The sequence below is a fragment of the Eretmochelys imbricata genome, chromosome 14 (assembly GCF_965152235.1).
Source record: "Eretmochelys imbricata isolate rEreImb1 chromosome 14, rEreImb1.hap1, whole genome shotgun sequence".
Classification (NCBI taxonomy): domain Eukaryota; kingdom Metazoa; phylum Chordata; order Testudines; family Cheloniidae; genus Eretmochelys; species Eretmochelys imbricata.
The window spans coordinates 17,471,948-17,760,305 of NC_135585.1; the positions used below are offsets into that span (position 1 = coordinate 17,471,948).

Consider the following 288,358-nt stretch of genomic DNA (forward strand, 5'->3'; position numbering starts at 1 on the left):
TGCTGCTCTGGATGAGCTGGAAGAATACTGTAAATTTCCATGACTATTGGCTTGACAATCTAGACCCATTTTGTTTCTGCCAGGACCGTCTCCTGTTTGTGCTTGCTTCACACACCAGCAGTTGTGCATTAGAATTCTACTGACACTGTGCCAGTAGAAAGCACATTTCAAAGGTGGATGCCTGAGTATTTGTGCCAGAAAGGATTGCATGCTCAGCCAATCTAAGCACGGAAACAATGCCATGTGATTTGATTAACTAATCACAACTAATTGACACAGCTCTAATGTCCTATATTATGGCAGGTTGTTTTATGGCCCCTTGAACTGGACAGGGAGCCATATCCAAAGTAATGGGCCGTGAGCAATGAGTCAGATCACTAGAGACCTGCAAATGGAAGATGCTCCTGCCTATTGAGTCATTTCTCTATTATCTTAACAGCCTGGTGAACAAACTGAGGGTATTTATGGGAATGCAGTGGGGGATGAAAGAGGAAGAAAGCCCTTGTGGCAGGGATATTTGCAGAGAGGAGGATTTGATGAGGCCCTTGTAAGGGCTGGGTATGCCCAATGGGAATTGTTGCCTGGAAAATATTTTAAAACTCTGCCGTTTCGAAAGGCAGAGCAGTCTTAATGCATCTTGAAAGATGAAATGTTTCCTGGCTAGGTTGGCACAGATTACATCCTCCAATGCTATTACTATTGGAGGTCGAAAATCCCTGCCCCTTCCCATTTGAACTCAGCTCCTGAAAAAGCTCTTGGGGACAAAGCAGCATTGCTGACACTCTCTTGTGTTTTTTAAGAGGTGGTTTTTAAATGATGCAGACAGATCAAAGGCTCTGCAGAAACTCTGCTTTTCAGTAGGCTAGACCCCAACCTTGCAAAGGGTTCGCTCAGAGTTCTACTGAAGTCACTGGGATTCTGTATGAGCTGATCCTTTGCAGGATTGGGACCTTAATTTGTTTCCAAGCCCAGAGATCATTCAGATCTTTCCTGCAGACTTCCAGTACGTGGGGAGGGAAAACCAAACCCACTGCAAAAGCTCATTTATTAAGAAACGAGACGATGCCCTATTGAAGTCGGCAGGAGTTTTGTCACCAACTTCACTGAGTGAAGGATTGAGCTTTAACAACAAACCATGCTTGCAGGAAAGTACCAGGTATTGCCTGGTTTTGATAGTAAGGGCAGGGACTGTATCTTCTGTGACACTGGGTTGGTGCAGTACCATGCACATCTATGGCATTGTAAATGAACAATGGGGCAAATCCCATTGACCAGATGATGATCGTAAACCAGGCAGGAGGGCGGATCAATGTAATCCGAATGTTTGCTCCAGCACTGCTCCCCTAGTGGCTGCAGAGAGTTTGCAGCAACTGCTGAAATTAGAAGTTAGCATGTCTGTCTCTTCTCTCCCACTCTTCCCCCTTCTGTCCTTTTCCTAACTGTGCAGAGGTTCGAGATGTAATTTACATCGCGATGGCCTACTGGCTTCAACAGGCAGGAGTCCTGTACTGATTTAATCACCTCATTATGTCAAACAAGTTGGAGTTATTTCTAGGAGTGCTAATAGGTGCCAATTTACACCTCTCTGCAGTGTAAGGTCTCTACTTAGCCCTGGTGTGTGTTTATCAGAGAGGCAAAGAGAATCCTCTCCGTTGCTTTCTACTGAAGGCCATGCTCACTGGGGACTAGCAACATCTGCTGCTAGGTAAACTCTCTTCTTGCCATGCTTTTCTTTCAGATTACTCCCAGTCTGGCTTAACAGGGCTGGGGTAGTCACTGTGAAAGCTGGGACATAGTCAGAATCCATTAGAGGTGGGCACAGAAAATGACTGCGTTCTCCCCCTCCTTGCCCAGTGGCCATTTGAAGGAGGCATGGAAGTCCAATTTCAAATTCTTCTCCCTCAGAGGGGCTCCACCTAGCAGCCATTTCAGGCAGGTTGGATCCGTTCCCCACCTGTTGTGAAACGGTCCTATTCACTGTCATGGTTCAACAGAGGGAAACAGTGGGCCTGATTCTTTGCTAGCTCACAACTCTGTGAATCAGGAGCCACACAAATGAATTACCTGCTATAAGAGGGACATAACTGAGAGCAGAATCAGGCCCAAAGTGTCTCGGTCTTGAACCCCTGAGCTGCCCTCAGCCTCTGTATGGCCAATTAAATCAGATGAAATTAGCATACTGACCTAAATTCAGCCCTAGGTGCAACTCAACTGCATCAATGGAGTTACCTTGTGCCGGGGGGAGGGAGGGGGGGGCACATGTCCCAGGTGTATGTCTACACCGCAATTAAACATCCCCTTAGCCTGAGCCCTGCAAGCCAAGTCACCTGGCACGCGGGAGCTTGCAGGTGTCAAACTGCAGTGTAGACATGCCCATAGTGGCCTGTCATCTGAGGTGCATAACTCCCAGTGTATGCTGAGCACTAGTTAGGTTACAGAGTTCAACCTGCAATGTCCCTTTCAACTGAGAGAAGGATCTCTGCTCCATTGTAAACCCAGGGTAGAGAATCCGGCCCTTCTGCCTTACTCCGAAGGAATCAAATCCTAGATTAGTTTGGATGAAGGTAAATTACTGTGGTGTTTCTAGCGCTAATGGCCAGATTAGACAAGAGATAACAAAGGGTGGGATGTGACAGAGATCTATAAAACCATGAATGGTGTGAAGGTGAATAATATGGAAGTAGTGTTTACCCCTTTCCACAACACAAGAACCAGGAGTCTCCCAATGAAATGCAATAGGCAGGAGGTTTAAAACCAACAAAAGGAAACACTTTGTCACACCATGCACGGTGAACCTGTGGAACTCTTTGCCAGGGGATGTTGTGAAGGCCAAAAGTATAACTGGGTTCAAAAAAGAAATTGGATAAGTTCATGGAGGATAGGTTCATCAGTGGCTATTAGCCAAGATGATCAGGGACACTCATGCTCTGGTTGCCCCTAAACCTGTGACTGCTAGAAGCTTGGACTAGATAAATTGTTCTGTTCATGCTGCCTGAAGCATCTGGCACCAGCCACTCTTGGAAGACAGGATACCAGGCTGGATGGACCATTGGTCTGAGTCTGTATGGCTGTTCTGACTGGAAGCTGCTGGGGGCTGAGCTTCTTTGAAAATCTGGTCACTTCATTTAGGTGCTTAAGTGGGAGCTGAGCTCTTGTGAAAATCCATCTTAAAAGCCCAGTCTTTCCGCACAAGGCCGCACATAGTGTAGTAATGCCTGTGGCTGCTAAACTGAGCAAGGAGTCTGGGCTAGGCATGACAGGCTCAAATGTGAGCAGGTCTGACAGGCCCAAATTTCAGCTTGAACTATTCATGTAGGCCTAGCCATTTGGCATGGTGTTCCAGTGACCGGTTTATCCCAGGGCTACATGGATACTTCTCCCTCTGAAAGAGCAGATTGGCGAGGATACCGTTTCTTTCCTCACATTTCAGTGACTCCAAATAATGCCCTGAAGGTATCACTGGGTGATATCATGTACCCCACCTCCTCTTTACTGGCCAGGAGTCAGGCATTTGGAGTGGTATAAACAAGGGGTCAGTTAGAGGGGGACACAAGCAAATCCTCTAATGGAGTTCAATTAATTCAGAGCCTAAGGCTGAGAAGCCTGATACCAAAGAGCTGTAAGGGGGGTGGGGGAGTTGCTGGAGAAGCTGGGTATGGAACTCAGCTAGCTATCATGTTACACAGACTTTTATCAAAGAAAATATTGACGTATCTTTTGGAAAGGTTTTCTGACCTCTCTGGAGTTCCTGAGCTAGAATAAAACGCATTCCAAAGGAGGGCGGGAGGGAATCTCAACTCTAGTGTTTGCTGCTGGCGGAAGGTCCCTAGAGGTGGCATTTCTGCACCCATAGAACAGTCAGCGCAGTGCCAATGCAAGGTTCCCCTGTGCTGATTGCCATCAGTGTGTCTCTGCTCTGTTCCGGAGGGGCCACCTACCCTGTAGGTCTCCAAGCACCTCACAAAGGAGAGTGGTATCATCATCCCAGTTTTACCAATGGGGACATAGGGCATGGGACTGGACTGGCACATCTACTAGGCCACGCTGCCCCCCTTTACTGCTGAGGTATGTTACCACTATAGCCAGTGATTTTAGTTTATTGTTCATTAAGCTTGAAACTCTAGTGACCAGAGCCGAACCCATGGTGGTGTAATACCACATTACAAAATTCACTTTAAATTAAATAAAAGGCTATGCCACACAACCCTGCAGTCCTTGAGCTCTCAGCTGAGATGGTCAACCACTAATGTCGATTCCAGCAGTGCTTTTTCGTGCTGTGAACTCCTATTAGTTAGGAAATGGGCTGCAACCACCTTATTTGCACACAAATCAGGAAGTGGCCAACAGAGCACAGCAAATTTGGGGGCCAAATACTGAGGTCTTTCTCAAGGAAACTTCCACTAACATGCCATAAATATTCAAAGTAGCATTCTGTGCTGATTTCAGTGAAGACCACCAAGTATCTGTCCCTTAGACTGGATCCAAAGGAGAGATGGGTCTGAGCCACAACTTATAGATCTGGGTTTCAAATTCCCCCACACCTGCCAAAATTTAAGGCTGCTCAGATTTTGGTTTCAACTCTCTTCTAGTTCCATCCAGCAACCTAGGGGTGAATTACACCTCTTAGCCCATAACCAATCCTCTTGAGCCATCCAGCCTCAGTTTGTTTCCAAACTCGTTGGCCTTGAAGAGCTTGTGCAGCAATAAAAACTCCTGAGTGTGAGCATGTGTGTGCGTGTATACAGAGACAGGACAATGAGATGAAATCTATTGGCTGAGATGCCTTTCTTCCTGGCATCCTCTGTGACTCAGTTGTGGTGCACTGTGTGACTATAAATAGAAGGAAAATGTGCTGGGTAGTAAATCCTGAGCTAATCTTCAGTCCCTTGGGGCAGCGGATTCCTGACTGCACATAGCAAACAGGCTGATGGAGTAAATAAGTTCAGCTTCTTGAATTTCAGATTTAAGACCAGGAAAGGATTGAAGGCAGCTTCTTGGTGCTAGGAAGGAAGAAGGCAGAAGATAGGGGTAGGGGAGAAGAGAAGGTCCTAGGTTCTTTAGTCTCCTTTACAATTTATCTCTGGGGACAGAATGGCACATGCTGATCCATACTCTGGGATTGTTCACTGTGCAGCTCTGGAGGTTGTAGGGGGAAGATTCCAAAGCATGCTCAGATCTGGGAGCTTGAAATTGCCCTGGTGTGGGTGTCAAACCACTACTCCAGTTACTTTAAGACCTGTAGTAACTAGTACACCCCGCTTACTCATACGTGGCAGTAATTTGCTGCCTTTCCTCCAAGTGCTTTACAAGCATTAATTATGTACCACTCACAGCACGCCCCAGAGGATGGTGTGGAGTATCATACTTGTTTTACAGATGGGGAAACTGAGGGCTTGTGTGACTGTTGGAGTAGTTGGACTTGTTAGAGGAGGGTTATGCAGGGGTTGTGTGTGTCATAGGGGGAGGAATCTTCTCTCCCAGCTAAGGAGCAGCTGTGGAGCTGCTCCCCAGCAGAGGCTGCAGTAGTCCCTGCCACACTTGCTCCTACACCCTGTAGGGGGCAGTGCGCTGTGGATTCATGCAGTGGCAGATTCACTGGCCCCACTGCTGCACCATCCTCCGAACCATACTGTGCAAGGACAGAAGGGATTGGTGGAGGTGTAGACATGCGCACAGCCACACCCCACATGGACTGTGTGAATGCTGCCCCTCTATCCTGCTGCATCTGGGGTCTGATTCACAGTTGCCCTCTGGCCTCGTTGCATGGGCTGTGACTGGTGCTAACTGGTGCACAGAAGCTACACAGTTCCCCAGAGAACAGGAGCCCCTCTGCAGGAGCCACATAGTTGGGTCTGTGCTCTCTGCAAGAGCCCATGGTACAAGGTGTATTCCAGGGCGGGCTGGGGTATGGCCATGACAGTTCTGCACCTGGGCTGGCCTCCACGAGGTCCACAGGGGCTGTGGGCAGCTGCGTAGATACTGGGGCAGCTTAACCAGTGCCAGTGTCCAAACTGGCCCCTAACAGCCTTAGAATGTCTGGTACAACCCCATTCATCTCTGTCCCTGCAACAGCGCAGGGACAACTGGGGCCTGTGGTTGGAATATTGGCCCAGGCACTGAGAAGTTTCATTTGGGCATTTCATGTTGTTCAATGGCCTTTTTCTGTTGAGTTCTGTTGTGCTGATTTCCCAGACCTGCACATGTTTATGGATCCAGGGCTGGTTCTGGGGGCTTTGCTGACCTTGGTAAACTGGGATAGTTACCAGATCCACTCTCAGGAAGCAGACATTGCTTGTCTGCTCTCCCTTATGTTTTGGTGATGGCAGCAGATGCCCCTTCTGCCTGCAGGACAGAACCAGACCGAATGGCATCATGGTTCCACGTTTGCTTACCACGTTGGACTGGGGATTTTACAAAGTGAATTAGCTGTCATGCTGGGTGCACTGGTCAGAGCAAAGGGCTGGTGGCCTGAGCAAATCTGATTACTACTGGTCCCAGTTGACCCATGGAGTCGGGTAAAGCACTTGCCGGGTTTGTAACCCATCCAAGCCAGCTACTAGAGAAGTTGGGGCACAAAATAAGCACCTTGGCAGGAACTAAATGCAGGAACCTTGCTAAGCTGAACTGTCTTTGGGAAATGCATTGAGCTGTAGCTCACAAAAGCTTATGCTCAAATAAATTGGTTAGTCTCTAAGGTGCCTCAAGTACTCCTTTTCTTTTTGCAAATACAGACTAACACGGCTGTTACTCTGAAACCTGGAATAAAAGGTCTGATTCTTCTCACGTTGGTCTGACTCAGGAGTAAATCCACTCAATTACGTAGGCATAAATGAGAGGAGTGAGGTCCAGTGCCTCTCCTGCACCCCCATGTAGTGTGTAGCTGCTAACTTTGTTATTATTTGTACTACCGTAGTGCCTCCCTTATCCCTCCACTCCTGACAAGACCTAGATGTTCCCATGTACTGCTCCTGAAAGGGGTTAGGTCATCAGCTGATGTAGGTTAGAGCAGGGAATTCAGGAGAAATGGGGTCAAACTGTTTGCACTAGCAATGTTTAAGCCTTCGCTTTTTGCTAGTTGCTCTTGACTAAGACTAGTGGGGGTAGCAGCTTGACTTCAGCTAAATGGATGTTAACCCCTGTGAAGAGGGACTGAAGTGTTCTGCACTCTAACTGCTGGGGATGGGCAAGGCTGCATTTTCACTAATGCAGTTCAGCGTATCGCCCCTGGGGACACTTCATGTCTTAAGACTTCGAGGACCCATGACTGAGGCAAGAAGTGGAAATGGAGGGCTCTTGAGATCTCTCCATATATAGGTGTTCGCTGGCCCGTCCCTCAGGAATAGATTCTACATGTATTTATCCTCCGATAGCTTCCATCAAAAAATTAAGCCATTGTCGTGTCTCAAAATGCTAAGCTGGCTGGTGCTTCTGTTTTAATAGGATAGATACTGTTTAAGTTTTTCTTCGCACTTCCATGGCTCCTCTCCAAAAATCCCAGAGCACTTGGTAAACCTTAATCTGCAGCCTCCCAAAACGCCTACATTGGCAGCGTACTGTTTTGTGGGTGGGGAAACTGAGTCAAGGAGTGATTAAGTGATGTGCCTAGAAAGTCTGTGGCAGATCCAGGAATAGAATATAGCTACAGAATGTCATTTGTTGAATCCAAACAGAAAATGCAAAGCAAAGAATCAAATCCACTCAGGCTGTATTACTGCATCTTGGGTTAGCAAGCAACAGTCACTGGATAGTAGCTTGCTGCGGGACCTGTGGATCATTGATCACCTTCTTAACAAGCTTTTTTTTAAATATTTGCTGCAGTTCAGAATGGAAACAACAATCTGGAATATCCTGGCGAAGCCTTGTCTGGAGGCATAAGACTAAGCAAAGAGGCAATCCAGTATTGTTTTTATGGGTGGACTTTTATCTTTCGCAGCATTATGGTAGCAAAGGGCTTCAGGGTGCTAGATACTATATGTCCTCACAGTCCCTGCCTCAAAGATCCTACAGTGTAATTACACAAGACAGACAAAGGGTGGGAGAAAGAAAAGATATTTAGCCCCATTTTCGGTCACCTATAGTGGATTTTGCCATATGTGTGGGAAGGGAAAGACAACTGAATGAATGTGCATGTGTAGCTGTCTAAAATTTTTGTAGCAATGTCCTGGGATCTCTGGGAAAACAGAGACCATATCCTTCACAGCCCATAAAAAGGAGAGGGCTCTTTAACCAGAACTCTTGCCGCTTTGATAAAACCAAAACCCATGTAAGGCCCTGAATCTTGTAATGGGATCTACAGAGGTGGACTGTTACACTGGTGAGCTCCAGCAAGGTAAATAGAAATAATACCTACCTCTTATGTAGCACTTTTTGTCAGTAGATACCAGTGTTTTACAGATGATCCCCATTTTACAGGTAGGGAAACTGAGACAGAGAATGGCTAAGTTACTTGCTCAAGGTCACCCAGAAGGCTAGTGACAGAGCCAGGAAGAGAACCCTAGTCTTGAGTCCCAGTCCAGGGTTCTACCCACTAGACAACACTGCCTCCTAGTAGGGATCTGTTTGTGCACTAAAATCCACCTGTGCAGATCCAGCTGCAGGACTGGAATCAAAGAATATCTCCTCTTGAGACACTAGCACTGATGTGAGCTGATTGAGTTCTTCTCTTCATGCTTTCAGTTGGATAAGTTCTTCAACCTTGCCATCCTAAAAGCCGTTATGCTGCCACAAAGTGGCCAGTGCATTTCAGCAGTGGGTGGATGCATATCCTTCTGAAAGAAATGTGCCATATTAGTATAAGGTTTTATTATTGGGAAAGCACAGGGGAAGGCAGAGTAGCATAAAGAGTATCTGTTAGGGGAGACTTGAAAAATAGATAAAGTGTAATGGTACTCATTTCCTGTTTGCTCTTTTGTCTGTGGTTGCAGTGACTGCTACTTTATAAATTAGATGACTGGGGGGGAGGGAGGTTATTTCTCATTTGTGCATTCATTGAGGTTTCCTGCACAGCTGGAATTAAGATACTGGCCTTGGACATGGCCAGCCCAAAGTCCTAGTGTGATGTGCATTTTCTTTAGATGGATTTTAACACCACCCTCCCTGCCCCCAACAACACAGCAGATGCTGATTTCCTAGAGTCAATCTTGTTAATGAAATGCAGATGTTTCTTCCTGTGAGGCTGTCATAAATATAAAGGGAAGGGTAAACCCTTTTAAAATCCCTCCTGGCCAGAGGAAAAATCCTCTCACCTGTAAAGGGTTAAGAAGCTAAAGGTAACCTCGCTGGCACCTGACCAAAATGGCCAATGAGGAGACAAGATACTTTCAAAAGCTGGGAGAAGGGAGAAAAATAAAGGGTCTGTCTGTATGCTGCTTTTGCCAGGGACAGAACAGGAATAGAGTCTTAGAACTTTTAGGAAGTAATCTAGCCAGGTATGTGTTAGATTATGATTTCTTTAAATGGCTGAGAAAAGAACTGTGCTGAATAGAATGACTATTCCTGTGTGTGTGTCTTTTTTGTAACTTAAGGTTTTGCCTAGAGGGATTCTCTGTTTTGAATCTAATTACCCTGTAAGGTATCTACCATCCTGATTTTACAGAGGTGATTCCTTTACTTCATTAAAAGTCTTCTTGTAAGAAAACTGAATGCTTTTTCATTGTTCTAAGATCCAAGGGTTTGGGTCTGTGGTCACCTATGCAAATTAGTGAGGATTTTTACCAAACTTCCCCAGGAAATGGGGTGCAAGCACTGGGAGGATTTTGGGGGGGAAGGATGTGTCCAAACTACATTTCCCAGTAAACCCAGATAAAGTTTGGTGGTGGCAGTGGAAATCCAAGGGCAAAGGGTAAAATTAATTTGTACCTTGGGGAAGTTTTAACCTAAGCTGGTAAAAGTAAGCTTAGGAGGTTTTCATGCAGGTCCCCACATCTGTACCCTAGAGTTCAGAGTGAGGAAGGAACCTTGACAGAGGCTGATAAGAAAATGACATTTTTGTTGTTGTTTTTCCCTACACTGGGAGTTCAGAATGACCTCTTGGAAGATGCATTCAGACCCTGTGTAATTGGCTTTCTTCTGCCCTCCACAGCAATAGAATCTAGAAGCAGGCAAAATATGTTTTGACTAACTTCAAACCCATCCAAATGCTGAGGAGTTTCAAGTTCAGCTCCGATTGGAAGGCTAGTGGCTTTGTGTTGTGTTGAGGAGAGACCGTGGATAAAGCCAAAAAGGGAAGAGACTAGAGAGAAATATTCCAGAGAAAATAGGGTGAAGTTTAGAGCGGGGAGGAAGCAGTGATGAGATACCATGTGAGTCAGATTCTAGCTTGCCCAGCCTGGACGTTCATGCAGGGCAGTTGGGGGCAGAGACCCTTTACCCCCATGTGGGCTCCCACATTTCCAATCTGTGCATGGTGGAAGAGCTGCCTCCATAGGGTTGAAACACAAGAACATAAGGAGGTTGCAATTCCCCTTCCCGTGTAAGTGGGTGGGGAGTGAGTGAACAGGGTTGGGGGTATGGGAGAAGCCCTCTTTTGACCCCTCCCCCCATGCATCACTGAGTCAACATGGAGAGGGAAATAAGCTGCAGTAGGTAAGGCAGAACCAAGCACTGAACTGTGACTCTGTCAGTTTGGTCCCTGGTCTGCTCCTGGGCCAGCTAAGGTTATGTGATGCATCAGTGTTGGGATCAGGAACAGAACCCATGTCTCCTGACTCCCAGTCTGGTCCACTATACCACAGTGCCCCCGGGCAGTCGCAGGCTTGAATTTTTAATGTGGCTGCTAACTTTAGCTACCCAATTTGAGATTCTGTGGTTGGCACCCAGAATTGGTGACCACACTTGAATTTCTGGGCTGTAATTTCACTCAGTTTCCTCATTTGTAAAATGAGGATTAAAAAATTAGGACTAATCAGTTGCTACATAAAAAGACCTTTAAACATGTCAAGTGCTAGGTAAATGCTCCCGAGTATTATTAAACAGAGAAAACAGGATGTTTTACATCACTTTTGTTACATCCCAACACGTTTCCCGGGGAAGGGTGGGGGAGAGGAGTTCTAAAACGTTTGCTAAATTTCTAGGGTTTTATTTTTCTCAAGAGACTCTAAAACCTCTGCCAAAATCCTAAAAATATGTTGTGGTCCTTTTCTAGCCCCCCCAGCCCCACATGGGATACCACCATCCCCAGAAACTGCTAGCTCAGTGGAGGGATACACGGTGACAAGCTATTGCTGCATCTTGCTGAGCCTTTCTCTTTAGTATGAAACGTTTTGGGGGAAGGGTTGGGGTATGTTTTTCAGGAGAGTGGGTAGTTGTGAGGAAAAAATGCTGCAAAAGGTCTTTTTTGTGTGTGTGTTTTTGTTTAAATTAACTGTCATGCCCCAGGCCAGGCTTCTGTCTAAGCTGGCTGAAATCGCTCCCCATGTACAGCTCTCTGATTGAGCATGTCTGCCAGCGAAGAAGTCCCCACTCTTGCCCTTCCCGTGATCTCTCCTGGCCCTTGCGAAGACTGTGCTTAAATCAGAAGATGTAGCTTGCTTGAACATTTCTCTCCATGTCGAGCGGCTTCTCATACATCTGTCCTCAGGACAGTGAAAGAGCCCACTCCTTCTCCTGTGCTGAAGAAGTAACAGTTCCTCCTTGTGCAGGTGATGTGAGAGCTTGCTGAGGAGGCATTTGGCACTTTCCCCAAAATGTGCTGTAGCTGCCCCCTCCTTCTGATGCTGGGGAATGTCTGGTGGTTGCAATTACAAACTAAACAGGAAGGCAGGACGTGATAGAGAGGGAGGCTAAAACCCCTTAAGCCAGGAGCTATAGCCTGGGACTGGATGGCTCACAAGACCAGGAGTGGGATTGTGACCAGGTATGTAGACTGAGTGCAATGGTTGGCAGGGAAGGGGGTTAACCTACTCTCCCTCTGGCTAGAGGAGAGCCCACGGTTGCCCCTCTTGAGGGCAGGGATGTGCAGGGCCAGGCCAGCTGTGAGGAATTCCTTGCTTCTCTCCCAGGATGCGGTACGTGAGAGGGATGTGCTGTACCCAGCTGGGGCATGAGAATTGGGCCCTCAAGGAAGAGGGCTGGTGTTGAGCTAGGCTATACGCAGAGGCTTCCCTCTCCTCTCCATAACTCACTGAAGGGAACCAGACTTGGCTGAAGGGAGCCCTCGCTTTTTCCCTTGGCTTTGAACCTGGGCTTCCGGAAGCCCTGTTGCATTTATGTTTTTGCCTTAAAGGGTCAGGACAGCCTTTGACATCTACTTCTCTTTTACAATAGAGCACATCACAGAGGTGCTTAAACACCACCTGAGTTTGCAGAATCCACTCTGTTTCCTGCTAGTTCTTGGTTCCCCATTATCCTCTTCCAAAATCAGGCCCCATTCCCACCCTACCCCTAGATATGAATGCCTGGAGGAGGGTTTCAGGAATTCACTCCTAAAGTATGTTGAACTTTTAGGGTGCACTACGCTCATTCAGGCCTTCGAAGGTGGGAGCAGCGGGATTGTGGGTAGTGACCTACTTGGAATTAGGGTCTGACCTTTGTTAGAAGTGATAATGGGTTTAGCTCTGTAGAGGCACTAGTCTGAGTATATGACATCAGGGGAGCTACACTGATTTACACCAGCTCAGGATTTGAACCATTCACTCCAATGAACCTATGCCAAGTTATACCGGCTGAGGGCCTGGACCAGAGACTCTACGTTCTTGTTGGAAAATCCTACCCATCGCCTCTTAGCCACTGCCCTAGAGACAGGACTACCAACTTCTAGAGGCTGGTGTACCAGTTTGTCATACCAAGATCTCTGTTGGATTGGCCACTGCCTGGTGCCCTCTCATTCAGTTTTATGTGCTTGGCCCTGCGGTGGAATTTGGCTTGCGCCCACCTGTTCCCAGGTCTCAATAGGTGTAACCCCCCACCCCAAAGTGGAACTTGGGCTGCTTCATATCTGGGGGGTTTAAAACAGCCCAGTGCTCCCTTGCATGGTAGAGCTCACTAGTGGAAGGCTCTAGCTCAGAGGAGAAGCTCAGAATGCCAGTCATGAAAGCACAAGGTACCGATTTGCATATGTGGGGACCACTGCACTGGACAGATGCTAACATGGGCAAAAGACTACCTCTCCAAGAGGCCAGTGCATTGAGTAATTCCATTTGGAAATAAATGGCTGCAGAGTCGTAGCTTGTGTTACTGCTCCTGCTTCTCTCAGGAACGTGACTACTGATTTAGAATTTCCACTCTAGCTCAAGAGCTGGGGCAAGCATGTTTTTTCCTTCTAATCTAAAGCAGTCTATTTTATAGGCTGTCTAGCTAGGAGGGCTCCTTATAAATGTTTTCCTATAAAATATCTACATCCTATAGATGTCTAAAAGTGCCAGCTTCAGTGGACCTTCTGGCTCAGCAAGCTGTTCGCTGCTGAAGCAGAAGTGATAATCCTTCTCTTTGTGGCACCTTATGTTTAATGGCTTCCGCATACTATAGGTGAGGCTAAAAAGCTAATGACTCCCTAAACGGTACTGTGAAACCCATCCATGATGCAACTAGGAGCTCTGTGAGCTGAGCCATGCATCATTCCCAGAACGTCAGAAAGTTTCTCACTAAAATCCACAGTCAAATGTCACAGTGCTGCTATCTTAATACCCACTGCTTTCTCTAAATCCCCGAGTTATTTTCTTGATGCATATACAGTTTTTGGAATAACTGTAAAAGAGAAATTCCTCAAAGCTTACAGCATTTCATGAGCAAAGTTATGCTCAGCACAGATGCAAGACTAATCAACGCTTTGAAGGACTTGACACTTATAAGACATGAATCACTTGGAGAGGGAAGCAGTGATGATGATATAGCAAGTTAATTAGCTATGGACCAGTCTAGAAGTCACAGGGTAGGTGAAATTGGGGGGAATTAATAGACCAAAACTTTTTTTGGAGGAAAGCACTGATTTTGGCACCACTGAAATGTTTTATGAATCTCATGTTGGTTTTGCCAAATTTTCATTTAAAAAACCAAAAATGAAATTTGTATTGACATTTTCTAAATTAAGCATTTCAGGTTTTTGGTTTGACACAACTTTTTTGTTCTGAAATTTATTTTATTTTTTAAAATGCAAAAGCATTAAATGCTTGCAATTGAAAAGAAATGTTCTGATTTGGGTCAAATGAAACATTTTTTGTTTGACCCAAAGCAAATTTTTTTAAACTTTTTGATTAGTGGAGATCTTTTTTGTTTGTTTGTTTTTTAATTGTTTTCAGTCCAACCTAACACAATTTTTTTTTTTTTTTACTTTTTTGAAATTGCCACTGAACTAACAAAATCCCATAGTCAATAAGACCCATGTTTGAAATTTGGCTTTCCAGGAAATTCACTTTGTTTTTTCTTAGTCTATACTGATCCATTCCATTCACATCACAACTAAGTGAATCTTTGTAGCCAAATCAGGTTATCATTAGCATTCCCCATCCCCTAAATGAAGTCCCACTCACTCTCAGTTCCCAATGTATCTGAAAAATGTGAAGCAAGCCAGAAGGGGAAACTTTAAGGAGAGTTCTTTGATCTTTCACAGAAAAGTGTGTATATAATCTGTCTATCTAGTGATCACATGTACTGAAACTTTATTAAATGCACAGTACATGGATTGCCAAAAAAGATTGTGGGAGGGGATGTAATCCAAAAAACTAACACTGGGAATCCAAGAATTGATCCACAAAGTGAAAACTGGAGATGCCAGTGCATGAAAATGTATATCAACTTGTTTTACTTTGAGTTTGGGCAACAAACCAATTGTGGGTTGTCAGTAGGAGCCCATCATTTTAGAATGTAAAGTCCTGAAATCAAACACAGTTCTTTGTAGGCTTCTGTCGTCTAAGTGGACCAGTCACTAGAGAGATGAATAACACATGTATGTTACATAACATTATGTAAGCTAGTATGTTACATCTGGACAGGAACAGTGGACCAATCTTTAAAGTAAGGGCCAAGAGCTGCAGGCTAGGGAATGTGCTTATTGTGGGCCCAGTTTTCTAAGGTGGGACCCCCAGTTCTGTGTTTGGAAGCTGAAATTGGCATGTAAGTTCCCCAGTACTCATTTTTGGGTAACCAAGTGCCTATTTGACCTCCAAATGCAGAACTGGACACTTTTATTTTGATGCCTGTTAGCCTGAGATTTGATCAGGAGAACCTATGCCTGCCTCATTTTATCTTCTTTTTTTTTTTTTTCTTTCTTCCCCTTCTGTAGCCTTGTCTGCCCAATGAGTAACAATCCTGAAAACTGACAAACCTTACTCTGGATCTGACTAATAACACCCATTGCTGGGAAATGGCTGTTCAGAGTTTGCTCCATGTAGCACAACCAAAAATAATACTGAACTATTGCCTAATTAGGTTCATATGTATGACTTCCATCCCTTTAGTATCTTACTCTCTAGAATGCAGTGTGAAACCTTTTTGAAAAATTCCTGCTTAAAAACAAAGGTGTTAAAAGCACACATGTCAATTGCAGTACTGGTGAGAGGGAAATGCACTTAGAAAATTGACCTTATAGAGTACATATGTTCCAATGTATTATACTAGTAGACGTACTTCTAGTGTAGATGTACTTGTCCCTTTTGCATTGATCATAAACCAGTAGAGCCTTCTTAAAGGCACTGACCCCGGGGGAAAACTGTTAAAGGAAGATAGTATGGTCTAAATTTTCAGAAGTGGCTAGTGATGTTAGATGCCCAGCTTAAGCTGCCTCAGAGCAGCCTGATTTTAAAAACTGAGGCACCCAAAATCACTAGTCATTTCTGGAAGTTTAGACGGTATAGTTTTAGGGAGAAGCTGTGCATCTTATACCTTTGACTCCTCCTATTAGCGGGATAACAGCATCTGTGATTACAGCTTTTGCTGATTGAGTAGGCCTGGGGCCAGAGAATGAGGTAACTGAGATCTAAATCTGGCCAACATGTAAATCTAGAGTAACTCAGTTAATGGATTTTCACAGGTGTAACAAATCAGCAACACTCGATCCTGAGTGTGTTGCTTCCACCAGGCCAATAGAATGAGGAGACATGGCATACTTAGGCCCAGATCCTGCCCAGTGTAGTAGAGCATCCTCAACTAACACAGACTTAGCAGCATCTGGGGCTCTTCATTATTCTCACTAAGGATGGCTCCGGCCACAGATGTCCATCCTGAATGTCACAGAGCTGTGCGTGGTCAGATGTGATGGTTTGGTTTGAGGCATTGCAGAAAGAGGGACTAGCCATGCTGTTCTGATCCAGTCTTCTCCCAACATCCCATTCTGATAGGTATGTTGGGCACTACTATCCCTATTTTACAGATAGGGAAATTGAGGTGCAATGAAATGAGTGATATGCCCAAGGTCCCATAGTGAGTCCATAGCGGACACTAAACTAAAATCCAGGAGTCCCCTGCTCTAATCACTAGAACATGCTGCTTCACAAGAAAGCATCCTCTTACCTTGAGGTCAGATGGGATGATCACAGTGGTTGTCCCTTCTGGCCTTAGAATCTATGAATCTCTGGCGGCCAATCCATTGCTGATAGAATGCTAGTTCATTTTGAAGTGTTCCACTCTTAACATCAGGGCAAGTCACATTTGTTTCTTGAGTGTGGGCAGAGGAGCAAAGAAGGAAGGCCAGTTTATGGTAGAGATGGTTTTCCAAGTGTAACAATTGGAGGATAACACTAATAAACTGAAGAACAAAATCTCCATCTGGGTGACTGCCAGGCAGGGACAATCCCAGCCAGGAATTCTTCTAGGCTAGACACAGAAATCCAGTTCAGGTTTTCTTTCCCTCCTTCTAAGTGGCTATATTTTCCTTCTATTTGCTGGTACCATATGACTAATTGGCCAAATGTGCCAGGTGATACTTTACTATGAACAATGCTATGACAAAAAAATTGTGCTGTATTGTAACCAACAGCTTGAGACAGCTCTGTGTTGGGGTCAAAGACAGAGAGACTATATTATCTTCTCAGAGTCGCAAAGGAAATCCTAGACCAGATCTCTTTTCTCTATGGAAATGGATTCTGTGTATTGTCATCTGGAGTGTACATCCCAAGCAAGACACTGCACTCCAATAAAAAAATCATATCAATAACAATATAGATTTACGTAGCTCCTTCCATGTTGACAGATCCCAAGCACTTTCAACAAACTGATACGGGGAATCTATAGAATATATGTGGCTCATCCATTGCTAAAATGCATCCATTTCTGGAGTGGAGCACAACACCTGTGCATGGAAGTACTACACAGTAGTTCAGTGCAGGGAGTAAAAGAAGAGCATCATATCCAGCTCAATCTCCAAGGGATAACCACAGTAGGAAGGCAGAATGTAATCACTTCACTTGGAAGCTGGCCAGAATGAATACCCAGAAGTCAGAGGGGCTCTCTAATGCCTGCAGCTCATCAAACCTCCAGTATCAGGTGTCCTGGAAAAGATGGTACCTCATTGGTTCAGCTGGCAAGCTAGCATTGTGGAGGGCCATTGGTTCAACAGGTGCCACAGATACCACAGTGAAGGGCGCAATATAAGAACCTAAATAGAATTGGTGAGATTCAGCAGGAAGAGCGCCACCTACTGAATCACCATTTGCTGCAGCACCAAGGTGTTCCTTCAAGATCTTCCATCCAAACACTGCCCCTGCTTGGCTCGTTTCTAAATAGATCATCATGACGTGCCTCCTGGACTTGTCCAATAATGCCAAGAGGAGCTAGAGCTAAGATTCTTTTATTCTATATCTGCCTCCCCCTGCATGTAATGGACCAGATCCACAACTGCTATACATCAGAATAGCTCCAGTGACTTCAGTGTCTGGCTTTCTCTTTCACACCACAGCTACTGCAAACAATAAGCAGTGTGTGACACCATTGCTCAGCAGGTGCCACAGGGAGTCTTGCATCACTGCATGGATTTTGTTCCATTCACTCTGCTTGAAAAGAAATGACTGAGTACAACCACTGCAACAAACCCCTTCAAACCCACACTTGTGTGCTTTCAGTTATCCTGTGCTCTAGCGCGGTGCTTCTCAAGCTCTCTGATGTGGGGGACTGGCAATTTTTTTTTCCAAGGTGCGCGCAGACTGGCAGGCAATGGCTCGCGGACCGGCACTGGTCCGCGGACCACCGCTTTGAGTAGCACTGCTCTAGAGCCCTTTAACTTGTTGTTTATTGTTACTTGTTGTTTATTAGAGCTATTTTATGAGCTGTAGTCCCTGGCCCAAAAAAAAAAGAAAAGCTTTTCCACTGTAATTGCTGTTTACCCACTGAGAAATGACAAGGCAATCAAAATTTTAAAAAAATCTTTGAAAGATTTTTAAGCAGAGCATGCAGGGTTAGTTAGCACACTGCTGAGATGCACTTGAATAGTACCTGTCTGAGGCATGAGACCCTAAAATCTGGACTCCCCAATGTAACATTAATTGAGATTCTTTTTACATCTTGAATGTTACACTGGTCTCCTGAATCCATCTCAGCCAGCAATTCAGAAGACTAAAATATCCACTGTAGCTTTTCATTATTCAGCCATTCAGAGGGACTATATTGTTGCTACTAGAAGGATTTAAATTAACCTCTTCCTTCAGGAGAGAGGAAGAGGCCATTAATTCTCTACTGGTGAAGGGTGCCAGATTCATAGCCCAGGGCCCTGATTCACCAAGTCATTATACAAAGTAAAACTATTTCCCCTTGTTTATTCCTCCGCTCCCCCCTCCCCCCCTCCCCACACTGTTCCTCAGACGTTCTTGTTAACTCCTGGAAATGTGCTGGAAATGGCCCACCTTGATTATCACTTCAAAAGTGACAGGTTTCAGAGTAACAGCTGTGTTAGTCTGTATTCGCAAAAAGAAAAGGAGGACTTGTGGCACCTTAGAGACTAACCAATTTATTTGAGCATGAGCTTTCGTGAGCTACAGCTCACTTCATCAGATGCATACCGTGGAAACTGAAGTGAGCTGTAGCTCACGAAAGCTCATGCTCAAATAAATTGGTTAGTCTCTAAGGTGCCACAAGTACTCCTTTTCTTTTTACTTCAAAAGTGATCACTTCAAAAGGTTTTCTCTCCCCCCACCCCACTCTCCTGTGGGTAATAGCTCATCTTAAGTGATCACTCTCCTTACAATGTGTATTTTTTCATGGTCTGTGTGTAATATAAATCTCCCCACTGTATTTTCCCCTGAATGCATCCGATGAAGTGAGCTGTAGCTCACGAAAGCTCATGCTCAAATAAATTGTTTAGTCTCTAAGGTGCCACAAGTACTCCTTTTCTTTTTGCGAATACAGACTAACACGGCTGCTACTCTGAAACCTGTCAGATATGAGTAACTCTCCTTGATTTGAATGAGATTCATCTGCACATACCCTGCCATGGAAGAAGGGCTGCTGGAACTGGAGTCCCCTACCTAGTAGTACTAATGGGAGCAGTTTAATTTTACCATTAAAATCTGAGCTGGTGAGGGAACCTCTTGGCATAGGAGGGGAGTTCATTCTCCATGCCCAGTCAGTGCCTCCATGCCTCTGCTGAAAGTGCCAGCACAGATTGGTGAGTGATGCCAGTTGTGGTGGTGGTTGTGTGATGGTGTCACCGGGTGCGCACAGGTTCCCCCACACTCATCCCTGTGCTCTGTGCTTAGGCTGGTCAAAGAAAGGGTCCCAACGCCTCTTCCAAGTGTTTCACCCTGTGTCTCTCTATTTACAGTGCTTAGTGCAGCCTCCATTCCCCCAACACCGATCCCCACACTGACCCTTCCCTGGGTCTTCTGGCCCCTGAGGCTTCCTTTAGTCGGTAGAGACAGAGCTGCAGTCCCCTTGTCTTCTCCCCTGGCTAGCCTTCACTGAGCCTTTCCCTGGGCTTATATCTCCTCCCAGGCACCAGCCCAGCTGGCTCCACTTGGCTCAGCTGATTCTGCTGAGCTCCTTGCTGAGTGCTCTGCCGGGAAGCAGGGGAGGAGCCACCCCTTTATCAGGGCATCCAAGGGGTTTATACCCCTGCCCTGCCATAGGTGGGAACATCCGTCTGGTGGGGAGCTGCCACAGTGAGACCACTTCCTGTGATCCCTTTTAGGATGGCACACAAAGATTCCAAGGCAAGTGGCTGGGGGTAGCTGGTGACCAACCAGACTCTAACCTCACTGTTGAGGCCTTAGTTCAGAAAAGCACTTACGCCAAAGCTTTAGCTCCCCCGCTGTCAGCGGGTCCTTCACAAATGGGGCCTCAGACACAGAAATGCCATACATTCTTTTACGTCTTGCATTCTTCCCTGTGTGTGGGATACAGGAATAAACTAATGGGGACGTATTTGTGTTTTGAGACCTCTGTTGCTAAACACACAGCTCCCCTGAAAAGAGGACTACAAATATTTCTCCTGAGCCTGTCAAGTATAAAAGGCATTTGTAGTTTTTCTAAATGTTAAGTGCAGTGCAGTGGAAAATGAGAGGAAGGAATATTTTTTAAAAATGGATTTTGCAGTAGTGCCGTTTTTGTTGTTCAAGAGCTTTTGCCCTGATAAATCAGGGGCTCCGTGGAGTGAGGCTCACTGCTCGGCCATCCATCCATGGGAAACATGAGTCATTTCCCAGCACTCCTTTCCAAGGTTTGCAGTCAGGGATGGGGGAGGCCATGGTAAAGGGGAGTTATAGGAACTAAGATGACACCATATCTGAGCTATTGATCAAAGGAACAGAACTTTGACTGAAGACAAAGCTATTTTTCCTGTGGTTTTCCTTTTCTGTTTTAAACCAGGGCTGTAGGACTGATAGCCCTCAGTTTTAGGAAAACACGAACTGGAAGCTCTTTCTGAATGTCCTTCCAAAGGTTGGCTGGCAGGGGGACAGTAAGGAATGCTCTGCTCTGGGGGAGGGCTACAGCAGAATCTGATTCCTCTTGTCATGGTGGGGTGTAAAGGGCTTCCTGTCCTGCTGTGTCAGGATTGCCAGAGGAGTGTGAGGACAAAGCATCCCAGAAACTTGTGGCTCAGAATGGAGGCCACTGACCATTTCCACATGCTCTATGGAATATTTCCTGCATATTTCCAGTTTGTATAATGGTGTCTACTTTCCTCACTTTCCCCTCAGAACATCTGGCATCGGAAAGGCTGCACAATGAGTGTAACCTCACAGTTACATGGTGCTTTACATAGGGCAGACCCATGCTGCACTGACACTGTGTGACTTTCCTTTAAAGTGAAAGGCTAACGGAAACACATGGCTTAAGGTGCAGCATGAAAACTTACACAGCTTCTAGGTGGCAAAATGGCCTGGAATTAAATGGTGGTAAAGTTGCTGAGAAATTGTGGAGGAACAGTTTTTTTTCCACTTCTGCCCAGCTCTTTTTCAAGGGCCTCTAGCACAGTAGGTAGGGGAGCCTTTAGGTAGGCACCTCTGCCTTGGCTCCAGCTTCTTCCAGCTGAGCCTACCCTAGGTCCTTCCATACTTACTTTGGTTTCTGTTTAGCAAGTGCATTGAGGTTCTTTAGGCCAGCGGTTCTCAACCTGGGGCTTGGGGCCCTCTGGGGGGCTGCAAGAAGGTGTAATAAGTTTTTTCAGTTGTGCTTCCCCAAAGGGGCAGTGGCTACCATGCACTTAGCCCAGTGATTGAGGTAATGTGGGGGATGATCAGAGCATGGTTTGAACCCCAGGCGTGCATGCAGAAAAAGAAAACTTGGTAAGAACCCGTTCATTTTGTAAAATGCTGATGGGAGGCTGAATCTTGGGAGCCCCTTGCTCACATGACCCCAGGTTTGTACCACGAGCATTACTCAGCCCCCTTATGACCCACTGAAAACTTGAAGACAAAGTAAACATGGATTGTGGAGCACTTAGAAAAATCGACATTTAAACAGAAAGCATTGCTCAACTTTAACCACAGCTAGCACTCTGCTGTCACACGGTGTTCTGAGGAAAATCCTAGAATCTTAGGACTGGAAGGGACCTTGACAGGTTATCTAGTCCAGGCCCCTGCATTCATGCTGGACCAAGCATTATCTAGACCATCCCTGACAGGTGTTTGTCTAACCTTAAATCTTAAACCTTAAAACGATGGAGATTCCACAATCTCGCTGGACAATTTATTCCAGTGCTTAACCACCCTGACAGGAAGCTTTTTCCTGATGTCTGACCTAAACCGCCCTTGCTGCAATTTAAGCCCATTGCTTCTTGTCCTATCCTCAGAAGTTAAGGAGAATAATTTTTCTCCCTCCTCCTTGTAACAACCTTTTATGTTCTTGAAAACTGTTATCACATCCCTGCTGTCTTCTCTTTTCGAGACTAAACAAACCCAATTTTTTTCAATCTTCCCTCAGAGGTCATGTTTTCTAGACTGTTACTCATTTTGTTGCTCTTCTTTGGACTCTCTCCAATTTCTCCACATTTTTCCTGAAATGTGGCACCCAGAACTGGACACAATACTCCCGTTGAGGCCTAATCAGTGTGGAGTAAAACAGAAGAATTACTTCTCGTATCTTGCTTACAGCACTCCTGCTAATATATCCCAGAATGCTGTTTGCTTCTTTTGCAACAGTGTTAACTCATATTTAGCTTATGATCCACTATGACCCCCAGATCTCTTTCTGCAGTACTTCTCCCTAGGCAGTCATTTCCCATTTTGTATGTGTGCAACTGATTGTTTCTTCCGAAGTGGAGTACTTTGCATTTGTCTTTATTGAATTTCATTCTATTTTCTTCAGACCATTTCTCCAGTTTGTCCAGATCATTTTGAATTTAATCCTATCCTCCAAAGACCTTGCAACCCCTCCCAGCTTTGTATCATCCACAAACTTTTTAGAAGTGTATTGTCTATGCCATCATCTAAATCATTGATGAAGATATTGAACAGAACTGGACCCAGAACTGATCCCTGAAGGACCCCACTCGATACACCCTTGCAGCTTGACAGTGAACTACTGATAACTACTCTCTGGGAATGGTTTTCTACCCACCTTATAGTAGCTCCAGCTAGGTTGTATGTCCCTAGTCTTGTTTATGAGAAGGTCATGTGAGATAGTATCAAAACCCTCACTTAAGTCAAGATACCACGTCTACCTCTTCCTCCTCCATCCATCCACAAGGCTTCTTACTCTGTCAAAGAAAGTTACTAGGTTGGTTTGACATGATTTCTTCATGACAAATTCATGCTGGTTGTTACTTATCGCCTTATTATCTTCTAGATGTTTGCAAATTGATTGCATGATTATTTGCTCCATTAGGTTTCCGTGTACTGAAGTTAAGGTGACTGGTCTGTAATTTCCTGGATTGTCCTTATTTCCCTTTTTATAGATGGGCACTGTATTTGCCCTTTTCCAGTCCTCTGGAATCTCTCCTGTCTTCCATGACTTTTTAAAGATGATTGCTAATGGTACAGATACCTTCTCAGTCAGCTCCCTGAGTATTCTAGGGTGTATTTTGTTTGGCCCTGGTGATTTGAAGACCTCTAACTTGTCTAAGTAATTTTTAACTTGTTCTTTCCCTATTTTAGCCTCTGATTCTATCTCATTTTCACTGGAAGCACCTATCTGTACTAATAACACTACATATATTTCTACAGTCTTTCATCTAAGGATCTCAGAACACATTGCAAAGGTGGAAGGACTTTTATCCCCATTTAAAAACAGGGAAAGTGAGTCACGACTCAGTCACTTGCCCAAAATCACTCAAAGTGGCAGAGGTTCTCCGACTCCTGCCTGCCGGCTCTCACCACTTGACAATCCTGCCTCTTGAGATGGGGGCGGGGGCTCCTTCACAGTTTCCCCAAGAGAGAATAGTTCAGTTTTGTAGTTCTATGTCTAAAACATTAAAAGGGTACAAGCTGCACCTTTCTAACACAGGGCTATCCCATAGGCTTCTGTAAGGATGTTCATGTAGATCTATTCTCAGGTGTGCAAAGATTTCCAAGGGATATAACTTATTACAAGGATGGATAGCCGCAGAAGAGAAACCATTAGACTAGCGTGTTGGTTTAATGCATGTGTAAGTACAGAGTCCCCACAGGTCTCCTATTATTTCTGACATGCTGTTGTTCCACTCTGCAGTGCAGAGCAAGACAGGTAGAGATTAGTGTCTCATTGAACCGTCACTTGCCTCCCTGAGAGGCCATAAATCCAAGGGGGCACGGAGGGGGAGCTACTAGATCTCTCAGGTCTGGCACCAGGAAGTGCATTTGTCTTCATGACGGGGGCAGCAGGAGATGCTGCCGCTCTGGGTGGTAGCGGGGTTTGGCGAGGAGCCAGCATCTGCAGCCTTGTCTTCAGTGTTTGTTCTCCTGGGTGCTGTGGGCTGGTCTGGATGGGATGGAAGCATTCAGACTTCACTCTCCTCGCTCCTCCAGAGCGCTCTAAGTTGTGACTGTCTTGTCCAGTATCTGAGCATATGCAATAGCCATGGGAACTGGTGGGCTAGAACGACAGGAGGATTGCACTGAGGTTTCCCCCACTGGGGGGCCCAGCCCTGCTACCCTCAAGCCAATGGCCAAACTCAGGTTGACTTGACTAGAAGCAGGACCAGGCGCTGTGCTTGCAGCATCCTGGGTGGAAAAAGCTATCCGAGTTCTGCACGTGTCAGTGGAATTGGCAAGGGCATTAGGCTGGCTAATCTTTGGGATGGAGGGTCGGCCTGCTTGTTTCTGTACTGAAGAGCTCTCAGACAGGAGCATCACTGCATTCTAGTGTGAAGCAGGAAATGGTAACTGAGTCAGTGGAAGGAAGTAACTTTAATATTTCCCCAGCCTTTGCGGACTGCCTCAACCCCACCCCCCCAATCACTCTCTCTTCCCACCCCCCCAATTTCTCCTTCTAATCATCTCTCTTCATCTGTCGGCTCTCTCTTTCCTTTTTAGCTTTCATCTTTCCCAATGTATGGTCTCTCCGTTCTCTGTTCCTCTGCCCGGCCTTTTCTCTCTCCCTCTCTTAGCACTTTCCATGTCTTTCCTCTGCCTCCTTTCCACTCTCTGTTCACCAACAGTAGGGAAAGTGAGGCTGCCATGCTTCTTTTGCAGTGCATGTCCTATTCAGAAGCAGACCTAGATGTTCAGCACCTGGTTCCAACTCCAGTGAAATGAAAGTATGGATGCAAAGCTGTTAATTAGGGATTGCTCTCTACTCAGAAGTTAATAAGCGGGGAGAGGAGTATGCAGAGGGCAACCAGAAAAATGAAAGAGAAAAGAAGTGGAAGAGTTCCATGAAACTGAGGCCGTTAATCCATTATTTTAAAACTAAAGTGCATACTGATATCTAGTCAACCAGACGAGACTTAAAGAGGCTGTCTCTAACAGTGATGCAGACAGTCCTGGAATTATGACAGAGTAATTGTTTGATACTTAAAGTTCAGGTCTAGAAGATCTCAAAGTAATAACTCATTGGAAAGATATTGAGCTCTCATCACAAAGAAGAAATATAGTCTCTAAACAGGCAGCTAATGGCATGCCATTTATCTGATGGCAAATCACCCAAGTTCATTACTCTCCATGGCACAGCTGAGAAAAAGAAATACAAAGTTAGCTAAACTGAAAGACAGAAGGAAAGGAAGAAAGGACATATTCCTTACAGTGATGCTCCAGGGCCTTTCAAGGCAGAACTCTGGTTTTCCTAGGCAGCTAGAATTCTCTTTAGGCCAAGTATCCAGGTGCTAAATAAATACCTCCGTCCTCTTTACATTGGCAAAATTCCATTGATTTCAATGGAAGTTCTTCCCTGTTTTAGGGTCAAGGGCGGACTTCAGAGTTTGGTTCCTAGGATTTAAGAAGAAGATTAGAGAATGTTTCACATAGGGCCTTTTCCAAGGTGTCCCCAAGAGTTTTACATAATGGAGTCAGACCCTGGTAGTGCAAATGTGGCAGCCTTTATACTTTCATCATTAGTCCTCACACAGCTGTAGGTGTTAGAAGTTACCTTTCTGAGATACAGTTGTCACCCAGTGCGGAAATATTTTTTTCCCCTATGAAAAAATATCAATGGAAACAAAAATGTTTTCATCCAAAAAGTTTCTTTGAAATGTTTCAGATTTTTGTTGAAAAACCAAAAAGTCCCATATGTTTGCTTTTTCAATGAAAAACTGAAAAATATTGACAAAAATGAGTATTTTCCACTAAAATGTCCATTTCATCAGGGGAAAAATATTTTTGACAGAAAAATATTGACCAGCTCTGCCCAGGTCACTGGGTTCCCCTCTACTCTTTTAAAGACGTGCTATTGGATAGTGATGAAGATTTGTATTGGAATAGCTGCAGGTAAGGCACAGAAATGCCCTATCTCTAGTAACTCACCAGATAGACACACCTGTACCAGTACACTCTCCTAGTGCTGCATGTCATGGTCAGTGCATATGAGTCCATGTCATATGGTGTTGAGTCAACTGGAGTTCTTCCTGAGTAAGGGACTGAATAGAAACTGACTCTAAGGGGTTCAGCACTGGGCAGCACCTGTGATTGCAACAGTGTTACTGTCAATGTGCAATGGTTGCTAGGCTGCCCTCCACCATGGCAACAAAACACAGTGATGCAAAAAGGACAAACTAGTGTGAAACAGATTTGACCAACATTTCAGCACTAGAGTCGAGTGACGTGTTTCAGATTTCGACAAATGTCAGATTTTGAATTTCAGTTGGCCAGAAAGGTGGGAAAAGTGAAAATGATTCATGTAATTTCCACCACCACCACCCCACCCTTCCCAATTTTTTCCCCCCAGTCTGGTTCTCCCATTCTAAAGAGTGACAATGGACAACATTTAACTGCCTCATACCTGACTCCTTGACTGTTTCTGCTCTGTATTTCTTTAGAGGGGACGGCTTGGTGAATGATTAAAAAGTCTATTTCTAAGGAATGGGCTAAATTTGGTAACGTGACTAGTGATTTTGGGTGCTCCATTTTTGAGGTGTCGCTTCAAGGCACCTTAAAGGGGCCTAATTTTCAGGAAGTGCTGAGCACTTGCCCTCTGAAAATAATTTGAGATCTCAAACTGGGCACCCAAAAAAATGCAGCATCCAAAATAACTAGTTACTTTTGAAAATGTAGGTCCTGAACACTAGTAACTGTGCTGCCTGCTCATTCCTCTAGACGGAATGTTTAGAAATGTAATTAAACTAAAATTAGTTACTGCATCATTGGAAGAGTTGGTGCCGGCTGCTATGGCAACCAAGGAAAGTGCTCTCTTTGCTAAACCATATAGGAATAATGACAAATTTCTTTGCCACTATAGTATATTGCAATAAGATGACCATTGATTTTTCTACTTCTCACCCCTCAATCCTTGAAATGAGGCATAAATAACTTGTTTCTTACTGCTTTTGCTTTGTTTCGTTTTCATTTGTGATTCTGGCAGAAACTTGGAGAAATGGCTGAAACGAAAGGAAAACCACAAGATTTTCAAAAGTGATTAGTGATGTTAGGTGTCTAACTTGAGATACCTTAAAGGGGCCTGACTTTCAAAGAGTGGGTGCCAACCACTTCTGGAAAATCAGGGGCCTTGAGGTGACACCCCCAAAATGTAAGCATGCAAAGCCATTAGTTGCAATAGAACATCAAAGACAGAATTCCTTAGTTGCTTTTTACTACATCATCTTACATGGAAATGCTTTGAAAACTAGCCCCCCTGGATTGTGTTCAACCCTTATGAATTACGCATCCCACACACAGAGTTTTCTTGAGTGTTTTGAGATTGGTCTCTGTCTCTCTCACACACACACTCTCTCACACATTCTCTCTCTCTCTCTCTCTCTCTCTCTCACACACACACACACACACACACACACACACACACACACACACACACACACAAAATTAAACTTAATTATAGTTCCTATTTCTTTGCAAAGCGGAGTAAGTGTGAAGTGAGCTCTAGCTCACGAAAGCTTATGCTCAAATAAATTTGTTAGTCTCTAAGGTGCCACAAGTACTCCTTTTCTTCCATCAATTAACAATAGAAATTAACAATTTCTTCATTTTGGAGTTAACTAAGGGTATGTCTACACTACAAAATTAGGTTGAATTTATAGAAGTCGTTTTTTTAGAAATCGTTTTTATATAGTCGATTGTGTGTGTTCCCACACAAAATGCTCTAAGTGCATTAAGTGCATTAACTCGGCGGAGTGCTTCCACAGTACCGAGGCAAGCGTCGACTTACGGAGTGTTGCACTGTGGGTAGCTATCCCACAGTTCCTGCAGTCTCCACTGCCCACTGGAATTCTGGGTTGAGATCCCAATGCCTGATGGGGCAAAAAACATTATCGCGGGTGGTTCTGGGTACATGTCATCAGGCCCTCCTGCCCTCTGTGAAAGCAAGGGCAGACAATCATTTCGCACCTTTTTTCCTGAGTTACCTGTGCAGACGCCATACCACGGCAAGCATGGAGCCCGCTCAGCTCACTGTCTCCTGGGTGCTGGCAGATGCGGTACGGCATTGCTACACAGCAGCAGCAACCCATTGCCTTGTGGCAGCAGACGGTGCAATAGGCCTGAAAACCATCCTCATTGTGTCCAAGGTGCTCCTGGCCGCCTCGGTAAGGTCGGTCAGGAGCGCCTGGGCAGATATGGGCGCAGGGACTAAATTAGGAGTGACTCGACCAGGTCGTTCTCTAGTCCTGCAGGCAATCCTATTGTACCATCTTATGGTGAGCAGGCAGGAGATGTGGATGGCTTGCAGTCCTACTGCACCGTCTGCTGCTAGCCAAAGATGTAAAAGATAGATGGAGTGGATCAAAACAAGAAATAGACCAGATTTGTTTTGTATTCATTTGCTCCCCCCTCCCTCCCTCCTCTGTGAAATCAACGGCCGACAATCGTTTTGGTGTGGTCTGTCAGGGGCACCTTGAAAACTTTAATGGAGATTCAGTCCTGCCTGAAATACCAGAGGGAGGGATAGCTTAGTGCGTTGAGCATTGGCCTGCTAAACCCAGGGGTTTGAGTTCAATCCTTTAGGGGGCCATTCTGCGTGACAATTGTTTTTGTTTCTCCTTGATGTAAAGCCACCCCCTTTGTTGATTTTAATTACCTGTGAGCCAACCCTGTAAGCCATGTCATCAGTCGCCCCTCCCTCCATCAGAGCAATGGCAGATGATTGTTCCGCGCCTTTTTTCTGTGCAGACACCATACCACAGCAAGCATGGAGCCCGCTCAGATCACTCTGGCAATTGGGAGCACATTAAACACCACGCACATTATCCAGCAGTATATGCAGCACCAGAACCTGGCAAAGCGAAACCGGGCGAGTAGGTGACATCACCGCCGTGACGAGAGTGATGAGGACATGGACACAGACTTCTCTCAAACCACAGGCCCTGGCAATGTGGGCATCATGGTGCTAATGGGGCAGGTTCATGCGGTGGAATGCTGATTCTGGGCCTGGGAATCAAGCACAGACTGGTGGGACCGCATAGTGTTGTAGGTCTGGGATGATTCCTAGTGGCTATGAAACTTTCGAATGCGTAAGGGCACTTTCATGGAACTTTGTGACTTGCTTTCCCCTGCCCTGAAGTGCAAGAATACCAAGATGAGAGCAGCCCTCACAGTTGAGAAGCGAGTGGCAATAGCCCTCTGGAAGCTTGCAATGCCAGACAGCTACTGGTCAGTCCGGAATCAATTTGGAGTGGGCAGATCTACTGTGCGGGCTGCTGTGATGCAAGTAGCCAACACAGTCAAAGATCTGCTGATATCAAGCGTAGTGACTCTGGGAAATGTGCAGGTCATAGTGGATGGCTTTGCTGCAATGGAATTCCCTAACTGTGGTGGGGCCATAGACGGAACCCATATCCCTATCTTGGCACCGGAGCACCAAGCCGGCGAGTACGTAAACCGCAAGGGGTACTTTTCAATAATGCTGCAAGCACTGGTGGATCACAAGGGACGTTTCACCAACATCAACGTGGGATGGCCGGGAAAGGTACATGATGCTCGCATCTTCAGGAACTCTGGTCTGTTTCAAAAGCTGCAGGAAGGGACTTTATTCCCAGACCAGAAAATAACCGTTGTGGATGTTGAAATGCCTATATGTATCCTTGGGGACTCAGCCTACCCCTTAATGCCATGGCTCATGAAGCCGTACACAGGCAGCCTGGACAGTAGTCAGGAGCTGTTCAACTACAGGCTGAGCAAGTGCAGAATGTTGATAGAATGTGCATTTGGACATTTAAAAGCGCGTTGGCGCAGTTTACAGACTCCGTTAGACCTCAGCGAAACCAATATTCCCACTGGTTTCAGTGTAACAGCCGTGTTAGTCTGTATTCGCAAAAATAAAAGGAGTACTTGTGGCACCTTAGAGACTAATCAATTTATTTGAGCATAAGATTTCGAGAGCTACAGCTCACTTCATATTCCCACTGTTATTACCGCTTGCTGTGCGCGTCGCAATATCTGTGAGAGCAATGAGGAGATGTTTATGGCGGGGTGGGAGGTTGACGCAAATCGCTAGGCCGCTGGTTATGCGCAGCCAGACACCAGGGCAGTTAGAGCACAGGAGGGCACGGTGCGCATCAGAGAAGCTTTGAAAACCAGTTTCATGACTGACCAGGCTATGATGTGAAAGTTCTGTTTGTTTCTCCTTGATGAAACCCCCTGCCCCTCGGTTCACTCTTTTCCTTGTAAGCTAACCACCCTCCCCTCCTCCCTTCGATCACCACTTGCAGAGGCAATAAAGTCATTGTTGCTTCACATTCATGCATTCTTTATTCATTCATCACACAAATAGGGGGATAACTGCCAAGGTAGCCTGGGAGGGGTGGTGGAGGAGGGAAGGACAAGGCCACACAGCACTTTAAAAGTTTAAAACTTATTGAATGCCAGCCTTCTGTTGCTTGGGCAATCCTCTGGGGTGGAGTGGCTGGGTGGCCGGAGGCCCCCCCACCGCATTCTTGGGTGTCTGGGTGAGGAGGCTATGGAACTTGGGGAGGAGGGTGGTTGGTTACACAGAGGCTGTAGCGGTGGTCTGTGCTCCAGCTGCCTTTCCTGCAGCTCAACCATATGCTGGAGCATATTAGTTTGATCCTCCAGCAGCCTCCGCATTGAATCCTGCCTCCTCTCATCATGCTGCCGCCACCTTTCAGCTTCAGCCCTCTCTTCAGCCCTCCACTTACTCTCCTCAGCCCGCTACCTCTCCTCCCGGTCATTTTGTGCTTTCCTGCACTGTGACATTGTCTGCCTCCATGCATTCGTCTGTGCTCTGTCAGTGTGGGAGGACAGCATCAGCTCAGAGAACATTTCATCGTGAGTGTGTTTTTTTTTCGCCTTCTAATCTTCACTAGCCTCTGGGAAGGAGAAGATCCTGTGATCCTTGAAACACATGCGGCTGGTGGAGAAAAAAAAATGGACAGTGGTATTTAAAAAGACACATTTTATAGAACAATGGGTACACTCTTTCATAGTAAACCTTGCTGTTAACATTACATACATAGCACATGTGCTTTCGTTCCAAGGTCGCATTTTGCCTCCTCACGCCACATGGGTAGCCCCTCCCCCCTCCCCGTGGCTAACAGCGGGGAACATTTCTGTTCAGCCACAGGCAAACATCCCAGCAGGAACAGGCACCTCTCAATGTCCCCTTAAGAAAAGTACCCTATTTCAACCAGGTGACCATGAATGACAGCACTCTCCTGAGGATAACACAGAGAGATGAAGAACGGATGTTGTTTGAATGCCAGCAAACATACACTGCAGTGCTTTATTGTACAATGATTCCCGAGTACGTGCTACTGGCCTGGAGTGGTAAAGTGTCCTACCATGGTGGACGGAATAAGGCTGCCCTCCCCAGAAACCTTTTGCAAAGGCTTTGGGAGTACATCCAGGAGAGCCGCATATGCCAGGGCAAATTAATCATTAAACATGCTTTCTTTTAAACCATGTATGCTCTTTTAAAAGGTACACTCACCAGAGGTCCCTTCTCCGCCTGGCGGGTCCGGGAGGCAGCCTTGGGTGGGTTCGGGGGGTACTGGCTCCAGGTCCAGGGTGAGAAACAGTTCCTGGCTGTTGGGAAAACCGGTTTCTCTGCTTGCTTGCTGTGAGCTATCTACAACTTCATCATCATCTTCCTCGTCCCCAGAACCTGCTTCCATGTTGCCTCCGTCTCCATTGAAGGAGTCAAACAACACGGCTGGGGTAGTGGTGGCTGAACCCCCTAAAATGGCATGCAGCTCATCATAGAAGTGGCATGTTTGGGGCTCTGACCTGGAGCGGCTGTTTGCCTCTCTGGTTTTCTGGTAGGCTTGCCTCAGCTCCTTCAGTTTCACGCGGCACTGCTTCGGGTCCCTGTTATGGCCTTTGTCCTTCATGCCCTGGGAGATTTTGACAAAGGTTTTGGCATTTCGAAAACTGGAAAGTAGTTCTGATAGCACGGATTCCTCTCCCCATACAGCGATCAGATCCCGTACCTTCCGTTCAGTCCATGCTAGAGCTCTTTTGCGATTCTGGAACTCCATCATGGTCACCTTTGCTGATGAGCTCTGCACTCACCTGCAGCTTGCAACGCTGACCAAACAGGAAACTGACATTCAAAAGTTTGCGGGCCTTTTCCTGTCTACCTGGCCAGTGCATCTGAGTTGAGAGTGCTGTCCAGAGCGGTCACAATGGAGCACTCCGGGATAGCTCCCGGAGGCCAATACCATCTAATTGCATCCACAGTACCCCAAATTCGACCCAGCAAGGCCGATTTCAGTGCTAATCCCCTTGTCAGGGGTAGAGTAAGGAAATTGATTTTAAGAGCCCTTTAAGTTGAAAAAAAGGGCTTTGTCGTGAGGATGGGTGCAGGGTTAAATCGATGTTATGCTGCTAAATTCTACCTCAACTCCTAGTGTAGACCAGGGCTAAAAAGGGAATACAAAAACCAAACGAAGAGCATTTCTTAATGCTTTGTTTCTGGGAATACAGAGTGATAAAATGGATTTGTGAGAGCTTGACAGAGGCTGCTGTGGATTTCTCATTCTATTTTCTGACTGCTAAAGGGAAATTACTAAAACCTTGAAATATCCTTGTTTTCCTTGTTCCTCTGCTTCACAGGGCACTATTTCCTTTAAGAACAAATGATAAGCTGTGTTTAGAAATGAATTTCCTAGATAGTACTGTGAATTCTTACTTTGTGATCATTTTATTAAGTATAAATCACGTTTGGGATAGAACTTGAGGACTCATTTTGTGCTTGCCACAAGTTGGAAAGTGTTGAAATTCTAACATGCTGTAGGGCTAAATTGTCTGAGTGAGTAACTAGAAACTATAGGCATTGAGGTCAGAACTGGGGTGCAGAGAAGTGAAATGGATAAGTCAGCAGCAGAACTGGGGTTAGGAGCTCCTGGCTTCCAGTATTGTACCCATATCCCAGCATTCCCTCCCTCAGCTCTCTCCCTTTCCTCCCCCTAAACCACACATTATGCTCTGCACAGCTCGTTTTCTTTACTGCTTCCTTCGTCTTCTTTACTTTCTCTCTCTCTTTTTTTTTTTAATGCTACCCTAGATGTTTGAAAATGCTTCACTTTTCCTGTGCCCTCCTCCAAAGTTCATCCCTGCCTGATTTCTTATATAAATGCAGACATACAGTAGTTCTGTCCAGTATCATTGTGGCTACACGAAGGGGCCATTTTTCAGAGTGTGCTGCTCCACCTCCACCAGGATGACCTCGCAGGGCAAAGCACTCTGCAAAATGGCATCCTCTGTGCGGTGGTGTAAGGTCATCCCAGCAGGGCAGGGTCATGCCGATCCAGAAGTTCTGTATCCTGTGGCATTAGGGGCCAACCTAAAAATCCCTCCTTAAAACTCCCTTCTTTTGCTTGTCCCCCACCCCGGCGCTGATCGCCCCCCTGAGGTTGGCTGCTCCCACTACAGTGCTACGTCCTTAACTGTTTGGAGACTGGTCCTGAAGGGTGGCAGGAATCAAGGCCTGCAGCTGAGCCCATTTCCAGGCAACCTAACAAGCGCCTGTAGTCGGCTACCTGGTTGGTATCCAGGTTGGAAACGTCAGCAGACTAGCTCTTACGCCCAGCAGCAGCAGTTCAGAAGTTGCTTAAATCATTCACCTACAGCTGCAATAGCTTCTGTGCCTGCTTGTTCCCAGCCTTGTGCCACCCCTGCTCCTGCCTTGATCCCAGCCTTACCTCTGCCTTGCCTCACTGACCTGGTCGTGACCCTTGGCTCTGATTCCTGACTTTGGCTGTGATCCTTGGCTGTGGCATCTGACCACAGCTCTGACCCTAGGCTCCAATTGCTAGCTTCCAGCTCCTGCGGTAATCACTAGGCCCAACTCCTGCTCCAACCGGTAGGCATGACTGCCTACATCCTGGTCACGTGGCACAGGGGCCCCACAACTCTACCTGAAGTCAATAGGAGCTGAGTGCTTCCATTCCTTGCTGCGTTACAGGCAGCTTTTGACTTTCTTACGGGGGTAAATGGTCACGCACACTTTGTGCCCTTCAATATCAGCATGTGTTGAATGGAACTTCTTTTCTCCCTCAACATACCCTTTTTTGCTTACAGAGAATATCAAGCTGTGTCTGTGCGTGAACAAGATTGTCTAGAGAATAATAAATAAATCCTTCCCCAAAGATATCAGGCGCTTCCTTAAAAATCTTGCCTTTCATATATGAAGAACCCTGCTTCCTCTGTGTCTGAAACACACTCAGCCATATTCCATATACTACGTGTCCAGTGTAGTAGAATGAAAGGTCACAAGCCAGCAAAAGCTAGACAGTGGCGGAGAGTGAGCTTTCTGTCTGAGTTACAAGCTTCAGCGAGATTGGGTTTGTTATGAGTGTGAGCGGTGATGATGATGTTACAAGCAGGAGGCAGAGACACACTGCCTGCAAATAGCTGACTTGCACATGTGTTGTGTCATCTGAGTCCTCAGACTGGCTCCTTTCAGATCTGGCCCCATCCACTTTGGGTATGTCTACACCACAGGTGGATAGACATACCTGCACTTTGATGGAGCTAGTATGCTAAAAATAGCCGGGTAGTTACAAAGGCATGGGCTACAGCTTGAGCTAGCCACCCAAATTCATACTTAGGATTTCAGAAGGGATTCTTCCTGGGTAGTTAGCCTGAGCCGCATGTCTACGCCACTGTGGCTACACTGCTATTTTTAGCATGCTGCTCTGGTTTTCCTCATAGGTGGGTGCATTTCAGTAGTGGGTGAAGGATCCTCATTCTCTAGGGTTGGGTAAGGTATAATTAGGTTGAAGTCAGTGATGGTTTTGACTGACCAGAATCAGCCGCTAATGTCTATAAAGTATGCTCTTGCCAGGCACAGTGTTAAGAGATGGGCTGGGGGAGGAACTGCAGGTGGATTTGGCTTGGGAAGCTTTGTCCATCAGGATTTGGTTCTGCAAAACAAAATGAGGTAGTTTGGATCCAGGTTCCTTTTGTCTGAATTCCCAGAAGTCTGCCTAGCTTTGGTACTTCTATGGCACCCATCACACTGAGAATCTAAGTGGTGAACTTGGTCATTTAGATCCACGTTCCATTGTCCAGAGCTGACTTCAATGGGCTCTACTCTTTTCTTTGCCAGATTCTCGCAAGCTCTAGTTGCTTTGTTCCTTCATCATGTTAGCATTTCCTTGTCTCATGTTCTAGTTGGAGCCTAGCTAGGGGGATGCAGTGTTGGATAAGTACTTCTCGTTTGATCAACCCCAAATTATGATTTAATAAGCTTGTTCTCTGCTTTGGGGAGTAATACATTAGGGCTGTGCTTTCTGAGAGTCTCCCAATATGCACTGTTGCCAACTCTCGCAATTTTATCATGAACCTGGTATTATTTGATGTTTTACTTAATGCCTCACCTCCTGGAGTCTTGTGATTAGGTGAGAAAAAGCTTGAAAATGTGACCCAAGTGTGGCCTAAAGGGTTAGAAACCAGAAAGCAAAGACACCAAATGAATTGGGTTGTTTTTTAAAATCTCTATCTTTAAGCCAATTATGATTTGTTGAGGCGTGACTTGTGACTTTTTTGTGTGTGTGAATGCATGGGGTTGGCCATATGACTGTGGGACGCCGCTCTGAAGGAACACAGCAGTGATACCTCCCATTCCTCCTAAGAAAGGCCAGGAGTTGTGCTGTGTGCTTCCCATCTCCCAGAAGCCCTTGACTTTGTATGCAGGAGAGTCAAATGAGGATCTTCAGGGACCCAAAGGAGAGAGAGAGAACCCCACCTTGCTTCCCTGTGGAATCAAATGATTTTTTTTTTCTTACCATGTAAGCATAATAGGAAAAAGATGCCGAGAGACAAAGAAGGGAGGAAATCTTGCTGGAACAAAGCAGAAGAAGTCATTAGGCAGAAAGTTGACACAGTCCATACGGAGAGAAAGAAAAGTGCACCCTGTCCCCTTTAATTACTTATAGAAGTCGGTCTGGCAATTACCCAGCCTGCATGCAGTCAATAAGACAACCCTCTTAGCCGAATGCCAATCAGCAGCCCTTTGCCCGGGTTACTCTGCAGAAGGCAGAGCTGCATGCAGTTTATTGATTTGTTTATTGACAGAAAGTGTCCCTAAAAAGAAAAGGAGTACTTGTGGCACCTTAGAGACTAACCAATTTATTTGAGCATAAGCTTTCGTGAGCTACAGCTCACTTCATCGGATGCATACTGTGGAAAGTATAGAAGATCTTTTTATACACACAAAGCATGAAAAAATGGAAAGGAACAAGCACAACGTCCCCTCTGCCTGAGCCACAAGAGCTAGTTATTGAGACAGGAGCAACAATAGGAGCAATAATTTGCAAAGTGCACGCCAAGCCAGGAACATGAAGGATAAATCACTCAAACTGGCAAGATGATGATTAATAACAGAGGCCTCTGGGGAAATTTGTGTTGCTGAATGGCTGATTTATTTTTTTTTTTTCACTTGAAGTCACTTAACAAACCCTCATGCAGAAATCTTTGGAAAGACACACCTTAGAGGATATTGGAAAATATTGATAAATAATATTCTGTACTTCTAAGGATCTCAGCATGAGGCACAAACATACACAAATGAGACTAGATTCCTCCGCATCTTGCCCCAGTTGACTTCTGCCTGAGTCAGGGAGTGTGGTATATGGTCTATAGAGGCTTCTACTTAACCAGTTTGAAGCCTTCAATTTTATTCATGTCTATTTACCTGTTGTGTATGGTCTAAACCCTACATCAGGAGATCTCTGGGGAAGGGACTGTCTTTGTTTGTACAGTGCCTAGCACACCAGAGTGCTTAGTGGGGTCCTAGTTTCCACTACAATAGAAATGGTCATTTAATCGAAATCTCCCTTAGGAACCAGATTATCAAAAGTAGTGCAGCTTCCATCCTTTGTTTGGTGGTAGATTACCATACACAGTGAAGGGGCTGTAATATTTGCAAGCAGTTAGATAGTGGATGATTCAGTAATAGCCAGATAGCCACCGTGGGTCAGAGATCCAAAAGCACTCAGGGCCAGATTCTCAAAAGTACTTGGCTCCCAGAAGCTCACACTGTGACACTTTAAAGCAAGATTTTCCAAAATCTGGTTCCATGCTGGACATGGATGTACTGAGCTCATAGGGCCTGGGTCTGCTCCTTTTGAAGCCAATGGGAGTTTTGCAAACTGCTTCAATGGGAGCAGGATTGGGCCCCTCATAAGGAAAGAACAAATATTCTGAATGAGCTCCAAGAAAGACTTGTGATACTATGATTACATTACAGCTTATTTTATTCAGACATCAATATTGTAAGTAATGCCGGGTATTATACAAGCTGCAGTGTACATACTTGTGATCCTGCAGGTAACAAGATCTAGGGCCAGATTCTTCCCAGAGGGGCACTCTTCTTATGGTCCATATAAAATGTGTCAGCCTCCAGCCTACCGACTAGGTACAGGGCTGTTTATATTGGCTAAAATGAAGGGAAATGTCTAAGCCTTCCTCATGAGATCTTTGATGCAAACATACTTTTCTAGTATCCATTTGCCAAACATCTTTGGTCACCCACAGTAAATGCTTGGTGTTGCTCCTTATTCTCTTAATGGGTACAGGTTAGGTTATGTAAATAGACTTGTTTGAAAAACCAACATCCGGATACAAAATTGAATCTCACTGGTCAAAGGTTCTCAGGCTGGACAGATACACAGTATGTACAAAGCCCCATCAGTTTGGCAAGGCAGTTCTAGAAATAAAACAAAACGCTGAGCTGAGAAATAAATAGGGACCAAGTGTTTAGTAAGCGAGTGGGCCAGATTCTCTGTTATGCCTCTGTCCCTTTCTAGCACTTAGGCGGTACAAAGATTCTGGCCATAAATGGCCAGTAGAGAATTCCCCTGGAGAAGAAGAACGCCAGGCTGCATGAAGCTGGCTCATGCGCCAGTTTTCCCACTCCCATCATAAGTGGGGTGCTGGGTGATCAAGGGCACATGGCAAGAGCATGCTGCCGGTGAGGGGTAGCTGGCAGAGCTTTGCTACACTGTGCAGATCCTCAGTTAGCATAAGGTCCTTTAGAAACCTTATGCCCATAACATAAGATGGGGCAGCCCTTAAGTTGCTCTGACCCATGCTGGGACTGAGTCAGCACAGAATCAACAGCCCTAGCCTGCCCCCGTTAGAACCCGTGCTGAATGGATCTTAAACACATGGGAAGAACAGTGAGCCCAGTATCTCTGACTTCAGCTTCAACAAGGTTGAATCCACTGTTATGTGGCTAAAGTGCACTAATGCCTTTTGCTAAAAGAGAAGCTACTTACCTGGCATCCTGGCTTAAAATAAGAATGCAAGTACCAGAACACCTATGGAAAAATGCCTATGTCCAGGTTCAGCAGTGTGTACCAGCTGCTTTGAGCCAGTGGAGTTGGATTCATAGCTACTTTGTGCCATCAGAATGGCCCAGTGCTGTGGGGCATACTGGTCACTCTGGCTCATAGTCGCCAGATATTTATAGAACACCTGAGACGATGATTTCCTAGAAAAACTACTGCACAAGTTTTATGGTATTAAAATGTCTTCACAAGACACCACCTTATATTACATCCTGAATCCAAGATTCCATGGACCCTTTGACTTCAGCTGATTTTGCAGAGGGTATAAATTAAGGCAGAATATGGCTCTGAGAGGCCCAGCCCTTCATCCATAAAGCATATCACAGCCCATAAGATATTTTCTGATTCAGCTCTCATGCCAGAAACTTGTTTCTATCAAATCCATTTCATTTATAATCTTCCAAACAGCAAAATAATGAGTTTTCACTTCCATTAGCACCTTGCATCAGAAACTGTCACTGTACTTTCTAAACATTAAGCCTCACGGCACCTCTGTCAAGAATTGTTATCCATACGGTACTGATGGGGAAATTTGAGGCACAACGTTTAAATGGCATGCCCACAATCACACACTAAAGTCAGTGGCAGAGTTAGGAATAGAACCCAGGAAGTCCTGATTCCCAGCTGCACATGGCACTGTGTTAGAGTCCGTTTTGAAGTCTCCAAACACATTGAGATTTGGCTCCTTGCTGTGCGCACGAAAGATGATGTAACTCCTGCTTTGACTGGAGTTTCCAGATCTGCTTTCATCTTCGATCTGATGGCATGTGAGACTTTTTTCCCCACCTCTATTATATTTGCCCTCTGACTCCATGCTCTTTTCCAAACAGCTAAACAATGAAAACAAAATTTGTTCTTCTGCTGCTTATTTCCAGGGTTAAGATAGCTGTGGAAAATGAGGCTGTGTGCCATCTGCTTCTCTTCATTGTTATCAGTAAAAGCCACGTAACCTCACCCTCCAAATAGCTATGATGGAAAGCCAGGATGGGTATGAATAGGCTAAGGAGCCTGATACTCCACTACCTTGCACCTTAAACAGTCCTTTACACCTGAACCAAATGAGTGTGGAATTCAACCATCTGTGTAAGCACAGAGCATTCTAATTTGGTAGTATTGTACACCCACTTGGCACAAGTGTAAACGACTCCACAATATGCAAGACAGGGGTGAATCAGGCCCAGCTGCACTTAGATTGACAATTGCTGCTCCTACATCTTAGATTAAATTTGCAGAGGCTAAACGTAATCTCCAGCGAAAGAACAAAATGGTAACAGGCACTGCAGAGAACTCTTGGGATGAAAGGAAAGGCATCTCTGCAGCAAGCAATCTGCTACCTGCATTTTTCTCAGGAGGAAAGAGCAAAAAGACAACTCAGGGGGAGATCAGCGTAATGAAAAGCAGACCGGGTTTGTTGGCTGAGATTAGCTCTGAGGAGGCTCCTAATTGGCCTCTCTCAGCGGCAGGTATGGGGTGAAAATGGAATAATTGGAGATACTTTGCTGTCTGTAGTGAGGACATAGAAAATAACTTCCTAAAGCTGAAAGATGGTTACAGTCAGTGCTGTTCAGTCTCTCTTCTTCTTCTTCTTCTTGCTTATTTTTTTTAGTCTCTTTCCCTCTTCCCCCCTCTTTCACTGCTCTGGCCACATGGGCTATATTCACGCGTGGAGTAGTACCCCATTTATCAAGCCATTGGGAGTGCCCTGCAGATCACTATGCAAATCCCAGTGTATGCAGCTAAACCCAGCACTTGAGTGACCGAGCACCCCTAACATTCTGCCCTCCCTTCTCCTTCCTCCGTGTTTTCCCCAAAAGACTGAGTTCAGCAGGGCGCCCACTTGAATGATGCTGCCTTAGAGAGACACCAGAAACTTTCCAAATAAAAATCAGCAACATGGCAGCCAGCCTGGACCTTCTCTCAGGAGCAGGGTCTCTGCTGAGCTTCTCTGCTTGGGCTGAATTGGCATTTGTAGCCCACTGTCAGCAAAATAGGCTGCAACACCTGTAGGGAGAAAGGGAAACTTGAAGGAGCTGCTGTCACATTTCAGGGCCATTGCACCTGTATTTCCCACTCCGTGGTCCAGATTTATGGGTCCCCAGCTGTCACCTCTCCTGGGTGGAGATCCGCATCTCCCTCCCTCCTGACCAGGATATTTCCAGGCTGCATAGTTCCATGCCTATGCTGCAAGTTCCCCAGCAAGTCAAACTGCCTAAGGAGGCCAGTTTTTCTTTCTCCTAAGAGGCTATCAGTAATGTAATGCCCACAATTAGAAGTTACCGCACGCCCCTTCCTAGGCAAGCACATTAATTCTCAATGTAAAAGCATCACAGAGAAACCATTAAAACCATAGAGAACCCAAACACATGCTAATAAGCTTACCAGAGATCACCCTAGCTCCAGCAATGGGTCTGGCATGCGATCTGTGCTCAAACTCCTTTGTTTTGTGTGTGTTGTGGTTACAAGTTCATAACAGCTGTTAGCTCAGAACAAACACCCCCATGAATCTGAGAGCCACTCCTTTATAGAGCTGGGGCCGATCTTGGGACCCTCAGTCCCACTCAGCAGGAAATCACCCTCCCCTCAGGGCACAGCTTAAAAGGACTGGGGGTTTGCATAACCAGAGGTGGGTAGGAGTGGGATTTGCATCCCCTCCCCACCAGATACTTCTCAGGAAATCTACTTCACATGCATTGTCCCCAAAGTTTGTTCTTGTCTGTCACATTGTTCAATAGAGTGCTTTGATCGTCCAGGCACAATAATACATAATCTTTGCATTTCATACAATGGATTCCAAAGATACTTACACTTAATTCCAGTAGGCTCTCCCAAAGGTAGGATATTGCCATATTTCCATCCAGTCTGCCTAAAATCCTGCTCTAGCTGAGTTTAGGAGCTCTGTGGATTGTCCTTAGCATTTCTGCCTGGACCAGCACAATAATTTTATGCTGCTTTCCATTCCCAAAGTATAACCACTTCCTAGCCATTGTGTTCTGTGACAGAATGTACCCGTGTCCACACCTTACACGCTATTATAGTAATCTTTGTACAAAGTATGCCTTGTTGAGGTATCATTTGAAAACTCATAATTTGCTGGTCATTATTGTCATGATAAAATGCATGTGGCAACATTGTATGTAGAATTACAAGATTCCACTGTGTGATGTTCTTAACACATGTTCCAAACTGAGTTTGGCAAACAGGTCTATCCCAAACAAAGGAATGTGTGCTCTGCTTAATTTGCATTGAATCAACAAATAGAGAAATCAAGCAGGAAAGGTAGACAAGGAAATCTCAAACAAGTGAGGAAAAGCAGCAGGCAACATCCTTGATCAGTTGGCAAGAGCAAACAGGACAAATGCCCAGTTTTGCCTAAAGAGTGGGGTGCAAAGGAACATGCAGGGGGAGTGAGCAGCGATGCCAGCTCTGCGCAGGGAGGGTGGCAGGGGTTGATGGAGCAGTGAGCCTTGCAGGGGAGAAGGGGACAGGCAGGGCTTGGGCGAGCAGTGACACCAGCCCCAGCCTTATACGGGGATGTAGGGAGCACCTCAGTCTAGCCCCACATGGTGTCCTATTTTTCCGTTTGGGAAATATGGTCACTCTACACTGGAAATGTTTTCCAAGAGGGGGGCTGACACTACAAAAATGAGGGACAAACACCTCAAGGCACCCCTCCTCCCTCTTTCTCTGTCCATCGATTCACTGCACCAGAAGGGACAAAGGAAGCAGCCATTCAACTGGAGAAAGGGTCCTGGCCTAAGAAGTTTTGTCAGTAAGACTGCTGAGAGCATATGGTGAGAGAACTTTGCTTTGAATTTAACATAGTTTAAGTTAGGCACCAGTTGCATTTTATCTTTTATTTTTCTAGTAACGATTTCTGATTTGTATGCCTCATTAGTTGTACTCCCTTAAAATCTCTCTGCAGTTAATACACTTTTTTTTATAGTTTTATCTAATCCAGTGTGTTTAAATTGAAGTGTCTGTGAAACTCCATTTGGGGTAACCAGGTGTGTGCATATTATTTCTATTAAAGAAATATGAACTTTAGATGAACTTGTAATGTCTAGGAGAGGGCTGGGCAGTACAAGACCTACATTTCTAGGGGGAAATCTAAGACTGGGGGTGTGTTGGGGTCACCCTGCACTATAACCCAGGCTGGCTGGTAAGAGCCAAGGTGTGGTTGGCTGGCTGCAGCGTGCACAGAGACATAGCTGGGAGTGACTTGCAAGCTGGAGGCTGTTTGGGAGCAGTCCAGACTGGAGTTGACACCAGCAAAGTATTGGAAAGGGCACCCCAGATTAGAGGGCAGGAGTGATACAGCTACTGTTTAGTATGGATTGTACTCTGGGTTGTCTCATGTTCACACTACTCTGTGCAGGCCTGGCCTAAAGATTTGAGGGAAGGGTTAGTTAAGTCTTTTACATCATAGCTGTCTGTGTACTAATATTTGGGGGGGTGGAGGAGTTGGATTTATCATCCCTAAGCCGCAGACCCCCATAATATTTTCTACATTTAAGTAAAAATTGAGTCAGTCCAGTTCTGCCCTTTCTGCCCCTGTTCTATTCCGGTACTTATACTGCTCTCATAGCCACAGCATCTGCCATAACTGCATCAAGCAACATGACCAACATCTGTCACGTGATTCTCTCTTAGGGCTTGTATAGTTAAAGCTGTAAAACCCTTCCTGTGTGAACAGAGTTATACTGGTATAAATGGGTTTATGTTGGTATAGCTTATTACAGTACAGGAAGAGGAATAAGATGAATCAACATAATGTACCTTTATACCAGTATAGCCAGGTCCACACTAGGGTGTAGACCAAACTGGGTGTAGACCAGGCCTAAAAAACTCAAGCAGATTTTCCTTTTCTCCCATTGGCTGCACTGTGGGTTATTGGGGTTTTGTTTGTTTTTATTTTGATTGTCTCTTGTTAATATTTGCTTGAGTTAGAGGTAGCAAATCTATTCAGGCTTCATTCTTCTTATTACCATTGAAAAAATAACAGTGCATTTTATGGCTTACTTCTGTGCAGTAATAACTGCTTCACATTGACAAGATACACATATTTGGGCCAGGTTCCCTCCATCTGCCTTATGCTGCTTCAACGACCCAAAGCAGGTGAAAGCCTGACCTAGCTGGATGGTTTACGTAGCTTTCTGGGTTCTTTGAAGTGTAAAGCAGACAGTGTGCACTGGTGAATCTGATCTGTTTATGTTTATATCTTTTCTCATCCTAGTAAAATACTTGACAAACAGCATCCTTTTCTCATAACCTTTATGTATCTTGCCTTTTTAGGCTGAAAGATTCTTTGTGCAGGGATTGTCTGTTCCTATGGTTTGTCTGCACTGGAGATTAGCCTTGGTTTCAGCCTTAAAAGGTATGTCTGCATGGAATAAGAAACCTGCAGCGGCCCGGGTCAGCTGACTCTGGCTCACAGGGCTTGGGTTTGAGGTCTGAAAAACTGCTGTGTAGATGTTTTGGGCTTGGGCTGGAGCCTGAGCTCTGGGTCCCTCCACACTTGCAGGGCCCCAGAGCTAGGACTCAGAGCTGTCCCTTGGGTGCGGCCAATCGGGGCGACTGCTCCAGGCCCCGCGCATTGGGGGGCCCCATGGGCTGGTGTGATCGGTCCCGGAAGTGACGGGTCGGTCCCGGAAGTGACGGGTCGGTCCCGGAAGTGACGGATTCGTCACTTCCACCCCAGGCCTCGCACCCGCGTAGGGATGGCCCTGCTAGGACTACAGCCTAAGCCCAAAAGTCTACACAGCAATTTCTAGCCGTGCCTTTTATCCCCATGTATATGTACCCAGATTTGGGTTAGGGATGGTGAGGATCACCACTGGAATAAGAATCAAGTTAACTGTGTAGTGAAGAGACATCCCATTAGTGCAGACGATGAAAGCTGTGCTTTTCCTGGTTGAGCTTACCTTGTTGTAACAAGGTAAGGGCACTGCTGTCCAGAAGGAATGAACTGGTCTCTGCCTGTCACACTGCTACTCGGGGTGGCTATCCTCTCCCTACTGGATGGTTAAAGTAAGGGAAGTCTATGGGAATTGTGCTATTGGTTTTCAGTCGGTTTGCGGACAATAAAGCAAGCCTTGAGGAAAGGGCACCGATGCCTGGAGCTTTATTTCCTTTTCCTGGCTGGTGGAGCCACCCAGCAGTTTACGTTGGTTTCAAGCAAGGTTACTGGACACACGGGGATGGGATGGATTACTGATAATCTCCAGTGTAGCCAAGGCAGTGGCTGCAGCTCCCAGCCCCAGGATTTAGGGGAACCAGAAATCTGATGGAAAATCCCAGCTTTCCTTTGTAGAAGTTTCTAGCCCAGTTAATAGCAACAGACAACAAGCTGCCAGTGCAATGCTGTGGCAGAAAGGGCTAAATGCAACCCTTGGATGTATAAACAGGGGAATAGTGAGTCGCAATAGGGAGGGGATTTTACCTCTGTACATCGCACGGAGGAGACAATATTCTGGAATACTGCGGAACGTTCTGGTGACATACTTTTGAAAATAGGGACGAAAAATTGGAGAGGATTCAGAGAAGTGCCACACATGATTGAGGGCTGGAAAAATGCGTTGCAGTGAGAGACTTAAGGAGCTCAATCAGTTTAGCTCATCAAAAAGAAGATTGAGAGGTGACTTGATTATAGTGTATCAATATCTTCATGGGGAGAAAAGACCAGGTATGTAAAGGCTTTTTAACCTAGCAGAGAAAGGCAGAACAAGACTCAATGGCTGGCAGCTGAAGCCAGACAAACTCAAATTAGAAATAAGGCATAATTTGTTAACAGCGAAGGGTGATTAACCTTTGGAAACCACTACCAAGGGAAATGGTAGATTCTCTATCTCTTACTGTTTTCAGATTAAGACTGGCTGCCTCTCTAGAAGAGATGCTTTAGCCAAACACAAATTATTTTGTCAAACCCAAGTTAGTGGGCTCCATACAGAGGTAGTTTGGTGTTAATTCAATGGCCTGTGATATCCAGAAGGTCAGGCTAGATGATCATAAGAAAGGCCATACTGGGCCAGACCAAAGGTCCATCTAGCCCATGATCCTGTCTTCCAACACTGGCCAACGCCAGGTGCCCCAGAAGGAATGAGCAGAACAAGTAATCATCATGTGATCGATCCCCTGTCACCCATTCCCAGCTTCTGGCAAATAGAGGCTAGGGACAGCATCCCTTCTCATCCAGGCTAATAGCCATTGATGGACCTACCTTCCATGAATTTATCTAGTTATTTTTTGAACCCTGTTGTAGTCTTGGCCTTCACAACATCCTCTGGCAGAGAGTTCCACAGGTTGACTGTGTGTTGTGTGAAGAAATACTTCCTTTTGTTTGTTTTTAAACCTGCTGCCTATTAATTTCATTTGGTTCTTGTGTTATGAGAAGGAGTAAATAACACTTATTTACTTTCTCCACACCCGTCATGATTTTATAGACCTCTATCATATCCCCCCTTAGTCATCTCTCCCCATCTGAAAAGTGCCGATCTCATTAATCTCTCTTCATAAGGAAGCTGTTCCAGACCCCTAATAATTTTTGTTGCCCTTGTGGCCTTAAACTCCATGACTCTTTGAAAAGAGCCTTGAAAAGGTAAAGCAACATAAACCCATCCCTAGGTTGGAAGGAAGATGAAGATGGACTCCTCTCCCGCAGAGGGAGGCAATAGCATGGTGGAGGAGATGACCTAAGGATGGATACACGCACACATGCATGCACATCGTTGAAGTTTATTTTTGGTATTACAGAAGCAGCTGGAGGTCCCAACCGAGATCAGGGCCCCATTGTGGTAGGTGCTGTGGCATTCCCAGAGCCTGCCTTGGGATACAGAAGCAGGTGCTCGGAATGCCACATATCCGCCACTAATCCCAGCTAATGCACAGGCATGGATCATGCCTCCTACAGGTTTCAAGAGCTATCCAAGAAAAAGGCTTCAGCGAGATAAAGGAGTCGTTAGGAAGTGGGCTTGGTGCAGGAATCACTGGGTGAAATTCTGAGGCCTCCGTTCTGCAGGAGGTTGGATTAGATGATTATAAGGTCTCTTCTGGCCTTAGGATCCATGAGTAGGTAGAGCAGGGGAAACCAGTGATGGAAGAGACTGCAGTACTTGTATGGTCATGGGGAGGAGCACAAGGGACGGCAGCTGCCAATGCCATACAGACCTCCTATGCCTTGCTGCTGCAGACTATCACCTATTCCACCTCTCTCTCAACCTATTTAGCATCATAAAGAGAAGGTTAAGGGGTGACTTGATTGCCGTCTATAAGTGCCTATGCGGGGAACAAATATTTAATGATGGGCTCTTCCATCTAGCACAGAAAGGTCTAACAAGCCAATGCCTGGAAGTTGAAGATAGGCAAATTTAGGCTGGAAACCCGGTATCAGTTTTTAACCATGAGAGTAATTAACGATTGGAACAATTTACCAAGGGTCGTGGTGGATTCTCCTCCATCACTGGCCATTTTAAAATCAAGACTGGCTGTTTTTCTAAAAGAGCTGCTCTAGGAATTATGTGGGGAAAGTTCTGTGGCCTGTGTTATACAGGAGGCCAGACTAGATGATCACAGTGGTCCTTTTGGCCTTAGAATCGACGAATCTCTGAAACCTGGCATGATAAAGAAAAACATCAGTAGCAAACGTGAGCTCTCCCTCACCTCCTCTCCCATAGTGGGGATTTCTGAAGTTGAGCCCCATTCATCATCAGCCTCACTGGAACTGCTTTAACCACCCCCTTCAACCACCACCCGTCTCAAGCCTCCAGTTAGAAGAAGGATGGTCTTGTGGTTACGGCAATGGCCTGGGGCTTGGAGATCTGGGTTAGGTTTGCTTCCCAGCTCAGCCACAGTCTCCCTGTGTGACCTGGAGCAAGTCACTTAGGCCCAGATGTTTAAAGGTCTATAGGTGCCTAGAGATGCAGATAGGCGCCTAATGGGATTTTCAAAAGTGCCCAGGCATCTAAATTAGGTTCCTAAATACCTTAAAAATCAGGCCCTTAATCCATCTGTGTCTCACTTTGCCCTCTGTGAAATGGGGATAAAGCTTCCCTGCCTCGGACTTGTTTCTGTGAGGATGTATTTATTAATGTTTGTGAGGGGCTCTGTGACAGGGTATACAAGAACCCCACACTGTGCAACAAGGGCTTAAGGGATTATTTTGGGCCCTGCCAACCCTGCCTTGCCACACCTGCAGCAAATGCTCCAACTGGTGAAGGAATGAAAAGACAGGGAAACGACATGCTGGGGGCAGACCTGGAAGAGAGCAGACCTGCAGCCCACAGTTCCAGTGGCACTGAGCAGAGGGAAGGCTGAAGTCTCTGTCACAACTGCCCTGAGGGAAGGGAGGACCCACCCCAGAAACAATCAGAGAGGGAAGTATTCTTCTCCCTCCCTTATGTGGATCCTGGACATTGGTAATCCCCTCTTATTTTCTTGATTTAGACTCCCCAGCAGAGGAAAGCTTTGGACTAAGCTGACCCAGAGGGAGCAGGGGAGATAGGAAGTGGCCCAGGGAGAGCAACCTGAAGCAGCCTGGGTTGCCAGACCACTGGTAGCCCAAAGGGACCTGGGTCGGAGCCCAGTGGAGTGGGCGGGCCTGGGTTCCTCTACCAACCTCCTCTACCTGCTGGCCACGGGTTGTAGCCTTGACCACTAGGCCGTGCTTCCCAACCAAACCCCGAGTGAGTACCGTTACAGGCTCAGATACTGCAGTAATGGGGGCCGCATAAGTCCCTACACAGAGAGAATGTCTGCAGTTTCTTATTTGGTTTATACATATGGCATGAAAAGAAATTGACTTTTTGAATTGGTTTGTCTCTCTTAGTGAAGTTTATTCCCATTGCTGAAAGATTAGAAAATATCAGGTAGTCTCTGTGTACCCACCCACCCATTTCTAAAAGCCCTTCATGGTGGTATCAGACAGCTCCATTCCTCTGTTACAATGCCAATCACAACATGCAGTGGTTATATATTTGCCCTTTCTGGGGCATTCTTCATCACCTGGGGCCTTTTCATCAAGATTGGATGTCTCTTTCTAAAAGATATGACCTAGTTCAACCACAATTTATTGGGCTTGATTCAGGAATTATGGGATGAAATTCTATGAGCTGTGTATACCAGAAATCATCAGACTAGACAAGGATTATAATGGTTTCTTGTGGCCTTAGAGTCTAGGCATCTATAATTCTCTGCTTTCTGAATATTTCAGTGCTGCTCTGTTGAATAATTGGATGCCTTGCTATGTAACTGTGGTCTAGCATGTGGCATAGCACGAAGGCCTTTGCACATGGTGCATGGAGCAAAGAGCTATTGAGATTAAAAAAAAAAAAAAAAGGTCTGGCTCCATTTCCATAGGTGTTGAGTTATACCTCTGGAAGCCAAGCCATAAGTTATTAAAGAAAGAGCCAGACCTTGTATAGTTTCCCTTTCAAAAATTTCCACCCTTCGTGTAGAAAGATCTGGTGGAAAATGGCACCTTGTACAGCGATTTACAGTGATTAAATAAAGCCACAGAGCCAGTCAGTATAATAGCTGCTGCATTATCAGGTTTGCCATAAACCATTATTCATTACCCGTGTGTTTCGCTGGATAACCTAAGTCCCAGTGAAAAAGTGCTATTTCTTCCGCAGTCAGCTGTATTTTAATAAGTTACATTATGGGTAAAATATCCCCAGAGAAAATCCAAGCATCATTCCATTTGTCAGCCATGCAAAGATCAGAATAAAAATATTCCAAGGTGGAGTAATGTAGTGTGACATTGTGCAAGTTAATTTTTTTTTTTTAATAAATTAACTGCATCTGGAGCCATAGGAGAGAGATGAGGAAGATACAGACTTTTTCCAGCCAATATTAAAATGGCCTTAAAGTAAAATATATTTAGCAGACAGGCATTTTATTGATTTATTTACTTGTTTTACAAGATGTAGTGAAAAGACTTTCAACAAATAAACAGACACACCCAAGATTAAGCTTGAGATGACATTCTCTCTGTGGGCACAGATCTGGGTGCAGGCAGAAAGGCTGGGGGCCGTGTCTCTACTGTGGATTTGCCCCGATTTAAGCCATCACGCTCTAGCGTCACTGGACCAGTGTATACTCCTATCCTAGGCAGTCTAGGCTGCAATTTGCAATGATGCAGCTTACCCCAGTTTCCAGGAGGTGCAAAACTGAACTGGTGTAAATCGTGACTTCTGGCTCTTTAGCACGTTTACGCTAGAGGTTTGAACTGGTACGGCTGCACCTGTGACTGGTCACTGATGGCCTGAGATTCAGGGAGCCTGTCTTTTTCTCACTCCATGGGGGGGAAAGACCACAACCTCATATTTCATCTACCAATGCCCTAGGCACACAGGCTGGGCCGAATTCTCCTCTCACTGTCAGTTTTATATTTTACATACTGTCTTGTACCTAAATTCAGGACCTTTTTGTTTTATGACATTTTCACGATTTTTTCCCTTACAGCTATAGAGGTGCACCAGGCAGGAAGAGGCTTGTTCTAAAGAAGAAAGGGCAGCTTCTTTTATGCAAGGTCTCTTTACAACACTTTGGCAGTGTGAAGGGGCTTTAAAGTGGGCGTGAATTATATTTGCATTGACTTTAAGGCCCTTTTATCCTGCCAAAGCACTACAAATGGAAGGAGCCTTTGTGTCAATGAGATAGAGGGCTGGAAACTTCTGTTCATATCTGGATTTCCTAGCAATGACAGAGAAAAGAAATATAGAACATCTCTTCCTGCTGGTTTGCTTGAGTGAGGCAGGGCGCCCTTTTTAGGGTCAAATGCTGTTTTGCTTCGATATTGTTGCACATCACTATGACAGTGGGGTTAGCGGTCCTTCAAGGTGAGTCATAACCATCTGTGGGTATTTAATTGTTATTTCTATTAGGATGAGCACACTCCCCATATGTATCAAGATCAAAAGCCAATATATTATTCAGCTATCAGCTGGACACAGCACAGATGGCCAGAGACCTGGCATCCCTGCACGTAGAGACACACAGAAGCTATTTGCCAACAATCCGTCCAGTTCACACAGATGCCTGTTTTGGGATTAAATGGCAAGCTACCTGGATAGCCTTCAGTCTGAAGTTCAGACAATTCAGTCAACCAAGGTTGTCTCATTGCATTTCTGCATTTTATAGTTCAATTGTCTTACGTGTCCCCATTTTAACACAATAAAAATAACAAGACAGTTGTTCTATATGGTTGGAATTCCCATAATGGCTCCCTAGAGTGTGAGATTTGTTGACATGTACAGTTTGAGGCAGCACTGTCCCCCATCTGATTTGTAATGCACCCATCACCATGATGTCTGGGCTCCTCTCTTCTGAAGCAATGAGTATGGGAGTGAGATGGTTCTGAGGATCAATCCTGGAGCTGCTACTAACTTTGTGGCTTTAGGCCAATCCCTCCAGTTCTCTGCCTCAGTTTTTCCATCTGTGAAATAGATGTCATGTTAACCTACCTCACAGGAGTGCTGTGACAATGACTTAGTTAATGTTAACTAGTTACTGCAATGTTCTGCAGATGCAGTGTAGCATTTGATAGTACTTTGTATTATATCCATCTGCCTAAGATGCACTGGGAGACATGGTCAGGTCCTGGGTGCTGCAGATGTTCCTATAAAGAAGGACCTTTCAACAGATTGGAAGAGGGCACATCTTAAATGCATTTATCAAGTAATCAACATAAGCATGTGATGTTGCTATTATCAGCTGAAGTCTGTGATTACTTTGCAAACAAAAGTGTAACTTGTGCCTGTAATTTATCCAGCTGCGAGTGCCTCCTGGCAAACTTTGAAAAATGTTCTGATTTGGAACAATTTTGCTCTGTCCCTTCCCTTATTCTTTGTTACCCAAGACATTTGCATGTAAACAGAGAACATTGCGTCTGAAAGGTGCAAAGTTTCTAAATACGGTGTGCAACTTGCAGCTAACTGCATATAGAAAAGGAGTACTTGTGGCACCTTAGAGACTAACCAATTTATTTGAGCATGAGCTTTCGTGAGCTATAGCTCACTTCATCGGATGCATACCGTGGAAACTGCAGAAGACATTATATACACACAGAGACCATGAAGCAATACCTCCTCCCACCCCACTCTCCTGCTGGTAATAGCTTATCTAAAGTGATCATCAAGTTGGGCCATTTCCACCACAAATCCAGGTTTTCTCACCCTCCGCCCCCCCCCCCCCAACTCACTCTCCTGCTGGTAATAGCCCATCCAAAGTGACCACTCTCTTCACAATGTGTATGATAATCAAGGTGGGCCATTTCCTGCACAAATCCAGGTTCTCTCACCCCCCCACCCCCCTCCAAAAACCACACACACAAACTCACTCTCCTGCTGGCAATAGCTCATCCAAACTGACCACTCTCTAAGTTTAAATCCAAATTTAACCAGAACGTTGGGGGGGGGGGTAGGAAAAAACAGGGGGAAATAGGCTACCTTGCATATGACTTAATCACTCCCAGTCTCTATTTAAGCCTAAATTAATAGTATCCAATTTGCAAATGAATTCCAATTCAGCAGTTTCTCGCTGGAGTCTGGATTTGAAGTTTTTTTGTTGTAAGATAGCGACCTTCATGTCTGTAATTGCGTGACCAGAGAGATTGAAGTGTTCTCCGACTGGTTTATGAATGTTATAATTCTTGACATCTGATTTGTGTCCATTTATTCTTTTACGTAGAGACTGTCCAGTTTGACCAAAGTAAATGGCAGAGGGGCATTGCTGGCACGTGATGGCATATATCATATTGGTGGATGTGCAGGTAAACGAGCCTCTGATAGTGTGGCTGATATTAGGCCCTGTGATTGTGTCCCCTGAATAGATATGTGGGCACAGTTGGCAACGGGCTTTGTTGCAAGGATAGGTTCCTGGGTTAGTGGTTCTGTTGTGTGGTATGTGGTTGTTGGTGAGTATTTGCTGCAGGTTGCGGGGCTGTCTGTAGGCAAGGACTGGCTTGTCTCCCAAGATTTGTGAGAGTGTTGGGTCATCCTTCAGGATAGGTTGTAGATCCTTAATAATGCGTTGGAGGGGTTTTAGTTGGGGGCTGAAGGTGACGGCTAGTGGCGTTCTGTTATTTTCTTTGTTAGGCCTGTCCTGTAGTAGGTGACTTCTGGGAACTCTTCTGGCTCTATCAATCTGTTTCTTCACTTCCGCAGGTGGGTATTGTAGTTGTAAGAAAGCTTGACAGAGATCTTGTAGGTGTTTGTCTCTGTCTGAGGGGTTGGAGCAAATGCAGTTGTATCGCAGAGCTTGGCTGTAGATGATGGATCGTGTGGTGTGGTCAGGGTGAAAGCTGGAGGCATGTAGATAGGAATAGCGGTCAGTAGGTTTCCAGTATAGGATGGTGTTTATGTGACCATTGTTTATTAGCACTGTAGTGTCCAGGAAGTGGTTTTTGGAGGGGGGTGAGGGAGTGAGAGAACCTGGATTTGTGCAGGAAATGGCCCAACTTGATGATCACTTTAGATAAGCTATTACCAGCAGGAGAGTGGGGTGGGAGGAGGTATTGTTTCATGGTCTCTGTGTGTATATAATGTCTTCTGCAGGTTCCACGGTATGCATCAAATGAAGTGAGCTGTAGCTCACGAAAGCTCATGCTCAAATAAATTGGTTAGTCTCTAAGGTGCCACAAGTACTCCTTTTCTTTTTGCGAAGACAGACTAACATGGCTGTTACTCTGAAACCTAATTGCATATGTAAACTATGCTGATACAGATGTCATGCTCAAAAAGCAGAATCCATTATCCATTCTGCATGTGCATTGCATACTTTGTGAATGCATTTCACTTGCTGATGCCTCACACACACATTTTGAGTTTGGGCATGAGTTAAATGCCTGGTTTTGAAAGCTTGGCCTAAGAGTTCCTGTGAAGTCTCCCCCAGGAACCCTCTGACTTGCAGACAAAAGCAACTTCATTATCTAGCGGAAGTGGGAACTTTTCCTCAGATGGACATTTTAGCCTGCGTTTTGCATGCTGGATGCTGCAGGGAGCTGACCTTATTTCAACCTCTGCCTTCAGTTGTGCAAATCTCTTTGATTTCAATTATTTAGCACTGCTTGCAGGCCCAAACTTGTACTAATTTCAGTGGGAGTTCAGGGCTTTCTGCACACCTCAGAAAAGTATGTTCGTGCACTGCTAGAGAAGATGGAAGATAGCCCTCCTTGAATGTTTGGTTGCTTGGAGAGGTTAGCAATTGGACTTCTCTCCACACCACAGTCATATTTAAGGAGGTAACACAAACCTTTAAGCAGAATGAAAAACCAGAAGTGACAGTGAAACTATCAGTCCATTTATCAGAGGGCAGATCCTATTTCAGCGCAGTGTAAGGAACATTAAGAGCCAGGCCTGCAACCTTTACTCACATGAATTGCCCCATTGCAGTCAAAGGGTAAGTAAGTAGGGGCTGCAGGATCAGGCTTAATGCTTGTATCTGGAACATTTCAATACAAGTATATTTTTTAGTTATGGGCTTGATCCAGCTTCTACCAAAGTCATTCCATAAATTATGACAACTGCTAGATCAGGCCCCAGTGCAAACTGATGGATTTTTCCTTATGCTTGAGTGAGAACTGACTTCTTTCCGTGAGGCTTGTGAGACTTACCTATAGGAAAGAGTAATTGCTGCAGAACTAAATGTCATAGGGCGCCGTGCTTTTTGCCTGAGCATTTAGTTGTCATAAAGCCCAATTTCTCTGGCTTTACATAGTTGTGAATTCACCCATCTGTGGAGAGGCTAGAGCCCCTCTGAGAGCTGATTTCAGTGAGGAAATATTCACTAAACTGTCCATTTCACAAGGTTTTCCATTTAACACTAGTAACATGAACGGTCCCCTCCATTGTGCTGCTTAATTTTTGTTCATGGAAAGGTGTCACAAATCGAGGTTAACTGTGCAAAGGGGCCAAAACAGAATTATCCTTAAACTTCTCTGCACTCGTTGCTGTAACTGAATTGCATTGTGTCTCTCTGGTGCTGCTGGTATCGCAGCTCAGCCCAGTTGCTTGTTTTGTTCAAGGAAGCAGATGGATTTCTGCTGAATGCATTTTAAAATGTAAAGGTATTTGTATAAGTCATCTCCTATGGTGCAGGCGTCACCCAGACCACTAGGCCATTATAGTTCCCTCCATGGAGACTTCCCCCATACGTGATGCTGGGGGGGAGTCACCTAACTATAACATCACCTGTCTGAGTCTCACTGTGCGGAGATCATTCTGTCTTGCTGAGAAGGGGTAGGCCAGGGTAGGCATGGGAGGTTCAACGTAGGGCTAGGGGATGCACATCTTCCCCCACCACTATACAACCTCACGGAAAATCTGCCAGAGTTCGTGCAGCCTGTGCTGAAAGTGAGATGCTCTGCTTAACAAGTGGGCTCTTGGTACATCTGTCTCAGCCAATAGGTTGCTCATAAACTGTTACGACTGCTGCTGCACCCAAATATTTGCGAATACATTGGCAGGCCCATGACTGAATGGGGGAAGGAGGGGCAGGGCAGAAGGTGTGTGATTTGTCACCTGTTTGCTATGGTTTATGGACGATTTGGCTAAAAGACTAGCAATAAAGGAAAGGCTGTTCTGTCCAGTTGATAAAGCATTGGACTGGGATTCACGAGACCTAGGTTCCACTCCCAGCTCTGCCACTGACTAGCTGTGCGACCTTAGGCAAGTCATGTTACTGCTTGGGGCCTCTGTTTTGCCCCCCATCCCTTTGTTTGCCTTGCCTGCTTAGACTGTAAGTTCCTTGGCAAAAGGATTGTCTCTTTCAATGCCTTTGTACAGCGCCTAGGATAATGAGGCCCCAATCTTGGTGAGGTGCTGTTGTAACATAAATAACTCTAGTAAAACCCAAAGCAGATGAAAGATGGCCACACAAACCTTTCCAGTGTGACTATGTGTGAGAAACATATTTGCACAATTCTTTGACACTTTCTCTTTCTGGGTAACTTTCATTCCTGTACAGAGAACCCAAGGCTGATTGGCCTTTGAATCTTAACTAAGCCCCCATAGTGTGCACAGACGTTCTGATGGCCTTCTGAGGAGGGGTGAATTTTACTTTCTGTGTGCATTTGAATCTCTAAGGGGAAGTGAATTCAAATGAATGTTTGCAGATGCTTTCTCACCCTTATCCACCCAGCTTTAGCCTCCATTGTGCAAACAAAGCTACCAAGAGAAGTGCAGTGTCATAGCTTAGCAGCTATTTTTCAATACATTGATTTATAATGGATCAAGAAAATTAAAGCTACTAGAGAGAGGGAGAAAGTTTGGTAGCTTTTGATAGCCTAATGATGTTTCATCTAAAGTTTCAGCTTGTCCGCCATTAATTTTAACTCAGATTCCCTAAATTACTTTTCCTATAACTGAATCGAAATATGAGAATCAATTAACAAGGAAACGTATAGCTATGTCTCAGGAGGAAAATATAATGACAAATCACCCAATTCCTTTTGAGCCTGCAAATTAACATTTAAAATGTATCGGCAGGAGGGCCTAGAAATTCTACTTTACAGAAACCAGTAGATCAATTTTCCAAGCCTGACTACCCAAGATTCTTCAAAGTTACTGAAGGTATCATCTCATAGTAAAATCAATGTTGATAATTAATTTAACAAAATCTACTTGTTCTTTCTATTTCCAGTCAATGCAGAGAGAAAGTCATATACAGTAGCTAAATTTTGCATTTCTACAGAGACCACTCTGAGACAAAATGAATAAATGCTCATAAATTACTTCAAAGCTTTTGTATGCTTTTTTTTTTTTTTTAATTAACTGAAGCAAATTTGTAGTCATCTGACCCCACTCCTCTTTAAAGTGGAAAGGATTTCGGGATCAAATCTATCTGAGCTAGCTCTGACTTTTAGAGAGGGAGTTGTAATAAAACTGAATTTGGACAAAACAACTAATACCCTTCCAAAGTGTGGGGTATTTTTCCCCCAAAGTCCATTTTGTAATGTATTATCAGCATCACTCATTTAACTTGATCTTCACTTGTCTTCCCACGAATCCAGGATAGTCCTGTATCCATAGTATTAGAAAAGCTTTTAAAGCGGTGTCTCGAACACGGGACTGAGAGTTGGGATTCCTGGGTTCCTTCCTTGGTTCTACCACTGACTTGCTGTGTAACCTTGGGCAAGTCACTTACCTTCTCTGTGCCTCACTTTACCCCTTTCATAAATGTCATAAACACAGGCAAAAAGCCTGTGTAAGTGTGCTAGGCAGCAAGAGGGTATAGAAGTACTCCTTCCCCCGCCCCTTCCCTCCAGCCTATCATATACTCTCACAGCAGCTGGGCTCTCTGGAACACTGCAGTATGGGGATGTTTCATGCTATTACAGGTGCATGACAGCCTCAGCAGGGTAATGTGCTGGCTTGACACAGTGTTTAGGTCTGCAGCCTCTCCTGAGAGCATGCTGCCAGGGGCCTGATGCCATACCCGTTGAAGTCAGCCAGAGGCCTTCTCTTGACTTTAAGGAGCATTGGATGTGGCCCTTTGGCAGTAGGCAATGGGGAGAAGGTCTGGGAGGTAGTGTCTTTGTGATGGTCTCTACCTTGGCCAGCACTAGGAATTGAACCAGCAACCTCTACCTCTAAAAGCATTTGTCTTTAGTTCTTGAGCTAAAGAGCCAAGCTCTGCAGGTGTAGCTGTAACAGGGGCGCATCCCCTGTAGACTGGGCACAGGGGGACACAGAACACACAGTGATCAGAGGGTTGCACATGGTACTCCATATGAAAGGAGCTGTAAGGTGCCCGGAATATGCCCATCCTCCAGGTCCATTCTGCTCTCTGACTGAGTAAAGACTGAGAGCTTGAAGAAATTGGTAGCATCTCCAAATGCTTGTCCTAGATCCCCCTGAGGAACTCAGCAAGAGAAGAGGGAGTCCCCATTTATCACCCGCAGCAGAGGGCAAAGAGCCTGTAGCAAATCCTGCCTCGGCACTACTGCTCAGACATTTTCCCTTAAAATAACTACAATTATGATGAACGCAGACAGACAACAACAGCAGCAATAACTTGTAGAAAGAGAGAATCACTCACATCGTCATAAAATTTACATTTGTTCTTCTTGATTTAATGTCACCTTTCGTTCATACCCCAAGGAATCCCGCTTTCTTGGCCTTGCCACTTGTCTGGGAAGACCATCTATTGTCACTTCTATTACCCTGCAAGTGTCAGCAGAGTTTCTTCATTTCTGAGCACAAAAAAAGCCCAGCTCTCAGGGTAAGCAGGCATATCTATGTTACGGCATTAGCTTCCCCATTGACGTGCAGGCAGACAGACAGAAGAGTTGGCTTTTTAATTATTCAAAACCCATCTCTCCTCCCATTAAAAACCAATGGAAAACGAATGGGTTTTGGTAATGAATTCCCCAGTCGGGTACTTGGGTTTAAAGCAAAACCTGCCCTGTTAAATGTATCCTCTGGAAATGGATTTGATTGCTCTAATCTTCCAACTTCAATCTGTGTAGCAGTGTTAGCTTTACCTACACACATAGACTGTGCAAAGAATATGAAAGATACAAAATAAAAAAACAACAACTCGGGCTTTCCATTCATGCCTTTAGTTTCGTCCTCAATAACTAAGAGGGGTGGGGGTGTAAATAACATCAATTTGTTTTTGTTTCCATCTTGATAGCAGCCCTGCATTGAGTAGCTGTTGCTATCCTCATTCCAAACAGCTCTGTTTTTGTCCCTGGAACAGATCGCACTTGTAGAAGTGCAAAGAAAATCCCAATTGATTTTAAGACCTATTCATTATATTGGTTGGTTTGGTTTAAGAACAAAGCTCCTTAAACCCTATAGGAGTTACAGAAGTTTATATGTTTGTAGCCGTCTCTGTGATGCAACCATCAGCAATAACCTCAGGATGCAGCTGAAAATGTACTCTATAAAGATTAGAGCCATTTGAATTAGCTCATTGCTAATAAATTATCTAGGGGATTTAGCCCTTTATCCTGTACATAAATCATTCATGAGCTAATTGGTTTCTGTGACTGTACCCTATATTCACCAGCTTGTGCAACCAAGCTTCAGCCTGTGAAATGTTCGGAAATGATCCCATTTGATTGATCATTAGCTGTGGTGTACAAGTGGTGGTATCTGTAGTGTAGTTAACAGAATCCTATGAAGGTTCAGGCCAGGACTTACGGAGACTCCAGGTGAAATCTTGGCCCCACTGAAGTCAATGGGAGTTTTGTCATCAACTTCAGATGGGCCAGGACTTCATCCCACTTGAAAGAAGGCAGCACGGGCTGTGTTAGTCAGTCTAGGAGCTAGGACACATTGCGGGTCTCATTTGTGTTCAGCAGGCAGAGTACAGAATCTCATTTTATATTCATTGCAGCCCAGTCCTGCCTCTCTTCTGCTACAAGGAATTCTGCCATATTGTCTCTGTTTTTGTCTGCCTAGTTTAGGTTGTTCGGTGGGGCCTGTTACTGTAGTATCTGAGCACCTCACAATCTTTTTAAAGTATTTATCTTCACAACACTTCTTTGAGGTAGGAAAGCATTAGTATCCCCATTTTACAGATGGGGAAACTGAGGCACAGATCCACAAAGGTCTTTAGGTCCTAATGTCTACTGAAATAAGTTGACGTTAGGACCCTAAATACTGCTGAGGACCTATGTGACTTACCCAAGGTTACACAGACAGTCTGTGATGGAGCAGGGATTTAAACCCTGGTCTCCTAAGTCCTAGGGTCATGCCCTAACCACTGGGCTGTTCTTCCTTTCTCTTTCCTAGCTGGATGCCAAACTTTTAAAATGGGGGAGTCGGGGATAATAATTATGAACAGCACCTACTCTGTGCATCTTTGCTCCCAAACACATACAGGTCTGTGGCTGAAGACAAAGCCCACGGCAAAGCTGTTTAAATTCCACCTAGGCTCACTGACTCATTTTCCTGCTCAGAGAGACATGTCATCAACTGCTTATATGTCCAGTTAAAAAAGAGCCATAACTGATTCGAATAAAAATGAAAAGCACCTGGCCTGAAGGAAGTTCAGAGGAAATGTTGAGAAAACACATGGAACCTTTCTGAATCCCACTGGAGTGCGAGAGGGGGAGCTTGCTTATTCCAGGCTTGTGAAGGGCAGCAATAACTTAACTAAATATGTCTGCACATTAGCCAACTTTGAATGGGTAGAAAAAATCCCAGCCCTTGCCAGGCATTCCAGCCCTTCGATAACTGTTCAGATAGTACAAGGAGCCTAACCTCAATGCACTAAACTGGACAAAATGACACAGGTTACCAGCCAAAACTACTCAGTAGTGGGTTTTTTTTTATCATCCAGCACTTTAAAGTAATGGATGGCTTCTGGAACAGCAAGGGCAGCATAGGAAAGATTACATTTATTACCCCATCATATCTTTTATTAGCGAAACTTTATTATGGGCATTTTTCTCTCTGTCTGGTTTCTCATTGTTTTTCCCTTATGATCGTGGATCTTTCCCTTCACTATTATATGTAGAGAACCATGCCCTGGTTAAAACATATTAGATCAGAGAAAAATGAGCATCTGGGCTCTCTCATACGCAAGTGCTTCCCAAGGCAAGCCAGCCCCATAGCTACTGTCCACCTGTTAGCGCAACTGTTACTGTGGTTTTTTTAATTCAGCTGGTTGTAACAGGCTGTAAACTAGCTGACCCTCCTTGCCAAAGGCCAGTGAATGACGTGTAAAAGGCAGCATGAAAAACTAATCCGTTGGAGCTAATCAGGACTACTGGTTTTGGTGAAAATTACACAGCTTTTAATTAAAAAGAAGGACATGGTAAAGGAGGATTTTTTTCACCATTAGTTTAAAAAAAAATCCTTTCTCTTTTTTTCCTTCACAATAAACCTTTGGGAGCATAAAACTAAAATCTGATACATGGGACTATTTTCTTTATCTCATCTATAATGGCTTATTGTTGGTTCATGAGCACTGGGAGACAGACACTAGGTCTAGTTCAGCTTTGCCCTGCGCCTCATTCAGTCACTTATGTGGGGTAAAGTGGACATAAAATGCGACCGAGTCAGACTAGTTATTATTTTAATTATATTTCAGTAGTGCCTAGGGCCACCCCTCTCTACCCCACCGCCCCAAAAGATGGCCTGTTTTTGCTTATATGTTCGTACAGCACCTAGCACGACAGGCTCTGCCCTGGAGAGCTCACAGTTTAAGGGCTTGTCTACATTACCCTCTGGATTGACGGGCAACGATCGATCCAGAGGGGTTGATTTATCACATCTAGTCTAGTCTAGATGGGATAAATGGACCGCCAAGCACTCTCCCGTCGATTCTGGTACTCCACCAGAGCGAGAGGCACAGGCGGAGTCGATGGGAGAGCGTCAGCCGTCGACTTACCGCAGTGAAGACACCACGGTAAGTAGATCTAAGTACGTCGACTTCAGCTACGCTATTCATGTAGCTGAAGTTGCATAACTTAGATCGATCTCTCTTCCCCTCCCCACACAGTGTAGACCAGGCCTAAGTGAACAAGACAGGGGAGGAGAAAGGAAGTAGTGTTATCCCCACATCACAGATGGGGAACTGAAGCACAGAGAGATTAAAGGGGAGATCTTTAAAGGTATTTAGGTGCCTAACTCCCATTGAAATCAGTGGGAGTTAGGTGCCTAAATACCGTTAAAATCTGGCTCTAAGTGACTTGATCAAGAGCACCATAGAGTGTCCATAGCAGAGCCAGAAATTGAACCCATATCGCCTCTGTCCCACTCTTGTGTTTTAACTGTCTTACACTTACTGTGCACTGGTGTAAATGACTGCATAAGGTGCATGTGTATGTACTGTAATACTTGTTGAGCATATGCATGTATATGGCAGGACAAATTATGCCCTGGTGTAAATATGGAGTTACCCCACTGGAAGAGAAGTTACTCTAGATTTACACTGGAAAGCAGAATTTGGTGAGTGACTTTTAAAGCACTATTTCTTTCCCCCCAAAGAGCTGGGAATATTGTACAAGTCAAACAAGACTAATACATTTGAAAAATTACAGTAAAAACAACTTGCAGAAAACTGGGGGACGGGGAGGGTGGGAATCAAGAAGGGGAATCTTACACTGTGTGGAAAGGGATCTAGCTGTGGAAAATAGCTAAACCAGTGAGAATAATAAAGACAAATACTTTGAGAAGGTGTTGAGGTGTTGACAAGTGGGTTAAGAGCTGAGATGTAAGGAGAGGCATACCCTGCTTCTCCACTCTGGGCTTATATCACTGGACTGTAGTTTGATTCCCAGTTTTGCCATTGACGACTTGTGGTATGGTTATTTCTTATTTTCTCTGGAGGCGGATTTTCAAAAGCACCTAAGGGATTTAGGAGCACAAGTCCCATTAGCAAAAAGAAAAGGAGTACTTGTGGCACCTTTAGAGACTAACCAATTTATTTGAGCATAAGCTTTCGTGAGCTACAGCTCACTTCATCGGATGCATTTGTATAGTGAGCTGTAGCTCACGAAAGCTTATGCTCAAATAAATTGGTTAGTCTCTAAGGTGCCACAAGTACTCCTTTTCTTTTTGCGAATACAGACTAACACGGCTGTTACTCTGAAACAAGTCCCATTAGGTGCTTTGAAAATCTCTCCCTGTGTGACTCAGTTCCCATCTGTGAAATGGGGATAGCACTTCCCTGCCTCCCGGGGCTGTTCTGAGGATAAATTCATTCATGTCTAGGAGAACCTCAGTACTAGGGGCCATGTAAGGACCCACTACACTACAGTACTAGGGACCATGTAAGGACCCACAGCAAAGGCCTAATCCCCTCCCGAGCAAACTTGGGGGTGGAATTTCCTTCAAAAGGTCCTGTAGTACAAATGGAGAAGGCTCAGGAGGAGGATCTTAAATAGAGCAAGGGCAATACCATTAAAAACTTTAAAGATCAACTGGCCCAGTTTAGACCCTATAGGGTCCCTTGGGGATTCAGGGTCATTGGCATGGACTTTATTATTGTTTATGTAATAAAAAACAAACTGGAGTTTTGAGTTAAAAACATGAGTAAAATTGAGATAAAAAGACTTAAAAATAGGTAAAAGCTTAATTTAGGGGGTAAAAGCCATTCAAGGAACTGCGTGGACTTTGCAAATAAAGGAATATATGATCAGATGCAGAGTCTACCAATCTCAACATTGTCCCTTTAACTGCTTAATATTCGCCTTTTTCATTCCCACAAGGGCAAGGGATACAGCATCAGTTAGTTAGTACCTGAGCTGAAGACAGACATTGAGATACTACTTTACCAAGAGGTCTTTTTTAAACCATAAAAGTATCTGACCCCCCTACTGGGATTAAACTCCATCCTAGGACTAGCCTCAGTTAATTAGTACCTGAACTGAGGACAGACATTAAGATACTGCTTTACCAAGAGGTCTCTTTTAAACCATAAAAGTATCTGACCTACTGGGATTAAACTCCATCCCAGGACTAGCCTGGGACTGGCCCACAGGGAATGTACCACCCCAAACTGTCCCACATGGGCTGAAAGCCACACTCTGACCTCAGTTATACTGATGTACATCCAGAGTAACTCCACTGACTTACTCAGAAAATAACACCCCAGTGTAAACCAAAGCAGAACTGAGTCTGGTCATGAATAAGGCAGATGAGGTTTGTCTGATGAACATTGCCCATGATCTGATTATGACAGACTATGTATCATGTTCAATTATGTTGTTATGAACATGAGGCTCTTATAACTGTGACTTAGTGAGCCAATTTGAGCCCTGAAGTAAGTAGGTACAATGCCAATGACACCAGTGGACTTGCACCACAGTAATGCAGTTTGGCCTATGCTGTAAATCTCGGACATGTTTTTGGGATAAAGTTCCATTGTGTTGAGTTAAAATCTAGCTGATCCATGCATTACCCCAGTACAGTTGTATGAGTTTCTCATTCTCTGTTCTCATTCTTCACCCACACACATTGAGTTCCGTGAAGACAGACACATGTATTAACTCTCCCACAGTGCCTCAATCCTCACAGTGCTCATTGTATCACAAGACAATTGCATTGAGCTGCTCCTTAGTGGAGCTGCTTGCATTTTTTTTAACCGTCTTATCAAAAATGATTTTTGATAAATGTGGGGGGGAAATCATTTTTGATTAAAATATTCAGATTTTTGTCCAAAAATAGTTAATTTTTCAACAAAAACCTGACATTTTTCACAGCAAATAGATTTTTTTAAAAAATCTTCAGAAATTTTCACAGGGAAAAATAAACTATTTCTCAGGCAGCTCTGTCACTTGGCATTTATTTTAAGTAAACATAGTGCTGGTGAAAGGTGCAGAATTGACACTCCTGTCCCCTTAACAAGTACAGTACAGCATAGCATAGCATAGCCAGCTGTCCCCAGGCTAGTCTAGGCTGCCCTGCCTGGCCCTGGAGGGTCCTTAGTATAGGGTGGGATGGACCTTTAAAGAAGTTGGGCTTAGTCCCACCTGTGATTAATTAGCTGCCTCCCAAGTGATGAGTCTGAGGCTGGCGATCAGGTGATAATCTGCAGGCCACCCAGTCCTTAGATAAAGGGTTGATGATCCACTCACTTGAGAGTGAGACTTGCAGGGAGTAGGTAGGCTTCTGTAGGAACCTCTGGGGTAGCTAGAGAGACCTGGTTTGCTATAGGCTGAACTGTTTTGATTTGGAGAAATAAAACTAAACCCTGGAGAGAGAGACTGAAATCCCGCTGCTGTTGGGAGTGTTATTTGAGGCGGTGGCAGGTAAGCTGGTCCAGCAGCTTACAGATCTTCTCTAGGAGTGAGAGTTCAGTCTCAATTCCCGTTACATACTTGGCCGCTCTTCTAAGGCCACCCTTCAAGGGAGCTAATTGTGATGGTAATTTTAGCAATGGATGTGTCTGTGCATTATGAACTAGGCTGAGTCCACCAATCTACGTCATAAAGGCCACTGAACATATCAGAGGGCGACTTCTTTAGGTCATTACTATAGGCTGGCCCTGTCCCACTGACATCTAAAGGTGAGCTACTGCAGATGAATAGTTTTCAGAGTAACAGCCGTGTTAGTCTGTATTCGCAGAAAGAAAAGGAGTACTTGTGGCACCTTAGAGACTAACGAATTTATTTGAGCATGAGCTTTCGTGAGCTACAGCTCACTTCATCAGATGCATACCGTGGAAACTGCAGCAGACTGTAGCTCACGAAAGCTCATGCTCAAATAAATTCGTTAGTCTCTAAGGTGCCACAAGTACTCCTTTTCTTTCTGCAGATGAATAGTATTTCCTCATAGTTATAGTCTAACTACACATTGCATAGATAAATAGAGTAGCATGTAACTGTCAATGTTGTTCAGTGATTATGGCACATTGGGACACCTGGCAGCTGCTGTTACAATGGATCATGTCAAATCTTTGAGTATGAATGCCTCAGAGTACACACTGACAACAGGCTGGAGCCATCCGCTGTTAAGAAAAGTGCTTTACCTTTTGAAGGTACTGTGCAAACAATGCCTAATGAAGCCCTGGGAAAAGTCATATTTTAACATACTCAAGCTAAAAGCGGACACACCCAGGAACCAGGGCAATACACACAATTCTTCTTGCATCTAAGTTCCAGGCTATATCCCAGCTTTCCAGGGCACATCAAGGAGTCCTGAGGCTTGACATACTTCAGCAGTCCTCCAAGCATCCCAGAGCACCACAGCATCGATTGAAACAGCAATGTCTGAAGGAAGTAAACTCAGCAGACCCCAAATTAGGATGGTTGGCATCAGCCAACCTCTGACTATTGGGGTCAAGCCGGGTAGCTTTCTCTGGGCAGGGTTTCTTGCACTTTCATCTGGTGCTGGTCCCTGGGGTCTGATCCACTACGGCAACTCTATGTTCCTGTTCCCTGGGCTTGACTCTCCTCTGCTTTGCATGGTGTATAGTCACCTGTGCGATGCCTGGTGCAGTGGGGTCTCGAGAAGGATCCCTAAGCTCTACCCTAACACAGCTAAAAAGCCCACCAGTATGAGCAGAATAGTTTTCCTCCCTCTCTGCAGAGAGGTAAATGACTGATTGAGATGCAAAGGCCCACAGTCTCCTGCTCCCTTGGCCAGAAAGCACCAGGAAGGCTGCAGAGCCAGCATGCTCATCTACTTGGTAGGGAGAAGTGGGGGTTCTGCAGAAGCAGTCTGCTCAAGTTCCTCACTTCCCTGAGCTGGCAAGTTTGCTCTCTAGTGATTGGGGGTGGTGTGGGGGATGCCTGGCATTGTTCAGTGCTGACATTTTTTGGAAACCAAAGATGTGGCCTTGACAGGACACAGAGGGCATCTGATCAAGGGCCTGATCTTGTACCCACCCTTCACTGGTGCAGGATGATGGCCTCTATTGTTCTTGGGTGGACGTAGCATGCCCATCGTGGGGAGCAGTTTCTTAGCGATCGAAGGGTGGGGCTACAGAGGTGCTGACATGAAGAGGAAAATGTTACTACAGGCAAGTGCCTAATTATACTTTGAAGCTTGTGTGATGGCCACCATACCAGGGAGTGAACTGGGGCATTCGAGAGCTGAAAGTACAAATCTCAGCTTGAGCTAGAGGGATGGGTTATATAGCTGTGGCTGAAACAGACTCATATCCTCAGTGAATCAAGCACAGAGGAAGACACATGTAACACACTGACCTGTGGGTCACACATGCCCCTTTATCCCTGTATAATATAATTCACTTGGTGGCTCATGCAGAACAATTCACATGCATTTTAATAGAATCATAGAATCATAGAATATCAGGGTTGGAAGGGACCCCTGAAGGTCATCTAGTCCAACCCCCTGCTCGAAGCAGGACCAATTCCCAGTTAAGTCATCCCAGCCAGGGCTTTGTCAAGCCTGACCTTAAAAACTTCTAAGGAAGGAGATTCCACCACCTCCCTAGGCAACGCATTCCAGTGTTTCACCACCCTCTTAGTGAAAAAGTTTTTCCTAATATCCAACCTAAACCTCCCCCACTGCAACTTGAGACCATTACTCCTCGTTCTGTCATCTGCTACCATTGAGAACAGTCTAGAGCCATCCTCTTTGGAACCCCCTTTCAGGTAGTTGAAAGCAGCTATCAAATCCCCCCTCATTCTTCTCTTCTGCAGGCTAAACAATCCCAGTTCCCTCAGCCTCTCCTCATAAGTCATGTGTTCTAGACCCCTAATCATTTTTGTTGCCCTTCGCTGGACTCTCTCCAATTTATCCACATCCTTCTTGTAGTGTGGGGCCCAAAACTGGACACAGTACTCCAGATGAGGCCTCACCAATGTCGAATAGAGGGGGACGATCACGTCCCTCGATCTGCTCGCTATGCCCCTACTTATACATCCCAAAATGCCATTGGCCTTCTTGGCAACAAGGGCACACTGCTGACTCATATCCAGCTTCTCGTCCACTGTCACCCCTAGGTCCTTTTCCGCAGAACTGCTGCCTAGCCATTCGGTCCCTAGTCTGTAGCGGTGCATTGGATTCTTCCGTCCTAAGTGCAGGACCCTGCACTTATCCTTATTGAACCTCATCAGATTTCTTTTGGCCCAATCCTCCAATTTGTCTAGGTCCTTCTGTATCCTATCCCTCCCCTCCAGCGTATCTACCACTCCTCCCAGTTTAGTATCGTCCGCAAATTTGCTGAGAGTGCAATCCACACCATCCTCCAGATCATTTATGAAGATATTGAACAAAACCGGCCCCAGGACCGACCCCTGGGGCACTCCACTTGACACCGGCTGCCAACTAGACATGGAGCCATTGATCACTACCCGTTGAGCCCGACAATCTAGCCAGCTTTCTACCCACCTTATAGTGCAATCATCCAGCCCATACTTCCTTAACTTGCTGACAAGAATACTGTGGGAGACCGTGTCAAAAGCTTTGCTAAAGTCAAGAAACAATACATCCACTGCTTTCCCTTCATCCACAGAACCAGTAATCTCATGATAAAAGGCGATTAGATTAGTCAGGCATGACCTTCCCTTGGTGAATCCATGCTGGCTGTTCCAGATCACTTTCCTCTCATGCAAGTACTTCAGGATTGATTCTTTGAGGACCTGCTCCATGATTTTTCCAGGGACTGAGGTGAGGCTGACTGGCCTGTAGTTCCCAGGATCCTCCTTCTTCCCTTTTTTAAAGATTGGCACTACATTAGCCTTTTTCCAGTCATCCGGGACTTCCCTGGTTCGCCACGAGTTTTCAAAGATAATGGCCAATGGCTCTGCAATCACAGCCGCCAATTCCTTCAGCACTCTCGGATGCAACTCGTCCGGCCCCATGGACTTGTGCACGTCCAGCTAATAAACTAAGTATCCTGATTTACACTCTGTGGCCTGGCCCTGCAAATCCTTTCTCGTGTGAGTAAAGATAACTCATGAGAGTAAGTGTCTGCTGGATTGGACCCTACAGAGAGAAGGGTCATTGATTAATTATTAATTTATTATATCTGTTGGCCCCAGTCAGCAACCAGGCCCCATTGTGCTAGGCGCTATACAAACATATAAGATGATCTAGTGTCAGCCCCAAAGAGTTTGCCATCTAAAAAGACAAAAGTAAGAGTTGAAGGATGAGGGAAAGGCATGTACTGACCAAGCAGAGCAATGAGGGGATGGCAGGAACACAGCTTGTGAGCACTATGTCTTCCTTATCTTTCATTGACACATTCATTTTGTGACTGACATGTGCCCCCTTTGAAATGCAGCCACCTCTGAGGTGGAACACAGCAGGTATTTAACAGCAACATTGCACAGCCACTGAGGACAGGAAGTGAAGAAGGAGACCATAGCCAGTAGAAACGGCTGGAGGGATTTAGACAGTGAGACAGTAGCTACCCACATTGGAATTTAGCTACAACCTGACATTTAACCCACCTACTCTTGCAGAAAATGCCATAGGGTCTTGAACAGTCTTGATGGGCGAGTTCAGGGCACAGCACCAGTCTGAACTGGTATGGCGATCTGCCCCCCATTTCCTGTCTTTGCTCCACTCCCATCAGTGAGTTTAATACAAACCTTAATAACACCAAAAGGGGGGGGGAATGAAACACTTGCTGTTAAAAGTGTAAACGAATCCTCCTGTGCCAGGCAGCACAATACACTAAACACTGGAGATCTTAACTGAAAAGAAATCGTCAGTCTGAATAGCAGCAGAGGAATCCAGTGGCCTTGTGTTTCAGCAGCAGCAGCCACAGCAGATAGTCTGGCTCCGTGTTCAGCATTTCAGCAACTAATGAATTAATGCATGAGGCTTTAAAGATGGCACTGACCAGGGCTGCTCTGGGGAGAGGTGCCCACGTGGCATCCATAGTGACTGAAGTCCTCCGATCACAGGGTAGGTGCAATATGGTCAGCAGCAGTGAAAGCTTCCCATAGACACTACGCTCTGCCCATGGATCGCTGCTGCGGCTCGGAGAAACTGCTGCTAGGGGAGAGAGAGTTGGTCAGTCTCCATAGCCCATGCAGTCCTTGGCATCCTTCTTGAGACTGCTAGCAAGGGTGGCATTTGTGGAGTACACTCTCCTCAAGAGTGAACTGAGTTTTCTCTCCCCCTCCCCAAGTCATTTCCTATGGCTGTCCACCAAAGAGATGCAAAAGGCCTTCTAGTTCTTTTACCACGTTGGGGTCAGGCTTGAACCGGTGTCTTTCTATCTGGGTATTTATATAAACTCTTGTCATACTACGTGAGCACCTCACAACACCCCTGTGAGGCAGGGCAGTGCTGTTATCCCCATGGTACAGATGGAACTGAAGCATGGAGACACTAAGTGACTTGCCCAAGATCACACAGGGAGTTTGTGACTGAGCAGGGATTTGAACCTGAGTCCAAGTCCAGTACCTAACTATTTGACAAACCTTCCTCTCTAAGAGCCTGTCTACACTGCAGCAGCTGGGCATGGACTAGCCTACCTGCACTAGCTTGAATCCAGCTAGTGCAGGTAACAACAGCAACGAAGACAGCACAGTGCAGGCATCAGCATGGGTAGTACCAGCCCAGCATGGACTAAGCCTTGGCTCAGTTGCCTGTGACTGAGTAACGAGGCATCCGTCAGCTACTTCCCTGCCTTTGCTCCCAAACACTCTCCTGGAATAGAGATCCCCTTTAGGTGGAGAGGCTAACTAACCACAGAAACATCAAATCCTTCAGCTCTGAAAGCCTGGGCTGGAAATGATCACACATGAACCACCCTGCAATCAGATCCCCTGGCAGTGGTGAGGAAGAGAGGTAGATGTAGCCATGTGCTTTGCTCAAAATCCCCATGCAGTGGATATGCCTGGTATTGCCATCTATTTATATTTAATTAAATTGGAATCAGTACTGCCGGCTGTAAGTGTTACATTACCAGCAGAGAAGGGAGTAGGGATTGCCAGGTTCCAGTTTCTCCTCCTCTTTCCCTTGCCCCCTTCCCCACAATCTCTCTCTCACACACTTACATAAGGATGCACTCTCTCAGCTGGCTTTTTTCCTCAGATAGCTGAGAAAAAGACATCTCAGCTTCCTCCCCACACTAGCTTCTGGTTTCCTGTCTCTGAAAGAAGAAAATTGGTTGATCTCTCTTACTTTCCGCTTGAGTAATGGAACACTAATAGCATAAAGCTCTTTGAGGCCATTTTATCTGCCACCAGTGCAGCACTTCTGGGTGCTGGTGAGATGACCCAGGCGCTCTGCATTCATATAATTATCTGTGCATTAGGATGCTATTTCTGTGACCTTTCCAGCTGATGGGTCTTATCCTCTCTGTCTCTCTTCGGTTCATTGGGTGAATGTTGGTTCTGATTCTATCTGCATCAAAAGCTGCCAAAGTCTCTTGAAAATCAAAGGTGCTGAGCACCTGCCCCTCCCTTTGATTTCAAGGGGCGTACAAATGCCTCGCACCTCTGCAAATCAAGCCATTAGTATGTATGTCTGCATAAAGCATGGACAATGGCAATGATGGCTGCTTCACCTGAACCGTCAATACTAACCTTCTACAAGAACTGGAGTCCCCATGCCACCTGATTCCTATGTGAGACAGCATCAGGGATCCGGATACTCTAGATTAGCTCCTTGGCCTAACTTCAGCCTCCTCTGTACATAGGAGACTGTCACAATCTGCCAAGACTGGAGCGGGGATAGAAGAAAACAGAAAATGTTCTAGAGTGGAAGTGGGGCTGAGGGTTGACACAATAGGAGATGATGAAAAGGCTTCCCAGGGGAACTGGAGCCATGGGGACCATTGGATCAGCAATAGCTGATCATTAGCCATTATACATTGCTGTGGAGTAGCTGTGGTTTCAGGGTTTTGCTGGGTGATGCTGAGTAAACATTGCAAATAGTTTTCTGCAAATATTTACTCACAGTTTATAATTAATCTGCTCTGGCCCCATATGTGCCCTTTCTGGGTTTGCTTTCTGTGACCATTCTTGCACTGGCATGAATGTTTGCTGAGAGTGACTTTCAGAGTAGCTATAGTGTAGTCAGCAGCCCCTTGCTTAAACTGGACCAAGATTTACAACAGCCTGTATGTAATGCAGGCTGTATTTATTTAGTCTGGGAGCTAAAAAGCCTGAGAGAACCATAGGGTCTGTCTGTGCCCAGCAGCCTCAGTCAGGATCCCCTTTATATTCACTACAAGGAGTCCTGACTCCTCTCTGCCAAGAGGAACATTAGAGTTATATACACACACATTTGCAAAAACTGAATTTTAGATTTGCTCATTCAAGAATTCACTCCAGAATTGCCTGTGCCCGTCTTCAACCTGAGCACAGAAACAATACCATGTGACTTATTGGGCCAATCACAGCTAAGCAACACAACCCAGTTAGCAGATAGAGTACTCTTCGAGTATATCTACACTTCAATGTAAAACCAGGGTTCGAACTCCAGCCTATCCTCCCTTTCCTCTACACACACATCACACTAAATCAGGGTTTGGACCCAGGGTCCCATGACTCCACAACCCCAGTGGACTTCATACTCTGGGAGTCTGACAAAAGTATTCCTCAATCCCATGGGTGACTTTCTTTGTCCTCTAGGCGGTCAAGGTTGGTGGACAGTCAAGTTTTCCCACCCTGCACCACTAACAAAGGGCTACAGCAGACACATGTTGGGTTGGTGCTAGGAAGTCTGGGATACGGGTAGTTGTCCAGGAGCCCTAGGTTGGGACCCAGGGTTTAAAAGTTCCTAATCTAGGGTTACAAATGAGTGTAGATACTCAAGCCATAGATTAACAAATCTAGGGTCTGCTAACACAAGTTCTAATAACCCTGGGCTTACATTGCATTGTAGAGATTCACTTTGTGATCAATCCATAGAGTTCAAAAACATTCACAGGAAAATTAATTGAACAGCAAATAACCTCATAGAAATTGTGACCCTGTGGATATTCCATGAGCAGAAAAAGAGTGTAAATTTGACAGATAAATTATCATTTATGAGTGTATTAATTCAGCTCTAGAGCTGGCTACCTTGATTACTTTTAGGCAGTGAGGGGTCCCTACAAACAGAGATAAAAGCTATTCCTGCCTGCTGGGCAGTGTAATTCTTCACACATGGTTAATAAATCTGCAGGCCAATTACAGCCTGGCCTCTTTAATAGTAGTTATTGGTTTGAGCCCTGACTAGCAGGAGTTGAAATTTTCCAATGTGATGCCCTACTACAAAATGCAGCAGTGACTTAAAGTAGTAAATGCTCCAGTACTTTGAGCATGGATGTGTGATTTGGGTTTCCTGGGTTCTCTTCATGGCTCTGCAGATCAGTGACGTTGGGTAAGTCATATAATCAAAAGTTTAAAGCTTGAATGCCTAAAGTTAAACATCTATATCTATACTTAGGGACCTAACCAAGCTTCTCTTTAATTCAGTAGTGCTCAAAAGTTTTGAAAAGCAGGCCAGTCATTTAAGTGCCTAATTTTAGGTACCCATGTATGAAAATTGTGTCCCTTACCTTCCCATTCTTCACTTCTCCACCTATAATAATAGCAACCTATCTGACAAAGATATTCATAGGCTTGGTTGATGAGCACTTATAAAACTCTTTGAGAATATCAGATGACAGGCACTATATAGAGGCGAAGTACAATATATTTACTGTACATTTATCCATTGTCTAGATCTATGTCTTAAAACCCTTTTTTGGCCCCAAAAATATCATACCCATCATAGAACTGTGACTCTTTTTCCTTCCATAGTTTGCCAGCTCCTTAATGGAGTTTTTGTCATTTGCTGGCTATATTTCTTTGTACAATATTGTCTGAAAAGGATTTCTCTCCACACAAGATCTTTTTTTTTTAAACCTTCTATCCAAGATTAAAAGCAATAGTAGTCACAAAACCAGTGGTTTCTTGGAAAGCATCCAAACTGTTTTGACACTCCATTGCCCTGAATGACAAGAATAAAAAAGAGTTCTATCAGTCACTGCCTCTGTTTCTGTACTGTTAATCCAATAACTGAAGGCTTATTTGTACTATCTAAGCTTTTAATTCTCTTCAAAAGCTTTAACAGTAGTTTCCTTGCATGAAATTAACTTGAATTCAACCCCTCTTCCCCAACTTTAATGGGCTTCATACCCTTCCTCTCCTTCCAATATCCCATGGGAATCTATTATACAGTGATGACAGAGTTTTTTTAATCAGTTTCTGAGCACTTCCTTCTCCCTTCTTCTTAGGGTTATTGCAATTATAACATGAGGAAGACTGTGCTTTTGCTCACAGTGTGTTTACTACTGAACAGATCATGGCTGTCCTATATTATTGTATCCGATAGCATGTTTGTGCACCAGTGCCCCCTGCTGGATGCCATCAGACATGTTCAAGTGTGTGTCATAGGGTTTCATGCTGTTGAAGCTAACCAGAATTCACCTGCCTGGTGGCTGTGCTTTTGGAACAGAAGGACCCGAGTTCTCCCTCCAGGCACATAGGGAAGCCACAGCACATTGTGCAGAGATGTCCTTGGGGATGTATCACAAGAGTGTCGGGGTTTATTCCCTTGTCTTCACAGCTACCCCACAGCAAGAGAGTTTGTGTCCCATTGGATCATCAGAACTCCAAATTTCTGTTCCAGGTTTAGTGAGTATTGCAGCAGGCTGGTGGACTAGTTTTTTCCTTACAGAAACCTGGGCTCCAAACTCACCTTAGGGACATAAGTAGAAATAAGTTTGATGGATGTCCAAAGTGCTTCTGATAGGCTAACAATGCCCTGCTGCTGTCCTCCTCTTTAACATGAGGTGCAGGCCAGGAGACCTACAGCCAATAGCAAATGTCACTGGCACTATGTTCAATCCCCTCAAATACAAGTAGGGACACTGTGGCCCTGGGCTGGCAAAGTTTGAGTGCCCTTGCCCCAGAGGACTCCAAGCACTGTTGGCATGCACAGCCCAGGCCTAGTGTAAATTCCAGTTGAAATTTTTCAGCCATTTTCTGCGGGGCTTGGCGAGCATTTAGGTTTTGAAGGAGAACAACAGGTCTATTGATCTAGTGGTTCCGGGGCTATTGGTGCTGCGGTAGGACCCAACAGAGATAAATAAAAGGGGTCTTCTGAATTTCCACTATGGTGTGTAGTGATGTAGGAGTGAAATGGTAGGTGGTGTTTGCAGGTCAGGATTAAGAAGGCAGCAGGGCTGTGGGAATCAGGGATGAGGTGCATTGGCAGAGCAGTCCAGATGAATTGCGCCTCTCTTGAACTGGACAGGTCTATTGTTCAGTGTGATCAGCAAATATTACTGCTGTGTGTAAGTGTGATCAGCAAATATTACTGCTGTGTGTGAGTTCCCCAAGTTCAACATCAATTCCCAAAGCTTAATGAAACCTGGTAAGTTGGACCAAGGCAAAAACACACATAGGGAATGAGAGAGAGTCTCCTGGCTTCTTTCAGTTTCACTTACTTTCCTCTGATGAGGGCATGAGAAGACAGGCAGCTACACTGCCTGCAAGTATAAAGAATAACTTTCTGTCTCATCACTATAATATGTAAGTCTAGGATTCCTGTTTCACACACACTAAATCAGCATGGTAGGGTGAGGGAAAATCTAATTCCACATTTATTTAAAGAAGCTCAGTGAACCAAATTACAAATTTACTGGGCCAAATCTGTATGAGATGGGGATAGAACCTGGGAATGGGCACTAGGAGACCAGAGTTCTATTCCCAGCTTTTCCACTGCCTTGCTACATGAGCTTGGGCAAGTCATTACCCTGCTCTGTGCCTCAGTTTCCCCTACTTGAAAAATGGGCATAATGAGCCTTCCCTTCCTTTTGTAAAGAGAGATTCTAAGTAGTATTGTATCAGGACCGTGGAACAATCCTCTAAACTTAATAACAACAGCTCATCACTTCTGAAGAAGACAAGTTTCTTTAAACTAATTGGGCTGAGGCTCTGCTATGTCATGTAAGAGTAATCACGGCTAGAGAACACAGGATACTCCTGCTGTAAATGGTATTTCTCTGGTACTTAATAAACTACAAATGCCATTTATTGAGTTGCATTCAGCAGCCCCAAGAATATTTTCCTTTTAACACACAGATGGCAAAGCTTCCCGGCTCCTGCCTGTTCCTTGACAGCCTGGACTCCAGAGCTGCTCAGCTCTGCTCTGTGGTTCTCACACTCTCTGAGCATGCGAGTTAAAATTATTTGGAAATCTGACAGAGCATTCTGCCTGAGACTGCCTCATGCGGTTATAAATTATTCTAGCCCATCAAGCCAATCTAGATCTATCCCTGGTATGTGCAAAGCACGCTTTTTTCTGCAAGAATGCCTTGGGCAAATAGAGCATTAAAAATATATTTTGCAGTTCAAATCAAATATATTTTAAACAATGTAAACTTTCAAGTTGATTTATGGGTGTCAGTAAAGTAGCCTCATGGCTGTTCATCTGCAGCTTTTTGCAGCATGAGAATAGAATAGAATTTGGTTTTAAAATAGCATTTTTCATAGTCCAGTAATGTTAAAATACTTAGCAGTTGCATACTGGTGATCAGTGCCGGTAGAGAAAAATGGAACACCCAGTACTTGCTTACTTGCTTGTCGTATTGACAGGAGAATGGTGGCCATTACACCGGCTTAACTTCTGGATCTGCAGCTTCCACAACTACGACTGGTTGGAAATTTTTCAGCGAAATGTTTTTGCTTCGGAAAATGCTGATTTGTTGAAACCAAAACTGTTCGTGGGAAAGGTCGGTTTCACCGAATTTCCCATTTTGAAAAAAGAAATTGAGAACAAAAGTTTTGAAATTGTTTAAATGGGGCGATTCAACATTTTCTAAACGAAGAGTTCCCTTTTTAATTTTGAAACAACTTTGTTTTGAAATTTAAGTTAATTTAGAGTAAAAATAAAACATTTTAAAGGTCAAAAATGAAACTTTTCAATTACCTCATCCAGAAAATTTTCAGATTTTCAGGTTGCAAAAATTTTCAAGATTTTGTGGGTTTGTCCCAATTTGGGACAGAATTCTTTTTTTTTATTTTGAAAATTCTCACCAAATGGGAAAACCATTTCCAATCCAGCTCTAACCACAAGAGACCTCAGCCTAAAACCTCTGTTAAAGGAGAGAACCACCTGACCCCAACTCTTGCATGTTGTGTGAGAATTGTTTTGTGATGAGCTCATGTTCACTTTGGAGATGAACCCATGCCTTCAATGGGAGTGCTCAAAATGTGCTGTGTTAACAATCTCTTTAGGTACTTATAGAGCCTTCATCTCCATAGTATCGGAGCGCCTCACCATCGCTAACGGAATTGATCCTCACCCCATTCCTGTGAGGCAAGAATGTATAATCCCCATTTTACAGGGGGGAACTGAGGCACAGAGTAGATTGAAGGACTTGCTTGAGATCACATAGGAAGTCTGTGGCTGAGCCACTCGTGAATGCAGGTCTCATCAGTAAGGCCCTGGGAAAATCACAGATATTTTTTTAGAAAATTCACAGCAGTGTCACGGATCAAGTAGCAAATTGCATGGAATATGCGCAAGGGTGTAGTCACTGAAAGATCACTACTGCATAAAACTGGCAACCAAGACCTCTCCATTGGCTTCTCTGACACGACGCGGCTGCGTGCTGCAAGCTACACCAGGCACCATGTTCACACGCGTGTTCCACCTGGCAGCAGCGCTGGCTACTGTGCCACCGCCTCCTGCTTGAGTGAGTATTGGGGAAATCACGGCATTGAGCTAATTTCACTATTTCCACACAGTCCATGAAATTGCGATTTTTCCACAGGGCCTTACTCCTGAGTCCCGTTCCAGTGCCTTGTCTGCTTAGCCCTCCTTCCTGTATGGAACAGCAGGACCACAAGAGTGCCTCACAGGTCCCAGGACTGGGTAGAAGTCTTGGGTTCTGTCCCCTGTTCTGACACGGACTCACTGGGTGGTCTTGGGCAAGTCACTGCAACTCTCTGTGCCTCTGTCTCCTCCAGTTTACCCACCTTTGTAAAGCACTTTGAGATGGATGGGTGCAAAGGGATATAAGCGTTGCCCACAGTTAGGGGAGCTCAGATCACTTCACGCTCCTTCTCCACCCCAAAGGACATGCAAGGCAATGCACTTTAACAGTGACAGGATACTTGACACACAGAATAGATTGGGCATCACAACTCCTGTTAAAATGTTACCTGCCCTCAAAGAGAGGCTGCATCTGTTACCCCAGCAGATCTATGCTAGTAGCCGTGCCCTCTGTTAATATGGATCTCCGCACCCAGGATGTGCTCCCTGAGCCATCCAGAACATTAGCACTGCCGCTGTTAGCAGGGCCCCGTTGAAGTCCCAGGTCCCCAGCCCCCCACACCTCATGCTGCTACTGCCTCCCTCTAAGGCCTGTCTAAGGCTGCTACATGCTACTGCTACTTAGTACTGTTAAGTCAGAAATCCACTGAGGTGCTTGGCAGCCAGGATGGAAAATAGGTAGGACGCATCAAAGACAAACAGCAAACTCAGAAAATACAACTTCTGTCTACAGACCTGGGAACTACTGACTTCAGAGCATATGTCTACACTGCACCCGTGGCTGGTACATGCCAGCTTACTCAGATTCGCGGGGCTTGGGCTAAGGGGTGGCATAGACGTTCAGGCTCAGGCTGCAGCCTGAGCTCTGGGACTCTCCCATCATCACTAAGGCCCAGCTCCTCAAACGTATTTAGGTGCCCAGCTGCCACTGAAATCATAAGCTATTCATGCTGTGTGACCTTCGAAAGGAGCTGAATAAGAAAGGACATAATAAAAGTACATAAAATAATGAATGGTTTAAAGGAAGTTGATCAGGATCTTCTGTTCTCCCCAGCTCATAACATGTGAATAGGGGCTTTCAGTGACATTTAAAGCTGGCAAATTTGAAACTGAAAAAAGAAATAGTTTCTCATACAATGCATAACTAGAACTCATTGCCACAGGAAGTTGGTGAGGTCAAGGATTTAACAAGATTCAGAAAGAGACTGGACATTTCTATAGATTACAAGAATATCTGGAGCTATTATTAATAACAAATTTTGGAAGAGTTATTAAACTTCCTGCTTCAGGGCTTAAGCCAACCTCTAACTATAATAGACCAGGATGAGACTTTGACGAGGACAGGTTATCCCACATCTGCCTTACTGCGGGGTTCTTATGCCTTCCTCTGAAGCATCTGGTGCTGCTCAATGTCAGAGACAGGACACTGGACTGGATGGACTTTGGGTCTGGTTCACTATGACAGTTCCTCTATTGCAATGTTTAAATATGTGTCTTTGTGGCTCCCAGACAAAGCTCAGTGCCAGCCTATAACCATTAAGAGAAGGTAGGGCTTGGACCTGGACTTGAGGAGCTGCTTAACTCCAAGCCAATCACAGGGCAGTCACCTTTGCCTCTGAGGGGATGCAGTGTCATCTAGTGGTTAGAGCAGGGGACTAGAAATCAGGACTCCTGGGGTCTCTTCCTAACTGTGCCACTGACTTATTGGGTGACCCTGGGCAAACTACTTAGCCATTCCATGCTTCAGCTGCCCCACCTATGAAATGGGGATAGGGATACTTCCTTTTCTCGGAGAGGAATTGTGAAGCTTAAATCATCTTTGTTTCTAAATTGTTAATGTGAAGGCTCCTGGAGATGAGACAGAGATACTGGAAAAAGCAGAGAAATAAAATAATGTTAGACTTGAAAAGAGAGCGCTCAGACGTTTTGGATGCAAGAGGCTAGAGTGATGTTAAGTATTATTATTATTACAGGCTGCAGACTGAGCAACAAGACGGTGGAATTTCCAGTCCGTGTAAACCGAGCTTCTCCTCTTCTTTGCATTTCAGTCTCACGGTTCCTCCCATCGCTGTTCCGAGGGCACAGCCAGCAGAGCTCCGTACTGCCCCATCTCTAGTCTTCAGTGACATCTAGTGGCAACAAGAAAGTCTAGCGATATTACAGCGGTGCTCCCTGTGGAGGGAGCGTGCAATTTCCAGGATCTGAGATGAAATGTTTTCCAGCCTTTGTCATAGGAATATGGTCACAACTACAATACATGATGCTCATAGGACATGAAATTCATCCTTGGGCGGAGAGACCACCTGAGATCTGTGCACCACCGAAGTCCCATTTAGGCCCTTGAAATAGGGCTTGAGTGGGATTTCAGTGACGCATAGTAGGCCCTCTGCATAGGGGTAAATTTTGTTTTCTACAACCGGATAAACTCTCCCAGCTCTGAATGTTACTCTATGAAGCCAGAAAGAAAGAAATCCAGCATGTATACACCTACGTAACCTACCAACACAGTTAAATGTTTCATTGACTTCAGTCACCGCTGACTTCCTGGGAGCTACAACATGGCTCAGGTGTTTGGCTCAGCAGTGTAATAACAGTACTTAGCTCTTACCCGCAGAGAGGTTTTTCATCCATACACAGCTCACAGCACTACACATGAAGCTAAGTGTCTGTATCTCCATTTTACAGATGGGGAAATTGAGGCATGGAGTAGTCATGGGACTTGCTCAAGTTCACACAACTATTTGATCCATCTCTTTTACCCCGTCTCTTTCACCCCCTATTATCTGTTGTCCTGAGGCAAAAATGAACCAAACATTAGCAGGTCTGATGAAGTCAACAGGAATCACTTAAAGGCCAGGTGTTAAGGGAAAGGTGGAATACATTCAAATGTTTTAAATATAATGATGTACTTTCCCCAGCTGCGGGCGCTTGGCTCTGTTCCACTTTTCCCCTAGAGAGTTCACTAAAATGGCATTTTTAGAAGTATGGACTCTTAGTTTCATTGGGAAGGTTTCTTACATCTTTCACATCTCTACATGAAATAAAAAATCTTAGCAAAACTCAGTGCCAAGCCATTAGTCCTGGTGCTGCCTCTGATCAGAAGTGAAAACTAACTACAAAGGACAAAAGAAACAAAGAAGGGTAAAGATAGACACAAAGAATGCCCAGTATATCTATGGATATTTCTAACTACAGAACCATTACAGGGAGTTGAGGATTGTGTCTGCACATGGGCTGGACTGACCCTTAGCTGGTATGAATCTGCCTAGCTCCATTGATGCCAACGGGCCAGATCCCCAGTGGGTGTAAATTGATGTTGCTCCACTAAAGTCAATGGAGCTATGCTGATTTACACCAGCTGCCGCCAAGGCAACTCTTGAGTCTCCTATAGTTCGAGTGGTGCGGAGGCCAGGTGCCAGCCTTCTGCATATGGGGGCAAATTTTACTCAAAGTGGGAAGATGCCAAATCTAGTTACATCCTCCATGGTGGAAACATAGTTTCATTGCAAAACTTTATCTGTGCCGCTTGGAATTTCCCTCTGTGACTGAAACACCGAGTCTAAAGCAGCCTCCAGTATATGTTGTTAAAAGTTACTCACATGGCAACAAATTATTTGATAGGAATCTTGCCCTCTCTTTTTCTGCTGAACATTGTTATTGCAGGCTGGCTAGTGTGTGTGTGTGTTATGTGGGGGCGGGAAGATGTTTACCTCTTATTTATCTGCTGGAATGGCCGTTGTTTCACCAGGCTATAGGATCTATCAGGACTTTGAGCAATAGCAGTAACCGCACAATGGCCTGTCCCTCTCTTCTGTAGAGCTAAAAAGAGAAATGAACATTTTTAAAAGCCTCTGAAAGAAACATAAATAAATAAATAAAACAAAATGAAACAATTAAAGAGGCAGAGAAACCGTGATTCTGAGTTGGTGGGTGTCAAGGATGGGACTTCAAAAAGCACTAAGCATTGGCCTAGCTGGTCCCATTGAATTCAAACACTTCCATAGGCTTTCGGGAGAACAGCGCTGAGAGCTTCTGAAAATTCCCCTCCTACCTGCTGTGGCCAATGCACCATATGACACCCACTGAAATTCATGTGGGAGTTAGGTGTTGGCCTCTGTACAGGACTGAGTTCCACCCACTTGGGAGAGGAAGACTCAAGTCCTGACCTTCTTAACTCTCCTTTGCACTTCTGCAGCACTCACCTTTCCTCTGAGGAGCTATAAGCAAATTCGCGAACATTTCCTGAGGTTGACAAACATTACTAGGCCTGTTTTCTAAAAGGATGGACTGAGGCATGGACGGGTGAAAGATTAGGCCGAGGTCATTCAGTGAGTCCGTGCCGATCTGGGAACAGGTCGGGGAAGACTTGGGCAGGACTGTATGAAAATTTCACATGTGCAAACTCTGAACTCATCAAAATCTGTACAAATCTCTTGCTGAGGTGCATGCAAACCTCATGGCTGCATTGGGCCAGCCTGCAAGACACCTTCCTTCTCGGCTTCCCCTAGACACCTCAGTGTTTCTCCTACTTTAAATAGTCTCTGAGGGTCTAGTTGCCCAACAGCCCCTCTCCTGCCCAGACTCCTTTCAATAGGATAGTTTTCATTACTGCGCAGAGCACCAGGCTGCAGAATTGCATAGAGAAATCAGCAGGACCAGAGGAGCATTCCCAGTCCCCTGTCTGCTGACTGGTGGGCAGTCAGGAAACACCTTCCCCAAAAGATTTTAATGATGGATGGATCGTGGGGGAGGCGCAGTGAAGCCACCCGCTAGCCACCAAAGACTGCAGATAGAAGAAGCCAGCTGGCTGCTCCGGGAGAGCTTAGGAGGGAGTTCCAAGCTACCAACCACTCATTCTCTAGGAGGTGGCATGGGGTGGAATTTTCACAAGCACTCAGTGTTGGCCTAACTGTGTCAATGAGTTCAGTGGGAGCAGAGCTAGGGCAGCGCTTGGCGCCTTTCAAAAGCCAATCCAATGTGCAAAGGATGTTCCAAGAGCTTGGTAGGGTTTAGCATTTACTCTAGCAGCACTTACTCTAGTTTTACTTGCATTCATGTAAGCCTAAAAACTCCAGAAAGAACTGGGTTCACCACAGCCCCATGAACCCAAAACAGCCGGTTTCACTCCATCCCACTCTCTGCTTTAACCTCTCATCGGCGGCTACCTTTCAGTGATTAAACCAGACTATTTGTGGGAGGAGGAGAACAGCCCCAAACAGCACCTGGTGGTCAAGTCCTACCCTGTGGGTTAAATGAATCGTTGCCATGCCAAGCTAAATGGCTCCCGGGTGCTTTGCATGCCAATACATCCCGTTAATGATATGTTGGTTTAAAGACTCCTGATCTGTGAGGCTGATTTTCAAGCAAATTAAATATAGAGGGAGAGCGAAGCTAAGTGGCTCTGCACAAACATTTCAGGCTAACAAAAGGGGAAACAGTTGGACAAGTATGCAAGAATCAGCGTAATTGGCAAACGTATTGCCATTCTTTACTGCAGTCGAATGCTAGAATCGTAAAACCCACACATGTTTAAACCTTCAAGTTAAATACTTTTTAATGAGATAACGTATCCATGGTATTTATCCAAGGCTCATGTTTTACATACAGGCTGCATTTTCATACCCTCCTCCTTTTTTATTTGCTGCTGGAACTAAAAAAAGCCTGCAATCTGCAGTTGACAGAAGCGCAAAAAGATAAGCTTAAGATGTCTTCCTAAACTCTTGTGGTGGAATTTTGTTCTTTTATGTTATCTCCAGCTTCATGACACATTCATCTTTAGGTTTAGTGCAGGATTCCAGCGAGTGGGGGTCTCAGTGTTATACCATCCATATCCCTTTCTGGGCACTGACTCCAAGGGCGTGTTAAAGTTTCATAATAAATGCAAATGACTGAGTGTTTTCCAATGATAAGCCCAATTCCAACCTGTGGTGCGGTTCAAATGTGACACATTCACACTGCCAGTGTGAACACAGTGTGTGGAATGTAAACATGGTTTGGCACAAAGGGTCACGCCGTTACTGGAGCATGCCTGTGTGTCTTCCAAACTACTCCCTGCCTAGGAAGAGTTGGGGAGCTGTTTGAGGTGCTGAATGACAACAATGTAGGCCCTATGTAAATATCAAAAATGGCTTCTTGCACTTGGTCTGTTTTGTCAGTATGCAGGCAATCTGTTCCTCCATTCCCACAGGTATTGCAATACTTCTCAGTGCTAATTATTGTATTTGTGTTCTAATTCATCCATAACTGATATAATCTTCAAAGCTCAAATATGCCTTGATCTAAAGCATCAAGGCTTTCTCTCCCCCTTTCCTTTGAACTCCGATAAATGGAGCTTGTGGAACCCAAAGGCTGTCACGTTACATTTTCTTTTTAATCGACTTGTTTTCCTTCACCAAAAGAAAAAAAAATGTTTTAACAATGTTCGATGTGGAGATTACTGCACTCTGGGAGTGAAAGCTTCTTTTCTTTATTGTTCCTTCATTTTATCTGGTTTGATAAGGGACACCAACCCCCAAACTTATCTGAGAAATCAAAGGACTGCACGTAACCCAGTCTAGTGATAGCGTCACTCTGGCCATCAAGAATCCTAAGTAATTACAGTAAATTGTTGAAATGAAAGCAAAGGCTATCGAGCTGCATATGTAATGTGATGCTTCAGTGTCAGCTGTATGAGATATTCACATCATGTATTGGAGCGTTGCTATGTGTTTTTAGAAAGGTCATGTTTCACCCCAGAAGTGCTCGCATTTATTTGGTGGTGGCAGTCAATCTTTTATATTTATATACAATGGATTATAACAGGGCCCCTGATAAGGCTGTTTTGTGCCAATCCATTGCAGAGGAACCCCTAAGTGGTGCAGAGCCAGTGCAGGGAGCATGTTGGGTGGGTGGCTCAGGAGTTGGCATGGTCAGAGCAAGGAAGTGCTCCAGCAATCCCCACCTGCTGTATGACTCCTGGGGTGTCATTACTAACCAGCAGACAATTTAGAGCAGAACTGAGGCTTCCCAGAGTTATTCCAGGGGCCAAATCAGCCCCAAGCTGGCCCCAGGCCTGGGGGAAATGCAACTTTGGATGAATCACTGTTGCCCCTGCCCCCATTGACCAGTCCCAAGGCTCAGGGCCTCTGCATGTATGCACTTTGTCTCGTCCATTGCCAAAAGGCACCAGACAAATGCATAAAATATGGTCATTATTGCAAAGTTGTGATACAAGTTAGAGCAGCTTTGTTCCAAAGACTGTGGTATAACATCTGTCTGTGAAGGCATGTGTGCTACATTAAATACTGTAGTATCTGAGCGCCTCCTGCCATAGAACACAGAGTCTTCCCACAGAGCTGGAGCACAGAGGACACGTTCTTTTTTACTCTTGTCACGATGCTAAACCAGAGTGAGGCACGGGGCACTACTGGGGCAGGGAGGCCTCACTCCTGAGCAGCTGCAGGGCGTGCTCCAAGTGGAGGGACTATTTAAAAGAGCAAGGAGCCCAAGGGAAAGGCATTATGGGTTGCACCAGGAAGCGAGGCTGCTGCCTGGAGCTGTGGGCAGAGTTGCCTGCAGTATTGGTAAGGTCACTCTGGGAGCAATGGTTCATATCCTGCCCCCATCACGCCCACTTCTGGAGTTGAGAACCCATGCGAAGCCCCCAAGCATGGGACGTTGTCTGCCTTGCAGACTAAACTGACACTACTAAGACTGTGACTACGCCCCAAACAGAGGAGCCACAGCCCCATAGGAAGAGACCCAGTGGGGTGTAACTTGGGGTGGACCAGTGAGTGGCCCGGACACGGCAATCTTCCTTTAGGACCCTAGGCTGGGACTCAGTGGAGTGAGAGGATGTGGGTGTCCATACTCTTCTCCCCCTCCTTCCTCTCTGTCATGGCAGAGCCTCAAGGGGAGAAGAGGGGACATGCAGGAGAGACTCAGGTTCACTGTATATGACCCTGAAGGGACCCTCTAGAACGAGCAGACTGTACGAGAATTGTGGAGCCATTGCCTGACCAGTAGACGAGCTGACTGTCAGACTGATCTGCTACTCTTGTGTAACTGTCTTGCACGCACTAGGTTGGCACAGGTGTAAGTGTGAGCAGATCTTGTCAAAGTAGCTTAGTAGAGCAGAGTATGTCATCAAAGCGCTTTACTAACATGAACCAACTCAGCTTCACAATACCTGCTAGGAGGCAGGTAAGTATCATCCCTGCTGTACACCGAGAAACTGAGGCACGGAGTGATGAACTGGCTCAGCTATTTAGGCCAAAATTGTCCAGAGTGGCCATCCATGCTCCCTCTCATTTGTTTTTGCCTCTGTGGGGGATGAGCAGCTATGAGATCTGGAGTTCAATTCCTCATTTAAGCCAGTTGAAATGAGACTTAAGCGCTGCATGGGCCACGTGCTGGTCCCTCTGCAACGTGCACAATGGAACAAAATAACGCTGTTCACAAAGCACTGTCGATCACTGGCAGAGAGCGAGACTCCACACTTGCTAGCATGTGTAATAACAGATGTTCTAGCAAAGCCAAGTGAGGCCTAGAGACTTGGATGGATAGGCCAAATGTGACCCATGCAGTGATGTGCTGCAGGGCACTTGAAAGGAGCCCTTCATTTAAATTCTACCAGAGAACTGAAGGAAAGGTTGGGGTGATTTCCCGGCCTCTGATCCAGTCCTCCCCTGCTGGAGATGATCTATGAGCCACAGGAATAAAAGTGCTTCTGAAGGGCAAAAGTTTCGTCATTGTATTAGATAAGATTGTGCTAAACAATTCGTATCCTCAAATATTTCATGAGGGATCATAGCACTGCTCTTAGGGTCTGCTCGCTTTCTACCCTAGCTATTGCAAACTACACTGGTAGAACACAGAGATAGTAAGATTAAAACTCACAGGCCTTCAGCATGAGATTGCAAACATATTAGATAAATTATGTGTTTGAGAGAGTGACTGAGTCTAATCTGAAGAAAAAGAAATTTTATGAGAGCCACAAAAACTGGACTTTTAATTTAAAACTATCTTTCATTGACTTGAGCATCTCTCCTGCAAGTCCATATTTCATTTCGCCTGATGCAGCACTAATTAGAAGGTAACAAGGGAAAAGGAGAAAGCTTATTACCTCATAGCCATATCTGGGTGATTTCATTCTGTAAATTATAGATATATATGGTAGAAGGAGTGTTGGGATATTAATTTCTGTTTTTGAAAAGCATAGCCCCTCCACTTTAATTTACCACTAAATAATAAATGGCATTGTAAGATACTCAGGAAAGATAAAGATGCTCCAGTAAATCAAACATTCAGTTCGTAAACACTTACAGATCAGTCTGTCTGGTATGTGTATTTAAGTGGTTTATGTTGTTCTCACAAAGCAGAAGTAAAAAGGAATTTAACTGATGCTCTCTGCCAAATCAGAGGATGAACCAGCTAATCAAACGGTTTCCCCACTGCTCCCAATTACCACCCTGTCTTTGTAGAATCAGACTAAAAATGGAGCTTTAAGGTTCTGAATTGTTCAGATAGAAGGCCAAATTCTCCTCTCGTTGAAGTAAATTGAGTTACTCCACAGTGTAAGTGTGATCAGAGTTTGAAACTTCTTTCCCAGCCAGGATTTGCAAAAATGCCTTGCGAGGGAAGCTGTTCTTGGGAGATTTCCCCAGAAACTCTCCAGGCCAAAATCCAAAAGCCTCATAGTCCAAAAACACATGCATGGGACTCATAATTCAGAGCTCCTGAGTTCTCATTCACTGGCTTACTATGTATCTGGGGGTACATCTACACCACAGTTGGGAGGTGCGATTTCTGGCTCAGGTTGACGTACATGCACCAGCTCGGATTGAGCTGGCACACTAAAAATGGTGGTATGGATGGTGGCTCAGGCTAGCCACTGGAGTACGTACCTCAGAGCTTGTTCACCTTGGCCAGGCTGCTATTTTAAGCATCCTAGCTCAATCAGAGCTAACATGTGCACGTCCGCCTGTGCTGGGAATTACACTTCCCAGCTTCAATGTACCTTTGTGGAAGATGTTTGACAGTTTGCTGCCTCAGTTTACCCATCCGTGAGAGGACGAGAATAGCTGAGTTATGAATATTAATTGTGGGATTCTGTAAAATATTGAGGCTCGTTAGTTGCACTGAACCCAAACATGGGACACTTTTAGGTTTGCTTCTTGCTATTTTTTTTGCAATTGCTCCACATGCTCCTTCTCTCTCCAAACCCAAAAGCTGTTCATCTCCCTCCCTCCATCTGGACTGAGTTGAAATGGGCACTGGAGTGGAGTGGCTGCTGCTAATTTCATCTAGAGAAAATGAAATAGTGCCTAGCATTCCTAAGTAAGATTGATATGCAGCTCTCTGCAAGCTCAGGGCTCTGGGGATCAGGAGAAACCATATCCTCTGGAGTGTCAGACCTCAGCTGTTTACAGTGGAAAGTTAGGAAGAGTCAAAATGATGCAGTTGAAGTTTGCAGAGAAAATAAAATATGGTTGTGGCTGATTTTGACATTTACATAGGATATTTGTGATGTAAATTGGCTGAACCCTATTGAGAGGCACACAGCCGGAGACTTCCTAGATGAGCAAATGCCCTTTGGCATTGCTTTGGATGTACATGTACTAGGTATGTAATAGAAGTTGTGAGTCAGGTGACCCTTGACACAGATGTAGCAGAATAGATCAGTTTCATACTGTTGGAGATGGATGGGAATTCTGGGGTTTGCAACCCCTTTGCACCATGCAGACTAGCTTTGGAGGGGCTCTCCCCTCACAGTGAGGTCTGGGGATAGACCAGACCAGGCCAGAAGAAGAGTGAAGGTGTGGCTGGGTGATCCAGGATACCAGAAATGGCCCTCCAGTACGAGCGATGGCCATCAGTCTTAGGTCCGTGGTAGCAACTATGTAGCAGCTCCGTTGTACCCGGCTATATTCCCACAAGCACCAAACCTGGCTGCTTTGTTTTAATGAGCAGGTCAGCTGATTTGGGCCTATGTAGTTTCTCACATACCCAGAAACATTAATGAAATCAAATTCGTTCATGACTCCTCGATATCAAAACCATGACACAGCTGCAACATTTAATGCCCAATCATTTATGTGTGGCATTGAAACTTTAGGGACACTTCCTATGTATGACAGTATCACACTCTCATCCCTTGACCCTGAGCAACTTTACTGGCTCTTCATTCATCTCAGGATCTCTCTCACTCTCACTCACACACACACTCTCTCACTCACTCACTCTATTCCACTTCACATATCTATTGAAGTCAAACGGCAACAGATTTAAAACTGGTCAAACATGTAATTTAACACGTCATGAACCTGGGAAACAATCTACAAGTTATTATTGAACCAAATGTTTATTAGGATTCAAAGAAGGATTAAACATTAATTTTGCTAATAAGAACGTCTGTAGTTATATAAAACAAGATAAACAGTGACAAGAGGTATAATACTTCCTGGTGCCTGCATTCCCTACATAGGTGGAGTTTGTGGGGGAGAGGCGTGGGAGGGCGCAGAAAAGGGCTACTAGGATGATCTGCGGAATGGAAAACTTTTCTTATGAGAAGAGACTCAAAGACCTTGGCTTGTTTAGTCTAACCAATAGAAGGCTGGGGGGAGATATGATTACTCTGAATAAATACATCAGAAGGATAAATATGAGGAAGGGTGAGGAGTTATTTAAGTTAAGAATCAGGGTGAACCCCATAACAAATACATATAAGCTCGCCATCAACAAGTTTAAACTTGAAATTAGACGAAGGTTGCTAACCATCAGAGGAGTGAAGCTCTGGAGCAGCCTCCCTAGGGGAGCAGTTGGGGGCAAAAAACCTCACTGGCTTCAAGACTGAGCTTGATAAGTTTATGGAGGAGATGGTATGATGACACTTCCTACAATGGTGTGTGGCCCATCAGCGACTGCCTGTAGCAAAAATCCCCAATGGCTGGAGATGGGACATCCACTAGATGGGGAGGGTTCTGAATTACTACAGAGAATTCTTTCCCAGGTATCTGCCTGGTGGGTCTTGCCCACATGCTTAGGGTATAACTGATCATCATATTTGGGGTTAGAAAGGAATTTTTCCCCGGATCAGATTGGCAGAGACCCTGGGGGGTTTTCACCTTCTTCTGTAGCATGGGGCATGGGGTCACTTTCAGGTTTAAGCTAGTGTAAATGGTGAATTTTCTGTAACTTAAACTCTTTAAACCATGATTTGAGGACTTCAGTAACTCAGCCAGAGGTTAGGGGTCTATTACAGGAGTGAGTGGGTGAGGTTCTGTGGCCTGCAAAGTGCAGGAGGTCAGTCTAGATGATCATGATGGTCCCTTCAGACTTTAGGGTTTGTCTACCCTGGCACTTCGTCAGCAAAATTTTTGTAGTTCAGGGGTTTTAAAAAACACACACACACAAATGACAAAAGTTTTACCGACAAAAAGCGCCCACGTGAACAGCGCTTTGTTGGCAGCAAAGCTCTCCCGCCGACAAAGCCGCTGCCGCTCGTGGGGAGTGGAAGTCTTTTGTTGGCGGGAAGCTCTCTCATGCCGACAAACAGCAGCTATACTGCGTGTCTTTTAGCAGCACGGCTGTAGCAGCACAGCCGTGTCGCTAAAAGCCTCATAGTGCAGCCATAGCCTTAGTACGAGTATCTGAGTAAGAATATACATTATAATTTTTAAACCTAACCAGTGTCTCACAAGTGACTTGCCACAAGATGTCAGAACATGTTAGTATTAGAGCTGAGTGGGTCTAATATTTATTTAATTTTCTTTCTTTCTTGATATAGGAACTAGATACAATGCTGCTGTCAGATATTCTTTCCCAAGTATCTGCCTGGTGGGTCTTGGCCACATGTGCAGCCCCGTTGGCCTGAATGCAGCCATTCCCCCAAATATAGAAGTCAAACCACGCCTATGGTTCCCTAGGAGATTCTGCTGGGAGGGTTAGTGTACAATGTGCTGCCTGGGAGGGAGTAACTGGTATCCCCTATGTGACACAGCTGCAATTTGCAGGATTAGTCATTTGAACGAGGGCTGTCAAGCAATTAAAAAAATTAATTGCAATTAATCGTGTGATGAATCACACTTGTAAACAATAATAGAATACCATTTATTTAAATATTTTGGATGTTTTCTACATTTTCAAATATATTGATTTCAATTACAACACAATACAAAGTGTACGGTGCTCCCTTTATATTTATTTTTTATTACAAATATTTGCACTGCAAAAAAACAAAAATAGTATTTTTCAATTCACCTAATACAAGTACTGTAGTGCAATCTCTTTATCATGAAAGTTGAACTTACAAATGTAGAATTATGTACAAAAAAAAACTGCACTCAAAAATTAAAAAATGTAAAACTTTAGCGCCTGCATGTCCACTCAGTCCTACTTCTTGTTCAGCCAATCGCTCAGACAAACAAGTTTGTCTACATTTGCAGGAGATAATGTTGCTCGCTTCTTGTTTACAGCGTCACCTGAAAATGAGAACAGGCGTTCTCATGGCACTGTTGTAGCCGGCGTCGCAAGATATTTATGTGCCAGATGCGCTAAAGATTCATATGTCCCTTCATGCTTCAACCACCATTCCAGAGGACATGCATCCATGCTGATGACAGTTTCTGCTCAATAACAATCCAAAGCAGTGCAGATTGATGCATGATCATTTTCATTATCTGAGTCAGATGCCACCAGCAGAAGGTTGATTTTCTTTTTTGGTGGTTTGGGTTCTGTAGTTTCCGCATCGGAGTATTGCTCTTTTAAGACTTCTGAAAGCATGCTCCACACCTCATCCCTCTCAGATTTTAAAAGGCACTTCAGATTCTTAAAGCTTGGCTCAAGTGCTGTAGCTATCTTTAGAAATCTCACATTGGTATCTTCTTTGTGTTTTGTCAAATCTGCAGTGAAAGTGTTCTTAAAATGAACATCATGAGCTGGGTCATCATCCGAGACTGCTATAACATGAAATATATGGCAGAATGTGGGTAAAATAGAGCAGGGGACATACAATTCTCCCCCAAGGAGTTCAGTCACATATTTAGTTAACATTTTTTTTTAATGAGTGTCATCAGCATGGACGCATGTCCTCTGGGATGGTGGCTGAAGCATGAAGGGGCACACAAATGTTTAGCATATCTGGCATGTAAATACCTTGCAGTGCCGGCTACAAAAGTGCCATGCGAATGCCTGTTCTCACTTTCTGGTGACGTTGTAAATACGAAGAGGGCAGCTTTATCTCCTGTAAATGTAAACAAACTTGTTTGTCTTAGCGATTGGCTGAACCAGAAGTAGGACTGAGTGGACTTGTAGCCTCTGAAATTTTACATTGTTTTGTTTTTGAGTGCGGTTATGTAACAAAAAAAAAATACATTTGTAAGTTGCACTTTCATGACAGAAAGATTGTACTACATATTTGTATGAGGTGAATTGAAAAATACAATTTCTTTTGTTTATCATTTTTATGGTGCAAATGTTTATAATAAAAATAATATACACTTTGATTTCAAATACAACACAGAATACTATATGAAAATGTAGAAAAACATCCAAAATAGTTAATAAATTTCAGTTGGTATTCTATTGTTTAACCGTGTGATTAAAACTGTGAGTATTACTTTTGTGATTAATTTTTTTGAGTTAATCGCGTGCGTTAACTGCGATTAATCGACAACCCTAGTTTGAATGCAAGAAATCATCAATCTATTTAATTCATGAACACTGAAAGCGAGAAAACAGAAAGCGAATGACTACTAGCATGGACCACGGCATGGCCTCTCCATGTGACTCTGCCAATGCACCCCAGTCCTGAGCTGCGGCACCCCCGGCATATTCCAGCCTTGCAACCCCACATAGCTCTGTTGATCCACTTCAGACCTGACCTCCAGCTATTCTTGCTCTTCTAATCCTGCATCCCCACAAAGCTCTGCTGATTCTCCTCGTCCTCCCTCCGGACCAGCATCACTCCTGCTCCTCTAGTGCTCTTCCTCTCCTGGGCTGCTGCAGTGCCCACTAGGGACATGTTGCAATAATTAAAATTCGTTTCGCATGCGCTCTCAAAGTGATTTGATCACGTCTCCAAGTGGTGGCTGACTTGTGCATTACACACTGAATCCCACCACCTCCCAAATTGCAAAGGGATCTTTCTTCACGGCAAAGGGCATTGCTAAGTTTTGCCCTTGCTAGCCAAATAGAGTGGATCTGTCTGACGTTAGCCTAGGATTAGTGTAGTGTTAACTGCCGAGGAGACAGCCTGGGGGCTTTTCTCTGCCTGTCTCTGTATTAGGCTTCTAGGAATCTGCTTTCAAATGCACATTTTGTTTTCCTGAAATGGCTCTGTAAGAACTAGATTGTCTCAGTGGGATGCGAGCGGCTTGCAAGAGGCAACAGCAGAGTGGCTTTGAACAAAGGGACTTGAATGGGATTGCACGATTTAGCTAAAGAGGATTGACTGCAGGTTGCAGTCCAGGCGGACTTGGCGGCTTTGATGCCTGCTCTCTGAAGTGACAGTCTGTGCTCCCCAGAGCAAGCGGGGGACGTGTTTCCAATAACAAGGCAAGCTAATAACTTCCGAATAGCATGAGGCTGCTTGAAGGGACAAGGTGGCTGAACTGGAAACGCAGCTGGAGTGATGCCCAGCAGAGTCTTGTGTGCTCCTTGCCCTTCAGACATACACTTACCTCAGCTTGCAGCTGCAGGCATATTTTAGCTTTGTCTGGTGCTTAATTGCTGTGTGGACTCAACCATGTCTCAGCTCAGTCCAAGCCAGAGCTGTGGCAGCAGCTAATAACCGTCCCATGGTGCCCATACACATGGAAATGCTCACTCTGCTCTCACACCGCCCTCTCAGGCTCTCCCTTCCACTCTCTCACTAACAGACTTGTGCTTTTGGGGCAATCCTACTCCTTTCAATCCAAAACTGCAGATCCTCATTGACCTGCAGCTTCCCAGACCCAAATTCCTGGGGACTGGGACCCTGCACACACTTCCCCACCCTCCTGAAAGAGTTAATCTGATGAAAAAAAATAGCTTTCAGAAGCTGCTAGCCTACCTCAAGGTACATTTGGCCTATGAGAATGTGTCCTGGTGGTGTAGTGCTTCTCAGCTGGAGTTTCACTGGCTGAGTGGGTTGCCATTTGAGAGTATTGAGGATGGAGTTCTTCGCAATAGCCCAAATATTTGGCCCCAGTGTTCAAGTGGGTTAAGCTCTCATTGAACACATCTGATGTTTCCCTAATTGACCAATGGATTCTTAGCACCCAATTTAGCAGGAGGGTAAGAGTATGAAACTCCCGAAGCTAATGCAAGTTGTGCCCCATTTTGCCAGAGTTGAATTTGGCCCTTTATTATGCCATAAGAACCGAACCTCATACCCAGCAAGCTAGCTCTAAACCTCCCCTAATGTGTTGCCCTGCCAGCTGGGAAGCAAATTGCTCTCACGAATCAAGACTGAGATATAGGCAGCCTGTGGCTATTAACTCTGAGGAAGAAACAGACAAGTCCATGGGATTTGATGGCAGGTCAAATTGGAAAGGGCATGCACACACAGGTTGTGTTTCACCTTGCACTGGTGCAGGGAAATGGAGAATGTAAAATGCTACCATTCAGATTTGGGCTGGGGTACATGATGAAATGAGGTGCAGGGTAATGGAGAACAGACCCGGCGGGTAGCACAGGGCACAGCACATTGATTTGAAACCATAAGCCCCCCTTTGAGGAAGTTACCATCAAAGCTGGCCTTGCTGTGAAATAGCAGTGTGTTCCAGTGAACGGGTGTCATGGTTACTGCGCAAGCCATGCCTTTAGACCCCCTTTGCCCTCTTCAGTGCACCCCTCAGGTGTCAGGCCTGCTTCCTGCACCTCACTCTGGGTGAAACTATGCATCCAACCATTCTTAGGCTGGATCTCCGTTTCCCAACCGTGTTAGCCTGACAGACCCAACAGGGTTTGGCACCCAAGCATTTCCCTTTGGGAGCCTGTGGCAGTACAAATTTGCAGTTACACAAACATCTTCAAAACAAAGCACTATTGATTCTTCCACCTGAAGATACAGAGCACACAGAGCAAAAGGTTAAACAACAGAGACCTATTCTACTTTTTATTAGTTATTGTTTTATCGTAGCACTTTGGAGCCCCAGTCCTGGTCCAGGATCCCCTTGTGCAAGGCGCTGCACAAACACGGAACAAAAAGACAGTCCCACTCCCTGCCCAAAGAGCTTACAGTTTAAGTGAAGCCTGTCTGCCCTTACCTGTGCCTTAATCTTTCCTTGCAAGCATTTGTACATTCCCCTCAACCCAGGTAACCCCGATCTCTGGCTGGGAGAAGCGGATTGTCTGGCTTGCAGCATGTTCTCTCTGTCTCTTGCCTGCTCATCAGCCCCTAGTGACATTGCCTGGGCAGTGCCCCCTCCTTCCTGAGGCTAGCATCTTTACAGTTAAGGACCCTCTTTGATCCTAGGCTTAACCTTGGAAAGAGTAAACTGTTCTTAGCTCGGATGGAGTCAAATAGGGGGGATTCCTCGAAACAGCTTCCCTTTTGTTTCTTCAAGGACACTTATCTGGGTCACTGTTCTGCATTTCCTGCTCTGGTCCTTTAACAACCCCTTTGATTTAACTCTGCATATTCAGACAGAATAGCACAAGGGTAACCTGGGGGGCATGTGATTTTTATAAAAAATACTGCAAATAACTCCCTCAATCTCCACAGGGCATTGGCCTGAAAGCCAGGAGGTCTATGTTTTATACTACTAATTCATTGGGGTGACCTTAGCAAGTCATGTGATCACTCTGTGCCTTGGTTTCTCCAGATGTATGAAGGGATAATGATACTCACCCTTCTTTGCGAAGCACTTGGATGAGAAGGATTATTATAGATTGTCTCAAGGTTATTTCTGAACCTAGATTCCTGTCATATTTCTATACTGCAGTTGATAGCCAATCCTCAAGGCTGACCCAGCAATCCTTTCATAAAGACAAATACCAAAATCCCTGCAGCCTTCCACAAAAGCATATGAACTGACCAGTTATTACTTCGCCATCCACAGATGATTAATTTTTTTAAAAAATGGTTATTTCTCCTCCAATATGAAGTAGGGATGGTTCTAGGCCAGAATTTTAGAGATGATTTTGTTAGCCTCCAGAGTTGCCAATCTCATCTAATCATTTTTCTCCCTGGAAGATTGTGTGGACAGCAGCTGAGACAGCCTGGTATCAGATTCTTGACCCCACATACATACACAGAGCTGCTCTGCTGACTCATGCTGGCGTCGGGTTCTTAGGTCCTACACAGGGTCCTCCTCCTGCTGATTCATTCTGGCAGCCAAGCTAAGTGGGTTAGCACCAAGCCAGTTTATAGAGGTTTTGATTCTCTTTCTGAGGCAGAAGGAATTAGGAATAAGAGATGCTATCGGGAGTAATCCTAGAAACAGCCAAGCTCTGGCAGGAAGTTTATGTCTGTTATTTAAGTTAACAATAAAGAAAGAGAGGAGAGGTGTAAGTTTGGAAATTACTCATTGTATATTCTGTATAGGAGCAGGGTGGTGCCTGCTTACAGGATAAGGTTCTGATATCAGAGATGCTATGCAAGCAGTAATACTCAGACCTCAGTGGTTCAGTATCCAAATTGGCAATCAACATTACCCAAACAAGCAAAAGTAGTGTGAATTCATTGTTTCAATTACTATTTATATATCTATATAAAGCACCCCCTTAGTGCTCTCTATGCTGCCAAACTGTTCATTGCAATCAGACTGCCTCAAATGTTTGTGGTTACGTTGCCCACTCTATCTGGTCAACAGGAGGATAGGAGCCTCATACTGGTGCTCCTGAAAGAGCTAGGGTTGAGTCTCCTGCACTCAAGGGGTATTCTGTTTGGAGAACAGAGGGTCATGAGTTCTATTCTGTGTTCTGCACATGGGTGGTTAAGCAGCTGTGTGTATGCATGCAGCCACTGAATTGCAATATCCTGGTGTATCATGTTTAACGCTCTGTTTTGACAGTGACTTGGAAAGGGGGAGGAAAGGTGGTTCCAAAATGCAATTAGGCTTTCAAAGAGTTCTGTTATTTTATTTTGCTAAAGCTGTTGAAAGAGAAGGCAGCTCCAGTTTGCCCAGAGCCATTCAGTTACAGCTTAGCTCTGCCGGGTGGGTCCTTTAGAAAACTGCCTTTGACAGTAAAAGCATTTAGCTAGAGCACAGCATGTGCAGCAGAAGAAAAACAAATTACAGTGACAGAAACATGTGAATCCATCATCGGGGGGCAAGGGGATTGGTTTCAGAATCCATGTATTAGACAGTGACAGTAATCATAGAATGGTCCTTTAAATGTCAGTCGAGATGAACGCGGTTTAATAGAAACAAATAAGCTGCCAAGCCAAGAAGCGTGTAACAAAACAGATGGTTAGATAAATCTACCTATTATCTGCTCGCCGCAAAAAAAAAAAAAAAAAAAAGAGAGAGAGCGAGAGCGAGAGAGAGAGAATTCAGGCTTACGTTTGATCGAACGTGTAAATCTCAGAGAGGTGATGTTTTCTTTTATTTAAAAAAACCTTTTTGTTTTCAGAACCATTCCCTGCCATCAGCCATGTGGGTGGAGGTGAGCTGTACAAATGAGATACGTAACATTTAAAGCTTGCTGCAGCCTTGACAGTGTTATGCTAATGAAAAATGAAGGCACCAGGGCATGGTTTAGACAATTAGTCAACACCAGGCTGGTGCAGAATCCATACAGATTCCTATCAACTGCACAGTAAGAAAGATAGAAGGGGTTGTGTGTGTGTATGAGAGAGAGATAGAAGGATGGACGAAACAGGTGAGGTAGGTTACATTGTTTGCTACATTTGTTTTACAATTTCCTTGGCTTTGCTGTTTGTCCCTGCAGGACCTCGGCACATCTTTGAGATGAGTGACCCCAGGAATTTTTATCTAGGCAGAATGGCAGGCTGCCTTCCACAGCCTAGCTCCACATGTGAGTTTCACTTTGTGGAGGATGTATGTGCTGCAAGTCCTTGAAAAACTGGGGAGTGACCACTGCTCATTTGTCCATGGGTAGGCTGCCTTGATTGTCCTTTTGGAAGCAACGCCAGCTGTGCTTTCTTCTTACTGATTAGTGACATTGTCTGCTGATGTCAAAAGACACCATCAAAATGCAAATTGCTTTACATTATGTTTCTGGTGAAAAATTCATGGAAGTCTTGTGGTCTGTTAGGCTCTGTCTACACTGGAACTTTGTCGGCAAAACTTTTGTTATTCAGGGGTGTTAAAAAACACACACACCCCCGAACAACAAAAGTTTTACTGACGAAAAGCACCAGTGTGAACAGCGCTTTGTTGGCAGAAGCACTCTCCTGCTGACAAAGCCACCGCCGCTCGTGGGGGGTGGAGGTTTTTTGTCGGCGGGAGAGCGCTCTCCTTCCGACAAACAGCAGTTACACTGTGCACCTTTTAGTGGTACGGCTGTCGTGGCCCAGTCGTGTCGCTAAAAGCTGCATAGTGTAGACAACGCCTTAGTCACCTATGTCTTTCACTCACACTTCTTCCCTCTCTGACTCAGTCTACAAGGATAGGAAATGTGTGGTTGTTTCATGTTTTCTGTGTATATAAAATCTCCCCACTGTATTTTCCACTGCATGCATCCGATGAAGTGAGCTGTAGCTCATGAAAGCTTATGCTCAAATACATTTGTTAGTCTCTAAGGTGCCACAAGTCCTCCTTTTCTTTTTGAGGAAATGTGTGGTTTTTCAACTGATTTAGCTTAACTTGGCAAAAAAAAAGAAAAGGCTTTAACACCCATGCACATACAGCTGTACTACACAACCATCTCAATGCTGTGAAACTGTCTATCCCTGTGTTCTTGTATTAATTTATATGTAATACTGTATATGGGCTAAAGGTGTTAACATAACCCAGTCACTGTCCAGCATTAGACAGTGTTAAACAAGGTCTGGGGTTTGGTATGCAGAGATGTCAACCTGCTTAGTACGTGGCAAACACACCATTCAAAGTCCTTTTAACTTTTTGTTAAAAATACTGAAAAGAAGGGAAAATAGTTAAAGTATTTGAAAAGCAAAGTATTAAATACAGCTTTCAATTTAACAACTTCCTTTATTCCCTTTCTCTTTAGCTGGAGAGAGTTTTTCGAAAGGACCCCCCCTTTGTTTGACTCTCTTGGTATCAAAGATGGTGATAACTGTCCTATTGGGGAATAGAAAAGAAGTTAGTTGTGATGGGCTAGACCGGTTGCTGTTGTTGTTAAAGTCCGATCCTGTTTCATTCCAGGTGGTCTTTGGGATTCAGCTGATACTGGTCGCGGTGGTGATGTCGTCTGGGTCCCTCTCTCTGGCCCAGGGTGAGTTGCTTTAAATCACCATATGGAAAGCTTCAGTTTAAATCGTTGATTTTCATCAGTGTTTCCATTTGTACTTCAGTTATTTTCTAAAGAGAGGTGCATCCTCATTGGTTGATATAACCGTTCAATATGTTAATTTACAACTAAATAGAGCCATTACACTAGATTTGGTGCATCTTTTTGCCATCCAGGAGGGTACATGATAACTATATACATTTATTTAAGCAATTATATAGCTTAATATTTTCAGATTCTTATTAATTATACATTTTTAATATGCTAGAAAATGGTGAATGACATTGCTTATTTACTAGATAATTAACTTTGTGCTCATGGTTTGTGTCAAGCTACATTAGGATGGTAACTGGAATTTAATTAAACACAAAACCACATATAAAATTTATTTTTATTAAACAAAACAACATTAAATGTTTTGATAGGAGAAGTTGATGTACCCAATACATGTTTCATTTTTGCATCTAAATTATTTATTAAACAGAGGGATTAACTGTAGTCAGTGAATTAAACAGATTATTTCAAGCAAATCCTGGGAAATTTTTCAAATGTGCCCAGATTAAAGTAACTGGATCTTAGGTTTCTAGTCTTGCTTTAGTCTCTTGAAAACGAGAATGTCTCCTAAATTACTTAGGCTGATCTATTGTGTCATATTTATAAAGTTTGACCTCAATAGTTAGAATCAGGGGGAAAACATCTTTCTTTATATAGAAAAGCAGCCTTTAACTCCGAGTTTCTGATAGAGGCTCATGGATTCAGCATATTTTCTTTTTATTTAAATGTTTTAAGAAATAATAATAAATATAGTCCATAACATATTTTGTATTCAATTCAGATTTCATTTTAAACAGGTTTATTTTTAAAAAGAAAAACATAATTTAAATAACAAAATAAAAAAACCCAATTTAAATAAAAAATCTGATTATTTCCTTCTTCAAAAAAATCATCCATTTTTATCCTTGCTGCTCTGGCCCGTTCTGGTCAGGACATCTCTCAGGATAAGGATGAAGAAGGTCTAGACTCCTAGGGGTGGGGTGGCAGCTAGGATGGTGAAGCCTGCTCCTATAGTCCGTTTTTCTTCCAAGGTCTCTTTCTTTAAGGACCCATCCAGGGAATGGTGATCAGGACAGCCCATCCCCTCATTATTTTGTCCATCAAGTAGGCCTAGTTTCTGACACACCAATTTTGGTTCACTGATTTCTGGTTCCACACTTTTGTTATGTACCAGGCATGATCTTAACACAGCCCTTGAGTTATATCAGTAGGCTCTTTCTTTGGACTAATTCAGTCTGTCTCCCGTCTGTATCTTTTCTCAAACCCATCAACATTTGCTGTGCTAGGTTATTCTGGCATCTTACGAACTTTCACATTCTTTTTACAGTTGAGCTCACTGTTAGCGTACAGTTATAGGCTTAATTATAACAACAGTGTTAAAGGCAATTTTCAATTGAGCTAATCTGATGTGACCGAAAAACACTCCTCTTCACCCCAGTAGACAAGGCCACTGAGTGGCAAGCCGCATATTTGCAAGCTCTTTTTTACTCTGTGAGGAGCCTCTTGTGGCCACTATTAAGAAGGACTAAATAAAATGGAAATAAAAGATTAAGGCCCGACTTTTCAGAAGTACCTGCTGATTTGGGGTGCCCTTAAGGTAAAATTGTTTGCCACGTGGTAAAATTAAGGTCAAGAGCTCCACAGGATTTTAAAAAAGGACTGGACATTTATATGGATAAGAATACCCAGAGTTATAATATCAAGGATTTAAAGAAAACATGCACACACACACACAAAACCAAAAAACAGGTTGGGAAAGTGTATAAGCCCTCATGCTTCCAGGTATAGGGAGATCAGTATCTAAATGGGGTCCAGAAGAAGCTTCCCCTGGGGGCAGGTTAATAACTGCCTCCTGAGGGGTTTCAAGTTTCAGGTCAGGGTCTGCTCCCAAAGTCAATAAGCTGTTTCTATTGTTTTCTTAGGTGACAGAGTGAGATGGATAGGGAGTGATAACTTGGGGGCCAGAGGGTGTGATTTTGCCCCTCACTTTTATAGTTCAGTCACCCTTTGAACTGCATTTTCCTGAGGGTTACCCCTAGATAAAGTTCATTCCCGTTGTGGGGATAGAGACAAGGAGTCTGGCAGTGAAAGCGGTTCCATGTTATTGTTTGCTAAGATCTGTTTGTTTCTGAGCCCCTTCCTTGCCCAAGAATGGTCATTTGATACATGATTGCCCATCAGCTTTGATGACCCTTGGCTAGAGGCATCAGCTTGTCCTTTGTCTTTGAGAAACAGGTTTACCCACTCCTCAGGCTTAAACACCTCAGTCATGATTTCAGCTTAGTTCATAACTTCACATACAATGTTGCTACATACATTTCACCATGATATTATTGACCAGCAAGTTATTAGTTTTCAGATGATACCTTACAAGGCATATTTTGTACAAAGAATAATACAGTGGTGTGTAGGGTGTGAATACAGGGGTGTATTCCAGCACAGTGAGACCAGGACATTATGGGAAAGGAGATTGGAACCAGCTAGGTGAGGAGAAGGAGGGACTGGGAGAAGGAACAAGGTGTACTCTTTGTTGGTACTAGGCCTACCCAAAACTCTCAGGTAGGGGCGGGAACCTCTAGGCCCAGGCCACAAGTGAGTATGTACGACAATGAAAGAGAAAACAGGAACAGAAGTGAGGTCAAAGGCTAAAAATCAGGGAACCAGAGGGGAACACGAAGCAATGAACCCTGTAGGAACGAGTTGTGGGGATGAGACAGGACTGGGACAAGGACAGGTTGGAGGGGATGGGCAGAAGAATCTGTTCCCACTAGAGAACACTTCCCTCCAAAATCTGGAATGAAACCCAAGATTCCTCTGTGTCACCATTTCTCTGCTGTCAGCAACTATCTGTGAAATCCACAGGCAAAATGTTTCATCCCCCTCTGTTGCTCTTCCACACAGAGGATGACAACTTACTAATACTATCAGTTACTCCATCATTTCAAGTGGCATAGGTCTGTGTTGTGGCTCTAAAAGTTCCAACCGTGCTGATGACCCATGTAAGTGTCAATGTAATACCATATGATGGAATATCTGTGTTTCTGAAAACCTTTTGTAGTGATAAACACCCATTTTTTCATGGTTTGTGTGTATAAAAACATCTTCTGTATTTTCCACAGTATGCATCCGATGAAGTGAGCTGTAGCTCATGAAAGCTTATGCTCAAATAAATTGGTTAGTCTCTAAGGTGCCACAAGTCCTCCTTTGCTTTAAAAATAGACATTAAAAGAATATTATTGAGGTTACAAAGTCAAGCACTCAAAAGTTAGGAAATGCCAGAATTAAGCTTGCCTATGCATGGTTAAGGCCCTTGAATGCTGCCCTGGAAAACTGGATTTTATCCATGCCTCTGCCACATCCTGTGTGATGATGGGCAAGTCACTTAAACCAAACTTTTCACAGGTAGTCACTAATGGTATGTTCCCCCTTTTCTGGGTGCCTGACTTCAGACTGTAGGGTCTGATATGCAGAAGTGCTGAGCACTCACAGCTGCAACTGAAGTCAATGGGAGCTGTGCTTTGAACATATAAAGTGCTCTGAAAAAATCAGGTCATAGGGCACACAAAGTTAGTAGACACTTTTAACCTCAATTTCTCTGTGCCTCAGTTCCCCATCTGTAAAATGAAAATAATACTGCCCCCTCACCTGACATGGGCATAGTGGAAATACATTAATTAATATCTGTGAAGCACTCAGATGTTATAATGATAAGTGCCATAGAAAACTCATGAGGAAATTAACAATTCTGTCTTCAGAGTAGGGTTTGAATAGTGTGCAGTAAACCAGGAATAGGGCCACACATGGAAGAATGAAGAAAAGAATTAAATATTGAATAGCAATTCATTAAGCAAGCACCTTCCATCCTGTGTATTGAATGAGGTATACCCATGGGGTGGGGTGGGGTGAAGAACCTGAATTCTGTAATTTCCTTATTTTTGAGCACTTGACTTTGTAACCTTAATAATGTCCTTTTAACCTAGTTTTTGTGTGTAATGTATACATATATTTCATAAAAAGTCTACTGGATGGTGTTATGGCAGAAATAAGAGTGAGTGCTTATTAATTTTTAATCAGCCATTGGTAGGAGAGCTATTGCATGTATATTGTTAAGAGTCTTCTTTTGTTGAACTATTTATACTGAAATACCTTGAAGGGAACTTTGATTGTGATACCTTTATACATGCTGTAAAGGACCATATTACTCCACAAGTGGACCTGCCAAAGTCAATGGGAGTCACGTACTGTTCAGCATGAGAAGAGGTATAAGAATCTGGCCCATAAAAACCAGTAGATAGAAAAGTAGATACAGATATTGATTTATTTCACATTAATGTATCTGGGGATTTAGGTGCTAGTGAAATCAGTCTGTGAATCCTCCATATATATTGACTTAATGGCTGTGGATGTCTCCTTCTGAGGCATAAATTTAAAAAAAAAAAACAATACAGTTTGTCAGAATATGGAAGTTGTTTTATAAAAAATAGATCATATCATATTTTTTCTATTTTGACAGAAAAATAATCCTCCCATTCCTTCCCCAAATCTATTCCCGGCAATTTTAGGGCCACAATGACATAATTCACCCCTAGAAGTAATAAACAAAAGGGGCAGAGGAAAGCAGTTTAGATTGCTCCCTGCTGTTCCCCAAAGCCTGCCACCCCAGCTCTGCATTAAAGGTCACAACAAAGGTAAATTCCTCATCCATTAAGCAGGTTCCCATTTATCCCACTGGTAGAGAACCCGTAGTTCCCTAGTGTCTCCTTTCACACGTTACCAGACTGAACACGTTTTGTCTGAGCCAAATGAATACTGACCTTTTTTAGTGCATCTTACAGAAAATGGAAAGTATTGGAATAGATTCTATTAATATTGTCAGCTGAGGGGAGACTATTATTTGCACAAATTATGTACGGGGAGATTACTACATTATTTTTGTGCAATTTATTGTGTAATTCAGTTCCATTTTTAAATACATTTTCTGGTTTCTTCCTTCCCCTCCCTAAAATTTGCAGGACGCGTGTGTGTTTAATCACCTTTCCCTTGAAAAAACAACCAAACAAACACACATACACTATGGGAAACGCTATAGAGAAGAAAATACCAGCCATTCTGTCTGACTGCACAAAGTCAGAGATCCCAGCTTCATTGGGAGGGGAAAGGAGTAGGACACAAGCCATTCAGCAGAAAGCTTTGGACTCCTACTGAAGCCGATAACAGTGCGGATAAACAGTGCCCCTGCCAAAAGCTGCAGAACTGACCAGAATACCACAAGCTCATGCAAATGACCTGCAGATCCCCACTAGCTACATGCTAGGTTGGGTGGATAGTAAACTAACTGGGCTGCACTGCAGCTGCAATCCCAAGGAGAAATTCTGGTTGACTCAGACAGGATTCCTCATGTAGCTTCCAGGCAACTATTGTATCACTCCTGGGAAAGATACAACATGTTTCCCCTGCTACACTCAGTGCCCAGTCTAAAACCCACTCCATTCAATGGGAGCTACAAGTAGCCACCACCTCGAACATTCAGGCCAAACTTTTATTTAGGAGCTTAACTAGGATTTAGGAGTCTGACTTTAGGCTCTCAGGTTTGAAAATTTTGACCATAAGCTCCGCCTCAGTTCCCGCATCTGTAAAATGTGGAGAATATTTACCAACCTCAGGGGGTGTTGTGAGGTTAATTTAATGTCTGTAAAGCACATGGAGATCCTCTGTTAAGGGCTCTAGGGAAGTGGCTGGTTCTATTTTAATTTGCTCATGAATTTTGTAAAGCAAGTGAATAAGCAAATAACCCTTATTGTGTGTGGCTTTTATCCCCTATACTCAGAGGACTGTGATGTGTTTTACTGCTAGAAGCCACATACCTACTTTGGCGTGCCTGAGAATTGTGGGTGTTGAATTTAAAGGTGTTATTATTTTATACATTTTATTTTTCTAACAATCAGCTAATGGCTCCTGGGCAGTCAGAGGAACCCAACCCCTAACCATGATCTTCATTGGTCAGTCTAGTTCCTCCTCCCAATACCCATATCGGGCCTAATCCTGTTGGTGAAAATGCAGTGCTTACGGTGGTCTAAAAAAAGTGCTGGGTTCCTCTGTCATAATTTGCAAGCAGCAGCTTTGGCCAGACAGTGCTTGAAATGCACCCCTCAGAAACCTGGCTTGATCTTTAATTAAAATTTTTTTTTTTTTTGCCAAGTCTGTAACCCCCTGTGGCCCTCCCCCAGCACTGAATAAATGACAAAACCCTTACCAACGTCAGTCAAGGGACTCTTTTAACAGGCTACTGTAACCACCTTAGGTATCTGTAAGTAACAAAGAAAAGGCCATTCTAATTAAAAGTGTGGGTAGCTGTTCAACGATAAGTGATTCTGTTCTGGCTCTTACCAGGCTGATGGATAGGCAGGTGTAGCTGAGCATTTTCCAGAATAAAATAAAACCCAATATGATGATACTTACAGCAACCAATTAAAATGTTCTCCCATTCCCCCAACTGTAGAAGAAAATACTGGATTTTTTTCATTTGTATGTATTTATTCCTTTATTGTTCTGTGAATGCTAATGGGAATCAATACAGTCATTCATTCTGAACCGCTTCTCACATGTGATAAGACAAGCACCGTGGAATATGAGTTAAGGCTGGAGGATAAAACTGAATTTTTATCCTGAACCCTCGTTTTGCTGGCTCCTCTGGGTTTAAGTCAGTCCTTGCCACAGATTTCCCTGCATCTTTTGTGTGGGTGGGTGATGGTTTCGTTAATCATAGCTTGCACTGAGGCAACCCCTCTGGGTAATGTTAACAGAAACTGCCTGTGGTAAAGTATGGGAGAGGGGCGGAGGGCAAATTTCACTAAGAGTCACTGAAGTTGCAGGAACTTCAGATAATTAGCAGAGAATATAAATCCCCAAAGCTGTACATACAGTGTACTTCACCATTCAAGAGGCTCAGCTGTCTCAAGTAAATACTCTTCTCATCCCTTAGGCCGGGCATCTGCAGCAGGCGGAGCATGATTAATTGTTCACATGTGTGGGAGGATGAAAGCAGAAGGTCTGTCTGGCAGAATCTGCCCTCATGAATATTCATCAGGGGAATTTAAAACAGCTGGGAAGCATGTTTGTATCTGGAGAAGATGCAGGTGGGGTTAATGGAGCAAATGGAATGAAACATGTTAGGTACCTTAGACACTTTTGTGTGATGGCTTCTTGACAGGGGTTACTAGGGAGGGGACTATTGGTACTTCTGGGGAGGCAGTTGCTGAAAATGGAATGTTATTTATCAGGGCCATTATATATCAAATGGAATGAAGTTAAGAAGAGGAGAATGCAGGCTGAATATAAAGGGAAAGCTTCTTGAGAGAAGTTGGACTGTGGGATTGTCTCCAAATGGGAATGCAGGAAGCCCTATCCCTGGAGCCATTTCAAGCTAGGCTGGACAAAGCATTAGAACAAGCCTCAAATGCCATGGGGATTGAACTAAATTGCATGTTTTTTTAAATAAGTGCAAGGTGCCACTGCTCTAAAGACTGAAACTCTCATATATGTACCCTTTTAACTAGAGATAGACCTGAAATAAAATCATCTGTCTGAACATATCTAGCCTATGTGGCTGTTTGAAATCTGAATATTGTAAATGGTCCATTTCTTTATAATAGGTAGAACAAAACCCTAGATTCAAGCAGCCCCAAACTTTGGGGTGTTTGAAATCTGCATGAGAAGTCTGTGGCTTGGTACCATCACAATTGGTAAGAAGACTAATACTCCTTCCATTTCATTAGGAGGGGTCCCTGTACTTAAGAGCTGTATCCAGACTTGCCGTATCCAAGAACGGCATGTGAACATGCACTAACTGGGGATGAATGAACAGGTTTGGATAAAAGAACATTCCATGCAGAACCTTTACCCATTTCTATAACCAAATCAGTTTGAGGGCTTGAAATCTTCAGTATTTTTTCACGTCTGGCTTTCGACTGGCCCACAAAGCTTGTTCTCATGAAAGTTCCAGTCCAGTCATGCAGAGTCGGGAGGCTCAGATAATTCAGAGACACTTCAGCAAAGTTTCTGAACCTCTGGACTCTTCTGTGAGCTAAATCCAAACTCCAGACATGTGGAGGTTTGTTGCAAAAAATGTATTTTTAAAGCTCCGTGCTGACCTGGAAAGATAGAGAGAAGAGAGCTTGGTGGAGAGGTCTGAAACTGGCTTCCCACTCACTGATCCAACAGACCCCAAGCCTATTGATCTTCTGTGCATGTCATAAGACATAACAGCTTAAAGATACCCCTCCCTTTTAGATTCCTGACACGGATTTTGAAACAAAGAAAGAAGCTAACCCCAGAGGGGAGATGTGCAGTGTAAAATATTTTTTTCTAAATTGTGGAATAAACTAATAGTGACTGATTTTTGAACCTGTTGGCCAAGGTCACTTTCTTCCTTTTCCTCATTCTGAATGCATGAGCATGTGCAGTGTTGTTGTAGCTGTGTTGGTCCCAGGATATTAGAGAGACAAGGCGGGTGAAGTAATCTTTTTTATTGGGCCAATTTCTGATAGTTAGAGGGAGATAAGCTTTTGAGCTCACACAGACCTGAACAAGAGCTCTGTGTAAGCTCTAACGCTTGTCTCACTTGCATTAGAATATATCTTTCAGTGCTAATGACATGGCAGGTGGGTGCACGGTATTGTGTATAGGGGTTGAAACACAGCATTGGGAGTCAGGATTTCTGAGTCTTTTTACTAGCTCTGCCCATCTCACGCAATGACTCAGAAATGTCACTGTTTAAGCAGAGAGGGAACTCTGATCCTCCAGCGTGTCCTTCATTTTGCAACCAATTCTGGAAATGGTAGCGATTCCCAATGAGGTTACATAACATTGATCCTGACTGCTAGGATTACAATGGGCATCCACAATACTTTGCATGATCTCACTTTTGCCTTAAGGAGTTGTGCCATGAAGTGTGGAAGTGATACACAGACAACAGCACTGCTGCAGTATTTGCCAAGGAGTGCAATGTCTGGACCCAGAGCAATACTGCACCCAAATCAGGCTGGCTGGTTTAAATGCACTGCATCATTGCAACTTGCCCTGCTTCAGTCTCACGGACGCAACAGTGTAATTTTCTAACTAAGGCGAGGTTATTGTGTGACTCTAATGGGGCACTGGCCCTTTAAGGCCAGAGGCGGTAGTTACCCTGTTGCATGTTTCCAGGGAACGTGGATGAAAGCCGTGAAGTAGTCCTTTGGAGCAAGGAAGCTGGTCCTGGGGAACAGTTAGGCCTGGATCCACAAAGGGACTTAGGTATTGTTATGCTGCGTTGTGTCACACCTAACATTTAGGGGCCTAGAAAATCACAGGCACACACCGTCGTCCACAAAGTCTGTGTTAGGTGCCTAGGAATAGGATCCACAAAAGCTAGCATGCTAAGTGGGGAGCCACCTAAGCTAGCCAATGGGAGAGAGTTCGGCACCTAAGTCCAGGCTGCAGGGAGGCGCCTATCTCTATTAGTTACCACCAATGAGAACCTGTCTCCTGGAGTCAGGTGACTTAGGCGCCTAAGCAGTTTATTGTGAGAATGAGTTAGGAACCTGCCTCACTCCATACCAAATGGCCAGAGGAGGAGGAGATGGGGGTGGTGCTCACCTTATAACTTTAAGCCTAGTGGTTACAGCATTCACCTGAGAAGTGGGAGATCCCTCCTCCAATCACTCTTTATTATTTACCCATAGTGGACCAGCTTCAGCAGGAAAGATTGAGGGAGTCCCACATCAGAATATCCCATAGCTCAGTGATTAGAGCACTTCCCTAAGAAGTTAGAGACCTCTGTTCAAATCCTTCCTTCCCCCTTATAGAAAGGGGGTAATTGAACCTGGCTCTCCCATATCCGAAGTGAGTGCTCTAACCACTGAGTTAGAAGGTGGGCTGTACCACTGTTGCTGCCAGCAGCCTGATTTTGAATGGGACCCAATCCAGTAGGTGGCTTCTGAGCACACCAGTTTGGGCCCTATACATCACTTAGGTGTTTGGCTGCCCTTCTTTCCCTGGTTTGTGAATTGCTCTGAGGCTTAAGAGGGAGATAAGTGTCCAGATATCTAGACTGAGGCAGCAGTGCACATGGCCAGAGGCAAAAACAGGCACTCCAGGAACTCTTATCCTGAAAACATAGATGCTTAGTGAGTTTAGGTGCCTACAGGGTTCATTTAAGGGAATGGACAAGACCCAGCCATCCCTGCCTATCCTGGGCTGCTCTTTGCATGTCCTCTATGTTGTGAAGTCCCATAAGTTTTCCCTTTCTAGTATTTGGAGGAGGCATTCTTTTTTTCTGGCCCTGCTTGCATGTTCCTGCAGCTGCCAAATGGCACGCCTGCCGTGGCAGATGCTCTGGCTTTATTCTTAAGATATGTCCCAAATTTTTCCATCTTCTTTTCCGGATAACTTCAGCGATAGGGGTTGTTGACTCTGTTATAAATTAATTCCATTTAATTCTAGTATTTTTCTGAGGCATCCTTTCAAAGGCATTTAGACATCTGTCTGTACCTTTGGTTGATTTGCAGCTTTCACATCCAGATGTTAAAATGAAAGTAACATTTGAGTTAAAGATTCATACTTTGGTCTGTAGGTTGCAGATGTTCAATGACCAAAACTTGTTTATGTTGGTGAATGCAGCTGACACTATGCCAATTCATGGCATCATTTCTTTGTGGACATCGCCATTTGGTTAGACATTATTGCCAAGGTATGTGAATTGACTCACTTCTTCTATTCCTTTGCCTTCTAACGTAATGCTTGAGTTGAGAGTTGAATTGTGATGACAGCTTAGAAATATGAAATTGCTTATCCTATACTTTAATATGAGCGTTCTCTTTCAGAGGGCCTAATTAGAGGGCTGAAATTTCAGAAGTGCTGAGCACCAACAGATGCCATTGACTTTAATTGGAGTTATGGGTGTTCAATGCCTCTGAAAATCAGAAGAGTAGTTTGAGGGGTTAATTTAATGACCAAAGCACAGCATGGGGTCTTAAGTCACTGACTCATTAATTGATGGGGACTGCATGGCTAAAGCATGATATAACACTCTTAAAATTTAGGGGATAATCTCTGGTCTTAATCGGACTATTTTTTGGCAAAGTTACAACATAATAAGGAAGTGTTAATTCATAATAAAGAACCTTATGAATTAGGTAGATCCATCACTTAGTCTCAATTATAAATCAGAATAAACACAGAACTTCACTGCAGGTGTCATCTGCTCAAAACAGCATGGCAGGATTTTCTGTATATAACTCTGGGTATCTGGAATTTCTGTATTATTTTTGTAATTCCTAGACTACAAGGATGTATCTTTTACAGCCTGCCTCCAACAGAATAATGCACTGTGGACCAGAGAGATCATAGACAACAAGTCAGGAACAACTCTATAGTTATGAGGGATTCCTCCCATCCTCCACTGCAAACCCAAATACGACTGCAGAAGCATATGGGGCCATTAACAGCCTGCAGGGTCCAGGGGAGATTTACTCATAGATTCATGGATTTCAAGGCCAGAAGGGACAACTGTGATCACCTAGTCTGACCTCCTGTGTAACACAGACCAACGAACTTCCCCAAAGTAATTCCTGCATCGTACCTTTTGGAAAAACATCCCGTCTTGATTTAAAAATTGACAAGTGATGGAGAATCCACCCCCACCATTGATAAATTGCTCAGTGTTAATTACTCTTACTGTTAAAAATTTACACTTTATTTCTAGTCTGAATTTATCTAGCTTCAACTTCCAGCCATTGCATTATTATACATTTCTCTGCTCTATTGAAGAGCGTATTATCATTATTTGTTCCCCATGTAGGTATTTACAGACTTTTATCAAGTCACCCCTTAGCCTTCTCTTTGTTAAACTAAATAGATTAAGCTCCAGAGTCTATCACAATAAGGCACACTTTCTAATCCTTTAGCAATTCTCATGGTTCTTCTCTGAACCCTCTGCACTTTATCAACATCCTTCTTGAATTGTTGACACCAGAACTGGACATAGTATTCCAGCAGCAGTCACACCAATGCCAAATACAGAGGTGAAATAACCTCTCCCTTCCTATTCAAGATTCCCATTTATGCATCCCAAAATCTCATTAGCCTTTTTGGCCACAGCAGCTCACTGTGCCCCCAAACCTTTTGCAGAGTCACTGCTTTCCAGTGTGTGAGTCCCCCACCACACTGTAAGTATGGCTTATGTTCCTTTCTATGTTCCTAGATGCATACATCTACATTTAATTATATTGTAATGCATATTGTTTGCTTGTGCCCAACTTACCAAGTGATTCAGATCGCTTTGTACCAGTGACCTGTCCTCTTCCTTATTTAGCACTCCCACAACTTTGGTGTCATCTGTAAACTTTATCAGTCATGATTTTGTTTTCTGCCAGGTCGCTGATAAAAATGTTAAATAGCATAGGAATAATAACTGATCCCGGTGGGACCCCACTAGAAACACACTAGCTTGATGATGATTCCCCACTCACACTTACATTTTGAGATTTATCAGTTAGCCAGCTTTTACTCAATTTAATGTGTACCATAATGCTGGAATAGGATGACAGGGAATGGATCACCTGATAATTGCCCTGTTCTGTCCATTTCCTTTGAATCATGTGGCATTGGCCACTTTCAGAAGACAGGATACTAGGCTAGATGGACTATTGGTCTGACCCAGTATGGCCATTTTTTATGTTCTTATGTTAATTTAATATTATTGTACTTTTTTAATAAAAAAAAGTGGTACCCATGTGGTACCCAGTCAAATGCCTTAAAGAGGTCTAAGTATATTACAGCAACACCATTACCTTTATCAACCAAATTTGTAATCTCACCAAAAAAGATATCAAGTTAATTTGACAGGATCTAGTTTCCATAAACCCATGTTGATTGGCATGTATTATATTACCCTCCTTTAATTCTTTATTAAGTCCCATATTAGCCACTCCATTTTCTTGCCCAGGACTGATGTCAGACTGACAGACCTATAATTACCTGGATCATCCTAGGCACCATGTAGGGCCACAATATGGGCTTCCCACAAATCCCAACATAAGAGATGTTCCCGGGGCAGTGCTGTAGTCCCACAGGCAACCTCCAGGGTTGATCTAAGTTACACTGGGGGTCATTTTGGCCCCCATAGGAGCCAGAATTGGGAGTGTTCCAAGTTAACTTAAAGACACCTTTGTCCCCCGTATCCTTGTGCTGCACCTCCAGGAAGCACAGCACAGAATTTCAGCTAAATAGTTAATGCTGAGCTAGAATGGTCAGTTTAAGGGCCTTCTCCTACTCCCACTGAACTCAATGGCATAAATCTCTGAGGTCTATAGGTTGGTTCAAGCTTACTGCAGCAGAAACGTACCTTTGGGGCTAAAGCTTCTTGTGTTTGACCTCAGGTCATAAATTAATTTTTAGGGAAAAGTCTAAAAATGCGTTCAGCATTAATACTTTGAAGTCAGACTCTGCAGAATGGGAGAGGAAGTGTCAATTCAGCTTTGAAACTGTTCTGCCACTGTGAGGCATGGTGTCCATGGCCAAATTTCAGCTCCCTCTTTTATGCACCCTGATGTATGCCTTTTTCTAGCTGGCTTCCAGGCTCTATTCTAGCCATAGCTGTATAAATACAGGGCTTGATCATGCTAAATGTAGCATCCATAGTGAAAATGAGAAATCCCGTTGACGTCACCATGCCTAGTAGTAAGTGTTTACAGGACTGGGCCTCTAACCAAGATTTTCTGAAATAAAACAATGAAATTACACACCCCAAAGCAGCTAGAGCCTGTGGCTTATTTTATTCATTGCACTTGGAAACTGGTACAAATGAAACAAAGGCCACTCACAACTCATTCACCACCGAAGTTGCTGTTAGTTATAGGAAGTGGCCAAACTCACCATTGGTGTAATTCTCATGACTTCAGTGGAGTTGTGCCAAGGGTGAATTTGATGCAGTGTTATAATATAAAGTAGCAGGCGTGCATGGTACAATCAGAGGGCAGTAATAAAGTTTATAATTTACTTGGCTGCTACAAGAGAAAGTGTCATTGAAGTGCAAAGTATTATAACTGTTTACAATTATTAACGTATTGTCCCATAACCCCCCTCAGAGATGGGTGGGTAGGAAGGTGTTATAGCAAACTGTCTAATAACTGCACTACTGCCCTCTATTGTGTACACCCAGAACATCTCCGCTGTGTCATCGGCCCTGTACAGCTAAGTGGGTGTCCTTTTGGAACAGGAGGGTCTGAATTTTTATGCTGGCTGTTACTGGAAATCTCGGGATAGCCTCAGGATGTAGCCTTGTGATAGTCATAGATAAGATGGCCATAACATTATCCTCCTACTCCAGGTGGGGAAACTGCAGCAGGGAGCAGAAGTGACTTGTCCAAGGTCCCATCCCCCTTCCAGGGGTGGGGGCCAGTCCCACCCTGCTCTATGGAACCATTTATAAAGAGGGGGTGCTGAAAGCGATTGAGCCAAACTGGAAACCCTGGATAATGGAAACCTCTTCAAACTAGGGGGTGCTACTGCAGCCCCACCCGCCTAGTTCCATCCCCTAGGCCCTGCTCTCAGCGCTACTCCACGCTGCCCTCCCCCGGATGTTTTATGGGGGCGCAGGGTGCCCCTTGCTTCACCCCACTTCCAGCCCTTGAAGTTCTGGGGGTGTCCAGGGGCTGGGGGGGGGGGCGCTACCCCTGGGGCTGACCCCCAGGCTCACCCCGCCTCCCCTCACTGCTGGGTCCTACGTCCAGTCCGGTAGGGCGCCCCCTCAGCGCCGCTTCCCGCCCACGGGCTGGGCCCAGCGCCGGGGTCTGCCGTCGCCGGCCGCGGGGTCACGTGTCGCGCGGGGCCCTGGGTGAGCTTGGCGCAGCCCGGCAGGGGCTGCAGCCGTTGCTGGCCCTTTAAGGCGGCTGGGAGGACCGCAACTTCCGCGGGCCGCTCTTGGTTAACGCTTTTGGGCAACTTCCTCAGCAGCACCCTTCTAGCCGCCGGCTCCGCCTTCTCTACGGCTTCCTCTCCTTGGCCTTTCCTTTGCGGCCGCGCGAGCCCAAACGGCGGCCGGGTCGCTGGCGGGGGGGCCTGGAGCCCCCGGCCTCCTTCCCCTCCCCGGGGCCGCCAGTGGAGGCCAGCGAGGGGTGGGGTGTTGGTGGGGAGGGTGGATAATGGGAGCCAGTGAGTGAGATGGGGGGTGTAGTGGGGATTGGGGGCCAAGAAGGGAGGTTGCGGGGGGAAATGTGGGCGGGGGGGGATGGGGTAAATCATGGGGGGCCGGGAAGGGAGGTTGCCGGGGGAAGTGTGGGCGGGAGGGGGGATGGGGCTATGTGTGTGGGGGGGAAATCAGGGGGGCCGGGAGGGGAGGTTGTGGGGGGAAGTGTGGGCGGGGGGGATGGGGTGTATGTGTGTGGGGGATAAATCATGGGGGGCCGGGAAGGGAAGTTGCCAGGGGAAGTGTGGGCAGAGAGGGGGGATGAGGTGTATGGGGGGGGGTAAATAATGGGGGCATAGTGAGGGTGTTGTGGGGTGTAGTGTGGGCCATCAAGGGGCAGGGGGTATATGTGGAGAGGGTGAATAGTGGGACTAGTGAGGGTTTGGGTGTAGTGGGTGAAGCAAGGGGGATGAGGTGTATCTGGGGCGGGGTGTATGTGGGGAGGGTGAATTGTGGGGGCAGAGATGGAGGTTGGGGGTGTAGTGAGGGCAGAGAGGGGGATTGGAGGAAATGCACATGGGTGTGTGATATGGGGGTCAGCAAGAGGGATGGGAGTAGGAAGCAGGGACGCCTTATTCTAAGTCTAGGCTCTGGATCTCACTGAGCCACTGGCCCCCTGTATTACTCAGTTTCTGTTGATAGGGTATGTTGGCCCTTAGCTATCTTTCAGGGGTTTAGCTGGGTTACAGAATCAGTGGATGCCATGTTGTGCCCTGATGCCTGCAGCATGGTGGTTTTTGTAGCACAGATGGAATGAGGCATTTTGGTAAGTAGAGTGGAGATGAAGGCTGACTTGCCCTCACAGGCAATGAGAGAGGTTAATTGTGACTGACTCTTTCTCTCTGCTATTCTGGTTTTGGTCTCTGATCGTGTGTCTCCAAATTTCTTGGCAGGGTTTACTCTCCATTGCCTAAATGAAGGAACAATTTCCACCTCCGTCTTGGATTGTACTGGGGCTAGAGTGCATTAAATCCATTTCTAGTGGTGCTACTGATGTGAGGTAACTGTTTAACCATTTAATTAAAGTTTGATTTAGGATTTGCTGTTCTTTCCTTGGCAAGAGGCAATTGTACAGAAGCACAGGAGGTTGGCAGGCTTTGTAGAAAGCACAGGGTCTGGGAGAAGGCTGCTGTGTGGCTGGGCCCTTGGTGACACAGCCTTGTACCAGCCAGCCTGATCTCTTGCCCTAGAGTAATCCTACGCAGACTCCTTTCTAGAGTTTGCCCTGTGCAGTAGCAGGTGTGAGCATTCTTGCAGCATTTTGGTGGTCATGTATGATACTGCATACAAAATCTTTCCAGTTTAAGTCAAGGAAAAATGTATGGTTTACATAGTCACAGTTCTTCTTTATTCAGTATTAATCTCGGTTCTGAATTTTAAAACTCTGAGAGGTTATATGTAATGGGACCTAACACCAAGCTGAAAGAGTCATTGCCTGACAAACAAGCTCTACAGGTTTAATAATCAAACTTAATTTTTATAGATCACATTTTTCATTTTCTTTAACACTGCTGATTTCCAAGTACCAATAGAAATCTGTGGATTTGGATTCTCCCATGTAGAATTTAATCCCTGGCTATTTATCTTAAATTTAAGATTTAATTTAAAAAATAAGCATTTTACTTTCTGATTATATCCCTGTGTGTTGACATCTTAAGTGGATCTGCAGACAATAGACATGGGTGCTGTTAATTGTCCACATGTGTCTCAATAGGAATATAATGCTGGAGCCTGATGATTTACCATGGTTTGTGTGGAAATTCATACTTCCCCTGCTAGTCATTCAGTTAGTGCAGTGTTTCCAGAATACTTCCAGCCCAGCCTATGCTGACTCTATAACAGTGTTAGTATGAACCATATTTTAAAACAGTGCAGCTTGCATTGTTCCTTTGCCAGTATAAATAGAACCTAACTCCCTTTCCTTCTACTCCATTATAGCCAGCATAATAAGCAGAACAGTGGCTTTTTGAGAGTCAATAATATGACTAACCCTGTACAGTACCTAGACAACAAGGTCCCTGCCTCAAAGGGGTTGGCGGGGGGACTTACAAGCAGACAGACAATATCCCAGTTTACTGATTGAAGGCCTGAATTCTAATATTTTTTTTAAAAACTCAATTTGTTGGGTCGTCATTGAAGGTTTCATGAGGGAAGAGTGCTTTAAGGAAGGATTTGAATAGTCAGAGTAGCTGTTGAGTGCCCAAGTGTGGAGGATTGTCTTTGGCATGAGAACCACACACTTCGAAAGCGAGAGCCAGGAAAAAGGGTTAATGACACTGCTTCTCATATGCTGTTAGAGGACATGACCCTAAACAGTGAATGTGCCTCCTTGAGGACACCAGAAGGCCAACTGGGAGGCCTTTGGTCTCCTGGTTTAACATCTCAAAGTCTTCCCTGAATCCTGGGTAAGGTTAATGTAAAACATCCACTATTGCAACTGACTAGCAGAAGGAAAACCGGTAGAAACTCAGTCATGAGAGTTAAAGTTCCAGCTAACCTCCTACCCTTCCGTTAACTGACCTGCACAGTGATGCTACATCTTTTCACTTGAGACTGCTCTTTAGCCACATAGTGACTCAACCAAGGAGATGTAAGGCTTGTCCACACTTGAAAGTTAATGCAGGTGAACACAGAATGTGAACCTAAAGCGCAGTCTTTGTTCCTGACCAGCAGCTGCATGTGTGAACATTCTTATTCCAGAACAAGAGTCCTTTGCTTCTCTTTAGTTTAACAACTGTGCATTAAGCTAAATGGGAACAAGGCATTCCTGTTCCAGAATGAGTGTCCACACATGGAGGTGACCAGGAATAACTCTGTGTAGATATACCTATAATAAACAACAGGTGCAGAAAATATGTAACAAATTAACAGGTGTCTGTAGATTTGGTGAACTGGGTATTAAAATCCTCGCAGAGAGGCAGAGCCCACATAGGTGCCAAAAGTTAGGCTTGTCAGTACTCTCCTAAAGGAAACTCCTGCTGCTTTCTCAAGGCTTAATTGCTACTAGACATTTGGTTCCCCTTGAGGGTGGTGATAGAAACCCAGCAGAGTCTGGGTTGGGAAGCAAGATTGAGTGTTCCTTAATCATTCTAGGGTATAAGTTTGACCCGGTTGGTTAGTTGGTTGCTGGCTGACACAACCTTTGGTATTTGTTGGAGTCTTGGTGGCTTAGAGGTGTCTCACTACATTGACTAAAACAGGCCTTTGACCCCTTTTGAACAGTCAGTTGCTGCAACAACTGGCCCATCACAAGTTAATAAAATAGTAGTTCTCCCCCAACAGAAGGTGGCATTAATTAGAGGCAACCATTTTGTTGAAATAGGAGGAGAATTGGGGACCACTGGCTTCTCCAGGTGAAGAAGTGTCAAGTGGCCTCTTGGCAGTGCTGTAGCAAGGAGAATTACCTTCCCTTTCCAGGCAAAGCATTAAATTATGAATCTTTAGGAACTGGGACACCTCAAAACCAGTGTTAAGACTGAATGATTAGTGGTCTTTTTTCATCATAATGTAATATTGATAATCATAATGTAACTTATCTGGCACTTGCCTTTTTGGATGTACTCTGTATACATTACTTGATTTGTGGCAAGTAAATGGATACTCTTCCAGATTGCAGTAAAATAAAATTGATATACTGCAAAGTAACTGCTAACTTAAATACCCAGCGCTTGTCATATTTTCTTAAAATAAATCAAGAAAGCAGCTGGCTTAATCTGTCCGCTTTTTCACTGAGATTCATAGCAAAGTTTCAGCAAATACTACAGAATCGATCTTTGGCTATCTGTCCCTCTTTTCTTTTTCTTTTAAATAACCTAGTGGTTTGGGAAGTCTGGTATTAATCAGACAATGTACAACCAGGTATAAGTTTAATGTTCTAAACAAATACTGACAGGTTTCAGAGTAACAGCCGTGTTAGTCTGTATTCGCAAAAAGAAAAGGGGTACTTGTGGCACCTTAGAGACTAACCAATTTATTTGAGCATAAGCTTTCGTGAGCTACAGCTTATGCTCAAATCAATTGGTTAGTCTCTAAGGTGCCACAAGTACTCCTTCTCTTTAAACAAATACTATATCTCCTGTTGTGACTATAATAGTGATGAGACCTGACACATCCATCTGACACAACAGTCCAGTAGAGACCAGGAGAAAAGTGTTATCACTCAAATAACTTCTTAATCAGTGTGTCACCAGGCATGTGTACTGCAGTTCTGAATAGCTGAAGCACAGTAGGATTTTAAAAAGTGCCTAAATGATCTAGGAGCACAAATCCCACCCTAATCTGCAGGTGATGCTCTAGTGCCCTCAGCTTCATCTCTAGTAAGTCTGCAACTAAGTTCTAGTTAAAATTAAATGATACTCCTAATATATAGAAACATCTAACCGCAAAATGGCTTTTGACTCTCTTAAATGTGATTAATTTATGACACTGTCCCTGACTAACAGCTAGGCTCTCTTATCTAGGTGCTCCATAGTATAAAGATAAAATTCTGCTGATTTAGAAACTGGCTGATGCCTCCTGGGTAACTATTTATTCAGAAGTAGCTAAAAATGTCTATTCAGAACTTTAGTTGCAAGCATTGGAATTAAACATATAAATTAGGGCTAATAAAATACAAGATTATAGGCTTTCAGTTGACCAGGAGAGGGCAGTGTAATGGAATCTCAGACAGCAGCTAGTGAACTCTTCACTTGTCTGCTATTATATTAAGGGTGGGCAAATTTTTTGGCCCGAGGGCCACATCAGGGTTGCAGAACTATATGGAGGGCTGGGTAGGGAAGGCTGTGCTCCCCAAACAACCTGGCCCCCTCCCACTTCCCGCCCCCTGACTGCCCACCTCAGAATCCCCAACCCATCCAGCCCCCCCCGACCCTTGTCCCCTGACCCTCCCCCACCACTCCCCCGGACCTCCAACGCCTCCCTGTCTGCCCCCCCGGGGCTCCCTGCCCCCTTACCATGCCGGAGCCAGCCACACCCCCGTGCTGCCCGGGAGGAGCAGCGGGTCAGAGCGCTGGCGGCACGGCTCGCTGAGGCTGTGGGAGAGGGGCCAGAGGCTAGCCTTGCCAGCCAGGAGCGCAGGGCAGGGCAGGACGGTCCTGCGGGTCGGACGTGGCCCACGGGCTGTAGTTTGCCCACCTCTGTATTATATGGATTAACATGCTCTGTTCAGTTTTCTTGCTCTGAAAGGCTCTTTCCTTTGAGGTGGCAAATGCTGCTCTTCCCTGGTGTACAAACCAACATGAATCATAGAATATCAGGGTTGGAAGGGACCTCAGAAGGTCATCCAGTCCAACCCCCTGCTCAAAGCAGGACCAATCCCCAACTAAACCATCCCAGCGAGGGCTTTGTCAAGCCTGACCTTAGAAACCTCAAAGGAAGGAGATTCCACCACCTCCCTAGGTAACGCATTCAAGTGCTTCACCGCCCTCCTAATGAAAAAGCGTTTCCTAATATCCAACCTAAACCTCTCACATTGCAATTTGAGATCATTACTCCTTGTTCTGTTTACTTATACAGAAAAGTATATATTAAGCAACCTGAGCCCTGAATAAAGCAGATCTGTTTATCACGAACGGCAATAAAAACATATTTATTTATTTAGCGTGTCTTTATAATCAAACACACACTTCCAACATTTGATACGGTTGTGGGAAGGTTTGGATTCTAAACTAGCAGAAGACCTCATAAGTTTTGGCGCACACGTCATTACCAAAGTGAAGTTACAACTGGTTAAATATTTAAAGGGTATTAGGCAAGATAAAGTACTGCATAAGGAACAAGACTTAAGACATTTTTCCCTCCACCCAGCGTACAGTGTAGTACAACTACTTATAAAAGTTGTTGTTTAGTGGCTGCTGTTGAGAGGTTTGTTTTCTTGTAGCTTTTTCTTCTTTGTAAGCCAAAGTAAATATTTAACTTGGAGACCAACATTTATAAGAATATTAAAGTCAGCAACTTTAAAATAACAACCTGTGTGCATACACAGCAGCAGGGAAGAGGAAGGCATTTGGTAAGGAGAGTGCTGTCACTTTTAGATTATCTTTTTGTAACTTGATATAAAATTTCTCCATCTGTTAATGTAAAATCTCACTTGCCAGTTACTAGCATAAGATATTTTAACATGAATAAAATACTTGCAGGTCCGTATGTTAGGCAGTTTAGTATATATAAAGTTTCAGTAGTATTGTGCCTGGATAGCTGACCTTGTCAAAATCCAGAAATCCTTCTCTTCAACCAAAGTAAGGGAAGGGTGCATTTGTACCTTCGCCTTGAAATTGCCTGAGTTCAACCATATTTTGGCACTTGTCTAGGCTAGCATCATCTTGAGCCAGGCATTCTGTATTTGTGGCAGGTAGGCTGAGAGTTACTAGGCCACCTTTGTTTATGGAGTGGTAAACTAATGGGCCATTTTGGTATGGGGAGTACTTGCTTGCAGTCTTCGAGGTCTTCTGTAAATGTGGTCAGCTGCTCATCAGACCTTCATCTCCTGAGAAACTAGCTCCATTTGCACTTGTCCAAAGAGCAGGCCCCCACTCTTTTAAATCCTGCATCAATACCTTTCACAACGGAACTTTAGAGCATCTGGATATAAGGCTTTCGGTGAATTCTGCATCAGCTTCATTAAGCAATCACAATGACTTGCAAATGTCACCCTAAGCTGAATGTACTTTCTAAGTTTGCTTAGCTGCTCGTGTTTCACTCTGCACAGCTATGACCTGTCTGTAGGTGAAGCCTTTTGTACTTTGTTCTTGTACTTATTTGTCCTGATTATTTCTTTCCAGATGACTTGACTGGAAGATTACACCATAATAAAGGAGCAGGATGCCATCACTTCAGCTTGACTATCCCTGTATGTAGTCTTCTAACTTGTAGAATGTGGCTTTGCCTAAACACACGAATAAAATCTAACTTTCAAAAAAGATCACTGTAACTCTTGTTAAATTCCTGCCATATAACATGCACAAGCCAAAAGAGGTCCTCAGCTCTGTAAGTTTCTTCTGCACTTCTGGCAGTGTTAACTTTTGGGAAGTAGTGTAGTCGTGGCAAATGGGACACTTCCTAGCTGTGATGTGGTGCTTTGAGGATTTGTAGAAGTAATTCAAACCTTGCTGTCCTTGAAGAATACTTCAAGAATTTGAGAATATATTCTTGACGTGGCACTTCTCATTTTCTCCACTAGAGGGTGCAAAGGTATGTTAAATGGCTGAATTACAATTAAACAGAGCAGATCCCGAGACTTTTAATGAGAAACACATGCAATGAGGCGAGAGCTGGGTTGGGAGTACTTTCCAGTTAAGGAATTCTCTATCTCAATTGGCTTTTGTCCAGGATGAATGCAGATTATGTAAGGGGCCAGCTGTACTGAAAATGAAATCCACATGACAATACATGTTGTGCATTTAGGAGCTAGTATTAAGTAAACAGTGTAGGAAGATTTCAGAGTAACAGCCGTGTTAGTCTGTATTTGCAAAAAGAAAAGGAGTTCTTGTGGCACCTGAATTCAGGGTAGGAAGAGGGTCTGTTGTACTCATTTATTGAGGGAGAAACACCCAGTAGTGCCTGCTGACTGTACTAATTTTAATTTACTCTGCTGTGTAAAATGTGGCAACCAGGAGACTTACCCTATATTGAGGGAAATAGCCTACTAAATCTGCAGCATGTAGCTAGTACTATCGCTCCAGACCAAATGTAAGAGGCCCATCCTTCACACTTGGCATGGGAACTTGGTCTAAGGCCTTGTCTATGCTAGAGAACTGCTGTGGTGCAAGTCTCAACAATGCAGTGACTCCATGCTAGCCCATCTGTTCTGGGTATATTCAGTGCCTTGCATTCCTGCATAGTACTCTCTGCAAGTGCTGTTAATTGTGGTACTTGGGATGGGTATACACAGTGGTGACCTGGAACCGGTTTGCTCGCGGGATAACCGGTTCTAAAAGGGCTTCTAAATTTAACAACTGGCCAAAAGTGGCACCTTAAGTGCCGACTCTGTGGGTGCTTCGGGGCTGGAGCACCCACAGGGAAAATTTGATGGGTGCAGAGCACCCATCGCCATCTCCCCAGCCCCGGCTCACCTCCGCTCCGCCGCCTCCCCTGAACGCGCCACCCCGCTGTGCTTCTCTGCCCCCACCCCACAGCCCCCCCCCCCCCCCGTGGCTTCCCACGAATCAGCTGTTTGTGCGGAAAGCCGGGTGGGGGGGCTGAGAAGCAAGCGGCGGCTTTGTGCTCAGGCCCAGGGAGGCAGAGGCGAGGGGGGGGGGGCGGAGGGCGTGAGGAGGGGTGCCCGTGCCGCAGCAGGTAACCTGGGGGGTGCGCGCGCAGGGGAACCGCTCCCCGCCCCAGCTCACCTCCACTTCCTGGGGCCTGAGTGCGAAGCCGCCGCTTGCTTCTGAGCCCCACCCCCCCGGCTGCGAACAGCTGATTCACGGGAAGCCGGCAGGGGGGGCGGGGGGCAGAGAAGCAGTGCGGGGCAGCGTGTTCAGGGACAGAGGCGGAGTGGAGGTGATCTGGGACCAGGCGCGGGGCGGGGAGCTGCCAGTGGGTGCTCTGCACCCACCAAATTCTCCCCATGGGTGCTCCAGTGATCAGTGGGGGGAGCAGTTGCTCCCCTACCAGCTACGCTCCCCTGCCCCTAGGAGCCAGAGGGACATGCCGGATGCTTCCTGGGAGCTGCCCCAGGTAAGCACCGTCGGGACTCGCCACCTGGCGGGTCCCTCTGGCCCTTAGGGGCGGGGTGCAGTGGGCACCCACTATGGTGGCCCACAAGACCCTCCTGCCCAGTTCTGGGGGCAGTCAGGGGACGGAAGGGGGGTGGATGGGGCAAGGGTCTGGGGGGGGGCCTCAAGGAACACAGGGGGTTGGATGGGGCAGGAGTCCTGGGGGGCAGGGGTGGGCCTTGACGCCCTCATGGGATGAGGAGGGAACCGGTGGCTAAGATTTTGGAGCTCATCACTGGGTATGCTGTATATTTGCATCTGTTCTGTATTTCCATCCCCAACTTCAAATAACTCTGTCCTGCTCAAGGATCCATGCACCAATTGTGAGAGAAAGGGGCTATGCCCTAGTACTTGCAGATGCTATAAAGGAGGGTCACTCAATGAACAACCCATAGGATTGGATGATATTATGATGAGCAACTTGGGTGTTGCAACTTGAGGGAACAAGGAGGCTGATTATTCTGAACTGATTTCTTCTCTTTGGATCATACCTTGTTGTGTGTGGTTTGTTGCTGAACTAACAGTTCTCTTGTGTTCCCCTTTTGATCTACAGATGGGAGTGGTATGGATGTCCTTCCAGGCCTATTGATAGTGCCCAGTCAGTTCCCTCATCTAATGCAGTGGGCCCTAGGCAATCTTTGGTCCTGGGTTGGGGACAACACAAACGAGTGCTGGACACTATTGCAAGGCAGGTGGAATTACTAGCGAATAGGTTGGGAGCAGTATTCTGACCGCATAACATTGTGCGAGATATGCTGAGGCAACAAACGGACTGCCATAGCAACCCTCCTAAATGCAGTGTTGAGTCTGTGCATGCAATTGCTGTCAAACAATTTCTCTCCTTTGTGTTTTCAGGTGCCTTACTAGAGAATAAAAGGTCGGGAGTAGTATTCTGTGTAGCAGTGTGAGAGATATGCTGAGGCAACAGACAGACTGCCGTAGTTCACACACTGCTATGCAGTTAGAATATTGCTCCAAATCTGTTACGCTCTAGTGATTCACCTGCATGCACACGGACAAAGGAGAGAAATTAATTGCTGAGCAGCCACTGTATGCGCACATTCAACACTGCATTTACATTTAGGGTAGCCCTGCTGAGGCAACAAATGGACAGCCCTGGCAGGCAAACTTCAGTGTAACGCAGTGTTGCGTGTGTATGCAGTGACTGCTGAACACTTTCTCTGTGTGTTTTCAGGTGAATCCTTATGACCCTTCCAAAAGAAGCTTCCATAAAGCAAAATTTTAAAGCTGTATTTTCTCTCTTGTCCTCTGCTGCTCTGGCTCTTTGAATGTGGGATCAGGGAAGAGGCAGAATAGAAAGTAGCTGAGTATCAACTTGGTTGCTCTCCCCTCCCCTTTTACCACTCCCCCCTGCCCACCCCATGTGAGTTACTAAGTGAATGACTTGACAGGTATCCGAAGCAGTCCTTCTAAGCTGTAAGATTGGTCATTGCTGGATAGGCAGGAGCATTGTGGGACACTGGGACTGCACTTGGAGGGCCAATTGCAGCAGTCACACTAGCACTTCCTGTCTACAGTGGCATTGTATTGGAAGTCGCTGTGTCTCTGCACCACCTATTTAGCTTTGCCTAGAGCAAGGGTCATGACAATGAAGAAGTAAATGCCTGCAACAATGCATAAGTAGGGCCCTACCAAATTCATTGCCATGAAACATGCATCACACACCGTGAAATCTGGCTTTTGTGTGCTTTTACCCTATACTATATGGACTTCATGGGGGAGACCAGTGTTTCTCAAATTCGGAGTCCTGACCCAAAAGGGAGTTGCAGGGGGGTTGTAAGGTTATTTTAGGGGGGTCACAGTATTGCCACCCTTACTTCTGCGCTGCTGCCTGGCCAACAGCCGCCACTCTCTGGCTGCTCAGCTCTGAAGGCAGTGCCTTGCCAGCAGCAGCAGCGCAGAAGTAAGGATGGCAATACCATACCATACCATGCCACCCTTCCTTCTGCGCTGCTGCCTTCAGAGCTGGGCAGCAGGAGAATGGTGGCTGCTGACGGAGGGCCCAGCTCTGCAGGCATCAGTGCAGAAGGAAGGGTGGCAATACCATACCCTGCCATCCTTCTGTGCTGCTGCTGGCAGTGGCTCTGCCTTCAGAGCTGGGCTCCCGGCCAGCAGCCGGCACACTCCAGCTGCCCAGCTATAAAGGCAGAGCCGCCACCAGCAAAAGCACATAAGTAAGGGTAGCAGTACCGCAACCCCCCCCACCACGAAAAAAAAAAAAAAAACTTGAGACCACCCCACAACTCCTTTTTGGGTCAAGATTCCTACAATTACAATATCGTCAAATTTCAGATTTAAATTTATGATTTTTAAACTCATGTGACCATGAAATTGACCAAAATGGACTGTGAATTTGGTAGGGCCCTATGCATAAGCATTTGTGTAAAACAAGCGTTCCGGAGGGGATCACAATGCCAAAATTCTCTACCTTAGGCAATGCTGAAGGGACTATTTATGCCTCACTCTGCCAATAGATGCTGGTCAGTCTTGTAACTGGAATAAACCTCGGAGGGGAGTGATGCTACTCTGCTTCATGCCATACTAACTTAAATGTGTTGCCACACTATTATGAAATAGATGGCTAACTCATTGAGTTATTTTTCACATTGTACCGCTTGGTGAACTTGAAGATTAACATGTTTATTCCATTGTTCAGTTATACTGTAACTTGTCTTCACTTCTCCCTACCTGCACCAGGGGTAGCCTAATGCATGTACTAAGTGTGTGGCTGCTTAAGTGGCCCTTGCTTCAGTCTCATTCTGTCAGCATTTTCCTTTCCCCAGCAGCAGCCTCTTGGCAGCACCCAGCTACTTTGAGAGATCAGCTGGAGCCCACAATGAAAAGTGCCCGGAACCCCAATCCTGTGCTGCTACAGAAACCCACCATCTCCACACTAATCTCAACCCACCTTATAGCTACTGCCTGGGGACCCACTCTTGGCTTTGCATCGTCTGCAAAACCTAGAGCTGACTCTGGTTTGGATCTTGTATTCTAGAAGCTCTGAGTTGAACCTTATATAAGTCATTTTCTATTGGCAATGGTGTATTTACCCCTCAGATCATGCAAGGTCTTGCTTGGGGCAGGTGGGCCATGCAGAGCCTCACTGAAATCAGTGGGACGTTACATGTCAGCAAGATCTGCCCATATGGATCAAGTTGCAGGTTCAGGGCCTTAGGCCTACTCAGTTTGTCTGTAAGGAATCTGGAATGGGTTCTTGTAGATTTTATTCAAAGGGGAAAAAAATGCTTCTTTCTGAATGATACTTGGCTTCTAGGCAAGGAATATTAACATTTTACAAGATCAAAATTCAAATTTTCTTACCATGCCTTGGCATAAATCGTTAGTAGCTGCTGTTGTGTGCGCTTAACAGATCGCGCTCTTGCACAGGCATCTGACAGGAGATGCTCGCTATCTTCTAATGGTCATACTGGTGTACTTGCCAAGCGCGGATGTGACTTGCCCAGGCTGATCTCTTAACACTTCCGCTGTCAATACAATACACTGTCTGAATTACTTAGTTATGCTAGACGTATTGCTGTAGACAGCCCATTTTGCCTAAAATGGATATCTTCAGGAGACTTCACTTCCATACAATCAATGTGCAGAGGCCTGTTTTGTGTATTGGTGTAAAATTGCAGTAACTAGATTAGTGATTGTAAACATCCTTAATTCTAAGAGAGCAGAACTGACTTGTGAAAAATGGGTCAATTGTTTACTCGGGGCTGTGTAATTTGCAGAACTTGTTTAGTATCTAACTTCTTTTCCAGCAGAAGTGATCCTTGCATGTTGTGGAACTGACTTATGTCTGTTTGAAGTAGAGAACGGCGCTAACCCTAACTTCTCCTCTCTGCCTGCTTCAGCCATATAATAGGCTTCACTCTTTCATGCTCTGCTATGTGGAGGGATATACCCAGATTTGCTTATCAATTACCCACTTTATTTTCATCTAACTGGTAGCTGCTGAGGGCCTTTAAAATCACAGATTACATTTTATTGCTAAGACTAAGAGGGTATCCAAACACGCAAGCCACTCAGTGTTGGTATTAGAGATGTGTATTTTATTCTTAAATTGTTCTGCTGGGCAATCTCATACAATTAACACAAAGTAAATGTATTAATCCATCACATAATTCTCTTCCCTGACTAGCTCTAAGCACTCCCTTTGGCTGTGGTTCTCCTTACTGACTTTTTAACTGAAGGGAAGCCTAGTTGCAAATGTCACTTGGAATAAAAGCCTGTGGTAAATCGGGTGACTATATCTACTCCTGCTCCCTTCACTTCCCCCAGCCATGCAGTTCAAAGGAAGTTGGCACCAGACTGGCACTTGGGAGACCAGGGTTCTGTTCCCAGCCTTGCAGTTGACAGAACGCTGGTCTCCCAAGTGCCAGTCTGGTGCCAACTTCCTGCATCCTTGCTGCAAGGAGGATAGATTACCAGCACAAGTGGAATCCATGCTCTAATCTAACCCACATCCCCAGCCAGGCCAGCTTGAAAGCACCACATAACTTGGATGAGAGAGCTTTGTGGGTGGATGGGGGAGTGGAGCAACGTCCACATAAGAACCTGAGCTAGCTTCAGTGAAGACATATCCCTAGCCTTGGTGCCTCAGTTTTCCCATCTGCACAGTGAGAATAAGGGGCTTTCCCATGTTTATAGAGTGCTTGGAGAACTACAGGAGAGGCGTGCTGTATCAGCTAGCCTCACATACGTCAGGATAAGCAAGCATTAGCATCTGTGGGTCTCTCTCATATGACAGACTGGAAATTCTACAGCTCCAATTTTGAAAAAGTTTTATACTGAATAACTAAACTGCTCACTTGAGTTAGCACAGCCCTTGGGCTTATTCTAATATTCAGTTTATTTTATATTGGCCAGAGCTGCCTTGTCCTGGGTTAGAAATAAACTTCCATGGACAGTTCTTGCAATAGCAACCTGGGAACAAGAAATGTCCTATCCGCTATAGTGATTATTATTTAGAGAGGCTGCGTGGAGGGAGGATTGACTGATCAACCAGGTGCACCTAACAGCCTGCCCCAAGATCGGGATAGGTTACACAGAACCAGTCCAACTCCTCCGTTTTGCCTTGAGACAGTTCAAATATGAAGGGCTTAGACAGGAAAGGAAACCTCAGTGTGAATCTAGACAAAGCCTCCCTTGATCACTGTCTGAAAAAACAAATTCCTCCACCATTTCAACATAGGGCCCTGGCTACCTGAGGGGTTACTTTGTGTGGCTCTAAGCAGCCCTAGGGCCAGCATAGCTTGCTCCTGGAGGACCACCTTGATGGAAGGGAATCCTTAGCTGCTGTGGAGAGACAGTGCGACTGCTCCCATGCCAAGCCCCTCCATGTACCTGGGGGAAAGGAGGACAGGGCTGGTGCTCCTTGGGGCCATTGGACACATGACTTAGAGAAACCCACGAGTTGTTAATTCTGGCAGGGAACCAGCCCATTGCACAGCTGGACCAGGATCACGAGAATGCGAAGACAGGGCCTGCTTCATTGCCCACTGCAGCCACATCTGTTTCCTTACCCCTAGTTGAGCTGTACATGCCTCAGCTGCAGCTGTGGATTGGGACTAAGGTCTCCGGTAAAGCGTTTTGTTCCTTTCTCCCTGTGTCCCTGGTTTGGCATGCAGTTAAATTCTCCACGTTTCATGCGGAATGCCTTGTAGCTGTGGTTTTTTTGGGAGAAAAAAGTGGGGGACTGTTTTAAAAGTTGTCTGAAAGCAGGCAGCTGATCCTGATGTGGTCTAATGCAGTCACTCCCAACCTCTTTGGATTGGCTGCTGCCTTTCCCTCACCATCCCTGGCTCCCCTTGCACCACATCTCATTGTAGCTGCCACCATCACTCCTTATTTCTGTCCACTTGCTGTCCCTCTTTTTTTTCCCATTCACACTATTCTTATTCTCCTCCTCCTGCCCCCAATCCACATTTGGAGCTTGGCATGCCATGCCTGCTGCCACTGTTGTTCTGATTTCCTCTCTAACCTGTATAATTACAAGGTATATAGTCTGCCTGTATTATGTAAATTAACTTTTCAAATCCTAGGGCTAAATTCACCCCTCAGAGACCAGCACAATCTTCCATTAGGTTCAGTGCAAGTCAAATGCTTTTCAGTAGGAGAACTTTGCCTGTCATTCACATGTGGTCCTGTAGCATTTACTGTGTCTGAGTGGAGTGCTTAAAGCTTCTATAAATCACTGTGTAATAGACATGCTCCATCTCTTTCTCTGCAGTGCCAGTCATCTACCGGGTCAACACTCAGCCACTTTGGTGGTTCTTCATATTGTAAGTAAAACACTATGATTAAAATACAACTAATTGTTTAAAGGAGCCTCCTTATAACCACAGGTTCTGTGTACTTTGATAAGGCAAGCTATGCACTTGTTTATTCAGTTTGCAGCAAGACGTTCCTTCCTGACTGGGTAAGAATAGTTTGTCTCATTAGTACATGAGTCTCCAGAGCAGTGAGTTATCTGTTTGGACTAATTCCACATGCTGACTGAGAGCCCAAGAGGAAGTGTGCTTTGTTAGAGAAAGGGCCTCTTGTTGGAAGGAATGTTATTCTTTGGCAGGTTATTGTCCCAATCACATTTGCAAAGATCTTTGGGGAATACAGGCTTTCAGCTTGTCCTGAAAGTAGCAGAGGCAATGTGTTCATAGGTCATGTATTTATAAATATGGATTCTTGTCCTGACTTCCAATCACTCCATTTCATGAACATCAAATGGGCAGAACTAGTTCTAATCAGTCATATGTAGAGGGAGTGTGCACTGATAGCATTTTTGTCCTGTTTATCTAATTGTAGGGTGACACACAGCGCCCTCTCTTCACAAATGTAACATACACAGCCTTCCATTTTGGTCCCTGCTCACTTGCCAGTGGTCTTGGGGTCGCTCACACCTCTGCTAATTGTCTTTGGGTCTGCATAGCACTCCTTGTTATTTTAGTTCGGTGTCCTTGCACAGCGTTGTTGACCATTTTGATTTCTGTCCTTTTGCCATTCTGGTCATAGGTATCCCTGGAACAGGGTCTGTTAATCATGCACTGTGACTTGGGATAGGAGACTAGAATCAGGTTATCAAAGTTATTTTCTTTTGTAATCTAAGATAGGATTTGAACCCAGAACACTAAACATGACCATGTTAACCCATTTAGTGCCACCCCTCCCCCGGCCTCCTGACCAGATAAACAGCTAGAATAGTAGCTATCAGCTATGTCTTCACTAGGAGAAGAGATGTGTTCTTAACTCAAGGTAAACTCCTAGTGAAGACAAGGCAGTTTGTAGCTTTCATGTGAGTTAGCATGTCTGGTTAAAAGACCAAGCTCCCCCTGTGGGTTTTAATTTGATCTGCCGAGTTGTGTGAGAACTACAAACTTCTTGCTTTCACTAGGGTATTAATGGGAGTTCACTAACTCAAGAATATCCCCTTTTTTTCCTCGTGAAGACCGGCCATCACTAGCTTTGTCTTCACTGCCAAAAAATTGTGTCTACAGCAGCATAGCTAATGTAGTTTTTATGATGAGGAAACCAGACAAAGTCAACTATGGGAAGGGGATATAGTGCTGAGCTTGCCTAGCTACCTCATGCTAAAAACTACAGGTGCCTTATCTCCACTAGGATTTTAGAGTGGGAGAGCAAACACATGTAGTTGCCTCACTATAAACCCCTCCCCTTCCCAATGTGCACGCACACCTATTTTTGAAGTGAAGACAAAACCACTGTCATTGCAAAGATGCCCAGTTAGCAGGGATAACACTGCTAAGTAAGAGCTACTAGCAGTGTCCTTTGAATAAACACATGATGATTTCAGGAAACACTCCCTTGTCTGAGCAGCAACCGATTCCTCCTGCTACCCAGATGACCTAGCATGTGCTATCACATTCATGTTATGATAATGCTAATAAGTACAAGGATTGGCATTTCAAAGGTAAACCCCCAAATGGAATTTACAACTTAGTGGTCAAGTCCGCTTGGACAGCACACTATCATGTTTCTTTTAAAAGGGACATGAGTTTGTCAAATGCTGACATTCAGCTCATGCAATAGGATCCTAATTTTCTAAAATTCCTTTTTTCTAAAGGGAAAAAACCCATGTTTGATTGGGGAGATTTAGCCACAGGTTCATTATGACAGTCTGTGCTCTTCTTGCTGAGCGTATAGTAACAATTAGGGTGACCATATTTCCCTATGCTGAATTCGGGACACCTGGTAAAATTACTCATATTCAAGTGAGTTCAGTGGCAGTCAATTTGAATGTTTGTATTACATAGTTCTGCTTAACATCAAGTTGACTGAGCCCCTATCATAAAGATAAAGAGAAGGGTAAACCCCTTTAAAATCCCTCCTCCCAGCTTTTGAAAGTATCTTGTCTCCTCATTGGTCATTTTGGTCAGGTAAGTGGGGTGCAAGGGTTGGGAGGATTTTTCCTCTGGCCAGGAGGGATTTTAAAGGGGTTTACCCTTCCCTTTATATTTATGACAGCCCCTGTTAAGAGAAATAGTGGGTGGCTGGCAAGCAGGGATCTGGCCAGCAGCAGGACCTGCAAGTACTGATTGGGGGAAGGGGGGGGGAGAAAGACAGAAAATATGGGACAATTTTTGCCCATTTTTTAAGAAAAAGTTGGGACACCTGCAGGAGGGCTTAAATACAGAACTGTCCCTTTAAAAACGGGATATCTTGTCACCCTAGTAACAATGGATAAATGCTTTCACCACACATGAGCTCTGCTTACGCACAGAAAGATGGCTTGGGTGTGATAAGGCCCCACATAAATTGTTAAACCAAAGAAGCCAAGTTCATCTCCTTTCAGGCTACAGCAAGCTAACGAGTGTTTGCTAAGTGGGAAAAGGACAATAATCAATCCTGGAGAAGGGGAGACTTTCAAGCTTCTCAGAGGATGCTGCAGACAACCCAGAGCTCTGTCACAGAGCGAACTTTGAGAGCCGAATTTCCAGCTCAGCTTTTTCATGCGTTGCAAGGTCTATTTACTTCTTCAGCCGTGAGAGAATACAAATGCTGTGGTGGGAAATCTTAGATATTTGGTGAAATATTGGCCCCACTGAAGATAACTCCCACTGACTTCAGTGGGACCAGGATTTCACCCCTTATGTCTATCTTGTATTGCTGGGTTATTGTGCAGATGTTAACAGGTGAAGGGGAGCTGGGGTTACAGGAGTGATCTATTAGTATTGGTTTATGATAGTGCTGTTCTGCAAGCCTCCATTAGGGATTGAGGCCCCATGGTGATGCAACAAGAAGAGATGGTCCCTGCCCCAGAGTATTTACTAGCTCACTAATAAGCATTCTTAAGGATTGCCAAGGAATGGCTATGGTAAGGGAGAGATGACCTTTTTAATAGTTGTGTGTATATATGTTACTAAATAGCATCCTAAATCATAACCTTGCAACTGTTGCAACTTTTCCCATGCCCTTGCTCATGGTATAGATTCCAACAAGGACCCTGCAGGGTCACCGTTCAGCTGGGGCTTTGTGAAGTAAAGATGTTACATAACGTGCGTTCTGTTATTCGCCTGCAGAGGAAATAAGTTCTTGGCAAAAGCACAGTGTGCTGAAAAAATCCTGAGCCATAATTCTGACACCTTGTGAGAGTGCTGTGACATTCAAAGAGTGGGAGGGAGGTAGATTCAGCAGCTTGTTGCAAATGCTACTCAATTGGTGAGAGGAGATCTGACAGACACTTTGAAACCAGGCTGCACTGGGGAGAACTGTCACCATTGTACTTGGCCAATGTGGGGTGGGATGGGAGAGAGAGAGCTCATCATTTCCAGGAGCCTGACCTGTCTAAATTGTTCCCTAGGCCCACAAGGGTGAGTAATATTTAAAGTAGAAAAGCTAACCCTCCCCCATTGGGAAGTCTGTTTGATGTAGCCTACTGCGTGTTTGTGTTTAAAGCTACCCACTCTTACTCTCAACATTGGTGATGAGCTAGAAATTCCTTTTTTTCCTATCTGGGGGACCTCTGTACCTCTGTTGCTACTCATTTTCCGTCACTTACACCCTGGGGTCAGAGTGATCTTCCTGCCAGATGAGGATTGGAGGTATGTCACATGGTCACTGTACACTCCCCACCTAGGTGCACTGCTGTGCCTCAGTTTCCCCTGTATCAGCCTGTCACGTACACCCAATGTACTCCAAGTACTGAGGTACCCAGATACCACAGTGATAGATTCCCAGTCTATGGAGTCAGGGATGTGCATGGGGAAATCAAATCTTGGTTTTCTGCATAGTATCAAATCTAGGTCCCCTTGAATGGTAGCATAGAGCCTATCCACCAATCAGGCCAGAAATGCCATTTTAGTAGAAAATCTAGAGCTGGCTTAAAAAACTGAAAGATGGAACCATTTTCCATTGAAAAAAGCGATTTAATCGAAATACAAATATTTTGCTGGCAGTGTGTACATTTGAACAAAATCTTCAATGGCAAAACATCATTTTGACTTTCTCATTTTGTTTTGATGTCTAAATGTTTTGTTTCAACTTTATCATTTTGATTCATTTAGCTTTGACTTTTATATAAATGTATTTTACTATAGTATACATTTAATATTAATGTATGATGCTTATTACATTTAATATATTTAAATGTTAATGATATAAGTCAAAACTAAATGAATCAAAATAATGTTGAAGCAAAATAATGTGACCCTATCAAAATGACACATTCAATTCTCCTGAATTAAAATTTTACAGAATTTTCATTTAATAGGAAATTTGGAAATTTCTGCTTTTTTTTGTCCTAATTTGGAATTTTTTTAATGTTAGGGTTTCCCACGTAACGGCAATTCAGGTTTACAACCAGCTCTAAAAAAGAACCTTTCTGGAAATATATGTACCTGCCACTCTGATTTGCATAGGAATTAAGACGGTGAAGATTGCGGGGTGCAGCCCCTTCCATTCATGTAAACCGCTAATGAGCAGCTTGCCTTCACCCTTTTCTCCCACTGCCCCTACCTACTTTAATGGCTTGTAACATTTAAGGGTGAAGGCAAGCTGCTCATTTGCGGTTTACATGGTAGCCATATGGGAGACCTGTTAGCTTTTCCTGGATTTGAATGCAGCCAATTAAAATAAATGTTACAAGCTTGAGACTTTTCCCATAGAGTTGCTGGAGCATCATCTGGAGCAAGGAGAAACCTCTCTGTTATACATGTTCTAATGTATGTTCTCTGTACCTAGCTGCAGCTGTTAACATATGCTTTGTGCACTGTTCAGGACTTAATCTGTGTGCCGTACAACAGTTTGAGTGACAAGGCAATCCCCCCAGGACTAAAACAAGAAAAAAAAAAATCTCCTGTTAATCATCCTCAAGCTGCAGCAAGCTAAGTAGAACACTTGGCATATTGCTTGTGACACTATGTTGAGCTGCCAGGCGCTGGGGAAAAATGTATGAATTAGGGCTTTTTCCTTCATGCATGCAGGGGGAAGGAGGGGAGGAAATGTCAGATCTCTCTTCCTTTGCCATTTAATACTAAGCACTTTCCATTCTCCATGTACTGTGAAAACATGAATTAAGCCTCACCTCACACCAGTGAGCTAAACCTCATCACCATTGTACAGCTGGAGAAATCAAGTAGAGAGAGGTTAAATAACATGCCCAAGGTCATGCAGTGGCAGAGCTGGGAGTTAAAAGCCAGCAGTCCCTGACTTGCAGCTCCATGTTCAATTCACTAAACCAAGCTCTCTCACTGATGAGCATGAGCCCTGGGGTGAAATCTTGGCCCTACTGTAGACAAATGGCCAGACCCTGGGGTTTTGTAGGGGGGCTGAGGTACAGACTGTGTGAAGCCAAGCCCTGAATAGAATCATAAAGAGTAGGACTGGAAGGAATCTCGAGAGGTCATCTAGTCCAGTTCTCTGGACTCAAGACAGGACTAGGTATTATCTAGAGTCTAGACCATCTGTGCCAGGTGTTGGCCTAAACTGCTCTTAAATATCTCCAAGGATGGAGATTCCCCAACCTCCCTAGGCAGTTTATTCCAGTGCTTAACTAGAAAGGTGAGGTCCCACTTGAGGATTCATTGGATTATACTCTTTTGAATTATTGGACTTTTATGTTTGTTTGTTTCCTGATTACTCTTGGACCCTAGCACCTCAAAAGGGACAGGACTGAAGCTAGGGTTGCCAGGCACCCAGTTTTTGACTGGAACGCCCGGTTGAAAAGGGAGCCTGGCGGCTCCAGTCAACACCACTGACCAGGCAGTTAAAAGTCTAGTTGGCCCAGTGGGGCTCCACAAAGCTCCTGGAAACATGGTGCAGGGGCCAGGCACTCCGCACCTCGAGTGTGCCTCCCTGCCTCGGGTGCTGGCTCCACAGCTCCCATTGGCCGGGAACTACAGCCAATGGAAGCTGTGGGGGTGGTGCCTGTGGGTGCACACTGCACAGAGCCACCTAGGGCCTGGACATGCTGCTCACTTCCAAGAGCAGCATGGAGTCAGGGCAGGCAGGGAGCCTGCCTTAGCCCCGCTGCACTGCCAACCAGGAGCTGCTTGAGGTAAACGCTGCCCAGCCGGAGCCCGCACCCTGAACCCCCTGCCCCAGATCAGAACCCCTTTCCACACTCTAACTCTCTCCCAGACCCCAAACCCCCTCCTGCACTTCAGCCCTGAGCCCCCTCCCACATTCCAAACCCCTCGGCCCCAGATCCACCCCAAAGCCCGCACCTCCAGCTGGAGCCTTCAGCCCCTCTTGCACCCCAGCCCGGAGCCCCCTCCTTCACCCTTAACCCCTCATTTCTGGCCCCACCCTGGTGCCTGCACTCCCAGCTGGAGCCCTCATCCCTTCCCAACCCCCTGCCCTACCCAGCCCAGTGAAAGTGAGTGAGGGTGGGGAATAGCGAGCGATGGAGGGAAGGGGGTGGAGTGAGTGGGGGCAGGGCCTCAGAGAAGGGGTGGGGCAAGGGTTTTCTGTTTTGTGCAGTTAGAAAGTTGGCAACCCTAACTGAAGTGTGTCTGGGCTGGAGGCTCAAACCAATGCTATCTTGTTGCTCACAGAGATGTGCAGCTGGGTGCGTTGTGCCCTGATAGATCATGAAGGGGTACTGCAGGGGTCACAATCCCCAAGGTCACTTCATTGTCCTCCTTCAGACTCTCCTCTACTGTGATGCCCACAAGCATCTCAATAAAGGTTAAGTCGCTGATGTGCTGAGAGTGCTGCCTATCATGCTGACAAGTATGATCTCATTGTTTCCCTGTGGTCCCCTGCTTCATCTGCTGTATCCACCTGTTACCTCATTTTATACTTAGATTGTCAGCTCTTCAGTGTGGGGGTCATCTTTTTGCTCTGTGTTTGTACAGTGCCTAGCACAGTGAGGCTCTAAATTGTGGATGGGGTCCCAAGTAATTAATCATTATAATCAGATTGTGCCACCCTCAGGTGAAGTCTCATCCTATTCCTGGATCCCATAAGTGACATCTCTTGTGGAGTAAGGTACTGCAGCATGTGACTAGGGTGGCAGGATCTGTCCCTAATGGAGCTGGGGCTCGAATCAGATGACCTGGGGGTAACTGACAATCCTGTGATTGCGGTATGCAAACTGCCAAACTTTGCACTGGAGGAAGAGGAAATGTATGTACCTGCCACTCTGATTTGCATAGGAATTAAGAGGGTGAAGATTGTGGGGTGCAGCCCTTTCCATTCATGTAAACCGCTAATGAGCAGCTCGCCTTCACCCTTTTCTCCCACTTCCCCTATCTACTTTAAGAGCTGCTGACCACTAGCCATATGGGAGACCTGTTAGCTTTTCCTGGATTTGAATGCAGCCAATTAAAATAAATGTTACAAGCTTGAGACTTTTCCCATAGAGTTGCTGGAGCACAGAGTTCCCAATCCCTGCTCTGGGGATTCAGCCTTTAGTGGCTGGTACTCTAAACTTCCCACCCTGCTGCTTTAATGAGCCTCTGTGCTTGGCCCTGGTGTGGCACTGCCCACCTCCCATTCAGTAGTGCCTGCCATAGGCTGAGGTGGATTGCTGTCATAATGGCAAGAAGTGCATAGACAATGGAGGTGGCAGGAACTGACTGACGTCTTGAATAAATTCACTGGAGCCAGAGGTATGAAGTCATTAGAGCTGCACCAGTTCATGTCGGGTAAGTTTGGCCCCTGTTCTGGAAAATTGACTTAGTTGTCCAAAAAGTTTGGGAACCACCAACCTCTGGTTGAGGCAAAACATTTCTATTTTTCAAGTAAAGAAACTGCCAAATCAGATACTAATAGTTGGGTAGAATCTGGCCAGCCTACCAATCAGCCCCAGCCCTGGTGTTATATGACACTAGCTTCAGCCACGCACAATCCTCCCACAAGTCTTTGGAAACTTTAGCCTCCAGCTGTCAGGTCTCCTAGCCTCAGTGGCTGGGAGGCAGTGGAGAGGAATGTCCTACAGCATGTGAACAGAGAGCTAGATGGGTCGTTTAAGCAATAGCTTCTCCTAGAGGGCCTCCCAAATCAGGGAATGGCCCTGGAGACCTGGATATGAATGATGCCTCCACACACACCCCTCTTACTTTGTCTACTAAACTCTCCTATTTGCCTCCTGATACTACAATAAATAGGAGCCTTTCAGTAGCGCCTTCTGCTAACTGTAATGAAAATAGGTGTCAGAGTAGCAGCCGTGTTAGTCTGTATCTGCAAAAAGAACAGTGGCACAAGTACTCCTGTTCTTTTTGTAATGAAAATACTTACACTGAGTGGCATTCTAGGTGGCCAAGGCAGTGAGCAGCTCTGCAGCCGGGGGATGGGCTAAATGCCACTGATCATAAAATAAATAGTATCAGCACAAGTGCAGTGCTTAAGAGCAGGAAAGCGGTTCTGTGAATTTTACCAGAGTTACTTGGTAAAATTTCACCATCAGCTGAGGGGAGTGCTTACTGAGAAATTACCCTGATCAGAGATGACTTCTCTTCCCTTGGAGGTCTGCTTTTACTTTCAATATTTTGTTTGTTGCTTTTATTCTGTCCTCCCATCCTCCCCTATTAACCCAGAAAACTGAAGTTAATTTTTTACACTGATTTTTGTGTGTGTGCCCATTTTCTAAGTTTTGCACTAAACACTGATGAAATCCCTGGGAAATTTTAAAAAAAATAAAACCTGCAAATGAAGGGCCTTGTAAATATATCTGTGAGTAGCAATGCTCCCCTTTCAAATGGGCTGAGTGTCAGGTATTTAAAAAGTGTCCTGGTAGAGATTACCAGCGCTACCCCTCCATCCAACTCTGCTATGGGTTTGTCTACGCTTGGAGCTAAGGGTGTGAGTCCCAGCATTGCAGACGTACTCGAGCTACCTCCCTTCTAGCTACCCCATCATTTTTAGCAAGCTGGTGCGAGTTTGTCTATGCAAGCTGGGACTCGCACCCCTAGCTCCAAGTGTAGACATACCCTATGGAGGGGTGCATACAACTATGAGGATCTCACATGTGTACAGGCTACAGTAGGGATCTTACGTACACATACAAACCCATAGAGAGAACACACACACACAATGCTAGGACTGCAGAAATGGGCCCTTACCTGTATCTGAAGATACTGACAAGTGCCAGGCTTGTACTGTGCTTTAATATCTTCTACAGTGAGGAAGATGATAGGAGCAGGCAGGGCTGTTGCATTCTGTGAGCAGGAACCCCATGGGATCTGTCTCACTTCACCAGGATAATGGGAATTGAAAGGCCAATTTTCTCCTTGACTCATCAATACGTTGCTTATACAAACTGCATGGAAGCTATGGCCAGCTTTACAGAATCTCAGAGCAAACAGCGTCAGTGGTGCCTAGCTGGGAAGGGCACTCAAAGGTTGGGTGGCAGCTGCTAAAACTGTGAGTCTGATACATAGTGGGGCTTCCCTGTGAACCACGAGGACTTAGTCCTGCCATCATTCCCACATTGGGCATTCGACCACTTCAACTTAGCGCTGCTGCTGCATGCTGGCCTACCTGCCTACATTTGTGACTAAAGAGCAGCAGAGTTCTGTGCCTCCAGATCCCTGTGCATCAACTTTAATAGCATTAAAAAGGCTCTTGCTATTTCAATAGCAAGGACAGTGAGGGCATTTTTCTGAGGCGTCTGCAGTGGCACGAGCGACTTGCCATGAGCTTTGTGACAGCACTTCATTTGCATTCAAAATCTGTATCCAAATACAATGCACGTGCCTGTGGCATTTGCCTGTATGGTGAAACAGACACTAACGGTCAACCCTCACAGACAACTCACTATTGCAATCACTTCAAAATATCCCTAAGGAACAGGCAGAATGGCCCCCAATGCTTGGGCTGCTGAAAGTCTTAATAGCCCATCTAGCAAAGAGTCTGATCAGCTAAGCAACAATAAAAATCATTCAAGAGTCTGCGCAGGGGAGGAGAAACACAGTGCGTGACCTGTACTTGCACCATAGCCTCTTGCCTTGTTTGTGACGCAGACAGTCAACCCCTGTCCAAGGTATCAGTACAATTTAGTTCAACCTTCAGTTAAGGATCAACCTCTGCTAAGAAGCTGTTTTTAGCTGCTCCCGTGAGAGCTGATTTTAGAATACAGGTCTGGCTGTAGGTAGTATCTTCCTTCAGCAGTAATAAAATCCAACTGTTACAGGAGTGCATTTCTGAACTCCATGAAGTTTGGGCAACCTCAGCCTATTAGTGCAAGCCTCCCATGTCTCTCATCCCATAGGGGAAAGACAGTCTTGTTTGGGGCCTGGGAAGACTGAGCCAGATATGGGACAGAACGAGCCCTTCCAGACATAGGCTACATTTGGCTCATTTGTATAACACGCTGCCAGGATTACACGACAGGAGGGGCCCAATTTTATTTGCCCCACTGCAGTGTTAGGAGGGAACTGTAAGAAAAAAGGGTTTTTCAACTCAGCCTATGAAATCTGCTAAACCAGCAAGTTCGGCCTTTTCACTGAGATGTGATCAGACTTAATTTGACAGTGATTTCTTAAAATATTTAAAGAGCTGCCTGGAATAAACTGATCGCTTCCGAGTAGTGACCTAAATTCCACTAGCTGTAAACTTCATTAGAAAGTGGATTTGTGTTCCTGCCAGGAACAAGGCACTCTGTAATTTCACTGATCTGGCTAAGCCCCTATGCTTTATGAATGCTTCCTTTGGCACAACACAGCACACTACTATCGGAGCTTGTTTGTTCGGAGATGGTTGTGTGTGGTGGGGTTTTTTTTCTCCTCCCAGTAAAAATGCATGATTTGTTTACCAATTGCGCTGTGAAATAGAGGAGTTGAGCCATCTCACTGGTTGTATGGACTCTGATACAACAGCCACAAAGGAAAATGTAGCTTGTGATCATCTTCACCCAGCTGAGAAACTTTTCTCTCCTATCCAAGTTGCCCTCCCCCTCTCTCGGGCCTAGTGTTACAGGGACATGGGAGAGGTGGCCACAGCTCTCGGCAGCTGCCTGGTCATGCAGCTCTGAGTGCTGGCCATAAGGGGTGCCACACAGCCCTGCAAAAAGCTTCTTTTGCCTTTCCCCAGCCCAAAGGACCCCCACCATACTGTACCTCTCTACATCACTTCTAGCCTCTCAACCTAGGAAGCATGGGACTCAGTTTGCATCCACTGGTGCCTACACCTTTCTGTGACCTCTGCCAGCTTTGGCAGCATTCAGTCTGCACTTTTTTAATCTAGATCTAGGCCCACATTTTCAGAAGCAGCCTCTGATTTTTGGGTGCCTCTGTTTTTGAGCACCCAGCTCAAGACACCTCCTTGGGCCAGATTTCCAGAAGCGCTGAATGCCCATAGTTCCCACTGACTTTGACTGGAATGGTGGGTGTTCAGCAGGGTGCCTTATGTTGGGTATCCAAAAATGGAGGTACCTCAAGTCAGAGACTGCTTGTGGAAATGTTGGCCCAAGCTCTAGGCTATCAACGTGACACCTCTCACCAGAAATAAACCCACTCGAAGTGCCCCATTCTCAGAACGGGTAAAGCACAGGCCCTAGTAGCACAACGCCTTGCTGCCTGTCAGTGTGTCTTACCGCTGTCCTGGACCCGGCTCTAGGCGTGAGAAGGTCCCATTCAGTCTTTGGATTCCCTGCTGATACTGTCAGCGAGGATGTGGTTTTTATGCCGTGCATACCTGTGCACTGAGAGGAGTTGTGGGACTCACATTTTACACTGCCTCCAAAGAGGATGATTGCTTTCTGTTACTACTGACCTAGGCTGGGTTTGAACTCTCGATTTGAAAGGGAAAGGCCCTGGAGCCATCCAGTGCACTGACCAATGAGACTCCTGTGACAGTTAGGAGATACATCTGTGTCAAACTAGAAATTCTATTTTGTTTTGGGAATGATTGTGATCTTCCCTATGGATTAGAGCAGGCATATCAAATTCAAATCACCACAAGGGCCACATGAGGACTAGTACATTGGCTCGAGGGCCGCATCACTGACACCTTTTCATATGAAGATACAAAAGCCCCCACCCCAGTGCCGCCCCCACTCGATCCCTTCCATGAGGCCCTGCGCCTGCCCCGCCTCTTCCCACCCCTTCCCCAAAGTCCCCACCCCAACTCCGCCCCCTCCCTGCCCTATTCCAACCCCTTCCCCAAATCCCCGCCCTGCCCTGCCTCTTCTCCACCTCTGGAAAGCGCTGTTTGGTGGCAGGAAGCTCCTGGAGATAGGCCGAGGAGTTGGGACGCGGGGTGGCGGGTGAGGGGAGCTTGGCGGCTGCAGGAAATAACGTGGGGGGGCGGGGAACTTGGCGGGCTGCAGCAAATAACTCCATGGGCCATGTGTTTGAGACCCCTGGATTACAGCATCCATTTTGTAGCAGAGGCTCAACACTTAGTAGACAGACATGAGACAGAGACATTAAGACAGAGCAATCAAGGACCATCAGCACTGAACAGCTCTTCCCTCTCGTGGGTTTTCTGCCAGCAGGGCCATTGGCTTTGTATGTCTCTCTGTTCACAGAAATAGATGGGGGAGGTAGGAGCTGGAGCCTAGACCTTCCCCAGTTTGCAACATATAGGAAAAGAGAGGACAGAGTCAGTGTTAAAAGGGGTATGTTTCTAAGCAAGGGAGGCCTGTCCCTCACCATGTGCAGGAAACCAAGAACTTCCAAGAAGGCAGGGAGAGCTCGGTCAAACCCAGGACTCACAGGGGTGGTGAGCTCAGGCTGAGGGGGATGTGTTGGGGAGTTTGTTGTTTTCCATAGAGCTGTACTTCTCTCTTGTGCTTTTTTAAAGAATAAACTGTGAATGAGCAATTTCTGTGATAAGCCTGCACACCTTGCTTTACAGTCATGTGGTTCCTGAAGAGTGGAACTAGAAAACCAGAGCTCCCACAGCCAGCTGGACTTGAGGGGAAACATCTCTAAACAACTGTGGGTCTTGGGAGGTCTGTACTGGTTCTAGGTTGCTGGACTGTAGGGTTCCACTATCCGAGAAGGATGCCAGACACAGGGTCTGTACCTGGGAGTGCCCAAGAGACCCAGAGCTGGGGACAGCGACCAGTCACTACCCAGACCCAAGGGAGCTTAGAAGCACATGGGATTCAGCAGTTGGATCCAATCACAACAGAGCAGTGTCCACCCTGAGAACATGACTGGACTGGTTTATGACACCTCCCGCTTCCTAATCTCACAGCTGGGGATCATATGAGTAGTACCCTTTCCAGTCTGGGTTGTTGAACATAACACCCTGGTTCCTTTTATGCTGTGACTTCTTGGGTACCCTCTGCCTCCTCTTACATTCTAAACAGTGGAATATATCCACATCTATTATAAAGACCTCCCCACTTTGAGAACTCAACCTCTCTTTGTCCTAGGCATCCTTCTTACAACTGATATCCCTCTCTGGCACAGTTGGGTTGGGGATAACGTGTTTCCTATCCCAGCCCTGATATATACTTGGCAGATGAGCCTGCTCACATATACAAATGATTATTTATATTAAAGTAGCATCAACAGGCCCTGATCTAACCTGGGACCCCATTGTGCTAGGGTTATTACAAATGCAAAATAAGACAGTCCCTGCCATGAAAACTTTGTTCTCTAAATAAGTCAGTTGGTGTGACTGGTCTCTGTGCACAAATTACATACAGCCTTGCAAAATTCTACTCAGCTGGGGCCAATAACGCATTTTGCCCAGAAGTGAATAAAATGTCATTAGTTGCCTCAGTCTCATCATGAAGGACAGATTTATGATGGGGCTGGTAAGTAAGTTTTCATGAGAGATTTTTCAAGGCCGAATCAAAGGGAAAATACCAAAACAGCAGCTTTTTGTACTGACTGTCTCATCTCCTGATTCAGAAGCCTAACGTGAGTTTTATTTGGCTTCTCTGACTCCTGGCACAAAGGAGCCTCAGGTGCAGCAAACCTGGGCTGCTGTCCCCTCCCCCATGTGTATCCCTCTGAAAGGAGCTACAAATTAAAGGCAAAATAAATGCAGATGGGATAACACAGCTCCCCTTGGAGGTAAATTGGCCTTCTCCTTCCCCCAGTAAAGTCCCGTGTGACTGGACTATAAGAGGCACTGTTTTGCCTTACCAATATTATGATGATTAATTTTCATAAGCAAAGGAGGAAACCAGCACTTGAATAAAGAGATAGCGCTGCTGCCATATGGGTCTGTGTTAAACTAATACACTGGATATGAAGCCTGCAGGTGCCCAGACAATGGTTAAATTAATTTTCCATAAATCTGGGCAGTTTTACTAGTTCTTTATTCTCCCCTTGCCTCTAACACAGTTATTGTTGTTTTATTATTTGATGCAAGCTTGCAATAAACTCGTTAATTTCCTTTTGGCTGGATGTTTGCCAGAGGGGCACCCAGTCTAACCTTATGTTACCAGGATAGCTTGCACAGTTTAATCTCTAGCTATCAGGTGGCTTTGTCTTGCCAGCCACAAAGAGCACCCTTTGTTTCTACTCCCATGTCCTACCTCCAGTCTCGGAAGGTCTGAGGCTAGGAAAGTCCTGTTTGTACCGTTTAACCTCTGGGGACACTGTGCCCAGATGGGAGGGGTCTCACAAAAGGTGCTCAGTGCTTAGAGTGTTTCCAATGAGAACACTCCTGCTTGACAAAACAACTTTGATTGCAGAAAATGCAGAAGGCGGATGAGGCTGTTTGGCTCATTTAAGTCTTGGTTCTAGAAGTGGGACAGTGCATTACACTCTCTTTAAAGGAAGACAAATGGTCCCTTTCCCCTTCTACCTGTAATTTTGGTGGCTCGGGGATTCTATTCCCCTGCCTGTGACCTGGCTGCTGTTTCGGCTGTGGGATCCTATCCTTCTGTGATGGGTGTATAGGCTCTTGGATTTTAGCCTGCCTGGGACCAGGCTATTGTGCAGGCTCTGGCATCCCATTCTTCTCTCTGTGACCTGACTCAAATCAAGTAGTTAGTTCAGTCTAACTACTCCTGTGTGTGCTCAGAATTCACTGCAGGTGCACTCATTTATGCCCCTCTCCCAACAGCCTGCCATGCTGTAGCCTGGCTAAAAATGTCTCCCTAAGTGTAACATACCAAAATATATCAAAGCAGCAATTTTCTTCAAAAATGTGATCTCTTTAGTATAGCATGTATCTCTTTCTTTAGGCCGTCTAATCTCTGCCAACAGGACTAAAGATGGGGGAGAATTTTTTTCTATATTTAGCTTTGGAGAAATTGCTATAACTAATCCGGTTTAGGATACTCTATTCTCTTTTATTTTATCTCCCCTACTCAAGTCCTTGTAATGTGACTATAGGGTGCAGTTTGCCAGCTCTCAACCTTTTCTGTTTTTTTTTCCCCCCATGCAGTTGATTAATAACCTCAAAGAATAACACCTACAGCTGTTTCATTTGCAGCTGCTGGGTATGGAGACTAATTACTGACCCTCGGAACCTCTGTCACCCTACTTTGCATGTAAAAGTGCCGATGAATAGGAACTGGCTGAGGAGATGGTTATGGCTCCTGCAAAAATAAAAGGAATGTGATTTCGGTAGTTATTTTCAGCCTTTTCAAATGAAATGTAAAAAGGCCGTTGGGCATCTTTTGTCCATATAAATCTGATCATATCCATGATGTGGTTCGCATGGTACATTGCACCAACTTTTTGCAGTTAGCTAACCTAAATTTGTGTCTTGAAAAATCAAAAATTTAGCAGTGCAGTAACAGGGAAGGATTTATATTAAAACTGTGTAAGTGGAATCTTTAGATGGGGGGCTTGTAAAATGCAAGTCTCCCTATTATCCTACTTATCCAGTTTTTAAGGCACTTCTCAGAATATTCTACCATTCTCAGAACAGTAGATCATGTTTTGTTTAAAACACACATACACACAAGTCAAGACAGGTGGGATTTTGTATCATGGTTCTGGTAGGTCCAAACAACCATAAATATTGGAAGGGTTTGGATCTGGATCCAGGTCTCAGATTACCAGCATGAGCCCATCATGGCTTTCTGCATCTGCCTAAGAAGTTATAAGAATGGCCATTCAGGGTTAGACCCATGGTCCATTTAGCTCAGTATCCTGTTTCTGACAGTGGCCAGTGGCAAAAACTTAAGAGGGAATGAACAGAACAGGCCAACAATCCATGGTCCATCCCCTGTTGTCAAGTCCCAGCTTCTGGCAGTCAGAGGTTTAGGGACACCTAGAGCATGCAGTTGCATCCCTGGCCATCTTGGCTAATAGCCACTGAAGAACTTATATAAATCTTTTTTGAACCCACTTGTAGTCTTGCCCTTCACAACATCCCCTGGCAACAAGTTCCACAGGTTGACTGTGTGTTGTGTGAAGAAATACTTCCTTTAGATTGTTTTAAACCTGCTGCTTATTAATTTCATTGGCTATCCCCTAGTTCTTGTGTTATGTGAAGGGGTAAATAACACTTCCTTATTCACATTCTCCCCAACATTCATCATTTTATAGACCTCTATCATATCCTCCCTTAGTCATCTCTTTTCTAAGCTGAACAGTGCCAGTCTTTTTCATCTCTCCTCATATGGAAGCTGTTCCATACCTCTAGTCATTTTTGTTGCTCTTCTCTGTACCTTTTCCAATTTTTTTAAGAGATGAGGTTGTGACACTGGTGGACCAGGTGCCCGCTCATGGCAAGGCCCACGCCTCACTGAACATTGACAAATGCATAGCTGATAACCTGTCTTGCTTACCTATGTGCTAGTATCATCAAAATAGATATTAGATCTTACGTTGATAAGAATGTGTTGAGAGTTTTTTTTATAATGCTTGTAGGAGGCTGCATGTATTGATCTCACTTGTAACTTCTATAGTCCATGGTATAAAGTTACATTGAGTATTTGCATTGTAAACCTCTGTAATTGGGTAACTCACCAAACAGGAAAAGAAGCATTAATTAAAGTACAGTGCTCATCCTGCATACAAGATAGCCCACTGGTGACAGATGAGGTATTGTGTAGCATCAAAGGACAGAGGCCCTGCTGATTGCATTCCTAACTCCCTCCAGGAAGGAGAGACCTACACATGAACTCATCTCATCAGTTTGGACTCTGCAGTGGAGGGGATAAAAGTCCCTGACAAGGAGAAACTGATTCTCTTTCATGCTGTCTGGACTTTGAGGGGCAATGATTCCTAAACATAAGCAAAGAGATCCCCATGCTGCTTGGCATGGGTTAGCTCTGAAAGGCGTTTTGAATTGACCAATTTCTACATCTGTCACCTTTTGAGTTACACAAATGAGTTTCAGTCTGTTAGATACACTTTCTTTAACCTGTAAATAATGCTATTATTCCTTTTTCCTAATAAAAATGTAGTTAGTTTATTACAGGATTGGCCACAAGCATTGTTTTCGTGTGTGATCTAGGGTATAAATTGATCTGGGGGAAGTGGCTGGTCCCCTGGGATTGGAAGTAAACTGAATATTTTGTGATTTTTTTTTTGGTGTATATATATCACATAGTCCAAATTGTCTGGGTGGCAAGATACACTGGAGTGTGCAAGGGGACTGTCTGTGATTCCATGGTAAGACTGTTAAAGTAATCCAGGAGTTCACATTTGTTACTGGGTTGGTGAAATGTAATTATAGAACTCACAACCAGTTCGGGGTGTCTGCCCTACTTTTGACAGTCTGCCCTGAGGTTGGTACTCTCAACCATGAGCCATTTCAGACACTGTGGCAAGAGCAACCAGAACTGCATGCAGTATTCAACATGTGGGTGTACCGTGGATTTATATAGTGGCATTATGATATTTTCTGTCTTATTATCTATCCCTTTCTTGATGCTTCCTAGCCTTCTGTTAGCTGCTTTGACTGTCACTGTACACCGAGTAGATGTTTTCAGAGAACTATCCACAATGACTCCAAGATCTCTTTCTTGAGTGGGAACAGCTATTTCAGAACCCATCATTTTTTATGTGTAGTTGGGATTATGTTTTCCAATGTGTATTACTTTACATTTATCAATATTGAATTTCATCTACTATTTTCTTGTCCAGCCACCCAGTTTTGTGAGAGCTTTTATAACTCTTCACAGTCAGCTTTGGACTTAACTAGCTTGAGTAATTTACTATTATGGCAAACTTTGCCACCTTACTGTTCACCACCTGTTCCAGATCATTTATGAAATGTGGAACAGTGCTGGTCCCCAGTACAGATCCTTGGGGACCCTGCCATTTACCTCTCTCCATTGTAAAAACTGGCCATTTATTCCTACCATTTGTTTCCTATCTTTTTTAACCAGTTACTGATCAATGAGAGGACTATCTGCCTTATCCCATGATTGCTTACTTTCCTTAAGAGCCTTTGGTTACATTCCAGTTCCTAGCTTACAGGTATGAACATAATAAAAACCTCCAGAAAATTGGACCCTTTGTTGACCGCCACAGTAGAGAGACCAAGGACCAAATGGGCCATAGTTGCTAAATATATTCTCTCTTGTCTCTAGAGAAATGGAACCAAGTTTTCTGTGGATGTAACTTCAATGGAGTTATGCCAACACTTACTTTGTCCTCATTTCTCTGGAGATGAGTGTTCAATCTTTGACCAGTAAGGAGGCCAAATTGCAATGGTAGTTTCTATTATGTGGCACGGTAATCAAAATAGTTACACAAGCAGAGAATCTGGGCTATGATCTCTCTAGGTCAAAGCTGAGGAATGTTGCTGTGGTGGGTGTGGACAAATTTGCAGAGCTGCTTCCCATGCTGTATCAGATCTGTGGGTGAAGAGAGAAGTACAGTTTCCAGTGTCCTCTGCGTAGCCCCTTTTATTAACATTAAACTCATTGAGTCTGCAATGGAAAAAATTAAATGGGATGAACGTCTGCCTCAAATTATGCTTTCTATTCAGGCTGCTGCTTCTGCAAGTCTGTTACAATCTTACTGTGTCATGTTTTCTTTGTTTAATCTCTAAAATGCAGGCACTGCTATGGAGCACAATGAGGTTTCCTCTGTCTAATGAAGACAAATTAAAGTGGACTGAGCGTGTATATCAAAAAATGGGATTGCCTTGGTACAAGACTAGAATTAATGTGAACAGTTCTGCTGATCACAAACTAGGAGCATTTATTTCCAGTGGCTTGGGAATAGCATCGTGAAACTTATGCTTCTAAAGAGATTGTTGAATGAAAGTTGCTAACAAAGGCCTGGTCTACACACAGCATTCCTCTAACTATATTTACCTGCATAACTATTTTGATTCAGAGTATGACTTTTTTAAAAAATGAAATAGTTATACAGCGGCAACTCCTAGCATGGACACAATTATACCAGTATAAACGTGCCTTCTACTGGTATTATCTATTTCCCTTCTTGTATGGAATAAGCTATGCAACTATAAGCATCTTTACAGCAGAATAACTGTGCCCACACAAGAGTAGACAACCTCTACAGGCTCAATCCAGCTCCTTGGAAGTCAATGAAAAAGCTCCCATTGACTTTAAGGGGAGGTGGATTGGGATCTACATGCAAAGAAGTTGACCATCAAATAGCTGGATTTTACGGGTAATTTTTAATATTGCACATTATTTATTCTATTAATGCGATGGGATTGTTGTTTATTACTATGTCTATGCTATTATAAAAATGCAAGACACTTTACAGGCAAATAGGGACGATAACTACACCCTGAATAGCTTACAACCTCAGAGCCTGATTTAATGCCAGTTGAAGTCCATGGGAGTCTTCCTATTGACTTCAATGGGTGCTTGGATTGGGCCATAAGGGCCTGATCCAGCAGTGTGCTCCCCCCAGCATTGGTCCTTATGTCTTCATGCAATCCCATTAACTTCTTCCTTTCCATACCCGCAAACCCAGTTACTAAGAGGGATGTTAAACAGCCTTTTAGATTTATTTTGAAAGGATTTTAGTTGAGCTTTGCATTTTCAGAACCACTTAATCAAGAAGCATGTTTTTCAAATGACTGACAAGTGTCATTTGTTAGTTTATTAGACAAAGGCAGCCCCTGAGTCCCTATCTGAACTGAGGACTGGATGGCCCAGTGACTAGTAATTGGCGTTTCACCTCTAGGTAACCGGTTGTCACCCAGGTCACTTTTTGTCATTTGATGGCTGTTCATTCACGTATGTGAACAGACTTGGATAGCTGAGAGCAGTTTCCAGGGACAGCACTCTCACATCATTCACCCACCACCAAGTCTGGCACTAACTGACGCCTTTCTTGGCAGTCTCCGTATAGATGCCAAGAACTAACACTCACAGAAAGTGAACTAACTTCTCTCCCCTAGAGTGTGTCCCTCCAGTTCAATACAGATGCACATTGGTGGAGCAGTGAGGGGAAATTTATGAAGTCCCTTCCAAGGAACTACTGGCTAGATTTTTCAAAGGCATTTAGGTCTCTGTTGGTGCAGGTAGGTTCAAAAGCACCTAAGAAAGTTAGTGGCTATGTCCCATTCAAATCAATAGGATGTAGGCACCTAACTGTTTATGCGCTTTTGAAAATCCCACTAGGCACCTTCCTGCTTCTTTAGGCACGTAAATATCCTTGAAAATCTGGCCCTACCTGCTTTTGGTTAAATATGGGAAATCGGAACCTGATTCTCTTCTCAGTTACAATAGCTTGGTGCTGGTGTAATTGCATTGATTTGAATGGAGCAACTTCTGAGTTACAGTGATATAAGAGAGATCAGAGTCAGATTCTGAAGGTACATCTACACTGCAAAAAGACCCTATCGCAGCAAGTGTCAGATCCTGGGACAGATGACTCAGGCTTGCGCTGCAGGGCTAAAATAGCAGTGTAGATGTTCCTGCTCGAGCTGGAGTCTAGGCTCTGAAACCCAGCAAATCAGTTGATCCTGGCTCTGAGACACGCCGCTGTGTTTTTGGCAGTTACTGCCAGTGTGGCATCCTGCACCAATATTAAAATCCCTATATAAGTGAAAAATCGTCCTCCTTTTGCATCACAAACTCAGTGATTCTTTCCCTTCACACTGCAAAGCAGACTTGCTCCAGTATCTCACACGGATAATTGCGGGATGAAATCATATTGATTGTGTCACAGATGCTGCTGAGGTTAATTTCTCCATGAAGTCTGTGCTATCAGCCTCCTGAGTGTTCTCACAGATGGGTGAGGCAGTGAATGTCAGATCTGATGCTTAACCAAGAATATGCGCTAGCCCCCTTCTCATCCTGTTTTCATTATTTACGATGCCAACAGATTCCTTCCTGCTGCACTAGCCCTGTTTGTTATGAGTACTGACTTTAAATTCCATATAGGAGGCACTGTATAAATGGAATAGATTTGTTACACTCACTGTGGTCACATGCTTATCCTGATTCATACATTTCATGAATCAGAACTTGGTCCTATATGCCAATACTGGTTTGCGTAAATCTTAGCATGCTATTGGCATCTGTGCTGTGACGTAGGTCAATGGAGTCAGAGTGCTGGCAGCTGAGCCTAACTGGCTTCTGAATCAATTTTCCGATAAGTAATTTGAGAGCAAAAGCAAAAAGCCTATTGCCAACTGTTAGTGACTCAGGACACCAAGACCTAAGGCTCCAGGGCGCAAGTTTCTCTAAGACTAATATTAGCCCAGTTCTCAGTCATGTGAGTGCTAGATAAATGTTACTGTAGTTGAAGTGTTCAATGAGCTACTAGTTAGCAGCGTGATCCAATGGATCAGTGACCAGCTTAAATTTCAAATGAGCTGGGTTCTTGTCTTGGCTCTGCCACAGATTCATTGTGTGACCTTAAGTGTAACATTTTATGGGCCTCAATTTCCTCCTCTGTAAAATGGGGATAATAAATACCTTCCCTGCCTTTGTACAGTACTTTAAGATCTCCACATGAAAAGTGCTACGTTCTCACTCTCTCTTTCCAATCCTCTCACTCTCTCTTTCCAATCCTCCCCCAAAACTCGCTTCTTCCGTTAAGTCTTTAAAAATTCATACACCTCCTCCAGATCATCCCATCACAGCGTGCACTTGTAGGCTATGTCTACGCTGCAGTCAGGAGGGATGATTGCAGCACAAGGAGGCATACCCAAGCTAGCTTTGAATCAGCTTGCTAAAAATAGCAGCGTAGTGGCAGCAGCATGGGCTTGTTGCCTGAGTATGTACCCAGGGTCCTGGGTGAGACTGTACGCCAGCAGCTATCCTGTGCTGGTGCCCAGGCTGTGGCTACACTCCATTTTTAGCAAGCTGGCTCAATCAAAGCTAGCTCAGCTATGCCCACTCATGCTGCAATCACACCTCTCTATTGCAATGCAGGTATACCCTTTACGTCTAAATTGTTTTGTCACGTGTGAACCAGAATGCTAGTTCACTTGGACGCAGACCATGTCTTATTAATTGTTTGTCAATCATCATGCTAATTTTACCTGAGAGAGGAGTGCAGGATTGGGGCCTTTTTGTGATTTCTGGGGGCTTGAGAACTGGATTCTGTTCTCAGTTACATCAGTGAACATCAGTTATTCCACTGACTTACCTGCAGTTACTTTTGATTTACACCAGCATCTCTGAGATCAAAATTGGATCTTTTAGTTTGTAGCATTTTAATTTATTTAGGGTTTAGCAATCAGAACTTGCATCTGTCTGCGATCTGTCCTGCTGAGCATTATTCACAACTTCCCTCTTTTTTGCTATTTTAACACAACAGCAGCAAAGACAGAAGTTGCTTTTCAGTGTTTAGCAAAGTATAATTGAATTCTTACCCTGACTCTGTGATTTGTAATGAAAGGCAAGGACAAGGTCCATCCCTGGTGAAACTCCATGAACTTTTGTGGAATTATAAAAGATTAATTTTGGCCACAAGCTGTTTTATATGTGCCGAGAAAATCACAGCACACTGCTCTTGATCAATTTCACTTTAGGGTAACCATTATTTATTAATAATGTATCCTACGTCAACAATTCCCATTGACTCCAGTGAGAATATTGCCTGAAAACAGAGTAAATAACTGTTGTGTAATCAGAATACATAACACTGGAGAATGTAGTCTGAGAAACACATTCACGTGATGGGGAGTGACCTTATATAACGCACACAGGGTTTAACTTCCTTCTGTGCCTAGTAAGCCACATCCCTTAAGTGCTAAAAACATTTGTTGTGTCGTACTTTCAATCTGTATCCTCTAGGCTTCAATCCTCCTGTTCCTTTTCTTACGCATGAAAAAGACCTTTCTTCACAACCTTTCATAAGACACTTCAGTTTGCTGTTTCTTAATTCACATCCTTTCTAAAGACTCACTTCTGTGATGCCCATAAGCAGTGAGTCAACAATAATTATAAATCATATATTAATAGTAATATATTTTTTTTAAAAACTGAGTGAGTCCTTCCTTTGTGTCAGTCTTGCTAAACTGTAGTCTTCAGTGTAGGGACTGATATTTTTTTTATTTGTACATTGCCAAACACAATGTAAGCACTTAAAGAATACATTAATGACTTCTTCCCCTTTCACCAAAGACAACCTAGTTCCTTTATTTCTTTTTTTAAAAAGCCACTTTAGTGCAGATTTACTGCTTGTATTCTGGAATTGGGGGAATTGCACTAGAACTTAAATTACACAGAATCTAATGAGCTAAAATTTCTGAGTAAAGAGGACCATACAGTGGAAGCTGTATGGAGGCAAATTCCAAATGCTAAGAACATAGATATACTAATAGGATTATTTTACTGGTCTTCATATCAAGAAAAGGATATTGGGTGCTAGGGTTGCCAATTTTGGTTGGAGGTATTCCTGGAGATTTCATCACATGACATAATCTTTAATGAAAGATTATTCTATAATACCTGGAGACTCCAGGCCAATCCTTGAGGGTTGGTAACCTTATTAGGCACACAATACCGAGGACAATAAAAAAGCCAACTAAGTCTAATAACACAGTATTGCCAGGTGACTTTACCTGTGTGCACGTAAAAGTGGTCAAATGCTGCAGTGGGAAAAGGTTTAGAGAAGCAGTTTCTCAACACCTTAAATAACTGCTTCTTGTAACAGCTAATATGAGAGAACAGCAGAGGAGAGGCTATTAGTGACTTAGTCTTAAATACCACACAGGTTCGTTCAAAAAATAACTATAGTTGAATCACTAATTAATAGTGATCAAAATATAATTAAGGCCTCAGGGAAGGAATTGTACCAAAAATATTACCGTGGCACTTTAGAAAGAGGGATTTCAAAAATACAAGGAAGCTAGTCAAAAAGGCTCTTGAATGTCCAAAGTGAGGAAATTAAGATCCTTGAACAGCATGGAGGTCATGTAACCATTCCATAATAGAATTCCAGTGGGCACACACAGAATCTGGCCCCTAATTGCTAAGTTATTATTGTAAAGCACATTAGGATACCTTGAGTGGAAAAACCACTACAGAAAACCAAATTGTATTTCTTGCTCTGGGCACGTTACAGATGATATGGTTATCATTATAAACTTGCAGTGAGACAGCTCTCTCCCAGCGATCCACATCTGTAGAGCATCCCAGCCTCTGTAATTGCTGGCTGAATAAAGATAGAACAGCTAATCAAAGCCAGGGAAAGATGAGTGCTATTGGAGTGATTGGGGGGAGGGGTGAACAATGTGTGCCCTCTTTAAATGGGAGAGCATCCATTCTGTAATCAATTTACTATTGGTGGCAAACCAGCCTTCATAGAATTTTATGTTGATAACATCAGGAAACTGAAAGTCAGAGGAGAGTTTTATTCCAGATTCATTTTATTATGAGGGGAGATACTAGGAGGGGATGGCTAGGTGGTCTAAGAGACAGGGTTTAACACTAATAAATTTATTTTTCAGTTGAAATAATGTCTTAGGCCTGAGTCCTGCAACGAAGCGGGGCGGTGATGCAGGCAAGGGTTGGGGCAGTTTGCAGAGCCACCTGCCCTCAGATATGCCGCCACTTCCACTAGCCACCCTGCTGGAGCCTGCACCCCAAACCCCCTCCCACACCCTGCCCCAGCCCCCTCTAGCACTCAAACTCCCTCCCAGAGCCTGCACCCCCTCCTGCATTCCAACCCCCTGCTCCAGCCTTGAGCCCCCTCCCACACCCAAACTCCCTCCTAGCCTGCACCCTGAACCCCCTCCTGCACCCCAACCCCCTGCCCCAGGCTCAGCCCGGAGCTCCCTCCTACACTCCGAACCCCTCGGCCCCAGCCCAGAGCCCGCACCCCAACCTCCAGCCCAGCGGTGAACAGAAGCGGGGGCTGGAGTGAACGGGGGTGGGGCCTTAGAGAAGGGGCGGGGGCTTGGGGAAGGGGTGGGGTGAGGGTGTTTGGGTTTGTGCAATTAGACAGTTGGCAACCCTAGATGAAACTTGGAGGTACGCAAGACTAATCAGACTCCTGAAAGGGGTACAGGAGTCTGGAAAGATTCAGAGTCACTGTCCAAGGCGGATCCCCAGCCTGACCCCCGTATCTAGACCCCTTGCCGAGCTGCAGCAGGAGGCCTCCCAGCCTCAGTGCAGGTGCCTGCTGCAGTTTGTCTGTGCTGGGGGTGGGACTCTCCCCTGTATTGCTATTATTCCTAGTGTAAAAAGAACAGGAGGACTTGTGGCACCTAAGAGAATAACAAATTTATTTGAGCATAAGCTTTCCTGAGCTACAGCTCACTTCGTGGCATGCATTCCTGGTGTCTTTACATGCTGGTTAATGATGGGGAGGGGCTGCAAAGGGGCAGGCTGGGGCTGAGCGACTGGAGCGCCCCCTCCCGTCTAGTAGCACAGCTCACTGCTGCATGCTGCCAGCCTGAGGGCAGCAGGGCGAGACCTCCCTCCGCCAATCATACCAGCGCATGCGCAGGATCGGACAGCCGGCCAGATCGTCACTCCGCCTGGCTCCTCAGCCGCGCACGCGCAAAAGTGCAAAGCCAGACTGTCCCGTGCTGTGCCTAGACTGGCCTAGGATGCGCACGCGCAATACTTAACGGAGTGTGCTGTGTTTGCGTGTCTGCAGGCCGCGCATGCGCACGCGTTGGCAGGTGGCCAGGCCCCTCCTTCCCCCTGTCACTAGTATCAGCAGGCGGCCGCTGCCTCCTCCCCGGAACCGGCCGGCGGCGGTGGCTGCGCCCGGAGCCGACATGAGGCCAGAACCCCGCCGGTCTTTGTGACAGGAGGTGAGTAGGTGGCACCGACCGGCACCCCAAAGCTCCGTTCCCTGCCGCGCGCCCCCCCTTTTTTCCCCCCTCATCCCTTCCCCTACGCCGTCCGCGTACCCCCCCCCCGACCCCTCTCCCATGCCCCCCCCCCCCCGCATCCCCGACCTCTCCACTGCCCCCTTGCTCCTTGCATCCCCTACCCTGGCCCTATTCCCCTACGTCTGTGCCCCTCTCCAAGCTGTGCCCCCGCCCCTCTCCAGGCTGTGCCCCTATCTTTACCCCTTTCCACCCTGCCCTGGTACCCCCACACTTCTCCACCCTGTACCCCTACCTCTGCCCCTATACCGCTACATTTGTGCACGCTGCCTCTTCCTGCTTCCCAGAACCTACTCACCCTCTTTTACTTTCCCAGAGCCCTGCTTTCTCAGTGGCCTCCCTCTCTGCTGTCCGTTATTTTTACTTCTCTACCCCCCTTCACACTGCTTCCCCCTGCTTGGGTCCCAGTAGAGTTTAACCTTCTTCCCATCATCCTGTAGATTTCCTGCCCCCCCCCCCCCCGCGCTAGCTCATAGCTTCTCCTTAGAATCCGTTTGCTGCTTCCCCCAGTTTTCTTCCATGTCCCGAGTCCCCCTCTGCTTCCCTGTTTGTTCCCTGCTCTCTGTTAATGCTTTCACGCGGCTCTGTTGTGCTTACACTCCCTTTCCGTAAAGGAAGGGGAGGAAACAAAGGGTACAATCTCTCTCTTCTCCCCCCCCCCTTCCGTCTTTTCTGATTGCTTCTGCTACTTCTTCCCGTACTTCTCCTTTTACCTCTCCTGCCTGCTTTAGATGCTCGCTCCCTCCTCCCCCCACCCCCCATTGGGCATCCTAAAGAAGCAACTTTTTTCCCTCCAGCTTTCTCTGTCTAGCTCCAGCTCTCCCAAGTATTCTGTCCCTCCCCCTCCCCTAGCTTCTGGAAGGGGGTGGGGGGAATATATCCATATCTGGAGAAAGCATATCTTTCTCCCTCTGGTCAGAGACTACTGACACCTTCCCCAATTTAAAGATGATACTTGCCTTCACTTTAGGGACCAGAGAGCTTCTTCACTGTAGACAGAAGCACTAAAATGTCAGATAAACTATTACTTTGAAAATCTTTCCAAGCTTTCTCTAAAACTCAGTCTTGAGAGTCTTGTAGTTTGGTGGGAAAGCAGCTGTGTTTTGAAGATGTTATGTCTCTGTTGATTTGTACGTACATTTTGTTCCATTAAGGTGCTTTTGATAAAGCCCAGAAAGACACTTTTGACTTCAGATAAATTTGTCTTAAATGTCTCTCTTGAGGGAAAAGAATCTTCCCTATCTGTCCATTTTCTTTACAGTTATCTAGGTTTTGTAGCTTTCAATCATTTGTCAAATAGCTTTAAGGTGTCTCTTGTTTCAGATGAGGTTTTTTTTGTCCCCAGTATTCCTTGGCTTTAGAATCTTACCAAATACTTGTTTAACATATAACTTAAAACCTCTCTTGGAAGAGACTGTTAATGTTCCTTTGGTATTTTGAGGCTGGTTTAGTGGAGAGGCTATGAGTTATACGTTTGAATCGTTTAGTTAAATCTTGCTATAACAATAGAAACTGTTTTCCACAGACTTTAGCAGGTATTACTTTGAGACCTGTTATGTACATGAGACTGCCACGTTCATTCTTCTAAAAGCAGACTAAGAACTATCCTAGCTCATGTCTAGAAGACCTGGCTTTATAATTGTTGCCTTTTCCTTTAAATCTGTATACTGAGTCAATTCAACTAACCAAGCAAGAATATATTATACAGATTTCCAATCTGTAATGGAAAACAGTGCTGAAGTTCTACACTGCAAATGGATTTGTAATTTTTAATTCAGAATTAAAAATTAAACATTATTTATTACTGCACTTTCAGATATTTTAAAATAAATCCAGAGCGTGACTGTAGATGGATGAATTCATCACTTGAATAAATCTTTTGCCAGATTATCTGTCTCATTCTTTTTTAGCATTTGTTGCTTCATGTTTCTGTTAAGTGAGACTTCTGTCCACTGTACTGTTCATCTGAAGTTGATGAGTTTGTGGAAGTAATATAGACACTGTTTAAGAGCATATTAGTATTAATGAGAAATATGGCTGTTCAAAGAAGTTAACATTGCATGTATGTCTTAAATCTGGCTAGCAGCCAATATTTTCATCCAAGGGTACTGATGCCAGTATTTATTAGTATGCATTCAAGAAAGAACTTGATGGACCAAATTCATTGCTGGTGTAAATGAACATACTTGCTTCTGCTTATGCCTGCAGTGAATTTGTCTGTGTGTGTATTAACATATCCATAGTTTACTTAACTTATTTCCTTCTCCCTCATCAGCAAGTTGGTCCGTCAGCACTTTGTATTCCTTTCATGCTTGAAAATAGTGAAGGATACTCTAATCCTATTTACACATAATACATTATTTCAGAGGAAAAAGCATCTTTTAAACGTTTTGAGATTTTACACGTTATTAGAAAATGGAATTCAGGGCCTTGTATCTTAATTGTTTTAAATTATCCCTTCAGCAATCTGAGAGTCAGAATGGGGGATTATAATAATATACCATGAATTGTGAGTTTTGCAGGGTTTTGTACAATGGGAGGGGACTGTGTGGCTAACCTGGACAGAGCTTTTTGCATCTAACAGTATGTGCCAATAGTCATGAGACTTCTTGTAATGCTCATTTGTGAATGAGTGGTTTTGAAATGTCCCAACAGTATGTTGCTAAAATGGTAGAATGAGAACATACCAATTTGCTGCTTTTTTTTTTTTTAAAACATTTTGGAAGCACTTAAAATATAGATGCTGTCTAAATATATATAGTTGCTCAGACCCTATAGTAGGGTGGTAAGTGAACTTGTATATTACACTCTTAATAACAAACCCAAAACCTGCAAACTCGTGAACATCTGTAGCACTTCTATCACAGTACGTGTGTGTGTGTGTGAGAGAGAGAGAGTAAAAAAAAAAAAAAAAAAAAAACGCAAGCAAAGAAATTTTTATGGTGGCACATCAGTATAATTTACTTCAGCTATAAGCTCAGCAGAAAAGTTTCAGCTGGTGTTAAATACTCTGTTGCCACTGCAATCTTCATGATGTAGGTTACTGTACGTGAGGAGATGAGCAAGGAATCTCTCTCATAAACTAACAACATGTGACAATGACATTTTAAAAATTTGTTTTTCAGGTCTGAATAGTTCTTATTAATCTGAAACCATGGTGCAGAAATATCAATCCCCCGTGCGGGTGTATAAACACCCCTTTGAGTTAATTATGGCTGTAAGTATCACTTCTTAAACTGTAATTTTCTTACTTGAATATTATTACTTGTATTGCTGAAGTGTGGTCAGGGCTTCTTTTGCTAGGTCCTGTACAGAATACAGAGTACCTGCCTTGAAGAACTTATATTTTGCTTGTCTTCTTAGACTATAAGTGGTAGGAGGGAGAGGAAATGCCAAACATTCCCCAAAGCCTTGCCATAATTTTTGGGAGATTTATTTTAGGGTTTGCAGCAGAGGTGGGTCTGAAGGAGCAGGTGTTGGTCAGTTAGGCTGTTGCAAGTGGAAGAAGGCACAAAGGTGTTTGTGTGAGAAGCTGTTGAAAGGACTGTTGAGGCTGGCATCTTTGGAGGGGCAAAGAAACACAATAGGGGATGAGCAGACACTAGAGGCAGAGCTGTGAGGAGCATTGAAACTGAGGATGAGAAGCTTAAATTTGTTACAGTGGAAGAGGGTGATGTGGTCAGAGCAGCAGGCAAGAAGTATTCTCTTAACAGTTCTATTTTGATTTAATTGGGAAGGGTTGGGGATATGAGTATAAAGTAAGGCCAGAGAGGTGAACAAAAACACCTGTGATAAATGAAGGGGGGTGGGTAGCTCCATTTTATGGACAGCCAGCCAGTAGCTATAAAAATATTTTTAGTAGCTGTTTTTTAATTGCTCTACCTGCCAAGGGTTAAAAAGTTTCACTGCTATGCATAGGTAAAAGGAAGTGAGTGGGCACCTGGCCAAAAGATCCAATGGGAAGGCTAGAACTTTTAGGGCTCTGAACCACCGCATGCTGGGGTGTCCATAAAAAGGAACTCTTTCTCTCTTCTCCCCTTCCAACCCCCCCTCCCAATTATCACAACACTAAACAAAGCCCATGAGGTGTATGGTCACTGATCTATGTGTACTTCTTACAAACGAAAACCACCAGCACTGAAGAGTGACCCTGACCTAGGTTCCCACTTTAAAAATAACAGAAGTAGATCTCTGATATTTCTGTATACACTTAGTCAAAACCACAGTTGTTCAGGTTCTCATGAAATAGAAAAAGGACGTGAAGAGCAGTCACATCAACTTCTTCCCTCTTTGGTCCTATAAAGAATAGTCTAAAGAAAATCTAAATAAAATGCATATTATCTCATATCTTAATCCACTGAAGACCTCATTTTTGCATGTTTCTGTATTGATACATTTTGATTGGTACCAGTGTATGCTCAGCACCTTGTAATGCTATTTACAAGCAATACCACAGCTGCTACTCATGTTTTCTAATACTCTATTAAACTCAGTAGTTACATATTTAATACGGCATGTGTTTTTGTAACTAAGTAAACTTGTTCCTGTTTTAGACTTTTATATATACGAGATGATTTTTCAGCGAAAATTCTCTGTGTACCTTGCCATTTGAATTAAGGAGTTGTTACATTTCTATTGTGTTGAGGTAGTATTTTTATTTCCATCTAACATATCTGTCAGGAACTCTTTAAGTCAAAACAACTACCAAAAATGTATTCCTCTCATCATACCTTGCTAACATCATTAAAACTGCCATGTTAAAATTAGCTTTGTGCTTTCAAACTATTTTGTGTTTGTGGAGATATTTGTATCTGAAGCATGCTGGATTTTTTTTTTTTTAAACAAAGAAAATCCTCTAAGATCTTGTGTCATCTAAGCTTTTGTTTTCTTGAGAAGAAAATACCCATAATATAAAAGAAGTTGAAATAACAATAGCTAAAGAATCAGAACTAGTAGACTAGGAATGTATATAATGCAAAATAGTGAGTTAAACACAATACTTTGCATGACTTCAGATGTAGACTAGTGATTGTATACTTGATTTGTTTCAAACATAAACTTCATTCATAGGGCAGTTATTATCACAAGAATTCTGCTTGCAATATATTCATTTTAAGAATATACTTGTACACCTGCAGTACCTTATTATTATATCATTGGCTTTAAATGTGTTTACGTCACTGGAAAATTGGTAAAGTCAGTAGTTAAGATGGGTTATTACTGCAGGAAATGGTGAGTAGTGCTTTTTGTAAGTTAGAGCCAAACTCTAAATTTTCTTGGTTTCTATCACAGAGGTAAAATCTGTGGAGTTCACCATCAATGGTTATTTGAATGACCAAATAATGCTAGTGAGAATGTACAGCGTATTCCACTTTATGTTGAAATGAACGTTTCATAATGCACATGCTCAGTACCCAGCTTTCAAATGGTGGTAACTGTTTCAAAACAAAACTTCTTTTAAATGTAGCAGCAAGACAGTTCCTCATTCCAGACAAAATAATGGTACATGCCAAGTTTAAATTGCACCCCTTCAGGAAACAGTTTTTGTACATCTGTATAAAAATGTTTTTTAGGCTTGCAGACTTCTCATACTTCTTGGGGGGGAAAAATTAAATCCCTGTTAATAGAACATGAGACATTGATCACAAGAGACTAAGAAACACCCCCAAAACTATAAAGTAATTAAAGGTGTCTAGAACAGAATAGCTTTTTCAGTGTGGTAGCATACTATTTATTGCTGTGGCAGATTGTTTTAATGAGGAAATAATGGAAACTCTGTGATCTTTATTGTAAGGGCTGTCTTACCAACAGTATCTGAAAGCTGTCTGAGAATATTGAAAGCCCTCAGACTTTTCTTGCAAGGCATCTATGAAACTGAGCTCAGTTTTGTTCATATTGAATGGTTGGGAATGTAGGATGAGCCCGAAGGAGGTGCTAACTGGTACCTGCATCCCCAACGGGACTATAGAAAGGTGTCTTAGTTGTAGTCCCACTCCAGGATTCTAAACATATCTATACTCTAAAGGCCTACAGCTCTCCTCCTAGTTGAAACTAGTTACAGCAAGTCCTAATATCAGCTCTAGGATGGAGACACCACTTAGAACTTCCCTTTTCCACTGAAACCAACTGAATGAGTGTCCTTTGTTGCATGGTGGACCATTTAAACTGCACGCTTCCTATTCTCCCCTACTTAGGTTACAAATAAATAATGGAAAGTGATGAGAAATACCTATATACTGTGATAGTAGAATCGTGGTCCCCTTTACGTTATTCTGATACACCATGGCAAATTTTGCTTCTTCTACTGAGGGGCCTGAAACAATCCTGTTCAAAGAAAGAAAAGTAAAACTAAATTCTACTTCGCTCTGACCCAGGATTGGTAAGGCAAGCTCTCACCAGTACCGTTGTGTTGCAAATACTTCATCATGGTAAAAGGAATAAATGTTTTCTCTAACTGGAAAAGTATTAGGGATATATCTCCTCTATGGAAATTCTGAAAAGCATCATTTGAAACTCTTATGTATATCTGGGGATAGCAATAGATTCAGGCCGGGGCAAATCCAGCCCCCTCTTCTTGCAGACTTGGAGGCACTCTCTGAAGAGAACTGGTGGAGTGTAAAGCTGTGGGGAAGTCAGGCACCTTGTGGATCCTCTCAGTCTTGACTGGCCATAGAGGGACACTGCATAAGAATTCCACGTAAACTACTCCAGCCATTGGTATAGAATTAGTCTCCCTGGTGAATCTTTATTCCTCCCCGCTCCTCTGCATATCTTCCTAGTTCCTGGTCCTGCTACTTGCTCAGGGGGCTGAATTTGCATTGTTGTGCATTTCATTAGGCTTTAAATGTACCACCATGCTCTAAAAGTATGTCATTTTAAAGATTTACAGCCATTTTATTTTAAAGTTTTCTCTTTGCTAACTCCTGAAAATTATAGACTTAAAGATTCCTTTTCATGTCCCAGTTTACATAATGCTAAAAGTAGCTGAAATGGGGGAAATTACTGTTTATTCAGCCTTTTCTTGTGTTACCAAGGTTAGATAGATGGAAGAAGGAACCAGATGAATATGCTTTCAAAACCCTTTGAGAATGCTAATGCTCTTTAAGTTGAAGAGTTTAAATTTTCTTATGTAAGTTATGCACATTGTTGAGCACATAGCTTAGTCTTTAGAATGATGGGTCCCTCATACATATCATACTACTCTTGGCACACGAGGTTAAGAAATGAGCACTCGAGCCAAAAAATATAAGCTGTGATGCTGGCTGGTTGAAATGAGTTAGAGGTCCTTTAAATTTATTTTGGAAATTAAACTCAAATATTGTAAAATCAGCTGCTTTGAGATGTGCTTTTGGGGTTTACCGAGACCAGTAAAGGGTTGTCACTGCCTGCCCTGTAATCTTGGATGCTTTTGTGCTGTGCAGCTTTGGCTTAGAGCCCTGATACACCAACAGCCCACTTAACTGACCTCACCCTGGCTTGCACCAGCCTGGTTACTGCTTGCAGGGTGCAGTGCTCAGCCCCTCTCACTGTACTACTCACAAAACCGTGTCAAGCTCACTTTAGTGAGACTGTACATAGCACCAGCATGTTACTTTGAGGATTTTACTTTTCAGTTTGAAGCACTACACTGAGATGGTTGTGTGGAAAAACAAGACATTGAAGTGATACCAAGTAGAAGGAATTGGGATAGAAATGGTTACAAACAAATGTAAAAACATGCTTCAAAGACTAGAACCTAAAAATATGCTTCAAAGTCTAAAACCTAACTTAAAAAATTAGTCTCTTGTTCAAAGTAGTTTTCTCTCCCAGGTTGTTCTTTCAGCACGGCTGGCCAGTTCTAAAAGGTATCGTGTATGATAACAGTGATTTGGGGTGGTACACTAAACTGGTCAGACCAACTGAGGGTCACTGCTAGATACTGGGGACCTCCTTGCGTTCTGGCATTGGGGTGCTCTTAGGGTCACATTTTGATATTGAACAGATCTTCCAAGGGATGGGTTTGTGCATAAGGAAGCATATACCATGTTTTAATGACATCCATATTACAGATTTCAGCACCAAAGGTGTTGAGTATTTAGAGAAATATGATGAAAGTCTGTTGCACTTACATTCTGTCTATAAATGTGTTCCATCCACAGTTACAAATTTCATTTTAGAAATGAAGTTTATATCCTAATTTGGTGGCTGCACATGGTTAGTGTGCATCAGACCTACACCATATGCTGTGTTAATATTGACTGTAAGTATATATTTTTAAGAATTTGTGATCTTAAGAAAACTGGATTGAGGATTAAGGGCTAGATTTTTTCAAAAGTGCTAAGCACCTTAAAGTGGAGACAGACTTTCAAAAAACTGTGCTCCTATTTAGGCATCTACATAAAGTGGACAAATTTTCATAAGTGCCTGGTATCCATCAGTTCCCATTAAGAACACTAGATGCTGCTGAGTGCTGAGCACTTCGGAAAAATCTGCCCATAAACTACTTACACAGTCACTCAGTTTAAAGAATTAAATTACTATTCCTATTAACTGTTAAATATATTTTAGTTTCTCTTAAAACAGAAATCAAAGATCATTTTGTGCTTCTTTGAAGATGAAATCCTTTTTAACTGATGATAAATTGTAGCTGTAGCAAAAAAAAAAAGAAATTTATAATTCCTCCATTTTAGTGCAGTAGTCAAAGTACATTAAAACTCATTGAGCATAAAACTAGACAAACTAACAGAGCAAGGTTCAGTTGCAACATTTTAGTAAATGTGTGCATTTGAATTTTCTGACCAGATGACTTGCCTGCTTTTCTTAGTTTATTTTTAGCAGATCTGTGAAGACTTTTGTCCATAAGGTTCTGATTTTAAAATGAGTGAATTACAAAAGAGGAATAGAATTTCATGAAGCATAAATACACTTCACTCTTAAAGTTCTCCATATCTACTCTGTTTAGTCTTTTAGATTGTTGAACTAAAATATAATCCCTAGATCTGGAATTGTATGAAGTTTTCTTAATTGTTTCTGATTTATCAGCAAATCATCCCTTTCATTATAAAGGAATATCACTCAACTTGAAATCTAGTTACTTTTAATTCATTTTTTAAAGAAAAGTAGTTTTGGGTAGTACACCTGCCCCTAAATTCTGTGCAAATTTTTGTTGCCTTCATCACATTTTCTTTTTTTTTAAATGTTCCTTTTTCCTGTTGCTATGTGGAAGATCCATTGAAACAATGGACATTGGTTAACTGATAATGAAAGGGAACAGTGAAAATGGCCATACATAAAGTTCTTTCAAGTGCACATAGTATATAGAATTTAGAGAATTGGTTATTTCTCTATTTTTCAGTCTGTCATAGTAACCTTGGGTGTAATTTGTAACAGTAGGTTTAAAATCCATACAGTCTGGGTCCTTTTTTTATAAAACATTTTTGAAATTGGAAATTAAGGAATGTAAGTCCTTCCCATCCCTCCCTCCCAGTAAATATATTTTCTTGCTATGCAGGAAGTTTGTACAATGAGGAGTATCTTAGTATGTATCTTATCTTTTATTCAAAACAGTTTATAATCTTGTGATTTTTTTCAATTATTTTTAATCCCAAACTCATCTCTTCTGTAATTTTTTATTAAAAATGTGGGCTTAACTACACAGGGAAATTTGCTAGTAGAATTATACTGTTATAACTCCCCATGTGGACAGTCCTATTGTGGAGTAAAAATGCCTTTTTCCAGTTTAGCTTATGTTGTTTTGTGTCATTGTTGATGGTCTCTTGCTTCACAAAGGAAAAAAGTCTAAAAAAGCATGCAATTAATTTGTTTTTTAGAATGTAACTTATTTAGAATGTCCAGAAGTTACAAGAATGTGAATTAAGTTAAGCACAAGGAAAAACTGACTTACTGCAGTTTGCATGTTCGTGGCATGATTAGCTATTTCCATAGCTTTCTGTTTTTGTGGGGAAACACATGACTGTATTGTAGCTGACAGCTGCAGTTCCTTTGTTCATCAGCTGCTTCTACCCAGTTCTGGGTGGGTTTGTTTTTTGTATTTTTGAAAAAAGCCTTTCACACTTTGAAAGCTAAAACATCCTGCCAAACTTGGAGGAAGTACCACCAAGAGAAAAAAAATTCATTGAGACTCAGTGCTATTGCTTTAATCTGAAAATACTCTCAATATTTCAGTCCTCTGAAGGTGTTTAGATTATGAACATGTCAAGAGTGTGGTTGCAGGACCCATAGATCAGCCAAATGGCATTTGTCTAGAAGCTCAAAAATTCAGAATTAAACTCATGGGGAAAACTGACTGCTTTGCTTTTGACAGTGGATTACCCAGCACTCCAGACCTCCACATGCGAAAGGGTATTTGGTAATTGTGGTCTGGAAAAGTATAAACTGGGCAGTTTGGCAATTGTCATTTAATCTGAGGATAGCAGTTTAGAAGTGTTAAGTGCATTCATGGGGAAAGGTTGGGATGTCTTATTAAATATATTGAGTACACAGTTGAAGTTTGTGTAGGGAGATCCATGAGCATCTATCTAAAGCTATATTGGCAAATTCTTGTTTGTGATTGCTTAGAAATAGTAGTATACAACCTAAAGGTTTGTCTGTTCTGCATGGTACAGATCAACTCTGATAATTCCGCTCTTTCCATTTCCATGGAAACTTCATTGATGTCAGTTGGAGATGGGAGCCTGTAGAGGACAGAATATTTGAGCTGAGATTTGTTGTATATTTATTTTTGCTGTATAGGCATTTTAAGAAATTGAGATAATGTTGTCTGTGTGTTAAGTGGGAGGAGAGACTGGATTTTGTTCCTAGCTATGCCACTCAATTGCCCAAAGTCTGTCTCAGACAGTTACTTAACTTCCTACTTATCTGTAAAATGTATATAAATATTTTTCTTATAAGGGTGTTTGGGGCTTCAGAAATGAATGTTAATAAAGCTCTTTGGGATTTTTGGAAGACAATTCAACATTTCTTCCCAGCTTCATACAAGATAATGGAAAAGGGGAAAGAGGAAGGGGAAATTACAGTGCTGGAAGGGAACTCTAAGAACTTTTAATGAAGGGCCCAAAATCCAGATTCAGGTTTACTTTCGGATTACTGTATTAAGGAGCACTGGTTGCAGCTCATTAGTTAGTGCTGAGTTCCGTTTTGTCCTTAAAGGTGGAATTCCACATCTTATTTATGTGTGTGTGTTGGGGGGGAGAGGGGAAATAAACCCTATTCTTCCTAAACTTACAGCATTGAAGTCTTTAAATACATAATGAATTTACAAATTTATTAATTATTTTAACATAAGAACAGCCATAATGAGTTAGAACCATGGTCCATGTAGCCCATTATCCTGTCTCTAACAGCAGCCAATGCCAGATGCTTCAGAGGGAATGAACAGATATGGGCAATTTCAAGTGATCCATCCCCTATCGTCGAGTCCCACTTCCAGCATTTGGAGGTTTAGTGACTCCCAGACTATGGGGATGGTGTAGCCGTTGTTTGACACGTCCTCCATGAACTTACCTAGTTCTTTTTTGAACTCCACAGCGTCCCATGGCAACAAGTTCCACAGGTTAACTGTGTGTTGTGTGAAGAAGTACTTCCTTTTGTTTTAAATGTGCTGCCTATTTATTTTATTGGGTGACTCCTGAGCGGTTTCAGTTGGACATTAGGAAAAAATTCCTAATTGTCAGAGTAGTTAAGCACTGGAATAAATTGCCTAGGGAGGTTGTGGAATCTCCATCGGGGATTTTTAAGAGCAGGTTGGACAAACACCTGTCAGGGATGGTCTAGATAATACTTAGTCCTGCCTTGAGTGCAGGGGACTGGACTAGATGACCTCTCAAGGTCCCTTCCAGTTCTATAATTCTTGTGAAGGGGTAAATAATGCTTCCCTATTAACTTTCCCCATACCGTTCATGATTTTATAGACTGACTTATTTGATGAAATTAGGCTAAGTATTAAACTGAGTTAACCTTTTTCTCTAATTGTTATGATTATATACCCTACACCAGAGATACTCAAGGCTTGTCTACCCTGGCAATTTACAGTGCTACAACACTCTTGCTCAGGGGTGTGAAAAAACACCCCTGAGCGCAGCAAGTTTCAGCTCTGTAAAGCACCAGTGTAGACAGTGCACTAGTGCTGGGAGCTATGCCCCTCATGGAGGTGGGTTTTTTTTAGAGCGCTCTCCCATGCTCTGCCGCGACCACGCAAGCCACATTAAGGCGCTCAGAGTGAGGCTTTATGAGCTGCAAGCGACTCTTCGCAGCACATGATATTAAAACACTGTGTGGTTTAATTATTAACGAATACGAATGCTTTTACTATGTTGTTAACCAATTGTTAATAAAATAATACTTGGTCAGTCATTTTGCTGTGAGAATAATATATATAAATAATAGAAGAAACCATGAATTCACACTACTATTGCTCTTTTGGATAAAGTTGATTGCTAATTCGGCTCCTGAACCATTGAGGTCTGAGTATCACTACTCTACAGACAGGGCCAGATGAGCGCCTCAGGCAAATGTTACAGGGCCATTGTGACATCAGAGGTAACTCCGTCAATCACCATTCTTCTACATTTAAATTACATGCAACAATTCCATTGGTAGTGTGAGTCAGCTTCATTAGAGAGACTGGACTCTTGTCAAAAGTTCCCAATCGTCATTCTGAAATTCCATGGCCCCAAATTAGTTTGGACATCAGTGTTTGAAGTTCTTAACATTGCCTTTGCTCCTCTGCCCTTAAGGTTGCTACCACATAGTTCAAACTAGTAGAAATATCCCATAGTAGCATTCTCTTTGGATTTCTTGTTTAGTATTCATGTATACGTTTTCAATTAATCCTACAAAACTAAGGAAAATTCAAGGCAAAAGCTACTGTAAGATGGAGTTCAAGTTTTGAGAGTATGTATTAGTAACTTAAGAGTAAAAAACATTACAGGGATTTTGACATCTAAACAACCCTAACTCTGTCCTCCAGTGACAAGTGGATAAGAAAACAGTCTTTAAAAATCAGTTCTTCAGACACTAAGATACCTTAATCATAGTTGTATTGTTAGTGAATGATGTCATTACGGATTAGAATTAAGACTCCTTTGGTGTCTTAAATGTGCATTTCAATATAACACATTCAAATTTCTGTTAAGCAGCCTTAACTTGGAACTTCTTGGGATTCTAATGCTTGGGTTTTGGTTAATTACAACATCCCTGTAATGTGTATGTTACCCTTAATTACTGCTATATACTCTAAAAACTTAACTCCATCTTAACCCAGGGGTGTCGTGTCGTTTTGTTTTGTCCCAGAACGTATGATCAAGTTATGTAACAGCTTGAAAACATAAATTACTAACCTGCTTTAACATAGTGGCCTCTCGGTTTGACTGTGGCTTGTAATTTGCAGAACTGCTTGCTGCTGCTGTAATATCATATCCTTGTTTTAGTAATAATAGATCTTAATTGTGTAAGGTTAAAAAAAAGTGCTTGTGTGTTAATGGCCCCTCAGATTTTTCAGAACTGTGGGAACGGCAGTGCAATGTTTACATTTGTTTGGGCCACAATAGGAGGGGAATGATTAGTTTCCTGACGTGAGCACTTTCTTTTCCAAGTCCTTTATTTTTCTTCATTCAGTGGAAAATGTGAATGCTATCAGTGTTGGGTCCAGTTCAGGAATACAGTCTCCAATATCCTTCTCATAGGACATCTTGTCAGCCATTTTATAAATTGCATTGCTTTTTAATTTACAAAATCTATTTTTGCTGTGTAATTCATTGGCCTGTGGCTAAAGCCCTCCATGCTGAATTCATGAAATTACATATTTCTGTTTCATGGTCTGCATACTACAGACATTGACATAATGAACAGAATTTAATGTTAACTGTTTCTTTTGAACTTGTTTGTTCTTGCAGTGTGACTAAATTGATCTACTCTTTCTCTGTCTGCACTTCCACAGTGTGGGTGGGCATGGTGAGGAAAAAACTGTTTTTATTTATGTAATCTTTATGGTTTTAGTCACTGTTTTTAAAAGAGAACCGAGGGCTGAAGAAATGTTGATAGTTTCACTTTTGAAACAATTAAGCTTTGCAGTAGGCATATTTCCTGTTTGTACATGAGGAGGGTGACAAATTTTGGCGAGATAATAGTTGCTACACATGATCAGATCGTTAGTCTACTGGCATACCTTTGGCAGCAGCTGGAACCTGATAAATATTCAGTAATATGCCTAGTCATCTGTGTAGTGCAATACATATTTGGAGAGGGATGGGTTAGGATTCCTTCCCAGATTCTCATGGGCATTCTACTGCAACATGAGATTTGAATCCCATTGTGACACTTAACGTGTATATTCAGCTGAAGTAGCTGAATTCTACCTGGAGCTTCTGGCAGCGGTTAAAGGGGCTAATGGTCAGTTTCCTAGTCCTCTTTAAACTCTAGCATACTGTTTGTCTTGCATATCTCCTTTGACAATAAATTCTGTAGGTTGACTATACTATTTATAATATAAAATTATTTGTATTACAACAGCACTTAGAAGCCTGTGTGCCTCTGGGCTAAATTCAGACCTAATGTGAAAAGAAAAGGAGTACTTGTGGCACCTTAGAGACTAACCAATTTATTTGAGCATGAGCTTTCGTGAGCTACAGCTCACTTCATCGGATGCCCTTTTCTTTTTGCGAATACAGACTAACACGGCTGTTACTCTGAGACCTAATGTGAGTGCAGTTCATTTTACTACTTTGTACTCTTCTCTCATTGGCCCTCTTCTGGGGGAAGGGAATGTAGACAGAGCAGGAGATTGTTATTCTGTTTTCAACTCTGCTACTGATTCTGATGCCTGATGTAAGTCTCTTAACCTCTCTGAGCCAAACCATGTTAAATAGTTTTAATATTTACCTAAAAAGGAACACATTGAGATCTACTCTGTAGCTGTCTTAATAAGTAGGCAAAAACAAATTAACAAACGATTAAACTTTTCACATACAGTCCCAATAAGTAATACAAAAGTTAATATATTCCAAAATAGACATGGGACAGATAAGTGTATTTTAAGAATCTTCCTTTCTGAAAGTGTGCCTCTAATCATAGCAGATCAAACAGATTTGCTAGAAAATCCAAATTTAGAACTACTTAAAATTTTAAGTTGGCAGCAGTAGATCAGCAAAGAGTATTTGACACTTCCAAAAATAGATCCCCAATGGACACACAGTAGGATAATGGCTGAATTGTAAAATAAAGTTTCATGACTATACAAGTTCAAGTCACAGAACACTCAACCGATGTTGCTTACAGCTCAGTTTAATGGAAAGGATGAGATAAATATCAAAGCTAACCTTGTAAACAATTAATTATTTTATTATAATGACAGTGCCACAGTGTGAATTTCTTAGCAAGATGAATGTCAGCAATGCACAATACATTGCTATATTACATAAAAGTTTTATGCATTGCTTACAAGACTGCAGATAACTTTGAAAGGGCTCCAGAACTGCTCAGATTTATTTTTCAGTAGTTATGTATTCTCTAAGTGTCCTACCCTCCAAACCTTTTAATGCCTTCACTGGCCTACGCCAGCTGTCTCGCAACATCTTTTTGGGGATTAGACTCTGAAACCTCTTTTTTTAACTTTGTGCTAAAGCAATTACATCCTCCACCCTTAAGGTCAGAAGTCAAGTTTCCTGCCCCAAGCAACTAGTAGAGCTTGTCCACTAATTCACTATAGTCTGGATTCAGGCTCTTTTAAACACAAAAGATAAATGAACAAAACCATATCTGAGTCTAATATTGGTAACACCATGGACTTGAATTTTGCCTCTATGGAATAATAGTTACACTGTTGCTGCAAAGACCATCTTTGAGGCCTCTGTTTAGAATAGTGTCCTCCCTTGTCAGATTTTTCCAGGTTAGTTTCTAACTAGCATATGGGGCCATTCCTTCCGTTCTAATCAATCCCATTTGGAGAGTTTTATGCTTTCCCTACTAGCCCTGAAGGAAGAATTGTTAACTTATTCCACATCTAACACAACATCCTGTGGCTGTTATCTCTCAGTACCCCCACATTTAATCTCCAACAGGAGGTTGAATTCATGGGGAAGAAAAGATGGTATACTTTCCAAACTTGTGCCTACAAAATAAGCTCTGCCTATATGAGTCTCCAGAATGAGATGCCACTCTCAAAAAAATTCTGTAGATGTTCAAGATATGACTGTGTGTACTCCACTTGGCTCTTGCTTGATGGAACTTGATTATGCCCATGGGCTCACGTAGGTTCCTCAGGCTTCTTGATTTTTTGGGAGGAGCACAAAGAGTGGCGGTACTCTCCTGAATACCACCCAATTGTGGCACCAAAATGAGATGTCACTCACAATAAACTACAAATCTGTGATCTTCCCTCTTTTTTTCATACATGTGGAATAAAATAGCTAATGGGGTTGGCATTTAAATTATTGTCACTAAGGCATCTGCATTGACACTTCACTGAGATAAAGGCAGCTGTTCAAGCATTCCAAAGATACTGCTTCAGCTCTCTGCAGGCTGTCTTAGTAAACATGTTTGCATCACTTACAGTCAGCTCACATTTTTGAAGGTTTTTTTGTTTTTTTTGTTTTTTTACAAATGTGACAGCTAGAGACTTATCTTTCTCTTAAATGAAAGCTGAGACTCTGATGAACAAGAGAGCAATTTAAGAGGTGTTATGTTACACCAGCTCGGTCTAAGTTCTGTCCCCAGCACATGTGCACGCATGCTTGATGTACTCTGAACCCTGGAACACAAGAACAGAGTACCTAAGTACAACACAAGTATCACAATATTGTCATTTGTTATGTGGATCTAACAGTTTGTGAAGGTGGCAAGTCAAGTCTTCTGTCTGGTGGGTGCTATTGTACAGACAGACATTGTTTGAACCACATTCTTACAGAGCATGGTCCTTGTTTCCACTCAAGAGTATATCTGAAGCATGCAGGTGTGTTCCTAAGGTCCCTACAGTGACTGCCTTTTTTTTTTTTTTTTTGTCTGAAAGTCAATATTCAGTAAAGATGAACATTCATGGACTTGGAGGCTGAAGACTCCTGTCCACCAAGCAAGTATTATACAGGCAGCAGCTGTTCAGATTTACTTAATCACAAATGTCTCATCTGTTTTGGAGAAACCACTGTCTTTCAACTGAAGTAATATTGAAACATGCCTGTGGTTGTTAAAGATCCCTTTTCTCTCTTTAAGAGATGGGATGCTGACCTGATATTCTGGTCAAATTCCATATCACGTAATTATGTTTTGCCTACTTGTATTCACCCTAATGTTATATTGGATAAAATGGTATTTGCTTCCCATCTAAAACTATTATATGTTATAGCTATAAACTGTCAAAAAGTTGCTGTTTTTTCACCACAAAGATAGTTGCATCTTCAATAGTAAATGAAGTGATCCCTATGTGTTTAAGGGCTTTTTTTAATACAGGGAAATTGAGCAGCATACTACATCAGAATAATTATACCACTATGTCTATACTGGCATAACTTCCCCATCTGGACACACTATTCTGGAATAAAAGTGGGTTTTATTCCAGAATCGTATCCACATGAGGGAATTACACTGGCATAGTTATACTGGTGTATAATTTAGCTATAGCTATTGCCAGTCAATTTTCCTGTGTAGATAAGCCCTAAGTTTGTTACAGCACATTGGAGTCCTTGCTATTTCAAGTTGAAAGGTGCTCCATAAATTTAGCTTGTTGAGAGGATACTTCACTTGATACCCTTTTAGTCCTTGGCTTGTCTGCCGAGAGTGGCAACTGAACTGTTGACACCTGGATTGGCTCAGATTCATCTCACGCACATTTAAACTAAACTTTTGAAGTGGGGGCATAAATTGTCCCCCCCCCTTCAGTAAGACTAATTTATTAAATATGGTACTGACTATATTAGAGGTTAGGCTTAATGTTGTTTAACATTTTGATTGCAGCAGAAGATATGATCTAAATTTTTATGAAAGAAAGTGGGATTGGTATACTCAGTTTATTCTGGTTAAAGTTCATTTCGCATGGGTTTTTCAGTAAACCATTTGCCTGTGGAATGTACACATAGAAGTGGTGTGTCTCTCTTGCAAGACACCATATTTGGGGCATAATATCTTGACTTAATATTGTGGCTCTTATTATCACAGGGTCATGCTGTGTGCCTGGATTGGGGGAACCCCTGCTGCTTTCAGAGGGGGGGTTCTGCTTGTGGATCAAAGAACTTTATGGCCTTTGGACCATACACTTATTAGAGATATAAGATGCCATTTCCCTTCCCTTCTCTCCAAAATATGACCTAAAATCTGAACATGTGAGTGTCCTCAAACTTTTAAAAATAGTTTCCAATAACTTCACCACTATCAGACTCCTCAACATTCTGGCTAGGACTTTATTAATATATGGTAGTGTCTTTTAAAAAGTCTTATTTTGGAAACATTTCTGTTGAGCTCATGAAAAACCATTTCATTGAAAGTTTATATAGGTTTCCTGTTGCCTTCATGATGGTGAGTGACAAAGGTGCTATTTCAGTGCAGGTGGATGGAAATCCCATGGGAATGTAAACGTAATTTTAATTAAATTTACAAAAGAAATTTATAGCTTCATCATAATGCTAAAGCTTAAGAGAGATAGTGTGAGTCTGTTATACTGTTTCTCTTGTGGTGATACTCTTCTTTCCCCCCACCCCCGTACAGAATTGCACAACTGTTTAAATGCAATATGGAGTTTTTTAGTCTTCATCTAGAATTTTCCACTCCTGGAGGTTACATACTTCATTTGATAGACAAGTGGTCTAATCTGGTGTAGAGATTGTGTTCCTAGGGTGCCTTTTTAAAAAAAAAAAAAAAAAAAAAAAAAAGGCACAGGGAAGTGTAGGCACTACTATATCGGCTTAATCTTGATATTTACTTTTGACAGTCTATTTTTATGTATCTTCATATTCCAGATGGTTCTTTGTGTTTACATAATAAAATATGGTATTTGAATGCATTACACCTGAAGGGTTCAAAGCTAGCTTAAAAGAATTAGGTTGTATGATAACTATTAGTAGAGCTGTTATGTCCGTTAGTCTGTAAGGTGCCACAGGACTCGTTGCCGCTGTTATTAGTAGAGCTGTTATTTCAAATGCCTAATTCTGCATTTGATCTGTTTTTGTGACATATTTAGAACCAAATGTAATCTACACTGTAACCCTGGGAACTGCTATAATTCTGAACCAGGGAAAGGAACAGAATTGCCAGTACTCTGAATGCAATAGTCTTTCTTATATAAAAAGAGATTGCTTCACAGCAATGTTAAGTGCAAGTGAAACCTGCAGTTATTGTCTAAACTGAAGAATGGTAAAATACATAATGTAAGCAGAACTTTAACTGGAACCAAAAGGAATTGTATCCCAATTATAATCCTGTTCCGGTAGTGGTACTATCCTTGCAGGCTGTATTTTAAAGAGGTAATTGGTATTATCCCATTAGTTGGCTGCACAGATGAACCAGTTATTTATTGCCATGAATTTTGGAAGTTAACATTTAAACCAATCCTTTCACATTGACAGAAGGTTTGGAAGGAATTAAATGGATATGTGGTATTCTGAGATGTATCCCGATATCACTATGTTCAGTTAGTTCAATGATTGCCATAGAAATAACTATAAATAAAATACCAAAAGTTTTTATTGATGCCTTCTTTAATGGGGTAAGCTGAGTTTGTTCAGTGTAGCAATGAATGTACAGTCTCTATTCTAAAAAGTTACTTTGATTTTCCTGTTTATTTACAGGTTTCAGAGTAACAGCCGTGTTAGTCTGTCTTTGCAAAAAGAAAAGGAGTACTTGTGGCACCTTAGAGACTAACCAATTTATTTGAGCATGAGCTTTCGTGAGCTACAGCTCACTTCATCGGATGCATACCATGGAAACTGCAGTAGACATTATATACACACAGAGACCATGAAACAATACCCCCTCCCATCCCACTGTCCTGCCGGTAATAGCTTATCTAAAGTGATCATCAAGTTGGTCATGCAATCACCGACATGAAGGTCACTATCTTACAACAAAAAAACTTCAAATCCAGACTCCAGCGAGAAACTGCTGAATTGGAATTCATTTGCAAATTGGATACTACTAATTTAGGCTTAAATAGAGACTGGGAGTGGCTAAGTCATTATGCAAGGTAGCCTATTTCCCCTTGCTTTTTCCCTTCCCCCCCTCCTCCCCCCCAGACGTTCTGGTTAAACTTGGATTTAAACTTAGAGAGTGGTCAGTTTGGATGAGCTATTGCCAGCAGGAGAGTGAGTTTGTGTGTGTGTGTGTGTGTGTGTGTGTGTGTGTGTTCCCCGGGGGGGAGAGGGGGTGAGAGAGCCTGGATCTGTGCTGGAAATGACCCACCTTGATTACCATGCACATTGTACGGAGAGCGGTCACTTTGGATAAGCTATTACCAGCAGGAGATTGAGTTTGTGTGTGTGGTTTTTGGAGAGGGGTGAGAGAACCTGGATTTGTGCAGGAAACGGCCCACCTTGATTATCATACACATTGTGAAGAGAGTGGTCACTTTGGATGGGCTATTACCAACAGGAGAGTGAGTTTGTGGGGGGGGGGGGGGCGGAGGGTGAGAAAACCTGGATTTGTGCTGGAAATGGCCCAACTTGATGATCACTTTAGATAAGCTATTACCAGCAGGACAGTGGGGTGGGAGGGGGTATTGTTTCATGGTCTCTGTGTGTATATAATGTCTACTGCAGTTTCCACGGTATGCATCCGATGAAGTGAGCTGTAGCTCACGAAAGCTCATGCTCAAATAAATTGGTTAGTCTCTAAGGTGCCACAAGTACTCCTTTTCTGTTTATTTACATGTCCTACAATATTGCTTTACTGTTTGTTTGCATGTATATGAAAATATTTTTAAATGGAATGATAATCCAAAAGTAAATGTTAAATCGGATTTAGAGAGCTTTATGAGATCTCAGGTGGTGTGGGTGGTGAACCTGCACCCTACCTGGCATTCCCTCCTGCTCTCCCACTACCCCCCCCCTCCCCCCGCATTCCTTCCTGCTCTCCCACTGCACACAGCAGTAGTGAGGCAACATTATGGAAACTCTGTGATAAGTTTGTAAGAATATCATCACTCCCAAACAAGTTAAAGCTATTAATGTAATATCATTCATATGATCTGTAGAAATCATTGAACCTGTGGTAACGTACACTAGGCTATTCTGTATCGTTACTAGGTGATGCTTTCACTGCTTCCAGACACAGTGGTTACATTTTTCAGCTCTCAGGGACAGAGTGCTTTTCTACTGAGTCTCTAAGATGGCTGCAATTCAAGCAGCAAACTACTTAGCACATTACAAAGCCAGATATCCAGTCTTTTACAGCAAATAAGTATTGTCTGTTCTGGTTTAAAATTTGTAGGGTTACTTCATCAGATCTAAGTGGGGCCTTTGGAAATCTATAGGAAACTACCAAATTCTGCAGAACTTTAACTCCATATCAGCAGCAATATTCCCTCTAATTTTTGACAGGCCATGTGCGCAAAAAATTTCTTCTGTGCAAATTTTTGTGCGTGCGGTGTTTTGCCATGCGCGCTGGGTTTAGGACCTGTGTGCACGCGCACATCTTAGAGGAAACAGTGATCAGCAGTACAAACCCAACAGGTAAAGCAACACTGAATTTAAAATAAGCATGGCATTATTTTCTCCATTTTGGCAAGCTTTGGGGCAGGAGCGATAAATGGGTTCTCTCTGTGGGAAAATTATACCAGAAAAAATGTGTCCACACAAAAGATTATACATAGTTTACACTGGCATAACTATTGGTTTAAATTCAAATATTTAAATAAATTTAAATCTTGGTGTAAGTGTGGGGGTTATTTTGGTTTTTTAGCTTTTCAATTTAACCTCCTTCCAAAGGGACGTAAACTAAATAGAAAAGTTCCACTTACACTGGAATAAGGTTGTCGACACATGGGCTCATACCGGGTGTACATATAACTAGTAAAACTTTCCCAGGTAGACAAAGCCCTAAGCGATTGAGCAGCTGTCATAAACTAGAATTAATCCCATCTCTGGAGGACACTGCAGGAGGGAGGATTTTCTTCTCTAGTTGTGGCTCGAGGCTGATAGTTAAGGCCAATATCATAATCTTCCCTTCCACCCCCTTAAAATATTTTGTAAGTGGAAAACAGGTGCAGATGGTTGCTTGAGCATCTGGGATTACATTTTTAATAATTCTCACTCCTGCACGTGAATTAGCATTTTATCAGAGTGACTGAAAGGATTCTGTTCACAATTATGTGCTTCCTGGGTGCTCATCTCTTAAGTTGAGATGCAGCCATGTTGAAATGCAAATATGCACTGTCTGTATAAAAATTAAAAAGATCATGAAGCAAACTTTGCCATACATTGACTTTTATAATTATACAAAATTTCCATTGGCATTTGTGTGTCTAGAGTCCCTTGTTGAAAGTATTAAATTGCAAATCTCAAATTCTTGAAGTTTAAAGAAGTAGGATGCATTTGGACTGTTTGAACTACTCAGGAATGCTGGCACTGACTTTGGTCCACAAGCAGCACACTTTCTATCTGGTCCTTCTGTTAATATACCTGTCAAAATACATTAATTATACTGTAATCAGCAAGTTGTAGATCAGAAATGTTTTGTATATTTACATGGTAAAACAGATGTTTAGCTTCTAAAATGAGGCAAATAGGATCTCTTGCCTTAGCGCTTTTGTAGCGCCTTTGTCAGGTAGACAAATCTTAAATCTTACCTTGGTTAAATAGTAAGGGCCAAATTCAATGTTGATAAATGCAAAGTAATGCACATTGGAAAACATAATCCCAACTATACTTATAAAATGATAAGGTCTAAATTAACTGTTACCACTCAAGAAAGAGATCTTGGAGTCATTGTGGCTATTCTCTGAAAACATCCACTCAAAATGCAGTGGCAGTCAAAGTGAACAAAATGTTGGGAATCATTAGGAAAGGGATAGATAAGACAGAAAATATATTGCCTCTTTGTAAATCCATCGTACACCCATATCTTGAATACTGCATGCAGATGTGGTTGCCCCATCTCAAAAAATTGGAATTGGAAAAAGGTTCAGAAAAGGGCAACAGAAATTATTAGGGGGTATGGAATGGCTTCCATATGAGGAGCGATTAATAAAACTGGGACTTTTCAGCTTGGAAAAGAAACGACTAAGTCGGGGATGTGATAGAGGTCTATAAATCATGAGTGGTGTGGAGAAAGTAAATAAGGAAGTGTTTACTCCTCATACCACAAGAACTAGGGGTCACCAAATGAAATTAATGGGCAGCAGATTTAAAACAAACAAAAGGAAGCAATTTTTTCACACGACACACAGTTAACCTGTGAAACTCCTTGCTGGAGGATGTTGTGAAGGCCAAGACTATAACAGGGTTCAAAAAAGAACTAGATAAGTTCATGGAGGATAGGTCCATCAATGGCTATTAGCCAGGATGGGCAGGGATGGTATCCCTAGCCTCTGTTTGCCAGAAGCTGGGAATGGGTTACAGGGGATGGATCACTTGATGATTATCTGTTCTGTTCATTCCTTCTGGGGCACCTGGCATTGGCCACTGTTGGAAGACAGGATACTGAGCTAGATGGTCTGACCCATTATGGCCGTTCTTATAGTCTGTCCCAGAGGTGGGCGAACTACAGCTCGCAGGCCACATTCGGCCCATGGGACTGTCCTGCCCAGCCCTTGAGCTCCCGGCAGGGGAGGCGAGCCCTCAGCCCCTCCCATGCTGTTCCCCCTCCCCCGCAGCCTCAGCTCGTTGTGACACCAGCGCTCTGGGTGGCGGGGCTGCAAGCTCCTGCTGGGCAGCATGGCGGTGTGGCTGGCTCCGGCCAGGCAGCTTGACTGCCAGACATACTGCTCTGAGCAGCATGGTAAGGGGGCAGGGAGCGGGGGGGTTGGATAAGGAGCAGGGAGTCGGGGAGGGAGGTCAGGAAGCAGGGGGCGGTTGGATGGGGCGGAGGTGTGAGGGGATGGGGGGGGGGGGTTGGATAGGCAGAGTCCCAAGGGGCCTGTCAGGGGGTGGGGGTGTGGATAGGGATTGGGGTGGACAGGCAGAAGGGGGGTTGGAGAGGGGGTGAGGTCCCAGGAGGGGGCGGTCAGGGGACAAGGAGCAGGGAGCGTTGGATGGGTTGGGGGTTCTGAGGGGGGGCAGTCAGAGGGCTGGAAGTGGGAGGTGGTAGAGGGCGGGGGTCAGGCTGTTTGGGGAGGCACAGCCTTCCCAACCCGGCCCTCCATACAATTTTGGAACCCTGATGTGGCCCTCAGGCCAGAAAGTTTGCCCACCCCTGGTCTGTCCTGTAGTGTGCGGGAAGAGGGTGAATGGAACATGCCCATCCCTCAACCCCTTGTGCAGCAGCAGGCTAAAATTCCTATCTACTGTAGTAATTGAGAGTTCTAGAAGCAGGACAAACTACAATGCCAATAACTGCATTGTGGCACCGAAGGGGTTAGGGTTGGGCTGTGTTGCCTACCAGTTAAGGCACGTGGACAGGTCCCTCCTATGTTGCATTCAGCATCTTGCACTAGCAGGGGATTTATGCTAATCCTTTTAGTTATTTATTTTTTGTTTTAAAGGACAAGCTATGTGCATCCCACCATATGCCTGCCCTGAGACATCTGTATGTTTTTAAAATCTAATCCTCTGCCAGTACCTCTCTGCTCTTCACAACCAGCCCAAGTATAACTCCAGTTTGTAAGGGCAGAATTTTACCATAAGTGTTCAGATGTTGTGGAAAATATGCATTTCCAAGACCTTGGAGTTGGTGACTAGAAGTGAGACTCCCTACTGGAGCAAATGTGTAAAAGGGAACACATTTAAAGGATACATTTTCATGTGTTCCATTTCATATTGTGATTTCAGTCAAGGCATTCGCTGTCCATTTCCTCTCCTTGATCCTTAATGGGGGCTTCTTGAAATTTATCTATCTTGTAAATAATTTGAGTTTGTGATGACAGATTTTATGGCTTCCCTTTTTAAGTTATTGTTTCAATACAGTTTTGGCTATTGCTTACATCTGATATGTTAGAAAAATCTATTTCCTACAGGAGTTGAGTCACGCGCCTCTTGGTGATCTTGCTGTGGTTGTCAGCCGCATATCTGTTAGTGACTGTTTTCTGCTGCAAGTGCTGACTCCAAATGGGAGATGTAATGTAGATATCTGATTTCTGTTCCTACTTATTTTGACCTCATTCAGTCAGAGAAACTTTCTTTGGCAAAAATTTGCAACAACAGAAGGCTTGACGTATCTCTTTTGTAAGCCAAAAATAAGTCCTAAGATTTCTTTCCTGTCTCTAGTAAGAAAATAAGCCAGAAAGGATTCCTAAAATCCAGTTTTTTGTGTAAAATACCAGTGTACCACCACATGACAGTGCCCTGGCACCTTTAAATCTGAGCGGTCATTCCATGACTACATGGCTGTAAATCAGCCTGCTGTGATGCTTCTTGGGACAGGTTAAAGTCTTCATTTTTTTATCTTGGCTACCCAAAGTGTTTCTCATCTGTATTCTCTCCCTCCCCTGAAGGTACAGAATTCTTGGTTCTTAGCCACAGTCAGACAGCATTTGTTCCCCTCAAGGTCATTAAAGTGGATTGTTTCATTTAAATAAGAAAGTTCAAGAAGGTGAAAATACAGATGTGAACCGCAATTAAACCTGTTTCATCTAAGCAACAGCTATAAAGAGCCACACTAATACTGATCAAGAAAGGTTAATTCAAAAGATTAAAGGTTGAGTGGCAAGGTTTCTTACATGGTAGCAGAGATTCAGAGGTGTACCTGTCAAGACATGGCTTTCAAAGGAGATCATTGCTTGTCCTTTCAGAGTCCGTGCTCGCCCCAAACTGTATTCCTTTCTCTAAGAATTAACCGATCCTTATATAGTGGAGACAACCTTTGTTCTTCCCCAAGGTCTGTGCCCTGACTCACCTACTCCTTTCTAATCGCTGTGGACATTTGTTTTAACCAGTCTGTCTGGTATTTTGGTAACCAGGTATTTTGGGATATGTCCTTTCCCTACCACCTCCTTCCTCTCCTTCCTGCATCCTCCCAATAAAGAGCTGGTTATGAATACAGAAATTATACAGTCTTTCAATATTGTAATATGACTCCATGGTTCTTCACATAAGTATGGCTGCTGGTTTCAAATACTGCTGTTTTGTCACCAGTAGAGAAAAGAATAAGTGAGTATGAACACGAACATGTGAAGGAGGATAAGGAATTTGCTATTTTGTGTAGGTTAATCTGAAAAAAATAAGCCTGTTTCTTTTTCGATATTTACTGGTGTGGTGGGTGCTGAGCGCCTGAAACATCCTGGCCTGTCTGCCATGGGATAGTAATGTTTTTCTCAGCTTCATCTCTTAGCCTTATGGTTAGCATTTGAAGGCTGGAAAGGAGAAAGAGGGGAGCAGGGAGGATCAGACTGTTATAGAATGCAATCTGTCAGGTTACCACAGTGCCCTGCTGGGTTGTGAACCCTCGGAGTCCCAGAAAGATGCTAGCACTTCAGATACTTCATGGATTGCATGGGCACAGAGGGTGAGAATACATGACATGATGATTGGTTTTGTATATGCACTTGCAAGTGTGGTCATATGTTGCAAGTGCATCTTAAGTTGGCAGTTTTAGGCCCTCTCCCCTTCTGAGCCCAAAAAAGTCCCTTTTGGTTCAGAGTGAACTTAGAATATGTTTTTTTTTATTTCTAAGAAAACAGTCAATTTCCCAGTTTCACTTCCATACTAATATTACAGTAGCGTTCAGAACATACAGCTACCATGGTGATGAGCACAGTGCAAGAACCTTCTCGGACTTTGTCTCAGACTTTCTGTAAGCACAAACACTTGAACACCCGCTGATGAAAGGGCTTGTATAAAATGGATTGTAGGATAGGGGATTGGGAAAATGGTATGAGAACAATATAATTTGGGAGCATATCTAATTTGTATGTGGCTGTGGCTGGGACATTTTCACTTAGCAAATGACAAAGCCTCTCGAGTTTTTAGAGCATTCATTTAATATCCGGTCTGGTTTTGAAAAGCTCTAAACAAAAAACAGGAGTACTTCTGGCACCTTAGACTAACAAATTTATTAGAGCATAAGCTTGCGTGGGCTACAGCCCACTCCGTCGGATGCATAGAATGGAACATATAATAAGAACGAGTGCGCACACACACTGGAAGTTGCCATACAAACTGTAAGAGGCTAATTAATTAAGATGAGCTATTATCAGCAGGAGAAAAAAACTTTGTTAGTCTCTAAGATGCCACAAGTACTCCTGTTCTTTTTGCGGATACAGACTAACGTGGCTGCTACTCTAAATCTAAATAAAAAGAGAACCTCATCGTTGATCCTCTTGAGTTGGAGCCACATGTTTTGTTAGAATTTGTATTTTTAAAAGATGTCTCCCAGTTTATCACCTGCCACTGATGCCCTCTTAAATTTCTTTCTTTTAATCATTCCCCTGGATTTGGAAAAATACTGGTATGTGTTTAAAACTAATCTTGCTTAGAAACATATTTATGTTTTTAAGTAGAGTTGAAATACTAGCAAAGATGGAAGTAAAGTACATGTAGTCCCTTTGACTGTACTCTACTAGTGAATTGGTAAGGGAAGCATTTGGGGAAGAGGAAGCTTAATACTGTATAGTTTTGGTCTAAATTATTCTTGTCACAGAATTTTGTATCTTTCTTGTCATTAACATGCTTTAGGAAAGTTTAAAAGGTTATATAACAAGCCTATTAAATTTCAAGCTGCTTCTCCATATTATGTTTCAACTACACAGTGCCAGCTCTTAATATGTCAGAGTACACACATGTTCTCCTGAGGCTAGTAGGAAATTGTAAAGTACAGAATCAGTGAGCAACAAAATTCCAGGTGTAAACTTTTGAAGGATGTGTAGGTCTATGTTTGTCTTTTAGCTAGAAAGCTTTTAGTGTCGGTCCCCATATTGGTTACAAAGTCTTGAGGGATCTCTCTGAGAATATTTCATATGAATACAGAACATAAAGACAATTGTTTATGTAACAAAAAAGTAACTTTGTCATATGGATGATGAATCAGAATGACAAACCCTTCCAGTGGGCTAAATTGAACCCTTAAGTAATAGCGATTAGTTCTTGCAACAGACCTTCTCTAATGCACCCAATATCATTACTGTAAACACTGAGTTTAAGGAACTGACTAATTGCTGATAAATATAGTATGCAGTAAAGTGAAATTCTGACAAGAAAATGACATGTTTCAGAGTAGCAGCCGTGTTAGTCTGTATTCGCAAAAAGAAAAGGAGTATTAGTGGCACCTTAGAGACTAACCAATTTATTTGAGCATAAGCTTTTGTGAGCTACAGCTCACTTCATCTGCAACAACTAACTTAAAATTTAATTAGAAAAGATTGATTTGCTACTTGATGGGTATAACTTAACTGTGCTCTCTAATGCTGCATTTATTCTGATAAAGAAAACAAAGGCAGTATAATGAAGGAGGTGTGTGTGCCCGCGTGTGTGCATATGCACACAAACCTGTCTCAAAGCGCCATGGAACACTGGAAAAATGATACCTAATAGATTTTTAATAAAAAGGCTACAATTCTGACTTATTTTCTCCTGTTCTGCTTTGATGGTACCTTCCTTCTTTGTGGCTTCCAGGTTCCATAATCTTGGTGTCCTGTTTAAACATGACCTATTTTTTGATGATGCTTTTGGTTGGATTTTGGTGTAGTTATACCATCTAGACCAGTGGTTCCCAAACTTTAACAACCTGTGAACCCCTTTCACTAAAATGTCAAGTCTCGTGAACCCCTTCTAAAAACGAATATTTCCAAGGATTTTCTCCTTACCTGAGTATAAATTATAAAAGCAGTGATCTTGGAAATATAAAATTTGTTTTTATGACACACTTATTACACACTATTATTAATTATTTACTATTACAGTATTTTTATTATATTATGAAAACGGCAATACTCTTCCAAGATCTCCCTTTCGTAGCTTGTATCACTTTGAATAAGCTTGTTATAAGACAAGGCTCCTATGTTTCATCAAGAAGTATCAGGTGTGAAACAGCATGAAGGTATTTTAAGAAACCAACTCAGAGTTCCTCATACACAAACATTCAGGTCTGGAGCACTCCAGGTAAACAACGCCCATTACAACAAAGTTTAAATTTGTTCTTCATAATAATTTTAAAAACAATACTAGCTGTCTATTTAATTTTAAAAACAGCAAAAACTATCCACCTCCCTGTCCATTTCTTATAAGGAGTCTTGAAGCTTAAATCTCTTCAGTATGATAGATATGTTTGCTTAGATCTGCTTAGCTGTTAGAAGTCCAGGGGCTCCGGGCTGCTGGCCCCATGCTGCCTGGAGTCCCTGGGGACATCTCTATCCACCATTAGGGAATTTTTTTCCCAAGAACCCCATGTAACATTTCACAAATCCCAGTTTGGGAACCACTGATCTAGATGCTTCCCAGATTGCAGTTCATCTTCTCCCAATCCGATGCTGATGTCCCTTTACTGGTTTTTGTCTCAGACTGAATTGTGATTATACAAGATTTGCAGGTCTATGTCTCTGGCGGTGGTGTTCGGCCTGGCTTTCAGTGTAGAAGACACAAGCTAAAGATGACATGCAAGTCCTTAACTCTTGCTTTTGTGGTTTTAAATCAGAATAATAAATATTTTGTGCGGTTTGCTAATTAAAACTTTGTTCCTGAGACAAGGCTGTATTGTTAGGCCATGTGTTGCAGGACTACATTGGATATTGAATGTAATTTAAAGGAATAAAAATGACCTGATGGAAAAGCCTAAACAAAAATGACTGAGGACAATCCTCAGTAGTATGTCTGTACATTCCTTACAAAAGAAAGTATCCTTTGTTCCTGTTAATCTGTCTGAAGCCTGTGAGTGTTCTGTTCCTCTAAGCACTCAGCTTGCCAACTCCAGGCGGCTGATTATTTTGTTCCTTTCCATATTGAACAAAGTCAGTTTACTTTTCATTCTCAGTAAAAGTAGAACAAATACTCATCAGCCAATCTCTTTGCTTGCCATTCAGTAAACACTTTAAAGTTTGCTTGCCAAGCAGTAAAAACAAAGCAGAAAATACTGTAATTTTCTGGTGTTGAACACACAATGCAAAAGGGAAGAAAAAATGCGTCTTGAGGGATGAGGTGAGAAATTAATCAACATGATGCAGCAAACAGGACTTTGGAGAGGAGTAGCTGGAAGAAAACAAGATGAATAGAGATAGTAAAACCTTTTATGGCCCAGAAGTAAAAGTGCTTTAAAAATAATTAGTGGAACATAATGATGTGAAATAAACTGAAGAGATGAGAAAGTAGAAAATCATTTTCAGTATAGATTTCTTAAACAAAAATGTGAAAGTATAAAGGGAGCAATACAAAAAGATGGTAAAATGTTTATCAACTTGCTCCTTTTGGAAGCTATTTGCTTTTCCTGTCACACTAATGACCAGTTACAAAGAACACTGAGATGTATTGTTTGGCGAGAACAAGGAGATTCACAGCTAACTGTAAAATGTATAGGGTCTTCTGTACGAAGGTGCAACAGGCTCAAGTAGGTATGGGTAAGGACTTGTTATGCCAGGGCAGTGGTTCTCAACGTATTTACCATTGTGAGTCGCATGTATAGCTCTCTGTTATGTGGGCCGCATCCACACAATATATGTACTACTTATATGGCCCTTAGGCTGTCATGTGGGCCACAGCTGTGTGCTGATTGGGCCGCAAGCGTTCCAAGAGTTGAGAACCACTGTGGCATGATGTTGAAAGGATCCATGGTCTATTTCTCCCTTAGCTTGAATTTTCTGTACTGCCTGATGTTTTAGAGTCATAACTCTAACATTCTGTCACTTCTGTTTTGTGCATTTCTTTAAGCCCCTAGATTATTTCTAGCCTATGTACTAAAAAAAACATCTGGGCACACAATAAAAGCTTGATAACTAGTGGAGTGTAGTCAGACATAGTGTTATCTTTTTGGTGCTATAAAAATTATTTTAAAATACTACATGATCTAATTCATAAAACCTTTTTTGTGATGTATGCACACACTTATGGTTTTTTTTTAATTTTTCTGATTTCTTTTCAACCCTTGCCTCTCCGCTTTATGTATGTATGTATGTTGCAACAGCTGCCCATCTTACCTCTTAGCCCTGTGTTAGAGCAGTTCAGCCTATTAAAATAGCACGTAAGCACTAAACAAGGTAGTCTGCATCTGCATAGAATTGCTTATAGTTGTTTCTGCTGGTCCTAAGAAGCTTTTAGGTTTTCTTTATCTGTGTTAGTGTTTCATTGTCATGTCTGGTCTTAGAGCAAGAGGGCATTGGTAAATAGGTGGGTCTTGGAAAGAGTTCTGAAGACAGCTAGGCTTTGACTCCAAAAGCAAACAGGAAATGAAAGTCAACAGTCTGAAAATATAGATGTGGGAGGGAGGAAGGAAAACTATCTAAAAATATACTGTTAAAAAATAAATATTGCATAGGGAGTGTGGTCCAAGAAGCTTCATATCAACAACAAAAATGTAAATTGAAAATATCTGTGCAAGTGTTTCCTTGTTTAAAGGGCACCCTTCTTAATCTGTAGGGCGTATTATTTATCTTGTAAAATAAGCTCCTGTCCAGCCCAAATTTACAAGATTAGCATAAGCACATGACCATAATCTTCAAGTTAAATCGGGACTGTTGGTATGTAAATAGTTATATGCTGTTATGGAAGGTATTAGGGATAAAATTTTCAAAAGCACCTAAGTGACTTAGGGTAACATTTTTCAGTGGTGTCTATGTTCTTAAACATAATTACAAATTGATAAATGGCACACTGAAATCATTAGAGAAATGGCAATCTTTGCACTCAGGGAAAGCTGTTAGTGTAAGGAGTGGGTTTTGAGACCTTTTAACAGATTTAATAATTTTATTATGATGATGAAGTAAAAAGAAAATGGTACAGAGTTTAAGCATAGAAGTTTCTGGTTATCAGGGAATAAGGTACAGATTCTCAAGGGCTGCGAAATTCGGTTTAGGAACAGGTGGTGTAAGGAATACATAATCTGCAATCTCCCCGATTGGGGGTAAAAGATTAACGGGTTAAAGTACAGACATTGAGATATGGGGGTATGTTCATATAATGGCTATGTTCAGGTGTGGAGTATAATGAGTGGATACGATGATGAGGATGTATTTACCCTCATTTGGTGGGATTTAATGTTCAGTGAGTTTATGGTTCCAGTTCATATGGTCCAATGGAAAAAGTCTCTCAGTCCCTTTCCCATAGTTGATGCACGATGTCGTACTGGCTTACACCTCCTGGTACTGTCGGTGGCCGGTGATCTGTTCGATATAGATGTCCCTGGACCATCGGATGGTGTCCGAGACCATGAGGCGCCGCATGAGCCATGCGTAGCTTCGACCGATCCCACAGGTCCGCAGCACACACTCGTTGCAGGGGTCACAAGCGCCCAGGGCTCAGACGATCAGGGCATCCATCTGCACGTCATTGCCCTTCACTCTCAGGGTGTCGGCCAGGGGGGAATATTTTTCTAGCTTACGAGCTCGGGCTTCGCGGAAGGCCGGGGTCCTGCTCTCAAAGGAGACCGTGACATCGATAAGGATGATCTTTTTCTGGGCCTCATCGGTGACTACCATGTCAGGTCGCAACTGGCTGTCAGTACCGGGGATGGTGCAGTTCACGGTGACCTCCCCCAGGTGCTGTGCGATGGCTTTCACCAGGCGGTTCTGGATGGCATTGTGGTGCAGCTGCCAGGCTCTGGAGCAGGGCTTGCAGTTGCACAGGACGTGGGGCAGGGTCTTGTTGGAGTAGCCGCACTTCCTGCAACGCTTGTCTCAGTTCCCATGGCGGACGGCTCCATTGAGTGGGATGCAGTTGAGCTGGGCACGGTGGATGAACCACCAGTCAGCAAAACGGGTGAAGCCGCCCCTGGCAAGGAAGTGGTTGCTGGCGTCCCACTTGCTGGTCAGTTCAAAGGCTTTACCCTGGTCCTGTTTACGCTTCAGGGTTTCCATGTACAGCGAGTGGATGGCTGCCTTCAGGGTTCTCTCCAGCATGCCCCTGGTGCTCAGGGTGACGATGGTGTTGTTGGACCTGATCTGCAGCACCAGGACTCCCAGCTCCTGGCGCTCCTCGCACCATTCCCAGTGGCAGCAGATGCGCTTCCCCAGGCGACGCGTGGCATTGCGAGCTCGGGACCACAGCGAAGCAATGTCATGCCCATCCCGTCCGAATTTGCCATCCAGGGAACCACTCAGGAAGGTGGTGATATCTTGTTTGGAGGGTGCTCTGCCGATCCGCTTCTTTGTCGCGTCCTGGAGGGCGTTTGCCGCGATGTTCCTTGCCATGGCATCGGGGTATACTTCTGGGCAATGCATTGCAAACCCTGCAGACAGCTCAATGAAATGCTGATAATTACACAGTGGGTTTTTTAATCCTTCAGCACATTATGTGCTCAGGTATTTTTGTGATAAAAGGGTCTCTTTAAGATGTTCTGTTCCCGTTAAAGGGAGGATGGTCAATGCACATTGTTATCCACTTCCCTCAAAAAAAGCGGGGGGGGCAGGAGGGTAGGGGAGAGGGAAGGGGGGAAAGTGTTGCTTGTGCACTGTTTAAATTAACCCCTGGATTAGGTCAAATGTACCATGTATCTCAAACAGGACTATACATGAAATACTCTAATATTTGGTTTGCTATGAAACTTGCTGTCTTGAAAGCAGTCTGTTTCTTGGTGGTGTCAGCTATAGTAGTAATTTCAAAAAAGTGGAGATGCAAGGGCCCCTGCTTTTCCTACCAAATGGATAAGATCAAGACGATGGCTTGTAAATACAATGGTGTCAGAGAAGAGGGACAGAATCTGTATAGTCCATAGAATTACTCTTGATTAAGCTTTTGTTCGTTCTTCCTCCTCTATACATCTTTGCAGGCATATGAAAGAAGATTTCCTACATGTCCTCTAATCCCAATGTTTGTAGCTAGTGACACTGTGAATGAATTCAAGAGTGAGGATGGAGCTATCCATGTGATCGAAAGGCGTTGTAAACTGGATATAGATGCACCACGATTATTAAAAAAGGTAACTAAACAATTTTAAAATGGCTTTTATTCTAATTTTCTTGATACCAACCCACAAGAATGGAAATTTTTAACAAAATCTGTGGTAATCTTTCTCAGATTGCAGGAGTAGATTATGTTTACTTTGTCCAGAAGAACTCCTTGAACAGACAAGATCGGACTTTGCACATAGAGGCCTACAATGAAACCTTTTCTAACAGAGTCATCATTAATGAGCACTGCTGTTACACAGTGAGTAACAGAGAATCTAACAGTTCTACAGATTGGGTTTGGTTGGCATTGACATTCAGTACTCATAACCGAAGGTTGGATTATTTTTTGGCTCCTCCTAAAAATCAGAATTATTATTGTGCCATGGGTGTTGCTGTTAGTGTTTAAAAGTAATCAAGACATGTGAAAACCCTGATGCAAATTTGGTTTCCTGTTATTTGGACATATTTCCACATGACAAAAGACAGACATTTGACAGACTCTGCTTGTGAGAAGCCAAAGTCTGTAATAGCAGGGTTGTGGCATGTCACAATTGATGATGCCCTGGCAGAAGTGTTGAAGGGAAGCTTGCACATCACTTGGTCACTTTCTGCATAGTGCTAGCCAGTGCTACAAGTGTATTATTGTCAAGTGTGCTACAATTCAAGTGTTCAAGATTGTAATTTTAATCTAGATTTTTTTTTCTGTCATATCTGTTTCTGTTTGAGATGCTGACGTCTTTTTTTGGTGCAAAGTGTTGGTAGCATAATGATAGATTTGTTTAAAAAGTGAAGTCCGAGAGCTAGCTGTTGCCATGCTTGCAATTCCTTTATAGGTTGTAAAATACTCCTAGTCTGATATAAAACAAATGAAATAAAGCACAAATAATTGTAATGTATGAATAAAGCTTGGAATGGATCTTGGCAGTCAAATCCAAACTAGCAAATGCGGCCACTCGTTTACATTGCAGCACTTCCGTAAATGAGTGCTTTCTGGGTGCAGAACATGTTTAAAGGGATGCTGGAAACTTTGAAATCTAGTTAACTTCAAAATATTAGTTAAGAGTAGTTTCAAGTACTGCATCTGCCCCTGGGTCTCACTGCAACTTTTAATATTTAAGTATTTTTCTGTCTGCCCTTGCCATGTGAAAGTGCCATAATAAACAGGAGAAACATGCTATAGAAAAATGCACAAGGTAATCAAGCTCAAATAGAGAAGTTCTTTTTCTTTAATTTTTCTTTTATATTAGTCTTGGGTAGTACTGTATTTGTAACAAAGATAGGTTAAGTGTAAAGTCAAAAGTATAATTTAAAAACCAGATCCCTTTTAAGAGACCTGGTATCTTTAAAAAAAAAAAAAAAAAAAATCCGTTATTGATTTAGCTATGTACCTAAAGAAAGAAACATTCTTTTAGCATGCTTCTGTGCTTCATATTCACATGCTTTATGCTTGTGTAGGATGTTCAAGCCACTTAACATCAGTTTTCTCACCCTATGAATATGAGAAGGAACACAATTTTATAACCAACTCATTATGAAACCTATTGGACTGTGGAATAGCTTCCAAAGGAAAAGTTGGAAGCCCCATTATTGAAACATTAAGCTCTAAACTGGATTAAGTGCGGGAATAATCCTGTTCTAGCCAGGGTTAGACTAAATGACCTTAATAGGTTTCAAACATGGGATATTACCCAATATATAAATAATGGTCACAACAAATAAATTCCAGTATGTTATGGGAGGGAAAAAACTAAAAGGGCCAGTGACATAATTCTCTCATAAAAAGTCAGAACAAGTCTGATTTTTTTTATGCCATTGAGCTGAGAACCAAAGCTGGAGAATCCGTACACACTTCTCTTTCAGATGTGGAGATGCCAGACTGCTGTTTTTCTCTTGGGTGGCAGTGTAGACTAGAACCAGTTACCAGCACTCTCAGCTGCTTATGATAGAAGAAGAGGAGAAAATCAGGAATGTATTTGAAGTTTGAAAGGGCGGGGGGGAAGGCATTCTCTACAGTCTGTAAAAACTGGCTCATTCAGGCTGGTAACCAGAATAGAGATCATACTCCTTTCAGTCGTACAAACACTTTTCTGGATATAAAAAAAAAAAAAAAAAATTATGCCACTATCTAGGTAGTAAATGGTGCTAATCTGTTGCAGTATTGTTGGTAGTAAGTAATCCAAGAGGGAAGCATTGCAAATCTGGTGAATATGCGGATCCTGTGCCTCTGACCTGGAGCACAGTGTTTTTCCTCCTAGTTATTGTTAAACGGGAAAATGTGCCATGATGGCTTTTGTAGAGACCATATGAAGGTTGTTTCTTTCTTTTCTTATTGACTAAGCTTTACCTTTTTCAATCTGCATTTTGCAAAGGGACCAGAGGTTTCAAATTCCATTTACAGGACACTTGACAAAACAAACTTAAATATGGAACTTTGACTATGCAAATACTTATATGAGAAAACGTACAGCAAAGAGTAATCAAAGCATGTGGTCTCTGCTGTCCTCCACCAATAGGTTCACCCTGACAATGAAGATTGGACCTGTTTTGAACAGTCAGCAAGCCTGGATATCAAGTCTTTCTTTGGTTTTGAAAGCACAGTGGAAAAGATTGCCATGAAACAGTACACTAGTAATATTAAAAAGGTGAGCACACAATCATGACCAAGATGCCTGGCTCTAGTTAGATTTAAATCCTGAAATGTAGCTGCTGCTACTTAACAGGCTGGTTGTGCAGAGAAAACTAAACTACATGGCTTTTAGAGCAGGGTGTTGTGAAGTGTGTGTGGAGAGGGATCTGTGGGGTCTCTTGGGATGCCCGACTGCCTTTTGTTGCATTTCCAAACAGGACCTGTTTGTATTTAAGTGGAAATTGTATTGGCTAAAACATGTTTTTGTTTCAAAGGGAAAGGAAATAATAGAGTATTACCTGAAGCAGATGGAGGAAGAAGGGATGACGTTTGTTCCTCGTTGGACGACTCCTGTTACATATAAATTGGAGAACAGCACATCTCGCATAGCACGGCCAGTTTCTCCTGCTGTCAACATACCAGATGCTGTCACAAAGGAGGGACTGAACAATAAGGAAGTGCTCAACACCTCCAGCAGCCCATCAGAGCCCACAGCAGGAACACCTGATGGTACATTTGGCATCCCTTATATGGCCTGTTTGACTTCTCATTTTTAGCTAGATTATTTGAAATGCTTATAGACACATTCAAGGCTCTGCTTCTCTGCTGAGGACCCTCACATTAGTTTCTGGTTCATTCGTATTCATGTTGGTCCTGACCAGTTCTGGGAGCACCCCCCATTTAGCATTCATCTATCTGGGTCCTGGATAAGTGTGCTGGTAGCTGATCCTGTGATCAAGTAAAGGCCAGCATTTTAAAAAAAATAAAATCACACTAAGGATTGGTCGAGGGCAATAGTTTAGATTACCAGGGAAGGAAGTAGAGAGCTCACCAAAAATCAACCCCATTCCATTGCAAATGGATTTCAACTGGTAGCAGAAAAGCAACTCACTTGTAAAATATTAGCTAAAGCTTTTTTTTCTTAGACCCAACAGTTCAGACATTATCATTTTAATTCAACTGAACGTAGTTAAGGCTGACAAACGAGCAGCATTGACTGGAAATAAGAACACAGGTTCTTCCATTTCAAGTACTTGCACATAAGATCATTTGTTAACTGACCTAGCAATTAGTAACTGCTGTAATAATGACAGGTTTCAGAGTAACAGCCGTGTTAGTCTGTATTCGCAAAAAGAAAAGGAGTACTTGTGGCACCTTAGAGACTAACCAATTTATTTGAGGATAAGTTTTCGTGAGCTGCATCCGATGAAGTGAGCTGTAGCTCACGAAAGCTTATGCTCAAATAAATTCGTTAGTCTCTAAGGTGCCACAAGTACTCCTTTTCTTTTTGTTGTAATAATGTGTAAATACCATTTCAGACAAACTCGATGCAGACTACATCAAGCGGTATCTGGGTGACTTGACACCATTGCAGGAAAGCTGCCTCATCCGACTTCGACAGTGGCTCCAGGAAACACACAAGGGCAAAGTAAGAAACTCTGAAACACAGAAAGCTAAAAGTGGTGACTAGAAGTGCCCAATACAAGATGAATTTGACTGAATTAAGCAGAATGTGAATAATCCGGCCCAGGGGACTGACAGCCAAGCAGTTTCACAAGTCTGCCTTGTATTAAAATGACCCCATTTCTTGAAACAGTCTTGAAATTGTATAAGATTTTAAAAGTTATGAAACATAATTTAACCAGTCTCTTTTGTATTTCCTGTGGAAACATACTCTGTTGCAGAAGGGTTTTATAACCAAGAGGGATCTAACCATAAATTATACAATAGCATTGTGTTCCACATATAGAATGTCCCAGTTTTCACATGTTAAGAACTCGCAGATATTTGCGTGGGGTGAATTAAGGAAGCGTGATCATCCTGGTTTTTTATAACCTTAAAAGCAGGTTGCCCATTGTTCCAGAGTGTTTGGGAGGATTCTAGAGTAAATGCTTGAACAGAAGTTTTCTGCTACTTAGAGTTTGGAACAAGAAGTAAGTAAGTCATGGGATCAGTTCAAAAACTAAGAAGGCCCAGTGACTGTGCAAACAGTGCACTTATCTATCCCGTGGGAGATTCAAGTTGTGCAACCATGGAGCTAACCAAAGGGGCACTTTTCTCTCATTACTTTGTTTTGCTGTCTTTGTAAAAAGTAAAAAAAAGTACCTAAAGTGGTGGTCTGATAAGTTTCTAATTGTCTTCCTTTAATTAGTAGTGCAGTCCAATCTGTGTATTTGCGTTCAAGTTTATATAAATTGACTGTTACAAAGTTTCAAATTTAAATCAGTAATTATTTTCCAATAGATCCCAAAGGATGAACATATTTTACGATTCTTGCGTGCCCGGGACTTCAATATTGACAAAGCCAGAGAGATTCTTTGCCAGTCACTAACATGGCGTAAGCAGCACCAAGTGGACTATATTCTGGAAACCTGGAACCCTCCACAAGTACTACAAGATTACTATGCAGGAGGTTGGCATCACCATGACAAAGGTACATTTTATATTACTAGATGCTGATGGACACTTTATAATCTGAATTAAATAACTTTTTGTTAAACGCCTGCCAGATGTGTGGTTTGAGAGTGTGGGTATTACTTTCATACTACATTGTACTTAAGTGCAGTTAGGTTAGTGTGGTTTGCAAGTGAGAGCAGGCAAACTGACAGGACTCCTGGGTCCTGTTCCTAGCTCGATTGTAATTTTGATCAAATCACTTAACTTTTCTGAGACATTTGTAAAATTGGTAAACCTACTCAAGAGAGCTGTTAGTTATTAATCATATTTTACAGCATTCTGAGTTAGTTGGGTAAAAGGGGCTATAAAAATGCTGAGTATTAATTACTTTCCTGTGGTTGGTGGTTAAAAGATGTATGTAAATAAGCATACCTTTTTAATCAGCTTATTTCTGTTGTCAGACACTTGCTTATGGTGTAGCCAATATTTGGCATCACAGTTTCAGTGATAGGAATTGTGGTGTTACAAACACAAAATAGAGCAGGTTCATTAAGAAGAAAACGGCTTCTTCTTTATTCTGTGTAATGGGTTATGGACACATCCCCAGAACTTAAGGATTCAGGCCCAGCTGCTGAAAGACACCACCCAGCTTGCCCATGCTGTGTATTGGTCTTGCTGAAAAGTTGTGGAATCCCTCTCCCTCACCGTATTTGTAACTGGAGGGAGGGTTTCTATCCAGTTGTTCATCTTGGAAAGAGTAATCTGACTGCAAGCCTTCTGTGCTCTGATTAGTCTTTACCTGCTACCCAGCACTACTCCCTTTAGCCCTTCCTGCTACTGTAAGCATATGAAATAATACAGGAGGCAGCTAGTAATAGCGGGCTACCATTAATAGTGGCCATGAGGGAGAAAAGGTAGGCTTAACCACTGCAGCGCTGAGGTGAATGCATGGATGGGTCTCCATCAACCCTGTGGGTTGTACAGATTTTAGGAAGGAAATTGGGGATGTTCCTAGATTTTTAAGAGAGGGACTTTGTTTCCTGTTTCCCTCTTCCATACATCTAGGGTCTCACCAATAACTAGGAAGGAAACAGATAAGTTTGAAGGTTGTTGGTAGATTATAGTATGTCCACTTTCCTGAGTGAGACAGAGGGTCTTCAATCTTGTGTTTTGAACTCTTGGTCTTATCCTTGAATTCCCTTTTGCTCTCTTGCCAACATGTAAACTGCAGACAGTTTCTCAGTTTGAAATCTGTTAATGTTACCACTTTAAAGCCTGGGGATAGGTTACTTTTAAATCTCTCCTTACCAGTTCCCCTCCTTCCTCTCGCACATGCAAAGTGTGTTCCAAGCTTCAGCAGAGTGGATTCTTTAGATAATATCTTTTATTGGACCAACTGCTGGTGGTGAAAGAGACAGACTTTTGAACTTACACAGAGCTCTTTCTTCAGGTCAAGGCATTTTTTAAGAACACTAATCACGGGCAAGTCAGAGAGCAGCAGCTATGAAACATGCTCTCTAGGATAGATGGTAACGAATGAAAGCTATCCATTTTACTTGAGCATAAATTCATAAACACTCATACGATCAGTGTGGCTCTCCTATGCATTTGAGTAGTTCTTATTTTGATGAGAGCCTCAAGCAAAGAACTGTTAAATAACAAAACCCTAGTGAGTTATTAAATGTGGCTGCAGGGTTAAGAAGAAAACACTCCCAGTTATACAGCCTTCCCTCATGCATCATATGGGTGGGGTAGGTTAATAAATTGTTATGAATTAGGGATTTTTGTAGTTCTTGTATAAAACTTAACAGCTTCTTATATAGTGCTCTAAAACCTGCATAGTACATTCCAAAAAGAATGTGTGATCTCTGCTTTTAGTGAAAATTTTATTTTAACACTTAACTGTGTAACTCCATAAGTATGTAGAATCTTTATACTCCAAGACACTACTACTGTATCTGCAGACTGAACAGCTTGGGTTTCTAGTTCTACAACTTATTTTTTTGTCTTGATTTTGAATCTGTTAAGCAAAGTGATAAATTCATTCTTCAGTTTAGATATTTAACATTAACTTTTTAAGGGCAAGGCTCAACAGAGTTTCTATCTTCATAATGTCCTGCAGGAAAGCCTGCATAAATAAACATGACCTGTATCTTCTGATGCTTCGATGAACCTAGGTTGGCTAAATCAAACTGCCAAAAATTTAAACAACTGCCCTTTTGAAAGGAGAATTAACATTGGGTCAATGTATAGGTGCTTCCATTAAAAAATAAAAACTACAAAGCGGGAAGATCATTAGTTGATCAAAGCTTCTCTTCAGAAGAATCAAGATGTCAAAACTTTCATAATGAACAATATAGTCAAAGCTTGTCCATATCCCCCGGAATCCTTCCCCTTTCCCCCCCACCCCCAAAAAAAACAACCAAACAAAAAAAACCCCACCTTCTCTTGCTACATATACTTCCCAAGTGTTTCACGCTATATTGGCTGTCAATTTGCACTGGGAGGGGAAGAATCATAGACCTATTTAAAAGGGAGACTATCAAAAATATTGTTTGCTTTTGGTTCTTGTAGCAGATTGGTATCAGTTTTTCAAATGTTAGAAGGAAATGATATTGAGCATTGAGATTAAGATCTTTTTGGCAAAATGGGCTTCCGTGCATGCTACTGAGACATGCTGACTTGCCCTTTTCTCTGGAATGAACGTCTTTAAAACATGTTTAGGTGTGATCTAATTGAAGGGTGACTTTTTTTCTTGGAGAGCCTTTAAACAACAGACAGCTTTGGAATCAAAATACTTAGGAACAAGGCAGTCTGTCATGGTGTGTTGCAGTGCCAGAGATGGCAATTTAGATTAGGACAGAGTTAAAAATCCATCCCATAAAGAAGCTTAACACATGTTGTTCCTAATAAACAGCTCTGTTAAGATACTGTGAAAGGCCAAAAATGCCAGTTATGGTCCTCAAAAAATCAGCCCATGTACTTGTTCAGACTCTTATGTATCATGGAAGACATTTTAGTAATCTCAACAAACAAAAGAGGCGAGTCCTTGAATGTAAGGATCCCATTTGAAACTTGTCTCTGGATCAGACTTGCCCTCATTAGTCTTAAGCAGCATTTAGCAGGGTGTGTGCCAGCCCCACATAATATGTGGGGGAATAGCTGTTTGTTAAAAGGCCCCAAAATTATACCCACCATTATTTTAGCAAATAAAGCATTGATCTGGAGAGTTGATTCTGCAGTATTGTTGTTCACTCTAATGCAGTAATCTTTCTAAAGGCTTGTTGGGCGAAATCCAGGGTAGTGTCCTTGTGAGAGAATGATTTAAGGCTCTAGTCTTGACCAGAGATCTGTGATATCAGGAAAAATATTGGACCAATAATCTATCCTTCTTCTCTTGGCTACACTGGGGGCAGATTTTGTCCACAGATCTCGTCAAGTACAATGAAATGTCTTAATTAATCAAAATCACTTTGGCTTTGTCTTCACTGTCAAAAAAGGTTTGTTTTTGTAGTGAGATAGTGAATTCAAATGAGCCATTTCACTGTAAAATACTAGTACAAACAATTCACTGGTAGTTCTTATTTCAATGTAGCTAGTAGGTCAAAACTATACTCCCCAACTTGGGGTTGACCTCAACTGGCTATATTAAAGTAAAACTACACTGCTTTGTCTTCACTAGAATTTTACAGTAAGATAGCGAAATTGAGTTAGCTGTCTCACTGTAAAAACACACCTTTTTGACAATAAAGACACGGATTTAGTTTTAAAACTTTAACAGAGAATACTAATTTAGCATCTCTTGCTCTTCAGATGGGCGCCCTCTGTATGTGTTGAGGTTGGGACAGATGGATACCAAAGGCTTAGTGCGAGCTCTTGGGGAAGAAGCCTTGCTTCGATATGTAAGTGCTTAACAAATGACTTGTTTATTGCTAACAAATTTGTTCTAAAGTTTGCAGTTTCCTGCCACACCAGAATGATCAGCACATAGTAGATATTTTTCTATATGCTTTAGCAATCTGTTCTCAGTTTGAACAGATCAAACCTCCCTGAATGGTTCATTTTAATATTCTTTCAAACTGTGGACTGATGGCAGAAAGTCAGTTGTATGACAGTTACTATAGTTCTGGGCTGAGACATTATCACAGCTTCTTATCTAGTTTGTATAGTGCTTGAAACTTAAGCTTCCACATGTACACAGGGCAAGAAATGCATTCCTAGGTATTGTATGAGTATCCTATTTATTTTTTATTTATAAAATACACCCCGCCCATAGTCTTGGATGCAATATTTATTTTAAAGGAAAATGACTTGCCTGTAATTCAGTTTCTTTGAAGAATTCAGTGGGATTCTCAGTGCTGATGTACCCAGCTTTCAAAATAGTACAGAACAGGCAAGCTCTAATAGAAGCATACTGGCAGCAGTAATTGCCATGATCACAAGCCAGCACCCACCTTTGGTGGTTGTACACTTTCTTTCTGGTGGTGCTATATCCATGTACTTAGCTTTGTCTAACTTTAAGCCATGGGGTTTTTTTTCCAAGTCTTTTTTGGTAATTATCTTAATTTTTTTGAGGGGAGCCTTTGCTTCCCACTCCGTCAGGAATTAAACAAAGGTTCAAAGGGCAGAAGGTGGGGGTTTAGGGAGGAGCTATGGGAGTTTCTTATGCCAAAAAATGTGAGACCTGAGAGTGAAATCCTGCACAAACAATGGTTTGTGCAAAAAATTTGTTGACACTGATCAACGAAAGAGAAGTGTCCTACTCCACAAAATATACGGAATGCCTTTCTGATGTTCATTTGCCCCTGAGGGAAAAGGTGGACCCTAAGATTCTGTACAGAATTCTTCACCATAGTATTCAAGCACTAAAATGGGATGCTTGTATGTTTTGTAATCTTCTTCTTATAGCTCTCCTAAAAGTTATTGCACTCAATAATACTCCTAAATCCACTGTTGCATGTCTTCACTAGACGTCCTTGTACACTGGTCTGAGGTTAGTGTGAGTTGCTGTAAGGCTCAGGTTCTGAAGATTGCATTTTCTCCCCAGTCCCACAAACCTGACAGTTTTGGAACATTCTCTAAAACAACACTTTCTTTTGTGTAGGTTCTTTCTATAAATGAAGAAGGACTGAGGCGATGTGAAGAGAATACAAAAGTATTTGGCAGGCCTATAAGGTGAAACATGAGAATTTGTATTACTTCTCAGAAAGAACATGAGGTCTGAATTTGTATGTAGCAGTGTAGGTGTTCTTCAAGTTTGGCTACAAAGTTGCTTTATTTTCAGGCTCCAGTTTGGAATAGGATTTGCTCACTAAATCTCTTACCAGCTCCAAAAAAGGAATTCAGGGTTTGGAATGACTTCAATATTTGTCTTCATAATAAAGCATTTGACTCCCTTCAGAGCCTATTGATTCCACCCCTTAATCTACAAAGGGTTACCAGTGTATGGCACTCCAATTTCTCATCTTCTCATTGCAAAGAACTCCCAGTCCCAGCTGACTTGAGGAGTGAAAAGCCAAGTGTAAGACTGGGGTTTCCTGTGTACTGCTATGGCCTTGTGTGGTCCAAGGATGCTTACATGGTAAAGGTGAAAGAGGCAGCAATGAAATATACAACACCCACTTATTTAAAAAAACAAACAAACACTGTGATTCATATCTTGTCTTTGGGAGTCATTCCAATGGCCTAGAATCAGTCAGTACAACATAGCTATGAATATACAAGGACGAGCTCTGAATTCACACCCCTTGGTGTGGGCCTGATTTAGGAAAGCACTGAAACACATGCTTAAATCCTACTGACTTGACGTGTTTTAATGCTGTCCTGTATAGGGAATGTTTTCCTGAATTGAGTCCTAAATTCTGAAATGCGGACTTAAAGTGCAGTGGCACTTTTAAAACATGCACTTGTGTTAGGAAACATGCATGCTGAATATTAAAGTTCCAGTGTAGAACCAGTACTCTTCCTCCCCGCCCCCCCCAGCAGTGATTTATTAAGCACTATGATGGTGTCTTGTGTTTGCTAGTAGGAACCTTCAACTGGAGACTGAAATGGTTGTCTATCCTTTGGTGACGTGCCTGCCCTATATCAGAGAATGAGCACAGTGATCGTTATACATAGTGTCATAAGCATGCATGGCACTTTATAGTTAAGAAAAATTTCCTACTCCAAAGATCTTACAATTTCTTGCATCTACAGGCAGTACAAACTGTGGAGATGAGGTGGGAGGACTGCTATAGCTGTGTAATGAAGGAAGAGTGTGGCAACTGCAAAACCAACCAAAACTTGTAGATCTATGATACAAAACTGAGTGCTCATCTCAAACCATCAAATGCTGTGGTGTGAATAATGAAATATGATTCCAATTGGATTCTTAAAAAACTCTTTAAAATTAACAGCTCCTGGACCTGTCTGGTGGATTTGGAGGGCTTGAATATGCGACATTTATGGAGACCTGGTGTCAAAGCATTACTAAGAATCATTGAAGTGGTTGAAGCCAATTACCCTGAAACATTGGGTCGCCTTCTTATCCTGAGAGCGCCCAGAGTATTTCCAGTCCTCTGGACACTGGTATGTTTGTGCTTCTAGTATCTGTACATCTACCTCTGGATACTGGTATGCACTTTACATGTACTGCTCTCTTGAAAACTGATGTTCACTGTGCTATAAACAGGAAATGTTGCCTCCTGGAAACTCCATTTTTAGAAAACACTTTATTTATGGAATTAGAACAAAAGTTCCTAAAAGGAAAAATGTGTGTGTGTAGGCAAATGAATAACTTAACTCATTTACTGTATGTACTTCAAAAGAATTATATTTTGTTTTATCCTGTGTTATGTGAAGTTACTCAAGGACCTGGGAACCTGAACAATTCTGTTTTTCTTTGTTTGTAGGTTAGTCCATTCATTGATGACAACACCAGAAAGAAATTCCTTATTTATGCAGGAAATGACTACCAAGGGCCTGGAGGTCTGCTGGATTACATTGATAAAGAAATTATCCCAGATTTCCTTAGTGGAGAGTGCATGGTATGAATTTTAAATTATTAATGTAACAATTTATTGTTTCCCTCTTACATTAACCCCCACCCTCCAAACCTCCAAAACAAAGATTGCCAAGTATAATCTTTAAGTGTGGTCTCGCTCTGCTATAAAGCATTTTCCTCCTGGCTCTTCTGTATGACTCTGAGGTTGGAGTGATTCTTTTTAGTAGCAGCCTTTGCAATCCACCTTGAAAAGAGAAACAGAATGTTTCTGTAAAACAGATCGCAAATCACTAACGGAATACCCTGCACCTATAAATAAATGCACTTTAAAACGGTCTTCCCCCCACTACATGTCAAGACTCAAGTTCAAGGCAGTAGCACTGTGTCACATACTGCTTATCCCAGGGAAGAAACGCATTCCTCACACTGTTTAGGTTCATAGATCCATATATGTTAAGGCCAGAAAGGACCATTATCACAAGGTCTGACTTCCTGCATATCATAGACCAAAGAACCTTACATCCTTAGTTTCTGCATCATTTGTGACATTCTCCACTGTTGTGTGAGAAACCAACCATTAGAAACCTGAACTTGTTTTTGAAGTCTTTTAAAATTAAAATATTTGTCTACATATTAAAGATTTAGGTTTTCTAGCTTCATATTTTTAAGAAAATTATTTCAGATCACCTATAAAGATGCGAGTTAAACTCCTCAGATATGGTACCTGAACACTATTTTGTCATAGTCCTCTCTGAGCCCCACCACCCCCTGCCCTGTCCCCAGTCCAGATTTTTGGAGGCTGTATTTGAAAACCAGAACTGAATCATGAGCCACAACTCCATGAGGGAAATGGGGAGGACAAAGATGAGACCAAATTTAGTGTTTCCAGATCTCTCCAATTCATAATTTGCTTCGTGAAACGTGAATCCAGTCCTGCTATCCTTCTCTCCTGTCCCTCCTTCAAATCACCATTGCAATAGCAGGACCCTTTCAATATAACAACTTCCCCTGGGAACTTAGAGCAATGTATAGTCCTTAAAGCCTTGTGGTATCCTGTGCGGTAGGGAAGCATTTATTCCCATTCTGTATCTGGAGAAACTGAGGCCACGTACATAGAAAGTCAACAGCTTACCAGCTTAGTCAAGTATTGAACCTCGAAAAATCAGTTCAGTCCTTGCTTGCTTCATAAAACAGTGTTCTTCCTTTTTGATTGTGGGAATCACTTACATTCATAGCTCTAACATCTCTCCTAAAAATGTGGTTGGATTTTCTTAATATATCAATCTGATATCACATGCCAGTGCATTTGTCTTTATGTGGATTGTGCTGTGTTTAATAGGTGCTCTCTCCCCAAACGTTTTTCTATAGAACATATCACAGTAACGTGTAAGTGCTGGAATTTGATTAATTGGTTGTGTAAAAGCATTTCCCTTTTAGGTTTACTTTATAAATCCCTGTAAATGGTTGTTAACTTACTCCTCTGCCTTTCATGGAAATTCTATCGAGCAGCTCTGGTCATCCATTTAAAGACCATGTACTAGGCATTTTGGACCAGAGTGTTTACTTTCAACTGGCTGCTACTTACAGTAGCAGGAGCTTTCACTGAAGGGAGTCTGCTCTATGTAAGTTAGAACTATGTAAGTCATTCATGAACCTGGCAAAATCCACTATTTAAATAAGCAAAAGTGACTTACCAGAAGATAAATCAAAATGCTGAACGCTTCCTGTCTGTTGCAGACAACAATGCAATATTCTCCTCTTTGTTCTGGTTAATTCTGGATGAAATCTGAGTGCTTTAAGAATATAAATAAACATAGAAGCTGCACAGCTGTTTTTGATATCACACTGTTGCATATACAAGGTCTTTACCTGTTTCTGATATGATGATCCTTATAAATTAGCAAAAAATTAAAAATAGACCAATTTTAGTAGTGAATTTATTGAAGAATATCTTTAACTGTAAGATGGTTTGTATGGCCAAGTTCAGGTAGGGTCATGCTCATATATTACTAAGCTCTCAGTATTCTCCAGTGTTATTGCAGAATTGGAGTTATTTCTGGGGGTGCCAGTATGAGAATGTGGCTTTAAGGATGTTTTAAATTCTGAAACATGTCAGGGAGGAGAAGATTGGTATTGTTGCTTTCATGGCTTTGTTTTAAATCTCCAGTGTGACGTTCCCGAGGGTGGGCTAGTTCCGAAGTCTCTGTACCGGACTGCAGAAGAGTTGGAAAATGAAGATCTAAAACTGTGGACTGAAACGATCTATCAGTCTGCAAGTGTCTTCAAGGGAGCTCCACACGAGGTACAACTGCAGTCCTCACTCCTCTTCTTTCATCTTGGTCTAGCACCCTGTGTCTTTTTGCTTGTATAAAATGAAAGCAGATTAGAACCTGGTCACTCAGTTTGGAATGGTTTAGAGCAGATATTTGGGTCTCCCTAAACACTCAGAATTCCAAAGCTTCTTTTGATCTTTCCTTCAAGCCATGAGTAATGCAAGCCAAAATCAAGATCTGGGTAACTTGTGAAGAAGTAAGTGTTGGTATTTTTAAGACTCCCTATCCCTTATGTGGAGGAGGTAGGCTGACTGGCTACTCTATTGCATTCCCTGACCAGAGCCCATGAACCATCATTATTAGCTTATAAAAATGCTACTGGCTCTATCCACTTAATGAGTGGGATGACTTTTTTTCCCCCTTCATGTAATATAGATTTTAAAAACTCAGAACTGAGCAAGTTACTCCATTTCCTTTCAAGACCTTTAAAGAACCAGGCACTTTAGATGGCCTGAGCTTTGCGTCTCAGTGAGTTTCACTAAGTGAACTAATATTTTTAATGTATGACCTGCAAATAGAAAACAGCTGTTTGTGACCTCTCTTGGTGATTTAATATGTATAAATGAGCCAGAAAGGTTTTTAAGTCTCTTTTAACCTTAGAAATATCAAGAGCGAGAGTTTGATTTTTCTTTTTTCCTGTTTCGCTAGAGATCGTTCTTGGAAGACCAGACTTGCAGAATGCAGTCTTAGACCCTGATAGAAGGGGCATGGGTAGTTTTATCTTCAACAGAAGAGTTTTTCCATTAGCAGTTTGTTCAAGCATTTGTGTTAAATACTAGTTAATCAAAACAATGTGAAAATGATCTGAATAAGTCACTTTCCCTTTCAGTTAGATTTCACTTGTTATCCTGCATGTTCTTTTGTTGAAGGCTTTCAAAATGTGATGATGGAGGGGAGATGATTTTGGGGCCTTCTGTACATCATAAACACGCACTTTGACTTGCTTAACCAAGTGCAAATGTGAGGGCTCTGATGGTATCAGTGCTTTTGTTACTGAAGGTGGTACCTTTTAGCCCATTCCCCAAAAGTCCTGTTGCGGTAGGAGGAGCATGGATATCTGTTTATCTCTGCTTATGAGTACATAGCTTTAGGAAAAAAAACCCTAAGGCTTTCAATAAAGGCCACAAAAAGAGAAGATAGAAAATGGCTCTATCTGCTCATGAAAGCTCTCATAGTTCTGATCTCAGAGAAGGTGATATGATAAATGAGAGTTAATTTGTATCTATTCTAGAGCACTCGTAATAGTCAAAATAAATCGAGAGCCCACCTACAGCAATTTCTCTTTCCTAGTAAGAATTTCAGCCTTTACTGAGCATATTGTTATTGTCTAATCTAACTCTCCTCCTCTCCCTAGATTTTCATTCAGATTGTGGATGCCTCATCTGTGATCACATGGGATTTTGATGTGTGCAAAGGTGACATTGTTTTTAACATCTATCACTCCAAGAGAGTGCCACAGCCTCCTAAAAAGGACTCTCTGGGCACTCACAGCATTACATCTCCTGGGGGGAACAACGTACAGCTGATCGATAAAGTCTGGCAGTTAGGGCGTGATTACAGTATGGTGGAGTCCCCACTTATCTGCAAGGAAGGGGAGAGTGTGCAGGTAAGATCATTAATTATGCTGTTAGAGCAAGGCTTTATCTTTTGCTCTCAGCAGATCATCAGCAACGGGGCTCATTGTCTGCCTGGCATGTTTGTTTGCATCCTTGTGATGGAGTTGTGGAGAGGGAAGGGTAGCTATTGTTTATTCCCTAGTAGCTGATCCCATTTACCAAGCTGACAAGCAAGACTGAAGGAATACATACAAACCATAAATGCACCTGAATCCAAAAGCAGCCAGTAAGTCACATTCTTAGTCTAGCAGCCTTGATGGTGTTGCTTTCTGAAATGAGGATAGCCAAGCAATGTGTGTCTGCATTAGGGTGGGTTGAGGTATTCTCTGCTTAGAGATGGGGCCTGGAAATTGAGACTCTGAGGTTCTGTTCCTGACTCTTCTGGGCTGTGACACTTAGGTCCAAACTTTAGGCTGCTAATGCTATATTTATGTACTTAAACAAAGTGGCCTGAATTTCAGAGGTATAGGGCACCCACAGCTGCTTTTGACTGGAAGCTATGGGTGCTGATTTCTTCTGAAAATCCAGCTTCTTATTCAAGTTGTCTAACTTGAGGTGTCCAAATTTGGAAAATACTGGCCTTAACCTCTTCCGTGCCTCAGTTTCACCTGTAAGATGGGGACATTGCAGGGTGGTTAGCTTTGCTGCTTTGAGAGACAGCTGCTCACTAAAATAAAATTTGCAGATGACACAAAGGTGGGAGATAATACCAGTGCGGAGGAGGACCATAATATCAGAGAAGATGATTTGGAAAACCTTGAAAATTGGAGTAATAGAAATGGGATGACATTTAAGAGTACAAAGTTCAGGGTCATGCACTTAGAGACTAACAACACACTTTTTTTTGCTATAAAGTGGATGTGACAGGAGACGACTTGGGCATATAGGTTGATCACAGGATGACTTTGAGCTGCTAATGTGAAGCACCCATGAAAAAAGGCTAATACAATGCTAGGATATATCAGGCAAGGTATTTCTAGTAGAGATGGGGAAGTGTTAGTACCATTATATGAGGCACTGGTGAGACCTCATCTGGAATACTGTGCGCAATTCTGGTCTCCCATGTTTAAGAAAGATGAATTCAGACTGAAAGAGGTGCAGAGAAGGACTACTAGGATGATCCGAGAAATGGAAAATTTACCTTATGAGAGGAGACTTAAGGAGGTTGGCATAACCAAATGAAGGATGAGGGGAGATATGATTGCTGTCTATAAATATATCAGCGAGGGAGAGGAGTTATTTAAGTTAAGGGTCAGTGTTGGTACAAGAACAAATGAATGTAAACTGGCCATCCATAAGTTTTAGGTTTTAACCATCAGAGGAGAGACATTGTGGAACAGCCTTCCAATGGGAGTAGTTAGGGCAAAACCTAACTTGTTTAAGACGGGGCTTGATAGTTTATGGAGGGGGTGGTGTGATATTGCTGACAATGTTATATGGCCCATCTGTGACTGCTGTTAGCAAATATCTCCATCAGCCAGGGATGACAAGGGGGAGGGCTCTGAATCACTACAGAGAATTCTTTTCCAGGTGTCTGGCTGGTGGGTCTTGCCTGCATGCTCGGTGTCTAACAGATGACCATATTTGGGGTCAGAAAGGAATTCCCCCCCCAGGCCAGATTGGACGAGAGCCTGGGGCGGGGGTTCACCTTCTTCTGCAGCCTGGGTCACATTCTGATTTGAACTAGAGTAAATGGTGGATTCTCTGTAACTTGAAGTCTTTAAATCAAGATTTGAGGACTTCAGCAACTGAGCCAGAGGCTATGGGCCTATTACAGAAGTGTGTGGGTGAGATTCTGTGGCCTGTGGTGTACAGGAGGTCAGACTAAGATGATCATGATGGTCCCAAGTAATTTACCTCGTGAGAAATGAGGTCTTGATTTTAAGTTCCTTGTGTTTTACTTTGAACACCTCAGCAGTAAGAGAGGTGAGAAGGTCTGTTTGTAATTTCTAATGTAACTTTTGTTGGCCCCTTGTATCAGGAAAGTCTGGCTGGCCAGTAACATTAATGGGCAGAGGAGCTGCAATGTCAGCATTTGAAAACACTTGCATGCATGCTGGCAGTCTCCTGCTATCTGAACAATAAATTTCACTCCAACATGCAAAAGCTTGACATTGTATTAACAAGTTTATTTCCATTTGTTATTGCTGCTTCCAGGGGTCTCATGTGACCAGATGGCCTGGTTTCTATATTCTTCAATGGAAGTTTCACAGCATGCCTGCCTGTGCTACAACCAACCTGCCTCGTGTGGATGATGTACTGGCATCTCTACAGGTCTCCTCTCATAAGTGCAAAGTGATGTACTATACAGAGGTGCTAGGATCAGAAGATTTCAGGTATGTCTGGTCAAGGTCTCAATGTCAAGCATTCTTTTTGTGGCCAGCTTACTTTTTGCTTTATGGCTTGATAATACCTTGGTACAAACATCAGAAGCCAAGTCAACTAAAGAAAAATCAAAATTCTTTGCTGTAGTTGCATTGGTTAGAAAGCACGCTGTGTGGACTTGTACTGTACTTAAAGAATCTATAAAGCAAATAAAGCCCGATGAGACTAAATAGAAGGTAGCCCTGGAAAATAACTAGCGTACGCCCCAAGAGAAAGTGAATTGGTTGGTCTCATCTTAGTTGCTATTGAAGACTTAACCCATATATCAGAAACACTACTTGATTTAGCAGACTTGCTGGATTCTTACTTAAAAGTTGATACAAGTTAGACTAAAGGAGGCGCCAGTACTATGCTTAGCTGCGACTACTTCTAAGTCTCACTATCAAGTGCATCAGATTTCTCCGAAAATATAATTGTGGTGCCCAGAGATGGTATTTTTTCTTGTTACACATGAGAGCCTCTGCGTGCTGACACTATGGTTATAGAAGGTTCTTTAGGTTGAGTAGTAAATAGCACTTAAAGATGCATAGCAGAACTTAAATCTCCTCTTCTGAAGCCTGAACCTTCTCTCTCACTGCAGAGGCTCTATGACCAGCCTTGAATCAAGCCACAGCGGATTCTCCCAGCTCAGCGCTGCCACAACCTCTTCCAGCCACTCCCACTCCAGCTCCATGATTTCCAGGTAGTGCCACGGCAGGCGAAAAGCAAATGGATGACGTGGCTGGACCCTCATCTCTGGCAGCTGACTGCAGTACAGCGTATCCAAGTGGCGCTTGCAAAAAACAAAACCCTTTTATAGATCGTAAAGTAGCTGTTTGAATTTTAAACGTCGTGTTTCTGTTCAAGTTCGAGCTGACAGACAGTCTCTTTAACTTTAACCCTAGCCCCTAACTCAGCCATAGATTTTTGTAAGCGTGCTTGCACAAATCCTAACTGTAAAATATAAGGGCTCTCTTGGAAGGAGAAGAGTAATCAATGTGCTGATTAAGAATTATTTTTTTAAAAAATTGCCTGTAGATGATAAAAAGCAAAAACAATCCTACCAGAAATATTCCATAGTGTATTAGAAAGCAAACACAAGGCTCCTGCCTTCTTGCCACATTATGGAATAGACTGTGATCTTCCAGCTGCTGCAGGCTCTCCTGCTACTGCCACTCACTCGCACTGCTGTTTAAGAGACCAAGGAAAGCAGGTCCTGGCTATTGGCCCGTGCACATGGAAAGTCATTACAGCAGAGTTGCGGGCAAGCCAATAACACTAATACCTTTTGCATGTGCACATTGTTGGGGCATCCCAACTCTGGACATTTAGGATATATCGTCACAGGGATAAAAAACCCGCGGCCAGCTCGGACTCTCTCACACTGAAAAATTGCTGTGTAGATGTTTGGACTCCCAGAGCTCAGGCTCTAGCTGGACCTTGGGAGGGCAGAGGGTCCCAGCTCTTGGACTCAAGGCCAAGTCCACTGATCTGGGCCAGTTGTGGGTTTTTTATCCCTGTGTAGACATACTCTTAGGGGGCTAAAAGCAAATGTAGCCCTTTCCTTGAACTTATTTTTTAAGCACTGATGGTGGGGAGGAGAGAGGCAGAGAGCAGGCTCTCCCGCACCATGACCCAAAGGCTGGTCCAGATTGGGTCCTTGGTTTATTTCTCACTTCGTTCTGGAGTCACCTTTTACCCACTGCACTTACCTGTTACCCTCCAGAAGCGCTCATTTTTACTGGGATTTGCTTTGTTAGGAGTGTAGGTGAACACATTCCTTAAAGCAGAATTAGGCTTGCTCCTTAAATCAGTCAGGAGGCAGTGTGGCTACAGCAATTAACCTTTCCTGCACTTGCTCTTCCTCAAATTCTCCTTTCTGGCCTCATGTACGCTAGGAAAAGCAGAACTTGACAGCTTCCATGGGTGGTAAATAACAAAACAGGGCAGTAGGATCTTTATCACCATAAAAAACATCCAATCCTGCCTAGGCTACTGCTTTCATTGTTGCAATCACCAGTGGTGAAGTTCTTGTCTGGATTATCTTTTTCCGCTCTAATACATAGGTCCCATGCTGTCCTGCTTGCTTGGGGACTCACCTGATGTTCGCTCAGGTTCTTTACCCCAAAGCAAGTAGCTACTGAATCCCCAAGGTACACAAAGGTGTAAATGTTGAGTAAACAGTTTTTTGATAAGTGAGCTAAAAACATAGCATTCAGAATGTTAATATTTGATATGTCTCCTGGCATTACATGAGATTACAGCTTGGAACCCAGCACAAGTTGCTTATTTAGATCACTGGTCGAAGGCCTTTCCCCTGCTAGAAAACAAAATTGTTCCTCCAGTTGGAGTAAGCTGCTGTATTGCTACAACCATTAATAGCTAGCTGGATAGGATCTTACAAGGGCTGCAATAGCCTTGTTTTTGCTCATGGGGAAACATTTGCTGAAGTATTGCATGTTAGGGGTTTATTTAAGATAACAGGCTGCCCTGTTTGAAGAAAGCTGAGCCCTGAGAAATTCCGAGTAAACATTTTAAAATGCACAGTATTTGTACATCCCAGTTTGTGGAAAAAACAAACTGATGTGAAGCACACCACTTGCAAGCCAATGTCAGCTTGGAGTGTTCCTAACAAAGATGATAAAAGCTCAGTATTAATAAATCAGCTTAACTATGCTGAAAAACACACCCTCCTGCACTTGATCAACTCAGTCAGGCACCTTCAACTTGCAGTAGGTAAAATTCGCTTTAAAATCCCAAGGCAGGGTGGGATTCTCTCACTGGCTGCCAAGAATATTGGCAAACTAGTGCTGGGGCAAACAAAGGAACTCTACTGCCCAGATGTTAAACAGGTCCATAGCCAGTGTATGTACTGTATATGGACTGTGCTGTATAAACCACCTATAATCCTGCTTACTGATACTTCCTTTGAAGAGAGGTAGTTTGATACTTGATCCACAGGAGCCAGTGTTCCCAGACACAGAGGAGCTAATGCCAGAAAAGGCACTATACCGTTAACTCACTTAGTGACATTTGTGCCTCTTGCCAAAGGGCACTTCCCCTCTAAGGGCTCTACCTTGAAGATGGTCCCCTCTCTCTCTCTCTCTCTCTCTCTCTCTTTCTCAGATGGCGATTTTGCTGACAGCTGTAAAGAAACCGCTTCATTCAACAATCCATATCTGCCCTGAGGTGTCTGGCTTTGTAGACCTTTCTGAGTTGCAGCCACTTTTCAAGGCTGAAGATCTCTTGGGTTTTTTTTAGTTAGTGGCACTTGAGGGTTTTCTCAAAGTCGAATACATCTTTTTAAAAACTCAAAGCACATGATAGCACAAACAGTTGAGGGGTTAATACACCAGAAAAGCAAGATAAAGTTTCCTCTTAGTGAAGTGCTATGGCAAATAGGACTGACTTATGCAGTTTGAAATAGACCTGATTAATTTTAAAACTCTTGGTCTCCTCTTTTTCATGTGATATTGCTGTTCTTCGTTTCTGCCAACACACTGACCATTCTGTTGGCTTTTCTCCCCTGTGTAACCAATGTCCTTTCCCTGCCCTCTTGTCCATATTCATGAATTGCATATCAAATTCTGTAAATGTTTTGTAAACATATTACCTCACTGCTGGTAATAAGAAACAGTCTTTAAAAGATTTTTTTATTGTTATCAATAATAAATGTGAACTGTTTGAAAAACAAAAAGCTCAGACTCTGTAGCAACTGCAATCTTTGGAATCAGGTGTAATGTACAGAATAAAATGCTGAAGGGTCTAAGTGTCTCCCAGTGGGGTTCTGCAGTGCTACCACAGGCCTGGCAACAAGAGTACTCTTCAGTTCTTGCTGTTGTTTACCTTTCCTATTTCAAGATGTGGCTTGGTCATTGCAAACTAATGGGGTTTTCCAAGCAGAGCATAGGACCTAGAGAGCAAGGACAAGCTGTATTGGAAAGGAGGGGTTGACTTTTTTCCAAAAGGAAGTTCACACAGTGCGATAGGAACCAGCTTCTCAGAGGAATTACCCCGCAGCCCATCTTCCTCTAGTATTGCAGGCTACCCGCATTGTGAATAGCCAAGAGGAACCATGATGGTTAAAGCTGGATATCATGTTATAAAACAGCGCTAATAAATCTGTCACTATATAAAGAAACTACTTCTGTGCTTTCACCGGAGAGGAAATAGCTTCCAAATCGTTTGTTCCAGGTTTGGAGCAGTAGCTACTCTACCAGCGGATCCAATGCATTGCAATATAGTCCGTGTTTTTGATGTAGTAGATGTGGCTCACAAAAGGCTTTCTTTGAGACAGAGTTCATTCAAGAAACAAAACTAAGTACAAATGGGCATGTATACATGAATGCGACTCATTTATCACAAACTGAAATTGTTTGCTACCTGAACAAGTTCAGTAATAGGGGTTTCTTCCATTCACCACCCTGCACTTTTTTGTCACAAGAGTGACCTATGAAGACTGTCATTCATCAGTTGTAATAAGTCTTTTGCAAAAAAAAGCTGAGATAAATTTTAAATAAAGATTCTAAAGCAAAGAATATCTCTTGCCTGCCACCTGGTGGTAAACTTAGAGCTGGTCTAAGTTTTACCAAAACTTTGGTTAGGGATGTGATTTGTTTTTTCACTAAAATGGTTATTCCAATGTAAAGGTAACTTACATCAGTATAGTTGTTCTCCTTGAGTGCGAAATTGCGGGGCAGGGGCCTGTGATATTGTTTGTTAATCTCACAAACACTGGTGCAAGACTATGCCTTACACAGCTGCTACCCATCCTGGTGCATGAAACCACAAGGGAGTGATCCTGTCTACTTTGATCTTGTATTTCCCCTTGAGTGTTCACATTGAAAAAACAGGAAAAAGAGAGACTTCCCTCCCCTCTACCCCCACTGCCTGTCTTCCCAAGGCAAAGGTTGCTTTAATAATCCTGCTGTAACTGAAGTTTCATCATATGGGTTCCCCTTAATCCTTTTCACAATTGTAAACCAACATTATCATAAAAATTATGACTGTCTTGGTCAGCATGATAGGCTGCCTGATTTCCCACTTACACCAGTCACAGCTCAGACTGAACCACAAGCCTTAGTTACTTAGCGTAATTAAGGTGCGGGGAGCTTGAACACCCTTTAACTGAAACAGCTTCCCTTGCTCCTACTACACAGCTAGCTGTTCACTGACTGTAGATATGGCCACACAGCATTTTGGAGCAAACCTTGCAGGCCAGGGTGAGAGATGCAGGGTTTGTGCAAGCTTGCAGCTGTATAGACAGAGCTCTGAAGTTGCCACTTGGGCTAGAGCTCAGCTGCAGAATGGTGTGTAGCCATACCCTGTGAGACAGCCATTGGTGCTGTGCACCTGGCCCTCCAGTGACTTCAGCAGCTTTGAAAGTTGGGCCTATGCAGTATAGTGGACTCCTGATGCTGGACCATACCTGGCTACCCTTTTCCAGATGGGACCAATGTCTGGACCTGGTTTATGGAAAATGCTAGAGAAGGGGTTTGACAGACTCTGGCTCACTGCCCTAGAACCCCTCTCCCAAAGCGGGTGCTCAAAAGTCCCCCATCAAGAGCCTCTTAAAATGGAGCACATGCCAGGCTCATTGCTTAACAGGGTGCTATGGCCCACAGTAATTACAGGGCTCAGGAGAGGATGACTGATTTATGTCAAGATGGAGACTTGCTTGTTTACTAATGTGCTAATAACTGGTGCTGTACAAGACTGAGTGGTCTGAGCCCTGCAGTTGATGTGGGTTGCTCATTGATCTTAGGGGGGCAGCCTTGAGCTCCATTTGGTGCAGCAGCCCTATCCTTTAAAAGACATACAAGGGAGCGAGGGGGCTGTTGGGTATAACCTGCCTCTTTGGGGGGGCGGTGTATGCTTGACTGTGCTCGGAGCTTGAAGGAACAGCTCACTGTGCTCCCTGTTGCAACTGTGGGGTCACCTACTGGTGCACAGCACATCACATCTGCGTTTAAAGCCACTATTGCCAAAGCATTGGCTTTTGTCTGCGTGTAATGTTCCACATTAAAATCAGGCCACAGGCACTAGCTGACCAGGTGCCAGCAACCAGCTGTATCACATTCCCAAACACCAGCTCATGGGTTTGTCCTCAATGCACTCTTAGTTGGAATTTTTCTTGTTTGCAGCTACTAAAGTAAAATTCTTCCACTGAGCCCTTTCAAATAACTTTGTGCTGCCACTTTGAGGCCTGCATTCGCTACAAGTATGGCAAGGTCTTGGTTATGGAAAGACGGGCTCTTACAATAGCCCCCAGCAAACGCTTCAGAGTAACACCTCCCCACTAGCTGTGAGATAAAGTGACTGCCGTGTAGGTCTCCTAACCCTGCATTGTTAAGACAGGTTCTAAATCCTGAAGCAAAGGGATTCATATCCCTCCCTTTTAAGATTAGCTTAGTTACAACAGTTAATCTTAACTATCCATTACATTGGTTAGATTTTGCTAATCACACCATCCTGTGGCAATGAATTAACAGTATTTCCTTTTATCAGTTTAAAATATGCCACCTTTAGAGTTCAGTAAATGCTTCCTTGTTCTTGTGTTATGAACCAAGTAAGATGTTTTCATCAGTAAGCTGTAACAGCAATGAGACACGGCCCAAGGAAAGTCAAACAGCTGGGGGTTCCCACTCATTGTTTGCACATTAGGTGTGTATAGTAAATAGTTACACCACCACCCTGCCCCCCCCAGGCAATGCACAATCACTTCCCACATACAGTGTTCATACGCTTACGCCTAGCAGCTCTTACAAGTGTATTATACAAAGGTCTGGCTTACCTTTAAACCCAACAGTGTTTAAGGGCTATTGGGTCTAGTGCTATTATGCACACGTGTAGGTTGGAAGTAATATTGGCTTAATATTACCCATGGGCTCATTGACAGCAGACTCACCACACTTTGTTTCAGTAGGGCTACTACTTGCATAGGTCTAACCTTGCCTTGTCTGACCCACAGGGGCTGGAGTTTCTTCATGATGCTATAGGAAAGCAGTAGAATGATGTTATGAAACCAAGCTGCAGCTGTTCTGAGCAATAAACAAACTAACTCCCTCAGTCAAACATTGCAACCATATTTGACCACTGTTATGGGTAGCACATTCTTGGGCAGCCCAACAAGCATCAGCTAATGAAAGTTCAGTAACAAACTGGCAATTTCAACAGGTTTGTGCACTGGGCCAGGTTGTCTGAGACTGGTGAAAGGACCAGACCCTCCCAGTGTCTAGGGGGTAACTAAGCCACACACCTGTTAGCATTAGAAATAAATTTGATGAGGCTGTAATGTTGCAAGGACATCCCTAGTCTATCCCTTAGGCATGCCAAAACACCCCCCACTGTCAGCTCCGACCTTGCCGATGCACGACTGCGCCCATCCTTTCTCTCGGCAGTGTTTTATAAAGGATGGGTGTGACCAAGAAATATTTGGAGCATAAGGTTGTCCAGGGGTTAGGCTCTAATCTAGGACTTGGGCTAGCTGGGTTCAAGTCTAGAGGCATCCTGTGTGAACTCGGGCAAGTTGCTTTAGCTCAGAGCCTCGCACGCATGTAAGTGCCTGATGGACACTGATTCGGGACTTTTCCGCACCGGAGATTGCAAGCTGCTCTGTGATGACAGTGCCGCAGGCGTTACAAATACTTTTGATAAGAATTGTTACCCATATCAAGTTCTATCAGCTCTTGCCCAAACTGGAATTTGCAACGAAGATGAAGGCCAGAAAGGGGCACATGTGAAACCAATCAGAAAAAAAAAAAATTATTTTCTCAGTGGTTTAGATTTGATTTAATCTTCTGTGCACATTTTGGCTTGAGACCAGCAGCCTAACTCTGCCTGACCCACTTTTGTGGAAAAAAAAAAATCCCAGAGGAATTTAATTTAAGCCTCCACTCATACCGATATCCCTTTGTTTGGGCACGGACCTCTCACTTGCTGTACTCTACAGCTAGGTAACTGGATATTATTCAGTTCATTGCTTCCATTTGCAAAACGGACTGAGAGAAGCCATCTTGCCCCTTCCCGAGTCTGCTATGCCTCTTTGCTTTAACTTAACCAACTCTCTCACCATAATTACAGACCCTTTTTTTCCCCCCCATCATGAAGGGCGGCTACAGGTGCTCAGTGAGGTAGATTAATGTAACTAGTGAAGAGATTCCCCATTTAAAAGTAACTGCAGCCTCATCCTAGAGGAGATGGCTAACCGCCATTATTACTTAGCCCTAGGGCAAGTGTAATGAAGGCCTGTGCTACTGCAGTCACAGGTTTACCTGCTGGAGCTGTTCCAGTGACTAATTACCCTCCCTGTTAAACTTGTGCAACTTCTTTCCACTTTGAACTTTGCTGACTGCAGGCTCCAGCCCTGGAATCTTGTTCTGTCTTTGTCTGCTAAGGCAGTGACCCCCCACCCCCCTCTGGTATCAGAGACTTCGTTCCCTGACTGCCGTCACATTGATCAGCTAAATCAAGTTCCTTCCGTTTTATTTCAAGCTCTTGTCTCCATGGCAATTCCATGTCAGGCTGCAAGTACTCTCTGCTGGAGATTTTCATCAGCAACAACAGTGCCTGCATCCTACCCATCCTCATGCTCTGGTAGGAAGGTAGATGGGGCAGATTCACCCCCACTCCAGTTCCTTCTCAACTGCCTGCAACCTGAGACAGAGCATCGAAGTGTCTGTTACAGGCACAGGGTTTGCTGCTTTTTTCTCTTATTGTTCTTTATTTTTCTTGTGTTTTATTTTTTCTTTAATTTTTTTCACTATTAAATCAGTTTTGTGCTTTGGATGGAATTCCCCCCTTCCCTTCATCATTGTGCTTCGGTTGAGCCTTTGTTCTATTTTGGGCTGCCATCTGCAGCCTCTCCTAGTGGGTTATGCCCTATATCTTAGGCTTCAAACCCTGGCAGACTTACCACAGGTCTTCTCCCCTCAGGGACAGGCATTCAAGCTGCATCCCCTGCATTAGAGAGACTCACGTTCCCTCCAAGTGTAAGGTCTGCTCATGTTTCAAAAGCAGATCTCAAAAACTTAGGGAGGAATGACAGACTAAATCTATCGGTGATGGAGCATTTTCTAAGATCCCTGTGGTCCAAGTCCTTATACATCAGCTTTGGCTGCTCAGAGAGTCCCAGTGACTGTTTCTGCTTCAGTCAGCAAAGAGCCATGAGCCTTCAGAGTTGTCCAAACTGTCTAAAAAGAAGAGATCCCATTCTCCAGAATGAGAATCCAAGGAAGACTAGGTGTAAGGAGACCTCATGTCCCGGTGTGGGTACCTCTGAGGCATCTACTTCCCTCTGGTACCGAGACCTGGGCACCAGTTAAAAAGATCATGCCAGTGCTGCCAGGTACATCCAGTAACCAACCTTGAGTGGCATTGACATGGGCACTGGACTTGCGCCTCCAAAGCACAAGGACGCTTCTAAGAACAAGGCCAAATCATCATTGGTATCATCTTCTGGAGAACATGGAGGAAAGCACCCAGCCACTCCTCAGTACCATCTCCAGTACCCGCGATGTGCTGACTCCTGAGGACCCCAGACTTCCTGCTACCATCCAGGCTCCTCTCCACATGAATCTTTGGATCCTGAAAGATCCCGAGTTACCTTTGCTGAGGGTTACCAAGAGACATCCCCATCCTCCCACTCACTAGAGTGCTGCTTTACTTCCAGAATCCACTTACCCTCCAGTCTTACCCCACTCTGCTAAGATAACATCCTCCAGTACTGATATGGTCAATGGGCCTGCACAGACCTTTTGAACAAGCTCCCCTGAGCGATACCAACTTATCTTCCGGAAATGATTTATCCGCCTGCGAAATCTCAACCTCAGCAGGTTACCAGCCCCTCACCAACCCCTGGTACCAACATGACCACAGGTACCAGCACTGCATGTCCCTTCAATGGACATGGAAGATGACACTTCATCTGACTCTGATATATCCATACAAAGCTCCTCCACCTTCCCATTGCAACCTCCCTCCCTTGAAATGGACCCCGAGAGGAAGAAACTCCCAGCAGAAGATACACCTGGCAACCCTGGCAAGGACAACCATGGGGTTTTGCCCCCTTTCCATATGCCATGCCACACTAGGCTTATTGGAACTTGTGTGCCCTCTATGGTGCCCTCTAAAGGGCTTATATAAGAAAGCGCATCAAGAGCAGCAACCACTGACTCTGGGTCCTGTTCCATAGGAGCAACCTAGAGAGGCACAAGTACCAGCAGGGGAAGAATGTCTGAGAGGAGACATAGATCAATGGCTGCACCAAACCTGACAACATTTCCGCTTCTCTAGGCTGTTTTTCCTCATAGTGGGTTTCCTACTATTGAGCTGGACTTCTGGGGAGCAGTCTTGTTCTAGGCCAGAGAGCCAACTATAGCCAGGCCTTGATGTGAAATGATGAGCAGCTGGGGTGGGCGATGGATCCCAATGCCTGGGTGAGAAGATCTGCTGTCAGAATGAGCCAGTTGCAGGGACGTGTGAACCAGCTCTGGGATCCAAGCCTGCCTTGGCCACAGTGGTGCTGTGAGGATGGCTACAAATTTCTCCTGTTTCAACTTGTTCAGGACTTTGAGTAGTAATAGCATCAGGGGATAAACACATAGCAATATACATGGCCAAGGGATAACAAGGGCATCTCCTAACAAGCTGCGACCTTGTATCACACCCCACACCCCAACCACCATCCTATGCCAATGATTTCAAGGCCTTCCAAGACCTTATGAAGGGGATCACAGAAGCTTTGCAAAGGAGGAGACACAGAAACCTCAACATTCCTTGCTGGACATTCTCTGTACCTCGCCCCAGGGAAAAATTGCCTTGCCCAGCAATGATGGGAACTCCACTATCAGCCCATGAGACTGGTTGAACCTCCACAGAAAGAAATCCAGTGAAGTTAACGCAGATCCTAGTCAGTCACTGATCTTGGGGTGCTTTTGACTGTGAAATGACAGTTAACTATACCGCGAAAGGGAGGACAAGATGAATCCACTGTCCTGGGCGGAAGTGGGTACAGGTCCTAGCCTGGGACAGCAGGAAGTATTACAGATCAAGACGGAGCACAGTGGTAGACTGCTAGGAGAGAGGCTTACATAGAACCTGCCCCTTCTATTTCTGGCCCTAGCTACCAGGACTCACTTTCATAAGCATCAAGTTCACTCAGACTTAAAATACATGGAGAAAGCAAACAAACGATTGCATTTTGTACCAGCAGGATTTTTTTAAGGACTTGTGGCTTCATTGCTAGATAAAATAAATACCCAGAAGTTACAAAAGCAAGGGTCATTATGGTCATTATGAGAGGACGATCCGATGCTTTTTCTTGCACTGGTTGCGTGCTGATCGTCTGATGTGCACATGCATAGATGCTACATACTCCAACCGCTTTTCTGAGGGACTTTTTGAATGTGTTTCAGCAGAGATGCCTTTTTCAGTTGTCCCATTGCCACCCCCCCATTACTGGTCACATCTTGGAACTGCTGTTTCAACACCACCAGTACAGTGATCTTAACCAAACAGCCCTAGCTTTAAAAATGTGTCAGATTAACAGAAAGCAATCAATCAACACTTTAGTGATGCTTTAGACCAATATTTTCTTGACACCTCTGGCTCACGGGCTGTGTAGTGTAAGGTTTATGCTGCTTTATTAAGAGAATGCAGAGATATGTGTACTGTGTTCTGAAGCTGAACCTAATGCATTACGTACGAATATATACCCCTCACACGTTTCTTACCACGTGCGTCTCTGGGTAGCACAGTCACAGGAAGTATTCAGAAGCAGCCATCCCCCTCAGCTGAATTACTGGGGCCAGGGTTTAGTTTTTCCAGCTAGACTATTATGCATGAAACATTGACACTTTCAGTAGCAGTGCTGGTGAAAGTACAGGCCGCAGCCACTCGAGGAGGACAGAATCTCACTCACACAAAGGAAATATCTGAAACAAGACAAGCCACGTTCTTACTGTACACAAATATCTCAGGTGCTTATATAGTCTCCATTGCCTTTGTATCTGAGCAATGTATTTATCTTCACAACACTCCACAAGGCAGGGAAGTACTATTATTCACAGTTTAAGGGGGTAATCGAAGCACAGAGAGGGTAAGTGATTTGCTTAAGGTCACACAGGAAGTCTGTGGCAGAAAATGGATGTGAACCCAGGTCACCCCAATGCTCAGCTAACGCTCGAACCATTGGATAATCCTCCTCTGTATACAAAACACTTATTAGACCTGGGTCGGGAATATCTGCTGCTATATCAGTTACCAAACAACAAGCAGGTGACAGCTGTTTGGGAAGGGGACAACATAAAGATGAGAAAAAGGTCTGAAGAATCTAAGGCCCTGGTTCAGCAAAGCACGTAACCAGGCGCTTATCTTTAAACATATGCTGAAACCCTCGACTCCAATGCCAGTGTTTAATTTTAAGTATGCACTTAATTGCCTAGCTGAAGTAGGACCTAAGTCAGGAGGAAATGATATGAGAATGTCAGCTGAATCCCACAGGAAACATGGAGACCATGCAAGTGAGCATTCGTTTCCAGCAGGAGCCCAGATTCAAGAATACTTGGGGAATATGATGTAAACCCAATTCTCATCGTTTGCTTGGGTTTAGTTTTATCCTGGGTGCTTTTAATGCCTCAAGGAGTCATTGATGGGGCCAAAGTACAAAGCAATGTGATTTTCTTATATTATTTTCACCATCCGAAGCCCTACGGCTTGACCACATCTTATCAATATCTCCTTGAGGTGTTAAACTGAGCCCTGAAACACACATAAAACCCAGTCCCTGCCTGTGCCCCTAAACTCTGAGGTACCCTCACAGATGTTTGCAAGTCATGAAAGGAGTCAATGAAGTGGAGAAGGGGATATTGTGTACGCTGGCAAGGACATCAGCAAACCAAGGCCCTACCTAAGGGAGGACAAAAACAAGAGTCAACTGCTTCACAGAATAAACATAGGGGATGTAGGCCTGGACTGCCTTCTAGTGAAGTCAATGGGAGTTTTGCTATTAACCTCAGTGGGAGCTAGAGCAGGCCATAAATTACAAGGGAAGGCAGTTGAAGCAGGGAGTGTAAAGAAGTTCTAGCGAGACCCGGGTTTATTTTATGGAAAAGGAGGGGTTTCAGAGCTGCGAGGGAAGGAGCAGCACTCCATTAACTCCAGAGCTGGTGTATTCAAGTGCAGCTTCACTCCATGTGACCCCAAGGGTCTGCTGGTGAAGGAGTCTCTCAAGAGCTGCAGCTAGAGATGGAGAACCCCATTTAGGACACCTGGGGGAGATTTTCAAAGGCACAAAGGGAATTTAGGCACCCAACTCCTACTGAGGGTCAATGGGAGTTGGGACCTGAGCAGTTAGGCACTGTTACACCTTTGGAAATCGCCCATTAGTCTATTCTAACACCAGCCAGCCAATGCTGAACTGTGCTTGACAACATGAGAACAGTTTGCCAGCTCTGCTTTTTCCCCAGTTCAAGAGTGGGCAAAGCAAAGTCGATATTTCCAAGCATTCAGGAATTAGCCAGACTCCCAAAAATCATGAGCTTTTAAAAAATAATACATTCTGGGTTCTCTTTATCTTCTGAGCCTTTGGGGTGCCCTTGGGTTCCATTTCCAAACTTCTCTCTACAAACCAAGGGATAGAAGCTTCCTTCTATTTTATTTTATTTTTAATGAAAGCTGAGATTCTCACATATTCACATGGCTCCAGGAGCTGGGGCTTTAGGAAACCATTTTGAGACTCAATAGGATCATGAGAGATGGCAACAACCCTACTACTCCCAGAGTAAGCAATAAAATTGCCCTTCTTAGTACAGTAGGGTAAAGCACCTGTCAGATGAGTGGCCTGCATTAGGCCTCCTGGTTTGGACAAGCTGAGAAACGGCAGCCAGCTCTTCAAAGCCTGCAAACATGACCGTGTTCCTTCCCCAGCACGGAAGCAGCCACAGCATAGCAGGACTTCTGCTGCACTGGAGCTTTAGGCAGACACGTCAGTAGCAAAATTCCACTCTAAACTTTTCATCCACAGGAAAATGGGAGAGGCAATGACTGCAATAGGAAGTGTTATGGGTCTTCTCATATATTTCAGGTTCGTCCTTAGAAGCAGCTTCATAGATAGAACACCATGTTTTCCCCTCCAAAGACACAGGGTATAGAATGATAATGAATACTACCAGCAGAAAAATAGAGCCTAGCTGACAGAACTGAGATCTAGGGGAGAAGACCTAGAACCTGTTTCTCTTCTGCTTACACTGGGGTGTATAAGTCAGGAATAACTCCAGTGATGTAAACTGAGTGACAAACAGCATAGTGAGCAGGAAATTGGGTGCATGGATTCACAGGACAATTGGCTGGTGTTCGAAGTACACACTAGATGGAGCTAGCATTCTAGGTATTGGAAGCAGGGCTGCCTTGCTAACTTACTGGCCATTCTGGGTAACCTTCACAGAGCTTCCCGAGTGTCTGGCTGCCCCCAGGTTTCAGAGTAACAGCCGTGTTAGTCTGTATTCGCAAAAAGAAAAGGAGGACTTGTGGCACCTTAGAGACTAACCAATTTATTTGAGCATGAGCTTTCGTGAGCTACAGTGATGAAGTGAGCTGTAGCTCACGAAAGCTTATGCTCAAATAAATTGGTTAGTCTCTAAGGTGCCACAAGTCCTCCTTTTCTTTTGGCTGCCCACAGTCTCTCATGGAACAATGGGAGTTGTCAAGGTTTTCTGCTTAATGTTCCCTTCTGGTTCCTTCATTTTGTTCCAGGACCTGCACTTCAGGTCCTGTTTTTGCATTCTTTGTTCCCCATAAATTAGGTGATCCTTGTTGTTTTGTAGCCCTTCCCCTTCTTATTTTGTTGAGGAGTTGGTTTCTTGTGTTTCTTTCCGTCCAATTGCATCCATTCCTACAGGGACCATACAGGCTGACTGCCTCACAGCTGGCATTATCCTGTGGAAAGTGGCAGAACTGGAATAAGAGTTGAAAAGGTGAGCTGATTTTCTAGAGCAGCAGTTCTCAAACTTTAACAACCTGAGGACCCTCACCATTTTGATTTAAATTTTTTCGCAGACCCACAAGCCAGCTTCTAATTTTCTCCAGGAGTGCTCAACCCCCACTCAGCCCCAGGCCCCACCCCTACTCCACCCCTTTCTCCAATGTAGGGTTGCCAACCCTCCTGGTTTCACCGGGAGTCTCCCAGAACCAGGCTGTATCTCCTGGAGGCTACTGAAGCCAAACCGGGAGTTTTTAGGGCTAAAAGTCTGGTGGCGCAGTGGAGCTGAGTCAGGATCCCTGCCTGCCCTGGCCCCGGCCCCACGCTGCTCCCAGAAGCAGCCGGCATGTCCCTGCGGCCCCGGGGGTGGTAGAGGGTCTCCGCGTGCTGCCCCCACCCTGAGCATTGACTCCACAGCTCCCATTGGCCAGGAACTGAGGCCAATAGGAGCTGCGGGGGTGGTGCCTGCAGGCAGGAGCAGAGCACAGAGCCACCTGCCTACCCCACAGGAGCCGCAGGGATGTGCCAGTTGCTTCCGGGAGTAGCGCGGGGTCAGGGCCAGCAGGGAGCCTGCCTTAGCCCTGCTACGCCGAGGTAAGTGCCACCTGGCCAGAGCCCTCACCCCCTCCCGCACCCCAACCCCCTGCCCCAGCCCAGTGAAAGCGAGTGAGAGTGGGAGAGAGTGAGTGATGGAGGGAGGAGGGATGGAATGAGCGGGGCCTTGGAGAAAGGGTGGGGGCAGGGCAAGGGTGTTTGGGTTTGTGTGATTAGACCGTTGGCAGCCCTGTCCCCAAGGCCCCACCCCACCCCACCTCTTCCCACTGCCACTCCACCCCCCCCGCCTCTTTCCACCCTCTCCCCCGAGCTCACCCCCGTCCCCGCTCCTCCCACTCCCTCCCAGCACTTCCTGTGCGCGGCTGAACAGCGGCCCCGCACATGACTCGCGGACCCCCTGGATCCGCAGACCTCAGTTTGAGAACTGCTGTTCTAGAGGACACGAATCAGTCAGAGCTTGTCTACACTCCACCGCAGGGCAGCCTACAGGGGTGTGAATTTAGAGCACACTAAAATGTTGCGGTGTAACTGCGGTATGTCGATGCTGCCAGCATGAACTAAAAGGTACCTAGTTCGCATTAATGTAGTCCTGTCTGAAGAACATGGTGCTAACCCAAACTAAGCACCTTTTAGTCCGTGCTAGCAGCATCCACACAGGACAATTAAAGCATAACCTTTTGGTGCTCTCTGCAATTCACACCCCTGTAGTCTGCACTGTGGCACCATGGAGACATAGCATCGGTGTCTCATCAGGTCTACACTCCACTCCAGGGCCCTCTGTGCACGCCTCATCGGGATTAGTGAGGTGGGTGGGGGTGGCATGTTTAAAACCGCAGGAGTTATCTTTGTTATGGCATGAAGGTAATTCACAGCTCACGTAAGGAACAGACTGAGCTGGCCCTGGCTCCGCGGCGTTTCATTAAAAAGGGAGGCATTTCTCTTCACACCACAGAAAACCACCAAACTGTTCTCCCTTCCCCCCAGGCTCAGCATAGGGGCCAGAGCCTGAATGGGCCTGGAAAATAACTCTGGCCTCTGGAGGCACCACTTCTAAGCTAGGGGTAGGGCTCAGAGAGGGATGTTCCTATGGCCAGCACCTATGCTGTGCCTCTTCTGGGGATAAACAGAGGGCTCCCTTCTCCAAGGCTCACTCTTGGCACTGTGGGAATTTATACATTACTATATAAATGTATTTAAAGCAAGAGCCAATCCCTCCCAACAGACCAGCCTTCCAAGCCACCAACATGTACCTCATCCATCCCCTGCCCTTCTGAACCAGGCAGCTCCTGGAAGATCCTTCTCTCCCCTGATGTAGATTTGCTTGAGATCCACACACTTTTGTTTAAACCACTCCAGAAATTAATTTAGCTTTGCAGTATTAAGACTTACTAAATCTATTGTCCCAGTCCTCCTCCAGGGACCCAGCTTATTCCATCTTCAATAACCTCCACTGCTCTCCACAGCAATCAATCAGTCTTCATTATAAATCCTGCCCTGAGAAGGGGCCCTTTATGGGGTGGGTGTGGGTGTGTGTGTGGGGGGGAAACTAGCTTCCCTGGAGGGTCAGGGACGCTCACAAAGCACAAGTGTGCCTGGCAGAGCATGCTCTCACAGACAGACTGCAGCCACAGGCTAACAGCTGATCAGTGCTGCAGCCCTGGATTCATCCTGCCGATGTGCATCCTGCCAACAGCCATCGGAGTGCTCTCAAAAACAAAAACAAGGAGTCCAGTGGCACCTTAAAGACTAACAGATTTATTTGGGCATAAGCTTTCGTGGGTAAAAAAACAAATAAATCTGTTAGTCTTTAAGGTGCCAACGGACTCCTTGTTGTTTTTGTGGATACAGACTAACACAGCTACCCCCTGATACTTGACACCTCTCAAAAACAGCTCCAAGTGCAGGGCAATTGATGAGGAGCCAATTAAGGCTGCTGCCCCTCCCCTGGCTGTGTTGTGCTTGGCTAGATCGATTTCTGGTCTGCAGTCTGATACCAGTGTAAATACCATTTTGCTTGGCAGAGTCCTGGGGTGCCTGACTCATTCCATGGAAAGAGAAGAATGACATTGCTGTAGCTGTGGTCTGTAGGCCAGGTCTGTAATGCCAGGGGCTGTTTACAGTGAATCTCCCACTGACGCTGGATACAATTAGGATGCACCCCACCACCCCTGCCCCGCACCCTGCTATTTCTGTTCAAAGTCCATTTGGCCAGTTGCCCACACTATCACAGTGTATTTGCTGGCAGGTGAACATCTGTGTTTCATTGCAATCGCATGAGGCTATGGATGCATCAGTCAACTTTGCCCTTGAATATACAGAAAACAACCCCTCAAGCTTTCAAATTATGATAGCAGGGGACTCTAGACTTTGATCCCCGATGTCTGGGGCTTCCCTGTAGCAAACACAGACCACAGGAAAAACAAAGCAAAAAGACAATGAATGTCTTTCATTGTGTGTGTTTCAGAGCCTTCCTCCTTCCTGGTTTACAGCACAGGCCTGTACCTTGAATGCTGAAATCAAAGCAGCAGAAAGCAGCTTCAGCGTGACAGATTCTGCTCACAGGCGCACAGCTTAATTGAAGCTGAGCAGAGCCCTATCTGGGGAGCCGGCTCTGCGCCCAAACCCCGGAGCAGAGCCCTGTCTGGGGAGCCGGCTCGGAGCCCAAACCCTGGAGCCTACGTTCTGTGGTTGGAGGGTGAAGAGAAGGGAGCTGAATGTTTATGGAGCATCAAGTGCAGCTGGCAGGACAAAAAGAGACAGCAGCCATTCTCGGTGCGCCAGGACAGAACAGGCCAAATACATCCCTACCATAACTGAGCAGAAACAAACCTTGCCTGGTTCTGTGCAAGCTCACCGACAATGCATCAACAGCTACTTTGCCTCACCCTTAAACCAAACGAGGATCCTAGGAATGCAGGGTGGTTTGTAAGAATTAGAAACATTCAAATCAGCAGCAGGACACACAGATTTCCAGAGCTGTCCTGTTTTTGCCAAATTGAACCAATCAATAACCAAATGCTAATAAAATCCCCTGCCCCTCCAAGAAAATGATACCCAAAGGCTGTGTCTGCATCCACGCGTTGCACCAGTTTAACTTAAATTAGCTTTTAGATCCATTTAGTGTTAAACCCTGTGTGGACACTCATTTTGGTTAGGTTAAAGCTGTTCCTAAATCAACTCATACTAAGCCAAAATAAACCTGGTTTAATCAGAAGTAAGTGTCCACACAGCCATTTTCACTAGTTTAAAAATCACACCTTAAGCTGGTGCAAATGTCTTGTGTAGGCAAGCCCAAATAGTTGATCATTCCAGGGAGAAAATACGATGAGCAAAGTAGCTTGGCTCAAACAACACGGCCTCCAGTCCCTCCCTGAACAGTCCCCTAAAGCTCAAACTGAACTGGAGATTTGAAGCAGTTCATGTCACTTTGATCCCATTAGGTTTCATTTGTGTGTCTGTTTTTTACTTCCAGGTTCCAGTTGAGACCAGAAGCGCTGAAACCCCATGAGGAAGGCTGAGGATACCCCAAGATCAGCCTGACTGGAAGGATGTTCTGGAAGTCTCATAGGAAAGCCTATCTGCAAGATCTCCAGGGCCGAGTTTCAGACTCAGAGGCTCAGAGCTGCACCCAGAATCCAAAGCACCGATCTCAATGGAATCAGACGGGAACTTGAAATCTCCAGGACGTTCAGTCATGGCTGGCAGTTGTGCTGGCACCACGGTACAAAGTTCAGATACAAATATGCCCATGAACTCAAAGGATTTGCAGTCTGTTTTTAAGCCCATACCTAATAAGTCCCTTTTTTCTATACAATGTATAGAATCCACTGCAGGGCCTAATGACAATGCATATGACATCAGCACCATGAACTGAACACTTCACGTCTGGAACTGCAGCACTGGTAAGGCAGCTTTTAATTAAACACATTACGGCTGATCCTCTGGCCATTGCAGAACAAGGGGGTGGCCAATATCTCCAGCGGGGTCTGAACTGAGGTAAGAGGCAGCAGCACAACCTGAACACACAAGCAAGTAACACACAGACATTCTGCTTTCCCTGTCCATGCAAGCATACCGCACAGAGCTAGGAGCCAAGAATCCTTTATGCAATCACCCAAGAGGCTATCAGAGCCCTGGTGGTTTCCAGGAAAGGAAAAAGAACAACAATATTTAAACAAGATAATGGGCACAAAAGGAAAGGATTAGAAAAAACTCAATTGTGCGTGTGTGTGTTAGTGATAAGGCCCAGGTCGTCTCTGATGGGTGAGACTGTAATAATTGCATAACACACAATGGCAACACTTTCCCTTCATTCTGCCCCAGAGACCCCAGATTTTAAACAGCCATCAGCGATCAGACTACATGGCAACTGCTGTCTGCAATCAGAGCCTGAAAACCTTTGAGGGGAGGGGGCAAATTGCATAAGCAGTGGGAAGAAGGTTGGTGTACAGCGTCGAACTCAAGAACCATTGTCTGTCATGCTGACCAATAATGTCTCATTGTTTCCTTGTACTCCACCATCTGTCCATCTATTGTCTCTTGTCTTATACTTAGCTTATAATTTTTTTTAGGCAGGGATCTTTGTTCTGTATTTGTACAGCACCTAGCACAATGGGGTCCTGGTCTGTGACAAGGGCTCCTAGGTGCTATGGTAATACAAACAATAAAAATAATCATTAAAGTTTCCAAGTCATAACAATACCCTCTTGGAATCCTATACCCATTGTCCAGATCATAAAGTAGCCTTCTCCCTGTGTCCTACAGTGACAGCAAAGAAGGGATAGAAGAGATTGGGCAAGTTTCAAATTTTAGAACTTTTAATACATTCCCCCCCAAGATGCTCCTTGCTCAGACACACCCCAGCTCCTCATTCCCCTGTGAGCATAAGAGAAATTCTACAAGGCCTTTGAATCCTGGAACTCAAGGCTGAGGTTTTTCAAAGCGGACTAAAGAAGTTAGCCACAGTCTGTGGCTAGAGTCTTCTACGAATTCACAGCATCTATAACATAGACATTGTGGTCTAGTTGTTAGACCTCTGCTCATGCCCATCACCTCAACTCATGCTGCCAAGTTATGCAATGCACGGTCACAAGTAGTTCAGTGGCAGATCTGAGCAACAGAACCCAGGTGCTCTGGCTCCCAGTTTCCTGCCTCCAACTTCGTGATGACAAGCCCCATCACCAAGTCATTTTCCCTTCTGACTGGATAGTTACTAAATTACCGGTGAAAATATCAACCAGATACACAATATGATAGAAGCAAGTGGAGGCTTCTAATTAAGGGGTTGAAACATTCTGGTTCCCATAATGCTATATTGACTATTGTCTTAGTGATCACTGGAGACTGAAATCAGGATCTTAAAAGCAATAGCATAAGACGCTACAGCTTGAGCTAAAGCACTAAGGTAACTTGAGTTATAACTCAAATCCCATCCACGCACAAAACCCAGTAAGTCCAATGTAATGGTGTGTTTAACAGAAGTTGGCTGGCCCACTGGGGACATAGGCTATAGTTGTAGTGAGTACAACTCGTTAGAAACCTAGCTTCTCTCAAGTGCCATTAGTCTTCCAATGCTTCCCCATCATTCCACCATGTGCTCAGAAAAGATGAACAAGTTTTCAGACAATTGGGAAAGAATTCATAGGGAGGCCCAGCTTACTGTAGTGCTAAGAACCATTGGTTATGCCTCCCAGAAATCTTAGGCCCACACAAGAGTGAGCATAGAGCCAGTGCGGACACAGCAGCTCAGGTATCATTTTGCCATGTGGACACACTCAGGCCAGATCTACACTAAAAAGTTAGATCAACCCAGCTACATCAGTCAGGGGTGTGAAAAATCCACCCGGCTGAGTGACATGGTTAAACTGATCTAGCCCCCTGATGTAGACAGCGCTAGGTCGATGGAAGAATTCTTCCATCAGCCTAGCTACTGTACTGACTCTTGGGGAGGTGTATTACCTACGCTAACGGGAGAACCTCTCCTGTCACTGTAGTGAGTGACAACACTGAAGCACTACGGTGGCACAGCTGTTTAAGTGTAGACATAGCCTCACTCAAGCTCAGCTAAATCCAGAGCAGTAATTTGAGTGTCAATAACTCCAGTTAACTCTGCAGTGAAAACAGACTCAACCTACTAGCTCCCAGCAGGAACAGACTCATATCTTCTGTGGACCAGGTATAGGCACGACACTGGCTATGGGTTACAGTGACACAGCTGAAACGCCTTAGAACTGCAGAGCATATGCAGTAAATAGAGCTGGCACTCTCATTCAGCATCAGCAATGATTCTTCCAGGCTAGACACCGTGCACCCGATCACCTTGGATGCTAAACACCCCAGCCCGTTGCATGTCTGTCAAAGAGTCACACCCTGATTCTAACTTCATGCAAAGTGTTTTTGTTTCAGGCAAAGAACCCTGATCAGTAATGATCAGATAGACAAGAACAAATGAAGCTAGTGCCTCTCCTAGGAGACTGCGTGGCTCCAGGCACCAGTAATTGCAACCCTTCTAGGTTAAGGTTCAAATCCAACTGAGGTCAGTAGTAACCAAAAGTCAGTGGTTACCTTCTGACTGCTCTGAGACAGCCTACATGAGAGGAGTTGGTAATATAGTGAACAGGTGCCATCAACAGCGTCTGTGGTCCCCCACCCTGTGCACAGAGAGTCCCCTGCTTGCCACAAGAGGAGGGAACACTGGCTGCTACAATAAAAGCAGCCCTGTCATCTTTGGAAGAGAAAAGAAAAACTTAACCCCCTTGCCTTTTGTTCCAGGGAAAGCAAAAGAGGCACCGTTTTCATTTGGGGCTAATTAGGGCACTTGGTCCCTTTTCTAGTTATCTCCTACCGAGGGTCAAGTGGCCTCTACTGCTGACTCTAGGCCTCAGTAGCCTGAGGTACACAGGCTGCAGGGAAATCCAGGCCTCCCTTGACTTAAGCCTGTGCCTTTTATTGCCCGTTTTCTAATTAGCCACAGGTTTCATCCTTGTCCCAGTGCTCTCTGTTACACTCTTCCTAACCCAGCTATGGGTGTCCTCCGCCCATCAAACCCTCATTTCCCCATCCCAAAATGTTCATTATGAAATGAGCCATTACCACTGCAGTTATCCCACTGCCCAAAGCAGCCTCTCTCTCTCTGGGGATAACCAGCTCATAAAAGTGAAGCGCCTCATATTGACAGCCATTGCAACATGTCACCAATGCTCCTGGCTTTGACAGAGCTGGGAGAGTTACATACTTCTGGAAACGATAAAGCAACAAGCGACCTAGGCTCCCAGGTGACTGAAACAAATACACTGCATAGGCAGCGTGGGAGGCCTGCCCATCCCCATTGCTTTGTCGAGTGTGATGCAAAAGGGCACTTCATATTGCAACCCCCAGTGGAGTTGTGACTTGCTCTTGAAGCATCGTGCCCTTGGAGAGTAGTGTCTTTCTGGAGAGGGCTGTTTTAAAAGTAGGTGAATCACATACAAAAGGTGGATGGAGTTTAGGGTTCGCTACAGTCTAAAGTTATTAGCAAGAGAGAGAGAGAGGGAGGAAGAGGGGAGAGGAGAGGAGAGCAGTAGAGCATCTAGCGTGCACCCTAGTCCTGAGACCAACACGGATCATTCTCCATGCTGTGCTCTCTTCATTTGTCCAGTCCAGTTTTGAAACAGCTGGAACTATGAGGTTTCCACCACTTCCTGTGGGAGACTGCTCCACAGTTTGATAGATCATTTGATTGAGAAGCTTATAATCTAAGGCCTCAGTCCCACAATGTGCTCCACGCAGGCAGACCCTTGCGCCCTTGTCTCCATTGACCTGCAAGAATGGAAAACTGAAAACCGAAAACGGTTTTAGGTGAACAGTCTAAATGTTCTGTAGAACCCTCTCAATCTCATTTTCCCACCAGCTGTAGTTAATACAGTTATCCCAGTTATGCAGCTGGAGAAACTAAGGGGCAAAGCAGGGAAATGACTTGCCCAAGGTCACCAAGTGAGTCAGTGGCACAGTGAAGAATAGAACCCAGGTTTCCCCAGTACCTAATCCAGGGCCCTAGCCACTGACTTGCAAATTAAGTAGCCAGTGAAAACTGGGTGTAAACGCTACCAACTTGCATAAACGAGTGGCTAATTTCTACTAACAGCAGGGTAAAATGACATAAGATGCCAGGCGGTGGAGAAGAGGAGATGGTATCATGCTAAAGCAAACTAGACAGAAACTGGTCATTCATGGAGCATTGCCCCTGTTTTCATCCTAGCACTTACCTGCATTTGCTAGTTGCTATGGCAATGTGCAAAGAGCCTGTGCTTGGCCAATAACTCAGTATCAAAGAGGAAGGCTTTCCGTGGAGAGCCCTTGCTGCTGCCTTGGAAGCAGAGTTGGAGCTTGTATCATCTGAAAAGAAGCTATAAAAATTTGCATTAGAGGAAAGCAGACCTGAATGTTAATTGCTCTGCATTAGCAACAGTGGTATTTATCAACAGCTGTTTATGAGTTTAAGTGAGGCTGCAAAAGAATTGGCCCCGGAATATATTACAGCAGCAGCAGCAGCTCAGGACAAGGAAGCTGGAGCAAGACTAACATTGTGCTTTGCATTTCTAGTTGTGTGCTAAAAGTGATGCAAGAGGCTACCTCCCCGAGGCTACCTCCACTCTAAAAGCGTGATGTAATGATAGGCATTTCTGTAGTGCCTTGCAAGCTCTAGTCTAAATGTTGTGTTTTCCATTTGGAAAGAGCTGGGACTGGCTGGAGAACAAGATTTCTGTTTCATTAAAAAAATCAGAGGTTTCAACATTTGTTTGTTCTGCACCTGAATAAAAACTAGACCTTTCAAACTGTTTTGTGAAACACCATGCAAGAGGGAGAGACCCATCCCAAAATAACCAAGAGCCCAGTGGTTACAGCACTTACCTGGGATGGGGTCAAATCGCTGGTCTGACTGATTCGAATCAGTGATTTGAAACTGGGTCTGCCACATACTAGGTGAGTGCTTGAACCAGTAAGTTACTCATTATTGTGGATCCCATTTTCCCCACCCCCCACTCCAGAAATTCCATCCTGGGCCTGAGACACCTTTTAGATGAAAGTTTTGTCGAAACCGACACTTTCAATGAATCAGCATTTTCTGATAAAAAGCTGTTTTGTCAAAAAAATTCCTGATCTGCTCTAGAAAGAGTAGCCACGTACTTTCAGCTTGAATGACAATCAAGAAGAAGAGAACACAGCAAAGCAAGAAGAAACAAAGAGACAGCATGGAGTGGGTGCCTCCTCTAGCCTACGGGGAAACTTGATTAATCTTTGTTTTTTTTCTGAGGATTTAATAAGAGGTTAGAGAATGAGTTGTACATGTTATCTACTAGCCCTGATACTGCAATATTTCAAAGTCACCTTCTATTTCCTTAATTTATCGAAAAAGTCATGATTTTAAGGAAATATTTCTTTAGAATACTTCTACATTTCTCATTTCATCTTCTTTGAGCTGGAAATTTGCTCTGAGAACTTTCTGTATTTGCAATGGAATTGTTCAGGTTATTCACTAAGTCAAGAAAGCAAAGACTTGTAAGGCAAAAAAGAAATGCACTGTTTGGATCCCTTTGCCCAGCTGTAAAATCTCATCACCCGTTTTTTCTAACACTCTAGAGCCCCCACAGATGCATAGAAGTCTCTTTCTGCATTAGGGTGTTGCTATACCATATCTTTAAAATGGGAAGACAAGTACAGGGTTTGTGCTTGAAATCATGCAAATTTGCAGCATGCTTTTTTGGTGAGGGCACGGTGGCAGGTATTTATTAGAAGAACATTCCCAGTGCAGGACTCTGATCCCCAAAATGGCCCAGGCAAATAACAGTGTGAAAGCCCTTGAAAGGCCAAGATCACCTTGCTGAACTCAGTGGGTGGGCTGTAAATCAGCATGCCCACCCCCTACAACAGCCCGGCCGCCACCTTCGGTTTCCTCCTTTAACTCTTCTCACCTCCTGCCCCCTCTCTTCCTCTTCTAGCAGAAGCTCACAAATTCTTCAAAAGAAAAATTGACACAGTATAATGGGATCTCCATCCCCCTCCACTCTATCCCTACGCCACCTAGCTCTTATGGAGAGCTCTTTGTCAGTAGATCTCAAAGCGCTTTATAAAGGAGGTCACTGTCATTACCGCCATTTTATAGATGGGGAAACTGAGGAATAGACTATTGACAGAACTGGGAATAAACTCCAGGTCTCTGGAGTCCCAGCATTCTACCCACTAGACTCTTCCTCATAGCAATTTGGCTGGGGGGAAGGGTGGCTATCTCAACATTTTCCTCTGGCTAAAACTGAGCTCTTGAGCTCTCTCCCCAACCCTCCTCTCTTCCCTCCTCCTAAGTCACTGTAAACAGCACCCCTCAGGCCTGTAACCTGGGTATCATCTTTGACTCAGCCCTCTCCCTACATCCATGCATCTTCCCACTTCCTGTACTTTCCTCTCCATGCACACAGCTAAAATTCTCATCCCAGCCCTAACCATCTCACAGCGTGAGTACTGCAAACTCATCCTCTCTGCTCTTGACACATGTAGTCAGACAGACAGACAAACTGAGCTGAGCATAAGGCGGAGGAAAAGGTTGAAAAGTCAAGCATTTGACGGAAGAGCAGGCTTTGAATGGCATGCAGTAAATAAAGCCTGGGGCCACATGTTGAACAACGAGGAGAAAAGAGAATATTGAATAGCTGCTCATTAAGTGAGCACCATCAAGTCCCAGCCCATCTGTCTCCTCCCAAGGCTCCCTGACCCACCCTGACAGGCAGCTTCATCCTCCACACTGTCTGGGACCAGCGGAGGGGGTGGCATTGAGAGCACAGGAGAGATGGGTTCCCTGCTCTCAGTTCCAGTGCCCAGTCCAGGCCCTGGCCCACCACAGCCCAGGCTGCAATTGTAGGGAAAGTCCAGCTCAGCTCCCTGCAGCGCCAGGTTGGGGCCTGCTCCGTGCAGACAGAATTTCAGTTTTTAGCTGTGAAGTTCTAGCAAGTCTCTGCTAAACATGTGCAAAGTGATTTTTCAAAAGCTTGTAACTTGGCTAAATTTCGATGGATTACCCCAGGATTAGCAAAAGGCATAACCCCAGCACCAGGGGTGGCACCCAACCCCCCCAAATTTCAAGTCCCTGATCCAATGCCCAGTGGCGCAAGAGCTTCTCAAAGAAAAGGTCACCAGAATTTTCTGAAATTAAAATCAGCCTGAGGAAGACACCTAGCATGGAAAATTTCTCTCACAGATCTTGGGAGACAGGCCAGTCCTTGCCTACAGACAGCCCCCCAACCTGAAGCAAATACTCACCAGCAACCACACAACAGAACCACTAACCCAGGAACCTACCCTTGCAACAAAGCCCGTTGCCAACTGTGTCGACATATCTATTCAGGGGACACCATCATAGGGCCTAATCACATCAGCTACACTATCAGAGGCTCGTTCACCTGCACATCTACCAGTGTGATATATGCCATCATGTGCCAGCAATGCCCCTCTGCCATGTATATTGGTCAAACTGGACAGTCTGTACAGAATAAATGGACACAAATCAGATGTCAAGAATTATAACATTCAAAAACCAGTTGGAGAACACTTCAATCTCTTTCGTCACTTGATTACAGACCTAAAAGTGGCAATTCTTCAACAAAAAAACTTCAAAAACAGACTCCAATGAGAGACTGCTGAATTGGAATTAATTTGCAAACTGGATACAATTAACTTAGGCTTGAATAGAGACTGGGAGTGGATGGGTCATTACACAAAGTAAAACTATTTCCCCATGTTTATTCCACCCCCGCACGGTTCCTCAGACATTCTTGTCAACTGCTGGAAATGGCCCACCTTGATTATCACTACAAAAGGTTCCCCCCCGCCCCCGCTCTCCTGCTGGTAATAGCTCACCTTAAGTGATCACCCTCATTACAGTGTGCATGGTAACATCCATTGTATCATGTTCTCTATGTCTATAAATCTCCCCACTGTATTTTCCACTGAATGCATCCGATGAAGTGAGCCGTAGCTCACAAAAGCTTATGCTCAAATAAATTTGTTAGTCTGTAAGGTGCCACAAGTCCTCCTTTTCTTTTTGCAAATACAGACTAACACGGCTGCTACTCTGAAGCCCAAATGGTTAAAGTTTGCCAAAGAAAATGCCAGGCAAGCTGAATATAGGCAGAGCAGATAGCATCATTTATTATTATACATGAATAGTGCTGCCCTTGGTTACCCATTTGTCAAATTTTCTATAAGCACTATCATGCTTTTTCCTGTGCCATCATCCCTTATGCATGGAAGGAGCCCTCTGTAATAATCCGCACAAACTGCCATGATGCTATCCTCCTTTAAATCTATCCCGAAAACCCACCTATTCAGTGATGTCTACAAAACACTTGTCAATAGTTACCCAGCTGGTGCGCGGTGGCTGCTGCTTATTATACTGCTTATAGATGTCTCACCATTCTTTAGCGCTTCCCCCACATCCGTCTGTCATATCCATCTGTTGTTCCAGATTTTATAGGTTTCAACTGTAAGCTGTTCAGGGCAGGGACCGTTTCTTTGTTATATGTTTAGATAGTGGGAATAATGGGGGCCTGGCCTTTAGGCACTGATAATAGTGTACCTAGGTCCTGTACATGGGACTCAACATGGCTCAGCTCTGAAGAGGTTAATTAACACAGGATTTAATATATTAATTTCATTGCCTCTACCTCACATAAAGCAAAACTGTTCAGAAGGGTAATTCATACAGGAGAGCGTACACTCCTAATTACGTTGACTGATGTTACAATTCATGATCAGCAATAAACCATCCCAAGTTTAGGACTTTTCATCTGGTTTTCGTCTGTACGGATAAGGCTTCTGATTTTAGGTTTCAACAGACAAACACTGAAAAAACAGCCCTGACACAATAAAATAAAAAAATACAAATAAAAATTAGTGTTTATCCAATAAACATTAGAAAAATATCAGAAACAGTTACTTATACCTAAGGGTGTGTCTATATGGAACAGAAACGTGGACGATGGATGTGTGATTACTAAACTGTGCTAACACGTTGCACATTAATTGGTCTGTGTAGACCATGCTGGTATGCTCTAGAGGTTCCTTGGTGTGCTTTACCATAGTGCTGATTGGAACAGTAGTACATTTAAGTGCACTAGGTAACATTACAAGGAGACTACTCATTACTGTATATATTACTGTAGTGAGTAATATATATAATATATATTACAATATACACAGAGCAAAAGCCTTGAAAAACCCTGTATTTGGACCTCTACATAAAACTCAAAAATTGCTAAAAATACATGCAGAAAAATGAAATTAATAAACCCTGACAAACAGAAGCCCTATGTATGGAGCAGGCAGTAGTGCAATTACTATAACTCAGATGCACAAGACTGTTCAAACATGGCATTGTTTTCTCTGGAAAACGTAGTAAACCCCACTCGTGAAAATGGCAGAAACAAAATATACCTTTCAATGGACTACATTTGCCACATGCTAAATGACATTCATCTTGCCTACATGTCCGTATATAACACCAAATGCCTATGTAAACACAATAGTACTTTGCGCTCACTCAAAGGGTAACATTTTCAAAAGTGCTTAAGTAGCTTCAGAGCCTAAATCTCACTGGGACTTAGGTATTTTTGAAAATTTTATCCATAGTACCTTTCAACCATGGGAAGATCAGACTTTGAAGAAATGCCACAGAAGGGATGTTAGGAAAGTCAAAGCCCATCTATGTAATTAGCCTTGTGAACATTCCCTCTTCCCCTCTTACATCAGCTCTGAAGTGCTGAAGTATAGACTGGTATGGAAGTTGAAAGCAAGTTGAGCCTGAGAAAGGGACCAGTGTAGATGGCAAAAGCAGCACAGGCTGCTAATTTAAAACACAGTATGACCTACAGCCTTTGGTTTTGTCTGTCCCAAGAACAGTGGCTAACCAGGCCTTAGCTTTTGTGCTGTCTCTGAAGGGCTAATGATTCAGATAGAAGGAGGCATGGATTGGACAAGCTGCCAGTCTAGATTCGGTTTGCGCATGAATCCAGCCATCTGGCTGGACTGATTCATTCAACTCTCCTCCAAACAGGGCTAGGCTCACTGGTACATTACAGGTACTTTGTGTCACCAGGGCAGTGCTTAGCAGTCAGAGCATACCAATACACCATCATCTGGCTCAGAGAGTCTGAGAAAAATGTAGCCACTTAGTGGAATGTCTCATCCTGTCAGATGAGACCAGCGCATGTTTAACACACACACAACCTTGGTTGGGACTGGGCCTCAAGTCCTTTGAGGGCTGTAAAAAGCTTCAGGCAATTCAACTAGCAGGACTTCCGGTAAAGTATTCTTAGCAGAGAGTTCATCATACTGCCAGGGCTAGAGCACTTTGTGGGAGGTCCTCATCTCCCCAGTTCCCACTGAGGGCAACAGGAAAGGACAGCACTCATCTCCTCAGCACTTTCCAGGATGAAACTCCTAGCTCCCTCCTGGGCCTGCTCAGTGTTATATGGGCCTTCAGCATATCTGGGAAAGCAGCATTAACAGGATACCATGGATGGTCAAAACAAGGCCCTTGCAGCCCTCTGAAATGTCATGCAGTACAATGGGTGCCTTGGAAATCATTCCTGGGCTCAGATGTGTACGGTAACAGCAGGTGAACTAAAGCAGACTGGTTAGCGCACCCTGCTCCTCTGGGGATGTGGGGTGCAAATTCAGCACTTGTCTCACGCACAGTAGGCTCTGTTTAATCAATTAGTCACCTCATGAACCACCAGGCAATTCAGTGTGCAGATGTCAGACCCTTCTCAGGGGTGCCAGGGAACAGCAGCATGGGACATTCCAGGTGGAAACACAGATGCAGAGGACAGCGAGAAGCACAGACAGGATCTGCTTTCCTTGTGCCTGGCTTCAGCCCTTCACTATCCTGAGCACTAACTCCATAATTAATCACATTCACCCAAAACATTAAACCAAAAATCAAAACAAAAAAAAAGAAACCCGATACAGAAGCTTTGGGCTTGACATTTGCTGCCCCTTTACAGCCCTTAGGATGCGAGTGGTAGATCCCGAGTAAACAGTCTGCATCAGCCATCAATGCAGACATGTGCTCTTGGGCAGCTCCAGCAGGAATTGTGCCTCTTGCCGGCATGGGTCAGAAGTTCAAGCTTCACCTCATTAGAGTCTTTACTTTATATATATATATATTTATATTTATGAGGACAAATATTGTGTGTTCTCTGGTCCTGACAAGTTGTTTCCACAGTCAGGTCTAAATTCAGCTAATTACTATTGTGGAGCAGTGCACACGGCTCAGAAAGAGATAGGGCTTTTCACAAGTGCATAGCAACCAGTCCCACATCTTTTACACTTGCATGTGATCTCTTTTTTTCCCTTCACAGGCAGTTAGTTGACCCTGACTTGCTTCTGATGCTGCTATAGGAGGGAGGGAGGGAGAAACCTGTAGCTTTGCAAGGTACCACTGCTAAGTATTGCCCTTGCATTTCACAGCCACATTCAGTAGGATTCTATTAAACTGAGTCACGGGTGAATCTAAACTAGCACTTTCCCCACCATTGATCTAGCTTCAGTGCACCTCCACCAGGAATAGCAACGGTGTAGGCAGGAGTCAAGGATCTGTCCCCATCAGAGTGCCCCCTTTGGCTATTACCTGGCAAGCACACACTCACGAGTCTGGTCCTTCTAGTGGAGCATCCCATGTCAGTCTAGTGGTGGTGTTCTCAGCCCTCTGGCTGAGGCCTTCTGGCTAGTCCCCCCAACCCCCGTTTTGGAGTCTCAGGTGAAACAAACAAATTATAGGATTCAGGGCTTGTCTACACTTACAGCACTGCACCGGTGCAGCTGTGCCACTCTAGTGCTTAGTGAAGACTCTACCTAAGCCGACAGGAGAGCTTCTCCCAAGAGATTAGTGTAGGTACTTCCCCTCCCTGAGAGGTGGTAGCTATGTTGATGGGAAAAGCCCTCCTGTTGACATAGTGCTCTCTACACCGGTGGTTAGGTCAGTACAAGTATGTGGCTCAAGGGTGTGGATGTAAATTGATCATAACAACTTTTTACATATGTGAAGACTGTTAAGAGGGTTTTTTTTCTTCTAAACTAAACATGCCCTTCTTTCAACTTTTCCTCAAAAGGTCACGTTTTCTAAATCTCTTACCATTTTCGTTGCTCTCCTCTGGACGTTCTCCAATTTGTCCACATCTTTCCTGAAGTGTGCTGCCCAAAACTATACTAGCCTTTTCTGCTGAACAGAGCAGCTGCATCATGTCCTATTCCTGTCCCAGAATACAGGAGTGACAGAGTGAACAGTAGCTAACTTTACTGCAACATCAGTATATGCTCATAACAGCCCCTAACTCTTGGTCTCCATCCAAACAGGCTCTCAAAAATCATTGCCAGTTAATCGTAAAGGCTGATCCAGCCAAGGCTTACTCACAAGAGTAGTCAGTCCCACTGATTCATCTGGACAACTTGTTTGAGTAAGGACTACTCACCTGAGTTAGGGATAGGGTCTTTATTCATGGCAAGTAAATTTCAATCGCTCTCTTTTATAGAAAATAAAATATACGGATGGGGTTTCAAAAGCACCCAATAGTGGCCTAACTCTGCTCCCACCAAAGTCAATGGGAATCCTGATTAGTGCATTCACATAATCTAAATTCAAATATTGGCAAACTGGGCAGTTTTGACTCTGTTTCACTCTGAGTTTTGGGGTCCATTTGAGTGGAAGATCAAAGGTTTGAATCAACATGAAATTGCATCTGCACCAACCTCATGAAGCAGAGCCACCAAGAGATTGCACAGCGCCATGTGCGGGTCAAGTCAGCTGGCCATCATGCGCAAGACTCTACTTTTAGTTCTATACATTTTCAGGTTGACACTTGAAAAATGCCTCCCTTGGGTGTTTCCCTAAAGGCCTTTAACCCAGCTGGCAAATGGATGCATTACCACAAAGAGAAAATCAGATCATGCTACCTTTTCTGCCACCTCCATCCAGTATTTCTTTCCTCTTTGCTGAACTGTTATACACTTTTTGGACATTCAAACAGAAGCAGCGTGTGACATCAGTAGCAAAACAGGGTCCAGCTTCTCACAGTTCTCTGGAGACGGGATCCCGGCAAATAAGTTGCACGAGTTAACTAGAAAAAATTAGTTCAACAGGTGCAAATTCCTAATGTAGATGCACTTAAACTGGTTTAATCCTTGCTTACATCAACAATCAGATGGTATAAAGCAGTGGTTCTCAACCCATGGCCTGCGGCCCAATCAGCCCACAGCTGCCGCCGTTGTGAAATGCTCAGGGTCATAAAGGTAGCATATGTATTGTGTGGATGCAGCCCATATAACACAGATTGCTGCATATCCAGCCCAGAATGGTAAATAGGTTGAGAACCACTAGTATAAAGAATTGGTTTCTCTCTAACAGTACAAGACAGCAGCCACTAAAATCACATTAGAAGCTAAGTGAGGGGGAAAAAGGCAATATAGATGCCCAGCTCGGATCAAAAGCTAACTCCTTTATCTTTGAAAAACCCAGCCTTAAGAGGTCCGATATCTCACAAGCAGTCATGGCTGGACAGCGTATTTCCTAGTTCATGTGTCATGAGGCGGTGCAAAGAGAACAGCAGAATTGACTAGAAAGGGAAGTGGCAACAGCTGAACAGAAAAAATGCCAGCATGTGAATTTTTCAAATGTTCTTTAAATTCTCCTTATATCCGTTTGAATCTTCTAGGCTAATCAAGCTGAGAAATCCTCAAGTGGGCCCTGAAGAGCAGTCTGCAATGATCACTGAAGGAGCCATTAGAAAAGGTCAAGATGCATCCCTCTTCTCTGCTCAGGCACATTCACAGCTGGCCCAGAGTAAACCGGCTTCTTTTCCACCAAACAAATCCAGCTAATTGTGACTCTCTAGCAGCAGCGGTTGGAGCATGACTTGGCAGGTTTCACTGGAGTTGCAAGCAATTGCTGTAAACTGGGAGGGGAGGGAGAGGGACAGCACTTAATTTGTAATGGGAGAGGTGCTGGGGCTCAGGATGTTCCTTTGGCTGCTGAGTGTCGTGTATCTGATGCAGCAAGCAGAGATGCCAGGGCTATGAACTGCTAAGCCCAGAGGTGCTGGGGCTAAGGGACAGGTAAAGCTGAGGTGGAAGACGAGGGAATCAACATGAAGTTGCATTTGCCCCAAACTCATGATGCAAAGCCATCAAGAGATTGCACAGCTCCATGCTGAGAATGGGGGGAGCTGAATGTCAGCCAGCATTTGGTTGCTGCAAGACAGAGAGAGCATGCTGCGCCTGTCATTTCTGCATTAGAGCTGGGTGAACTATGCATGGACAGGGGGGAACAAGGACCCTTCTGAATGGGACAAGTGGGATGCACAGCAATGACCTACACAGATCCAGGAACCTATTAAAATCTGGGCACAGGGAAAAGGCCAACCAATGAGCATCCTATCCTTTAGAAACCCATCCCCAAGGCGTAGGGAGATGATTAGCTACTTCCCACGCACTGGAGAACGGGAGGGCAGAAAAAGCAGAAGGATGCGTTCTCATGGATAAATTAAAGACTTCAAGCCTCCTACTGGGTATCACTCACCAGTGGCAAATTCAAGGCCCCACAAAAGTGAATGGAAAGGCTCCCATTGCCTACAGAGGGTTTTGGACCAGCCCCTAAAATGCTGATTTCCCAAGCAGACAGTGACTCAATGTCAGCAGCATTTTAAGCAGCCAGGTGAGAACTTGAGCTTAGATCCAGGTCCCTTCTCCCCCCCAGAGTAGCAGAGATTGGAAGATGCGAGTGTAACCCTTCTGTCAGGTGAAGCGGGCAGCAACCAAGTCAGGGTTCAATATCTAGGGGTTCCTTTCCATCAATACAACACAGAACTGGCTCAAGCCCCCACCCAATAACCTGGGAAAATTACACACCACCCCTGGGAGCCTCTGAAGGGCAATACTTCCCCACTCGCAAGCACAGAGTCTGAGTGTAGAAAAGAAACTTTTAACGAAAAAAGTCAACCGACATTAATTAGGGAAAATGCCACAAGCAGGATTCATAAACAGAACTCCTTGTGAATTTCATAGGGCAAAGAGAGGGGCTCCAATCTGAAAGGAAAGCTGTTCCAGTAGTTAGTCTAGGTCATGGGACATCTCTGTTCAGTTTCCTACTCTTGGGCAAATCACTTATCTTCTCTGTGCCTCAGTTTCTCATCTGTAAAATTCTCTCAGCTGGGTTTAATACTGGTGTAACTCCAAGAATTTCAACAGAGTCATTCCTGGTTTATGCCCAAGTGAGATCAGAATCTCCCCATTTTAAATGACCCAGGATGGCAGAAATCTTATGTAAACAGCTGACCTCATAACATTTCCCTGCAATAAAAGTACTGAGTGCTTATAGACCCCTTTTCCTCAGAGAATCGCAAAACCCTGCACAAAGGAAGGTTATGTTTCATTAGATCATTCCACATATAGGGAGAAGGAAACACAGAACTTAAGTGACTTAGCCAAGATACCACAGCAAATCAGTGCCAGGGCTGGGAATAGAACATCTCTCCTAACTCCAGATGCAGTACCCTATCCACTGGACCACAATGCATCCAGTCAAGGAAGACTTTTGAGAGGGTAGCAAGCAGATTTGGCAAGACCTTTGCTATTTGGGGTCAAGGTCTTTATCCAACAGTTCCCTAAATTCTAGCCCTAGTTAGGGCTTAAACCCAACCCATACTCCAAACCCTAGCTTGGAATGGATCCCAGCACTTAACCTATCACTAGGTCCCATCAAACCCCTTCTTTTTGCAAACCCCTTTAGCCATGCCACATTCTTGAGCCGGAAAGAGTTATGGGATGACTGTTTCATCACAGACTTTAATAAGCTTGTTAATGAGCTGGCTATGTTCCTCTTCTTTTCGAGGATAAAATAGGACAGACTGGCATGACTCTACTGCTGCCTCAAGCACGCTCCAAGCAGCAACAGAGTTGAGTGTCTATTTGTCCTTCAAACCCCCCCCCCCAAAGATTGTTGCAAAATCTCCTTGTGGAGCTTAGTGGAGAGAGCGCTGGAAGGGAGAGCGTCATGATGGAGAGACACTACGTTATCCACAATAGGCTCTGTGAGTCACTAGCACCATCAGCAATGACTGACAACGTGAACTAGGTCTTGGGCTAGAGAGAGAGGATGTGGGTGTTTTCCACATGTCCTTATAGACCCTGTGCTCAAATTTTTGCTGTTGTCTCACTAGGCCCCAGTGAGCAGCCGGGAGTTTCCAGTCACAACCCATATAGCTACCAGGAAGGTGAGAGGAACTGAGACACCACAGACGTAAGAGCTATTCAGGAACAAAGCACAAAGAAATTATAAACATACTTGGCCACTTTTTCAGCAATCAGGCCAGGTTGCTCTCTACCTACAGCTAAGAGGTCATCTGTGCTCCTGGCAAAACCCCATCATGCCAGTTATGGTTTTGCCCACAATTGATACCCTAGATTTCTGTTTCCGTCTTCCAGGCTAAGGAGAATTGTATGAGACTCTCTTCTGAGCCCATCAGTATTTTGTTTTAACTAGCTGGAGGTGTGTCTGCTCAGTGTGATGAGCCACACCCTTCTGTCCCCAGGGATGACCATGCCACCTCTGTAGAGCGCCCAGCTTCCGCTAGCATTGGGGTGAGATACCAAGACATGGAATCAAATTGGTGTCCTCAAGTCCCCAAATCCAAGCATGGCAATAGAAAGCGATATGGAGAGAGGACACAGGCGCGCTGCACTGTGGCCAGTCAGCAAGAGGTTAATTTTGGTTCAGCTTCCCCCTCTCTGTGTTCAGGGGCTTTTAGCATGTCTGGTTAGGAGAGAGCCTTTGGGAAGCTCATGCTCTATACACAGGACTAGGCAGAGCCCCCAGCTGAAGACATTAGCCTTGGGAGAAAAGGCCATGCTGAGTGCAGCTGGTTTGTCCTCCGCCACTGAGTCACTCCACCAGCTTATGAACATGTAGGGCAGCAAGACAGGGGAATGGGCTAAAATGACCCCTGCTCTTCTTCGCTAAGGGCTATTTAGGGTCTTCAGCACACTGAAGAGAGAGAAGCAAGAAGAGAGGTTACTGAAGGAACCAATTAATGGTTTTACAGAGGGCACGGAATTGCTCGGGACAGGGTGTACTTTATTATCCTATATTACCTAGAGTATGCCACAGAGATCATACTGTGCTCCAAATGGTGCTTGTCTGGCATTCTCCAGTTCCTGCTGTTTCTTTACTCCCTGGATCCCTTCTCTCCCACGCTATCACTGCTGGCCCTTCAGCATTTCTCAGCTTCTCCTCACTTCTCATGCCCCTGTACTGGAGAAGGCTCTTTGTTCCTCCAATTATTTTAATCTCTGCTCAGTCCTTCCCCACTTGGGCAGCTTTCCCCTCTCATTCTGTCAAACTTTCAGCTTGGCCCTTAAATTGATGATTTCAGATTTCCGCTCCCTTCCCCAGTGTGTTGTAGAGCAAGCCCCTGGGGAAAAGAACATGCATATTCATAAACTGGCTTCCAGTAGCCTCCTGGAGCCTCCTTTTACAAACACTAGGCCACATCACGTCCGCTTCTGTCTACACTACAAGGAAGGATCATCTGCACGTGTCCATAGCCCCTCTCTAGTTTGCCAGTGGCATTGCCTAGTTAGCTGCTTTTCCTCATAGTCCAATTAAATGAGGGTTTTTTTCAGCTTTTCCTAGGAGCTCATTTGTCCAAGAGATGGAATGCCTCATGCCTGGGGTTTGCCCCAGAACTCTAGCTGGATGAGTCAAAGGTCCAGCAGCTTCAGGGATTCAGAATGAACAGATGGTCTCAAATGGCTTGGTTTGGATACCAGGGTCCCTCATGCTGCCCCAAATCAAGGAAGAACTGGGGATGGGGCAGAGAGAAATAAATTTGCGTAACAGTTACTATTCTGCCTGTCAACATCCAGACACTTCATTCCTTGTCAGAACTTCAGGATTGTCATCATAGGCTAGTTTTATGCTCCCAAAGGTGGTAGCGTGGAGGTTAGGTGACAAATTGGTGCAAAGGATTAATGCACCATCCTTTCCCACTAGGACCTTTGATTTACTTCCTGACAATGAAAATGGGTTTTGTCCTCCATCCTGAGGTTTAGTCCAGGAGATGCACCGTTAATCCACTAACCTCCTAACGTGCAAGGCATGGATGGGGATTAGCTGGCTGGGGTTCAATCCAATGACAAAGATATGATATTGGTAGCACAGGGATGGAGCAGCTCAAAGCCATGGTGGAGATCATAGCTTCCCCTATAATTGCAAGTGTTTCCCTGCACTTTGTTCACCAGACTTTGGAATCTAGACTTTAATGGACACCCACCTGCTGTCATAAAATCATACAGCAGCAGTGCTGGAACAGATTTTTCTCATTTTCCTCTTACCAGAAGGTTGTGACTGTTTCTTTTAGATGTGGGCCTTGCTGCCTTTGTATCCTTGAGAGCAAGCTACTGTACTTTTCCCTACATGGGACTACAATTTAAAATCGACCTGGAAACTGAACCTGGCAAAGAAGGCAACAGTCCACTTGGCAGGTGGATATCTCACTGTGCGCAATGATGCTAGTGCTCTGGATCGGCATGGATGGCCTGTTGGCCTCCTCATAGCATTTAAAAGGTGTTTTGACCTATAAAGCCCTAGCTGGCTTGGGACCAGCTTGACAGGCCACATCTCTCCCACCGTGCTAGAGTGCTGCAACTGCCATCAATTCAGGCACTGGAATAAAAGAGACAACGCTGCTAGCAGCTTTCGGTCAAGGTTAATGTCATCCCTCTTTTCCAGTGAAAGCAGCAGGCGAGGGGCTGGGATTGCAGTAGGGGATGGATGAACCAGTTCACACAAAATAAATTGCTCCTTTTCCTTACCCTTCCTCTCGGCTAATCACCCAAACTCAAACCAAATCAGAACTTCTAAGGAAGTTCCAAAATAGGTCTGGGTAATTACAGTACACACACATAAGGCCCTTGTACTGCCATTGAAGGACAAGAAGGAGTTTGCATATGTTCTGGTTTTCCGGATGAATGCAGCAGTGCTGGGTAGTAGTTTAAATAATTGATGGTGACAAGAGGTGTCCATCAACATGATCAGTTCTGCTGGCAGGAGAAAGAGGACTTGATACCCTGCCCCTCAGAGAATCTTCCTCTTCTCTCTCTGACTACAGGATTTGTGTTTGTTGCGAGAATTAATTTATGCCTATAGAGTTGGAACAGCTGCAATAAATAATTCACTTTGAAGATATGTAATGCTCTACTACATGCCAGACAGAAATAAATATATCCTTAGTCTATCTCTCCCCTCTCCCCCCACAGGCAGTTAAGTTTTTTACTTTTGCAGAACCGTGGAAAAATAAAATACAAAGAAAAGAAAAATCCTCTCCAATAATGACAAGAATGTCTAATTAGGAACAAACTCAAAGGATCTGAGCCAGGAGTCCTTATTCATGCGAGAAAGGGTTGGAAGCTCAGGTCCAAAGATAGTACCAAATTCTGGCAGTGTTTCATGTAATCACTAGCCAGAAGACCCATATAGAGCAGTGTGAGATATGTAGCTGTGTAACTTATGGACTGTTTTCTGTGTACTGCAGCTTTAAATTTCTAGAACACGGCTTGAGGCAGCTGCCATTTTGTGCTTAATTTGAATGCCGTCCATGACAGAGGGGAGTCATGAACACACTGTGCTATACTGAGGTCTTTGTATACACTAGAAAAATTAAACCAACTTAAGTCCTCAGCACATTGGCAAGACATTAACACACAAACTTGCCCTGCACTAGCTATAGAGGGCCTAAGAACCAGTTAGAACAGACTACCTTTCAGCAGGTTTAATAGCTGGTTAAAATTCACTGGGCTCAATTCAAACTGGTATAGTGCCAGTGTGGATGCTGTAGGAACTTGTATGGAACTTGGAAGGAAGAGCACGGGTTGCAGGAGGGAAGAGTTTGGAGGAGGCAGCAGAAAGTCAGACTGTGTGCACATGGCTGGAATGCTAGTTGTAGTTACAACACCTTTGTAGGTACTTCTCTTACTAAAGAGCCACTTTAGTTTTCAAAATATGGCATCCTGTCTTTATTACCCAGCAGGTGGTACATGAAACAGACGCAGATAAGCTGAAAACAATCCAACAACTATTCCCACTATTGTCCCACATTTTGGAAATGCTGTACATGCAGTCTAGGCATAGCAATCCCTCCACTCCCTAACCCTGTGTAGCTGCTGCATGGCTGAGTGTGTCCCAGGACCCTCAGATAAGGGGCATCATCGAAATGCACAGAATTATTTAAACTCTTTTGCATAAATAATGGACAGTTTGGCAGATTCACTAGGAGCACTGAAATCTTGTACCAAAAACCAAGCTCAGAGTTCTATGCACATTAACACTAATCAAAGTCTGGTGAAAGACATCCGAGGAGCAGAGAACAAAGTTCCTGTGAATGTTAAAATTACAGCTAACAGAAAGAGAAAGAGAGAGAGAGAGAGCGTGCACAAGTTATTTCCTAGGGGTGTATTTATTAGCTCTCTGATCAGCCCAAAGAGCTGTTTCTAATTACGTAACACTAAAGCTATTGAATCAATTGGACTGGGTGCGTCCTTCAGCAGAAAAAAGATTGGCCTGACCTTTACAGTTCATACCCAGTTTCCAACTCCTGCAGCATCTAATGGGATTTGCTAGTCCCAGCTCTAGTCTACTGAGGAGGTTTCAAGTCTACCCAGACTGTTTGCATGCAACCATCATCCACCAGCCCCAGAGAGACAGTTGCACTTTTTTGACACAATGTAGCTAACAAAGCCTAGGATGAAACATGCAAAAGCCAGAAATAAACTTCTCGGTGAAGGGCACTCCTCTTTGGCATGAACTACTTGAGGAGAAGACTATGCCAAAGCTGTCCATCTTCAGTACACACTTCTAAACCAAAACTTTCCTGACAGAACAGAACATTTACGTGTGTACACTTGCCCTCCCAGCAAAAGAGAGCTACCTGGAACAAGCAGAGGCTATGAGTAGAACAACTAAGTCTTCTAATGGTAAAATTTTGCAGCTCTAACCTAACTTGTTCCTTACCTAGCTATTGTGGTGATGCGCGCTACAGAAACACCTTGGACAGATAATGGATATTAAATTCAAAGTTTCTGTTGCAGTAAAACTGATTTTGTGTTCTGATGACAAAAATAGTAATCAATATCAGAGAGATTAGTGGAAGCAAACACACTTTTAGCTGCAGTGACTGTCAGAGAAAGATGTATGCTTGTCCGTTGATAGACCCTGATTAGACTCCTATATTAAATCTGTTAGGGCTGCAGGTCTACATTTAGTATTATGCCGCGTTGGTTTCAATTACCTTTCTTAAGGAAGTAAAAGCCTAAGGGCCTGATCCAAAGCCAACTGAAGTCAATAGGAGTCTTTCCACTGACTTCAGTGAGCTTTGGGTCAAGCCCTAACTGAGTCAAGCACAGTTTGTTACTCACAGCTCTGTTATAGCTCTTCCTAACTTGGTACGCACTCCTTGCTGTTCCAGGCCTGGAGTCCCCACAACAACATGTAACAACACGCTTAGACAGCAGAGGTCCATAGTGCCGAGTTTCCATGACCACACTGCACAGCTTTATTCCAGATGTCTAGGAGCTCCACAGGATTAGTGCTTCTCTGATGCAGCTAGGTTAATAGCGGGCAACTGTATCACCACGGCCAGTTTGTGACTGGGCAGTGTCCCCTCCTGACCTCAAATCTGATCTTCAGAGCTCAATGTGGGGGTCTCTTTCTCTGACGCAGGCAACGTGACCAAAGGAGGCCAACTGACAGCAGCCAATGATAACTTCAGTCCTCTCGAGGCATGTTCTCAGGGATGCATCCCTTTTACTGATAAAATTAAATCATCTTATACCCAGCAGTTGCTGCTGGCAATGCACATGAAATGCCTCCAGACTCCTGATATCTTGTTTAAGCAGCATCCACGTTTCAAATCCATAGAAGAGGATCAGAAGTACACAGATTAGATACATCTGTACTCTGTATGTAGTTTCATCTTCTTTTGGCTCCAGACCCTAGGTAGGTCCTTCACAGCTGAGGTTGCTAAACTAGTTCTCCTTAGGGTGTCTGGCTGGATGTGTCTGTCTGAAGACAGTTTACTGCCTAGATAAATGAAGTCATCCACCACTTCCACAGTGTGTCCGGAAGCACAGATCTGGTCTATCACAACTTCTGCACTGGCGCTCTGGATTTTTGTTTTTGCCCAAGAAGTTCTTAAGTCCAAGGCGAGCTGCCTTGTGCTAGAAGCTCTCTAGTACATCTTTGAGATCATTTGCATTCTGACCAAAGAGGATGACATCATCTGCATAATCCAGGTTGGTAAAAGAGGTTGAACCGACAGTTAATACTGACATTTGTAGAGATATGTTCAAGGAGCCAATCCATTGCATAGCAGAACAGGGCTGGGGCTAGGACATGACACAGCTCAGTGAATTAATATCTCTCTCTTCTGATCTGCAAGAGCCCCTGTTCTACAAAAAGAAAAAGGAGGACTTGTAGCACCTTAGAGACTAACAAATTTATTTGAGCATAAGCTTTTGTGAGCTACAGCTCACTTCATCAGATGAATGCAGTGGAAAATACAGTGGGGAGATTTTATATACACAGAGAACATGAAACAATGGGTGTTACCATACACACTGTAATGAGCGTGATCAGGTAAGGTGAGATATTACCAGCAGGAGAGAGAAAAAACCTTTTGTAGTAATAATCAGGGTGGGCCATTTCCAGCAGTTGACAAGAATGTGTGAGGAACAGTAGGGGGGGAAATAAACATGGGGAAATAGTTTTACTTTGTGTAATGACCCATCCACTCCCAGTCTCTATTCAAGCCTAAGTTAATTGTATCCAGTTTGCAAATTAATTCCTATTCAGCAGTCTCTCATTGGAGTCTGTTTTTGAAGTTTTTTTGTCAAAGAATTGCCACTTTTAGGTCTGTAATCGAGTGACCAGAGAGACTGAAGCGTTCTCCGACTGGTTTTTGAATGTTATAATTCTTGACGTCTGATTTGTGTCCATTTATTCTTTTACGTAGAGACTGTCCGGTTTGGCCAATGTACATGGGAAAGGGGCATTGCTGGCACATATCACATTGGTAGATGCGCAGGTGAACAAGCCTCTGATAGAGTGGCTGATGTGGTTAGGCCCTATGATGGTGTCCCCTGAATAGATATGTGGACACAGTTGGCAACGGGCTTTGTTGCAAGGATAGGTTCTTGGGTTAGTGGTTCTGTTGTGTGGTTGCTGGTGAGTATTTGCTTCAGGTTGGGGGGCTGTCTGTAAGCAAGGACTGGCCTGTCTTCCAAGATCTTTGAGTGTGATGGGTCGTCCTTCAGGATAGGTTGTAGATCCTTGATGATGCGCTGGAGAGGTTTTAGTTGGGGGCTGAAGGTGATGGCTAGTGGTGTTCTTTTATTTTCTTTGTTGGGCCTGTCCTGTAGTAGGTGACTTCTGAGTACTCTTGTGGCTCTGTCAATCTGTTTCTTCACTTCAGCAGGTGGGTACTGTAGTTGTAAGAATGCTTGATAGAGATCTTGTAGGTGTTTGTCTCTGTCTGAGCGGTTGGAGCAAATGCGGTTGTATCGTAGAGCTTGGCTGTAGACAATGGATCATGTGGTGTGGTTGTTTGTACAATATCCAGTAAAATGGGACCCTGAATCTTCATAAGGGCCTCAGGGCACTACTAGAATATAGAAAATTAAATACCACTGTCACATAAACTGCTTTATTCATTTCTGTAGCTATGGTGCGAAAGGACTCCATTACTGTAAGTAGCCTCTGAAGCTGAAATGGGACATGGACTAGTTAGTGTAAATAGTCACAGATCCCATTTAAAGTGATACCGAATGAAATGTGTGTCCAAAGTAGAAGTACCTCAGTAGCATACAAAACACTTCCTTTTGAGGGAGAAAGATGTGTGTTATGTAGTTAAATAGGTGCAAGGAGTGTATGAAAACCTACAGTACTACAATTTCCATTGAGCTATTGTGGTTTGATCACGCACCTTGAGTCTCTTGTGGCAGCATAATAGATTCAGCAAACCTGCAGCAGCTTCACTGCACGCGTATCTAGTTCAAGAGACAAAGCACCATCTGGGTTTAATAGGAAGTCCTACAAGTGACTATAAATAAGCTAGGAAGAATGTAATGAGCTGCCTTTGAGGACTGTTACGCCACCCTTATTTTTAGGTTGCAGATTAGCTAGAAGCCAAGCAATGTATGAGCTTGCCACAGTTTAACTGGGGATTTTGTTGGTGTGCCACTAAGGTCCATTCTCCATGCACCACTGCATGGAGAGAGCCAGTGGGTTTTGAATTACACCATGAAAGGCTAACGAGGACACTGCAGCCCAGCATAAGTCAGACAGCGGCTGGGAGAAGATAAGTTCAGGGACATTTCTAGACAGATATGGTCACACATATTGGAACTCTAGCAAATGGACACTGGTCTTATCTTGCAACATTCTTTATCTTGCAACCGGGAGAGGTGAATGGTCGGCATGAAAAAGTGACTGCCCCATAAGTAACAGGCATCAGGGGAACAGCAACCTAGCATGGCACAGCTGAGCAAGCAAGCAAAAGGGATCCAGGTGACAGTGTTACCAACCCCAAACATTCAAATATCATGAGTCAGGGCTCCCAAAATCAAGAGACTGGCCTTGGCTTAAAAAAACCCATGAGATTTTAAGATGTATAGGAGATGGGGCTTTAAGAAAGACTCCAATTACTGTGAGATTTGCGATAAAATTGCAAGAGTTAGCAACACTTTTCTGTGGGAGTGTCATAAAAATAAAGGGAAGGGTAACCACCTTTCTGTATGCAGTGCTATAAAATCCCTCCTGACCAGAGGCAAAACCCTTTCACCTGTAAAGGGTTAAGAAGCTAAGATAACCTCGCTGGCACCTGACCAAAATGACCAACGAGGAGACAAGATACTTTCAAAAGCCGGAGGCAGGGGAGAGGGAAGGGTCTGTCTGTCTGTGTGATGCTTTTGCCGGGAACAGATCAGGAATGCAGTCTCAGAAACTCTGTTAAGTTAGTAAGTAATCTAGCTAGAAATGCGTTAGATTTCCTTTTGTTAAATGGCTGGTAAAATAAGCTGCGCTGAATGGAATGTATATTCCTGTTTTTGTGTCTTTTTGTAACTTAAGGTTTTGCCTAGAGGGATTCTCTATGTTTTTAATCTGATTACCCTGTAAGGTATTTACCATCCTGATTTTACAGAGGTGATTCTTTTACCTTTTCTTTAATTAAAATTCTTCTTTTAAGAACCTGATTGCTTTTTCATTGTTCTTAAGATCCAAGGGTTTGGGTCTGTGTTCACCTGTACAAATTGGTGAGGATTTTTATCAAGCCTTCCCCAGGAAAGGGGATAGGGCTTGGGGGGATATTTTGGGGGAAGACGTCTCCAAGTGGGCTCTTTCCCTGTTCTTTGTTTAACACGCTTGGTGGTGGCAACATAGGGTTCAAGGACAAGGCAAAGTTTGTACCTTGGGGAAGTTTTTAACCTAAGCTGGTAAGAATAAGCTTAGGGGGTCTTTCATTCAAGTCCCCACATCTGTACCCTAGAGTTCAGAGTGGGGAAGGAACCTTGACAGGGAGATTTTCTCTAATGGCCTTGGGGGTTTGGCCCTGAATGATTAATTTAGTCCTCCTCTGCTTTAGAGCTGACTTGCTTCCACAACATTCTCCCTGATAGAAGTGCAGTACAGTACATTCAAAACCTCAGAAGACTTCCCCTAAACGTGTAAAGGCTGAACAAGGATCTCTGGGATATGGCTCTTTGTATTTAAAGCTATGGGTACCTTGATTCCTCAAAACAAATCACTGGAGCACCACCCATCCATCCTCTAATACATTAATTAAAGCATCCCGAAAAGCAAAACCCTTCATGAAATGGATAAGCCATAGGCAGCAAATATGGCTCAAGCTGATTGCTTTGATTCCATAGTGCCTCCCTTTGCAAAACCGGATCCCTTGGACTATCTCACGTTCAAGTGGGTTCCCCATCTCTCCAGCCAATGTGTGTGGAGGCTGCTCAGCACTTTGAAGGGAAGCAGTCTATATTAGTTCATATGGAGATTGCTCCTTCGCCTCATTTTATCTTAGAAACACGCAGCCAGATTGGCCCATGTCACAAAACTGCTGCTGGAGTCAGAACAGCAACGGCTAGAGACAGCTAGATCGAAGCCCCACGAGCTATTTTAGCTGTGGTAAGTGGAGGGAGCATGTGTACTAAAAACATAATCAGAGGATGATTGAGTTTATAGGATGCATTATAAGTTGTCTTTCTCCTGCAGGTTGTCTATAAAGCATATGTAAGAATTGACCTTAAATAAGAAAGGTCAAACAGTCCCCAACTACAATAGAAATATGGTTCAGAAGTTTGTGCTCACCCTAAATGCATTCTCAATAGTGTACATTTATTATCTTGCTTTTGCATGAGGATATGCTTAGTGCTTGTGATGTTGCATAGTCTATTCGCTATACTTGTGTGTGTGTGTATTATTTTCCTCCTTCATATGTAATGTGGATCCCTGAAAGCCCCTTCCATCTGGGATGGCAGTACATTTGAGGCTAGTAGCAGATGTCAGTATCTATCAGTTGCTCTCAGGCAGTATTCCACGTGACCCACTTCCACATAAACCTTCAGGATGTGACACAACAAGTTTAGCACAGTACCGCTGTGGCAAATTGAACTTCCATAACAAAAAGGGGCAGAAGTACTCCAAACACATCTGGTGATGTCAGGTCTCTCTGAGTCACCAATGTCCAGCATCTGGATCTAGGACAAATGCTCTGCATTGTTGTTTCTAGTCAGGCATCACAAGGGTGCTGGGCTTCTTAGATTAGCAGAGCAGCATCTTGGTGACATGTTAACTCACCTCAGGGTTATTCTGTCTTCATGCTAAATTCACCCTGGAGATGTCACTTGCCAGAATGTGTCATTTCTGCTTCATGGGCTTGTTTATAGTTAGGAGGAATTTTTGTGAATAGAACAAAGTGAAAAGATGCTGCATCCTTGAAAAAAAAAAGTGACTATGCTCTAACAAACATGAGTTTGGGTGTCCTGAGATTTCATTAAGAGCTGGTTGCCACTATGTTAATATCTGTACAGTTCACCATGCGGGAAGCACACATCACAAAGCCATCTTGGGACAGTCTTATTCCCTATGTTAGCAAAGACGAGACTGGCAGGGAATCTTGGAGGTGGTCAGGCGACATGCATGTATCTTTGGGAGAAAGGGAAGGGACAGCACTCACACCATGTAGCGTCCTATTGACCCATGGAAATGGACAGTAATGACAAGTAGACCCAGGAGAGAAAACCCCAAACACAATGAGAAGCCCTGACCTGGGCAGATGCTCATTGTGTTGTATCCACCTCTGAGCAGGACAGGCCTTTTACTGCATTTTGGAAATGTATCCCATATCCATGGGCCAGTGCCCAAGGGTTGGCTATTTACACCTAAGCAACACATGGATAGCTCGTGATGCCAATGAAGTTTTTTGTTTAATTTGACTACAGACAAACAACATTCTTACACAAAAGGCAGAGTCAAACCCAGACCACATGGCGTCACTGAAGCTTCCTGAACATGGATCTTTTCAGTCACTCTCCCTAACAGATTAAACAAAAGGCTGATTTAAGATGTTACAGGGCAATGACAGATCCCAAAGCATAATGGGTGGGACCACTTTACTATTCTAATAGTGCTCTTTATCAGAAGCCAGCCTGTGGGGAGTCTTCCATTTGCTTTAATGATTTACTGCCCATAATCCGGAAAAGGATTTCTATTTGCCTGCTAGAGGGACTAATAGTAAGAGAACACTTGTAAATGAGAGGGGCCTATAGTTAGCTGCACTTTCTAAATTAATCATGGGTCTACTCCTTCCCCAGCTAGTTATAGGCAAAATATATTTAGTTAATACAACACATCCCACACAACAATCAGCAAATGCTTCTTAAACATTAGTCACCACACTACTCTGGAACGCAGGAAAGCATTATCCCTACTTTACAGAGAGGACATGCTGCTTGCCTGGGGACATACAGTGAGCCAGCGACATAGAACTGAACCCCAGTATTGAACAACTAGGACATTGTCTTCACTAGCAAAAAAGGCGTGTTTTAAATACATTATCTCACATATTTTAAAATCTTAGTGTCAACAAGGCAAGTGTAGTTTTAACATGTTAGCTGGTTGCAGCGAACCCTAATTCTCCATTCCTCCCAGGATTAACTTGACCAGCTAACACATGTTAAAACGATAACCTGCCTATACTAGGATCATGAACACATGTTTAAAACACACCTTTTCCCCTAGTGGTCTAAATCGCACTCCTTCTCTGAATAGCTGCCCATAGTGATTGCACTTGTCCAGTGAAGTGTGGACAATTGCTTTTTACAAACATAGGACACCATCAGCATCACCCGTCTGTCCTTCCTGATCCCACCAGGTATTCATGAACACGGGGCAAAGATGCAGTCTTCTGATTGAAGATACCACAGACTAACCCATCCTTGGGCAGCTGAGCTGTGGGTTCTTTGCTCACCACAGACTCCTCAGACATTCTGATGTTTCTCAGGAGGTTAAAATTCAAAAAGCAAAGACAAACAAACAGAACCATGTATACAGTTTAGTAACATAGAATGCTTCAAAATAACTCCTAGCCCTAGCATGAGAACAGGTTCCTTCGCTAATGTGATTAGCGAGAAGTGCTCGGTGCGTGCCAAAAAACGGGCTTCCCAATGGGAGAAGAGGGAGCTTTCAACAAACAGTTCCTCTGTTCTTACTGTTCAAAATACGTTGTGTTTCATCTCTTTCTGTCTGCACTAAAGCTGGATGTATTACAAGAGCTTGTTAAATAAATCATCTTCTTACTATTAGTCCTACTACTTAAGGCAGGCCAGATCTTGCACTACTTGTATATTCAAAAAAAAAAACACCTCTCATTGGACTCTGTTAGGCAGGCTTGGTCCCAGAGTGTTATTTTTTTCTTTATTAAAAAAAAAAAAGCTTTAAAGCTGTGTTTGAATTAATTGCTTCCCTTCCTTTTAAAGGATTGCATCATGTGAAAATGATAAAGAATCGCAGAAAACCACTTTCGTCGAACACTGAACCAGGGACTTTATTAGACTATGGATAGCACTGCTTTCATTAAAACTACCCTGAGCTTAGTTTCTGCTTCACTGCAGAGCTTCTCCCCAAGACCTTCTCCAGCCCACTTGCCTGGCTTCCCACTACAGATTTTCAGAGCAGATGTACGTCCCCTCACAGTTTCTTCAACGAGCACAGGATGGGCTATTTGCAGGCCATTTAGGAGCAGAAAGAACGTGTGCAACTTTCAGGCAGGCATGTGCATGGATACACATGCGTATCTGGCACACTGACAGGCACTCTCCATTCAAGACAACGTAGAGGTATGCCAGAAAATGCGTATTATCTGTTTTTCTGTATATGGGTATATAATTTTGTGTCTCTCACAAACTCTTAAAGGGACTGTTAATGTCCATAGTATGAAAATCTAACTTTTCTTGAACAAAGATAGTCTCATGCCTTGACCAGACGACAGAGCCTCAGGTATCCAGGCTCTACTCCTGGCTCTGTCACTGACTTTACTATGAGTCCTTGGACAAGTCACTTCACCTTCCTGTATTTCAGTTTCCCCATCTGTACAATGGAGTAAATTAACACTGAGCTGGCTATTTCCATGGATGTAGCAGTGCTGCTTTTGTCATGTTCTTTACCATCACACAGATCCCATGTCCTTGCACTTCCTGCTCACTTTTCTTTATGGAATCTTGCCTGGCAGAAATAGCGGTGCACTCATGGCATGCTTCCAATGCTGTTTTTCATGCAGACTATGGAACAAGTTCAGAAAAGCATGGTTAGAAGCCTGGAAAGTTTCTCAATGTAAGGCAGGTTTAAGAAACTCAATATCTTTAGCGCTTCCCAGAGATGACTTAATCCTAGTCTATGAGAATCCACATGGGGAGAAGATTTCTGATAGGAGAGAGCTCTTTATTAGGTAAAGGCACAAGATCCAATGGCTAGCAGCTGAAGATAGACAAGTTCAAACTAGAAGCAAGGTGAGAGTAATTAACCGTTGGAACAATTTACCTCGGGATGTGGTGTACTCGCCATCACCTGATGTCTTTAAAACCAAGATTAGGTGTCCTTATAAAAAAGTTGCTCTAGCTCAATCAGAACCTATGGGCTTGATACAGGAGCCACGGAATGAAATTCTATGGCCTGTGCTGTGCAGAAGCTTAGAATAGATGATGTGGTCCCTTCTGGCCTTAAAAAAAAAAAAAATCTATGACTCCCTCTAGCAATTTGACTCCATAATACAAAGGGTACCAGTATTATCATCTGCAGTCCCCATACCAAGTTCATTGGAGAGCTGATCCTTTCTGACTAGATGGGGCTGAAAAGTTACCTAATCCACACATCTTGCTGGCCATTCATAGTACATATCCATGTTTCCAAAATAATAGGGGCTTTCCAAGTCCTCTTGCAAGTTTGAGAGCAACCTGACAGAAAGAGTCAAACAGGGGTGGCAACAGAAGTAGCTTTCTGGGGGCCCTGTTAGCTTCGATCCACTCTTGGCAATGCGATGCTAGACAAATCTGTAAACCCTCCACCAACATGGACTGATAGACAGAGGATCTAGGCCTAGCAGGGAAGCCACCACCCCTAGAGAGGCCAGAGAACAGAAGAGGAAAGGGCAGCATAGGCAGCATATACCTCATAGCTGATTGTGGGTGGATGGTCCAGCTATACCAGAGAATCCCAGAGGAGGCAATACAAATGGGAGTGCATCACTCATGTGCCCTATGTTGTAGAGTAAGGAATGAACCAGAGAGGGTGTGTGTTCCTTTGCAAGCCTTAGGATCTTCCATCCTGTAGCAGCTGGAAGGGCTTCTCTCCTGGCCTGTAGCAACAGGGAAAAGTGGCCAGGCTCTGCCTGCCCTCAGGAGCTAGCAGATGGAAGTCATGGGGGCGGAGCCAGCTGTGGAACTCTCACACTTGCTGGGAGTCCAGCTGTATGAAAAAAGGATAGTCATGAAAAAAGGGGTGGCACTTGGATGAGTGTTTTTTTTTTACTAGGGTGGTTTCTAGTGCATGAAATAAAGGCAGTGCAATCTGCGAGAACCCAGAAAAATCTGTGTTGCTTGAGAGGGACAGTAGGTAAAATTTTAAAAGAAACAAAACCCCTCGCAATGGTTAATCTCAAGGGAATTAATTTCCTGTATCTCTGTGAAAGGATGGCTCTTGCATTAAGCAGAGCTGACGAACCTTGGAGACCGGCACCCAATGTAGAAAATAGGCTGATGCAAAAGAACCAAGTTGTGACAAATGTTCCCCGCAGTTTTCAGTCAACTGCAAAAGGAAGGAGCTTTCAGCAGAGTCCAGTGAATTGTGATCCGCAAGACAAGGTGTCACAGTGACTGTATCAGAGAAAGGAAGAGAGATGAGTTTCAGTTAATGCAAGGGCATAGCTATATGCTACAAACCATGGCCACTTCAGTGCTGTGTGCACACATCTGTTTTTAGCAGGAAAGGTTAAACTTGGATACTGTCATTTACTCTCCATGAGGGAGCATTAGCATTTATAGTTAAATGGAATTTACCCTTTCAATGACAGCAAAAGCAACTTCATGGGCACTCTTAGGCGGCCAGGGAAAGGGTGCCTCAGGGACCAGTGGCCTAATCTAGTGGCAAGCCAGTTTCAGTGTATGCCCCCTTAACTGTGTCTTTTGAGAGCATGGAGCAACAAATGCTCTTATCTCAAGTTAGGATCCATTGTTAGGGCACTAGATTAGGTCTTCTGACTCCCAGGCCAATGCACTGAACTTACTGTCTCCTCTGGGAGTCTACAAGGAGGAAGCCTGGTTTAGTGGTCAGAGTAGCATACTGGGAGCCAAGATGACCTAGGGTGTATTCCTGGCTCTGCCACTGAGGTGCTACATGACCTTCGACAAGTCACTTCTGGGGCCCCGGAGCAGGGGTGGCCATGGTCCCTCCCACTTTTTACTGGCTGTTAGGGCGACTGATGGGGGGAAGGGGTGGAGAGGAGCGAGCAGGGGGTGGGGTCTTGGGGGAAGAGGCGGCATGGGAGAGGGGCCTCGGGGGAAATGGTGGTGCAAGGGCAGAGCCACCATTTGGGCACAGTTGGCCCCCCCACTTTTAGAGACCTTCCCCTGCTCTTGAATCACTTACTTCTTTGTGTCTCGGTCTCCCAATCTGCAAAGTGGGGATAATGACTCTCACACACCTTTCTAAGGAGCTCTGAGGTCCTAGGATAAAAGGCACCATAGAAGCCCAAATAATAATTAGGGTAACTAATTTGATTCTAGGGCCAAGGTCTTGTTGAGGATTTGTATCAGTGTAAGGGCAGACAGACCATGCCCCACTCAAGGCCTAGGGGGCAGAGCTTCGGGGTGGACACAAGGGTGAAGTGGGGGGCTTCGCTGACCTAGTTGAAGTGTGCCGGCCAGATCAGGGAGGTCTCTTTGCAACAGCACATTGCGAACAGGAGTTCAGTGAGGGGTACTGGCCAGCTCAGCATCTGGCAGCACTGAGAAGACTCCATTGAATGCTACAGAGGACTTCACTGTGAAGGAAGCATAAAAGTAGGCGAGGAAAAAAAAAAAGTCACTGTGATGCTATGCCAGATGCAGCACCATCCCAATAATCTTTGGGGAGTTATTTGCCCTCCCTCTCTCCCTTCTCTGCCCCAGACTCAGGTGGATTTCTGTGGAGCCCATCAGCAGCAGTGACCTATCTTCCAGAAGGGATGGGTGAGTGCGGACAGAGAATCTTTCACTGTCTCCGCCTTGGACTGAGAGAGGCTGTTGCATTTGTGGTTAGAGCGGGTCATGTACTTGACAGGACGAACCTGTGACTATATTCACAAACACACAGAGCTCAGTTTCAATTTGCCAGAATCCACATGCTCAGCCCATTGGTTATCAGGATGGCTGCTGGCATCTTTACAAACTTGTACCCAAAGCACATTATTCCTGTTGGTAAATCTCAGTTATCTAACTAGGGAACAGAAATTGGCACCAGGTGACCACTAGCACCCTATGAAGAGCAAATGCTCAAAGCAATCTGTGCCTGCGTGGATGGGACTCCTGTCCGGGAGTGTGCAAAATGCTTCCATACACTAGTGTGACCAGGGACAGCTGCTGGTGAGCCTAGTGCCTGCCTAGTGGGCAAGACTGGGGCCAGTACAGCCGCACTAGAGGAGATGCTCAGGCTGGGTGCTGGTTCTTGTTGCTGCTTTTGTTGTTGCGGTTCCTGGCCTGGTTGCTGGCCATGGCCCTGCTGGTCTTGCTCATTGTCGCTAGAGACCTGCAGCTTCACGAATATCCACAGATATAAATTTTGTATCCACACAGGGCTCTACCAGCTAGCATCCGGGTGCCCCAGGCTCCCTGCTTCCAGCCAGGCTAATGCCTGCTCGGCTCCATGCAGGGAGCCCGGCTGCTGCCCAGAGGCTCCTGGCTCCCCACGGGGAGCCTGACTGTTCCCCAGGCTTTTTGCTCCCTGCTGGAGTCGGGCTCCCTGCTGCAGTCGGGCTCCCAGCAGGGATTCAGGAGCCTCAGTGCAGTCACTGGGTTCCCTGCAGGGAGCTCAGGGCACAGCCTGGCTGGGAGCGGGGAGCCCCCGGACTCCAGGTGTGGCGCTTTCAGACGGGAGCCCGGCTACGCCAGGGAGCTAAGAGGATGGCACATGGGATCCTGGTGGGGAGCTGTGTATGGAGCTGAGAGCCTGGGCTCTCAGCCCCCACACTGCCCCTCTTAAGACATCCTCTGGTGAGGATGCATACTGGTGACAGAAAGAGGGTAGTATGGATATGAATAACCGCAGTAATTACTGCGGTGGTTGTAAGTAGACATGCCCTTAGAAATGGATAAATGGTTTGAAACAGGAGAAGCCCTTCCGTCAGCATAGGTAATGTCTTCACTGAAGCGCTACAGTAGGGCAGCTGCAGAATTTTAAGTACGGACAAGTCCTGTGTATAGAGCTTACAGCTCATATTGGGTCTATGCCCTGCTTCTTAACAGTCTGCCCTGAGGCTGGTATTCATGCTCTTGATCCACTGCAGAACAGCTTGACACACACAATACATACACACCACACATCCCTCAAAACATCAGTGATATGGTGGAAGATTTTCAAGCTCATTATATTTGATGTGCACCCAAGCACAACCATATGGAAGTTTATTTACCCAGAGCAAAACCACACTTTCTCTTTCACTGACCTCTGAAAGCCTACTTTACTAAGTTGATGACCTACAAATGGGACTGAAGAATGGAGGCAGAAATCCATGGTTCTGCCTCAGTATTTTAATAGATGCCGAAAGTAGACACCCTAAGTATTAGTTTGTCCAAAAGCACTAATGCCAGCCATTTGCACTACTCTTGCCTTGTCTTTACCCTTCTCATAAAATTCCACCATTGCTACAGAAACTCTTTAGAAGTTAATTTAGTCCCAGTGAAAGGTGCCACATTCAAAGTTCTGGAGACAAGAGGCATTTGTGTAGTGTCAGAACAGATTCAGCAACAGGCTGTAGTAGAGCAAGCTTCCCCAGCAATGTCATGCCAATGTCTCTCGATCCACGGAATTCAGCATCAGCATCCATTACATTCTTGTCCTCGCTGTAGCAACTGACAATAAAGGTGTGAAGTGTGATAGCGGTTGTGATTTGGTGGACATGTCTTCTCCAGGAACTAGACTGAGACCGGCTTACAATCAACTGTTGGATGTAATAACTTCTGGACATGGCAGAGTTGAGACAGTGGATTTTTTTGAGGGAACAGAAAGAGATAAGAAAAGCTATGCATCTTTCCCACTTCAGCCCCTCAGTGTCACTCCTTTAAATAGCTTTCAGGTTACACACGGTGCTCCTTTCAGCTTAGTTTAGGGTGACCAGATAGCAAGTGTGAAAAAATCAGGATGGGGGAGTATGGGGGTAGAGTCCTATATAAGACAAAGCCCCTAATATCTGGACAATCCCGATAATATTGGGACAGCTGGTCAATCTCACTTAGTTTCACGCAGTAGCAGAACATCAAGATCTGCCTCCCTATGCCCTGCAGGAGAAAGCTCTCTAAGCATCACTCTTATTCATAATTTTTCTGACACACAATAGTTTCCCTGCCTCATCTCTCAGCTCAGAGATGTTTTCAGCCCAGGGAAGTTAGAGACAAATTGGTCTGCGTTTTTGTAATGTTACCTACCAGATGGAGAAACATGCCGTGTTATGTCTTAGCTCTTTGAAGTTCTGAAATAAATTGATAGTTACAAAGTTGCCTAGAGGTTTGTTTTACTGGAACTTTATTTTTCTGCTACAGCCTTGGGTTTAACATGTTTTCTTTGTGATCTTCCAACCACTGAAACTGAAAAAATTGTGTTATGGTGAAACTAGGTTAGTTTGTAGACGATTTTTATGGAAATCGATTGCAAATGAATTGTGAGGCTTTTGCTTTGGGGGAATAATGGAGGTAAATTTGCTGAATTTGTTAATGGCCATAAGTTTAGTCATCTGTGTCAGCATAACTGTCATCTGCATTATTGACTTCATTGGTCAGAGTGGGATGTATTTACCCTAATTGTCTTTAGTAATTAGTGCCTCATAGGGCATTGCGGGGTAAGTTTTCAAGGGGAACTTTGCTTGAGCATGCACAGAACTGTGTGCATTTGCACTTGGTAGGTGCAAAGACCTGTATGTACATTTTCAATGGTCCAACATCTACAGTCATATCAGTGTTGAAATTTACAAGCGCAAACGCATTGGCCCCAAGGTAGTGTTAGAACGATCATAAAGGAGGGTTTACACCCAAATGCAGAACAGATTTCTGCTTTGAGAGCTGACTATAGAGCAGCTCAAGCAACCTGCAGTCTCCAGCTTTGCATTTGTTTAGTTTCTACTGAAGTAGAGAGAGGTGCCCATCCCCATCACAGGAAAAGTGTGGCAAAGCCGAACCATCATCCTTGCTAAGATACTGATAGACCAAACCTGAGTGTTTTCAGAGACCATTCTAACCTGGCATACTCCCCAAGCCAGCCCTGCTGAAGTCACTGACGATCTTAAGCAGGTGCATGTTGTAGCTTACAACTGACGAGTCATTTCTATTTCAAGCAGATGCTGTGGGAAACTTAACAAAATGAACTGCACATTGTCCCCAATCTTTAAAACTAAGCCCTGGTCTACACTAGGACTTTAGGTCGAATTTAGCAGCATTAAATCGATGTAAACCTGCACCCGTCCACACGATGAAGCCCTTTATTTCGAATTAAAGAGCTCTTAAAATCGATTTCCTTACTCCACCCCTGACAAGTGGATTAGCGCTTAAATCAGCCTTGCCAGCTCGAATTTGGGGTACTGTGGACACAATTCGACGGCATTGGCCTCCGGGAGCTATCCCAGAGTGCTCCATTGTGACCGCTCTGGACAGCACTCTCAACTCAGATGCACTGGCCAGGTAGACAGGAAAAGAACCGCGAACTTTTGAATCTCATTTCCTGTTTGGCCAGCGTGACAAGCTGCAGGTGACCATGCAGAGCTCATCAGCAGAGGTGACCATGATGGAGTCCCAGAATTGCAAAAGAGCTCCAGCATGGACTGAACGGGAGGTACGGGATCTGATCGCTGTTTGGGGAGAGGAATCCGTGCTATCAGAACTCCGTTCCAGTTTTTGAAATGCCAAAACCTTTGTCAAAATCTCCCAGGGCATGAAGGACAGAGGCCATAACAGGGACCCGAAGCAGTGCCACGTGAAACTGAAGGAGCTGAGGCAAGCCTACCAGAAAACCAGAGAGGCGAACGGCCGCTCCGGGTCAGAGCCCCAAACATGCCGCTTCTATGATGAGCTGCATGCCATTTTAGGGGGTTCAGCCACCACTACCCCAGCCGTGTTGTTTGACTCCTTCAATGGAGATGGAGGCAATAGGGAAGCAGGTTTTGGGGACGAAGAAGATGATGATGAGGTTGTAGATAGCTCACAGCAAGCAAGCGGAGAAACCGGTTTTCCTGACAGCCAGGAACTGTTTCTCACCCTGGACCTGGAGCCAGTACCCCCCGAACCCACCCGAGGCTGCCTCCTGGACCCAGCAGGTGGAGAAGGGACCTCTGGTGAGTGTACCTTTTAAAATACTATACATGGTTTAAAAGCAAGCATGTGAAAGGATTTCTTTGCCCTGGCATTCGCGGTTCTCCTGGATGTACTCCCAAAGCCTTTGCAAAAGGTTTCTGGGGAGGGCAGCCTTATTGCATCCTTCATGGTAGGACACTTTACCACTCCAGGCCAGTAACACGTACTCGGGAATCATTGTACAACAAAGCATTGCAGTGTATGTTTGCTGGCATTCAAACAACATCCGTTTTTTATCTCTCTGTGTTATCCTCAGGAGAGTGAGATATAATTCATGGTCACCTGGTTGAAATAGAGTGCTTTTCTTCGGGGGACACTCAGAGGAGCCCATTCCTGCTGGGCTGTTTGCCTGTGGCTAAACAGAAACGTTCCCCGCTGTTCGCCACAGGGAGGGGGGAGGGTTGAGGGGGTAGCCACGCGGTGGGGGGAGGCAAAATGCGACCTTGTAACGGAAGCAAATGTGCTATGTATGTAATGTTAACAGCAAGCTTTACCCTGAAAGAGTGTAGCCACTGTTTTATAAAATGTGTCTTTTTAAATACCGCTGTCCCTTTTTTTTTCTCCACCAGCTGCATCTGTTTCAATGATCACAGGATCTTCTCCTTCCCAGAGGCTAGTGAAGCTTAGAAAGAAAAAAGAACGCACTCGTGATGAAATGTTCTCCGAGCTCATGCTGTCCTCCCACACTGACAGAGCACAGATGAATGCGTGGAGGCAAACAATATCAGAGTGCAGGAAAGCACAAAATGACCGGGAGGAGAGGTGGCAGGCTGAAGAGAGGGCTGAAGCTCAATGTGGCGGCAGCATGATGAGAGGAGGCAGGATTCAATGCTGAGGCTGCTGCAGGACCAAACCAGTATGCTCCAGTGTATGGCTGAGCTGCAGCAAAGGCAGCTGGAGCACAGACTGCCACTGCAGCCCCTCTGTAACCAACCGCCCTCCTCCCCAAGTTCCATAGCCTCCTCACCCAGACGCCCAAGAACGCGGTGGGGGGGCCTCCAGCCAACCAGCCACTCCACCACAGAGGATTGCCCAAAAAAAAGAAGGCTGTCATTCAATAAATCTTAAAATTGTAAACTTTTAAAGTGCTGTGTGGCATTTTCCTTTCCTCCTCCACCACCCCTCCTGGGCTACCTTGGTAGTCATCCCCCTATTTGTGTGATGAATGAATAAAGAATGCATGAATGTGAAGCAACAATGACTTTATTGCCTCTGCAAGTGGTGATCGCAGGGAGGAGGGGAGGGTGGTTAGCTTACAGGGAAGTAGAGTGAACCAAGGGGCAGGGGGTTTCATCAAGGAGAAACAAAGAGAACTTTCACACCGTAGCCTGGCCAGTCATGAAACTGGTTTTCAAAGCTTCTCTGATGCGTACCGCGCCCTCCTGTGCTCTTCTAACCGCCCTGGTGTCTGGCTGCGCGTAACCAGCAGCCAGGCGATTTGCCTCAACCTCCCACCCCGCCATAAACGTCTCCCCCTTACTCTCACAGATATTGTGGAGCACACAGCAAGCAGTAATAACAGTGGGAATATTGGTTTCGCTGAGGTCTAAGCGAGTCAGTAAACTGCGCCAGTGCGCCTTTAAACGTCCAAATGCATATTCTACCACCATTCTGCACTTGCTCAGCCTGTAGTTGAACAGCTCCTGACTACTGTCCAGGCTGCCTGTGTACAGCTTCATGAGCCATGGCATTAAGGGGTAGGCTGGGTCCCCAAGGATACATATAGGCATTTCAACATCCCCAACAGTTATTTTCTGGTCTGGGAATAAAGTCCCTTCCTGCAGCTTTTGAAACAGACCAGAGTTCCTGAAGATGCGAGCGTCATGTACCTTTCCCAGCCATCCCACGTTGATGTTGGTGAAACGTCCCTTGTGATCCACCAGAGCTTGCAGCACTATCGAAAAGTACCCCTTGCGGTTTATGTACTCACCGGCTTGGTGCTCAGGTGCCAAGATAGGGATATGGGTTCCGTCTATGGCCCCACCACAGTTAGGGAATCCCATTGCAGCAAAGCCATCCACTATGACCTGCACATTTCCCAGGGTCACTACCTCTGATATCAGCAGATCTTTGATTGCGTGGGCTACTTGCATCACAGCAGCCCCAACAGTAGATTTGCCCACTCCAAATTGATTCCCAACTGACCGGTAGCTGTCTGGCGTTGCAACCTTCCACAGGGCTAACGCCACTCGCTTCTCAACTGTGCGGGCTGCTCTTATCTTGGTATTCATGCGCTTCAGGGCAGGGGAAAGCAAGTCACAAAGTTCCATGAAAGTGCCCTTACGCATGCGAAAGTTTCGCAGCCACTGGGAATCGTCCCAGACCTGCAACACTATGCGGTCCCACCAGTCTGTGCTTGTTTCCCGAGCCCAGAATCGGCGTTCCACAGCATGAACCTGCCCCATTAGCACCATGATGAATGCATTGGCAGGGCCCATGCTTTCAGAGAAATCTGTGTCTATGTCCTGATCACTCACGTGACCGCGCTGACGTCGCCTCCTCGCCCGGTATTGCTTTGCCCAGTTCTGGTGCTGCATATACTGCTGGATAATGCGTGTGGTGTTTAATGTGCTCCTACTTGCCAAAGTGAGCTGAGCGGCCTCCATGCTTGCCTTGGTATGGCGTCCGCACAGAAAAAAGGTGCGGAACGATTGTCTGCCGTTGCTCTGATGGAGGGAGGGGCGACTGACGACACGGCTTACAGGGTTGGCTTCAGGGAGCTAAAATCAACAAAGGGGGTGGCTTTACATCAAGGAGTATTTCAGGCAGGACTTCACGGAGGGTTCCAATAAGACATGGTGCACCTAAGTTATTGTTCTTATTGGAACAAGGAGGTTAGTCTGGCCTCTGATTGATACATGGCTAGATTTACCTCGCTGCACCTTCTCTGTGAGTGACTGCAGTGTGACCTAGAAGAATGAGTCCCCTAGATGGGGGAGTGGGGGAAGCAAATGAATACAGAACAAATCTGGTCTATTTCTTGTTTTGATCCACTCCATCTATCTTTTACATCTTTGGCTGGCAGCAGACGGTGCAGAAGGACTGCATGCCATCCACATCTCATGGCTGCTCGGCAGAAGATGGTACAGTACGACTGCTAGCCATCCTCATCTCTTGCCTGCCCGGCAGAAGATGGTACAGTACGACTGCTAGCAATCCGTATCGCCTGCCTGCTCACCATAAGACGGTTCAATAGGACTGACTGCAGGACTAAAGAGAATGACCTGGTCAAGTCACTCCAAATTTAGTCCCTGCGCCCATGTCTGTCCAGGCGCTCCCAGCCGACGTGGCCAGGAGCACCTTGGACATGACAATGACGGCTACCAGTCGTACTGTACCGTCTGCTGCCACAAGGCAAGGGGTTGCTGCTACTGTGTAGCAATGCCGTACTGCGTCTGCCAGCACCCAGGAGACATAGGGTGACAGTTACCTGAGCGGGCTCCATGCTTGCCGTGGTATGGCGTCTGCACAGGTAACTCAGGAAAAAAGGCGCGAAACAATTGTCTGCCCTTGCTTTCACGGAGGGAGGGAGGGATCGGGGGCCTGATGATATGTACCCAGAACCACCCGCGACAATGTTTTAGCCCCATCAGGCATTGGGATCTCAACCCAGAATTCCAATGGGCAGCGGAGACTGGGGAACTGTGGGATAGCTACCCACAGTGCAACGCTCCGGAAGTCGACTCTGGCCTCGGTACTGTGGAAGCACTCCGCCGAGTTACTGCACTTAATGCACTTAGAGCATTTTCTGTGGGGACACACACGCGAATATATAAAACCGATTTCTAAAAAATCGACTTCTATAAATTCGACCTTATTCCGTAGTGTAGACATACCCTAAGACGGAGACTAAAGAGTTTTGTTCATGCACATGGAAGCAAATCTGATGTGATGAGACAACAAGACCCACAGCTGCTGTCTGTAATTGCTTGATCTCTGTGCAAGGAGGGATAGTAGAGAGGACAGTTTTCACTGCCACCTTCAGTACCTCCCTCAGACTCAGATGTGCACTGGCACATGAATGTGTCTGCAGAGAGTATTTCTCCTCTCCCCCCCCCCGCCCCTTTTCTAGCTTTCATCATTCCGCTACTTTCTCCACTCTCTCCATCTGCATCCCCTGCTTTGTTTGCTGTCTCTCTCCGCCTTCCCTTTGTTCCTTTGTTCCATTAACCATCCTTTTCTTCTCCCTCTTCACTCCCAAATGAGAGTACTTGTGTCGTGGGCAGAGCCACTGGCTTGCTGCTTGAACACAGCTCACGTTGTTTCCTAAGGGTCTGATCCAACTCCCCCTGGAGTCTATGGAAAGCCTCTCTCGTCAGCTCCTATGGGAGTTAGATTGGGGCCTAGAAGAGCATCTGGTCTGAGGGAGAGCAAGTTATCCTAACACAGGGGGTCTCAAACTTTTCCACATCTCCACAGAGAGATCATCCCAGGCATGCCTCCTTTATTCACAGCCCCCTCTTCCATTCATGGTCACACTGGCTGCCTATGACAGATGCCGTCATGGCTTACATGGAACAGCAATGTGAGGGGAGGATTAATACAGTGGTACTCAAACTTTTTTGTTCGTGGATCACTTGAAAATTGCTGAGGGTCTTGGTGGACCACTTAATGATCTTTCCAAATATTATTTGTACAGTTAGCTAACAACTGTAAAAAGCTTTGGATAAAAGCGCTATATATATATAAAAGTTAATAATAAACTTTTTTTTGTTCTACAAATAAAAGCACACAACTCATATTTTAATATTAGTAGTCTTACCTTTCTAATGCAATGGATCTGCCCTCTCTCCCCCACCATGGCAGCCCCGAAGCTGGGGCTGGGAAGGGCAGGGGGTCTCTCCCTGGCAGTCACCGCCCTGGAGCTTGGGAAAGTCGCCTCTTTCTCTGGTCGCTGCAGCCCTACACGTCCCAAATTCCCCCTAACCCCGCTTCTCACCTCACTGCCCCGTCCCACCTACCCACTACTCCCCCTGAGGCCACCACTTCACCTTACATGTGCATCTTCTCCAGGGTCCAGGCACCTAATTAGTGGAGCCAGGCCTACATGGCTCCACTAATTAGGTGGGTGGCCCTTCATTCTCTCATGTGCGGCCGCCGAGGCACGCACCTTAGAGGGAACTATCCGCAGACACCTGAATGGAGCTCGCAGACCACTGCTGGTCCACCGACCACAGTTTGAGAACCTCTGGATTAATATATTATGTCTGTTCACATAAGGGGATTATTTTCTTTATGGGAGAAAAAGTCAGTCACATTAGTTACATCTGGTCTTCATTCCCGCCCTCCCGCTTCTCTGCTCCCCGACTCTCCTGCCTGTCCGTATTCTTCCTGGACCACTTCTCCTCCTTTCCCCTTGCTACATAGTTCCTTTCTCCCCAGACCCTCTTCTCTCCCGAACATACTGTCCAGTCGCCTCCTCCAGGACATCCCTCTGCTAATAGTTGCTGGTGGATTCCACTCTTCTCTTGTGCACGAGCAGCATTTTGCTTCTTTCAAAGCAAAATACAACAGGAGCAACAACAAAAAGGGGGATCAAGTGATGGATGGAAGCCAGAAATAGAAAAGACACCACACAGCTGGACATATACAAGAGCTCAGACAGAACCATAACCCAGGGACTCAACTTCAGCTTGAGAGCAAGAGTGTGCTGCTAATATTCATGGACAGAAAAGAGGTTTTAAAAATGAGATGTCCTGACAGGTCTGCGAGCCCTCCTCAGTTGTGCTACACCCCCAGCATAGTCTGTAAAGCAGAGAGAGCAGCTGTCCAGCTGGGGCTGTCAATAGTGCTTAGGATGATGCAGAAGGGCCCGACCGCTTTTACCTTTAAGAATTATCCCCCAGTTTATTTATGTTAATAAGCAATATAAGCCAAGGTCAGGAGCTGCTGCTGCAAACTCAAGCAGCTGGGTCTAGGAGGAGCATTGCAAACGGACAGAGGACCAATGTGGAGGTTACCTTTCTATACAGCTGTGAGGCAATTTTCTATTCACATTTGGAGTCAGCACTGAGCAAGAACCTCTCTCTGGAAGGTGTCCAGGTACCAGGGTGATGGGCATAGAATAAGAATCTAAATAGAACAGAATAATTCTGTCTACCAGTCGGAAGATACCCAATAGGTCAAATTTTCCAAGAGTGACCCTCAGTTTTTGGTGTGTAACTTGCAATGCCTTGGGCTTGATTTTCAGAGGTGCAGAGCTCCCCATGACTTCAGCTGGAGTCGAGATTGTTGAGCATGACTTGGGGCGGGGGAGCAGAGAATCAAACCCTCAATGGCTCTAGTTGGGTACCCATAAATTGAGGCACTCCAAATTGACATTATTTCCCCTAGCATTATAGGGGACAGGACAAAACAGTGGGGATGCACACGTCCGTGTAAGAGCGTGGCAAACAAGTATTAATTTTAAAGGGAGGGGCTAGTTGCCAGAGGTAGCTATTGTGCTTGAAGGAAGGCTTTCAGATAACAGGTTAAGAAGGGAATGGTAAGAGGAGTTTTTGTGGGAGCCACTTGTTAAAAATATCGGGAGTCCATCACTACCTTCAACTCGCCATTAAGAACATGACAACAAACAAAACTCCTGCCTGCACCCGTTTGCCCTATTTGACAGGTGTAAAAAATTACACAGATTGCAAAAATGGTACCTAAAGTCAAAGGCAACTAAGGGATCAGATCCCCCAGTAACAGGATAAGAAGGCTTTGTAATTACATTAAAGCTGTTTTATGCCACATGATGCAGGTGTTCATTTCGCAGCTCAAGGACACAGGGACTGGAGCACAGGCCGTGCTGTGGGATGTACATTAATGAGCTCAAGCAGTTGCGCATGCTCATGAAGATTACAACTGCAACTCCATCGAGCTGCTGACTTAAATCCAGAGAGGAATTTGGCTTTCATGGCTGTCGATTTCAGATTACTCCAGGCCAGAGAGCATCGTCCTATGGGAAAGGGGTAGTTGTAGGGTTGCCAACTTTCTAATTGCACTAAACACAACACCCTTGCCTCACCCCTTCCCTTGAGGCCCCGCGCCTTCTTTGAGGCCGCACCCCTACTCACTCCAGCCCCTCTCCTTCCATCGCTCGCTCTCCCCAACCCTCACTCACTTTCACTGGGCTGGGGCAGGGGGCTCTGGGGATGAGGGGTTTGGGGTGCAGGAGGAGGCTCTGGGCTGGGGCCAAGGGGTTTGGAATGTGGGAGTGGGCTCAGGGCTGGCGTAGGTGTGGAAGGGGGTGTGGGATGTGGACTGTGGGAGGGAGTTTGGGTGAGGGAAGGGGTTCCAAGCTGGGGCAGGGGGTTGGGGTGCAGGTGGGGGGGGGCAGGGTCTGGGAGAGAGTTGGGGTGCGGGAGGAGGTTCCTACCTGGAGAAGGGGGTTCAGGGTAGGGGCCCCAGCTGGGCAGCGCTTACCTCAGGTGGCTCCCGATCGGAGGTGCAGTAGAGCTAAGGCAGGCTCTCTACCAGCCCTAGTCCTGCGCTGGTTCTGGAAGTGGTGCCATGTCCGGCCCCTAGGCAGAGGCGCGGCCATGCAGCTCTGCATGGTGCATGCTGCCCTTGCACAGAGGCGCTGCGCCCCCACAGCTCCCACTGGCCGCAGTCCCCAGCCAATGGGAGCTGCAGAGCCAGCACTGGGGGCAGCACGTGGAGCTTCCCTGATTGCCCCGTGCCTGGGGCTGAACATGCCGGCCGCTTCGGGGAGCTGCACAGAGCCAGGGCAGTCAAAGAGCCTGCTGCCTGCCTTAGCCCCAGTGTGCCGCCAACTGGACTTTTAACGGCCTGGTCAGCAGTACTGACCTGAGCCACCAGGTCCCTTTTTGACCAGGCGCTCTGGTCGAACACCATACCCCTGGCAACCCTAGGCATTTGTAACATTAAGTTCTCATGCACCAGTGACAAATAACTTGTTTTCCATGACAGACCACCAAACATAGCACTACCTACTGCTCAATTTATAAATATGAAGGAGACATTACTGCAATAAATTCTGCTACTCCTGATGTAGCCATTGGGCTCGATCAGCTTCAGGTGAAATCGTAGTTGCTGCTCTACCCCAGTGATAGGAAAGACGACGGGAGCACAGCCCTGGCTTTGAAATGCAATGTGATGGATGTACTTTCCTTAAGATACAGCACAGGGGACGCAGCACTGCAAACAGGACTCAGGAGCATGAGTGATGCTAGAGGATGGCTACTTGAGAATATGAATAAAATGGAATAGACTTATTAGGTCCTTCCCTCTACCAGAGAAGAACTTTTCCCTACAGTGTGCTCCCCATTGCTTTGTCTTATCGCATTTCAAGGCACTCAAGCAACAGGGCTTTAACTGCTTTGATAACAGGTGCAGCTACCCTGGCAAACATGGTGCTTGTAATTCACCAGTGGTGCAGCAGCAGTGGAAGATGTAGTGCAGACAGAGCTGAGGTGGATTTAGCACCACGTTGCCTAGCCTTGCTCAGATGATAGTAGTAAAGACACCCAAGCTCGGTACACATGGCAGCATCCCCCATAGCTACCCCTAGTGAAGACTTCTGGGGCAGCATTGTCGTCATGGGCATTGAGGTCAGCGAGACCGTTCCACTCGAATACAGTTCAGCCCCAGGAGTTTTCCCTGGTGTTTAGCTGAAATTCCATCCCATAACACTATCTGAGTGACATTTGGTGCTCATGGAATTGGGGACGAGCCATTCTGATGAATCCAAGCATCGTGCTAGCAGGAATGTACAGGCTTCCCACCAACAGCCATGCCAAAGGGGTCAGGTACCCAAATCCCAGTGGAAACCAAAGGATGTTGAGTGTCCAGGTCCCTCACACTCCTTGACAACCCCTGCTGCTGGCTCTTGCCAACATTGCAAGTGTTCTCTTTCTGAAACAGCTACATCAAAAAAAAATTATAAAACCAAAATCAAAGCACACACTGGTCTTTCAGGATCAGCACCAGATACAGGCCTGCTGCTGCTCTGCTTCCAGTGGCCCTTTCCTCTATTTAGCCAGGACAGGAAATACTGTTGAGAGAAAGGGCCTTATCAGTGCGCAGCTAACCCCAGAGCGCAGCTCAGATAGCGTCTCACAACATGCTCCAAAACAACCGCCTCACAAATTGAACAGATTTAACCCCTTCACTTCTGGCCCCCTGAGCATCATCCCTGGCTGCAAAGAAGCGTAGCCTGGAGATGTACTAGCTCTAGGGAGTGGCTTGGCATGGGGTGGATGTCGGAGACACTCCTCCTGCACTGTATATTAGGTATATGCTCTTTGGTATGCACAGCGCTGTATCACATACTTGGTATACTGCCATGGGTGTTGGAGTTGCATTTAGCTAGGAAGGGGTTAAGCAAATATTAAACATCTTTGTAAGCAGCAAGAACCACCTTCCCCACCAAGAGAATCAAACACTGATTAAGAGTCAGTCTCTCACTCCCAGCATCAGTGCTCCCTTCATAACTCCCAGACACCAATCCCCACTCAGATGGGATTTTAGAGGGTGGGACTAGTTTGCCTGCTTCTGATTTCCTGTATTGCCCAAGTTACCTCTTGTGGGGTTAATGGCCAGGGATGCCATTTCAGATTTTGGTAGGGGTAGGGTGGGGAGTGCAACTTTAACTGTGATTCCAAGGGCTACTTTGCACCTGAAAACTCTAGGGGTTTTTTGCAGACAATAATTTAGAAATTAGCTGATCGGGTACTGTATCTAATTCCTATATAAAAAAAGAGGATTAAATAAATATTAGACCCGCTCAGCTCTAATACTAACATGTTCTCACATCTTGTGTCAAGTCTCTAAAGGAACACTGGTTAGGTTTAAAATTTTAATGTATATTCTTTGTTACTAACTCTTGAATACAATTGAAACAATTGTAGAAAAATCTGGATTACTTCCTATCACTTTTTTCCAGTTCATAAAGCTTGGAATAGATCACTTAACTTTGGAATCAGCCTACTAGGGCAAGACCCCCTGAGTTTATACTGCACCTGACTGGGGCTCTAGGGGTGTTACCTCACTACAAATAATAGATTAGAAACTAACCTTAAACAGGAGTGAAACTGACACTTTCAAGTCACTTTCACAGTATTGCCAATCCCAAATGTTCAAAAATCATGAATCAGGCTCACCAAAAATCATGGGATTGGCTTTAAAATCATGAGATTATGTAAAAATAACAGATTTGGGATTCTTTTTATTTGCTTCCTGCTTTTTGAGTACACTGGGGTCACATTTTGAAGCATTCTCCACAGACACGAGGACTAGAAACGTCATTTTTCTTTAAGAATGAAGGCTGAAATCATCACATATCCACTTGACTCCAGGAGCTGGGGCTTTAAGGAAAACAATTATGAGACTCATGACAAAAGTCATGAAAGTTGGCAACACTGCTTTTATTTCTGTTTAAGAGCCTTCTGGAAAGTAAACTAGCCTTTAAACACAATACTACAACAACTGAATGGCAGTTCTCACAGGAGAATATTTAAAACCAAACTCCAAGAAAATTCTATAGTTTAAAATTGAGAAAAAAATTGAGACTTCTGAGGTATATCAGGGCAACTGCAAGCAGGAAAGGAAAATAAATGGGCACAGGAGCTCTGGGCAGCTCTACCTTTAGAAAGAAAGTTGGAGGGTCAAATCTTCTAGTCCTTAATCAAGTAAAACTTCTATTGACATCAGTGCCTCCACTCATAGATAGAAACATCGGTGAACATTTGATAACGTGCGGTCAATCACTATACACTTCCTACTTAAATATCTGAGCCATGTTATCCAGAGTTACACATCTTATATGCATTGGCTCAGGGACTGGATTTTCTGGCGTATTCTGAACAGTGCTGAGCGCAGAGATGGTACCCAGTGAATAATGCAAATCATGACAATAATCATCGACTTTATGGACTCTGTAGATGCAGTTTCTGTTCTTTGTTCTGGAATTGGCCTGAATACAGCTGAAACCCTAAGAATTTGAGGCATAAACACATTGGATACTTATATGACACTTTCTCATTCCTCATTCCTCAAACCTGGAACAAAAAATGACTGAACAAAATGGTTTTCAGTTAAAATGTAAAATTATACAGCAGCCATTGCTGTACAACCCAGCATGGGGCAGAACCTGCCATCCCTGGGGAGTTAAGTGATCTCTTCTCATCTGATTCTCATTCTCCATCTTTCCTAACCTCTGTGCTGCTTTTCATGCTGTCAACCATGACATCCATCCTGGGACCATGTGCTGGAGTCTCAGAGAACTGTCCGCCATGGTTTTTCTCCCATCTATCAGAGTCCTCTTTTTTTGCAGCATGCAGCAGAGAGAGAGGCTGGTCTGCTGGATACAGAGTTAGCCCTCAGAGACCTGGGTTCTACTCCCCCCATGGACTTCCTGTCTGACCCCAGGCCAGTGCTTTAAGGACAGAATTTCAAAGGTTTTTAGGCACCCAAAGATGAAGCTAGGCATCGGGGGGGAGTTTACAAGGCATCTAAACTTCTAGGCGCTTTTGAAAATCCCACTAGGTGCCTAAATACCTTTGAAAATCTGGCCACTAGTCTCTCTGTGCCTCAATGCCCAACCTGTACAATGGGGATAACAGCATTGCTCTACCTCACCAAGGGGCTGGGAGGAGAAATAGGTTAGACATTGTGAGGCGCAGCTTCAGATACTATGGTGATGAGACCATATAAGTACCACAGGTAAAGTGGGAACTTCTCTATACACTGCTTGCCCTTCCCTGGGACTGACCCCATCTCCCCCTTTTCTGAATGTAACCAGGCTCAGTGCTTTGCTATATTTTGTCTGAATCCCCTGTTGTCTCTAAGGGCTTGTCTACACTGACAATTAACAGCACTGAAACTTTCTCGCTCAGGGGTGTGAAAAAACACCCCCCACAGCGCAAGTTTCAGTGCTGTAAAGTGCCAGTGTAAACAGTGCCCCAGTGCTGGGAGCTGCGCCCCTCATGGACGTGGGCTTTTTAGAGCGTTGGGAGAGCTCTCTCCCAGCGCTCTGCCGTGACTACACAAGGCATGTTAAAGCGTTGCCATGGCAGCGCTGCCAGTGTGGACTAGCCCTAAAACAACCTCTCCCCCCTCCACAAAGGGATTCCTCTTTTACAAGCTAAACTTTCATACCCTTAATATAATCACCAGCCCTTTCTTATCTTAATCACCCTGCCTCTGTTTGTAAATAAAATACTGACTCCCTGCTCCAGGGACACCTCTGCTCTGCAGAACTCACGTTTCACACTAATGCTGTGCTGTAGTTAAGGGCTAGTCTATACTGGCAACGCTAAAGTCACATGGTTTGTGCACCAGCGCTTTAAAAAACCCACCTCCACGAGAGGCGCGGCTCCCAGAGCTGGTGCACTGTTTACACTGGCGCTTTACAGCACTGAAACTTGCTGCACTCAGGGGTGTGTTTTTTCACACCCCCGAGCGAGAAAGTTGCAGCGCTGTAAATTGCGAGTGTAGACAAGCCCTCCCTTGACCCCCCCCTAATTGGCGCCCTTGTTAATGGCAAGGTGCTTGACTACACTCCAGTGAGGCTGCAGCATCTGGTACTATTCCTTGTGATAACTTGAGGTTTGCTAGTTCCACCCCGTTGCTGCACTGAGTTATCTGTTCCAGCCACTAAGTGGAAGCACGTCATCCTTCACATCTGTGCTAAGCGCAGACCAGGTCTCAATGCATATGCAAGACTTTGCATTCAAAACCAGTGCATGAAGTGGAGATGGCAGGGTGGATTAGGAAGGCTCCTTCAGCACCGCAGTTTAAAGCAGAGCTGTGCTGGACCCTGCTGTTTCACACCAATGGGCCCATGTAAATGTTTCCTTCAGTTTCCATCTGCAAGTATTTGCAGCCCAGCCAGCCAGGGATTTGCTTTGGGTTGAGCGTTCAAATGAACCCAACATTCAGGGCACTGTCTCAGACAGTTTCAATGTCAGGATGCGCATTGAAACCCTAAATTTTACATGAAGGGCCTTTAACTGACCCTGATTCACAAACCTGCCCAGAGTTTGCAATTACAAACGTCTGAAGTTGAAGGTTAACTCTGCTAGCATAATCTAGTGGCTAGAGCACTGGACTGGGTCTCAGAATACCTGGATCCTATTCCCAGTTCTGCCACTGGCCCACTGTGTCATCTGGGGCAACTTGCTTCCCCTCCATGTGCCTGATTCCTCTCCTCTCCCCAGACACATTTATTTAGACTACAAGCTCTTCAGGGCAGGCACTTTCGCACACTAAGGGTTTGTACAGCAGGTAGCCCAATGGGATCCTGAATCTTAATTGGGTTCTCTAAGTGCTACAGTAACAATAATATGATGGAGGAGGTGTGGGAGCATGTCAAAGCCCCACCAGCTACTAGGTTTATTTTGGGTGGGGAGGAATAAACCTTAAGCTTCCCAGGCCCCCCATTACACACTTCTTGTCATTTCTATTAGTTATGTAGCTGCTTCACTTCCATGAGGTTTAATTTTGCTAATGCAGTTGCCTGCCTGGAACACCAGTGAGCAGCATGGAGGAAATGTGCTGCTTAATGTACCTTGAAATACCAGATCAGGTGACTAGCTACTGGCTTTATTGGCTCTAAAAGGTGATCGGCTCTAATTGGAAGCCATATGCTTTTGTCTAAAGAGGTTCTGCTTGACTTGAAACACTGGGGCAGCTAACAGAGTGATAGTTCCCTATGAGAAAGAAGTGGTTGGGCTGGGGATGGAGGGTGAATTCAGCACTGGAACAGAGAACTTACAGAATAGGAATGAAGGCAAGATGTTCAATACAAGCTTGAAGTGGAAAGCCAAACCCAGTCTGATTATGGAGTTGCTAATGGCTGCATAGTTCCATGATTATCTTGTGTTTTCCTGTCCCTGCAGCCTGTGAAGGTGATGTGTAAATGAGGCAATTTCAAAACATTTTCTTTACTCCCCGCACCACTCCTGCCCTGCAAAATGGATGAACCTATTTCCTGGTACAAGCTACCCCCAGTCTCCTAAAATCATGAGTCAGGCCCCCAAAATCATGAATTAAAAAAAGTGGACATTCTTCAGGTTTTGGAGATTATTGATTTTTTTTTTAAAACGAAAGCTGAGATTTTCACATAATCACATGACTCTAGGAGGCTTTAAGAAATGTCACAAGTCTCATGATTTTTGGTTTAAAATCATGAGAACTGGCAACACATTACCTTATGCTTCCCCTCATCTATTGGTCGTATCTACTTGCCATCTTTTGTTTTATATTTAGATTGCTAGCTCTTTAGTGCAGGGGCTGTCTTGTTATGTGTTTGTACAGCACCCAGCACAATGGTGCTGGGCATCTAGGTGCTAGCCCAATACAAACAAAAAGAGTGCCTGTCAAGGTTCCTTCCCCACTCTGAACTCTAGGGTACAGATGTGGGGACCTGCATGAAAAACCCCCTAAGCTTATTTTTACCAGCTTAGGTTAAAACTTCCCCAATGTACAAACTATTTTACCTTTTGTCCCTGGACTTTAATTGCTGCCACCACCAAGCGTCTAACAAATATATAACAGGGAAAGAGCCTGCTTGGAAACGTCTTTCCCCCCAGAATCCTCCCCAAACCCTACACCCCCTTTCCTGGGGAAGGTTTGATAAAAATCCTCACCAATTTGCAAAGGTGAACACAGACCCAAGCCCTTGGATCTTAAGAACAATGAAAAAGCAATCAGGTTCTTAAAAGAAGAATTTGAATTAAAGAAAAAGTAAAAGAATCACCTCTGTAAAATCAGGATGGTAGATACCTTACAGGGTAATCAGATTCAAAACATAGAGAATCCCACTAGGCTAAACCTTAAGTTACAAAAAGACACAAAAACAGGAATATACATTCCATTCAGCACAACTTATTTTATCAGCCATTTAAACAAACCAGAATCTAACGCATATCTAACTAGATTGCTTACTGACTTTTTACAGGCGTTCTGACCTGCATTCCTGCGTAAGCATAAGCATCACACAAACACAGAGAGACCCTTTGTTTTCCCTGCCCCACTCCAGCTTTGAAAGTAACTTGTCTCCTCATTGGTCGTTTTGGTCAGGTGCCAGCGAGGTTGTCTTAGCTTCTTAACCCTTTACAGGTGAAAGGGTTTTTCCTCTGGCCAGGAGGGATTTAAAGGTGTTTACCCTTCCCTTTATATTTATGACAGTGCCACATCACATAAACCCATTGTAAATCTCACAAGCTGCTAGCACAAGAATGGAAATATTGAACCTACTGCCTTATATTGAGAAGTGTTTGAATGCAAGGGAACACAGATATTTATTCACTAATAAATAGAGACGCCTGTCAGATAGCACATTACACAGCAGCACCTAGGGAAAAGAATGGATGCATGCCTTTAGCTCCTGCTAACAACCTGGACAGAGCAAGATAAGACATGCTATAGAACAGTGGTTCTCAACTTTTCCAGACTATTGTACCCCTTTCAGGAGTCTGATTTGTCTTGCATACCCCAAGTTTCACCTCACTTAAAAACTACTTGCTTACAAAAATCAGACATAAAAATACATAAGTGTCAGCAAATTATTACTCAAAAATTGCTTACTTTCTCATTTTTACCATATAATTATAAAATAAATTGACTGGAATAAAAACATTGTACTTACATTTCAGTGTATAGTACATAGAGCAGTCATTATCTGTATGAAATTTTAGTTTGTACTGACTTTGTTAGTACTTTTTATGTAGCCTGTTGTAAAACTAGGAAAATATCTAGATGAGTTGATGCACCCTCAGAAGACCTCTGTGTACCCCTGGTTGAGAACCACTGCTACAGGAAACCCTCTGAGACTTTTAACAGCTGTGTTAAATCCCTGTAGTTCTGAAGGAGACATTTGCTCACAGGGAGACTAGATTTTATTACCCACAATCAACTAGTACATATTGTATCCAATCCCCTGAGGCCAGGTGAGCTTTGGAGCTAATCAAACAATGTTATCAGATGGGTTTTGTTTATTTATTAGGTACCTGGCCGGAAATTGTGGTAAGGGCTAGGTAGGTTTACAAGGCCCAAATTCACCTGCTTTCTTGCAACACTTCAGTTTTAGTGAGGGCTGAGGAGAACAACAATAGCTTTCAGAGATAAATCCCAGGAAGAAGAAATGCCAGCATGAAAGCAGGCCCAATAATAAGTGAGGGTGGGGGAGGACTGGTAATCTTTATTGGATACGACTAAAGAAGGTTTCACTTTCCTTCAGGTTTGCTGCGGGACCTGTATGATATTTCCATATGGACACTGCAACATAAGTGCTTGTAGGGGTAGCTGGTAATGCACCAGGAAGTCACCTTCCTCTACCATAAACGGTAGGGATCTAACTCCCTTTCTACTTTTTCCCAACAAGTTCATTGCTCAGCTATTTGGTGGGTACAATGTTGCCAGCATGTAACTGTCTTCAGTGTGTGAAGAGGTCAATGATAGCTGCCTAGTTGCTTTTATATTTGTATTGCGTGTCTGCAGTAATAAAAAGGAGAGGGGTTTGTATAATTAGGAAGAAATTTGGACATAAGTAAGTTATTTGGCCAGGAGATATGTATTCCAAGGCCCTAACTGAAGCACTGGCAACTTTATATATATAGCAAAATAACAGAGAAAATATAAAGGGGAGGAGAGCTGTGTAACTTAGAGGGTAATAGAGATACAAGCAGCACAGAGTTATAAAGATGAAGTCATGCCAGAGAAATTTTATTGCTTTTTGACTGAACTACAAAATTTACAAGAGATGGGCAGAAAATGAATGAGACATTCTATGGTTTTGGTATTCATTTTCTATAGTACCCATATCTTACATATGTGCCTGACTTTACACACAAGAGCAGTCCTATTGAGGTTTTTACTATGGGCCTTTTTGTCCATGCCCACTATGATTTACTATGGAGAGCAGCACCACTGGGTGTAGTGAATATGGCACATCCAGCCCAGGTTTGCATAGCAGAGAAGAGCTATAGGCTCTATTTTGGAAGCTGACAGTAAAGGAAAATCATTTGTGGGGGTGAGAGTCAGACATGTAATTATACACATCATTATACTTTAACACACACACTTCACATCAAACTGAAAAACACTAGAACCAGAAGAGAGACATGCCAGTCCTACATAATGCAATGTACATGTTTTGATGTCAATTCCCTAACTTTGTTTGCTTATTGTCTAAAACTAAACAATCTTCCAGGCAGGAACCACGCAAAGCACTGCACAAAGCTAATAATCTGAATAGCAGGAAGATTTGGGTCAACCCCTCTCACTTGAGGGAAGGCTGAAGTTCTACATGTAAAGCTTAAGACCTACCATGGCAGATGAAGTGAGAAGAGGCAAATGCTGAAGAAACAAGTCCCACTGTTAAGCTCAGGCGACTGCTCCTAGCCACAAAGGAAAGGATTCTTCCCAGACATCTTTCTCTGTCTCAAACCAGGACTTGTTCTTAGTTCTATCTAAAGCTAGAGAACAAATGGCTCACAACCCTCAATCCACTTGGAGTAATTTGTTCCAGCTGGGCCCAGTCATGTTCCCTGTAATCCTTGCTGTGATGGAAAGCACCTGTGAAAGTTTTTCTGCTAAGGGAAGTCTTACTTAGCCCTGTTCCTCTCAAGTACAGAGACATACATACACACACACACACAGAGAGAGAGACACAGATTTATCCACCCTTCATGCTTGTCATGAACTAAAGCACAGTCAGGAATGGAACATGGGGACAAAAGCAGGATTGATGACACGTTCTATTTAAATGGACTGTTCGTACCACTCCAAGAGCTGCTGATTCTCTGCATTTGTTTATCTTTTTTTCACATGATGTATAAAACAGTTGGGTCTCAGGGATGGAGTTTGGCAATTCCTCAGATCTCTTTCCATCTGTGAGTTCCTCTCCTCTCAGCAATTTGGATCTAGAGTTCCATTCCATGTGAGACAATAAATCAAGTTCAGATTCACCCTACTCATTGTGGTTGTATTGTTCTATTCTACAGGCCTGATCCAAAGCCCATGGAAGTCAGTAAAAGGAGGCTTTGGATCAAGTCCCGAGTGGGCATGGGAATCCAATCTCTTCTCTTTACTCATAGAAACACAGTGTAGCACTATACATTACTTGTTGCTATAGTTGAACACCAGTTTACAGTGATTATTATTTTTTAGCAACAGTCAAGGACCATTGCTCCCTAGGAGATCCTGGCTAGGAAGAACATTTTAATGAGAATATATAGCCAGCCTCTTTTGTACTAAAATAAACAGCTCTATCATAGTATTTGCCAGACCGTCTCAGACTACTGGGCCATCAAATCCAGTATTCTGCTTCTGGTACTGGCCAACACCTGATACTTCAGCAGATGACAAAAATACTCTTAATGCATCTGACCAGTAGAATAATACTGTTACTGTCCATGGAAGGAAAATATAATTCTTGACCACAGCAGTGATCAGCTTCAACCCTGAAGCATGAAAGTTGATTACCCTTATTTGAGCCCAATGGACATAAAATTATCCAGATGCAGCATTGACTATGGACTCCTCCTGCCGTGAATTTTACAGGCTAAGGAACAACACACTGAGGGAGTCCCTCACCGGTCAGATTCTAGCACAGACTTGAATGATATATTTGATTCACTAACATTAGTCTCAACTCTTGGCCTGGAATTTTGTGTCTGCCTGCAGATGCACCCCTAGCTAGTGAGAAATTCTAAAACAGTAACTCAGATTTTTAATCTCATGATCATTTTGAACATAAGACTTTTTTTAGGATCCATGTTAATGGAATAATCCTATCGAATGATAGAAAATTAAAGCCTTTGTGTAGGAAGTTTAAACCAAACCTCTACATTGTGATGAACTAAATTCCTGTCATGTAATTCCTGACCTAAAGAAGAGCTCTGTGTAAGTGAAAAGCTTGTCTCTCTCACCAATAGAAGTTGGTCCAATAAAAGATATTAACTCGCCCTCCTTGTCTCTTTAATATCCTGGGATCAACACAGCTACAGCAACATTGCACACATAATACAATTCCATAGGCTGGTTTACAAACTATAGAAAAGGTATAATTGTATCTTAATTTCTTATAAAACTTGAAATAATTTGAAAGGACTCTATTTAATTTGTGCTTGACCCTATTCATTTCATCCTTATTAAATCCTATAGGAGTTTTTCAGAAGGGCAGTTATATTCCACTTCCTCTTCTCCCAGTGTTCCCATATTAGAAACAATTACAGGTGGCCCATGCATTATCTTCCACAAACATGTCAGTTCTTGGCAATGCAGTTCTAGGAACATTCCAGTCACTCTGCTGCTTTCTAGGTGTAATGACAATCTTATCACACAGCACTGAACTTCAAAACAACAGTCATTTCATAACAGAACAACATATTTTCTGAATCCTGCAGTCAAATGAAGTGAAAGTGATGCAGCCCTATTCTAGAAAGCAAATATCAAGCAGAAGGTTGCTTAAAAAGGGGCTGATTAAATTAATTTGCTTGTAGAAGATTCACTCCCCTTTTCAGCAGCAGGGGAAGCAACACTGAGTTTTGTCAGAAGTGAAGAGCATCTGCAACTTGAGTTGAATCCCCTGGCAGCTGTGGGGGCTCAGTCTCTCTGAACATTTAAGCTTAATGTTTATAACATTTTTGCAGCCAGTTTTCTAAGACAGTTTACACAAAGAATTAACTTACTGATACTGTCTTGCCCTTTTGTTCTTTCAGCTCATGCACCTTTTCCCTCTCACCACTGTTCTTTCCCTTCTTGCAACTCACTAAACAGCAATAAAGAGCATACAGGAGCAACAAATTATTACAGTCATGCCTAGGAGTTCCAACTGGGAACAGGGCCCCACTGTGCTAGGCACTGTACAGACACCTCCTGAGAGACCGTCCCTGCCACAGAGAGCTTACAATCTACACAGAGAAGACATACAAAGAGTAGAAGGGGAAACAAAGGCACAAAAAGGCAAAGAGACTTGCCTAAAGTCACATAGCACGTGGCATAGACCAGAGCACTGACTCCCTGGCCAGTGACGATACCGTAAGACTGCGCTGCCTCCCCATAATTGCTCTGAATGTACGGACATTTCTGTCATCTGTTTGTGCCTAAACAGAAGAAGAGTTATGCCTCATAAGAAGAGTTAATTTCCACATTGCTCACCCTCAACTTTGGGTTTTCTATTTACACTCTTTTTTTCTTAAACTAAAGGGGGCCATTGTTTGGTGGAAAAAAATAAAGTTCTCAGCATTTTTCCTCAGGTCCCTTCATTCTGATTAATTTTAAAAAATAAATTTAATATTTTCCTTCCAACTCCCATTCTGCTTCCATCCTTCCTTCCTCTCAAAGATTTGACTATGGGATTCTGCATTTTTCTCCCAGATCTCCGCAACTGATTATCCCCTCCTGCCTAGCTCCTACTCGGGGATACTTTAAACTCATTTTTAATCTTTCCCTCACTTCTCCTTCCCCTGCATACACTCTCACTATCCCCCCTCCCCCACATCAAACAACAGCTATTTCCCCTCCAGAACACTCAGCCTCAGAGTCCCAACACTGTAGTCAGCCTGGAGAGACTCCCATGCCTACATGAAGCAAAAGAGGGTCTTAGCCCTCCTCGGGCCTTTATAGCCCTTTGCAGCAGTTCTGAGCCAGGAGCAATCATTTGTTTCCCCTCCCAGCCAAGAACAGCTCACAGGCCTATGGGATAGGGGAGCTGCTGTGGAAGAGCCCAGACACTGCCGCTCAGACTCCAGCCCCCCTCAAGGAATTCTGTGGGGGAGACTTAGCCTTTCCTCAGTGCCACCACCAGTGCTCTCGCCTGTTCTCTACCCTTAAGTAAAGCACCAGATCAAACCACCAGAACCTATTCTACACTTCCCCTTCAGGTGACTTATTTTCCAGTAAAAATCCAGTACAGCGTGGGCAGCGGTGCTTGAACAATTTGTATAGCGCTGAGAGCCATTGAACCAAACTGTAAACGCTGCTTATGATGGAAACCACTTCAAGCCAGGGGGTGCTGCCACAACCCCAGCAACCCTAGTTGCAGCAGCCATCTCCGGTTCACTGTACTCAAACAAGATGCCTTACTGACTCCAGCAGGGGTACTGCAGGTGTGGCTGAGGTCCTGCCGGTGTGAAGGAGGCATGACTTGGCTCTTTAGGAATCATGGAATATGCTTGGCTCGCCCCCTCTGCCCATCCCATGCCAGTTTTGGAAGATAGTTATTCCCCCGCACCCCACTCCCATGCCTCATTCCAGGGAGCACAGGCATTTCCCACACAGCACTTGGATTATTTAATTTGAGTTACTGGCTTCTGGCTGCTCCAGCCCATAAAGGGTCAGAAGTTCAGCTATTGCTCAGAGTGCCTTGCAGATTTACCTCACAGAGGACAAGAGAATGCCCCGTGGTGGTTTCTTTCTACAAGGGCACATGCTTCCCTGGTAGGACAGGCTGTTTCCTCCCTCAGGGCCTACAATGCAGTATTTCCCTCTTGGTCCAGAGCCACTCCAGGCCAAATACGTAGCAAATGGTTTATTGGATCTAGGACTTTTCTGAAGACTGGCATCCCTGAGCAATGATGGGATAAAAGCCCAATAGCTGAGTGCCATGCAACATCCAGTGAACAGTGAGGGAAGAGAAAGAGTACACCTCCGTCCATGACCCTGTGGGTCACACTGAGCCTGGGTTTCAAAAGTGCTGAGTGCCCACAGCTCCAATTGAAGGCTGCACACTGGAGGAAAAAAAAGAAAAAAAAAAAGCAGTCCATTGTGCTAATCTCAGAAGTAATCCTCTGCTCAGTTAAAGCTGGGAAAAGTCAGTTTCCAGGAGTCTAGTGACACACTGGTTTGTGTTTTAATAGAGACTCTAAACCCCGTGGGAGGCATGCTCTGGTCAGCATAGTAATGGTATGGTTGCATGATATGTTTCCACTCAATGTATCAGTATTTGGGGAGATAGAAAGTGCCAGACTGGCTCTGACCAGGAGTCCCTCTATTCCTGTATCCTGTCTCTGAAAGTGGCCAGCATCAGCTGCTTTCAAGACAGAAATCTTGCAGCAGGCAGTTATGGGCTAACCTGCCCTTGGGAAAAGTAGTTTCTTTCTAAACCCCATGCTATCCCTATTGGCAGGGGCTCAGATTCCAGCTGGCCACATTCAAACTTCCACTTCTAGCCAGAGGATCATTGTCAAGCATCAGAATGGAGCTGTATCCAGCCCTCTGCAGAGAGAAGAAGTGGGTTATAGTGTTGTCAAGTCTTTTGCAGAAGGCAGAAGCCTCAGAAACCCAGCTGTGGAGGGATAAGTCCACAGGGAACCAGCAAAACACTCCTTAACCATGGTAGGGCCCGCCTCCCAAGCATGACCAGCACTTACTGTGAAGGTAGATCAACAAAGACATGGGGCAGAGATAGCCTATTTTGTAGCAACAAGACAAGGCAGGATGAAAAGGGTATAACATTGGGTAGCTCGGGCCAAGGGTAATGGGGTGCACTCACCTCCTGCGAGCGTCCCCCATCTCTGTGCGTGTGCCTGCCCTCACTCTCTATCAGCCTGTGGTGGGTCTTCGGTGACTCACCCTCCAGCCAAGTCACACGCAGTCCGTATTTGAAATAAAAACAAAGGAAACCCCTTCCAAGGTACAAGTCCAACAGAGGCCTCTCTCTGTGCCCTCTGTAACCTCTCTCTCAAAAGTTGTCCCTGCTCCGGAATAGCAGTGCACCAGGGCTCCCACCCTGGGGGCAATGTCTTCACCCTCTCAGGTCCTTTCGGGCTGCAGCTCTCCAGCTGGGCCACTACAGTTCAACTCCTCTTCTGCGGTGCTTCAAAGTCCAGGCCACTTTCCCAATGGTTGGAGAGGGGCGGGAAGGGAACCCAGGCCTGCCCGCTACTCCGGATCCCAGCCCAGGGACCCTATAGATGGCAACCATCCACTGTGTCCATGTAAATAAATAAATGGCGTCACTGGTACAATCCCCTGAGCCACTTCCCTGTGCCACCTTCACCCTTACCTCAGGGCCTTGTCCTAATGGAGTTCCAGCAACCAGCTCAGGGCTCCCTCTCGCTCTCCCCGGCTTCTGGCAGCACTGCCCTGTCAGAGGTTTTGCAGCTCCATCAGCCATCCACGCACCATCCACACCTGTCCAGCTCCAGCAAGGAACTGAACACCTGCTGGCGCTGCAGCTCTTCTTATACTAGGATGCTGGGCCCGGATTGGCTACATCTCACGCAACCACACTACGCAGCTTGGAGCAGTGGTGGATTAGCCACTGGGCCAACGGGGCCTGTACACCCCGACCTGCTCTGCCCACCTGGCACTCCTGCCAGGGAGCATGGTCAGGGCATGGGGGAAGCCCCCACGCCCTGACCCCACTCCCCGGCAGGAGTGCCGAGTGGAAGGGGGTAGGGGGATGCTGCAGGTGGAAGGGGTGAGAGGCCCTCGCTTGCTCTGTCCCCAGGCTCCACAAACCCCTAATCTGCCTCTGGCTTGGAAGACCGTCTCTACTGCCCTTTTCTGGAGTGGGGTGTGGCAGAGCCATAAGGCCTCCAGCAGGGGACCTCAGAGGGTCTGGTATATCCCGTCATACCAAGGCTGAGTAACTTCAGTGCTGAGAGGTCTGAAATAGTCCTATACACAGCGTAATGTCTGCATGTCCTGTAGACTTTTTTCTTTTAAGAAATACTTTTCTTGCTAAGTGCCAATAAGACCCATTAGTTTGGCGTCACAGTTCCCAGTAGTTGGTCATTTGTTAGGGAGGGTGAACTGGTTCAGCCCCTCCCTCCCCCCCACTCCGTCCAGAACCACTACCCCAAACTCAAACCAAACATTTTGGGAGGTTCAAAAAGTTTTGTTCACCTTAAATGCAGCCTCTGCCTTTCCCAGCTCTGGCCAGTGCGTGAGTCTAAACCACTATTATAGCAGTTTCGTTTACACCAAACAGCTATAAGCATTCATTGCCCTGGTTAATTTACAATCAGTTAAACGCATGCAGCTTCTGGGTGTAGACTAGGCCTGCGATTAATGGATTTAGATATCCAAATCTCGGGAGACTTTGACAATGTCAGCCTAGGTCTCGTGGAAGAGTCGTTCTGTGAGAGATTTTCCCAGCCCCTGCTTTGCTGACCCCAATAGGCTGCAAAACACACACATTTTTTGGATCCTCTGACCCTTTCCTCACCCAAGTCTGTGTCCCACCGAGGGACTTTTCAGGAATTAAAGTAGAAAAGAATATGGCAATGCTCCTGAAAGTCACTGACTTTAAGGGGGGCTTATACGCAGAGGCCATTCATGAGCAGGCCCTGATTTTATATACTGAGCCAGAAGAGTTTTTGAGGTCATCACCTACATCAAACTACAGTAAAAAATGCCTCAAGTTACATCAGAGAGACCAGGTGGGTGAGGTAATATCTTTTATTGGACCAACTTCTGTTGGTGAGAGAGACAAGCTTTTGAGCTTACACAGAGCTCTTCTCCAGGGCCTGTAAAAGGTATCTCCTCAGGTT

The 288,358-nt window shown here is 44.2% G+C and overlaps 2 protein-coding genes and 1 non-coding gene across 9 annotated transcripts; all 3 read left to right on the plus strand.

The window, feature by feature from the left end:
* Positions 1-113,906: 113,906 nt before the first annotated feature.
* SEC14L1 (SEC14 like lipid binding 1) lies at positions 113,907-240,605 on the plus strand. Of its 7 annotated transcripts, none has more exons than XM_077834106.1 (22): positions 113,907-114,209; positions 114,337-114,443; positions 120,223-120,290; positions 128,414-128,465; positions 157,866-157,957; positions 188,716-188,865; positions 188,964-189,095; positions 191,350-191,478; positions 191,738-191,972; positions 192,782-192,891; positions 193,707-193,896; positions 197,673-197,761; positions 198,964-199,034; positions 200,258-200,429; positions 200,753-200,887; positions 203,012-203,146; positions 204,532-204,783; positions 206,951-207,129; positions 207,759-207,860; positions 226,162-226,410; positions 226,511-226,591; positions 240,428-240,605. In XM_077834106.1, exons 5-20 carry the CDS (start codon positions 157,895-157,897, stop codon positions 226,205-226,207), a joined length of 2,190 nt encoding a protein of 729 aa, XP_077690232.1. In that variant the 5' UTR covers positions 113,907-114,209; positions 114,337-114,443; positions 120,223-120,290; positions 128,414-128,465; positions 157,866-157,894; the 3' UTR covers positions 226,208-226,410; positions 226,511-226,591; positions 240,428-240,605. The 7 variants fall into 7 exon arrangements, with proteins under 7 accessions (XP_077690232.1, XP_077690233.1, XP_077690231.1 ...); XM_077834107.1 differs by lacking the exon at positions 240,428-240,605 and adding an exon at positions 122,708-122,842 and having other exon boundaries at positions 226,511-227,286; XM_077834105.1 differs by lacking the exon at positions 240,428-240,605 and having other exon boundaries at positions 226,511-227,286.
* Positions 114,554-114,735, plus strand: LOC144275343 (small Cajal body-specific RNA 16). The gene has a single exon (XR_013348022.1).
* A 22,771-nt stretch (positions 240,606-263,376) lies between the features above and the next one.
* LOC144275029 (uncharacterized) lies at positions 263,377-264,853 on the plus strand. The gene is made up of 2 exons (XM_077834112.1): positions 263,377-263,893; positions 264,482-264,853. Exons 1-2 carry the CDS (start codon positions 263,494-263,496, stop codon positions 264,745-264,747), a joined length of 666 nt encoding a protein of 221 aa, XP_077690238.1. The 5' UTR covers positions 263,377-263,493; the 3' UTR covers positions 264,748-264,853.
* Positions 264,854-288,358: the final 23,505 nt, after the last annotated feature.

Coding starts and splice junctions, on each gene's coding strand:
- SEC14L1 (XM_077834106.1), top strand. CDS start 157,895: ATGGTGCAGAAATATCAATCCCCCGTGCGGGTGTATAAACACCCCTTT. Junction 193,897..197,672: donor TTGGCATCACCATGACAAAG/GTACATTTTATA, acceptor CTTGCTCTTCAG/ATGGGCGCCCTCTGTATGTG. Junction 199,035..200,257: donor GTATTTGGCAGGCCTATAAG/GTGAAACATGAG, acceptor TAAAATTAACAG/CTCCTGGACCTGTCTGGTGG.
- LOC144275029 (XM_077834112.1), top strand. CDS start 263,494: ATGAAGGACAGAGGCCATAACAGGGACCCGAAGCAGTGCCACGTGAAA. Junction 263,894..264,481: donor AGGTGGAGAAGGGACCTCTG/GTGAGTGTACCT, acceptor TTTCTCCACCAG/CTGCATCTGTTTCAATGATC.